This window comes from Marmota monax, unplaced genomic scaffold (genome assembly GCF_021218885.2).
Source record: "Marmota monax isolate L192 unplaced genomic scaffold, Marmota_monax_Labrador192_F-V1.1 WCK01_AAM20220418_F8-fsc00012, whole genome shotgun sequence".
NCBI lineage: Eukaryota > Metazoa > Chordata > Mammalia > Rodentia > Sciuridae > Marmota > Marmota monax.
The window spans coordinates 3,002,585-3,256,198 of NW_026695227.1; the positions used below are offsets into that span (position 1 = coordinate 3,002,585).

General features: G+C 35.1%; 2 protein-coding genes across 7 annotated transcripts; one reads left to right on the top strand and one right to left on the bottom strand.

Moving 5' to 3' along the window:
- Window positions 1-37,022: 37,022 nt before the first annotated feature.
- On the top strand, window positions 37,023-138,901 carry Atf7ip (activating transcription factor 7 interacting protein). 6 transcript variants are annotated; one of them, XM_058576341.1, is made up of 16 exons: window positions 37,043-37,175; window positions 38,977-39,036; window positions 85,924-87,452; window positions 91,780-91,866; window positions 93,212-93,357; window positions 95,340-95,477; window positions 102,541-102,606; window positions 105,710-105,783; window positions 106,474-106,562; window positions 110,712-111,350; window positions 116,020-116,084; window positions 122,009-122,087; window positions 124,243-124,398; window positions 126,599-126,781; window positions 132,421-132,533; window positions 137,828-138,901. In XM_058576341.1, the coding sequence occupies exons 3-16, from the start codon at window positions 85,931-85,933 to the stop codon at window positions 138,245-138,247; spliced, it is 3,777 nt and encodes a 1,258-aa protein (XP_058432324.1). In that variant the 5' UTR covers window positions 37,043-37,175; window positions 38,977-39,036; window positions 85,924-85,930; the 3' UTR covers window positions 138,248-138,901. The 6 variants fall into 6 exon arrangements, with proteins under 6 accessions (XP_046291413.1, XP_046291414.1, XP_058432324.1 ...); XM_046435457.2 differs by lacking the exon at window positions 38,977-39,036 and having other exon boundaries at window positions 37,023-37,175; XM_046435458.2 differs by lacking the exon at window positions 38,977-39,036 and having other exon boundaries at window positions 37,023-37,175; window positions 91,783-91,866.
- A 4,252-nt stretch (window positions 138,902-143,153) lies between these two features.
- On the bottom strand, window positions 143,154-211,488 carry Plbd1 (phospholipase B domain containing 1). The gene is made up of 11 exons (XM_046435460.2): window positions 211,132-211,488; window positions 197,711-197,930; window positions 181,358-181,441; window positions 179,506-179,644; window positions 174,430-174,570; window positions 173,883-174,027; window positions 150,257-150,457; window positions 150,007-150,147; window positions 146,338-146,523; window positions 145,567-145,673; window positions 143,154-143,439 (listed from the first exon to the last, which is right to left on the bottom strand). Exons 1-11 carry the CDS (start codon window positions 211,244-211,246, stop codon window positions 143,257-143,259), a joined length of 1,662 nt encoding a protein of 553 aa, XP_046291416.1. The 5' UTR covers window positions 211,247-211,488; the 3' UTR covers window positions 143,154-143,256.
- Window positions 211,489-253,614: the final 42,126 nt, after the last annotated feature.

The window sequence follows — 253,614 nt, forward strand, 5'->3', positions numbered from 1 at the left end:
AGTGTGATAATTGTGTCAAATGGGGGTTCCATTCCAAGTTTTCTGAAGAATCTCCATACTGATTTCCAGAGTGGTTGCACCAATTTTCAGTCCCACCATTCAGTATGATTTCACTATGTTTTAATTTGATTTAATTAACCACATAAACTAGGAATTCCCCCTGCCCCCAAACCCCTGTTAGTACTGCAATTAGACCCAGGGATGGCTTGCTCCTGAGCTATATCCCAGCCCTTTTTATTTTATTTTTTAAAAATTTGAGACAGTTACTGAGGCTGGCCTCAAGCTTGTGATCCTCCTGGTTCAACTTCCTGAGTCACTGAGATCACAGGTATGTGTCACCACACCACACTTATATGGGAGTGTACTTAGAGGCTATTATAGCATGAAGATAATTTCCCACATGACAAATGTTAATGTAGTGACTGTCATTCAAACACCCATCTGGGACCAATGAGGTTCATCCTCACTGCAGACGAAGGAGCAGTAAGACAGATAAAGAAACAATTTAGAGGGAATCCAAGTTCCTTACATAAGGAAGGGCTGTGACAGTTCTGAATTGCCTAGCTTTGGCTATCTCTTATAATGAGAAATATATTGATTTTGAGAGAAATTAACATCTATCTTTTAAAAGCCAATATTATTGTTAATTTTCTGAACTTAACTCTACTTGATGAATTAAAATTTCATGTTATCTTCACTATTTTAAATAACTGATCTACTTGTCAAAAACATAATTTCTTAGATGCTACTCTGAAGTCTGTAATGCAGTCAAGGGATTTTTACTGGTGATAAGCCTTCTTGGGTATTCTTATGCCACCAATATTTTAAACCACTGGTCAATAAAGAATATTCATGCTGTTTACATTAAGTATTTTAATTCCCAGATTAAAGAAGGCCCAGCACGTGACACAGCCCTGTAATCCCAGCTACTTGGGATTTGATGCAGGATTATCCTAATGATTGGGATGTACCTCAATAGTAAAGAGCACTTGGTTTCAATCCCCAGTATCCACACCTCCCTCCCCCCCAAAAATGACAATGAGTAAAACAGAGATACAGGTCTAGGTCCTCAAAGAAACTGGAGGGCTAATATAAAATACTATAATAACTAATATTTTTGTTCATGAACCTCCATATCTCTGGATATAAATTTGCATTTCTGACCATCAGTAGATTACAGGCCCAATGTTCTGGTCCAACTGGGATATTTCTTAATTATATATAATAACAATATTATAGGTCCATCTAATTGACTTTAAAAAGAACAAGACCATTTTCATGTAATGGGAAAGGGTATTTGTCTGAATCCATCATCAAAAGTCACTTCAGAGGTAGCCAGAGTACAGGAGAAAGCTCTAGATTTGTCCTTATTGCCTCACTAACACGATACTTGGGTTACTGATGTAACTGGATATGTGTATTGTTGAAAATCAATAATTTTGTGAACTAAAAATACTCAAAGGTTAGACAACATTTTAACAAGAGCAATAGAATAAAATGTTAATAATAATACACAGCTAAAATGATAGTTTAAATTCCTAATAAACACTATGGAAGATAGAGTTAAATCAAACAAACCTGAGAAGGCAACATGACAATAGCAACTAAAAGGGAAGATCTTAAAAATTTACATTGTCGGAGATAGGGTGGAACTATTAGATTTCCAAGTGGAGAAATTTTTGTAGACTTTTTACAAAATGTTGTGATGCCAAATATTGGCTCATTTTATTGTGTTTGTTTGTGTATTTCCACAAAACCTATCAGGGACTTCACATTAAGCACTTTTAAGACCGAGTCTGTGACCAAACACAGTTCAACAAAAGAATTTGTGATATGTGGCCATCTTGCACTCATCATTTCCCTTGCAGTGGGCTGTAATCCACCAAGTTAGGATACTGTATTACCTGATGGCCCAAACAAAGATGGAGCTGGATCAATTTCTACTCATGAAATTTGAGGGCCTATCCAGAACAAATGCCTCCTTCAACTCCATATATAAGTGCTTGATTAAAATGAAATATAAATAGAAAATAATTTAAATAAAAATTATACTAACATTTACTAGGAAATCACTTTTAAAATTGTCCCTCACATTAGGCCCAAAGAACTTCATTTCATTCCCTTAAAAACTAAAATTTTAAGCATAGTCCCTCTTTTATGAAACTGTTTATAGATATCTCCATTTTTCTTCTTAAAGCCTTTTTCATTAAGCAATCTAGCATCTCACTTCTAAATATATCTAATAGACATATTTATTTTTTATATATACAGTGATATACATTTAATACAAATATATTTTAAGAAATTAAATGAATACCAAATATATAAAACTTTCTTTATATTAGCTGAACTGTGGTAAAATATCAAACATAATCTCTTTATTTCAACCCTACAGGCTAGTGGTGGTCCTAGCTTTAATTGTTCATTCCAGCTAACAATTTTCTTTATCTCCTTTTACTTTCCCCTTTTCTCTAGATAAATTATTTAGGAAATAATGATAAAACATTGTTTTGCTAACTCTTTAACTATAGTTGTCTCCTAGTATCCTGGAGAATTAGTTTTAGGACCCATTGTGGATACCAAAACCCCTGGATACTCAAATCACTCAAATTCTTCATGTGAAATGATAAAGTATTTGCATATAATCTTGCATACATCTTATATATCAAGTCATCTCTGGATTACTGATAATTCATAACATAAAGTAAACACTATGCAAATAATTGTCATACTGCATTGTTAAGGAAGTAATTACAGGGTTGAAAAGCCTGTATGTGTTCAGATTTATTTCCCCTAAATATTTTCTATCTGCATTTGGTTGAATCTGCTGATGTGAAAACTGCAGATATGGAAGAATGACTGCATTTGGTTAGGTACCTGAAAAATAAAACATAATTAAGTCTTCTCGAAAAACTACATTTTCTTACAAGAAAACAAAATATCTGTTAAGTTTTTCCTTTTTTATATGAAGACACTTAAAGAAGATTTATAAAAATAAAGAAATAAGTAAAAAATTTCATTTACCAGGGCTGGGATTGTGGCTCAGCGGTAGAGCACTCGCCTAGCATGGGTGGGACCCAGGTTCGATTCTCAGCACCACATAAAAATAAAGGCATTGTGTTGTGTCCATCTACACCTAAAAAATAAATATTAAAAAAAAGAGTTTAAAAAATTTCTTTTAAAATTAACATCACTACTTTAAAAAATAGGTAGTCATGTTAGTTGAACCTCCAAAAAATTAGGTTACAATCACTGCCCATATTATTTTTCCATTTACTCTATTACTAGAATATTTGAAAAAAAGAGTTTCACCAGATTTCCAATGTGGCTTGCCTCAAAGACTTCTAAACTCTTTTTTTTTTTTAATTCTGTTTTAATTTCAATTGACATAGCAGTTTGCTTTGAGTCCCTCTTTGACATTAATTGAATCTTCCCAGTTTTTATTTTATGTAACACATCTACACATGTGCACATGCATGCATGCACATACACAACTATAGAAACTTACAAGTTCTGGAAAGTAAAATTAGAATAAACTGCAACAAGAAAAATAAATATTTGCATCAAGTTTCTTTTAGAATAAAACAATTCAGTTAGAAATTTAAAACTTTTTAAAAAGCAACAACACCATCTTTGTATTTCTAAATATTATTTTACTCATCACTTTATTTATGTATTTGTTAATGTGTGGTAAAATAAAGCATAAAATTTACCATTTAAAGTATATAGTTCAATAGTGTTAAGTATATTTACATAATTAGGCAATAGATCTCTAGATTTTTTTCATTCTGTAAAACAAATCGTACACACATTGAACAACATCTCTTATTTCTTCCTCCCCAGTCTCTGGCAACTATTATCTACTTTCTTTTTTCATGACTTTGATTAATTTAAATCATGTAAGTAAAATCACATAGTATTTGTCTTTTTGTGAGTAGTTTATTTCCCTTAGCACTCTGTATTGTGGCATGTGGCAGGATTTTCTCTTTTTTTCAAGGCGGAATTATATTGCATTGTATGTATAAAGCACATTTTCTTTAACCATCCATCATTCAATGGACATTTGGGTTGCTTCACCTTTGGGTACTGTGAATAATACTGCAATGAACATAAAGGTGTGGATCTCTTCAAAGTCCTGCTTTCAAGTTTTTTGGATATTGTGTTAGTCAATTTTCCATTATAGTGACCAAAATATCTGAAAAGAACAACTTAGAGGAGGAAATGTTTATTTTGGCTAATGGTTTCAGAGGTTTAGTACATGATAAACCAGATCTACTGCTCTAATCCTAAAGTGAGACAGAATATTGTGGCAGAGGAAAACTATTCAGCTCATGGTGGCCAGGAAGCAGAGAGAGAGATTAATCAAAGCAACACGGACAAAATATAAACCCCAAAGACACACCCCCTTGACCAACGTCTTCTGGCTGCCCCCACTTGCTTATAGTTACCACCCTCTTCTTTCAAATTATTAATCCATCAAATGGATTAATCCACTGATTAAGTTACATCCAGTAATCTGATCTCTTAATCTCTGAGCAATATTGTATTGACCAACATGAGCTTTTCAGAGACATCCCATAATACCCAAACCAAGAGAGATATATACAGAGAAAAGGATTACTAAATCATATACTAGTCCTATTTTAAATTTTTAAAAGAAATTTTCATTTCTTTTAAAAGTGTCTGTACCATTTTACATTTCTACCAACAGTTCCTAAAGGTTCAAATTTCTGCAAATCTTGGCCAACACTTATTATTTTGGGATAGTGGCCATTCTAAATAGTATGAAGTGATATTTCATTATGGTTTTGATATGTATTCCCCAATGATTGGTGATGTTGAATATTTTTTCATATGCTTTTTTGGCTATTTGTCATTTTATTTTAAAAATCAGTGAAATGTATGTAAGTCATGGATGTACCCTGACTTCTTTGTCCTCTATGTTATTGTTAATTCAAAAAAACTTACAAGAATTCCCTATTTCATTCTCTGTGTTTGCACTTGGGCTGCTGTTTGCTATAGAAAAATCATTTATTCAAGCAGATTGTACTGCTTCCAATGAGTGGATTCCTGCCTTAACTGTGCCTTTAATATAGTTCAACAGCCCTACCATGTTTTTCTAATTAGTTTCTGTGATAGACAGCTTTCTATTGCTATGACAAAACCCAGAAAAAAAATCAATTTAAAAGGAGGAAGGATTTATTTTGGCCCGTGGTTTCAGGTTTCAGTCCATGGTTGCTTGGCACTATTGCTTTGGGCCTGTGTTGAAGCAAAACTTCATTGCAGGAAGCATGTGATGGAGCAAAACTTCTCACTTCATGCCAGCCGAGAAGCAAAGAGAGAGAGAAGAGGGTCTAGACTCCCAATATTCCCTTCAAGGGCAGATTGCCAGTGACTACCATCCTTCTACCAGGCCCCATGTCTTAAAGGTTCCACCAGTTCCTAATAGTGTTAGCAGGTGGGTGCCAAGTTTTCAACACATGAGCCCTTGGGAGACACTTAAAATCCAAACCATACAGCTTCCTTACCCTTGTTACCATACTTCCAATACATCATCTTTAATGCTTTTTCAATAATAGAATATTTGGAGGAAAGTTGGCATAACCATACTAAACATATACAGTTATAAGAAACATCCTGATTTTAGTAATGTTAACTTTTTTTAAAAGTACCTCTGTAGTGGTGAATGAAAGCCTGTAATCCCAGCTACTTGAGAGGCTGAGGCAGGAGGATGATTTCAGCCTAGGAGTTCGAGGCCAGCCTGGGCAACATAGCAATAACCTATCTCAAAAAATAAAAATTATCTTAGAGTTAAATAAATACATTCTAAATCTTGCCTCATCTCTTCAAACTTCATACTCCCATACTCCTTCTCCTCCTATGCCAAATTAGCATCTGCTTAATATGTAAAATAGAAAATAAGCAATAGGAGCACTGAATATTTCCTATCACCTATCCACAAACCTAATAAAATGTCGTCCTTTTTTTCCTATGTAACTAATGAAGAGGCAGGGCCAGGACTAGGGCACAAATTTATGAAGGCATTCATTTACTTTGCTGGTCCTGAACACTTGCATGACCCTGAGAGTGAATTCATTCCTAAATTTTGGACCTTGGGGATCTTGCTTGCCTCACCCTAGTTCTGGCCCTGGGAGGTGTCCCTTCTCTTAACCAAAACTGCTTCTTACTCTTGTTTCCAATTTTTCCCACCATCTATTTTCTTCAAAACTGTGATCCCATTATTTTCTCTCTCCTGAATTTTCAATATCTTGCTATAAACTGGATCCTTCTCTTCAGTATCCTCCCACCTTTAAAAAGACAAAAGAAGCTTCCCTTTGGCTACACTTACCTTCAGCTATCATTCTTTAACATTCCCCTCCCTCTTTTAAACAGAAGCATTGATACAAAAAAACCTAAAGTTATGATATACTTGCTGTCTATTTCTTAACTAACTCTATCATACCCCATTCCCTACCTTTCACTAAAATTGGTATTTCTTACATGAGTGTTTCCCAAAGTCTGTGATTAGGGATCAGGTGGACTTCTCCTGAGGTCCAACTATTTCTTAACAAAACTAAAATTTTATTTTCCTCTCTTATTCTCATTTTCTCACAAATAGAAAAATTCTCCAGGGGCTACATGATATGTTATATCACAAGACTGAATGTGGAAGCAGATGTGAGAGCCCAGCTATTATTTGTTAAATAAAGAGATTTGCCAAAATGTAAAACAATGGCATTCTTTCATTAATTTTTTGTTTTGGAAAAATACGGTTATTTGTCCTACTTTATCATATCCACTTTATACAATGTTACATTTGATTTGGTAATTCTTGTTAAAGAATTTTTGCATCTATATTTTGCAATTTGTAAACTTTTTTCAATGTATTTAGCAGGTTTTGGTATTAAAGTTATTCTGGTCTGTTGAATTGGAAAGTACACTTCTGTTTTCTCAACATATTTGCATAATATTAGTGTTATTTCCTCTTTAACTGTGTAATGGAATTAATCAATGATACTATCTTGGTTTGGAGTTCTCTTAAGGACTTACCTATACAGACTTTCCATTTCTAAAATTTATTTTCTCTATTAATGCTGCTGAGCATTTCTCCTCTGTGAATTACCTGTATATGGTCTTTTATCAATTTTTCTATTGGAGTTTCTGTCATTTTCTTATTGATTGCTAACAGTTTCTTGTGTATTATACCTACTAATCCCTTATTAGTTTTAATCATTGGTAAATTTTTTATTCATAAGTCCTGCCTCTGTAAACTTTTTGTGTAGTACTTTTGTTGATTAAGTTTTGATAAAAAAGTTCAACATTTCTCCTAAATAATCAATATTTTGATTTTAAGAATTCCCCTCATCTTCACTGTCATAAATTATTCAACATTTTCTTTAAGTATCCTAACAGTTTTTTTTATACATTTAAGTATTGAACTCTTGTGATTTTATTTTTTATGGTACAAGGTATTAATTCAAATATTCTTGTCTTTATAATGAATAATTTTCATCAAAGTATTTTCTTTTAAATGACTTCCCCCTATCAACTGAATCCTGATGCAATACCTACTCTTTATCAAATTCTCTTTTATGAGCACATTTTCTAGTTTTGGAACCTTTATTTTGAGGTATAGCTATATTAGTCTATTCCTGTGTCAGTATAATACAGCTTTTATTACTGCAACTGCATATATTATACTAAGAAGGCAGTCTATTTCCTTTACTATTTTTAAAATTAACTAAGCTATTCCTAAATATTATTTTCTTACATTTGTTTTATAACTATAATTAACTTTCTTAAACTATTTTGATGATTTTAAAAAATATATTTCATCATGGAAATTGCAAACAATTACCAAAGTAGGAAAAATTGCTAAGTATTATATAATGAAATCCCATGGATTGTATTACCAAACTTCAAAAATTAACATGTGGGCATACTGTTCCATATATTTATATTACCCCCTCCTTTTCTTTACTAGATTTTTTTTGTTGGGGGGTACTAATTGAAACCAGGGTACTTTATCACTGAGTTACATACCCAGCACATTTTTTAATTTTTTAGATTTTGAGGCAGGATCTTGCTAAGTTACTTAGGGTCTTACTAAATTGTTGAGACGGGCTTTGAACTTGTGATACTCCTGCTTAGTCTCCCAAGTCCCTAGGATTACAGGAATGTGCCATAGCGCCCAGTTCTACTACATTGTTTTAATTGAAAGAAGCAGGCATGATATAATTTCTTTATATAAACAAGTATTGTCACTATTTATTATTTATTTATTTATTTTTGGTACCAGGAATTGAACTCAGAGGTGCTTAACCAACTGAGTCACATCCCCAGTTCTTTTTTTTATTTTTTATTTTGAGACAGTGTCTCCCTGAGTTGCTTAGGACCTTGCTAAATTATTGAGTCTGGCCTTAAACTTGCAATTCTTCTACTTCAGCTTCCTGAGCCACTGAGATTATAGGTGTGCGCCACTGAACCCATCTGTTAAATTTTCTTATGCCACTTAAAAAATGTATTGAAGAGTTGGTCTGTTTAAAATAGGATCCAAATAGGGACCACACTCCTTTGATTTGTCATGTCCATAATTTTAAAAATTTATAATCCTGCCTTCCTTTTATCTGCTTTGTCATTTGTTTGAAAAAGTGGATTTGCCATGCAGAATTTTCCATATTATAGATTTTGTTATGTATAAACATGTTCTTTTATCTTTTTTATTTCCTTTGAATTTGTTTAATCTAGAGATTTTATTAGATTGAGTTTCATTTTTTTTTTTTGGCAAGAATGTTTCAGAGATGATGTAATATACTTCATATATTATCACAGTGAGTCAAAAAATGTCTTTCTTACTGTATTGATTAATATTACTCACCTAATTCATTAAGTTTTCCAACAATCTTTTAGATTATGGCAGTTTTTCACATGAAGTCCATGACCTCTGGAGATCTCTGAAATTCTTCCAGAGAATTCTCATGGTCCAAATTATTTCAAAATAATTTAATACACATCATTTGTCTTATCTCTTTATTCTCTCAGAAATGTTCAGCAGAGTTTTCAATAGGTTACATAAAATTCTCATGTTTTAAATTTTTCTCGCTTTAATTTCTAGTATGGTTAACATTAAAAAATATAACCTAAATCACAATAAAAAAAATAAACAAACAAAAACCTCTTTGTGGTTCTCAACAATTTTTAAAAGTATAAAAAGTAGGAGAACTGCTAAGCTAATGAATTTAGTAGTCATCAATGACTAGTCTTTGAAGTGGTCATTCCATTAGGGGTTATAAAATATTAAAATATGAATCTTATGTTACTCCTCTGCTTTAAATAAAAATTTTGTATATTGTATAAGTTATTTATAAAATAACTTTGTATTATTCTTAGGTTAGAGTACACAGTATCTTACTATAGATCAGTGATTCTGGCTGCTTTTACTCTGGAGGGATTTTCCTTTTCTGGACATAGTGCAAGAAGCTGGTATTCCACAACTTACCCAAAGATTTACTGCAGGAGAACAGTGAAACAGTTTTATAGCTGCTTTTTGCTAGAGTAACAAAAATGGGGGCTTGATGAGCTAAGATATGAGTGAGAAGATAGGAATAAAAAATGGAGGTTGTCATGCAAAAAGTTTTTGCTTAAAGACATTCTAAAGACATGCTAAATTCTTAAACTGTGCGATTCTTAAGCTGTGCAGGACAAGAAGCAAACAAAGTAGAATGCTTCTGAAAACAAGTATGAGATGTTTTTCAGTCTATGATACCAAAGAGATAAGGATTAGAATTTAGATCTTTACAGAAAAGAGCCAAGTTAACATAGGAGGCATTTAATTGAAAGCCCTTGAGAAATACATACTAGGTTCAGGGGGGGAAAACTAAGTTACACAGAGAACCTTACCAAACTGACATCTGTCTTCTTTATCATTCTGTGATAGACTTTTATGCTCATTTAATTTTGATGATACAGTACTCTGGAGCAGACTTACTTTCTTACTTTAACTCTACCTTGGGCAAGAGAGAAAATAAGGAGAGTAGTAGTTTCTCCTTTGTAGAAGTTATTATGAAGATTAAATGAAACAATTCTCTTAAAGTGTTTAGCAAAAGGTAAAAATTAAATAAAGTCAAATAAAATTCAATTAACTATTCTTTTTCTTCTTCCTACTATTTCATAAATATTGGTATTCCCCAAGGGGTACCCTGACTTCTGTTTTTATTATGCTCAATACCCCTCAGAGGATAAACTTGGTTTCAAAGACCAACTATGCCCAAAACTACAAAGTTTGTATCTCCAATTGAAATCTTTTTTTATTTACTGTATCTATCATGAAGGAAAGAAATTTAAACTAGAGGGGAATTGAGTTCAACAGGATATCATTATTGTAGTTAATATTCTATCTTAGACATTTATTTCTTTACTTTTGTGGTGCTGAGATTGAAGCCAAGGCCTTGTGCATGCTAGGGAAAGCACTCTGCAATGAGCCATACACCCAGCCTCAACATGTTAGGTTAAAAAAAAAAAAACACTGCAATTAGATGGCATGTTAGTTAGGTTTTCATTATTATAATGAAATACCTGAGGCAGACTAATCTTTATTTTAAAAAGACTTTATTTCAGATCACAGTTTGGGGTTCAAGGGCATGGCACTGATATCAGCTCAGTTCTGGTGATGGTCATCTTACTGGCAGAGTTCCAAAGTGGCACATGGCAAGAAACAAGAACATAAATATCTGTCTGTATATATGCTCTGTCCCTCTTCACATGAAGTCATCAGAATTCAACCATGGGTACTCTACCTAATGACTTTAAACCTAATTACTTTTCAAAAATCCTACCTCTAAATACAATTCTCAGATTAAGTTTTTACCCTCTTACTACCATTAACATATGACTGGGGATTAAACTCTTGAATGATTTTGGGGTAGAAGGATGACAAATAGCATTCAAACCATAGCAGGTAGGGAGTGACAATGAAAATCTTCTGTAATATCCAGAGGATTCCTTGTTATTCATAGCAAATACTAATAGCAACAATTTACTTTAAGATGAATCATACACTTTTATTTTACAAAAAGTCAAGAATTTTAGATTTGCTGAACTTTCCATAATAAATGGCCATTAGAAGGTTGCTTCTTGGTTATATTTTTAAAAAGAAACATATTAATCTGTCCTTAGAGTAAGATGCGACTTTTAAAATAATGAAGAATATAACAGTATTTTGAAAGAAATGTGCTATGGAAAGAGCATGTTAAAAATGAATGTATGTAATTCATTTCTCTCTTTTTTCCCCCCATTCCCCTCACAAGGTCTTATATGTAATTTTGTATAACAATGAGGGTCTCCTTCCATTTCCATGCAATTCCCCTTCTCTCTCCCATTCCCTCCCACCTCTTGTCCCTGCTTAATGGTAATCTTCTTCTCATGCTCTTCCTCCCTACTCTGTTTTGAGTTGCCCTCCTTATATCAAAGAAGACATTCGGCATTTGTTTTTTAGGGATTGGCTAACTTCACTTAGCATAATCTGCTCTAATGCCATCCATTTCCCTGCAAATGCCATGATTTTGTTATGTTTTAGTGCTGAGTAATATTCCATTGAGTACAAATGCCACAAAATTTTTTTTATCCACTCATCTATTGATGGGCATAAAAAAAAAAGAGAGAGAGAGAAATGAAAATTACAGTAGATGGGGTAGAGAGAAGATGGGAGGGGAGGGGAGGGGAGGAGGGATAGGAAGGCGATAGGAAAGGCAGCAGAATACAACAGACACTAGTATGGAAGTATGTATAAACGTGGATGTATAACCAATATGATCCTGCAATCTGTACACGTGGTAAAAATAAGAATTCATAACCCACTTGAATCAAATGTATGAAATATGACATGTCAAGATCATTGTAATGTTTTGAGCAACCAATAAAAAAATTAAAAAATAAATTAAAAAAAAATGAATGTATGACCATTATTGTTTTGTGTGATTTTATTGCTAAAAACAATGGCTGTAATCTTTAAAAATGTTCATTTTTATAAATAAAAAACATGCAAATAAAATTATTTAGCCTATTTAAAAATCTTCTAAATAAGGGAATTTAATGTGCCTAATATAGCAGTTAAAAGTTATTTCAGGAAATAGAAAAAGAGAGAGCTCTGCCAAATTCATTCTATGAGGCCAACATCACCCTGATTCCGAAATCAGACAAAGACACCTCAAAGAAAGAAAACTACAGACCAATATCTCTGATGAACCTAGATGCAAAAATCCTCAATAAAATTCTGGCGAATCGGATACAAAGGCACATCAAAAAAATTGTGCACTATGATCAAGTAGGATTCATACCTGGGATGCAAGGATGGTTCAATATACGGAAATCAATAAATGTTATTCACCACATCAATAGACTTAAAGATAAGAACCATATGATCATCTCGATAGACGCAGAAAAAGCATTCGACAAAGTATACCATCCCTTTATGTTCAAACATTAGAAAAACTAGGGATAACAGGAACTTACCTCAACATCGTAAAAGCTATCTATGCTAAGCCTCAGGATAGCATCATTCTGAATGGAGAAAAACTGAAGGCATTCCCTCTAAAATCTGGAACAAGACAGGGATGCCCTCTATCACCACTTCTATTCAATATAGTTCTCGAAACACTGGCCAGAGCAATTAGACAGACGAAAGAAATTAAAGGCATAAAAATAGGAAAAGAAGAACTTAAATTATCACTATTTGCAGTGACATGATTCTATACCTAGAAGACCCAAAAGGGTCTACAAAAAAACTACTAGAACTAATACATGAATTCAGCAAAGTGGCAGGATATAAAATCAACACTCATAAATCAAAGGCATTTCTGTATATCAGCGACAAAACTTCTGAAACGGAAATGAGGACAACCACCCCATTCACAATATCCTCAAAAAAAATAAAATACTTGGGAATCAACCTAACAAAAGAGGTGAAAGATTTATACAATGAAAACTACAGAACCCTAAAGAGAGAGATAGAAGAAGATCTTAGAAGATGGAAAAATATACCCTGTTCATGGATAGGCAGAACTAACATCATCAAAATGGTGATATTACCAAAAGTTCTTTATAGGTTTAATGCAATGCCAATCAAAATCCCAACAGCATTTCTTGTAGAAATAGAGAAAGCAATCATGAAATTCATATGGAAAAATAAAAGACCCAGAATAGCAAAAGCAATTCTAAGCAGGAAGTGTGAATCAGGCGGTATAGCGATACCAGATTTCAAACTATATTACAGAGCAATAGTAACAAAAACAGCATGGTACTGGTACCAAAACAGGTGGGTGGACCAATGGTACAGAATAGAGGACACAGAGACTAATCCACAAAGCTACAACTACCTTATATTTGATAAAGGAGCTAAAAGCATGCAATGGAGGAAGGATAGCATCTTCAACAAATGGTGTTGGGAAAACTGGAAATTCATATGTAACAAAATGAAACTGAATCCCTTCCTCTCGCCATGCACAAAAGTTAACTCAAAGTGGATCAAGGAGCTAGATATCAAATCAGAGACTCTGCGTCTGATAGAAGAAAAAGTTGGCTCCGATCTACATATTGTGGGGTTGGGCTCCAAATTCCTTAACAGGACACCCATAGCACAAGAGTTAGTAACAAGAATCAACAAATGGGACTTACTTAAACTGAAAAGTTTTTTCTCAGCAAGAGAAACAATAAGAGAGGTAAATAGGGAGCCTACATCCTGGGAACAAATCTTTACTCCTCACACTTCAGATAGAGCCCTAATATCCAGAGTATACAAAGAACTCAAAAAATTAGACAATAAGATAACAAACAACCCAATCAACAAATGGGCCAAGGACCTGAACAGACACTTCTCAGAGGAGGACATACAATCAATCAACAAGTACATGAAAAAATGCTCACCATCTCTAGCAGTCAGAGAAATGCAAATCAAAACCACCCTAAGATATCATCTCACTCCAGTAAGATTGGCAGCCATTATGAAATCAAACAACAACAAGTGCTGGCGAGGATGTGGGGATAGGGGTACTCTTGTACATTGCTGGTGGGACTGCAAACTGGTGCGGCCAATTTGGAAAGCAGTACGGAGATTCCTGGGAAAGCTGGGAATGGAACCACCATTTGACCCAGCTATTGCCCTTCTCGGACTATTCCCTGAAGACCTTAAAAGAGTGTACTACAGGGATACTGCCACATCGATGTTCATAGCAGCACAATTCACAATTGCTAGACTGTGGAACCAACCCAGATGCCCTTCAATAGATGAATGCATAAAAAAAATGTGGCATTTGTACACCATGGAGTATTATGCAGCACTAAAAAATGACAAAATCATGGAATTTGCAGGGAAATGGATGGCACTAGAGCAGATTATGCTTAGTGAAGCTAGCCAATCCCTAAAAAACAAATACCAAATGTCTTCGTTGATATAATGATAGCAACTAAGAACAGAGCAGGGAGGAAGAGCAGGAAGAAAAGATTAACATTAAACAGAGTCATGAGGTGGGAGGGAAAGGGAGAGAAAAGGGAAATTGTATGGTAATGGAGGGAGACCCTCATTGTTATACAAAATTACATATAAGAGGTTGTGAGGGGAATGGGAAAATAAACAAGGAGAGAAATGAATTACAGTGGATGGGGTAGAGAGAGAAGATGGTAGGGGAGGGGAGGGGGGATAGTAGAGGATAGGAAAGGTAGCAGAATACAACAGTTACTAATAGGGCATTATGTAAAAATGTGGATTATAACCGATGTGATTCTGCAATCTGTATTTGGGGTAAAATTGGGAGTTCATAACCAACTTGAATCTAATGTATGAAATATAATATGTCAAGAGCTTTGTAATGTTTTGAACAACCAATAAAAAAATAAATTAATTAATTAATTAATTAAAAAAATATATATATATAAAAATGCAAAGATTTCTAATTAATTTGCATTAACATCTTATTGATACTTATCAATACATATTATTCATAATATGTATTCCAAATTTGGTAGATGATATTGAAAATAAATATTATAAGTTATTAAATATAGCCAATAATGTGCAGCTTATTTGGATCTGCATATCTTAGTAAAGCCTGCTCTGCAGTTACAACCACAAACCAAATTACTCTAAACTTCAAACTGTAATATCACAATGTGTTAAAATCAAATATATATACATGTATGCATTCTAAATGCTTTTGAACTAATAAATACCATTTTAGAAACTATATGAAAATATTATGTTGTGTTTATCTAGGCCTTTAAGAATATACGTTCTCCAGAGTGCTTGCCCTGAACCACAAAAACAAAAACAAAGAAAGAACATACTTTTTCCTGAATCTTAATAAATTGTTAATAAACTGCCTAAGGTCAACCCCTGTAACTTCTTTATAGCTTTGTTTTGCCAAAAAAGATTTAGGTCATTTGGTCCCTTATATCTTTTTCAATAGCTTTTTTCTTTATAGCTATATGCTTAATTGAGAAAGTTGCCTGGAAAGTAGCTCATGCCTATAATCCCAATGATTTGGGAGGGTGAGGCAGGAGGATTGTAAATTCAAGGCTAGCCTCAGCAATTTAGACTCTCTCAAAATAAAAAGGACTGGAGATGTAGTTCAGTGGTAAAACACCCCTGGGTTCAATTCTCAGTACCAAAAAAAAAAAAAAGAAAGAAAGAAAGAAAAATGGAAAAAAAAAGTCATGGCCTTTAAAACGATATTTTTTTATTGCAAAGAACAGAGAGATATTCTATTTTCTTCAAGAAAAACGATTTCTTTTTAGGATATGCATGGCTGAAACAACTGGAAATCCTACTGATTTTGCTCTAAGTTATTTCTACTGCTTGCTCCTGGGCCATATGCTCTCCTTTCATTGTCTCTCTGTTTACCCACTATATCTACTTTATTCTAGTCCCAACTTTTTTTTTTTTGGAGGGGGGGAGGATATGGAGGATTGAATTTAGGAGTGTTTAACCACTGAGCCACATCCCCAGCTCTTTTTATTTTTTATTCATAGACAGGGTCTCATTAAGTTGCATAGGACCTCATTAATTTGCTGAGGCTGGCTTTGACTCATAATCCTCCTGCCTCAGCTTCCCAAACTGCTGGGATTACAGGCATGGGTCACTGAGCCCCGCTTGGCTTTGAACTTTCAATCCTCCTGCGTTAGCCTCCCAAGTTGGGGTCATAGGCATGCACTACTGTGCCAGCTAGTCCCAACTTTCAATTGGTGTATTCTTTCATTTTATTTTCTATGCATTTTATCTATCTCATACTGCTCTTTCATAATTTACATACAGACCCTACTAACTCTATGGCATTCTTCCAACTTTACCACTATGGATAACTTTGCCATTTAGGGCTTTTTTATTGTTGTTTATATATATATATATATATATATATATATATATATATATATATATATATATATTAAATTTTAAAACAGATATGCTTGGCTTGGCTTAGCTCATCTATTTATTTCAGTTGTTATCTAGCAATGAATCACTGGTCATCCAAATGGATTAAGTTCCCAATTCTGGTGTCAGTCGTATGTTTGAGTGGAGGGCTGGAATGTGGACATGGTCCCTACAGAACTGTCTTTTCAAAAAGAGTTTCAATCAAATAGTATATTAATCTTTTGTGTGTAAGAAGTAGGTATTTCATTCAAACTTGCTTAACCATAAAAAACAATTATTGACTACTTACTCAAGCATTCATCAAATACTTATTGTCTGTCTACTATATTTTAGGCACTCTTCTCATATATTGAAAAATCCAGGGATAGAAAAGATTTCATTTCAATCCAGTTGTTTAGAGAATAACATTAGGTGTTTATCACTATCTATTTTTTAGCTTTTTCTGCTGTTTTAATTTCCAGGCAAGTAAAGATTGTCATGGGCAACACTGATCATACATTTTTTATTAATGCCTGTGGAGAGAAAATTATTTCTCTTGTAGATTCAAGAAGTTTCAGGACCAAGATGTATTATATGTCCATTGAAGAATAAGACATATGACTAGAGCTAGATAGGTATGCTTCACATGTTAAGGCCTAAAGTTGGGTGGTGAGATCAGGTCAATATGAACCACTAAGGCTAAGAATGGGGACTTGTAGTACCCTCAAAGGAAATGAAAGTTCTTGTTGTGGGGTTATATATAATTGTAGTTGGACACAATACCTTTATTTTATTTAATTCATTTTTATGAGGTACTGACGATTGAACCTAGCATCTCATACATGCTAGGTGAGCACTCTACCTCTGAGCCACAGCCCCAGCCCCTACTTGTTGTGTTTGAACCATGTTCAATTTGTTTAATCTGTATTTAATATTTTTTTATAATTTCTTCTTCTATATCGTTTTGTGCTAGTATTGGCCAAATGTGGAGATCTCATGTAACATGAAAGGCAGAAATGAAACACTGGCCATTACCCTCCGAAGGTCATCCTAGTTAGATGTGGTAACAAAGAGACTGGCAAATTCCAGATTTCCTTCACTCTCTTTCATTCACCTCTATCTCATCTTGCTGTTTACGAAATCTGTTGATCAACAATGAACCAAGGCCCACCAATAGATGTTTGAGGCAATAATATTTTCTTTGCATCCCCACTTAGTGTGTGTACCAGATGTTTCAGATTAATTAGTTGATGACTCCTCTGTTCCTCCAACTAACCCTCTTGGATTATCATTTCATCAGCTCTAACTGCAAGTGTAGAAGGTTTAAATTCTATAAGTCTCTTATCTGATAGGACTTATTAGGGTTTCCACTTCTGTTACCAAACCCTAGCTAACCATTATTAGTATAGTAAGTGGGTACAGGGAAACAGAAACATGATGGTGGTTCTCTGATCTGCCTAAATTTAAAAGATTAGTGATACTTTGCTAATAGTAATATGGCAATAATCCATTGCATGAAGTGGCAAAATAGGTACATAAATTATAAGTGGAAAACTGGATATATACATGAAAAAAAAGTGAAATCAGACCCTTATCTGACATCATATTAAAAAATCAACTAAAAATGGATTAAAGACTTAAATGTAAGATCTGAAGCTATAAAACAACTAAAAGGAAATATAGGGAAACCTTTACAACTTTGGCCTTGGCAATGAATTCATAGATAAAAATGACACAAACAATGAAAACAAAGCAAGTTGAACTACATCAAATTGAATAGCTTCTACATAGCACAGTTTAAATAAGAAATACAGTGAAGAGACAACCTACAGAGTGGAGAAAATATTTGCAAACCATGAATATGACAAAGGGAATATCCAAAATATATAAAGAAATATATACATGCTGAACAATTCAGTGGCAAGAAAACAAGTAACCTGATTTAAAAGTGAGCAATGGACCTGAATAGATACTTTTTAATACAGACAAATGACCAACGTATGAAAAAATAATTAACAGAGCAACAATAAAGAAATGAAAATTAAAACTAAAATGAACCATCACCTCACAACTATTAGAATGGCTTTATCAAAAAGATGAAAGATAGCCTAGGGCAGTAGCACATGCCTATAATTCCAGTGAATCGGCTGAGGCACAAAGATAACAATTTCAAGGCCAGCCTCAGCAACTCAGTGAGACCCTCAACAATTTATCAAGATCCTAGCTCAAAATTAAATAAATAAATAAAGTGGGGGATTGAATCCCCAATACTGAAAACAACAACAAAAACAACAACAAAAAGATGAATGATAATATGTGGAAAAAAGGAACCCTTGCTTATTGTTAGTTGGAATTTAAATTACCTACAGCATTATGGGAAACATTATGTGGTTTCTACAAAATTAAGAGTAGAAATAACGGGGCTGAGGAGGAAGGTCAGAGGCAGAGTGCTTGCCTACCATGCAGAGAGCCCTGGGTTTGATCCCCATAACACACACACACACACACACACCCTTACTAGTGAGCTATTATATGTAGTAGAGATCTTCAGTGGAATATCCACGGTCTGCAACTTACAATGGTTTGACAAATTTTTCAAGTACCTGTACTGTTCAGCCTTTTTAAAGAAGAACTCTCATTTTTCATGATATAGATGAACCTAAGAGGACACTAGGTTAAGTGAAATAAACCAGATGCAAAAAGACATCATCTCACTTACATGCAGAATCTAAAAAATGAACTTATAAAAGCAGAGTAAAATGTTGATTAATGAGAGAAGGAATAGGGAAATTTGGGAGATGTTGGTCAAAAATCCAAAACTTCAATCATATGGGAGGAGTTAGTTTAAGAACTTTATTATACATCTTGATGACTAGAGTTAAAATAATACATTGTATTCTTGAAAATTGTTGAGAGTAGATTTTAAGCATTCCCCTCTACCAAAATCTAAGTATGTGAGGTAATGCATATGTTAATTAGCTCAATTTAGTCATTCCACATGTATATATATTTTAAAACATCATGTCATATATGAGAAATACAATTCTTGTCAATTAAAATATTAGAACCATAGAATCAGCAATGAAGTAACCATAAAAATAGTTGTTACCATAGATTATTTTCGAGAAAATATTAAAAAATAGGGTCACTTGCTTGTTTCCTGGTTTATTGGTGAATTTGGAGAAAGAAATTCATGAGTTCAGAATTTCAATTTTCTAGCTCTAGATCCAGGTAAGAAACCAGGTGTCTTCTTTACTCTAAAATAAACTATTTGTTTTAACTGCAGGGTAGCAATATTTCTGAAAAAATGCAGAGTCTGGTTATGTGGATGGGTAAGGTACAACGCAAATTAAATTAATAACATTACAGTCTCACTGATTAGGAAGAAGTAAAAGAATTGGGGTGGGAACATAGGCAAGATTCCACTAAAGCTAAGGACAATGAATTCCCAAATTTTACCCAGCATCTTTTGTAGTAGAAATAGTCTCTTGTGTTCTGTTTGTGTCTATGAAACAGATTTTCTTGTCTGAAGGAACCAGTAACGATCTTTCCAAGGCTAGTTGCTTTGTAGGGTCCAGTGATACAGGGTATTGACTTCTTCCAAGTTGTTCCATCCAATCCCTCTTCTCAGAGAAAGATACAATGACTATGGATGGGGCTTCTTTGGATTTTAGCAGCAATGTATTACACATACCACTATGATACATGGACTGAATAACCTTAAAGATTAAATAACCTAAATGGTTTGGTATGGAGGATTCCAGAAGAAGAGGACTCTCAGCAATAGATAAGGCTGCTGCACAGTCTGCTCTGCCACTTGGGCCATATAATCTAGCAGATATGATTATGTTTGTATTATATTTGGTATGGTTACTGTAGAGAGACTTTGGCAGTCTCCTATAGAATTTTTTTTTTCTAGTACTGGAGATTGAACTCAGGTGTGGGAGACCAACCTTACACGTGACTGAGTCACACTCCCCAGATGGTTGTTGAGGCGCTCAGTCACAGAAATGTGGCAGAGCTTTCCCTATCCTTATTGGGTTCGAGGGTCGGTGTCTTGTGTATGGGTATGTCTTGTTACAACCCCATGGGTGAAGCTATGCTCACCTGTTCCTTTGTAATCTAACCCCTTGCCCTGTTTAGGATAGAATCTTCCATGGAAGTGCCTTGTGTGTGTCCCCTTCTCTTACTGTGCCCTTGGGTGTGGCCTACCCAGGTGTCAGTCAACCTGCTGACAGTGGACATCATGAAGATAGACTCAGCCCCCTGAAACCTGACCCCTTGCCTCATTTGAGTAGCTTCTCCTCAATAAAAGGGGTCAGTGTGCTCTTGCTCTCTCTCTTTCTGCGGATCCTTCAGGAGCTGTCACAGCGACCCCAAAGAAAAAGGTATTTGTGTCTCTTGTGTGGTTATTTTGTGCAGCCCAGTTAGCCCAGTTCAACTGGAGTGAACTGAGCCTTTTAGTCGTGAGAACAGAAACCCGGCACTCAGGAGCACTCAATCACTGAGCCACATCCCCAACCCTATTTTGCATTTTATTTAGAGATAATGTCTCACTGAGTTGCTCAGTGCCTCGCTGTTGGTGAGGCTTGGCTTTGACTAGTGATCCTCCTGCCTCAGCCTCCTGAGCTGCTGGGATTATAGGTGTGCACCACCATGCCTGGCTCCTGTAGAATTTTGAAGCAAAGCTATGTCATCCTTTGCAGATTTCTGTTGTTCTTTTAAATCATGGTTTGTCTTTTGCTATTTGCCTTAATACAAACTTGTCTATGGGTTACCAAGTTGCCCTGTGACATAAGCTGCCCAATATGAACTGAGTGTTTTCGGACTTATCAAGCCATAAAACCAAGTGTGTACAGTAGCACTCTAATTTAATTAGCCTTGAGACATTCCTATAGGAAAAAGTCAGTTGTATGAGAGTGGCTTCAACTCTTGCTACACTGCCTCCTTTCTCAACTTATACCACAGAATTCCTGTGGCTAAGGAAAAAAATAATTGGGCATGGTTTTGCAATCTATTTTAGTGTTACCTGAAGTTGGTGGCTGTGGTACCACAGTCTCCCCACTCTGGGATGGTAATGATGAATACTGTGAAGGAAAATCCTCTCAAGCAAGCAGAATTCAAATGACACATTTAATTGTCCACTGTATCTGGAACAAAGAGTCATAAACATGGATCTATATTGATTCATGGGCATTTGCTGATATTTTGCTGGATGGTCAGGGACATGGAAAGAAGAAAATTGGTGGTCGGGGATGGAGGTATGTGGTTAGAGCTCTCCAAAAAGGCAGAAGATGTGGAGATAAATATTTGTGTCCCAGGTGAAAGTCACCAAAGAGCAGCCTCAAGTCAAGAAGGATCTTTAAAAGAATCTAGAAAAGATAAGATTAAAAAGTGCTGTGGATATCAGGTATCATCTTTCCGGGGCATTCCTGTCCTTGTGCAATAGGTTTTTCTGCAAAGTAGTTATGTGGTAAGTACTGGGAATAATATTGGGCAAATTATATTGTTATGTTGTGTGAATGAATAGAAATGTAACAACAAATCCCATAATTATGTATAATTATAATGCATGAATAAAAAATATGAAAAAAACACCAAAGTAGTCATGTGGGAAGGAATAGAAGTTATGCATGGATTTAGCAACATAGATGTTCACTGATCAAAACCAATGCAACAGCAGTGTTCAACAACAAATCTGATTTAGCATTATTCTGGAGAGAGTAAGCCAATGAGCAGATTGATTCCATTACATCAATATCACTTCATCATTCAAAGGATAAACTTTGTTCCCATGGGAACAGATTATTAATTTGGAAGTCTATTTGCTTATTTGCCTTCTCTATCTGCAATGCTTCTGCCAAAACCATCACAACGTATGGAACTCATTTTATAGCAAATGAATTGTGTTAATATAATTGTGTTAATACAATATGTGCATGGAGTTCACTAGGCTTACTGTGTTCCCCGTTACGTGAAATAACTGTATTAATGGAATGACAGAATGACATCTTGCTTTATACACTATGTTATCTTTTAAAGCAATTAAAATATTTTTTGGATACTCTTCATATCTTTGCAAAGGTCCACATTTCTAACCTACATAATAGTCTTTCTCTCTGGAGAATTACCCCCACCCCCAGTACTGAGGATTGAATCCAGGGATGAGCTACCATGAGCAGTTCTTTTTGTTTTTTATTTTGAAGTAGGGTTGTGCTAAATTGCCCAGGCTATCCTCCAACTTGCAATCCTTCAGCTTCAGCCTCCAGAATCACTGGTACAGTGGGCCTGGAGGCTCTGAGGAACTTTCTGTTTAAAAAATATTTTTCCTGTAGAATAGTTCCACTGGCAATAAACTACTCTACAAAAGTTTTGATTTGAGAAAATTTTTATTGACTTTTTAAACCTTTCCCCTTTCCACTTTCCTTCAGAATGGAAAGTAAAATTCCATATTAACTATGGTGACAGAGTAAACTTTACTAAGTCTATTCCAGGTCAACTTGGCATTTATACATATCATTTTAAAACTATATTTAACTTCTTAATACATAACAACATAGTGCTTCTGCTAGCATGATACAATAATCCTTTCTATAACCAAAAACATGAAAGCCCTTCCCCCAAACAGAATATGAAGTCACTATATTCATTTTTTAAGATGTTCATTTGTCTTCCAGCTGAATCACACTCCACTTTTATTAGCATATTCTATGTTAGATATTAGGTAAATGGGAATAAGAAAAAAAGACAATAATTCATATTCAAGTAAGGAAGAAATACTCCTTGTTTCTATAATTCTATAATGGTTCTTGTTTCTATAACTGGTCATATGGTTGCAAATGGTGTTTAAAACTTCCTCTTTTACTTCACTTTACTTAGTATCATTATCTTTAGCTGGGTTTATTTCTTTACTTGATGCAATGATCCAAAAATATTTCTGGAGTTTGCCATTAACAGTCTTAACTAAAACTATTAGTTTCTTGTATTGTTCTTTCTTTCCTTCTTTCTTTCCTTCCTTTCTTCTTTCTTTTTGGTGTTGGGAATTGAACTCAGGGGCACTTTATCACTGAGATGCATCCTCAGCCCTTTTTAATTTTGATTTTGAGATAGGGTCTCGTTAAGTTGCTTAGGGCATCACTAAATTGCTGAGGCTGTCCTAGAATTTGCAATCCTCCTGCCTCAACTTTCTAAGTCTCTGGGGCATGCACCACTATGCCTGGTTGTTCTTTTACTTTTTTAGTGATAGGATTTCGTGTTTCAGATGTACTTCTCCTTCAATGCATTATGTAGGAACAACCTCATTTCCTCTTAAGAATATAAATTACTTCATCAGTCCAGTAATTTCCTTTTGTCTGTTGGTTTACTAGCATATAGCACCCACAAATTCAGGTGATTTCCGTTTAACAGAATTAGTATGCATCCCGGTTGGAGTATTCTTCCCTTGGGAACGAATTCCTCCAGACCAACAGAGCCCAAAGTTGTAGGATAGGAAGAAAAAAATTCACCTGTGGAACATTAAGTTTTGTAATTGCAATAAGGGGCACTTCAGTCTTTGATTGTGTGGCTCATGAATCAAAAATCTGTCACCGAATCAGAATAAAAACTGCAGGCCAGGTATGGTGGTGTATGCCTATAATCCCTGCTATTTGGGAGGCTAAGGCAAGAAGATTGCAAGTTTGAGACCAGCTTGGGAAAGAAATATTCTGTCTCAAAATAGAATTAAAAAGGGTCGGGAGTATTGTTCAGTTGTAGAGCTTTGTGTAGTATGTGTTAAGGCCCTGGGTTCAATATCCAGTATTGCACAAAAGGAAACAGAGGAATATATACTGCAGGTTGGAGGCTATTATCTCAATTCTACAAAGCATTGAAACCCATATGGTTCCATAACTAAGTCTCCAAAAGGCCATTCTTGGCTTCAAGTTTTACAACAAGAAAAATAAACTGGAAAAGTAAATTACTTTTCCTGAATTCAGCAGATAACTATGACTACAGGATAAATAGGTAACCTGAAATTTGAAGAAAGGGAGAAAAGAACAAGATCTAAGCATGTATTTACCTTGGATAGATACCAAAGTGATTTTATCAAAATACATGGATAAGAGCTGCCATATGCAAATCACACAAAGTGTTTTGATGCCATTTTGTTACAGTTCTTTTATTGAGACCATTTGATGCTGTGGCTATTTAGACTCTGCAATTTGATTCCAGATATTTTACACCTTATCCAATTATCCTATATTCATCAACTCAGAACACAACAATTAGGCAGGTACCTTACTCAATGCATGTAAAAGAAATGAACTATAAAGTTTCCATAGTAAGAAATTCCTCCAAACAAGGGAGTATGCTACATATATAATTTTAGTTCAATGCTACCTACCAGTGATAACAGAAACTCCATAATTCTTCATAGCAATTTAAACATTTAATAATTAATTATTTGTATCATATTTATCCTTTTATTTGATGAAATTATTTATTAAAAGTATTCTTTTTTATTAAACTAATACGTGTATGTAGTTAAAATATAGTAGGGCTAAAAAGTCTTTTATTTATTTATTTATTTATTTTATTTCTTACCTACATGACGATAGTGGAATGCATTACAATCATAATTATACATTCACAGCACAATTTTTCACAACTCTGTATATAAAGTATGTTCAAGCCAAATTATGCCATTATACATGAACTCTCTTATTAAAAATCTTATAATAAAAATTGTGCTCTATTGTCCCTCCTCTCCCTACCCCACCTCTTCCAAGAGCAACCATTTTAAATTATTAAGCTCTAATTTTTTGATTACCTATTTCTATGTGACATGTATATATCACTATCTTTATTTTCACCTATTTACTTATTAACTTACTTTTTGTCTCTGTGAATTTGACTAGTCTTGGTTCTTATATAAGTGTAGTCATAAGATATTTGTCCTTTTGAGTCTGGTTAAGTTCACTTAGTACATTGTTTTCAAAGTTCACCAACATGTATCAGAATTTCATTCCTTTTTTATGAGTTAATAATATTTCATTGTATGGATATACAATATTCTCTTTATTTATTAATCTTTTTATAGACACTTGGGTTGTACTGTGGTTTGAATGAGTTGCCTCAAAAGCTTCTGTTGGAAATGATCCCTAATGCAACACTGCCAGGAGTTGGGGCTGATGGGAAGTGTTTAGGTTATGAGGGCCTCACTCTCATGAATGGATTAATGACAATTAGGAAAGGGTTTGAAACTGTGAATTTGATTTCTTGCTATCCCTCTTTCACTTTTTTCCTTCCTCCATGCCATAATAATGCAACAAGAAGGTCTTTGTCAGATGCTGGCACTTTGATATTGCACTTCCCAGTCTCTAGAACTTTAAGAAATAAATTTATTGTCTTTATAAATTACCCAGATTGTGGTGTTCTGTTATAACAACACAAATAGACTAAAACAGTTTGTTTCTACCTTTGGCCATTGTGAATAATGTTGATCTGAACATTGGTGTATAAGTGACCATTTGAGCCCCAGTTTTCAATTCTTTTGGGTATATACCTAGGAGTAGAATTACTAGATCATCCTTATCCTTACCAACAGTTATTATTTTTCTTTTTTTCTGATACCTCTGCAAAAGGTATGGATATGCACTTTCCTATAACATTGATCATCGTTTCAGGTGCTTATTGACCATTTATATAACTTCTTTGGAGATGTATCTATATAAGTCATTTTTCCATGTTTTAATTGGTATTTTTATTTAAGTGGCAGGATTTTTTGTTTTGTTGTGGCACCTGCTATACCTTCATTGAGAGAATATGTGAGTGATGGAATGAACTGGTTCTAGTCCAAACAAGGAGCCATAGTTGTCTCTTACATTGCTTTCAAGGAATTTAGGGATGGAAAAGCAACTGGTCACCCTCTGCCCACTCTCTGCAGTTCAAATGCTAGCTCCATTATTTCCTATCAGCATACCCATGGGCAATTTACTTCATCTCTCTGTGGCTTTGTGTCTTCATCTCCTATGCGGTTTAGTCTTCATAATAAGAATCCTGGGGCAGTATTTTAATCTCCATCACTTCGGAGGCTGGATGGCCTATATTAAGGTTCAACATGGTCCAGTTCTGATGATGGCTCTATTCCTAGCTTGCAGATAGCCACCTTTTTGCCTACATCCTCAACTGGTAGAGAGTAGGAGGAATCACAGAGATCATTGGCAAGTTGTAGAAATTCTTTATGATTCTGGATATTATTTCAGATGTATAACTATTTTATTATATTTTGTGGGCTGTCTTTACTCCTTTGATAATGCCCTCGATGCACAAGTTTTTGATGTTGATGTTCAGCTTATTTCTCTTGTTGCTTGTGCTATTGAAATAATATCTAAGAAATCATTGCCAAATCCAGTAGTCTGAAGATTCCCCCTATGTTTTCTTCTAAGAATTTTAAAGTTTAAGCTCATAAGTTTAGGTCTTGATTCATTTTGAGATAATTTTTGTATATAGTATTGGCATCAGCTCAATATTGGCATCAGATTTGCCATTTTAGGTCAGGAGCCATTTTATCTAGAGCCTCCAAAGTTTCAATTCTGAGGGATGCTGCTTAACTTCCCGTAAGAACGTGTGCCTGCTAAATGATCAACCCCACCCAAGCTTATGATATAACTCCTATGAAGCTTATAAAATTCAACTTGTGGACTATAAAGCTGCTCTGTGGGTGCCGACATGCTGCTGCTCTCCTTGGAGGGACAACCTTGTCAGTTTGCCTTGTGGTACTGAGTATAAATCTCTTGCATGAGATTCTGGTGTGTGGCATGGTCTTTGGACTTTGCATGGACTCTGCAAGTGTCCTTTCACATAGTACAAGGTAGGGGTCCTTCTTTGGCATGTGAATATTGTTTTCTTAATACCATTTGTTGAAAAGACTGTCCTTTCCCGATTAAATTGTCTTTAGATCCTTGTAGAAAAATCAACTGGCTGTAAATATAAAGATTTGTTTGTGGGTGCTCTATTCTATTCAATTGATCCATGTGTCTATTCTTATGCCAGTACTTATGCTGTGTGCTATGTAGCTTTTTAAGTTTTGAAATCAGGAGGAATAAATCTTCCAACTTTGTTCTTTTACAAGATTTGTTTTGGCTTTTTATATTACATATTGAGATTGCATATGAATTTTAAGGTGAGTTTTAAAAATTTATTCAGATAACTTCATTGGGATTTTGGCAGGGATTGTTGTGAATTTATAGATTTGGGGTAGTATTGCCATCTTTACAATATGAAGTTTTCCAGTCTATAAACAGGAGTGCCTTTTCATTCATTTATGCCTAATTTAAATCTTTCAGCACTTTTTAAATTTTCAGTGTATAAGTCTTTTGCCTTTTCAGTTAAACTTATTCCTAAGTATTATATTCACTTTGATGCCATTGTAAACCTCTCTTCCTTTTAAAATAGCATTTTGTTATTTTTTTCCATGGGTTCAATATCTAAGGAATATACTTTCTTCAAATTTATCCCTTTATTTCCTCCTGCCCATTTATTTTTTCCCAGCACATAATATATGATTACATTTGTATCACTACTAAAAATAGTATAGCAAAATCCAGGTGCTGTGGAACATGCCTGTAGTTCTAGCTACTTGGGAGCTGAGGTGACAAGATCATATGAACCCAGGAGTTCAGATTAGCCTGGAGACCATATCAAAACCCCATCCCCCCCACCCAAAAAAAAAAAGAAGAAAAAAATATATAGTCTAATTAGGCAACTTCATTCTGCTTAATTACTAAGGATTATCAATAAAATTCTTTTTTTTTTTTTTTTTTTTTTTTTGGTATTTGAGACAGGGTTTTGGTAGGTTGCAGAGGCTGGCCTCTCCTACCTCAGCTTTCTGAATTACTGGAATTATGAATGTGTGCCATTGCACTCAACTGAATTATCAATAAATTCTTAAGAGAGATTTAGATCTTAAAAAAAAAAAAAACTTAACAAGATCTTAACATATCATGTTCATACTATTATGTTATTCTCTCTGAAATGTCATAAAATAATTTCACCAATAACCATCACAGTAAGATTTTCATAATCTCTTAAAACAAAATTTAGATCCGTATAGAATTTCTTAGATTCTTTCAAGTTTTCCATTTTATTTTGTTATTTAAAAAAAGTAATGTGTTGCACTGTCCTATTAATTGCCTGTATGCTTTATCGTGTGCAAATTATGTTTGTCAATCAATAATCAACTATATTTAATAAATAATATGAGGTTGTAAGAATTTAAACTGTTGAAGATTGGATGGGATTATCTTTTCTCATTTCTCTGTTTTAATCAGTAATTTTTCATTAAATAATACTTCTATAAAGATTCCTTCTCCCTCCATTCCCTGCTTCACATATGCTAGGCAAGACCTGCCATTTAACTACATCCCCAGACCTCTTTTTCTTTTCAGAGGTCCACTCAACCTGTAGTTATTATTAAAAGATTAACAGGGAAAAAACTCCAACAAAATGAAATTATTTTCAAAGAATATAAAATTCAAATATATTTTTATAAAAGTCTCCAAAAATATCAAGATTGAAATTGCTTATGTATTTCTTAAAACTTGTTTTTCTTTTAAATTATTCAAAAATCTAACTAAGTGGCTTGTTGGGGTTGTGGCTCAGTGGTAGAGTGCTTGTCTAGCAAGTGTGAGGCACTGGGTTCAATCCTTAGCACCACATAAAAAATAAATAAATAAGTGAAATAAAGGTATTATGTCCATCTACAACTAAAAATATATATTTTAAAAAATGTAACAAGTGGGAGAGAAAAACTGTGATATTAAATTTTTAAATCAAAATTATTTAAATACATCTGATAGTATTCTTAAATTTAGTAGTCATGAAATATTTTCACTTAAATAAAATTACTAGAACTCAATGTCATTAGCTATCAATTTAAAAATTAAATATCATGTTTCATATATGTTACATCAACACTTACATGTATGGTCAGATACAAAATGAATTACTTAATATTTCAAATTTTTTCCCAGTAGCCATATTCCAATACAAATATTGTGAATACTGCAATAACTCAAGAGTACCTACAGAACCATAAACTGGAATATGCATACAGCAAGAAATGTATTCTTGATATTACTAGAAAATGACTTTGGTGTGTAAAAATCCTTTGAATCTTTGCTAACAGAAAGAATATGAGAAATTCATTTGCCTTTTTTCTTATCTAAGTCACTCTGCTGCTCAAATCTTTACATACTTTAAAGCTGTGTGTATCTCAACTCATTGATCTTCACAACATTCTGATAGCTGTCTGTTTGTTTCGAGGACACAGAAGTACAAAGCATTCCCCTAGGGAAGGTATGTAGAGAATGATATTAGAAGAGCAGATGTTTAAGGTCCCAGTTCCCATTATGGTAAGGTTGAGTGTCTGAGCAAACAAAGGAATCCATTTCTTCTTTTAAATGTATGTTTACATAGGGGTCCTTTAAAATACTGCCCAGGTATAATTGCAATACTGGATCTTTCCTTTTCAGTGAACCCTAGTTAAACATTATTTAATATGAACCATTTCAGCCATGTATGTGGCCTATCAATTTGGAAGATTGTTATGATGGATTTTTGTTGGGGATGCAAATCAAGTCAAGATAGAGCCTGGCAGTTTGCCAGGAGGAGTGGTTTGTGAAGCAATGCTAGAGAGCCATTAAGATGATGAGGATTCCTTAATGACTGACTGCTGTATCTAAATGATGTTAATTGAGTTAAGCTGTGTGTAATTAGTTGGGTATATGTACCTCTGCTGTCTGGCCGAGAAGCGGCTTCTGCTACCTCGGGTGCCCGCTACTTTGAGTTCTCGCTCAGTTCCTGCTGAGTTCACTCACAATAAAGTAGTTCCCGCTTCAACCTTCAAGTTGCTTGTCACCTCTAGGTTATTTAACCCAGCCGGACTACGGCAGATTTTCCCCTTTTCTGGTGACTTCTTATATTAGTTTTCTATTGCTGATTAACAAATTACTACAAATTTAGTAACAAGACAACACACATTTATTATTTTATAGTTTTTGTGGGTTTGGAGTTTGGGCCTGTCTTATATGGGCTTCTGGGTCAAGGATTTTCAGCTCAAGGTCTCACAAGGCTATAATCAAGGTGTAGTGGATGTCTTAATCTGTTTTATGCTGCTGTAACAGCATGCCCAACACAAGGTAATTAATATAGAGCAGAGATTTATTTCTTGTAGTTCTGGAGGTTGCCAAGTCCAAGAGTGAGGGGCTAGCATCTTTTTTTGGTTCTGGGGATAGAATCCGGGGGTGTTTAACCATTGAGTCACATACCAAATCCTTTTTTCTTATTTTGAGGAACGGTCTTGCTAAGTTGCTTAGGGCCTCACTAAATTACTGAGGCTGGCTTTGAACTTGCAGTCCTCCTGCCTCAGCCTGCTGAGTTGCTGGGATTACAAGCGTGTGCCACCATGCCTGGGGAGGGGCTAGCATCTTGTGAAGGACTTCCTGCTGTGTCAAACATAGCAGAAGGTATCATATAGCAAAAGCATGCCAAACAGCAAGAGGAAACTAAATTCAATTTTATAACAGAACCAGTCTTGCTATAATGACCCCAATCCTGAGATAATGACGTTAATCCATTTATGAAGCTTGAGTCACATGACTTAATTACCTCTTAAAGATACTTTTTATTTTGAGACAGAGTCTCCCTAAATTGCTGAGACAGGCCTAGAACTTGTGATCTTCCTGTCTCAGCTTCCCAAATTGCTGGGATTACAGGCATGCACCACTATGCTTGGCTAAGATCCCACCTCTTAATGCTGTTGCACTGAAGGTTAACTTTCCAACACACATTTAAATGACAGCATCTGAGCTGCATTTTCATCTGAAGGCTGATAGGTGATGAATCTGATTCTAAGTCTTTCAATTTATTGGCAGAACTTATTTCCTCATGGCTACATATGTGATTGAGAGCCCTGGTATTTTTTCCTGGCTGTTGGCTGCAGTCTGCTCTCAGGTCTTAGAGGTCACCTGAAGAACTGATAGGCCACCTGTAGTAACTTTCTGCGTGGTCTTATTCAACATGGTTGCTTTCTTTAAGCCAGCAAGTAAAATCTTCCTCCTTGGGAAGAGTCCAGTTCCTTTTTAAAGTATTTTTTAATCAGATCAAGTCAGGTGTGCCCAAGATAATCACTTTTTTTGGTTTGCTCAAAATCAATGTATTTAGGATTTTAATTGCATTTGCAAAATTCATTCATTTTTGTCATGTTCTCTTGGCTAAAAGCAAGTCCACATTTAAGGGGATAGAATTATGTAGGGTGTGAATACCTAAGGGTAAGAGTCATATGTGTCATCTCAGAATTCCAACAACCCTATTCTCAAGAGTTGTTTCTTGAGTAGTCCCAAGTTTGCCTGCTTAATACCTCAGTGAACTTCTCTGTAAATTAGAGTACAATAATAGAAATTATTAGGTTGTGGTTGATTCATCTTCTTTATTTTGCTTTTTCTTTGGTGGTAGTGGGGATTGAACCCAGGGCCTCATACATGCTAGGTGAACACATTGACTGACCTACATCCTGAATTTTTTTTTTTTTTTTAGTTTAAGTTGCTCAGGCTGGTCATGACCAACCTTAGCCTCCAGAATACCTGTGATTACAGGTGTGTGCTACCAGGCCCAGCAAAGGAATTCTCCTTTTTGATTTCTATGTATATATGGTACTGGGGATGTAATTCAGGGAGTTATGTATGCTGGGTAAACACTCTACTACTAGGCTATATCCCCTCATCAGAGTAAGGAAAATGCAGATACAAATTGTGCAAGCTTAGTTATTACTACTCCTGTAAGTAATACAACTACTGTTATAATCACTCTTAGCTAATATTTGTTGAGCTATTACTCTATATCCAGTATAATTCCAAACATTTTTTGGAATTTAATCTTTGTTGAGAGCCATAGCCAAAGGGGCCCCAGCCCCTTTGTTTTCTTTTAGTGCCTTCTGTAATGTTACATAATTTTTTCTTTAGCCATTATTGCCAGAATTCCTATCTTCATCCCAGTGCCGGTGAAGACAATGTAAATTGTTAAGAAAATTGTTTTCTTTTAGTGCCTTCTGTAATGTTACATAATTTTTTCTTTAGCCATTATTGCCAGAATTCCTATCTTCATCCCAGTGCTGGTGAAGTCAAAGATAAAACCAATCTACAGCTTCTACAATAGCCATCACTGAACTGCTTGCAGAACTTGCCTGGACACATTGTGAGCTCACCTGTATGCATTGTGAACTATCTGTTGGTACAGCGAATTGTGGTAGTGCTGGAGTATTTTTGCTGATGGTGTCACCGGTGGTACAATTTTCCAAAGGAGCCCTCAATTGGCTTAATGTCATGGCATTTTGCATCCTCCTCTACTAGTGATGGTCTAAAATTTGGGGGCCAACAGAGGTGAGGCAAAGAACCTCACCCCCCCACAGGTGCAAAGGCCTATCCACAAGTATGGCTGTATGCTGGACCGGTAGTCAGTGACGGGTATGATCCAATTGCAGTGGTACCAACCTAAGACAGGAGGCTGACGCCTAGAGGTCAGTTCATCCGATGACGGGTAAGGACCATATGTTGAATTGGACTGCCTAACAGGCACGGTCCCTAAGCCACATGCTTGTTGTTTAAACAGAGAGGGGGAGATGTTGAGAGCCACAGCCAAAGGGGCCCCAGCAAACTTCCAGCTGCCAGCAAACTTCCAGCTGCTGGCTGATGATTGACTCACAGCGGCCCCAGCAACATCTAGCTGATTGGCTCCTCGGCCCCAGCAACATCTAGCTGATTGGCTCCTCTGCGGTGATGCTCATTGGGCTGTTTCCCTGCCCTTTCAGACCATGGAGCTGCTCATTGGGGGACTTTTTTGGCTCCGCCCACGTGACCCAGCCAATCGGCCTCAAGAGCAGGAGGATTGTGGGAGGTGGAGAGAAGCTTGTGTGGGAGAGAGAGGCTTGGGGAAAGCCGGTGGTGGCAGTTGAGGCTCTGAGGGTTTTTCCTGAGAGACTATTTTGTTTGTCGTGTGTGGTTCTAAAAATAAAGTTAGTTTCTTTTGACAAGTGGCTCCTGATTGTGCCCAGCCAGACTGCGGCAAATCTTCATCATAACTTTACCAGATCAGGGCTATTTTTATCATCCCCATTTATATATAAGGAAATATTATTTGTATAAAGAATTTCAGAAAGCAAACCAAGTAAGAAGCAGAGAAAGAATTCCAGTTTAGGTAGTAAGACTTCAGAGACCCGAAAGCATTAGTTTAGGCCTTATTTTATAGCAGTCTTGAATTACTTCATGATGATATAAATACTGAGAAACATGTTATCATAAAATTACCACTTTGTGAACATCACAATATATTTACACTAATCTAAATGGTAGAGGTCACTTATTGTGACCTCTTGATGCAATCAAGATAAATACAAGATAGAAATGGATGAGGCTGCTGCTGGTATTAAAGGGCAGACTTTTATAGTAAATCCTTTTTTGAACACCAGTACTGTAAAATAATGATAACAAGTAGAGTATAATAAATGCATAAACCATTAAGTAATTTCTTTTTCATTATCAAGTATTATTACATATAATTATATGAGCTATACTTTTATATGACTGGCAGCACAGATTTGTTTACACCTACATCACCACAAACACGAGTAATGCATTGTGTTATGATGTTCAGATATCTATGTCATAGGTGACAATCTTCGGTTCCATTATAATCGCATATGTGAACCACTATAAATTTGGTCTGTTGACAGAAATGTTATGTGATTCAAGACTTTGTTTAGAAACTTCAGTTTTTCTCTTCATCTGTTTCATTTTTGAAGATTATACTTTTTTATTTTTTTGAAAGTTCTCTCTTTTGGGCTGGGGATGTGGCTCAAGCGGTAGTGTGCTCGCCTGGCATGCGTGCGGCTCGGGTTCGATCCTCAGGACCACATACAAACAAAGATGTTGTGTCCGCCAAATACCAAAAAATAAATATTAAAATTCTCTCTCTCTCTCCCTCTCTCTCTAAAAAAAAAAAAAGTTCTCTCTTTTAAAAAAATTTCTACAACTGAAAAGTTTGGTTTTACATTTATTATTTTCACCTTTCTTTCTTTCTGTGAGGTTCTATGGTCTCAATTTATTCTAGCATCTTTTTTCAAGAAGAATGATATTTGGCCTGATGTAATAAGAACGTAATTGTAGATAAAATATTGAAATCCTTCTGTACTGATTGGTAAGTAGCTGCCCCATTCCTGAATATGTCTTCTTCCCCTTATCTGCCTTAATCTACAACTGAAGAACTTTGGACACCCTCACAATCCTACAACTAAAAGATTAACATCTGACAAAATAAGGTATCTTCGACTTCTTTCATTTTTATTGGGAAGTGCCTAGTAAGGATTGATAAACATTTTGAATATCCTACCTACAACTCAAAGTCAAGCATTTTTTCATTCTTTATTACTTTGTACCTTTTGTTTTACCTAACTTGAATTATCTTTCTTTTTTATGTAGTCTGGCAGCTTTTAAAAATTTTGCAGCATAAAGACAGTTCAACTATCATCTCTGTGAAATCTGGTATGTATGTGTATGGGGGCAGTTCCTGAGGACAGAACCCAGGGCCTTGTGAATAGTAGACAAGCCTTTCTGCCACTGAGCTACACTCTCTGTCCCTCTGTGAAGTTTCCAACATACTATGAGAAAGATTTAAGTCCTCTTGTTTTATATATTCTTATATTTAATACATACTTCCATGATATTAATGATCTCAAAATGTTTGTGTGTGTGTGTGTGTGTGTATGTGTATATATATAACTCCTTCCCCTATTAGAGGCACCATGATTTACTCTGGGTATCTCCAGCACCTAGAATGTGTGACTGCATTATTAATAGTATTATTGTCAGTGAAAAAATGGTTAGATCCATCAGCAGGTAGTATATCTGAAGAGAATGGAAATGTGTGGTTAAGGACATCTGGGAAAACTCAAAGCCAGTAAAATTGTTTATTTGGAATCTTTGAGAGATAAGTCTCTAATATAGGCATATCTAACAAAACTGATAGTTATTTTTCCCTTTGCTATTAGCACAGGCAATTGAGAACAGACTATTATAAAAATGATTTTTTAAATTTGCTTACAGAAGACATACCAAGGGAAACCAATCCCATTTTTCTTTTTATTGTAGAGTGATTCTTTTACTATTGAGTACCCATGTACTAAACAAATGATAATAAATGATAATTTAGTATAACTGAGCATCTATTATTTCTTGAGCACCTATATACTATGTTCTATACTAAGTACTTTACAAAGTTCAGCAATTAAGCAATGCAAATCTATTTGTGTTATTTCTGGACTTAAATGAGTCATCATTGCTCTCAAGATAAAGTTCAGATTTTAGGCAACAAATTTATGTAAGGTAACTTCTTCTAGAAAGGCTTTTCTGATTTTTCAAGTCCAGATTAGGTGATACTCTTGAAAGCCACCCTATATTTCAAGCAATTGAAAGGCCTAAATTATGAAAAAAAAAAAGTATTAACTACTTGGTGCTAATTTTTTCTTAGGTACAAAAATTTCCTGTTTGCTCTTCTGTCTCCTTCACCAAAGTATAGAATTTTTTCTTCTTCTTCTTTTTTTTTTTTTTTTGAGATAGGTCTCACCACGTTGCCCAGGCTGGCCTTTAATTCCCTATTCTTCTGCTTAAGCTTCCAGAGTAATTGGGATAACTGGTATGAGCTACCATGTCAGTTCAGAGTACAGATTTCTTGAGGACAGGCACCTGTCATAGTTTTGGAACACAGTGATTGCTAAATAATGAACAAATGCATTAATTTAATAAAGAATTACATTGAAATTGATTACGATCTAATATTTTTCAGTCCCCTTTTGGCTTGAAACACATTTATGTTTATTAGCCCATTGAATCGAGTTGAATTATAATTTTTATCACCATTTTAGAGATGAGAAAACTGAGTAACTCACTATTCTGAAGAAGAGGCAAGAAGCGCAGTACTTGGAAATAAATCCAGATCTCTCGACCATTAGGGTAGCCACTGCTCTTGGTTAAGGTTTGGTCCCCAGCCTCCCATATAATTGAAAGGGATGGATACAACTTCCAGTGTGGCAAGGTATGAATTGAAGTACTCACTCCCTCATAGAATATCTGAAAATAAGGGTGCCTCCTCCATTCCCTGGTTATTAACACAGTTCAAGTATATTTTGTGAATTAAAAAAACAAAACAAAACATGAATAAATCAATGTACCCCAGCCTCTTTTGAAATTCTTTCCACTTTTCAACTCTCACCTACTTCATTCCTTCCCTTCGGAAGCCTCATAGAGGGCGCTCATCAAGTGCTACTCACTGATGGAGGAAGCTCCACTCAAAAACACTCCTCACAGTGCAACTAAAGGCACAGCGCCACCATCTCAGACTTAATTCTCTTTTCCACGACAGGAGGCGGGGCTAAAGTCCCTCATTCAAATAAAAAACTAGGAGATTTGCATGGGGTATGACCAGTCCTTGCGCTTATTGGCTAATAACACAGTGGGCGGGGTACATATTACGATCCCGGAGCTCCGCCTACATTAATTTGCATAACGGCCCCGGCGCGTGCAAGGGAGAAGCGGGTTTGTTTTTGAATCTGCGGAGGCGGCGGCAGTGGCAGCGGCGGCGCGGCGACTGAAGCGCGCGAGATTGAGGCGGCAGCGCTGGGGACGGCTGCTCGGGACGGCTCTGTAGGAAGGAACGTGGTTGCCCCCTCCCTCAACTCCCGCCCCCCAAGGTATATGTGAATCCCAAGGGCTGTTCTAAGAACATTTTCTTAAATTACTATTGTATTTCTGAAGACTCAAGACCGCATTATGGCGGCTGCGGGAGTTGTGTTTGCGCCTGCGCGGTTGCGGAGCTGCGGGCGGGCGCTGCATGGGAGCACGTGATCTTGCGGGGTCGGGCTCTAGCTGCAGTTGTGCAGCTGGCGGGGCGGTGGCTGCGCAAGCGCAATATTCATTTTCAAGATCTAATGTTCTTGTTGGACGCCATTTGGGTTCTAGGTTTAATTTTCTTCATTCTTGAGGGGTTTCGTTTTGTTACTCTGCAATTCCTACAGTTTCAAGGAAAACGTTCTGTTATGTTGTACCCTTATACCGGCCTTCAACCCCTCTCTTTTTACTTGATTCTGAGACGCTGTGGATTAAATTTTATGTGAAAATTGTCACTTGTGGTTCTCGGTTGAATTTCACGATTAGGGTATTGTGGGACTAAAGTTTACGTTTAGGGAGATAAAGATCGGCACCTAGTGGTGTTCGCACGGGAAGTGCATTTATTTGAACTGCATTTTTGCAAATACATTTTTAACCCTGTTTTTACCAGTTTGGTTATCAAGGATTGTGCACTATTTACGAAATAGAATTTTAATTTTGGAAATATTGGGACAGTGAAGGAATATAGAAAGTAATTTAAAGTGAAATCTCAATTACTCAATTTTTTATTTTTTAAAAAATTTGATCCCAAGTCAGTGAAGTTTTAATTTGAATATTTGTATGCTGAACATCTAAATTTTACATGTTTTCAGTACCTTTGATCAGTTGTCCATTACTGTTTCAGTTAATTATTGTTAACTCTTGAAATTAGTTCATATTCTTTACATTTTGTTTGTGATGATATGTAAGCCATAATACTTGGTAAATTTTGGTGATGAAGAATTTTACAAAGAATATCGAGTTATTGTGGCCTTAATGAAGAAATTGAGTGGACCATCAAAAAAAAAATGTCGATTTTAAACATATCAACAGTACTGTATATATGCTTATGAGATATAGTCGTGTTTGATTTTTTAAATTGTAGATGTGCTTCTGTCTTTTTTTGTTTGTTTCTTAAGATAATTTTTAAGTGCCACTGGTTCTAGTTTAAAATGGTAGTGTCACTATATTTAGATCTTATATAACACACCTGGGGGAAGTTATATAAGCTTTGATATGTTTCCCCCTTAGTGTAAATTGCTGCTTATTAGGCTAAAAACTTACAGTTTCATAAATTTCATTTGTGGTTCATATGTACAGCATTTGGTTTCTTGGTTCGTTACATGAGCTAAGTTTGAATCATTCTACTGGCAAAAGAAGTGGTTATGGCTTTATACTCTTGGTTTGTTAAATGCATCTTTATTACCCAGAACAAATATCTGAAGTATTAACTAGATGTAATTGAAAGGAGTACTTTTGGTTGGTAGATTTTTTTAATGATGTCACATGAGATGGAATGGAGTAATAAAAAAGATTTTTCTTTTTTCTCAACAGAATCTTAATTTGTTCTAATGTAATTCGTGGACCTCTGTTGTTTTCTACACAAAATGAAGGCAGTCTTCACTCTTTTATGCTTCTGAGGTGGTTAACTTCCACTCCCTACATGCATGTTATTTCAAGTGTTTTAGAGTTGAAAGTATGTGTGTTTTCTGTGTCTGTGTATGTATACATAATAGGTTAAGAAAATAACTTTGATCTTAGGGCAAAGGTATAGTTTTTCACTTCCACAAAAATGAAATTCTTTGGTTTATATATTTAAGCTTATGTTTTCTTTTGAATATACAGATGATTGCATCTTGAGTTTATATCGAAGGTCATAAGGGGTACTTGAAGAACTTATACAAGGTAAATATTGATAGGACAGTTTTGCTCATGTTTCTTAGAAGGCATATATAACTATTAATGTAGTAAGATTAATGAATTGTCTGAGGATCAACTATTTGTTCTTTAATACTGTCAGAAACCAAGCATATTTTGAAATCAGTTTTGTGGTTATGATGCCACAAGATTTTGACATATAAAGAATATATAAATGTTTAGATTAGCTTCCTTGAGGAATGAACACTTAGCTAGGGAAGTTACTTAAAAATCTCATGCAGTTTTATAAATTTTATTCATAAAATAGTTTAGAAAAAACAGATTTGAATGATTCAGCCGTAAACCATTAAAATTGTATTTTTCTTTATGATTTGAATGTGATGTGTATAAATATTTTTAATGTAGTTATTATGGAACATTTGGGAAATGTTAAAAATAGTAACATTTGGAAATAAGCACTCTAAATAGTCTGGTGATTTTGAGGACTGCTTTTTGCATGGTTGATCAACCTATGAATGTCACTTAGCTTTTCATTGGGACCATAATTTAATTCCTACCCTTTTTTTGTGTGTGTGTGTGCAGTGTTGGGCCATGCATGTGCTAAGCACACACTTTACCACTGAGTTCTACCACAGCCCCCCAATTCCTGTTGTTTTAATTTAGTTCTATGAGTATTTCCCCATTTTACTGTTTTCTAAAATGTTCTCATGATAATACCATATTGTGAAAATCCCCCAAATTACCAAATATTCTTTCAGACATGTTTACAAATGGCCACATGTTATTATCAATTTAATAAGAATGTACTGTGATTTATTAAGCTTTTATCTTTTTTGACCATTTTGTTGCTCATTTTTCTATTATAAATAATGCTATAGTGAACATCCTTCTACATGAGTCATATTCTGTAACTTAGAATATTTCTTTGACATTACAAATTGATAAAACCCTTTGCACAAGTGTTTCCCATATCTCTCTCAGTTAGGCAGGTGAAAAATATAGTAGTAGCTTACTAACTTTTTTTTTTTTTTTTTTTAGTACAAGTAATAAGGTTGACCTTTTAAATATTTTATATTTGTATTTTTTGTCAATTAGCCACTTGCGATCCCCCCCCACCATGGTGGTTGTTAATGCTTTTTTATTTTTGTTATTGTTGGTAACAGCTGTTTATGAATGTTAGTCCTCAACTTTTTGTATTTGTTGCAGTAATTTTTAAAATTTCTTTAGTGTTTCACCTTTTAAGTTATTTTTGATTTTATGTGTTTTACATTTTTATTTTATTTTATTTATTTTTTTTAAAGAGAGAGGGGGTGGGGAGAGGGAGAGAGAATTTTTTAGTATTTATTTTTTATTTTTTGGTGGACACAACATCTTTGTTTGTATGTGGTGTTGAAGACCTGGGCCGCACTCATGCCAGGCGAGCATGCTACCGCTTGAGCCACATCCCCAGCCCCAACATTTTAATTTTACTAATAAAGTTTTACACATAAAGTTTTACATTTCTATTTAGTAAAATTCACTGCCTTTTTCATTTATGACTTCTTTTAGAACTGCTGTGTAGATAAAATGTTACTTATTGTGAGATGAAGTAAATATTCCTTTATTTTGTTAATTACTTCTGGAACTTAAATTTTTTGGAAGTTTTAATGAACTTTTAAAAATACTTTTAAATTTACATGGACATATATATACATATATATGTATTTTCACGTATTGTGTATAAAGGTGGGTTGCTAGGAACTATTTTTTAAAAATGTCCAGTTTTCTCCAAATTTTATGTTGTTGATTCATCACTTGCTTTGGTTGCTTCTCTGATCATAACTTATGTATTATGTTTGAGTGAACAAGTATGTTCATTTTTACTTGAGGTCCATTGGCCCTTGGGGGTTCTGTAGAAACTAGAGAGTTTCCCAGATTCCTTGCTGTATGCCATTTTATGTGAGTGTGATATGTGCATTTTTCTGGGTAAAAAGTTAGCTTTTCAAAGGAATATGTAATATAAAATCTAAAAACAGATTAACAACCAATGCTTCAAGAACTTATTCTTAAAGCAGGATTGCATTTTTTAAAAATTTGCAATGGACTATGCATTATATAACTATGTGTTTGTGATGCTATATGCAATACAAATTTACTCACAATTCCTCTTCACAATTTTCTTACCTAATCTTATGTGTTTGGCTTTACAGATGAGTTTTAGATTCATTTGGTTAAAATTTTTAAAATGCCAGTTAATGATTTTGTCCAGAATTACATTACATCTATAGGCTGGGATGAGGCTCAGTAGTAGAATGCTTGCCTAGCACGTATGAGACCTTGGGTTTAATCGTCAGCACCACCAAAAAACCAAAACCAAAACAATAACAACAAAATTTATTAATTCTAAATTGGGGTGAATCTTTGTATTTATTTTATATTATATTATTTTCTTTATTCAGGAATATGGTATACTTCCTATAACCCCTTCCCCCCAAACGTACTGTTTATAGGAGTGTTGGAAAAATTTGTGATACCTATGACTTTTTTTTTTTTTTTAAACCCAGGGGCACTTAACCACTGGGCCATATCCCCAGCCCTTTTTATCTTTTAAAATTTTGAGACAGGGTCTCACTAAGTTGCTTTGGGCCTCGATGAGTTGCTGAGCCTGTCCTCGAACTGTGATCCTCCTGCCTCAGCCAGTTGCTGGGATTACAGGTGTGTGCCACCACCATCCTGGGCTACTATCTATGACTTTTTAATGTTATTTTACTGTTTTCCTGGTGCTGATATGTTAATAGGGATGAATTATGTGGGGCCATTAGGTCTATATTTGTTTGAAATCTGCATTTAAGATGATGTGACATGAAAGTAATACCAGTATGAAGTTAGAATTTAGAAAAATAGTTTTTAAAATGAAGTATAATAGAATATTTGAACCATAATCTTTGTTTAACAGATTTTTTTTTTTTTAATAGTGGAGGAATTTTGATGTTATCTGATTCCTTTCTGGCCAAGATGGGGTCTAATCTCACAATAAAGATAAAAATTATTTTACTTTCTTTGACAGCATTTAATTGTTACATTTTTCTCATAAGGATCATTCCCTAATTAGCATGAATTCATTCTCCATTAAATCTCTATGCTGATTGCAGGGACTATTATTATTTTGGCAGTATGGGGGATTGAACCCAGGGCTTTACACATGCTAGGCAAGTGCTCTACCATTGAGTTATATCCTTGGCCCTTTCAAATTTATTTTGTGATAGTATGTCACTAAGTTGCCTAGGCTAGTCTTGAATTTTCGATCTCCCTGCCTCAGCCTTTGGAGCATCTGGGATTACACATGTGCCACGTGACCAGCTACAAATATTATTCTTGATTAGTAATGATGTATTTTATTTGTAATTCTACTTTTTTTATCAGAATGGAAAGAGTCAGGTTATTGGGTTGAGGATGTCACTTAGTAGTAGAGTGCTTGCCTAATTTAGGAATTAGTATTTTCAGAGCTGAATCAGTATTTATAGCATGTTCATTATGGCAATTGATGATCTTATTAATGATTATGTATCTTAGTGAGGCCCTATATCCAATCACTGGTAACAAGGGAGAAAAAGAAAAAAGTCAGATTATTGCCAAAATACCAGTTTTATTTTATTGTTAACTTGAAAATTAATGAAATCTTGAAAAGAAGAAATCAAGGAAATAAAGATAGAACTCAAATGTAAAATATTATTGGCTTCAAGAAAATGAATCCTGTGGATATATACCAAATGTCAAGATATTGGTTTTTCTTAAGCATTTAATTCTTTTTAATGAAAAATTGCTGTCTTTGGGTCTTTTCATGCAAATTTAATTATAAAGATTTGGATGTTTTACTTTTTTGTGTGACCTTTGGCCTTAGTTGAAAACTTTTCCAAGTTCTGGGAAATTATAATTCTTTATTTTTCAGACATAGAAGAGAAGTAGCAAATTAGAGACAGTACTACTAGATAAATACTTATGGGTATAGGGGCAAGATGATGGCTAGTATCATGCCAGTAAAAGAGGATCATGTTTCAAATGGTATAAATTTAGCAAGAATGTTATAAATTTAGTTGTGAGGCAATTTGGGAATTAGTATTTCCAGAGCTGGATTAGTATTCATAACATGTTCAATGTGGCAGTTGATTATCTTATTAATAATGATTGTGAATCACAGAGAATATTTAGTTAAGTTCAACCTATTTAGAAGCAAAGTAGTGTGTAATTTTGTTGAGGTGTTTTTGTTCTTGCTGTTTTAAGTGTTGTGAGGCCTATGGAAAATTCATATATTGGCAAACCTAGTTTTTCAAATGTAGGAAGAAGTTTAAGGCCTTTGAGTTCCTAACAGTTGTGGGCATATCATAAATAAAAATTAGGTGATGTTTTAACACTATTTGAACAGATTTCTAAAATATCATTAATTAGCTCTGGGAAGCTATAGTTCTTTTCTCTTTCCTAGAAAACTCAAGAGGTTACCCAACCATTAGTGGAGCTTCTGTTTCATAATCCTTAACCCATTTGACCCTCTGATGTTTTCTTAGAGAGCCCAAGACCTTAAAAATTATTTTGTAGTATTGTTTCTTTCTTCTCTTTTTTATCTTTAAAACCTTTTATTTATAAACTTTAATTCAGCAAAGGTGTGTATGTGAAGATTGGGGAGAGGACATCCCCCTGGAATGGATGAGGGCCACCAGAGTCAGGAGAGAAGCTGGTGGCCCAACCAGTCAGGGCCAGTGCACAGGGTTACCATGTAGTATTTCTCAGATTGTGCTGCAGTACACAGAGTAAATAAGGCATTTTAGTTTATTTCTGGCATTTTAGTTTGTTCAAAACAGAAGTGAATTACACAAAATTAAACTTGTTTCTTAGTGGAGACAGAGTGAATGCTAGGAAACATTTTCTGTTTAAGAATGAGTGGACCAGGACTACTAGTGCTTATGAGTGTTTCTAGTTTTGAATTTTTGACATTTGGATTTTTGTGTCTTCAAGAGAATGATTGAAGCATCTTGTTGGCCACATTTCAAAAACATATGAAAGTTCTTTTTCTTTCTTTCTTTTTATTTATATATGACATTGGAATACATTACAATTCTTATTACACATATAGAGCACAATTTTTCATATCTCTGGTTGAATACATAGTATATTCACACCAATTTGTGTCTTTATACCTGTACTTTGGATAATAATGATCATCACATTCCACCATCATTAATAACCCCATGCCCCCTCCCTTCCTCTCCAACCCCTCTGCTCTATCTATAGAGTTCATCTGTTCCTCTCATGCTTCCACTCCCTATCCCACTATGAATCAGACTCCTTATATAAAATCTTTACCCCTCACACATCAGATAGAACACCAATCTTTAGGGTATGTAAAGAACCCAAAAAATTAAACACCAAAAATAACGAATAACCCAATCAATAAATGGGTCAAGGACCTGAACAGACACTTCTCAGGTGATGATGTACAATAAATCAACAAATACATGAAAAAATGTTCATTATCACTAGCAATTAGAGAAATGCAAATTAAAACCACTCTGAGATTTTATCTCATTCCAGTCAGAATGGCAGCTATTATGCATACAAATGACAATAAGTGTTGGAGAGGATGTGGGGAAAAACATGTGGAAGTTCTAAGGGTACACGCAGATAGTGCTTTTCTGAGAATCTTTTTAATTATATCTATATAAATATGAAACTGTGGGAAATGAGGATAATATATTAACTTTGCATTCTGAAATATTCACTTATTCATGCCTTTAGTTTCATTGTTCAGAATATTATAATAATTGTTCTATTTTGTGTCTAATACCTGAGAATAACCAGCTGTAGACACTTTAGTTAGGAAGAGAAGCCATTTGTGTGATGGTGATATGTGATAGTAGTATTTATGTTTATGTGATCTTTCCCCCCTTTATTTGTGTAGCCCTGTGCTACTTTCAGGAACTACTGTCTTAGTTGATACTTAGGAATTATATGTCCATCATTCCATGGTACTTTTATATTCTAATAAGAAATTTGAATTGTCTGTTAGAATAGTGATTCCCAGAACTATCAAAACTATAAAAGGATCTGTCCTTAGGTGAGTAATTCTGAAAGATAATGCCCTCCATTTTGAGGAAATGTAAACCCAGAAAATGAGAAGGGAGTCTAATTTTGAGGACCAGGAGAAAAAGAATTTGATGGAATAATGAATAATTTGAATGCTTCAATTCATTGCAACTGAGGTTTGGAATTTAAGAGTTTTTTTCTGTCTTTTTACCCTAATTAGATAGAATGCCTTAAGAAAGAAATGTAGAAAAGCATAGAAAGGATAAGACCACTTTTGAACTTTGATCTTTAATGGTGGTAAATGTTGTCAGAATCAATTGGATTGAAGGCCAAATTACTATAAGGGACTATGTTACTATTGGTTATTTTTCACTTGTAACAATACAGAATAAGTCTATGGTATATAGATATCTTTTGTCTTAGCATATGGCTTTCATCATTTAACATGGCTTTTGCACATTTACTAGTAGTAAGGGAGAAAGGGCAGTAGGAGTGCATATCATTCATTTGAGAACATGATATAGAAGTGGCACATTTCACTTTGACTCAGGTTTTATGTCTGATAATTTACTCATTGAAACATACTTAGCTAGGAAAGAGAGGCTTGAAACTCTCTAGCTGGATGATCATGTGCTCAGCTAAATTAGATAAAAAGGAAAACCCCATATTAGCGAACAACTAGCATTTAGTGCTACCTATGGAAGCTGGGAAAGTGGTCTCTCAAAGTAATTCATAATTTGATACAAAAAACTAGTTCTCTGTTTTGAGTTAGGTCCAGTTACAATGTAACATTGTATAACTTCCTTTGTAATGGTATTTTTTTGAACTTTGTTTTTTTAATTTGTGGCTCAAATCCCAGCTATTATAAATATTTATGTTATTTGATAGAACTCTTAACCCTCTCTGTCAGCCTTTAGAAACATTAAATAATGATCAGTTAGTTTTCCAAGAACTGGGATTTATTTATTTGGAGCTAAGAATTGAACCTAGGGCCTGTGTGTATACTAAGCACATATCACTGAGTTGCACCTCCAGTCTGAGAATTGAAATGTTTAATTTTAAAAATTCAGTTTAGTATTTATGAACCTTGTACTTGCTTAATTTAAAAGGAAGGATTGACCAGGTGCCTGTAATCCCAGCTCCTCCAGAAGTGGAGGCAGGACTGGAGGATCACAAGTTCAGGGATGGTCTGGGCAATTTAGCAAGACCTTGTCTTAAAATAAAAAATAAAAAGGGGTCAGTGGTAGCACGTCTGTGGGCTCTCAATCCCCAGGTCTGGGGGCGAGGAAAAAATCAACCAACCAACCAAGAAACAAACAAAAACACGGAAGCTTTCTGTGGAATGTAAGTGAACGATAGTAATTTGTATAGGGCAGAGAAAGTGGAATTCTGTAGGAGGGAATCAAGGAAATCTTAGAGGAATTTTATTTTAAGGAGTGAATTAGAATAATATTACTAGTAAAGGATGGAAATTGCACATGATTTTCAGAGGTGAGAAAGGGTAGGAGAAGTCTACATAGTTTGAATCTCGAGGGAGAATAGAACTGTACAAATTTAAAACCCAAAATAACACTAAACAGCTCTCTCTAATATAAATCCTTGATTTTTTAATAAGAATCATTGTACCTTTATAATATGCCTAACAAAGGATGTTGTTTTTCTCAGTTCAGTTTTATAACTTTCTTTGCTTTACTTTATATCTCTTTTAAAGACATTTTTTAATTTCCACTTTTATGTCTGTTTGTGTACTTTGTCAGTTTTTTGAGATTAGGAATAATATTTTATTGATTTACCTGACAATTGCCATATTTCAAAGGCAGATTCTAATTCATTATAATAAGATCTCTATTAAAAGTTAAAATTGCTTTTTACTGTGCCTACCTTAATAGTCAATAAATGTTGCTCATTGAAATAGAATTTCTTAGTTTTAGGTGGAGGTGCAAAAACAGGAAGTAGGATGTTCTGATTCTTTTTTTTACATTTAACTCATTATCCACAGAAGTCAGAACTTTTAAAAAGTAGTCAAACAAGTAATTTACTTGAGTGCTATTGTTCAAATGATGAATTACCAAAAGATTTGACAGGCAGTTTATATGTAAAAATTATAAATAATAAGTTTATAAATTTAAATGTAAATCCACTTTTGGGGGAAAAACCTTCAGTAACTTCAGAAATAGAAGAAAACAAGAATAAAGAAAAACCCTTTTTCTTTATTAGGTTCCTAAAATATGACTCTGAAAATCATTGATTCAAATTAATCTGAATTTGCAGAAAAGATGGAAAAATATATTTTATTTTAAATTTCTATGATTCTTTCCTTCCCCTACCAGATTTAAGTGATTTAAAATTGGAAAATAAATGAACAAAGAAAGGAAGAAAAAAAAAAAAAAGAAAAGGCGAAGAGTTTTCTTAAAGCAAGTTAGTAATATAGTGAAGTAGAAAGAATAAATATCTCCCCGTAGTAATCTTTATCAAAATGGGTTTAACTCTACTTTGTAATGTTGTGAGGATTAAATGAGCTTTCATGTATAGAATGCTTAGCGTTTGTACTTGACACATTCCTTTTTTCTTGCTTTGTTTCTTTTTGGATCAATTAGTCATTCATGAGTATTTCTTAAGAGGCAGCTGTGTTCAGGGAGACCTGCTGTACAGGCTGATTTACAGAAAATTTTTAGAGCTAAGCTTTAAATATTTTTTACAATTAGTTTAGAAAAACAGATTTGATAATACCATCCTCTAGTAAGGAGTTTAAGTATTTAGGCAGTTTTGTGAAGGAGTCCTGTTTTAGGACTGACTTATTAAATAAAAAAAGAAACAAGAATTTAAAGAAAAAAACCCCAAAGATTACTAAGGTCACTAAATTTATAGCAAATCTCTTCATGGTGAAAAAACATCCTTTTTTTTTTTCTCACATTAATTAGATCTGCAAGATTAGTCACATTTCTTCAGATGGTTGTCATTGCTAAAATTAGGGATGAAGTCATTAATTTTGAGGACTAGATCCACACAACTATATGCCCCTGTCCCAAAATCTCAGCGTGCAGAATACTTCCCTTTCTTCAACTTCAGTTATAGAACTTGCTGGACATGTTCAATCAAAATTGAGGCAAATTGAGCCCGGTGCTGTGGCGTAAGCCTGTAATCCCGGTGACTCTGGAGGCTGAGGCAGGAGAATCATAGTTCAAAGCCAGCCTCAGCAATTTAGTGAGGCTCTAAGCAGCTCAATGAGACCCTGTCTCTAAGAAAACATAAAAAAGGACTGGGAATGTGGCTAAGTACCTCTGGGTTCAGTCCCTGGTACCAAAAGGAGAAAAAAAAAAAAAAACTGAGGCAAATTGGAGGAGAGAGCTCAAGCACCCATAGTCCCAACTACTTAGGCGTCTGAGGCAGGAGGATTGCTTGAGCCAGGAATTGGGGACCAAGCTGTGCAACATAGTAAGACCTTATCTCTCTTTCTCACTTATTTTAATTAAAAGCTTTTTCAGTGTAGGGGCTTGAGCTTGGGGCCTCAAACATGTTAGGCAAGTATACCACTGAGCTACATCTCTAGCCTCCATCTCTTAAAAATGAGCCGGGTGCAGTGGTGCACACTTGTGATCTCAGTGGCTTAGGATGCTGAGGCAGGGGGATCATAAGTTCAAAGCCAGCCTCAGCAACTCAGTAAGTCCCTAAGCAATGTAGTGAGACCCTGACTTAAAATAAAAAATAAAAAGGGTTGGAGATAGATAAAATTGAAGTCAAACAAAATTATTATTTTTCCCATAGCCACCCTTGGGATCAGGCTTCTGCCCTTAATGCACAGATTTGGCCATATAAATTTCTTAGTTGGTTTCTAATTTTATTTTGGTATTTTATTGATCATTTAATTATATACATAGGTCTAAATGCAGTGATAACTTCAGAGTAAACTTCTGTCTGGATATTTTGTAAAGTATTATATATCAGCTTGTTTCACTTGATCAGGATCCAAGAGTTTTCTAATTTATCTCAGTTTTAATCTGCTGTAACTATGATAGTCTGGTATCATGGTTCTCCAAGATTCTTGTATTTACATATTCTTATATTAACATGTTCCTGTCTTGAAAGGAACTGATATTGTTTATTCCCTTTAAAGCTTAGATTCTAGAAGAAATACTAAATTGATTTCCTGTGAAGATTTAGTAAGCATCATTTCTACATTTGAGATGGAGTTCTTGTTTCTGTTATACCTAATTTAAGAGATTTGTTTTTAAATGTTTGTAGTGTGGCCATGTTACAGATTTAATTTATCCGAATTTTATATTGGTAGGGAGGAAAACATTAAAACTTTATAAACTGATTCATAAAAAGTAAAAAAAAAAATACTTTATCAGTATTTAATCATCGCTATAAGCAGTTGCTAGACAATGCTAATCAGTATATTCAGTATTTTTCTATAGAATCATTCTAAAATGTTTCTGGTTAACTTAATACCTATATTAGGAACTTTCACAGGATATTTTTCCCCTTGAATTCTGAGGGTGATGGATTAAGATATAACTTAAATTACTGTTTATACAATGTATATTTTAAATTGTGGGTTAGATTAAGAAGAATATATTTTTCTCTTAAGACCATTAAAATTATTAACTACAGTTAAATCAGTTCAGTTAGCACTTGATAATTCTTGTTTTGTTGATCTTGGGTTAAATAACTGCTTACACAAAGTTTTCTTCTCTGTGTAATAGAATCATGAAAATTCTGACCTATTCCCTTGATGCAATTATTACAGATATTTATTCATGAAGGTAACTCCAGCTTTATACCAAAATGCCTGCTGGCATCATGAATTAGTTATGATGGTTTGATGTAGTTCTTTTTTTCTTTTCGATGTACTTTGAGGTCAAGCCCAGGACTTAATTCATGCTAAACAAGCACTCTATCACTGAGCTACACTCCCAGACCTTTTTAGTATAGTTCTTTACTGAGAATTTTCAGTGTTTACTTAGAAGACACATTTTTTCCTTCAGGTACAGTAACATCAAGAATATTGTGTTTATTTGTTCTCATTGCTCCAGTGTAGCTTCTTTGTTCTCTGTGTCTTGTGTACAACTATTATCTTAGAATTTTATTCACCCTTAATTGGGATGTCCTTTACTGCTTTCGCAGGACAGTTGCTTTCCATACCCATGTGTCTTTATTGACTTTTTCTGCCTCTTGGGGGAAAAAGGTTCATATTCTTTAATAGCATTTGGAGAAAGGTACATGGGAAGTATGTTTTTAAGACACGTGTGTCTGAAAAATGTCATTGTATGTGTTATACTTGACTGATAGTTTGGCTGGGTATAGAACATTAGGTTGAAATAAATTTCCTTCAGAATTTTAAAGGCACTGCTACATCATTTTCTTGCGTCTGTTATCACTATCAAGAAATTGCAATCTACTACTATTTCTGATTTCTCTCCTTTAGTGGAAGCTTGAGAATTTATTAATTACCTCTTGTGTTCTGAAATTTCATTGTAGCATGCCCTAGTTTGGATTTATTGCCATTTCCTGATATTTATTGGACTTTACTGGTCTCTGCCTTCCTTGTGTCCTTCTTTCTTTTTTTGTTTGCTGGGGGCCTCACCTGCAGTAAGCAAGTGCTCTGCTGAGCTACTTCATCGGTCCTGAAATGTTTTCTTAGCTACTTCACAGGTCCTGAAATGTTTTCTTGTGATTTCATTGGTAATGTTTTTTCTTCTGCCATTCTGTCATTCCAATTTGATGATTTGGACCCTCCAACTCTATTTTTTCCTCCTATTTTTCTCTTTTTGTTCTGGCACATTTCAACTTTATGATGTAGTTGTTCTGTTGAGTTTTTCATTTCTGTTATCATGTTTCTCTATCAATTTCTATTTTTTATTTCTTGTCTATAGTACTCTGTTCTTAACTGGAGTACAACACTTTTTTTCTATCTATTAATGTTTATTGAAGTTTTTTTTTTCCTCTCGTGTATTTTATTTAAAATTTTTTTTGTCTGCCCTCCATGTTACACACTTTTCTCAGTGGCTTTCTTCCTTTGCTGATTGCATAATGTAATGTGGAAGACTAAAAAGTTGAGTGAAATATCTAAGTTCAGCAGTTTTGAAATTTTCTATGAGATGATCCATGTAGATGTCCTAACTAAACAAATGAAACTTGTATTTACCAAATGCATGTCTATCAAATGTAGTGAAATTTTCTTTAGGTTCTATGGAATTTTCAGTAATTTGCATATGTATAGTTTTCTAGTGTGGTATATAAAAAATGTAGTACTTGACTAGAATTAATTCCCTTCTTGCGGTTTTCTTTTTTCCTCATTACTACATGTGTACTCTTGGCAAATGAGTATTCTTTGGATATAGAAATTAGAGATTGTAGCACTCAATCTTTAACATGGTTTTTGGAAAAGAAATGTGAAACATGCTAGTTTTTAATTAGGAAGAGATAAAACATTGGATAATCTTGGAAATGTTTACCTAACATGAGAATTTTTTTCCAAATATGTATGTTTTTACAAATGAAATGATTGGGCTTATAACAATAGTCCTAATCTAAAATTTCTGATAAAGATTATTTGTGGTATTATATGATCAAGGTGTGTGCTGTTTATAAATAGTAAAGTTTAAAAGTAGGTAATTATATTTTTATAGTATTCCATAGACTCTTCAGAGATTAACTATTTTATGCACATAGGTGCTCCAGTGTAGTGCCTATAAAAACACTAAAAACTGAAAAGTGCTCTACAAAAGGTATTTTGGATTCTGTAGTATGGAGGCTTTTATATCATGACTAAAAACTTATTTGACTACTATATAAATATAAGAACACAGACTCTAAAAATGAAGATTCTTAAAAATGTAGGACTGGGTTTATAGCTCAGCGGTATAGTGCTTGCCTAGCACATGTGAGGCACTGAGTTCGATCCTTAGCACCACTAAAAAATAAGTAAAATAAAGGTGTTGTATCCATTTACAACAACAACAAAAATTTTTTTAAAATGTAGAAATTTCTGAGATTTTTGTGGTAGAAACAAAAGCACTGTGAATTAATTTCAATTTTCCACCTATTGAGCAAATACTCTTTCACACTGTGACCAGAGATTGGATAAAGATATGATTTCTGTTCTTAAAGAAAGATGTAAGTAATTTTAATGTGTTAAGTGTGAGAGAACCTGGTTTGTGGAGTGGGCATAGTAAGGAATAAGAAGAGGAATGTTAGTGATAATTTAGGTTGAATCATTAATAGGATTTACTAGGTGAACTAGGATAGTTTTCTTTGGAACAGAGTGTGAAAAGTGTTGGCACTGGCACCAGTCACCTGAATAGCAGCCTACCATTTTCTCTTCTTGTTACCATAAGACAGAAACAGAACCAACATATGACCAGGTAGATAACTCTGGGTTGGGTCTGAGTGTAGTCTGTATTATATTTCAGCTTTTAGTTGTTTTTTGAAGCTAGTCTCATAGCATGTTTCTGCTACCACTAATTGGTGATTAAACCTGTTAAGATTGGTATGAGAATTGACATAGTGTTTATAAAATGTGTTCATCATATATCTCTAAATATTTTGGGAGTTTATAACAGTCCTGCCCCTCAATTAAATTTATATTCCAATGCTACAGTAATATTTATCTGTTCAAATCTTTCCCCTTTTATCAACATTTACTTTTAGTGAATAGATTTTGCTTAAGCTATCCTCAGAGAATCAGTCATATTTTTGAAGAATTAATTTGGCTTATATCAAGTATAACTTTTTTCCCCGATATGGTCCTTAAAATAGTTCTTACATTTATTATCCAGTTTGCCTCATGGAAAATGAATAAAGACTTTTTAAAGCTTAGTGATTTATTTGGTTTCTTTCTTTTTCTTTTTTTTTTTTGTGGGGGGAAAGATATTGGGGATCCTTCAAACCCAAGGCCTTGTGCATGCTAGGACAGTGCTATATCCCCAGCCCTAAAACTGAGTTATTTTTAAAAACAAAATAACAACAACAAAAAACCCTTTTATTATGGAAGCTTCCAAATACAGAAATAGAGTGGAATAATGTGCCTCTCACTGAGTTTGAATGATTTATCATTTCATGGGGCCAGTCTCCTTTTTACTATATTCCTACCACTCTTACTATATTCTTAGAAAGTTTTAGTGATGTATGCATTTAATGATGTATAAAATAACACAGGATGGCTAAATTTCAGGAAGATAGACCAAGGAAGAATGAAGGAAAATGTGGATTCCATAGCTAATGGGAACCGTCAAACAAACAGGTTCTTTTCAGTGAATTTGGCCTTTTCTTGATGGCTATGTTACTGCCAAGTCACAATTTTGAGGTCGCTTTTAAATTTGCCTGTTAATGTTCTCACATTCAGACTGGCTTTTACCCTTTTGTGCCCCCTGTTTTTTCTTCTTAGTGTCTATGTTCTGTTTGTTTTTCCCTAGCATTAAAATGTTGGGAGGTCTGTGGCAGGGCATGAAATATAATTTGCCTTGGGACCAAACACTTAACCTGGGGATGTATTTATGATCATCTAGACTACCAAAGAGAAGACATTTTTATTCTTATGGTACATTATTCAAAGTAAACTTTTGTTTCCATCTTAGTTCTAAAGACTCTATTGACAAGATTTCAAAAATTTGATCGTAAGATCTAGCCATTCTGCTGGATTTGAGCACTTGAGGCTTTAGATTCTGGGGAGAAATCTTTTTAATTTGCTTTCTATAAATTGAAATTAACTTGATCAAATGATTATTAGGGTTTAAAGAACTTGATTTTTCAGAAATTATAAAATTGAAACTCTTTATGATTAAAGAACATAAAAGATTTTTTTTTTTTTAAAGGTGGGGGGCCTTGAGCAGGGTTTGACTTTTTTTTTTCTTTCTGGACTGAAATGGAGGCTTTCTTTCAGGCGAATTCCCTGATGTTTGCTCTGTGTGATTTGGCTCTATCTCTGTAACTGCTAATATGTGGCATGGACTTCAGGTTGTTTGGGATCTGGATGTGCACAAAGTCTGTGTTGCAAGCCCGGATTCACAGACAGTATGTTACAAACCTGGCTTGCTGCCTCTGTTTTCTTTTTCTGTGTCCTGAGTAGCTGCATTGTTTGTTGCAGTATATGCATTGCCTGTTGTGTGTGTTCAGTTTCCTTCAGACTGACAAAGTGGGAGGGGCTTTGATACATAGCTGGGTTTTCACTGTGAGTTCTTGAGTGCACATTGCAGCCATCTTAATTACACTTTTGTGCAACTGAGACTGTGCAGCTGTCTCAAAATGGCTGCTAACCTAGTCTTTGTAGCTGCTTAGGCAGCAAGTATGTTAGTGAGGAGACTTGTCACATACATCAGGACCAGAGGTAAGAACCAATTACTCTTTTCTTTAAACAATCTAATTAAAAATCATTTGAATTTAAATGAATTTATATAGGAAGGCAAACTTATAGCTTGCTTGCTAAAAAGTTGAAATGTTTACTAGAACTATAAGCCTATATTATGGAAACATTACATAGGATGGTGAGGTCAAAGGTTAAATTCCTGTAATTTCCTACAATTTTTATATTCTGTCATTGTCAGAACATTTAATTACCATAGTAGTGCTTTTTTGGCCTGATTAACTTAATTCTCCTATATTGGATATTTTGGTTAGTTTGATATTTATTTGTAGAAATTGAAACAATATATTATCTGAACAGGTTTTTAAAAAACAGAAGTCTAAATAAACCATGCAAAGGGTGTAACTTTTCTGCTCTTTTTTTTTTTTCCCCTGTGTATGTGGGGGTTATTGCTTGGAAGCTTTCAGGAAGAATGGTTATTCTCTATATAAATCTTAGAAAAATATTTTAATACTCTTAAATCTTTTTGAAAAAACTTCATTATGGGTCCCAAATCTTTCTTATCATACTGTCTCCTCTGAGATCCAACTCTCTTCACATTCTTAATAGTGCTTCACTTTTTTCTTCATAGTACTTTTTAATTTAATTGACATTTAGATTCAGATTTAGAATTTAGGAATAAGGTTACATCTAAGCCTGGATACCTTTTTACTTTATGTGTAGTGTATTTTAATGCCATTATAGCTGGAGTAAATAATTGTTTTAATTAACTGATGATATTATGCCTATTTAAAAGTACTCTAATTCAGTAATTTTGTAAATGTGGTTTCAGAAGTTTCAGAAAGCATTCTCAGTATTGTTCTGAAGTAGAACCGTTTATTGAGATACTTACTCCAAGGCTCTGTGGTTACCCAAAAAGGTGGGAGAACGAAATTCTTATTCATGTAATATTTCATATAGCAGAACATTTATACTTTAAGCAGTGCTTAAATCACAGTATTTACTAGATTTTTTCTGTTAATTCAAATAGTATAGTATTCTCCTGTGACATTGTCAGTGGATTATTATGAATATATCCCTGACTAATATGACATAGAACAGTAAGTCTGAACTTTCAAGATAGAGCAACTTTCTAAAAACAACATTTTGCAAATTAAGTTCTTACAGAGGACCCCAATAAATAAAAAAGGGTTAATGTGATATTTTCTTGTTGTACTTTTCTTTTATTGAATAAATTTATAACATCATACGTATATTTAATAAAATGAAGATAGTTACACAGTTTATGAAAATGCTTCAAATTAGATCATATATGATAATTATAACATTGATAGTTCCATTTAACTCATTTATTAGTAATTCACTGTGGAAATTCAGTTTGAAATCAGACTGTATCTATGTTCTGTTTTGATTTTCATGAAGGTAGACTATAAGACTATATTTATAATACTTAATAGGTTAAGGTTGCTGCCTTATCACAAACTTGTTTTTTTTTTTTATTGTTACTTGTTAGTTTTTTTAATTGTTAGTTAGAGAAAACTAAGAATAAAAAATTCAATATATGTAAGGTAGCCTGTTCATTCTTTCAGTAAAGTCATGCCCTGTAGTGTGTTTGAAACATAAATACTCTGTGACCTTAATCACTTTCATTTTCATGCTTATAGTATGAATAGCTTACTGTCTTAGTTGCAGAGGTGGAGGGAAGGAAATATACATTTTAGTATTTAAAATATGTATATTTTAAAAATTACATAATGCAAGTGACCTTCTTGGTTTGGTATTCTCTAATGCTGGAGAAACCCTGACTAGGCTAAAATTACGGAGCAATTTATGTTGGTTTTCAGAATGGGACATAGGGAAATTTTAGTGATCCACTTCTTTTGCCTTCTATTGCTGACTATAAAATTTGCTCCCACCTTTCATAAGATTATTACTTGTACTTGGGGAAACACTAGCACTCTGTGGTTACATAGGGTATTATTGCTAATGCTTTCACTGCTGTGTTGTATTTTTGCAACTATAAATATAAACTATATTTCACTGTGATTACTTTGGGGTGGGGGCAGTTTTCAAATTTTCTATGCTTAATTACAGGTTAGTTATTATGTTGGACAATTGAGGGCATAACATATCTGAGAGCTGGATAATTGGGATTGTTTATTGTCACCTTTTTTTTTGTCCCGTTTGTTTATCTTCTTTTTATAAGCCATTTCATTAACATAATTTTTTAAGGGAAATGTGGGAGTGTTGGAAAGCACATTAACCAAGAGTTCAAATCTGAATTTGAATCACGTTTTGACTACTGGTTTCTGATATTGACCAGCTCATTCCATTTTCTGATTCTTGTTTCCTCATCTACAAAATGGGTAAAAATTCCTGTTTGGCAACCATATGCTGAGAATCAGTTTGCATATTTCTAAATAGTACCATGAAATAATCTATGTATATCAGACATTCTCATTTTGCCAGTAAGTTTTGCATGCTTTCAGTTTGTTGCTCAGATGTCCTTTACTTTATCAAGCGTCACTAGATCGAAGTATTTTGAAAAAGTGTGGAAAATTTTCATATAACTCATGCTCAGAAGTGAGAAGTTGCTAGCTAACATTCAGTATGTCCACTTTGTAGTGTTATATATTTATGTTTGTACTACTCTGTTAAATAAATTAGCCAGCCATCTTTTGCTGTGCGTGGGTAATGACATATATTTATTAAGTAAAACCAATATAAAAAGTTGGCATTATAGAATTAAGAGTAGTAGGAGCAATGTTTCAGTTCTGGTCTGGGTGAATCCTCCAAACATAGTGTAAGAAAATGAATTCTCTGAAAAGATGACTTGAACTCAGGGCCTAGTTTTTCCTGTTTCAGTATAAATAAGAGTCCTTTTAAGAACAATAACATTCTCTTTCAGTGAACACAAACTGGCAGCCACCAGACTTATTTATTTATTTTTTGTCTTTTAGCCATTCCTGTGTTTTTCCAGTTGTTGACATTTAAAGTTAGATTTCAGAAGAAAATCAAGATGTCTCACTTTTTGAAAAGATAGGTCAATGTTAGGCATGCATTTCTGTTTAAGAACAGTAATCTAACTTGAGTAGATACTGTCTCCTTCATATTCTTGCTCACATATAGTCCTTTTTAGCTGATTCACATTACTTACCAGGTCTCTGTAGGTTGGTTATCTTAAATCCCCATACTGTTTATTTAATGAAGTAAGTATTGGCAGCCTTAACTTTCTAAAATATATCTAATGTGGAACAAAGTAAACTTGTAGGAGAGTTCTAGCACAAGTAAAAATTAGTTCATTCTCTAGAAGATAGGGCACATTTGTTAACTTTTCACTTTGTTATAATTTTTATATTGAGTACAATGGGACCAGATGAAGAATATCCACAAAAAGTGACAATCAGTTGAAAATGAAGGGATTAAAGAATGCTCATTAGAAACAGATTGTCTGAGGTCTTAATGTGTGTGGATTATCACTGTATTAGAGACATCACTGTCTATCAGCTTGGTGTTCTTAATAATGATACCAAATAAGAAAAAGTTAAACTGTCTTTTAGATATGCAGTTTTTTGAATTAGGTCAATAAAATAACATTTTATAAAAGGTGTTTTTTTGTGCCTCCTCCCCAACTGATTGAGCTAAGAAATTTAGACAAAATAATGAGTAAGGGTTAAGAAAATTTTCTTAATTGCAAATGTTTCCTAGTAGGATGTTTCTTAACTAGATAAACCACGTGATAAACCACGTCAACACTGTGAAGATTATCTTTGTTGCACAAAAGATGATAGTTTATAATCTTGGTCTTAAATTTGAATTCTGTCTTTTCCAGAGTGAAAGCCAACTTTTTAACATTCGTAAAATACCAGGATGTTGGTAATGCTAAGCAAGTGCTAAAAACAAAACAAAACAAAACATTATTCCTTTTTGAAAAATAGCTTTGCATTTAAAGGTAAAACTTTCATAAAAATTGAAAATATGGTTAACTGCATAGGAAATGTGGAATCCCTGCTTTGCTACTACTCACACTCCCAAAATAGAGTGATTTGGGAAGAAAGACACTAACATATATTCAAATAAGAGTTTTTTTTTTTTAAACGTTCATTTTAGAACTTTCACCAAGTATCCTCTGATGGTGATTTGTGGCAGTCTGTTATTAGTCATGAACATATGCATATGGAAATGGTGCAAACAGTATTGCCTGGTGAATCTAGGCAATGAAAGAGGGAGTTTAACACCACCAAGATGTCTGAGGAGTTACTTCTGCATTTGTCTGAGGGTGTCTGTTTTTCCTTTCTGAAATAAGCTGGATTCAGCTGCCAGTAGAAATCTTATATCTGACTGGTGCTTTCCTTTGCTGGATATAGAAGGAACTGAGGCATGTGTGGTGGATAGCATTAATATAGAAGTCTAGAAAGATTATTCCTGGTCTGGTGCTGCTATTAATTGTATAGTTTGGGATAGATTACTTAACCTCTTTCTACACCAACTCAACAGTTAGATTCAGAGTGAATCCATGTGCTTCCATTGGATAGTTAAAGATTAAATGAAAAATGTGTACATACTGCTTAGATTCCATACCTATTTGTAGTATGTGTTCCATATGTCTGGTATTTTTATGGGATGAGGCAAGTTTCTTATTTTCAGAATCTCGGTTTTTCTTATTTTTAAAATGGGAATAATTTTATCATACAGAGTTTATATTGGGATTTAAATGAGGATAACAAATGTAAAGCACCTGGTGCAGAGTCTGACACAAAATAAGCGTGAGTTAAATATTGGTTGTTTTTGTTTCACAGGGTTACCTTTAGCACAGAATTTTATTTTCCCAATCATTATTTTAGGAAGAATGGATTTAGGGTGAAGTCTGAGTTACTAGGTACTTTAGAAAAAGATCTTTAGAGGTGAGGACTTTGTTAAGAGTGTGGCTGATTTATAGTAAAAATGCTAGAGATCAAGGTGTTTAAAATCTCACAGTGTAGACTTTTAAAGAGCCTAAATGGGACAAAACAAGAATTCTTATTTGGGATAAGGCATCATGGTAGAGTTTTGTAAAAACAAAGTGAATTGTGATCAAGTGACTCAACAAATTGTCTTGATGCTTGGTATACAAGATTCCTGCCGTTATATCCAAAACATTTTGGGGGAGGAGTGGGGAAGACACAGAAAATACTGGACAAGGTGAGAAATACTGAGGGATTGTGAATGTGGTCTGTACTTAGTTCAAGAATTGTTTGTTTCTGGGCTTCCTTGACATATGAGTGGAAATTGAATTTTAATATCAAATATGATAACTAATTTTATGTCAGTTGGGTCAAACAATAATAAAATATAGGCTCATATTTTTGCCTTTTTAATTTTATTTTTCAAATAACTCATTTTGATTTTATTTTATAAAACATTGGTCTGTTATGAATTGGAAGATACCAGTCCTTTGCAGTTATTAATTTGAGAAGCTGTGAGCTAGATCAACAACTTCTATTTTTGATGCTTTTATAAGCAGTTTGCAGAGATTTTGCTTCTTTTGATTAATTAATTCACGTCAGGTAATTAGTGTATTTGACTTTAAAAATAATGTTTAAATGCTTGTTATTTATTGTATTTTATTCTGAAAAAATGATTTCAGGACTTTTGAATTTTAAGTACTTCTGCTCAAAAGTTGGATGCATATACAAGTAGAAAAAAAGAGGAAGCATCTAAAAAATTAAAACTAGGAAGCAATACTACAATACTTCAAAAACTAGGAAGGAATATAGTACCTAGATAATTTCTAAGATCTTTTCCAACTCTGAGGTTTTATGATCAATATATGGTACTTAGCTCTTGTTATATTACCTTACTGCCCACCAAGTATTAATTGTATGATTTATACCATATGAAATTATATCATCGTATGTTTACATCACTAAATCTGCTGCTGGTGGGGTACAGATTCTGAGAAGAGAATATAGTTGTTTTAGGAAATCATTTCTTATTTGTAGATTACCTAGGTCATATGATTATTATAGGAAATTTACCTCATTATGTTTATTATGCAGTATGGGTAACTTAAGTGTGTTTTAAGACAGCTAAAAATAAGATTAAAATAATAAAATATTTTGGATAACCCCTAAGTAGCATTTTAAGTAATTTTTCATTTTATTATCCTTTCAGATGTGCCACTAAACTAGTTTCTGGATTGTTATTTGAAAGTAAACTTTAAGGTATCTATACTCTTAACAAAATAAGTTGAAAAATAGAAGTGGAGATATAAAATTACATAATAGTAAATCATAAAGTAACTATACATTTTTTTTTTTTTCAACAAAGGATCTCCATAGGTAATAACTCAACTCTTGTCCGGTTAAATCTGGGCAGTAAAAATGGTACATCAGTGATAACAGTTTTTTAAAAAAATGTGGCCCTGCAAAATATGTTCTTATGAGGATATTTGTATTTGACATGCCTGGGTTTTTATACTGAGCACATGCTTTAATAATATTAATTAGTGGCAAATGTGTTGGATTATTTAACATCATAACAGTGGTACCTGAAGATGTGTTTGGGCACCATTATACAATATGGTTCTTATAGCAAATTATTAAATGATATTTACTATTTAATTGATAAATTAATGAGATTTGAAAAGTGGTTGTGGAGTGTGGAACAAGGATACATTTTTGGTAATGTAAATTGTAACTTATACTTTCAATGATTGTTAAAAATAGCAACCATTGAATTTTAAGTAATTAGTAGTCTGGTTACTTAGCTTTGGTAAGCTAAGGCTTTTTAGTATCTGGGGGGGTTAAAATATTTTTCATGTGATGGGGATGTAATTTCAGTTATATAAAAAATGTAAGTTGGTGTTCTTTTATTACCTGGATTTGAATTATATTAGTAAATAGATGCCAGATATATTCTAGAACCAGTTAGGGCCTGTTGGGGAACAAATGGGGAGGGTTTACACAGCAGTACTCTCCTTTAGTTTGGGCTTAAAATGAGGACTGCTTTATGTAAATTGTTCTTACTGGCGCCAGCTAGCTGTAACTGCAGTCTGGCTGTGCTAGGGCAGCAAATAATATGTGTCATGGATTTTCTGTTTGGAATGTATAAGAATTTAGCCTTTTGCACTGGAAGAACAGAGTTGATGCATTAGAATAACAGAGTGAGACCTTCACAATTGACAGTAAATATGTGAAGTAGTGAGAAGGTATAAGCCTTTTAAGCTTTTAGTTCTGCTTTTATAGGTTTATGCCTATTGATACTATTGGGTAATATGTGGGAGGTACTTAACTGCACACAGTTGCTGCAGACCCAATAGTTGACAGCATAGAAAGCAGTACAAAGAATTCTGATTCTGGGCATTTTCACTTGAAATAGTCATTTTGAAGATATACTTTGTTTGTTCTGTGAGCTTCATTGACATGTTGAATGACGTTTTTGGCTTTTGTGGTTAATGGGATGTTTGCTGCACAAACTACATAACAGATGTGAACCACTATTTGAAAGGAATTTTAATATGTAGCCAACCTACTGTATTCCTGTTTTTTCATGAATATGAATCAAACAAGAAAATTTAGACTCAACAAGACTGACCTAGAAGTCTGCATTAGATTTTAATATTAATACAAATGAACTAAGTAGCAGTGATTTACAGAAGAGGAAGTTCTTTTCCCAGTATCAAGCTGCCCACAGGTAAGAGATTCAGGTCCTTTTTCTGTGACATTCCCCTAATCTTCCTCCCCCAAGCTTGCATCTTTCTCTCACCATTGGGAAGGATTTTGTTTGTTTTTAGTTTTAGTAGTAACAGGGTTGGTAGATTGTTTAATGTTAATATTTCAGGAAATTTTGAGTGTCAAATTTGGATTTGGTCTTTAAAAAATGTTATTTTCCTCTTCAAAATTTTCTCATTTCAATTTGAATTGAAATGAACTAACAGTGGGTTTCACATATGAACATTACTCTTATATACAGTATGTTCATATTACATATAAATCAGTTTTAGATCTCTTTTTATTATAGTCTGTTACTATGTTCTCAGTTGCACTGACACCAACTGGCACATGCAGAGAGATGACATTTTGTAACATTACTTAGAGTTTTAGTGTAAATTTACCACTTGGAATTTACCCTTACAAATAAGGCTGCTTATGCTTTCACATTTGGCTCATTGACATGCATTAGATAATATGTATTTATAAAAATATAACAAGTTCTTCAGTTTGACCTTTATTCCACTTCCATATATTTAAATTTATCACAGTTTTAACAAAGTGAATGTAAGAATCTAAAACTAAAATAATAGTATTAATTAGAAATTCCATCGAATCAAATATTTTATTCTTAAGCTGGGTAAAGAGTACACAGGTGTTTGTTTTTGTTTTTGGTTTGCCTTAAGTATTGTATACAGAAAAACGAAATCCTATTTTAAATTAACTATATAAAACAAAGACTATGTTGCCATTACTATAAAGATATGAAGGTATATTTTTATCAAGAAATGTAAATATGTATGTCTGTTAACATTAGTATGGCTACAGATAAAATATTACTGATATAATTATTTGGGGGGAATGGGCGTAAGGATAAAGTGGAAAGCGGAAATGAGGTTAGTTTAGAGAAGTGGAAGAAAGGAATTATATTAAGCAGTTCTGTCTACTCTTTGCCTCCTCTCTAGAAGTTAAACAACAGGCTCTTTCTAAAATCTTAAATTAATGTTAGTTTTAGGTGGGACTTTATTTCTCTAGCTTCTGAAAGGTAACTGGTCATTTACTACTGTGTGGTAGTGCACTTAAATCTAGAGGTCTGCTATGATAGGAAGTCACATGTTCCAGGGGCATGAACCTGTTGCCTTTTGACAATTTTGCCTAGACTTAAAAAAAAAAAAATATGTAGTCTATTAAAGGTTTTAAAAAAACATAGAAATTTATGGGTTTTTTTTGGTGTGTGTGTTTCATCTTAATAAACAATTTCATTATGATTGACAAAATGATAACAGAAAGATACCCATTTTGATTACTGTGTTTAGATTGGATGGGAAGGTCATTCTCTTGGTGTGGAGGACATCGCACATCTGAAACAGTTGGGAAATGTTTTCAAACTTCTCTAGAACCATAATTTGGAAGAATGTTGGTCTGGGAAGGTGTTTGAGATGGACTGCCTTTTTTTGTTTTTAGAGAGAAATAGAAAAGGGGAATTGTTAGATGAAAATAGAGGCATTTATTGAATGCTGTTATAGTAGGGGCTCATAAGCAAAGAAAAATAAGGGGAATAGGCTCTAGGAGTATTCTGAATAGACAAACCTAAAAGGAAGCATGGAAGAAAAGATAAAAGTCATGAGAATAAGAGTGCTATAATTTTTGGTAGTATTCAAATTGAGTGTAAGCAATCCAAAATCTGGGGGATAAAAGTATGAGTTTTTACTTCTTGTGTTCCTCTTAGGCAATTAAATTCATGTAGCAAGCAATGTAGAATCACAAAATCTTTGAAGTAAAATGAACCAGAATTACATTTTGCACAGAAATCTACTGTTTAATATTTCTGACAGGTAAGTTATCTAGTTATTGGCTTTAGCATTTTTAATGACATGAAGGAAGCATCTTTGATTCAAAAGGCAATTCCTTCTTTTTCTTGGACATCTGACAAATTAACATTTTTGAGACAAAGTTGCTTTTTGCCTTCACTCCCAATGCCCATCTGCTTTCTGTCTCTGTCTACCTCTGAAATCATGAAAATTTCCTTGTGTTTTCTATGCTAAATATCCTTCTCTTATTCCAACTGTTCTTCAAACATGTTGTTCAGGATCATTCTTGATGAATGATCATCCTCTTGTTTACTTTCAATTATTAAAAGTCTCTCTGATCCAAACAATACTCGAAAAATGTCCCCCTCCCCCTTCTCCTTGACTGTATACTTCTATTCTGCAATTTTAACTTTGTAGTAGTATTTTTGGCAGCCACTTGTGCTGTTGAATTTTTTTGTACAGTAAGTTAAAAACTCCTTAGTCTTTTATATTTGAATATTTAAGCCAAGTAGTTGTCTTTATGTCTCTTTTAAAAAATTCTCTTTGAGACAGTGTCTCTTAAGTTGCTGAGCCTGGCCTCAAACTTGCAGTCCTCCTGCTTCAGCTTCCACAACACTGGGATTATGGGTTTGCAACACCACTCCTGGTTTCTTTCATGATTTCTAGTATTGTTTATTATGTTCATTATGCTTTCTCTGGATCTTCTTTGCTATATTTACCCCTTTAAAGTAGTCTTTTCAAAGAACTGGCATTGGTTTCATTGGCTACTGACTAGTTTTTTGAGTTTTTCTATCATAATTTTGCTTTTATTTTAAATCCTTGCTTTGGTATTATATCTTTCTGCCTTGACTAGTGGTTTTGAGTTGGCGGGTTTTTAATTAGCATATGAAAATATGACTGTCAGTCTTCATATGAATATCATTTTAGTTGAGTTTCTTAGGTTATATTGCTAGTGATTTATTTTTCCACTGATTTCCTCTATTTTTTTTTTTAATTTATAAGGAGAAAATTTCCCTCTCATCTTGTTAGTATATCTAACTTTATTATATTTTAGCCAAAGAATATGGCCTTGTGTGATTTGTTTCATTTGCCTTTGAATTTATTAAGATTTCCTTGTTACTACATGCAGGATCAATATTGATATTTATTGGATGTATTTGTGAGAAGTTTATATTTGGGTTTATTGGGTATTCTAACATGTTAATTAGGAAATGCATTCTTATTGCTTTTATTTTGTTCATTTGTAGATTTTAGAAAGAGGTATGTATAACTCTGCTTGTGGATTTATTAGTTTCTTTCTGAACTTTTAGAACTGTTTCTGCTTTACATGATTTGAAATGATGTTATTTAGGTACATCAAAAATACACATTTCTAGTGACATGTCTTTTATCATGTCACTAGAAATGTGTGATTTTTTTATTTCTGCCATATTCTGCAACCCCTAAATCTGCTAGCTCCCATGTTGTAATTATCTATGATTTTAGTTCAGAATATTTATTTTTAAGGTGATGAATCCTCAGTTATTTCAAGTTGCCCATTTTTTGAGCACTGCTGATTTTCTCATCTGAGTTTTTTCTTTTTTTAAGGATCTGTTGCTGTCTTGTACCTGTAATGAACCAGAGACAATTAACTACTGAACCACATCTCTAGTCCTTTTTATATTTTATTTTGAGACAGGGTCTCTGTGAGTTGCTTAGGGCCTTGCTAAGTAACAGAGTCTGGCTTTTGAACTTGTGATCCTCCTGCCTCAGCATCCAGAGCTGCTGGGATTATAGGTGTGTGCTACCAGGCCCAGCTGTTTTCTCATTTCCTTGCTTAGAAGTAATATCTTTATTTCTGTCTCTACTGATTGATACTTTGCCTGGCGGTAAAGAATTCCAGGATGAAAATAACTTTTACCCTGAACTTTGAGGGTATTGTTTCTTTCAATATTAGTATTGATGATGACAAGTCTGATGTCAGTTTAATTTTTATTTCTTTGTTCAGTGATTTTTTTTTTATTACTCTAAATTTTTAATATTTCTCACTTGGTTTTCTGAAATCTTATCACAAATGTGTAGATATTAAAAATTTTATCTTGTTTTAATTTAGTCTTTTGGTATTTAGTAGGCCTTAGTTATTGAAAAATGTGTACATTCAGCTCTATGAATTTTTTCTTATTTTCTTTCTTTCCACCTTTTTGTTTTTTAAAAATCTTCATTGAAAATTGTTGCTTCTGAATGCACTTCCCCCAGTATATCTTAGCTTTATTGTTTTTCTTTACTTTTTCTTTTCCTAGTTGATCATCTTGTATTAATCAACAAGGTCACTTCAGCTATGTTCATGCAGCTTGTATTTTGAATTTCTGAGGTTTCAGATTGATTTCCTATTGCTTGTTCTTATGAATTAAGTAACATCTTATATACCCTGAGGATGTTTTGATATACTATTTTAAAGTTTATTGTGTTGATTCTGTTATTGATTAGCTAGATTTTTGTTAGTTTGTTGGTTTTGTAAGGTTTGGCTCCTGGTCTTTACATTTTTTATTCTCTCTCTGTATTTCCTGTTTACTTTGGGTAGATGCTTGATTACTCAGGTGACTGTAAAGGTTGGGGAAGTGTTACTTGCTCCACATGGGATAGTTTGTCTTTTTGTTTATTTAAAAAAAAAAATTACAGGTGCTAGGGATTGAATCTTGGGCCCTATGCATGCTAGGCAAACATTCTATCATTGAGTTATACCCCCAGCTCTGTAATTTCTTTTGAAAGATGACTTCCTTATCTCCTCTGGGGTTTAGTGTCTCTGTCACTTTCTAACCACAGTCATAAATGTCACTGCTGCCCTTTCTTAGTACTAACATGGAAGAGAAAAAATAGGAGGAGCTTAATCATTCAAATACAAATTATACAAATATATTTTCATATGAAGATTCAGTAGTGGGCTGGGGATGTTGCTCAAGCGGTAATGTGCTCGCCTGGCATGCGTGGGTCGCTGGGTTCGATCCTCCGCATCACATAAAAATAAAATAAAGATGTTGTGTCCACCGAAAACTAAAAAATAAATATTAAAAAATTCTCTCTCTCTCTCTCTCTCTTCTCTCTTCTCTCTTCTCTCTTAAAAAAAAAAATTCAGTAGTGTATCAGATCCAAGTTAAATCCAAGTTAATATTTTCTTGTTTCTCCCCAAGTAAGCTGATTTAATTAATTTGGCATTTCTTCCAGACTTTTAAAATACCACCTACATGCTTTTATACAAGTTTAGGGGTGTGTGTGTGTGTGTGTGTGTGTGTGCGTGCGTGTGTGTGTTTTCAAATGTAATGGCATAAAAACAGGAAAACAGTTAAATGACTGCTTTTGATGTCAAAGAACTTTTTATTGTTTCATTTAATTCACCTAAAATTTCTGTAAGGTTAGACATTATTATATTCTCAGTTTCATGGATGAGGATACGGGGGCAAGGAAAGGAAATATTTCTTGGATAGGTAACCTAACCGGGAAAGAATGGGTGCCAGTATTACATAGGTATGTCTGGCCCAAGGGTTTGCATATTTATTACGAAAGAATTCTGCAGTGCTTTTTTAGTTCACTTAATATTTCACAAAGATCTTTTCACACCTGTGAAGGATCTACCATATTCTTTTAAACTCCTTAGTGTATACTAGTATTTTTTAAAACTATTTTCTTAGCGAACTATTTTTTGTTATTAAGTGCATTTTGTTATTATTAGGCATTCCCTTTTTAAATGTTTTTTTTTGGGGGGAGTGGGTATTGGGAATTGAACTCAGGGGCACTCCACCACTGAGCCACATCCCCAGCCCTATTTTGTATTTTTATTTAGAGACAGGGTCTTACTGAGTTACTTAATGCCTTGCTTTTGCTGGGGCTGGCTTTGAACTTGCAATCCTTCTGCCTCAGCCTCCCAAGCCCCTATGATTACATGCATGTACCACCTTTTTAAAACTTTTAATATATCTTAAGATACATATCTCTAAGTACCTTTGCTTTGTCAGAGTTGATGCACAGTTTGTGTTTATTTATATATTTAAGAATCGTTGTGATGGTTAACTCTTCTGCTAACAGTATTAGACCACTCGTGTACATTAATGCTAAACAATATAGTTGTCAAACTGAACTATAAAAACCTATTTTTCTTTTCTCACTGATTATTAGTGAAATTGAATATATTTGTTTAAAAGTTGCCTATTTTATGTTAACTTTTTCTGAATCATTTGCCCTTTTTATTTACTCTTTTTTATTATGGAATGCTAATCCTACACCACTGTGCTGCTTTTTCTTATGTATTTCTCAGAATTTATGGTTACTTATAATACCTTCTGAGTCCTTAAAGTTTTCCATTTTTTAAACCCCTAGAGTATTTTGCTATTACATTTCATATATCAACTGTTTGAATCCATTCTCAACCATTCATTTTACTTTTTTTTTGCATTTTTTTTTTATTATTGGTTCTTCAAAATCAACCATTCATTTTAAAACCTACCTTTTCTCTGTTAATTTGTGATGCTTTCTGTGTCATGTTACATTTATTATTGCTTGTTTTTATCTTTTGGATAATTATTCTGTTGTACTCTTTTAGAATTGTGATAGTAATTATTGCTTTGTCATATGCTGTCAAATCTAAGAGGACAAATCATTTTTTATTTTGATTTTCAAAATAAATTTTGAAAATATTTATTTTTCAAAAGATTTTCCTCTATTTTGGACATTTTTTCCCGTTATATATATTACTTTTTAAAAATGTTATCAGTGTTTAATTTTTTTTAAATTAACGAATGTTGAAACATACTGGGTGCTTTTCAGTTTTTGTTGAGAAATAACATTTTTTGTAACCATTTTAGGTTGTTAATAAATTTCCTAATATGCTTATATTTTAAATTATTAAAAGTATTTAAATTGAAAAAATAGTGCAGTCTAGGATATAAAAGTTATTTTATCTTAACCAGGCCTGGAGGGATAAAGGAATTTTAGGAAAAAGTAATTTCTTGTCTCTTAGCCTTAAAGACCTTAAGGTTAACCTTAAAGGCCTTAAAGTTGCAGTCAGTTCCTTCAGAGTGCCATCCTACTGTTTCCAAGGACTGTTTTTGTACAGCATATATTTATTGAATTTGACTGCATGCTGTTAACAGTGATGTGGTGTATCAAAAAATATTTTTTGTTTGTTTACAGAAGAATAGCTTGAGAATCCTTATCTTAACATAGAAAAGATGATAAAAATTTTGAAGAAAAATAGAATAAGTATTTGGAAATACCAAAATAAGGTCCTTGGTCAGAATTTGTGAACCCTTGAGAAGAGCTTAATTTAAGTACTTGGTTTATTACATTTATCATCACATGTCCTTGATTGTTGTTTTGCTTTCTCTCCTTTACCCCTTTCCTTTCCTTTTCCTCTGTTCTTTCCTCTCTGTCCTCCTCTTCCTCTCCTTTTTTAAATTCTGGAGGCTCTAGACTCAGTTTAAATATTTTCATCTGGCAGAGAGCCAGGTTTCCAATAGCCCTGAACTGAGCATGCTGCTGTTGCTTAGCAACTGCTTCTGAAGTCTTGTGGCTATAACTGAATTATAAATAGGGTTATAAGCAGAAGTGCAATTGAAATTGAGATTGAAAAGAAAGGCATACTCCTTTTTCTATCTTTCCATTTGAATTTGAGTGATTTTTAATACAGAGTCAGTTTTCAGAAATCTTAGACCCTGTCAGAAAGTCAGGGTTCTGTAGAGGTCTATAATTTCACATTTGAAAGGCTGTTTTTGATTATTAGAATTAAAAGTCTATAATGGAGACATGGCAGTTCATGGAAACTAGAGCACTTCTAATTTTGAGGGTTGTACACCTAGAAAAATACCTAATGTGCTGTAATTACTGCCTGATTCTGTTCCAGATATAAACTTAAATCTATATGTAGTAACATTTTATATTGAGCTGTACTTTTGTACTTTTAATGGTCATTTATTTACAGAGTCCTAAAATCATCCTTAAAATAATGACCCTGATGAATGTTCATGTACATGAATGAACAAAGCCAACCTATTTTTTATCATTGCTTAAAGAGCAATATATTCTAGAGTATAATTTATTAAAATGTTAATAAGAATCAAAGCTTGAAGGATCTTTTAAGGTCTCTAGTTTAATTTCCACATGTTTTGGGTGGGAAACTTTAGAGGTGTTAAATGATTTGCCTAATATCTCCCATACTTGGGGATGTGTTTTTTCTGTATTGCATTGATCTCTCTTACTGATGCATATATAGAAGGTTTTTTTTTTTTTTTTTTGCTTTTGCACTCATATTTCATCAGTTTACTCAAAATTTAACTGAATTCTATAATTTATAATAAAAATTTATAACTGAATTCAGTAAGACAAACAGCTCATGTATAGATTTAAGTGTGAATAGCACAAGTCTCAGTGTATTTCTGAATACCAGTTAATACATTTAATGGGCAAGCTTAACTTTTTTTGTCCGATCACTACAGTTTTTTTTTAGGTTTCAAATTGGGTAGAGAAATTCTGTATTTAAAAAAATATAAACTTTTTTTTTTTTTGGTTGGTGGGGCTGAAGATATCAGGGATTGAACTCAGGGACACTTGACCACTGAGCCACATTGCAGCCCTGTTTTGTATTTTATTAGAGACTTGTTTAGTGCCTTGCCTTTGCTGATGCTGGCATCAGCATCATCAGTTCAAAAACTCTCAATCCTCCTGCCTGTGCCTCCCAAGCCTCTGGGATTACAGGCATGCGCCAGCCCACCCAGTGCCTAGAATATCAACTTTAGATAATAGCTTCTAACAGCCCAACCTATGAAACTAAGGTTCTAAGGAACATAATCAGCATGCAATAGATTTTATCCTTATACATTGTTAATAGAAAATTTCAGAATGGGAATTAAAATTTTTTTTTTTGTTTGTTTACAGGGAAGTTGTTGGTTCATTCTTTGTTATATGCCTGGTATAAATATTGCTATCAAAATTTTTTTTTAAACAATCTGCATCTTTTGAACAAAGATATAGATTTATAAGTAGAATTGGTAGAAAATTATGGTAAAAATAATTTTAATTACATCTACAAGTAAGGAAAACGGACAATATTGCTTTTCTATGGAAGAGAAAAATAATTGGTACAAAGAGGAATTTTTAAGGTTTGTTATTTAGTTATAGCTGTTACTAAAGTTAGACTTCTGTACATAGAAACTGGGATTAGAGAACAATGTGATTTTTTCAGCAGCTATTTAAGTTTCTATGAGTTTTTAGCAGGATTAGGAATAGGAGTGACTAGATTAATGACTTGATCCAGGATGAAGTTTCTGGAACTGTCTAAAACTTCTTGGGCATTATAGTTATTATGCTAATTGTTCTAAATTTGCTTGAATCTTCAGTTACCCCCAGATTGTGACTGTTTTGAATAATGTTCTACAAACTTTATGCTGTTTTGGTTTTCTTGAAATAAACTGGCCAATATAAGTAAAAAATTTGAAAAATGTATTATAACTGCTTTCAATACTACTTAGAAAAATATGAAATATTGATAATCTGGGATTATCAAAGAATTTCTTAAATAAAATACTCTTCCACTAATTGTAACTCATAGGTTAATTAATAACTGATTTCCTTTGGGATGAGGATAATAGTTTATGTCAGATAAGTAAACAAAATCTATGTACATACTACATTTGGAATATTTATTTTTTATCTGTTGGGGTGCTAGTTATTTAACAAGGATTTTGGGCATGCTCTACCACTGAGTTATGCCCCCAGCCCTAAGATTTTTATTTATTTTTGCACTGGGGATTCGAACCCAGCCCTTTTTATTTTTATTTTTTTGAGACAGGGTCTTACTAAGTTGCTTAGGGACTCCCTAAATTGCTGAAGCAGGCTTTGAATTTGTGATCCTCAGTTTCCCAAATCACTGGGATTACAGGTCTTTGCCACCATACCGTTCCCCTAAGATGTTATAAGATACAATTATATCTAGATTTTGGATATCTTTTGTACTTGAACATAATGTTAATAATAATGAAATGCCAAGCTACTCTTCATGTGCACTATTGTTTAAAATAAGATTTTTAAAAAAAAAAATTTTTTTTTTTAGTTGTAAAAGAACACACAGTATCTTTATTTATTTTTTATGTGGTGCTGAGGATCGAACCCAGTGCCTCACACATGTGAGGCAAGCACTTTACCACTGAACTACAGCCCCAGCCCCAACAATATTTATTTTTAAAAGCTTGGAGAAACTTCATTTTAAAATCTAGGCACTGTTGAATATGTAGATTAAAAAGTGTTAGTTAGGGGGCTGAGGCTGTGACTAAGAGATAGAGTGCTTGCCTAGTATGCATGAGGCACTGGGTTCGATCCTCAGCACCACATAAAAATAAAATAAAGATATTGTCTACCTATAACTAAAAAATAAATAGTAAAAAAAAAGTATTAGTATATAGTACTCATTGAATTTTTACTTTAAGTGGAACTTTGGATACTTAGAACTGTCCTGTGTTCCTTTGTGCTTTAAAAGTATTCTTTCCAAGCTTTATACATGATTAAAATAAGTCCTTTATGTAATAAGTTTCACATTAAATGTTTAAACTTTCATAGTGTCAAATATACAAATTCATTTCACATTTAGCAGTGAACTAGACATTTTAAAATTTTGCCACCACATAAAAACTCATTGATGGAAGATTTGAGATAATAAATATAACTTAGAACATGGTACTTTAGCCTTTTGTTTCATCAGCATTCAAATTTAATCTAAAGTCTTGATTTTTTTTTTAATGTCCTTTTCTTGTTTCCTCTTTTTATTTCTTCCCTTCCTTTTTTTTTGGCGGGGGGGGGGGGGGTTGGTCATCTTTTACTAGCTCATAATTTTCATAATTGTTATTCTAGACTGAAATTTGTTTAGTATCTTTAGGGATTAAAATCTACTCTAGAATAAATTTGTAATACACACAGAAACATGCATGTTAAGCATTATTAGGTTGAAAAGTTAGAATGATGACATACATTCTGTTTTCTGGATAACATAAGAATTTTAAGCATATCAACTTTAAAATTAATCTAAGCATAATTGAAAAGTCCGAAACAGTATTGTACAGGTTATAGGTTCACATATTAAATTTAACTTTTACTTCACATGAGCAGTTAGATAATTTACTTCCCTTACTGATAGTAATCTATTTACTGTGTGTATGACACCCTGTTTACCGTGTGCTAGGAGAAGTTTGTTTTGAAGGCACATATCTATTGTATTGATGAGTTATTTGAACTTTGTACTTTTAATGAATGCTAATTTTTTTTTTACAAATAAGATTTCAAAATAATTGGAGTAAAAAAGTACTAGAGAAATATATAGTACCTATTCAAATTTTGAGATTTTTAGAGAGCCTTGAATTAATTTTAGCTGTGATCAAGTGCTGCATTATTTGGGGGAGGGGGAAGCACTTCAGTATGATGTATGAATGTATATGTGTGCACACGGACATATACACACATAGTACACAAGTAATACAAGCAATACCATGTTATTTGGAAGTGGCTCTTTATTTACCTTAACATTCATTTTTCTTTTAATTGGCACCTAATGTGAAAAGGTGTCAGATGATATGTTGAATGATAAAATCAAGGCCCATATTTTTCCCCAAGAAAATAAAGAATTTTAGCTAGTAGTTTTGCTATTATACTCAAATTTATGCTAGGATTCATACTAGCATATTGTTTCTATTTTTAGGCTGTTGCCAGGCAGATTTAAAATTTCTCCTGTTATGGTAGCACAGTTTCTGGCTTCCTGATTGGTTACATGACTCTGCTTTCATTAGCCAACCACAGTGACTATGCAAATTGTATTTCAGTTTCTGTGTTTGTGAGAGAAATGATAAGATGGCTGCAAGGGGCTCCTTTTGGGGTATGTTTATTTTAAAGAGGGTTTTCATCATTATGTAGCAATAAACAAACGTAGATTTATTTTAAAGAAGTATTTTATTTTTTAAACTAAGCAGGCTTTGTAAGGCTGAAAAATGGCTTGAGTGTCAAATTTTATTAATTTCATGGTGCTATGTTTTGCCTCTCTTAGTGTGTAAGTGGGCATATTTTACTACTTTTTATAGGTGAATATGCCAGCCTGTTCATTTACAAGTCTGTTAAAATGTTCTAGATTACTACCTGTACTTTCTCAAAGAATAGGTTTTTTTCCTTTAAGAATTATTTTAGGTGTCAGTTATATGTATACAGCGCATCATTCTTTCAGTCATTATTTAATAAGTGTATCCCGTGTGTCCCCTTCATTATTGTAATATCAGAATAATTATTTCATTTTTTTTCACACTTTTATGGAATGAATTCAGAAGCATATCACAATGATATCAGCTAGTTTAGAATGTTTTCTGACATCAAAGCTTTGGATAGAAACAATATGCTAGTATGAATCCTAGCATAGATTTGGATGCATAAAATGCATTAATCTTTTATTAGATATCTGATGGAAAGTGCCAAAGTGTTTCATTTAATAGTACATTAAGTTCCTTTTTAGTGATTAGTTGTAAAGAATCCTTTAATTTATTGGCAAATACAGTAAGTAGTGGCATCATATATTATATGAATAAAGAAAATATTGATAAAATGTAACAAAGCTATATGTAACTCCAGAAAGTTCAAGAAATATACCTCATTTTAAAATTTATCAGCATTGATTACATGTAAAGTGTACAGTTTTTTGTCTCAACCAGTTTGTAATGGAAGACAATGTTTCTCCTTCACTGAAGACTTTCTGGTCCTTCTGGTAAAAGATAGTTAATTGTATTTTCCTTGTGTAAAAGATGATTAATAATTGTTCTTAAAGTGTTCACCTGTGTCATGCTCAGTACTTCTTTTTGAAACTTGTTTTATTCTGTTGTGTGGTGTCTCATGCATCATACTACCATCCTGCAAAACAAGTATGTTTATGTCACATTTAAGACAAAATGAATAACTAGATTATCTAAGATGAACACCTAAGAAAATGATGCTGGTGCAATTTTACATATACTGCATTTTGTCGTAAGTAAAATTACACATACTCTTATTATAAGTCTAGAAGTGTATACTCCCTGAAAAGTATGGATCAACATGTAGTTTTCTTGTTAGGTTTTTTTTTTTTTCTCTTTTTTTTTCCTCTGTTGGAAGTATGCCCCAGCAAAGAGAGTTAGGTTAAAAATAAACTAACAACAACAACTGAAGTTCTGCTATTCTTTTAAAAAAAATTTCAGATTTATTGAGATGTAGTTCATGTTATACAGTTTATCTGTTTACATTGTTCAGTTTAGTGGCTTTTAGCATACTCAGAAAGTTATGTCATGCTCAGCACCTTCACCATAATCAATCTCAGAATATTTCCATTACTCCATAAAGAAATCTTATCTTTTAGTAGCCAACCCTCATTAAATCCTCCAACCTTTGGCAATCACTATTCTACTTATATCTTATAGATTTGACTATTCTGAACATATGCAAACGGAGTCGTTCAGTATATAGCCTTGTGTGCCTGGTTTCATTTCTCTCAGGATATTTTCAAGGTTCATCCTTGTCATAGCATATATCAGTACTTTTTTCCTTTTTATGGCTGAATAATATTTCATTGTATGGACATACCACATTTTTATTTGTCCATTCATTGGTTGCAGGACATTTAGATTTCTCAATTTTGGGCTGTTAAGAGTAATGCTGCTATGAGCATTTGTGGACAAGGTTGTATGGACATATCTTTTTGTTTCTTTTGGATATATGATATGTTCCTAAGAGTAGAATTGTGGAGTCATATGACAACTCTTGTGTTTAATATGTTGAGGAACTGCATGTTTTCTAGAGCAGCTGCACCAATTTATAATCCCACCAGAATCATGTGAGGGTTCAGATTTCCTCATATGCTTGGCCAGCACTTATTCTTTTTGATTACAGCTGTCATGGTGTGTGTGTAGTGTTGTCTCATTGTAATTTGAATTTAAAATTTCCTGATGAATATCTTTTCATGTTTATTGCTTATAGGCTGTTGGCCTTTTGGTCTGTTTGCAGGCATGTCTATTCAAGATCTTTGTCCATTTGAAAGTTGGGCTGTTAAAGTTTTCATTATTGTAACAGTTCTTATATAACAGAAATATCTTAACAGATATATGATTTACAATTTTTTTCCATTGTGTGAATTGTTTTTTTTTTTTTTTTTCCTAATGGTCTCCTTTGTAGCACAGAAATAATTTTGATGAAGTCTGGTTAAAGCTTGTTTTTTTTTTCCCCCCCTTCTGTTGCTTGTTCTTTTGGGGTCATGTCTAAGAAAACATTACCTATTCCAGGACCATAACATTTTATGTTTGTGTTTCCTTCTAAGATTTTTAAGTTTTAGTGTTTAATTTAGATCTTTGATCCATTAGGAGTTAATTTTTGTGTATGGCCAGAGACTAAGATCCAAGCATCATTCTTTTGCTTGTACCTATACAGTTGTCTCAGCACTTTTTGTTAAAAAATACTGTTCTTTCCCCATTGAATGGTCTGGCAGCTCTTATCTAAAATCAATTAAGTATAAATGTGAAGGTTTACTTCTATTCCATTAATGTAAATATCTGTCCTTTTGCTGCTGTTTGGATTACTATAACTTTGTAATAAAGTTTTGGAAATGGGAAGTGTGAGTCCTCCAGATTTGTTTGTTTTTCTAAGATTGTTTTGGTAATTCTGGGTCACTTGCATTTTCATGAGATTTTTTAGGATCAGTTTGTCAGTTTCTTCCAAGAAGATAGCTGGGATTTTGATAAGGGATTGCCTTGATCTTTAGCTCAATTTGAAGAGCATGGTATCTTAATAATACTGACCTTCTAATTCATGGACATGAGATGTCTCTCCACTTATTTAGCTCTTTAATTTCTTCAGTGATGTTTTATAGTTTTTAGAGCTAAGTTTTGTATTTCTTTTGCTAAATGTATTATTCTTAATGCTCTTATAAGTGGAATCCTTCCCTTCATTTGAAATGAGGTCTCAACTAAGTTGATTGGCCTGGAATTAGTGAGCTCAAGCCATTTTCCCCCTACAGGGTATGGGGCACCCAGCCGAATTGTTTTCTAAGATGACATTTTTTTTTTTTCCTCCAGTGCTGGGGATTGAACCCAGGGCCTTGTGCATGCTAGGCAAGCCCTCTACAGTGCAACCCTGCAATTGCTTTCTCAATTTTATTTTTGCATTGTTTGTTGCAAGGATATTGAAATACAACAGATTTTTATGTTGATCTTATATCCTGCAACCTGTTGAACTCTTACTGACTCTAATAATTTTTAAATTTCCTAACTATTTTTTATGTGCAAGATTTTGTCATCTGCAAATGGAGATCGTTTTACCCCCTGCCCACATTGTATGATTTTATTTCATTTTCTAGCTTAATTGTTCTCATAGGAACCTTCAGTTTGAGAATAGAAGAATTGATAGCAGACATTTTCTGCTCAGGATAGCCAGACATTTAATTTTAAAAATGTAAAATGTAAGATAGAATGGACCTTTCCAAGTATCTGGTCTAACCTCTTCAGTTTTATGTTTGAGGAAGCTTTTCTTGTTCCTGATCCTAGAGTAAAAGTTTTCAGTCTTTTATTATTATGTATGATGGCTGTGAGTTTTTTTTCTTCGGGTGCCTTTTATCAGGTTGAGTACTTTTCCTTTTATTACTAGTTTGTTGAGTGAATTCTGCTATTAATTGCCATATTGAATTTAGCATAAGGTAGTTTTAAAAATGACATGTTTTGGAAGGCTGTTGGTAATACTGATGATGATCTACTTTATAGATAGGCCTAACCAAGCAGTATGGTTATTGATAATTTGTGAAATTCAGCTTTTAGAAATTGTCGCTTTAATAACTGAGAAAAAGCCTTAGTATAGTGTGTGACATATAATTGTCCTTTGATAAGCATCAGTTTCTTTTTTCTCCTTTCAAGATATGTAGTTTAATTAAAGGGGGAATTTATTAGATAGAAAAAGTATAAGGCAGGCTTAGGAATAATAAACACCAAATTTAAGAGTCTCCTTTGTGTTTGGGAGAAAAGGATGAGGAAGGAGGAGCATGCTACCTGGTAGTGTTAAAAAGGGTACATGATGAAAAAATTTTGTGGGATTTTTAACAGAATTACTTTAGAAAAATAATTAATTTTAAACAAAAATGACAAGATACCTAGTGTTTAAAATAAAATTTAAAAGTGTATATATACTAAATTGGAGTGGGTAAGGTCGTAGTGGGTGAACCATTGCATTGTTAGGTTGACCATTCTAATTAATGGGCAATAAACAGTAAAGCAGATTATTATTTATTATACAACACACTGATTATTCTTTATGATTCTTTTTCAGTAGTATTGCTAATTCTCAAGCAAAATTTAGCAGTGCAAAATAAAATCAGAAGAGTTCTCAACTAAGAATTGGGATTTTTAAAGAGTCCAGGAATACTTGGCATTTATTAAGAGATTAGGAATCATGGATGAAGGCTTTTTCTCAGTTATTTTAAGAGGAAGTGATCATGAGGCTTGTTGAATCATGTTTAGTTAAGCCATTTAACAAAACCAAATTTGAATAATAATTATTTTTCAGCATCCCATTCAGAAAAAAAGTTATACTAATGTCATTTAACAGCTTGAATATAACTGAAGTGCTTTTGAAGATAAAAGTGATATATTGACTTAAATTGTTTTATTCATATTTTCTAAGTTTTTCCTTAAGTTTTATTTTTAAGTATATTGCATCAGGTATGCATTACTTTGAATTAATGTCATGCTTGTGTGTATATGAGATTTGACCCAGTAATGTTGGTACTTTCTGAAGGCCTTTTTTGTGGGGAGAGAGGGGACCAGTACAAACTCTATTTAATTAAAAAGAAAATACCAAAGACTTCTTAATCAAAGCGTCTGGGTTTACAGTACTAATACGTTTCAATTTCATTATTCATCTATATTTTCACACCCATTGGATTTTTGATAGGTCATTTGCCCTCATCTGTTTCCCTTGTTTCTGGGCAAGGTTTGTGATATTGCTGTCTGATTGGTATTAGACATCTGTGGCTTTGAGCCAATCAGACAGTGAATTTCAGTTCTCTCACAGGAATGGAGCATTGAAGCAGCTGTTGATTTACTTTCCTATGGGGAGATTATATAAACTAAGAGTATGGCTGCAGCAAGCTCCCTTTTGAGTATGTTTGAAAAATTACAAGATTTATCTGCAAGGAAAGGGAAATTTTAAAAAGTTGTTTATTTTAAAAAGTTGTTTATTCAGAAAAATCTAATGCGTAGTGAATTTGAGAAAAAATTTATTCTGACCACAGATTTTCTATTTTATATTTCATAATGTTATATTTAAAAGCTGTAAATTGATGTAATATAAGAAAAATTTCCTTTCAGTTTCTGTGAATATTTACTTTGTAATCTACACATCTTATTGCTTCAAAAGGAAAGCTCATATTGTACCTAGCTGTGAAAAGCAGTTAAGGAGAAAAGGATATAGTAATTATATTATCACTTAAAACCTATCAGCAAGAACCAGATGTTTTAATCTCAAGAATTAAACTGAATCAGTTTAGTGCAGTAGACATCAGAACATTTTACCGTGCTCTCCACAGTAATCCTTTTGATGCAGAGTACTATTTATTTTTGGAATCAGAAATATATGATAATAATGGCAGGTGGGTATGAAAATAATCTTGTTATTTGCATTTAAAATTTGTCAGTTTTAGTTATGTTTATCCATATAAGATCTACGAATTCTTGGAAATCTACTTTTGATTTTTGCAGATTCTGACTCATTGTGTAGAAAGTATACTCTTTTCTATTATCCATATTAAACTCATTCCTCAGAAAAATTTCTAGAATCATTCATGGACATTTATTAAAGCAAGATAAAGTATCATAAAAGAAATAAATCTTATTTACTTATTTATATGCTTAGTGCATATAATATGGATTTAGGATATTATGCAAGCTATGTTCTAGATTACTTATTTCAGACAAAGAAGATCCAGATCTTTTTAAACTATGTTTCCCTGATTTTATTGTCAGTCTCCTGTTGCTGGGCAGGAATCAGAATGCTGGATGCTGATTGGCTGAATCCATCAGCTGCTCTTGAACAGCCACTTAAATTCTTGAGCTTTTTCAGCAGGCAGATTGTAGGCTAAGACAAAACAGCTTCCCTTTGTTATTTCATAGCTATGATCTATTTGCTAGAAAGAATGAAAGAAGTGGGTGAAAGGGTTTGATGAAGCAGAGAAGCAAATAATGTTTTCACTTACAGAAGAGGCTCATTGGATTTCTTTAAAAATAGTTTACCAAAAATTGAAGAAAAATATGTAAGCCATAAAGACATGTTTGTAGGTAACACATCCTTCTCTGGTTATATTTATATATTATTTTTATTTTTTTGTAGAAAGGGATTTATTACTGTTAGTATTTCCCCAAAGTTCTTGAATCCAAATATACAGAATAGGGAATTAAAAACATTTGTTTGGACTTCTTTCATGAAAAAAGTACTTCTAGGAGAAACTAGTTCATTTTGTCTTGCAGTTATTTCTAGATATGGCAGGTATTTTCTGCTTTTACATCTGTTTTTCCTGTGGAAACAAGCTACATCCATATGAAAGCTTCATGAGTTAGTGTTGCCACCTTAAATGTAGCATTTATTCTGCAAAATAATTTTATGAATGACATCTTAGATCCAGATGACAGTATTTAAAATGATCTTCAGAAATGTTCTGGTAATAAACTATGGAGACTTGTTTGCTAGTAACACATCTTTCTTTAATGTGTGTCTTTCTTAAATGTGCGGTGCTTATGTAAAATAGATTTCTAAAAGCAGACTACTGATTGGTTTGTGCAGATATGATTGAACTGGTTGCTTATGTTACTTATTGCTTTGTCTATTTTTAAATTATATTTAGAATTCATAAAAGACGTGGTAAATAGCTATAGTGTGCTCTCTTGTGGGTATGGATGGTAGTTATTCTATTACATTTTATTATTGATGAGTTTAATGGCAGTTTTTTGATACAATCAACTTGCCTTAGATTAGAACTATTTTTATTAGATGTTATTTGGTCAAGGCAATTTAATATTAAATACTAGGCTTATATGATGGATTTTTCTAATAAATAAAAATGCCAGAAGTACTTAGGAAAAATTTGCCTCAGACTCTAAAAGTGTATGCCTTAAAACATTATCCTGAATATTCATAGACAATGATGATAATAATTATTGAGTGCTTACTACTCTAAGTGCCAGTGTTTATTATTAATTAGTGCTAGTTAATTAATTTTAGTGATAACTAGTTTAATCTCAGCCCTCACTGAAGCCTCTTTGGCAGGTATTGATATTATTTCCTTTTTAATATAACTAAAACTAAGAAATTGAAATTATAGATAACTTGCTCAGTGTCACATCATAAATACTGAACTGAGATTTAAATCCATGAATCCATGTAGATTTCATTTTCTTAATTGGGTTACTAAAAGTTACAAAGAACATTTTTTAAAAGGATTGTTTACTTTTAGTGAAACTCAGGATAATTGTAGCTAGCCATATAACATTTGAAGAATGTGGACATTATGAGGTTCTCAGTATTTGAAAATATTTAAAGGGTAACCATGCAACTTACGTTATATATTTAATTATTTTATATCTTTGGAGTTAGCAAGGAAAGTTGATTACAAAAGTCATATTGTAACTTCTTTCCAGGAAATTTTGTGATTTACATGACTTTGGGATGGATGGGGAAGGAAAAACCTTGAAGTTTAAATTCTAAGACCTAAAATAGTGCCTGTGATAATTTCGCATTAAGGTGTCTGTTTAATTGAACAATTTTTCCAAATAACTTAAATCTGTTCTATAATTTAAATTAACAGGCTAGGAAGACTAAAAATTATGTTTTGCGTTATTGACTTAAACTGAGAGAATAAATGCAGAATATATACCACAACCTAGAAAGTGTTATGTTAAAGTGTCAGATTCCTCCAGAAAATAGGCCGGCTTCTTGTTTTATACTTTTACCAAAGACCACAAGGAATACACTTGTTATTGTAGGGAGGGAAGAGTGCTTACATAGGGAATCTGTAAGGTACATCAGGATGGTAGGGGGGAAAGAAATTATTACAGGATTTGGTTATAGTATATGTTAGGCTATTTGGGGGAGAATTTAAGGAAAAGAAATTTATAGAGCCTCACTTTGGATTGGGTAATGTTGGGAAGTAAATCTCAATAAATCTTAGCTGTGAAGGAGTATACTGTTTATACTGAGTCTGAAGCTATAATTGATAAAGAAATAGCCGTCACTCATATAGTGAGAGAAGGGGTTATTTGGTATTCTGTGGGATACATAGTGGTCTTGTCTGTCTTGCAGGTTTTTTAAGGTGTTTTTATTGTTCAGTAATAAACCAGAATGGCTTAGCTAAAAGCATCAGATTGGTATTTAATGACATTGAGGCCTAACTGTGAGTAGCATCAGTTAGGTTTCTAGATTTCAGAGACTGCTTTTTCTTTTTTCTTTCCTTTTTCTCAGGCCAAGGCCAAGTACAATGAGGCAGGCCTGTTAATCCCAGTGGCTTGGGCATCTAAGACAGGAGGATTGTGAGTTCAAAGCCAGGCTAAACAAGTCAGTGAGACCTTGTTTCTAAATAAAATACAAAAAAGGGCTGAGGATGTAACTCAGTGGTAAAAGCCCCTCTCTGTAATCCCCAGTACAAATAAATAAATACATAATGAATGAAATATATATATCCCCTCTCAGACCAAAGCAAGTCGTTCCTGCAGATAAAGGTGAAAGATAACCAATGTGAAAGCATTTTGTACATTTCATTCTTGAAAAAATGTGTGTGTGTGTGTGTGTTATTGTGAATTAAGTCAAGGCCTCATGCATGGTAGACAAGTGCTTTAGCATTGTGCTTCATCCCCAGCCCTTCTTTAAAGTTTTATTTTGAGGGCTGGAGATGTGGCTCAAGCGGTAGCGCGCTCGCCTGGCATGCGTGCGGCCCGGGTTCGATCGTCAGCACCACATACAAACAAAGATGTTGTGTCCGCCGAAAACTAAAAAATAAATAAAAATTCTCTCTCTCTCTGTCTCTCTGTCTCTCTCTCTCTTAAAAAAAATAAAGTTTTATTTTGAGACAGGATTTTGATAAGTTGTCTAAGATAGCCTTAAACTTAAGAACCTCTGGCTTCAGCCACACATCCCCTATTGATTGATAACTTTTTTCCCTTCCAGGATCATATCTCTACCCTCTTTTATTTGTATTGGCATGTGTTAACATAAAAATGGTGATAACAGAACATCTTTGTCTTAATTCTTATTTCACCATTAATATAATATCTATAATGTTTGTATAGACAACCTTTATCAAATTTGAGTGTTTTCTTAATTTCTTGAAAATTTTGAGTCAGTTTTTGAGTTTTTGTCAAATGAATATTTTGAAATGATTTTTTTGTTTATTTTCTTCGACTATTCTGTTTATGTGGTGAAGTGCTCTGCAAACACACAAACTCATGTTTTTCTCCTTAAACAGCAAATTTGTTGTCCCACAATTCTCTAAGTTAGAAGTTTAAAATTAAGGTGTTGTCAGGGCCATGCTCCCTCTGAAGATACTAAGCAAGGATTTGTTCTGCCTTCTGTACATTTCATTCTTGAAAAAATGTGTGTGTTTGTGTGTTATTGTGAATTAAGTCAAGGCAGTCTCTGAAGTTTATTAGATAGGCTCATGCTATAACCTTATTTTAACTTAATTACTTCGGTTAAAAACATTATCCAGATTAAATCACATTCTCGGGTATCGGGGTTTAGGACTCTGGGTGTGTGTATGTGTTTGCACAATTCAAGCAATAAGAATCTGGTACCAGACGTTCATCTGTTGCGCACCTTGGTGGGTGTGAACTGAAGCCAAATGCTTATGACTTGCTCTTGATCAGTATTACTTGATATTTGGGTGTGAAATCAATCTAGAATTTTTTTTTAAATGAGCTTCCCTTGGTAGTAAGGTATTATCGTTTTAAGAAATGCATTTTTAAGAAACCCTGCTGAGTAACTCCTAGATTTAAAAAGATACCATAGTGGTATTTTTTTTAATAGAGTAATAATGGAAGTATGACATCAAAATGTGAGCTGCAACTAAATCAGCTCTTAGAAATTTATAGTATCTGCATATACATTATAAATGAGAAAAGATTAAAAACTGATTAAACTTGAACCTCAAGTAAAAAGGTAGTAAATTAAACCTGCTCAAAAAAGTAAAAGAGGAATAACAAATGAAACTAGAAAGCGGATGTAAAACAGAAATATTAGCCAAGATAAAATACAACACACACACACAAATACACACAAACCCAACCATTTTTGCTAACAACTTTTCTGTTATAATCACATACATACAGTTCACCCATAAAAATATACAGTTTACTGTTTTTATAGCATGTTCACAGAGTTATATAGCATGACCTCAGTCAGTGTTTAGAACATCTTCATTACTCCATAAGGAAATCCTATACCTTTTAGCAGCTACCATTTCTTCCCAAACCCTCTGCCCTAGGCAATCACTGATTTACTTCCCATCTCTATAGATTTGCCTATTCTGAACAAATCATATAACTGAAGTCATTTAGTATGTAGTCTTTTGTGACTGATTTCTTTCTCTCAGTGTATCTTCAAGATTAATCTGTGTTGTAGCATATGTCATTATTTTTTTTTTCCTTGTAAGACTGCATAATTTTCCATTGTGTGGACATACTACATTTTTATTTATCTATTCATTGTTTTCTGGATATTTAGGTTTCTCAATTTTGGGTTATTATGGGTAATGCTGCTTGCTATAAGCATTTGTGGGTAAGTTTTTGTATGGACTTAATCTTTTTGTTTCTTTTGGGTGATTCCTAGGAGTAAGAACTGCAGAGTCATATGGCAACTCTGTGTTTATCATGGTGAGGAACTGCCTGTTTTTCAAAGCAGCTGCACCATTTTACAGTCCCACCAGTATTGTTTAAAGGTTCAAATTTTTCTACATCCTTTCCAGAATTCAGAATTCTCTTTTGTTACAGCTATCCTGGTATGTGTTATCTCATTGTGGTTTTGATTTGCATTTTCCTGATGACATATGGTGTTCAGCATCTTTTTCATGTTTATTCCTTATAGAGTATTCACTTACTGAGTTATTTTGTAGACAAGTCTATTCAAGACCTTTGTTTGTTTTTAAATTGGTCTATTTAGTTTGTGGATATGGGTGTGTGGATACATACATACATACACACATATATACATTTTATATATGTCTCTTACCAATATAGAATTTGCAAATGTTTTCTCCCATTGTGTGAATTGTCTTCACTTTCTTCACTTTCTTTTTAAAAAATATTTAAAATTTTTAATTGACAATGTCTTTTTTGATGGTAAATGCCTTGTTAACATTAAAAACTTCTGTTAATTTATAATTAGGCTTGATTCACATATAATCTTTATATGTTCTTTAATTCTTCCTTTATGTCTTTTCCATCCCCTTCTGTTTTCATTTTTACACTTTTTTTTCCTAATTTTCTTCATCTGCTTTTGTATTCTCCTGTATCTCCTTTAGGTTCTATATATCTCACGTGGAGAATGAAAACTAGTCTTTTTATTTCTGTTTTTTTTTTTTTTTTCCTAGTAAATTAATGTTCTAGTATGAACTGTTCACATTGTCACCTTTTTTTGGGGGGTACCAGGGATTGAACCCCCCCAGGGTGGCTTAACCACTGATCCATACCCCCAGCCCTTTTATATTTTGTTTTGATCCAGGGACTCCTTAAGTTGCTTAGGGCCTCACCCCCCCAAGTCCCTGGTATTGGTATTACAGGGGTGCGCCACTGCACCCAGTACTACGTTGTCACTTTTGTATTATGTAAATCTATTAAATATGAAAATCAGTACACAGCAAGGATTAATTTTTTGGTTTGTTATTTCAAAATCATATGATGTAAGCTTTTATTCATTTATCAATTTGTTCTATCAGTTTGTAGTAAGTCAATAATTAGGTGACTTCTGTTTAAATTATTAAACTCGTTTCTTTTTCTTTTTTTTAAAGATTCAAAATGGATAGTATAGAAGAACCTCAGAAAAAAGTCTTCAAAGCTCGGAAAACAATGAGAGTGAGTGATCGTCAACAACTTGAAGCTGTGTACAAAGTCAAAGAAGAACTGTTAAAAACTGATGTCAAGCTATTAAATGGCAACCATGAAAATGGAGATTTGGACCCAACCTCACCTTTGGAAAATATAGATTATATTAAAGATAAGGAGGAAGTGAATGGTATTGAAGAGATTTGTTTTGATCCTGAAGAAAATAAAACAGAATGGAAAGAAATGTCCTGTATCCTAAATGTTAATGTAAAAAACAAGCAGGATGATAATTTAAGTTGTGAACCTTTGTCTCCTAAGAATATAACTCCTGAATCAGCCTCTAAACTGACCACTGAACCAGCTTCTGGTGATCCAGCCACTGTAGATCCAGACTCTGAAGAATTAGCCTCTATAGATCCTGCCTCTGGTGATCCATCTGCTGATCCCTCCTCTGCTGATCCCTCCTCTGCTGATCCTTCCTCTAGGGAGCCTGTCTCTGGTGATCTTAGCTCTGGTGATTCCACTTCTGGTGAACCGGTTTCTACTCAAGTGATTTCTGGTGAGCCAGTTTCTGGTGAACCAGTTTCTGGCGAAACTGCCTCTGGTGAAATAGGTTCTGGTGATCCTGCTTCTGATAATTCAGCCTCTGGTGATCTAGCTCCTGGTGAACTATCTTCTGGTGATCCTGCTTGTAGCGAATTGGCCTATGATGATCTGGTTTCTGGTGATCTGGCCTCTGGTAAACTGGCCTCTGGTGAATTGGCCTCTGAACTGACTTCTGAATCAACCTTTGAAGCCACCTTTGAACCAAGTTCTGTACCAGTTTGTGAACCAATTACTGAAGCTGACAATACAGGGCAGAGTAGCAAAAAAGATGATGATTTTCTTGAAAAAAAAGATGATGATGAAAAGTTAGATCAAATTCAGTGTAAAGATTCATTTGATCAGGAAAAAAAAGGTGATAGTAATATTGGTGGCAGTGAAGAAGCTGCAGAAACAGATAATACAATTATTTGTTCAGATCTACTTCATGAAAACGAAAAGAAGGTAGAGGAAGATCCTATTACAGAGCTTGCTTTAGGAGAAGAGGCTATATCCAGCAGTATGGAAATTGACCATGGTGAAAAGAATGAAGATGAAAATTCTACAGACCTTGTAGAAAGCATTCATGAAAATGTTAAAAAAGACGACAAAAATGAGAATATCTTAGAAAGTGCAGATTCTATGGAGACAGATGAAATCATCCCTATTTTGGAAAAACTTGCTCCTGCTGAAGATGAACTTACTTGCTTTTCTAAAACTTCTCTCCTTTCAAATGATGAGACAAATCCAGATTTGGAGGAGAAAATGGAAGGTTCTTTTGGATCTCCATCTAAACAAGAAAGTAGTGAGAGTTTACCAAAAGAAGCCTTTTTGGTCCTCTCTGATGAAGAGGATATTCCATGTGAAAAAGAGGAGTCTGAAGTTATATCGCAAAATGAGACACGCTCGCCAGGTTAGCAGATTATATAAGTTTTAAAGATTTTTATTAGCTTTTGCAACTGTTTGATAAAACATTCTGGTAAAATTTTAAGTTTATATTAGTTTCAGAGGACGTTGAGAATGGTGGTGACTCTATAGAAGGATCTCTTAATGTATTCTTCACAGAATTCATAATTATGAAATGCTCTCTCTGTGAGCAACATCATGGTAAATTCTGGAAAAGGGTATAGATAGGTAGAAAATATAGCCTGTTCACAAGTGACTTCTAGTCTAGGAACAGAGATAAGATGGACCAATATACCACTTTGAAAATCTAAATCAGTACATAATTGATCAAAGTCCTAGCAATTGTTTCTGGGTATCACTTAATGAACAAATTACAATCTAACAGCCTACTAGTTTATTTCCTTCAATTGTAACATCATGTTTTCAATTATTCTTCCCAATAAAATCTTATTTTTAAATATATATATTTTTTTGACCAGGCAACAATACTACCATTGTTCGAAGCCAAAACCCTTGAAACTCGATTATCTATTCAATAAAGACTTTTTACTCATTTGTTTCCTCAGCCCTCTTGATTCTACCCAAGCTACTCCCTTCCTTTTATCTTCTGAATGATCTCCTTCCCTTTCATGAGGTTCCTGTTACTTTTAGCTTAATTCCAAATTACTTATCAAAAGTGATAGAAACTTCATGATTTGATTAACACCTACATTTTCCATCTGGTAAAACATTCTTCTTTTTTTTTTTTTAAGGCTAATTGCTTTTGTGATCAAACTCTTGGAAGCATTATTCCTATATAAAACATTAATCTCCCTCAGACTACCATGAATAGCTTTCTTTTCCTATAGTATGACATTCTCTTAGAGATCTCAGGAGGAATCTTGTTCAATAAAACAGAATGTCAGCTAGAAAACCTTTGTTTAAAGTGAAAACAGGGAGGTAAGACTAGTAGACAAAGAGGAAAACTTTAATATTATATCATTTTAGGTTTTGGAGGTAGAGATTTTTTTTTTTTTTTTTTTTTGGTCATTATAAGATGACTTCATTTCCAAAGAACTTACGTAGAGAGGTTAGGTAGGCTCTTCTTGGTTCTAAGGATTTAAAGATACCCCCAAGATGCAGATAAGAATTAAATCACAGACCAAGGCTGTAAATACAGTGATAATGTTAAATTGGTTTTCTGGGAGGGTAGAGGAGGGTAACTTTATGAGTGCACAGATGAGTTCAAGGAAGCCTTGCCTTTTGTTGTATGCATACCATAGGTTTTACTCCTTGTAATAGCAGTATCATCTTCTTACTCAGGTGAGAAAATTTGGAACCATTTTTTTTCCTCTCCCATATCTCAGATACAATCCATTAGGAAATGCTGTTGGTACTGTCTTTGGAATGGGTCTGAAGTCCAGCCCATAACTGTTATCACCCCTGCTCTGAGCCACCAACATCAGGCTATAATGTTGCCTGGTACACCGTAAGTGCTCAGTAAATATTTGTAAAGTAAATGAATAATTGATAATGTCAGAGAAGCTTATCATGGGGGACCTTGGTTACAATGCTAAAAGCATTATGATGGCAATAGAGGGGCTCTTGAAGAGTTTCAAGCATAATTTATATTTTGGAAAGATAATAGGCAATAGTGTGGTGAAATTTATTAATCCATTCAGTAGGTATTTATACAAAATACAGCACTGGGACAACTCTTTCAGAAAGCATTATGGTAGTCTTTGTAAAGAAAAAAAAATCAGCAATTATAGCTTGTAATTTAATGAATCTGTACATTTTATCTATGTCAAAATCTTGATGTTGGAGACCATCCATATAGTGCTGTTAAATTCAAAGAATGAAAAATAAGCCATCACGTTGCATACTTTAAAATTTCAGTGTTGGGTTTATTTTTTTGTTATTTGCCTTTAGAGTGTAATCTGATTCTATGCTTTTAGTTGGGTATGTTTTAATGGCAGATTTCATTTCTTACCTAGTAACTGAACTTTAATTTTGTGTCTTCCCCTACCCTCTCTGATTTTGTTTATTGTGAGTTTAAGTAGTTTTTTCATTGGTTCTTAAACTACACTCTTTGTATGGCAGCAGACTCTCCTACATGTCATGTTGGTGTGTACCCGCTGAGGCGTTACTTGCATCAATTTCTTTGTTTTTGACTAATTTTTAATGTCATCAAAACACAAAATGATAAACTGAGGTACCAAAGTCTGACTTCAGTTCCCTTTCCAGCTACTGACGTTTATGTGGTATACTAATAGGAAAACAATACAAACCTGTCATTTTTAGGCACTTGTTTAGCACGTTTGTTGTAAATGCAGCAGTTATAATGTGTGTGACCAGCATCGAAAAATAGTGAAAGATGTTAGAAAGCAAATAGAAGAGCTATTTTGATTTTACAAAAATAAGAGAAAACTAACAATATATTGCAGGTGTACCTTAATAGGTCTGGAGATACTGTTGAATTGTTGCATAGTACTATTCAATAGCTGTTATTAAATCATTAAAATCATAGTCTGTTTAAGACCACTAGCAAAATAAAGATTTCTCTCTCTGGAAAAGTTTTTGATTTCTGTCTTGCTGGGCCTCTTCCTAGTTCCCAGGAAGTGACGTTGATACTTATATTGTTAACTCCAAGGATATTTTTCTTTGTCTTTCCTTTTTATTCTTGGATGGCCTCTTAATGATGGCCCTTCAAACTTCAGACTCTCCTAAGCTTTTGGGCTACTGTGTTCATCCCACCCACCTCTTTTTGATCCTTTTATTTCTTGTGGAGAAATAGGAAGATAGCACTTCTCCACTCCCTTTCTTTTCCCCCCCTCCCTTTTCATTTGATCTTTAAGATAAACTAAATAAACTATGAATGCCAAAGAATTAAAAAAAAAAAAAAGGTAGATGAACACAAAATGAATAGAATTTGGAGTTTCCTTCTCTTTTTGCTTTAGGTTAGTAATGATAGAATTGGCATGATTTAGCCAGTTAAAATTTACTAATAATTTGTTGTCACTGTTGTATTAAGCTTAAATTCTTTTTGTCTCAACTCCATTTATATTTAGCTATTTATTATGTAATTAGCATTTCTTTGTGAAGCCTTGTAGTCATATACAGTGGTGCATAAATTACAACTGGAAGTTTTCTGTATTAAGGGAAATGATGAAAGGGGATTTGGGAAGAAAATTTAGAAAAATTTAGGAGTAGAATAGCTTCTGGACATTAGTTGGAGTTGAGTGATAAGATTATATAATCTCAGAGTGATTATAAATGGAGAAGAGAGCAGATGTAAGAACTGAGCTTTTGACATTTCAGTGTCTAGAGATTAGGGAGAACCAGCAAAAGAGACCAAGAAAGAATAGCTGTTATAGGAAGAAAATTTAAAAGAGATTTTAGTATTCTAGAAGTGTGGCCTATGGGTCCCATGTGTTTTTTAAGTTAAGTTTTACTGGAACATGGCCAGGGCTGTTTATATATTGTGTATTTTTTTATTGCTGATTCCTGAAAAGTAAGTAGTTGTATCAGAAGTCCAAAATAGTGATTTATTTTTCTCCTTTATTTCCCACTTAAGTTAGTTGAGTATATATAGATTGACCAAAGGTGGTTTCTGGTACCTCTTGGATTTTATTTGTTGTTAACACAATATAATTGTATAAACATTGTTAGCAATATTTTTTGATAGCACTATTTGTTACATTTTATATGCCTCTTTTGAAAATTACTTAACCTTCCTAAACATTACTTTCCTCACCTGTATGATGGCAAAAATACTGCTTATAGTATAGGATTATATTGAAGCTATGACTAATACATGTCAAGCACCAAGCTTGGTTGCTGACATTGCTATCAAATATAATAGTACCATTTCTCAGTAAAGTTTTTTAAAAAATTATAATAAGGATAGCCTTTCCATTTCATTGTTTATGAACTATCCTGTAACCATTAAAATAACTTAATGATTCTACCTTTCTTGTAAAAATATTAGTTGTTTTGACTTTACCTATCAGTAGTTTCTAATATTTTTTGTGATTTTTAGGGAAATCGCAAATTATTTAGTTTTAATAGTAGCAAAGGAATCTAAATGTTTTACAGTAGTTTTCAGATTTTATTAATGTTATTGGTGATGGGAAATACTGAGTAAGTTTACTTGTTTTAAAATCTGTACTTTTTTTTTCAGGTAGAGTTTATTTTGTATTGTAGAACAATTGAATGTGGACTTGGTCATTTATTTCTATCAGTATGTGTTATAATTTTATTCCCAAAATTTTACTGAATACTTAATAAAAAATATAAATGGGCTGTTATGAATTCCAATAGAAACAAAATTTTCTTTTCTACTTTTGTTCCAGCAGAAATAGAAAGTAATGAAAAGGACAGCAAACCTGAGGAAGAAGAGCAAGTGATAGATGAAGAAGATGAAAGACCTTCTGAGAAAAGTATGAATGTACAAATAAACTTGAACTACTTTGAAAAATAATAATTCATTGTTTCTGATTTTAAGAAACGTGTAATATTATTTTTTTGCCCATGACATGATTGTAAATTTTTGTAATTTAAGTAAGACATAGTGAATCTATTTTGGTGATGACTAACTCAAGAATCTTTGAATGTATTATTTCATACTTGAATGTAGTATTTACATTTTTAATAGTTCCACAAAAAAGATTTAAGCGTACAACTTGAGTTAGTATCATTCATTGTTTCAAAAGAAAAGATATAGGCTTACAACTTAAGGTAGTATCTGTGTGTCTTGAGGGAAATTGTTTTAGATTAAGTTGAGACAATCTAAATAATTAAATAATTCGATGATATTAGTATACTTTTAAGTCTTCATTTTCTTAAGCTTCATGGGAAGGGAAGTGATGGGATGAGGTTTCTAGAAAGATTACTGAACTAGATACCAGGAAACCTGGGTTCTATAATTCTTCCTGCCATGTTGCTCTCCATGTATGACTCTGGGCAAGTTATTTCTATATAATATATAAAGTCATAGAACAGAAATGTATTTTAAAAATAGACACACTCATTATGGGTATAGAGTAAGGAGGAGAGGCTTTGGATAATCATATAAGAGTATTTGCCTTAAAGGGTGGAATTTTAGTGTTTTCATTTTTTTAGATATTGAAAAATAAACTCAACAAAATTTGCTTATGAAATCATGAATGTTAACAGTATTTGAAGTAGGAATTTTCTATGTGAAGATCTTTAATATCTGTTCTTTACAAATGTACCTTTATAATGACATTAATTTTTATATATTTGAAATTCATTAGGATATATTAAAAATAACTATTACAATATTATTTTCCTAAGGCCAATGATTAAGAATTTTTCTTATGTTTACTGAAGAGGATGAATTACATAATTCGAGCTGTGTGAAGTTGATAGAATTTGGCATGAGAATGAATACTGTATTTTTCCAGAGAATTCATTTCACTATGAAATATAGCAAAGGGAATAAATGTAAAATGACTTCTACCTTCTTCATGACACAGTTGTTAGGTAGTTTTCCATATTAATATGAAAATTTCAAGGAAAGAGTGTTTTGTGTTTACAGTATCCATGTTTAGTTTATCCATTAGAAAGTTCTTATTTAGCATAGTGAAACTTATTTCAAGTTTAAAGCTAGAAGCTACATACCTGCTTTTCTGATCTCAAAACAATTCATAAAATAATTGGTTGAGAATGCTATTGTGATAAAAACAGTATTTTGCTGCAAATGGAAAAGGCTTTAGTTCTGTAATAAAAACAGTTGACTCATCATTGTGTTTTTGTTCTCAGATGAATGTTCTAGAAGAAAACGTTCTAAATCAGAGGACATGGACAATGTACAGTCCAAACGTCGTCGATATATTGAAGAAGAATATGAAGCAGAATTTCAAGTAAAGATTACAGCCAAAGGAGACATTAACCAGAAGCTTCAAAAGGTATTGTAAATAATAAACCATATTGAATAAAAAGTACCACTGTCTTTATTCTAGATTTTTTACATTATAGCATTGTGTGTTTTAGTTATACATCCAGTTTATCATAGAAACAGAGAACTTGAAGAAAGTGGTTATGGAGTTTATGATTTTGCTTGATAATTTTAAAATTCCTTCTGACTGACCACATGATTTTTTTAAGAGATGGTAGTGATTATCAAAATGAAAGGTAGATATGATGAATTTCTTTATTTGTTTTGTAACAAAACTGAATAATGTTCGAGATTTTCTTTTTTTCCATATTGAAATTAATTTTGTACTGAAAAGGAAACAAGAGTTTTTTGTATTAATATTTTAATCTTTATAATATGCTTGTTTGGTGGTTATAGGTCTATACTTACTAAAATCTTTGTCATGTATGTTAAGATTAATATTAAGAATGATTGGGAGAGACCTATAGAAGGACTGTGGAAAGGGAATATATAAAGATTTTGGAAACCTCCCCCTAGATCTGTTATGACAGAGATAGAAATAATGAAAATATTGAGTACTTTCTGTATTTTTCAAAATATGTTCATAAACCTTTATAACAAGTGCATTTTGTAGAGAGGTGTATGAAATTCAGATGATACTATTTTTTCCAGATCTCTCTCTCTCATATTCATTCATATCTATCTATCTATCTAGATAGTGAAATTATAAATCACAGTTATTCCTCTAAGATACAGTACAAATAACTATACTTTCCAGAAAGAGGCAATGAAAGAAAGTGATAGTGGTATCTTTGTCTCCAGTTTCTTTTTCTTTGGCCTATATAATAATAATAATACTAAAGGTAAATGCATGATACATTGTGGAACCAACCCAGATGCCCTTCAGTAGATGAATGGATAGGGAAATTTTGGTATATATACACAATAGAACATTACTCAACATTAAAAGAATAAAATCATAGCATTTATAGGTAAATGGATGGAGTCAGAGAATATAATGCTAAGTGAAATGCTGACTCATAATGGTGATGGGAGGGGTAGCATGGGAGGGGTAGCATGGGAGGAATGGAGGAATTTTAAATAGGGCAAAGGGAAGGGAGGGGAAGGACCAGGGCAACAGAATAGGAATGATGGTGGAATAAGTTAGACATCATTACCCTGTGTACATGTACGAACACACTAATGGTATGAAAATACTTATTGTACAATCCGTGAGTTGAAAAATTGTGCTGCATATGTGTAATATAAAATGAATTACATTGTGCCATTGTGTATAACAAATTAGAATAAATAATAATAATAATAAAAGGAACAAATAAAATATTAAAAAAAAGATAGATGCATGAAGGAAGTTTAAAAACTTACATGTTCACTGGGAGTTTACTCCTTTAGAATAGTGCCAACTCAGGTATCGCAGTGTCCTTTTGGTTGTGGGTCCATAATGATTTAATGTGGGAATTTTGAACACATTTAGCAGAGTTTTATAGAATATGATGTTGAATTATTATTCCTAGTATATATCACAGAAATATCAATCTGTAACAACTAGGATTTTTTTCTTTTCTTTTTTTTTTTTTTTTCCAAAGAGATAATAAGAATTGAACTCAGGCTTTGTGCATGCCTGTTAAGTGCTTTACCACTGAGCTACATCCCCAGCCCTAGACTATACAGTTTTTAAACTGATCTTTAACTAGTTTTCAGTAAGTGGTTTGAGCATGATAATGGGATATGAGAAGAAAATGCTCAACTTTCATTTTCAAGATTTCACCCTCTAGAAATTTTCTATTTTTAGTATATGCCCCCCCATTAGGTAGATACTTTATATATATGGAAGTAGAGAATTTCATTAGATAGCATTGATTTACGGATTTTATTCATTAAATTAGTTAAGCATGTTTTATTCTAATTAGCTAATACATTATTATTAGTACTTTCATTGTTCTGGGCTTGTTGAATTGCCTTTGTGTAACAAAGGAATATGTATTTCTTTAGGTGATACAATGGTTGCTGGAAGAAAAATTGTGTGCATTACAGTGTGCTGTATTTGATAAGACTTTGGCAGAACTCAAGACACGAGTAGAAAAGATTGAATGTAACAAAAGGCATAAAACAGTTCTTACTGAACTCCAGGTTTGTATGCTGACTTTAATTATATCATCATTTTTATAATTTGTCTTCTGAAATATATATTTGAAGTTGACTATTTTATTCAACTTACATTTGTTCTTTTAAATTCTAAATATAAGAAATAAAAGTCTGTATTACTTTGCTAGGGCTTCTGTGAAAACAGTACCATAAATTGGGTGACTTTATCAACGGTAATGTATAACCTCACATGTAATGTGTAACATTCTATTCTGGAGGATAGAAGTCCTTTCCTCTGGTTTTTGTTGGCTTGCTAACAGTCTTTAATGTTGCTTGTCTTGTAGTGGCATTACCTCAGTCTCTGGCTTTATCTTTTCATGGTAAACATACATCTCTGTATGTTTGTCCAAATTTCCCTCTTTTTAAAGACACCAGTTGTATTAAATAGGGGTCCTCCCCACTTCAGTTAGACTTTATCTTAACTAATTTTCTCTGCAGTGACCCTGAGTTTCTAGAGGTTCAGACTTTAATGTAGGGGGAGTTCCTTTAGTTAAACCATAGTTTAACTCAGAGACTCAAAAATTATCTAACTTGTTTTTTTTAACTTTTAATTTTTTTGTCATTGAGGAAAGGCTAGCATCTAGCATGCCATAATATACACTAATTATTTGTAGAGTATTCTTTCTATGTTCTGTGTGGATCTTATGTTTTAATGTATTAGTTTACTAATCTATATCCATTAATAATTAATAATTACTACTTTTGGCTTCTGGTAAGTGAAATGAATACATGAAATGCTATAGTAGTTTGTATCATTCCAAAGCTAAGAAATTAGAAATTTTAATCAGTATATTCATTCTGTCATAAGTAAAAATATGGTTTCTATTATCCTATTGTAAGTGTGAGCATAGTCTAAAGAATTTTGATTTGTAAACCACAGGGCCTTATCTTACAAATGAGGGAGAAGTGATCCCTGAAAGTTAAATCTCTTTTTCAGTTAAAAATCAATCAGAAGTCTCATGGTTGCAGCTAAATATGAGTAAAATTTAGATGTGTTATAGCTTCTAGGCTAAAAGTTATTTCCTTGGTTTCATACTGGATTTTTTGTTTGTTTTGTGTAAGACTTTAGTAGTAATAATCTTTATTATTAACTGGTAATGAAGTCTTTGTGATAATTTTTTAATGGATCATTTAGAGCAATAGTCCCGGTTTTTTACCTTTATCAGTTTTTTCTATAGAAATAGTATGGTCTAACTATTAAACTCCATTTTGCTTGTTGAGAATTTTGAATTAAAACTGAAAATATGTGAAGATTTAAAATAATTCTTTGTTTCTCAGAAGTCCCCTGGTTGCAGTTATTTTGTGTTTTTAAAACCTTAGTTTTTAATTTCTTTCTTGTTCATTTAAGGTGCAAGTCCAAATCTCTTAATGTTTTTTTGCAGTTCAGTGTTTCTTTGTAGCCTCAGACTCATTGAATATTTCCAACACCAAACCATTTTCTCCACAAATGCATTCCCTTTCTCATTGTTCTTCTTGGTGACAGATTTTTAATTCTTAGGAAAAGTTTGAAGGAACATCTTCCCATTATGGTTCTTATTGGCAGTCCTTCAGTTCTTGGAAGCCAACTCCTCTTTGTCATTTTACGTATACATTGAATTGCCAAATTTCCAGTTTTTATTTCCTAAAAGATCTGTGTCTCTGTTACTATATTTAGGTGTGGCTACTCAACATTCAAAAACCAACACTCGGGGAGATGAGAGTTAGTAGGAAAGAAATCAGTTTTATTCAAGGGAATAAGGGAATAATACAAGGGAATAAGGTAGAAGGGCTATTGTTATCATAGTCTATCAAGAACTTAGGGACACAAAGCACTTTCATAGGAAGGGAAAGAAGGAGCAAAGGATAATGGACAGAAGACTTATATGCACTGAGTCCTACATCCAGGCTCAATCAATATCTCTGTCATTCAGCGTGTTTTTTTCATTGTTTTTCTGCCAGAACATCCTTGGGATAGTAATCCACCTTTATCTCCTAGGCTAGTCACTATAATTTGGGACAGGGGAACAAATATTATTTTTCCTCCAAGCTAAACATTATTCTACTTAAACAAAAAATTGTTTTATAGTTGTAGGTGGACAGCATGTCTTTATTTTGTTTATTTTTATGTGGTGCTGAGGATCGATCCCAGTGCCTCACAAGTGCTCTGCCGCTGAGTTACATACAGCCCCAGCCCATATTATTCCACTTTTAATTAAACAAGATTAACAGTTCATTGGCCCATATTTTGATGTTATCTGAAGACCATTAGATGTTCTTGGTTCTGTAAATCTAGAGTAAATTTACTGATTAGTTAAGTTTTAGGATTCATGTCTTTTTAGTACCTTTCCCAGGAATGGCTAACCTTGTAGTTGATCATTAAGATACAAAAAGCATCTTTTGCTGGAGAATAGGGGAGATAGCAAAAAGCAATATTTTGAACTTACTGGATAACTTCAGAGGTGTCACCTACACCCAAGCCAGCAGGAGACAAATAATGTATTGCTGTGTGACCACCAAAATTCACAATTTTTAAAGTTAACTAAAAGCAAGTGAAAATAGAGGTTTTATTTGGTTTTTCCTTTAGTAAACTGTCATTTTCTATTAGGCCATAAGTAGTAAATTCCTTGATAGATTACTAGTTTTTGAGTTTTGGCTGGTACTTCCAAAACATTATGCTAGTCTTTCTAAAATACTGCTTTCTTCACTTTTTGGTGTCATCATTTTCCTCAATTGTGTACCACTCAATGTAGTATTCATTTGATTTTTAATCTCAATCTCATAGTTTTTGATCCAATTTTCTTAATACTCACCCATTGCTTTACTGTCCTGAGAATGTTAATGTCCATAGAATTTTTATTTCAAGTTTTCAACTTCATAGTTTTTGCTGGGTATGATGGCAAACTGCTGAATCCCAGCAACTCTGGAGGCTGAGGTAGGAGGATCGCAAGTTCCAGACTAGCTTCAGCAACTTAGTGAGGCCCTGTGCAACTTAGTGAGACCCTGTCTTAAAATTTAAAATAAAATAAAATAAAATGGGCTGGGATATAGCTCAGTGGTAAAGCACCCATGGGTTCAATCCCCAGTACCAAAAAGCAAACTCCACTTCATGATTTCCCTTATTCAATCACCCTTAATGATCTGCCCTCACCATGCTATTTTATTAAATGTTAACTTTAGTTGTCATCTCTTTCTGTGTTTTCATAATATTAAGCTTTTTTATAGAATTAAAGTTCATATGATAAAACCCCTATTTCAAAGTGTACAATCATTGGGATATAGTATATTCACATCATCGTATCCATCTCTAGGTCCAAATCATTTTGTCAGCTTACAACAAAACTTTGTGCTCATTAAATAGGTACTTCTCATTTCCCCTGCCCCTAATTTGCTTTCTGCCCCTAAGCACTAATCTGTTTTCTATCTCTATTGATATATCTATTTTGTATATTTTATATGAGAGAATCATATAGTATGTGACCTTTCTATCTGTCTTCTTTCACTTAGGATAATATTTTCCTAATATAATGTTGCAGTATACATCAGTGTTTTATCCCTTTTTATGACTAAATGATTTCCCATTATATGGAGATATATATGTACACACACACACACACACACACACACACACAATATTAGCAACTCTGGAAATCAAATTTTTTTCCTCCTTCCTAGGTTTTGTTTTATTTATTATTGTGGGTTACTGTTTGTTTATTAACTTGTTGAAACTAACTTTCCAACTGCTTAGAAAATATGTATTAGTTGTATATGGCCACTGAAGTCTGTATTTCATTATCTTAGGGGTCAGGTGGTATTTTGACAGTTACCCTTCAGTGCTTAGTGGAACCATTAATAACTTGCTTTTTTGAACATGCCTGAAATTTTACTATCAATTTATTTTCAATCTAAAGGCCAGACAAAGGTGAAAGCTTAGAATCCTTTCAGACCTCCTCTGAACTCTGCATCCTACTTTGGGCATATGTATGGTTTTTTATATTTCCTCTTATATCCAAGAGCTCTTAACCTTTTCCCCCACCCTCTTTCAAAAAGTTATTATCACATATTAATAGTGGATCATTGGAAACATTTTCACTTACATTGAGAATGAGAAAAGGATTGGTAACATATGTTACTGTTTAGAGCTTTATTGGAAGTCTTTGGGCAATGCAATGAGACAGGAAAAAGAAATAAGTAACTTGGTTAAAATAGGAACCTGGTGGAATTAACTTGGTAAACTACTGGATGAAGAAGGAAATTTAGAAACTACTTGATATAAGGACAACATAGTTTTCCTATACATTAGTAATAACTGATTAAAAAATATGAAGAAAAGGTTTCACATATAGTAGTTATTTCATGAAAGTACTTAAAAATAAACCTAAAAAAATATTCAAGATTCTGTTGAAGAAAACAGTAAAAGAAAACATGAGTGAGTTGTGATACACCAAGTTCATAGATAGCTAGCAGTGCTTGGTTCTTCGCAAATCAGCATACAAATTCAAAATTTCAACCTGATTTCTTAGGGAAATGGAAAAGCTGTTAATATTTCATTGGTTATGGCTTAGAAAAATATCATTCTAAGTAGTTTTAACTGAAAATAGCTACTTTACTATTCCTTTTGATCCCTTCTCTGATCAACGAAGTGAACCTAGGTGGCCTAATTAATGCAGGGGACAATTTTGAATAATAGATAACACGTCTGTTTGTTCACTAGCTTTTTAAAAAGTACTGTGTTTTATTATTAGGCCAAACTAAATGCACAATTAACTCTTTTTAGACAGTTGTTTTCTAAAAGGTTGCTTGGTAAAATATGCAAGGAAATTACCATTTATGTGACTCCCAGCAGTTGGTGTGCCCTATATTTAAACAACTACCATTGTTTCATTACACAAAAAAAGTATATGTATACCTAAGAAAGAATTCAAGAAAAAATGAAATAAAATTAATAACCAAAGACTATAATATGCTGGGTGCAGTGGTACATACTTATAGTCCCAGCTACTTAGGAGCTTAAGCAGGAGGATCACTAGAGCCCACCCAGGAGATTGATAACAGCCTGGGCTACATATTGAGTATCCCCCCCAAAAACCATAAAGTACATAATGATAGAATATTACTTTGCTAAATTTACAAATATGAATTTTTATACATTTTGAAAGTTTCACAGAGTACTTGCCAAAATAGATACCCTAGTCTTAGACACATTGTCAGATATTTAGAATTGTAATAATAATAAAAAGGAATTGTTCAGTTTTCTATATAATAACAAACGTCTGCTCTTTAATTTCCTTTTTATATTGTCAGAAGACAGTAAATCAGTGTCTATATTTTTATTTTTTTCACTCTGCTACCAATATAATTTTCTAATAATTTTTTAAATAATTTGAATACTACAGATACAGATACATTTAAGAATTTGAGTACATATTACATATATGAAAGCAAAGTCTTTCTCTTTACTTTCTCTTTACCTTCTCCCCCACTTTCTTCCATTTGTGGCTTATAGAGGTAACCACTTTTAACTTTGGCATGTGTTTCTATACTTTTTCCATCTATATGACATATATAAATGATTTGCTTTCATGTTTTAGTAAAAATAGAATAATAGTTTACATACTATAGTTTATGGAATGTCCACTCAGATAACCTGACTAAAGAAAAAAAAAATGAAAGCTATTTTGCATAATTTGGGGTAAATACTTTCCAACATATATGCTTAGAAAAAAATTACTTGAAATATTTTAAGAAATATTTAGAAAGGCAAATCCACATTAAGGATATGAAATCAGACAGCGTGTTCCTAGCTTTAATAATATTCATAAATAAGTCCTGAAGAGAGGCACCTTTGAGAGTCAGGGATAATTAATTGTCTAGACCTTATTTGTAGACCATAAGATTTGAGATTTCCTTTATAAGTGACCACTTTTTGAAAGAAACCTTCAAAGTAAATAGCACTGTTTAATGATATGAATGCCTTTATATTGGATAAAAAAATTCTTATACAGCCCTCATGATCCTAGAAGTTAATTTTAATATTCTTAAAAGTGTCTTGAGTATAAAATGCCAGCATTAGCAGCAACAGCAAAAACAGATACAAATGAATACCACATCTATGTCTTAGTGAAAGGCTGAAAGGAATTACTCCCAAATATTCATGTGGTGATATAACTGATCAACCAACCTACCCACCCATCTTCCTTCCTTCCTCTCATATTCTCTTCCTTCCTCCCTTTCTTTCTTTTTTTCTTTCATGCCCTGCCCCCCCCCCCCCCATATTTCTTTTGGATATATATTTGGGAAAAATATGTAATAAGGCAATTTTATAAGCAGAACAAACAATAATTAATGTTAATACTAACAAGGTAACATCATCAGATTTTTAAACATTAATAGAATGTAAATTGTTTCCAAGAGCAAATATGAGCCCTCATCTAAACTGCTATTGAAAGTATCAATTAATAAAGCCTTTCTAAAAAACATTTAGACAAAATTCTTAAGAATACATTCTAGCCCCCCCAATTCCACTTTTGTATGTTCTAAAGAAATAGTCTGAAGTGAGAATGAAATTATTAGTGTATTTGATAATGACAGAACATTGAGAAACCTTCAACCTACCCAGTGGAAAAGAGCATGTGGTTCAGTACACTGTACATATATCCAAGTAGTTTTGGCAAGGGATCTTTTATGACTCACATATATGCCCAGAATGTCATTCTCAGTAAGTAAATTGCATATGGTTGCAACTGTGTTGAAAAATAACACAAAGCGCAACGTTTTCTGTTTGGAAACATACTGGTGTGTGAGCAAACACCCCTAGTTCTGAGTGTAAACCAATTAATCTTCTAATGAAGAGTATTTGCATCTGGTTCAGGGTTCACTAGTTTTCATATAATTATCTGAATTTTTCAAGTATGTATTTTACAATCAGCTTGCTTTACTTTGCTCTTAACTGTCTTACTGAGGTTCCTGTTATCTGTGGGTTTTGTTTTTTTGTTGTTATTGTTGTATATGCATGGGTTCTTTTTTATGGCATATTGCCACTTGATTTCTTTTTATTTTTGTTTTCTTTCAGGCCAAGATAGCCAGGTTAACCAAACGCTTTGGAGCAGCCAAAGAAGATCTTAAGAAAAGACAAGAAGTAAGGGTTTCATTCTTGCGTAAATACTGCTTAGCTCCAAGTGGTAATCTCAGGAAATGCTGAGTTGGGATGAAACTTTTTCTTTTCTACCAGTATTAAATTTGTTTTTAAGCTATACATTATGTTATTTCTGAAGCTGAAGCTCTAATACTAATAAACTCTTTCAATATTGTGATATGTCAAATTTTATGTTAATTTGTCCGATGATATAGCATTCCTAAAGCTGTATTTTCTATTGTTAAAATTACTTTGCCTTTTTTAAACATTCTTGTTTTAGTTTTTTATCATTTTCCCTGAAGTATTTTAGTATTCCACTTCCTCTAGTAACTCTTCTTATCTTCCCCTTGTAGTCATCTGTCACCTGACCACTGAGCCACATCCCCAGTCCTATTTTTTATATTTTTATTTAGAGACAGGGTCTCATTGAGTTGCTTCATGCCTCATTTTTTGCTGAGGCTGGCTTTGAACTCTCTGTCCTCCTGCCTCAGCCTCCCAAGCCACTGGAATTACAGGTGAATGCCACCGTGCCTGGCTAGTTCTTTTGATCTTTATTTTAAAAAAACCAACTCTTATTTTGATTGACTTTTTCTATTCTCTATTTCATATACTTCCGCACATTTCATTTAATTCTACTTAATCTTCATTCTTTATTTCCTGCTTCTAATTATTGTTCTTCCAATTCTTTGAAGTGTTAGGTTGGTTTTTTTTCTTTTTTTTTTTAATCTGAGATACTTCTTGTATTTACTGCTGTTCCCTTCCCTGCTTTCACTTCATAAACTTTGTTCTGTTATGTTTTCACTTGTCTCGATATTTTTACTTTATCATGATTTCTTCTTTTACCTATTGGGTTTTCAAAGAATGTGTTTAATTTCCATGTATTTGTGACTTTCCTATTGGCCTTCTGCTGTTGATGACAGGTTTTATTCCATTGTGACCAGAATAGATTTTTAGCATGATTTCATTCTTCTTAAGTTTGTTTAGACTTGTTTTGTGACTTTTAACATGTTCTTAAGAATGTTCCGTGTGCATTTAAGAAGAATGTGTTTTCTGTTGTTGTAAGATATAGTGTTCTGTATGTGTTCATTAGGTCCAGTTGTTTACTAGTATATTAAGTCCTATTACCTTATTAGTTTTTTGTTTAGATGTTATATACATTATTAAAATTTCCACTATTACTGTGTGGCCATCTACTTTCAGTTCTTTCAGTGTTTGATGTTATTTGAGGGCTCTGATGTTAGGAGCATATATACTTAAATGATTGTTTTACCTGATGAATTGACCCTTTTATCATTATATAATGACTTTCGTTACCTGTTTTGACAGTGCTGACTTAAAGTGTTAAGTTCAGCCACCCTATTTTCATTACCAGTTGCACAAAATAATTGTTTCCTCTGTTTTCACTTTCATCCTTGTATATGTCTTTAGGTTTAAAGTGAGTCTTCTGTAGACAGCATATGGTTGGATTAAATCTGTATTTTATACTTTAAGCCATCCTGATGTCTTTTGATTTAAGGTGTTTTATCCATTTGCATTTAAAGCATTTACTGTCTGTCGGCATTAATGTAACCTCTTTCAGGCCATAGGCAAGCTGAGGTTCTTGCCAATAGTCTTTGAGGTACCAGGGCAGCAATTGTACCACAGCCACACTCTGCATTCCAAGTCAGGTCTCTGCATGGGCTAAATAAAACATGTGCCTTAAGCATCCTGTCAATTAGTTGGATGTAAGTTCCACCCTTCTCCTTCCTTGTTGATGGAGAAGCCTTGATTGTGCTGTGCTGTGCTGTGCTGTGCTGTGTGGGAGGTTGATGGGATATAGTAGGTAAGTGCAGTATGCTTTGTTACTCTTTTCAGTTTACCTCCTTTTGGCCTTGTATTTGCCTAGGGTGCTTTAATGTGTCTACTCATTTCTAGAATGCTCACAAAGGCATTCTGATCTTCACATTGTTAAGTCATTGTCTCCATTAAGGAAGGAGGGCCTGGGGATTTTTATTCTATCATCTTGCTAATCCCACAACTCCACAATATGACCCCTTTCCATATTCTAAACCAATTGTTTATTCTCTGCTTTTGCTCTTCTTTTTCCTGTTTTTCTCTTAACATTTTTTTCTTTTATCTTAACCTTTTGGGAATATAGTAATTATTCAAAGACCTGTTTGAAGATGCATTCTTTTCTCCCAGACCTTTAATAAAAAAAAAAAAAATTCCTTTGGTATTAATCTTTTTTTTTAATTTGCTTTTCTATTTGTTTCATGTGTATTTATCTTAACAGCCAAATTTAAGTACCTTTATAGAAGATTGCATTAATTCTTTTGCCTTCTACACAAACCTAATGCAATACTATATTTGTAGGTTAAAATTACTCTTTAACATACACAAAATAGTAAAATGTATTTGTTGTTGTGAAGAGTGCTTAATGGCATAGTCTCTATGTATTCTCAGAACTTAGTTACCTTTAGTTTAATATGTTATTTTTATACTCCATTTAGTTTGAGAGAAGTTATTTATTATTCTCATTTTAAGAAGTAAATGATGATATAGTATCATTAATGATGGAGGCCTAAATAATTGTAATCAATATGTAAGTATTCAAATTCCATTTGTATATTCCTTGGTTTGCGGAGGAAGAGTCTAAAATAAGTTTTTGCTGCAGTTTAGGATTGTCAACTTTTTATGAAATTATTGAAATTTTTTTCTGGCAATAGTACTTAAAATGAAATTTTAAAAATAAATTTGATTTGGAAATTTTTGATTTTTGAGAACTTGGACACCATTTTATTGAATTTCTGGTTCTGATGTGTGATGCCTGTATGGACCATTTTCACATTTTTATGTTTTATATAATTGTCACAAGAACACCAAGGTATAGGAATTATTATATTAGTCTTTCAAATGATAAGCAGTTGTCTTTAATGAAGAAAAAGATTTGATTAAGAAATAGGAAACCAGTGGCAACACCAAAATCCAAATTCTTGTCTCAACTAGTAATGTTTCCCACATTATACAGGAAACAGGTCATATGTTGAGAAAGCATTTAAAAAATCTTATTTTTAAAGACATTTTCTTTATATCTAGTCTTATTTTTGCTTTGGTATTTTCCTCTCAGAATCCACCAAACCCACCTGTATCACCAGGAAAGTCTGCAAGTGATGTCAATAGCAATAATAACATACCCTACAGGTGAGAACTATAGTCTATTTATCTAGTTTTTAAATAACAGAACAAGGTTCTGATTTTCTTTATTTGGTAGAAAAATATTTGAATGTAAGCATATGTATTTATGTAGAGATAAATGTTGAATAATAATATTTTCTTTTTCCTGCTTTGTTACATTGTTCATCTGGAGATATAACTTTTGCTAGAAGACTTTCTTTTATCACTGCACACTTTTTTTCCTTGCACATTTTTATTGGTTTATTATAGTTGTACATTTGTACATGTACACATGTCACTATATATTTCTTTAACCACATGCCATTAGTAGTATTCTTAAGTAATTGAGAAAAGCTTTGATCAGGGGTGAGATAGAGTAATGTGTCTGTCTCTCTGTCTCTCTACATATATATATATGTGTGTGTGTGTGTGTGTGTGTGTGTGTGTGTTTATTAGAACTTACATTTAGTCTTCAGGTTAAGTATTGATGATATTAGAATATAAGAGAAAGATTCTTCTCTAATACACAGACCCCAGTATTTAGAAGTACACATGCCAACTGTACCTGGTTGCGTTTGCTTGTGGTTTAGGTTGCCAAACCCAAATCTAGGCATACGTTTTTCCCTAACTGGCCAATGCTTTTTTTCTATGCATCAAATGGTTTCCCCTAGATTGGTATATCCATTGACTATTTGTATGTTTTTATAAATTTCATAGAAATGCAGGCACGGTGAGACAGATGCTGGAGTCCAAAAGAAATGTAAGCGAGAGTACACCATCAACCTTTCAAACTCCTGTAAATACAGGTAACATTTTAACACCAAAAACATTTTCTTACAAATTAAAGTCTTTGGTTCTCTTTTCTTAGATTTTTTTTTCTCATTTATAAACTTTGTTTTTCTCTTTCCACATTTTTTATTTGTGTATTATAGTTGTGCCTACTGATGAGATTTATTGTTACATTTTCATACACTCACACAATATAACAATATAATTTGGCCATTATCACTCCTAGCGCTTCCTCCTCCCTTCCTACCCCCTACACTCTGATCCCTTTCTTCTGCTGATCTCCTTTTGATTTTCATGAAATTATCTTGCCTCCCACCTCTCTTTTCCTTTTTCCTCTCTAGCTTTCACACATGAGAGAGAACATTTTGCTTAACATAATGGCCTCTAGTTCCATCCATTTTCTTGCAAATAACATAATTTCATTTTTCTTTATGGCTGTATTCAACTTCATTGTGTATATATATACATATATATTTTTTCTTACCCATTCATCCATTGTTGGGTACCTAGGCTGGTTCCATATTTTGGATCCTGGTCCCTTTCTTCTGTTCATCTCATCTTGATTTTCAAGAGATCCCCATCCCCTACCTTTATTTCCCTTTTTCCTATTTAGCTTCCATATTTGAGAAAAAACATATGACCCTTGACATTCTGAGTTTGGCTTATTCTTACATTCTTTTGAGGTTGAAATGAACTAGAAAACTGGTGACATTGGTCTAAAGTACAAAATATTACTGAAAATTAAAGATAATAAATAAATATACATAAAAATATAGATATATATATTTCTAACGAAGTACATTCCAAACTTTCTGGTCTTTACATCCCTTTGTAAGCTTAAGAAATTACTAAGAACTCCAAAGAACTTTTGTTCACTTGATAATCTCAATTGAAATTAAAACCTTCTTAAAACTATTTATTCATTGAGGATTTTTTTTAGTGAAAATAAATTTTAACAGTCAAAAGAGTATTATTGCCTTTCATTTTAATGTTTTACTTAACATATTAAGCCAGCTGAAGATATTTGGATTCTTATGTCTACATCTGCTTATAATCTGTTTCAGTATGTTGATTTGGCTGATGTATATGGAGGATATTCAGCTCATACAAATATGAAGATGGAAAAGGCTGGCCCTTTAAAAAAATTATTTTTTGGTGCAGAATAATTATGCATAATTATGGTATACTTTGTTATATATTCATGCATGCAGATAGGTTGGCTCTTTTAGATAACTTCTTTTTTTGACACTGTCAAGTAGTAGTTTCTTTAAGGTTGGTGCATACTGGAATCAGAAACATGTTAATGAACTCTTCTAACTTACTATTTTCTGAGTTATTCTTTCAAGTAAAAATGGTTTTCCATGAAAAGGACTGCTAATTTAGCCTACTTCTCAATTACCCAAGTATTTTATCTTGAGTCATGCATTCCATTTTGGCCTGCAGCAGTATTATTTTATGTGTACTATTTTTTTTTCACACAAAATATTAAGAACTCTAGTTCAAGGATTGAATATAATAAAATAATTTTCACTATTATGGATATACCTAAGTAAAACTGACTTTTTTTCCTCTTCTTTTTTTACTGTAAACATTTAATAATGAAAAATATAGTGGCATTTTGGTAACACTGTATTACTTTGATTTTTATGTAGTGGTTTTCCTGATCCGTGGTTTTATTTACCACGGTTTTCTGGTATCTATGATCTATAAATATTGAATTCCAAGAATAATTTCTAATTTTTACTGTAGTGTCTGTTTTTTTATTTGACTGTTGTGAATCTCTTACTATACCTAATTTATAAATGAAACTGCATCATAGGAATACTTATTTAGTTATGAATGATATAAAAACATTTTATCAATGCTGGACTGCATAAGATAGTTGTTCCATAAGATTATAATGGAGTTCAATAATTTTTATTACCATTTCAACATTACTTATTATTCCTGAGTTTATGGTGATGCTAGTGTAAACAAATCAATAATACTATAAGTTGTATAAAAGTATATAGCACATAGAATTGCATATAATATATAATACTTGGTAATGATAATAAATAACTGTTATTGGTTTTTGTATTTTTTTGTGCTATACCTTTTGTTGTTATTTTAGAGTACATTTCTTCTTTTAAGTAGTTTACTATAAAACAATATTCTGTGTTATGCTAGTAGTAGACTCATATAATTCATGTTTGCTATGTCTCATGATTTGCATCTAAGAACCATGTTGAATAATTGAACTAACATCTAGGTTTCTGTAAGTACACTTACACAGCAGTGAAATCACCTAAGGATATGTTTCTCAGAATATATCCCTGTTGTTATGTAACACATGATTGTATGCGAGAAGACATGGTATATATAGGGTTTGTTACTGGGAATCTTGGAACATTTCTCTAACAGATAAGGGAAAACTAGAAATGCAACAGCATTTCTATTCAATATTTTATTTTATCAGTATAAATGTCCATAAAGTGAAAATTTGTATTGTTGATAAGTACAACAATCTTTGTTTTATCAGTACAAATGTCCATAAAGTGAAAAACTCAATGTTTCATTTTTATTATGACAAGAGTTTTGACATTGCAAAATTCCTTAAACAATCTCAGAAACCTCATGTCCCCCTGGACCATACTCTTGAGAATTATTGCTTTAGTGTACCTGTGATTTTGGAAAACTAGAAACTGCTGAGAAATACATTTAGTTGTGTACTTCAAACCTGTTCCAATTAGATTGAAAACAAGTACCAAAATTACTATAATCTCTAATGACCAGATTTTCTCTACTGTTTCTTAATTCACTACATTCTCCACTCAGTGCTATTTTCTGTATCAGTTAATCTCAGTAGAGTGCCAGTAGAGGGATTCTCCTCTCATGTGTTTCTTTCCTAGGGAATTTAAAATATATATACAGGTTTTACATGATTCAAATTATAAAATATGGACAATATGGTTCTTTCTAGATTTCCTATTTATTTTTTTATATTGCTTCTGTTATAAGGCATTTTTAATATTTTTAGTGTAGTTTCAAAAATATCTGTATATTTTTACTTCGTTTTCAGTGTTCTTTAGTTGTTTTTCTAGTTAGGTACCCTGAAGTGAACCTTGACCTTCTGAGTTTGGCTCATTTTGCTTAACATAATGCTCTCAAGTTCCATCCATTTTTCTGCAAGTGACATAATTTGGTTTTTCTTTATGGCTGAGTAAATTCCATCGTCTATACTTAACAATATTTTCTTTATTGATTCTTCTATTGATGAACACCTAAGTTGGTTCCATACTGTGGCTATTATGAATTTTGCTGCTATAAAAATGTATCACTGTAGTTTGATGACTTCAGTTCTTCAGGATAAAATACTAAGGAGTGGTATAGCTCGGTCATATGGTAATTGCATTCCTAGTCTTTTGAGGAGCCTCCATACTGATTTCCATAGGTTGTACTAATTTACAGTCTTATCAACACTATAAAAATGTTTTTTTTTTTCTCTACATCCTCTCTAGCATTCATTATTGTTTATATTCTTGATGGCTGACATTTTGACTGGAGTGAGATAAAATCTCCGTGTAGTTTTAATTCACACTTCCCTAGTTTCTAATGATGTCGAAATTTTTTAATATATTTGTTGGCTATTTGTATTTTTTCTTTTGAGAGATGTCTTTTTAGTTCATTTTTCCATTTATTAATTGGGTTATTTGGGATTTTTTGGTGTGTTAAGTTTTTTGAGTTCTTAATATATTTTGGATATTAATCCTCTGTCAGATGAATAGCTAGCAGATTTTCTCCCATTTTGTAGGTTCTCTCTTCACATTTTTTTTTCCTTTTTTTCCAAAACTTTTAAATTCAATGCCATCCCACTTGGCATTATTTACTGAGCTTTAGGAGGCTTAATGAGAAAGCTGTTGCCTATGTCTATGTTGGAGTATTGACACTACATTTAAATAATGTTTTGATACTGAGTCCTCTATGAATATTACATGTTGTTTTTTATAATGTACTAATTATATATATAAAATATTTCAAAAAGTTAATTTTAAGAATTTCCAGAATTGAAATCTAGATAATTTTTTACTATGAAAGACTTTACTCCATGCCATACAATGTATTGAATTTGTAGCTGATAAATTAAGATGGCTATTTAAACTAATACTTCTGTTTTCTTTCTGTAGTGTCTTCAACCAATCTTGTCACTCCTCCAGCAGTTGTCAGTAGTCAACCTAAGCTGCAGACTCCAGTGACCTCAGGTTCTCTGACAGCAGCATCAGTTCTTCCTGCACCCAATACAGCTACAGTAGTTGCTACTACTCAGGTGCCTAATGGAAATCCTCAACCTACAATCTCTATACAACCTTTGCCAGTGATTTTGCATGTACCTGTTGCAGTATCCTCACAGCCTCAGCTTCTACAGAGCCATCCAGGGACTTTAGTGACCAACCAACCATCCGGCAACGTTGAATTCATTTCTGTGCAAAGCCCACCTACAGTGAGTGGTCTTACCAAAAATCCAGTATCCTTGCCATCCTTGCCAAATCCTACTAAACCAAACAATGGTCCTTCTGTGCCCAGTCCTAGTATTCAAAGGAACTCTCCTGCCAGTGCTGCACCATTAGGAACAACACTTGCTGTACAGGCTGTTCCCACAGCACACTCTATCGTACAAGCCACAAGGACTTCTTTACCTACAGTAGGCCCATCAGGACTCTATAGTCCATCAAATAATCGTGGTCCTATACAGATGAAAATTCCAATTTCTGCTTTTAGTACGTCATCTTCTGCAGAACAGAACAGCACTACCACCCCAAGGATTGGTAAGTCACTCTGTTGTTTAGTAAAAGAAATGTAAGAATGTTAATGGCCTTTAGATGACTAAACTTTTTTTTTTTGTTGTTGTTAATTGGTAACATTTTTACCAAAACTTAAACACCCAAAAAAAAAAAAAAAACCAGATAAAATTGTTAGAAGAGCAGATTAAATAGAATTTCGCTGAGATTGTTTTTAGTAATTTTCTAGATACCTCCAAGAGAAATGATGTTATAAAAGTAGGTGTTGGGAGGGGGTTATTTTTATTGAGGTACAATATTTGTTCATTTTTATGAAATACAGTGTGATAGTTTGATACATGTACACAGTGTATGATGAATTAGGGTAGTATGCATTCTATCTCTTTAAACGTTAGTTGTTTTTATATGTTGGGAATGTTGTACTCTTCTAGTCATTTTGAGATACATCATAGATAGTCTATAGTATCTCAAAATGACTAGAAGAGTACAACATTCCCAACACGTAAAAACAACTAACGTTTAAAGAGATAGAATGCATACTACCCTAATTTATTGGTTAAAACTATCAGAAATAATATCTCCTATCTGTGTTTTGGTGCCCTTTATTGAACTTCTTTCCTTACTTCCTTTCCTTTTTCTCCCCAGTCTGAGAATGGGGTTATTTTGAATAAGAAGTTAGAATTTGTATTTTAGTAATTTTTTAATTTAGGCTTTGTAACAAGCACTGTGAAGTGCTTTTATAATACTTTTGTTAGTAAGTATCTTATTGATATCTGCTTGGGATAGAACAATAAAAGATGTATCCCTGCCCATTTGGGAAAATTCTTTGTGCATTTTATCACTCACAGTATCCAAATTCGAACAATTTAAAAATAGGTTCTTCCTTCTCCATATACCACATAATGTTCGATTCCTTTTTGTTTTTCTTTTTCCATAAGACACATAATTACGTTTGTATTTTACTTAGAAATATTGCAAAAAAGGAGAACTTGATGGTACCTGTATTTTTTTTCTTTTTGCAAAACTCTGTATCTTTGTTTCTAGAAAGCATACGTTTTGTATGCATTCTCAGACTTGCTTTTCATTTCTGACTTTACATTTATCCCCACTACTTTTGGAAAGATAAGCAAGAATGAGTAGACATCAACAAGTAGACACCTATGTTTGTGAGATGAAAAAAGATGCTTACTTTCAGTTGAGGTCAGGAGACCTCAAAAAAATACTAAAAATTTTTAGTATTTTTAGTATTTTTAATGTAATGTATAATTTATGATGAACATTATTTATATAATTTTAGAATTTATCTTCTTTATGAAATTTTGAGGCAAAGTTGATGTTATTGATTCGTGGTCACTAGATGAGATATTTTTGTTAATATAGAACTTTTCCTGGAAGATCATGGCGAGTAAGAAAAAAAAATTAGAAAAATACTTTGCTAAAGCTATGTTTGGAACCTAAACACTTCTATAGTATCAGAATTATATTTATTATTCTGTTCTCAAAATTTTATGAACATTTGGTAGACAAAAAGGGTATATGCCAAAATTATGTAGCTGATATACTCTATTAGGAGTAATGTGTCTGTTTTTGATTTATTTTACTTGTGTTAATTTTTTGCATATGAAATTTATAGTTTTTATGTCATTAATCAGTCCATCATACTTTTGAGATTAATGTACATTTATACTTAAACATAAATTTTTATATTTTAGCACATGTATTTACTTATATACACTTTATGTGTAAACTCTATTAAGGAGATTTTTATTTCAAGTTCTGTTTAACTAGAAATAAAATGAATTGCTAGATATTAACAATAAATAAACGTGAATGCCAACTTTATGTTATTTTTATAATGTTAATTAGAAAATGATCCTGTAAGATGACTGGGGGTGTATCTCAGTAGTAAAGTGTTCACATAGCATTCACAAGTGTTTGGTTTGGTCCCCAGCAACAACAACAACAACAACAAAAAAAAAACCTGTAATACGATGTTTTTTTTGATCATGCCTCCCTAATTTCAGAGGTGCCAGAAATCACATTAAAGTAATCATTTGGGCTTCCTGAAACTGACACTGAAGCCTAATAGCAATTTTTTGCTAAATATAAAAATCAAGTCCAAGCTTTATATCCCTATTGTGATAAATCAGTTAAGTTTTATAATTGAAACTTTGTAAGTCCCTTACTTATGTAGAAATTATTTACTTGCCTGATAAAAACATATGCTATATTATTATGTATACATTTGTATATATCTCATTATACTTTATTATATCCTTATGGATTTAAAGTCAGTATTTTCTGTTTATAGTAAAGTCCATTAGGAGCTATCTGGAAACTTAGGGCTCAAATTAAAGTTAATTTTCATTCATCCATGAAATGCTAGATGTCTGTATTGTTCCAAGGCCCTGCAGATACACAGAAATGTACAAAATAATCCCTCTTCTCACCAAACTTACAGTCTAGAGGGAACCTGGCCATTAAATAAGTATTTAATTATAAACGTAATGAGTGTATTTTAACTCCATTTTCTTTGAGAAGACATGAGAGAACATGGGAGATCTGGAAAGCTATGAGATAATGAACAGACTAATGGGGAAAATGAAGTTCAAGGGTTTTTATAGCATGGTATGACATGTGGAGAATGGTTTAGAGAGGGGATAATAATAGAATTAGTAGGAAAATCAATTTGGAGGCTCTTGCAGTGAACTAGATGTGAAAGGTGTGTTATTAAAAAACAAAAAGATTTAAAAGCTATTCAAGTTAGAATTGTCAGGCATAACTTATAAATTATTGATAGAAGATTCTATGGTAAGAAATGTTACACTCAGAGATGACTTTGGTTTCTAAGACTGTTACATATTAGTGCCATTTAATAAGCTATAGACATTAAAGAAAGTTGATTTGGAGAATTATCTAGTAATATAGAATTCATTTATAATTTTCAGATTTTACTAAACATTTCTTATTCTACGAGTATAAGAAAACTAGAGTTTAAATAAAATAAAAGACAATCACTTTTTCAACTCTAATTTTTTTAGTTTCTTCCAGGACCAAGTTAAATGTTTGAAGATTTTGCCTTCTATTTGTGTTCATACAACAATTATATAGACTTACTCAGGGAATACTGCCAGTATACACCTTTGTAAAGTACTTTTATGACTGTGGTAAAAATGCAATGTTGGTTAAAAGTGACCGATGGTTACATGAAATATTTTATAAGATAAATATTGAAAGGGTTTTATTTATTTTTTAAATGTGGTGCTGAGGATCAAACTCAGTGCCTCACACATGCTAGGCAAATGCTCTGCCACTGAACCACAACCCCAGCTCTAAAAATATGAAAGGATTTTAAGCTACAATTTTATTTCAAACCCTGACCAGTTTTGTTGATTGATAAATTGATTTATAACTTTTTACTTTCAGAGGTCATCTAAGAAAGATATTGTAGTGGGAAAAAAGTAAAAAAGATACAGTGAAACTGTAAAGTGATACATTAAAGGTCAAGGGGGAAAGTCAGTAATAAAGGGATGGGGAATATTAATTGAAAATGTAGAATAAGGAATATTATTGTAATTCTGTGAATAATTAACTTATTGCCCTAAAACAGTTGAAGTCCAAGAGAGAATCAGTCTGGGTAATGAATCATAGTTATTGTTTTAAAAAAGTGTTTGTATATAACATTTTTTAAAGCAATCTGAACCTTGAGGAATTTTTATATGAATTATAACAGAAAATGAAATTCACTCATTTAAAATTTTTATAAAGTTACCTTTTATTTTGTTTTGAAAATGGAAGTGCATTTCAATTCCAACTGAACATATTTTAACATAGTATATTAACAAATTAATGTTTTGATAATGTTACCAGCATATCTTAATATTCAGGCATGTAGGTTGAGTAACCTAAAATTAGTTTTATGTTAAATAGTCTTTCAGAAACTTCACAGTCTAAAACAGATACTCATTCATATTAAATTGTTTTTAACAATAAGTACCTATTAATATATTCTTTCTATAAAAATAAGTTAAATAATTTAGATAGGGTAGGAAAAATTGTAAGGGCTTTGTTTTTACTTCTTACCCTCTTTTTATGAGCAAATATGATAAAATTTAATATCTTCTTCTACCCCCTTCAGAAATTAAGGCAAAAACTTACTTGGTTTATTTTTTATTGTTGTTCTGTAAGTAGTTTTCATACACAACATTTTTTTCCACCAAAACTCCATATAAAGTTGAAAAACAAATAACTGAAAAGTAATCTGTTATAGAACTGAGAAATATGTAGGTATAATCACTTAAACTTACTCTATTGAATTTATTTTTAGTATTTTTGACATGTCATAAAAGTTTTTCCTCCATAAGACAATAGTATGAACTATATTTTAATATATTCCTCATTTTAGAACATTTAAGTCATGTATATCTTTTTCCAAGGTATTCCTTAGGATAAAGTTTAAATTGATGGGTCAGTGGTCAATGAGTAGATGTCTTTTTTAAAAATCTGTATTATGAATTTTTCCCTTTCTGAAAAAATACTGTATCACTGATCTCTCAAATAATCTATTAATCTATGTGGCATGTTTACAAAAAATAGTTGGAGAAAATTTCATGAATTATTGTATTTAAAGCAATGTAAACTTTTGCATATCATAGATATTTTTAAAAATTGTCCTTTTTCTTTTTTCACTTCTCAGAAAACCAAACCAACAAAACAGTAGATGCTTCTGTTAATAAAAAAGCTGCCGATAGCACATCACAGGTAAGATTTTTTCCTTCTACTTCAAAGTAAAATTCTAATTTCACAGGAGAGTGGAATTTCCATCAGTATTCTCTGATATAAAGAAAACTAATCCTAAGTGTGGTTTTTACAACTGTCCAGATATTTTTTTCACAGTTTTTCTGTAACGTTTAATAAAGAGTTGAGTTTCTTTGCTTAGCAATTCTCTAAGAAATAATATTAATCTATTAATCTATAATATTAATCTATAACTGGTTGAATTTACATTTGAAAGTCAAGTTTATTTGCCTTTATATGCTGTAAAGATTCAATCTGCACCACATGTATTATTCTAGGCTCTTCTTTTTGAGAGGATCTTAGCTGACTTACCCTCAACCTGTACTACTCTTCCTCACTCACTCCCTTTTCACCACCATTGTGATTTCCTTAAAGTAATCTTTTGGGGGAAGAAAGTCTCTTGTCTTTCAGATAGCTCTTTTCCATGTTAAATTTTAATTTCTCAGCAGTGGAGTAACTACTTCTTTCTTGTATTAATAGTGTTCTTCCCAATTCTTCTATATTACTTTAGGTGTAATGAATTTATAGTGGAGTTATTAGGTTGTTGATAGATTGTCTATACTCGTTGTTGATAGTCATGAAGTTGTTTATTTTCTTCTTTTTAATCATTTCAAGAAAGTCATATTATTCCTAGTCTTGAGTATCAGGCACAAGTATATTATAAGAATTTTAAAACAAGGTTATAGTGATCTTTAATTATGAGTATCCTCCTTTAAAATGATGAATTTTTGACTCAAGTTAAATATGCACAAGTGTTCACAGATCAAATAAAAACTTTAAAGAGATTTTATTTCTTATGAACTTTAGCAATCTTTGATTTTGAAGATCAAAGTGTTGTCAAATTGCATGAGGTGTTAATAAATTCATAATGGTTAATAAATACTTTCTAGAAGACATGTAGTATAGAAAATGAGAGAGTATTATTAGAAAATTATTAGTCATTAACATGACTTTCCAAGGGCCACATTCCTGGTAGCTGACCAAGCTTCAGTTATGGTTGTAGGTTCCTTTAGAGAGATGTACAGGTGGTAAGCAACTAGATCTTTTGTGTTAGTTCTTTCTTCGTAATTGCTAAAGTGCCTTGCTCTCTCTAGTCTTTCAGATATGTTCTTTATTTTATATTTATTACCACAATTTTTTAAAAAAAGCCGATATTTGTGCTCTCAATTTTATTTAAGTGTTGACCTTATAAGACTGATACATTATTAGCTAACTTTTTAGTTCTGAGTGCTAAAAATAATTGATAAAATCAATATTTGATGGCTTCAAACTAGAAGGTTCAGTAATGTAAGGATAGATATAAACATGGTGTCTTTTTTAGATATTTCACCTATAAAATGGAACTAATGTTACTGCGTCATAGGTTTAAATATGCTAATAAATGTAAGTAGAGACTATAAATATTAGAAATAAATGTTTAATAACTATAGAAAGAATTACCAATTATGTTTCTCAGAAAGAGAGTCTAGCCAGCAAACTCTCTGTAGTGCATATTTATCAGTCATATTGTGAGCAGTAAAAAATATAGTTTGATAACTTAGAACATTGATTATAGACCTTTTTTTCTTATCCTACAGAAGATTTTAATGATGTAAGATTTTCTCTGAGCACTTCTTTAGCTGCATTCCATAAATTTTTATAATGTCCCAATTTCATATCATTTATTTTCTTGTTATTTCTTTTTGGATCCTAGGTTGCTTAGCCTGTTTTTTAATTCCATGGTATTTGGAGATTTTGAAAGTATCTTTTGGCTGATTTCTCATTCAGTGTTGTTGTATTTAGAAAATATCCTCTGTATGATTTCAGTACCTGAGTATATTAGACTGTGTTATAAAGCCCAGTGCATGGTATATATTGGTGAATGTATCATTACACTTCAAAAGAGTATGTATTTTGCTGTTGGGTATAGTGGTATAGTTCTATAAATATCAATTAAAATAGTGTGGTTGATAATGTACTTTGGATTTTCTATGTGTTTACTGGATTGTTTTGTTTTGGTGTAATGTTTTTTTCTCCCTTCTTTTACCAAGAGTGGTATATTAGTCTCCAACATGACTATGAGTGTTTCTGTTTTTCCTTGTAATTTTGTCAGTTTTGCTTCATACATTTTGATGCTCTATTAAAACTATATGGTTTTCTATAATGTATAATATATAATCATGTTATACCTTCCTGAAACATTGTCCCTTTTATCATTATAAAGTTTTCTACTTTATATTAATAGGCACAGCAGTATTTTTGTGCTTACTATATGTTATTTTTTTTATCAGCCTTTTACTATTGACTCATTTGTATCTTTATATTTTAAAGTGAATTCCTACAAGACAAAAAATTAGTTATTTTCTGGTTCCTTGCTGTGTTAACCCTTCTGACAGTGTCTGCATTTTGATAGGATTATTTAGTCCGTTTATACTTAATGTAAATATGGATATATTTATGCTTAAGTTTCCTATTTTGCTGTTCTTTATCTTCATTCCCCTATTGGCTTTGTACTATATGTTTTGGTTTTTTTAAAGAGGGGTACTCTAGGGTTTACAGTATGTATCTGAGTTATACTACTGGTTAACTTATACCACTATACTTAGAGTTGATTGAATTATTTAGATAAATTATAGGAACCTTACAGCTATTCTTTTAGTGTTCTTGCTTTCTGTATGTTACATTTCTATTTTCATATAGTGGGTTTATCTTTACATATACTACATTCTTTTGCATATCTTCACACATTCCACATTTATAACATCTATGTGTTATAAATTTACAAATATATTATTTTTAAATTGCCCTGTAAATTTTAAAGAAATTAAGAATGGAAAAGATATTTAGACTTTAAAACTTATCCTTGTGTTTATATTTTCTGGTCTTCTTTTTCTTTCTATAAATTCAAATTGATATTTCCTTTCAAACTGAAGAATTTTCTTGTGTTTTTCTATATATAGATTTGCTCAGGATGAGTTTTCTTTTCTTTTTTAATATCCCGAACATGTGCTTTTGTGTGTTGTCTTTTTTCCTCGGGGAGAACTTCATTGGATTTAGAATTCTTCTTTTAAAAAGATATCAGGACTTTGGATATGTTCTTCAGTCTTCTTGCTTTCTTAGTTTGAACAAAAGCATTAGTTTTTGCTCCTTTGTAAAATATAATTTTCTCTGGTTGTTTTAACAGGTTTTTTTCATTATTGGTATTCAGTAGTTTGATTGTGAAATATATATAGTAGTATATTTTTTTAGGTTTGTCCCAATTGAGGTTCATTGAACCTCTTAGATTTGTAAACTAATGTTTTTCCACCAAATTTGGGGAGTTGTTAGTTATTATTTCTTCAGATAATTTTTAACTCCTTCATTTCCTCTGGTTTTTACTGAAATATTTCTCATTATTGCATAGGTCTCAGGTTCTTCTCTTATTTCCTTCTGCTTTTTCTCTTTATTTTTTTTGGATTGGAAAACTTCTGGTGATCTGTTACCAATTTCACAGAGGGTTTTTTTTTTTTCCCCCTTTGTCCTATAATCTGCTTTTGAGCCTGCCTAGATAATTTTTATTTTAATAATCGTTCTTTTCACCTTTACTATTTTTCCTTTTTGTCTTTCAAATTTGACTTTTTTGATATGATCTATTTGTGCCTTCATATTTTCCTTCAATTCTTCGAACACATTTTTAATAGCTATTTTGTAGTCTTTATCTGCTTAATGTAACATCTGGCTCCACTTAGAGTCAGTGTCTGACTGATTTTTTGTTCTAAATTGGATTCCACTCAATGGTCTTTCATGTTTGATAATTTTGGTTAAATTTCAAAACTAAGTCAGTTTTTAAAACTAGACCTTCTAGATAATGTTGTAGTGTATGACTTCTTTGACATTCTTTGAGAATTGTTAGGAGATTTTAATTTTTCATTTAACTGATTTATGGTTATATAAAATATATCATTTTTAATGAGATCATTTTCATAGATTTCCAGTTATAAGATTTTAGAATAATGTTACTGTGTTGGGATCAGGCCTGAATTTTGTAGTCAAGAAATCATTTTCTTTAATTTTATGAAGTTTTGAGTTTTGTAGACAAAGACCCTATTATTTGGAGTTGCTCTCAGTTTGATGTGTCAAAGTAAATTATGATTACCATTTATTAAGCTGTTAGCCATGCAACATGTGCAGTGTTAAGCATTTTGGGTACATACTTGACATATTTATATGACATATTTATAAATATGACATATTTTTAAAATGTCATATGTACAAATATAAACATAGATCAGCTAAATCCAAAATCAAAAGTTCCTAACAATTCTCAAAGAATATAAAAGAAGTCATGCACTACAATATTATCTAGAAGGTCTAGTTTTCAAGTTTTACTTAGTTTTGAAATTTAACCCAAAATTACCAAGTATGCACATTTTAGAACTTAAGGAAATTACCTTTTTCACATAGCTGAGTTGAGCTGTAAGATGTAATCAGTCCTTCTGACTTAAGAATCCTGACTCAGTAACTATCTATGTTGTCCTACCCTCCATTTTCTTTCTTTTTTTTTTTTTTTTGGTCACTGTCATATGATTTTTAAAGGTGGATTTTTTTGTTTGTTTGTTTTGGTCTTAATTATAATTTCTAATGATTTTGGACAATAGGTCGACCTTTGTCAAATTGGTCAACATGGCATAACATACCATATCATACCTCTTTTTTTTTTTTTTCCAGTTTAAAAGGTCTTTCTGATAATGAAAGAATTAGAAGAGAGTCTTTGATCCTGCCTTAGTCCAAAGTCTTTAGTTTCTCTTTTAATCCACTAGATAATATAATCTTGTATTCAAATAGTCTTCACCTCTAGAATACAATAAGCTTGAATTGCAAGTGTTTTATAATTTGCTCCTTAAGGAACATGTGTGGATATGTGTGTCCATGTGTGGGGAGTGTGTGTATATATATCAATAGATTCATTCATGCATATATGATACTTGTGTAAAGTATGTATATTGTATATGTACATGTATGTGTGTATATATATATATATATCACAACATACATATATATACATACATATCTCATCAACATGGATACAACTTAGAAAGTCTTCCACTATTGAAAAGGGGAAAGAAAATTTTTAAATTATTTCTAGTCTGGTTCTTTGAATTTTTTTCTTTTGAAAATGAAAATAGAATCATTGGCTTTGAAATCCCTGACAAGATCAAAAACTATAATGCACGTAGATTTTTCAAGGTATCCATTTTTTGAACCCTTATTTAATATAAACCTTACATTGTAGGTTTATATTAAGCATTAAGTGATTGATTTATTTAAAAAAAAATTGAGTTTCTTCTCCAAAAGCATAGTACGAAAAAGGGCATACAGCTGTGCACAATACTATGCAATCATGTTCTCAGGTAGTTTATAGACAGACTGTTATGGCATGGATAGATATTACATGATTAGAGTTACAATTTCTTTTTTTTTAGAGGGGAAAACAGATTTCAATTAGATTCTTTCTGTAACTTAATTCTGACTTTTAATGATTGGCTTTGGTATTTTGTTAAATTAATAATTGGTGATTTGCAGTGGAATTGATCATTTTGGATGTCAGAAAATGGATGGTTTATATTTAATACTTATTTTAATACTTAGTACTTAAAGCATTTAATCACTTTAAAGGTCTCTGCAGTGGACAGCTTCATTTTTAAAAAAAACTTCTGGAATTTTTTTTTGTAAATTGTATTTTCCATGGTAAGAGTTTAACTCATGACTACACTGGGGCATATCTATGACAAACTGTTTTTCTTGAGGTAAAGCCATTTAAGGACCCATATTGAACCAGACAACTCCTTATCACTCTTTCTCTTCATTATTACTACATTTTTCCTATATACCTGCCAGTTTCCTTTGAGAAATGCAGTTTTATTTTTCAGAGTGGAAAAGCCACTGGCAATGATTCAAGTGGTGTCATTGATCTCACAATGGATGATGAAGAGACTGGAGCTTTACAAGGTACTTCAATAGTAATAATAGTGAAGAATGCCTTTTTCCTCCTGTTATATATTTTTTCCTCCTGTTATACTAATATTCTATGAAGACATATCTCTATTTTTTCCTCCTGTTACACTAATATTCTGTGAAGACATATCTCTCCAACATTATGTTTGGTGTATTTGTATCCCTTTGAGAATGAGAGTTTTAAAAATTGAGTTAAAAATTAGAAATCAAATTTTGAATGAATATGAACAAGGCCTAGAGGAAAATAGCATCTAGCAGTGTATTTAATTTATTAGTGCCTCTGTATTTGTGTCTGTTATTTCACTTGATCCTTGCAAAACCTAGTCATACTCATTTTAGAGTTGAAAGAATTCATTGGACTTAGGACAAGTCACATTCACATCCAAAATCCTTAATAATTATAATATTATAATGATTTATGATATTTAGGAACTAAATTGGATATATATTAAAGCCTATTTCCTGTTTTTTTTTTTTTTTGAAGTGTTAATAGATGTTCTATAAATAAAATGATTCATGGTTAAAAAAGCTTGGGAAATGCTGAATTACAGTTCAGTGGGTCTTTTCCTTAATGTAAACTTCTTTAAGTCTTAGCTAACTTAGAATATAAATCTTAATTCATGATATAAAAGTATTTCTCAAACTTGTAGAAAATAATTTGGTTCACAGATATTTCTGTAAAACTCTGGTGATATTGAATGCATGTGGAAAATCTAGTAAGATCAGATGCTAAGTTAATTATTACTACCTTAAAGAAGTGAAACTTTTAAAAAAAAACCTGAGTCATATTTTAGGGAATAAGATACTTTATTTGGTTTTAGAGAAGTAAAATTAAATAGCTATACAGTTGAGTATATGACAACAAAGTTATTTTTTTCTTATAAAACTAAAGAACAGTTGAAATAAAACCATTCTTTCATCATGGTTGACTGCATACCAGTACAATCTTTTTGTTAGAGTTTCAAATTATCTGTATTGCTTTCACTTTTTTTTTTAATGGACAGATTTGACTATAATGGATCTGTAGAGGACAAAAATAAATGTAGGCTATTTTGAGATGATACAGGTAGGGCTGATTATACATTAAAATATAAAATAAGCAAAGTTTGTTTTAGTGCTCTTGCCATTTCACTTTCTAACATCCATTGCTTCCTGGGGTCCCTTTGCATTGTTCTACCTTTAGGTATGTCTTGAATTCCCCCATTCTAAAATACATTATTCTCCTGTAACATTAAAGTATCAATTGCTAAAGCCTTAAATTTTATTTAGAGTCAAGATAGATAAGGATCATTTTATATAGAGAGGCTTTTAGCTTGTACTCCTCATATTACATTATATAGTGGATTCCTATTCTTAAGAGACTTGTCTGAGGTGCAGACATTTATTTTCTAGGATATTGAGACCTTTTTTGGAAACTAGATATTGTGTACGTATTTTATTTTAAAGACCGGATAGTGATGATAAGCCTCCATTTGTATTGACAAACAGAAGAACCTAAACAACCTTGAGCAATTGGAATTCAAAGTCATACTGACAAACCCATCACTTTATAGTGTTTGTCTAGGAAAATTTCCTTGATACAGGTATGTATGTATATAGATAAGTATTCTTGCAATGAAATTATTCTGGTTGACATGATAACTATTGAATCCAGAAGATACTTCCACTAAAATAATAAAACAAACCAACTTCTTAAAAATATGAGGTAGAATTGCTTTCAGAAGCAATAGTGAATTATTTAAATAGCTCTTGACTTGGCTTTCAAATCCTCAAAAATACACATAATTAAAAAATAAAGAAGTCGCCTGGTGCAGTGGAGCATCCTTATAATCCCAGCAGCTCAGGAGGCTAAGACAGGAGGATCACAAGTTCAAAGCTTCAGCAAAAGTGAGTCACTAAGGAACTCAGTGAGACCCTGTTTCTAATTTAAAAAAAAAAAATAGGGCTGGGAATGTAGCTCAGTGGTTGAGTACCCCTGAGTTCAATCCTTGGTACCAAAAAAAAAAAGGGGGAAAGAAGTCGTTCTTGGAGAAGTGGGTAAACGTGACATTCCAATGGAAAATGAAAATTAAAACTCATCAATAAAGGAAAGTTATGTATTTTCTAATTTTTCTATCATTATTCCTAACGTGTCACTTTTAATTAACAGACCCAAAAAAGCTAAATCACACTCCTGTGTCAGCCATGGGTTCTTCTCAGCCTATGTCTCGACCATTGCAACCCATACAACCAGCACCACCTCTTCAGGCATCAGGGGTGCCAACAAGTGGACCATCTCAAACAACAATACACTTACTACCTGCAGGTAAATTTGCTGAATCACTGAGCAGAACCTGTAGTTTTGCCTGTAGAGAAGTATGACCATGGAATTGAGATGAAAGATTACATAGAAAATTAAGAATAATTTTCACTGTTATTTTGAAGGTGATATATGTCTTTTTAAATACAGTGTAATTTAGTGTTGCTGACTGTGTCAAGTAACAGTACTGGCAGAGAGTGATTATAAAGAGGACTTAATCTATATATCTTTGTCATTTGCCACTTTAAAGAACATGGATGACATAGTTTCTCTGGAAGGCCCAGTTATAATAATTATGTTCTGAGTAAATCCAAGATATAATCATTGACTTCTCAAGCAAGATTTTTTTTTGAGTGGTTCTTAATTTAAACTCTTCTCACACACCATCAGGACTTATATGCTAATATTCTACTTTCTGCAGTTCAAGAAACTATAAATCAGACATTTTCAAGATACAATCTGTATCACCTTACACTGTTCAGAAGCCAGTCAAGACAATTTATCTCCTTTTAATAAGTCTATTGCTTGGAAATTTATCTACAAAGTACTTATAACAATTGCTTACTAAGGAAAACATCGAGTTAATATGGGATTTTATCCAATGAAATTTATACTTAGAATACCTGAATAATTTGTAGGAAAAGGGATATTTTCTAGAGATTTAGCAAACCCATTCATTAACTAATCTTTGAATTATGAAATTATTTTTGATATAGTAAGTGCAGTGTGGTTTGGTGTAGTTATTACTGTGTAGATTTGTTGGATTTCAGAATTCTAGATGCTTAACGAGAATTTCCCATCAGTTAAACTACATTTTACCTTTTTGGCCTTGCTTATTGACTTACAGAAAACAGTAAGTGCTTATGTAAGACTTTATTTCTGGTGAAGTTTTATATTGGTTCTCATATTTAAATACCACTGTTTCATCTAAAGAGGCAGTTATTATTAATTCAACCTTAAAAGCTGGTAAGTTACCTGTGCTTCTGTGTTTATACAAAATTTTAACTATTACCCAATTTAGATATTTTAGAAGGAAATGTCATTATACAAATACATAGACAGCATAGATAATGAAAAGAGAAGTCTTCCTTGTATTAGTTTCTTTTTATGAAAGTTCACATTGAAAGTTGAAGATATGTAAAGACCAAGGGGTCTTCACCTGTTTTTTGTTTGTTTGCGTGCACACACGTGTGTGTGTGTGTGTATTTGTGTTTTATTTTTGGCTGCCTGGAAATCCAACCCAGCACTTTATGTATGCTATGCAATACTCTACCATGAGCTGCATGTTAGCCCGAGTTGTCTTATTAAGAAAACCTTTCTTTTTTTATGGGTAATTCTTCTTCAAACTTATTGAATTATGAAACCCATTTTTTGATGTGAAAGTAGATTTTGTGATGTTTTGTTACTACATGATCATTTCTAAAATGTGATTCTAATTCACAGAGTTATTAACAAGAAAATGTTAACTTCAGAATCACCATTTTGTTCAGGCTAGTGACAGGTATCTGTAGTCCCAGCTCTCAGTGAGACTGAGGCAAGAGAATCACTTCAGTCCAGGTGTTTGAGGTCATCCTAGACAAAATAGTGAAACCCTGAGACACCCTATCTTTTAAATAGAACACATTATTGTATTTCCGTTGTGTGAATTGAGACTCATTTTTTGATAACTGTCTGTTAACATTACTCAAGGTGTGTTAACGTTCTTTTGAGGTGGGGTTACCGGAGTAAAGGAAGAAGAAAATGTGAATGTAATAACTGGCCAAAAACATAGGTTGGTTCACTTGATAAAAATAAAAATATGAATTACAATAGCAAGCACTTTGATGAACTGAAATATAAAGATATTCTTTTAGATCTATACCTCCTTGTTAGAAGACACTATAGGGCCTATAATTTTAGGGAAAACTTTAGTATTGAGGAGGGACAAATTATTCTTTAAAGACATTCCCATAGCAAAGCATATTCTTAATCTAGTTCTATTATGTAGTCAAACCAAAGAGTGAAATTGAGTTGTTCTCTAAAGCTTGGATTTTAATATTACACTTAATTTTGGTTGGCCTTATCACTTTTACCTTGCAAGTTCATAAAGGACACTTTTATCTCTATCTTATAGTTTTTTACATTTTATATGGAGATAATTATCATGTAATATGGTTTGCTTAATAGAATATGCTGCATTCTTAATATCTTTTTATCCTTCCGTTAGCTCCAACCACCGTGAATGTAACACATCGTCCAATAACTCAGGTGACTACAAGACTCCCTGTACCAAGAGCTCCTGGAAACCATCAGGTGGTTTATACAACTCTCCCAGCACCACCACCTCAGGCTCCCCTCCGAGGAACTGTTATGCAGGCTCCTGCTGTTCGTCAGGTCAACCCTCAAAACAGTAAGTCTCTTTTCTTGTATATGGCTCTGAAGTTTATGTAGTTCCCTTTTCCGCATTTAGTTGGAGTGGCTTATATTGATTGACATTAGATTTTGCAAAAAGTGTGTATAATACCATATTAAAATAATTATTATAAGTTCAAAGCATCTGTTGTACAACATAGTTCTATAGTATAATTGATAACTATGTATTTATTGTATACTTGAAAATTGGTAATAGAAATTAAGTATTTGAGGGTAATGCATATTAATTAGCTTTGATTTAACTATTCCACAGTATATACATATTTCAAAACATACCATGCACCACAAGTATATAGTTTTTCAATTAAAAATTTTTTTAAGTGGCCAAAAAAAAATTATTACTAATTTACTTTTTTATCCTTAGGAAAATTCACCAGAGAAGGTTGGATATGTACACTATATGATTTGTGCTATGTGTGTTGTTTTCAATTTGACGTCACTTATTTATTAACTATATCTTTAATATAGTGCCTTATTTGATGTATAGCTATACTCCATTCTGTTAAAGAAACATCAGTGCCTAATTAAAGTGGATATGTTCAATTTTGGTTTAGTCCAGGTGATTGAAATCATTTTAAAAGATAGATTCCATTGAGAAACTCTTTTAAGTACGAAGGTGCTTGAGAAATAAAAGAAGGGAAACTAAGGAAACTTTTACTTTCCTATACATATGTTATATATTACTGATATATATAACTATGTATATAATTTGTAAATTATAGTAACTATATTTATTATATTAAAAATACTTTATATGTTTTAGTAGTAGAATATAGCATATGAATTCAAGTTGTGTAAGAGGTATATTTAAAGTTTAAAGAAAAATAATAAAGTAGATTACCTATGAACTTACTAGATTATGAAGTAAGATTAACCAGTAACCTATAGGCCCTATTGTATCCCAATCCCTTTTCTTTTACTATCCTTGCTTTTCTCTTGGTCATTCTGCTTTAAAAGTTTTGTCACCAATATAGTTATATGTATAATAAATACACACGTGTATACATACATAAATACATACATATATGTGTGTGCGTGCGTGTGTATGAAACTTTTGAAAAATTTAATAGCAAAGATAAATATAGGTGTTTAAAGAAACTATAATAATGTCATTATTATATATGGTAGCTATGAGAGTCATTTTTTCATTGTCTGGCTTTAACATTCTCAAGTTGTTAAGAGCCTTCTCTGGGAAAATCAGTTGCATAAAAATGAGGTTTGGGAAACTAGATTCACCAGGGCACCTTCTGGCAGAACTATGATATAAGCCAGCTACTGAATATATGACTGAAATATGATTGAGACAGTATATGTCTCTGTTCTCTACTTCTGTTGCCCTGGGGTATGTCTTAGAAATGTCATTTGTGGATAAAATAAGTAGTTTCCTCCATTGATCCGTGGGACATGAAGAAAAAGAGAAAAACCTAATTAGCACAAGGCAAGGATGACCTTTCTTGTGGGATACTGCTACATCGATGTTCATAGCAGCACAATTCACAATTGCTAGACTGTGGAACCAACCCAGATGCCCTTCAATAGATGAATGGATAAAAAAAATGTGGCATTTATACACCATGGAGTATTACGCAGCACTAAAAAATGACAAAATCATAGAATTTGCAGGGAAATGGATGGCACTAGAGCAGATTATGCTTAGTGAAGCTAGCCAATCCCTAAAAAACAAATACCAAATGTCTTCTTTGATATAATGATAGCAACTAAGAACAGAGCAGGGAGGAAGAGCAGGAAGAAAAGATTAACATTAAACAGATACATGAGGTGGGATGGAAAGGGAGAGAAAAGGGAAATTGCATGGTAATGGAGGGAGACCCTCATTGTTATACAAAATTACATATAAGAGGTTGTGAGGGGAATGGGAAAATAAACAAGGAGAGATATGAATTACAGTGGATGGGGTAGAGAGAGAAGATGGGAGGGGAGGGAGGGGGGATGGTAGAGGATAGGAAAGGTAGCAGAATACAACAGTTACTAATAGGGCATTATGTAAAAATGTGGATTATAACCGATGTGATTCTGCAATCTGTATTTGGGGTAAAATTGGGAGTTCATAACCAACTTGAATCTAATATATGAAATATGATATGTCAAGAGCTTTATAATGTTTTGAACAACCAATAAAAAAAAATTAAAAAAAAAAAATAGAAATGTGAAAGAAGACAGGAATCTTTATAAAGACAACTTCAGTTTGTCTTTTGAGTCACTATTTCATTGAAGTTTGTCTGCCTCCTTCTTGTGTGGCACAGAACCAGTGTTCTGGGATTTTTGTTTGTAGTCCTCCTAGTGAGAATACATGTATTTCTTTCTGTGCTGGATATCCTTTTCTTATGTCTTCCTTTCTTCTTCTTCTTCTTTTTTTTTTTTTTTTCTCATATCAGTGACATATAATTCAGTGGGTACTTGAGAAGGGGTTCCCAGAAGTTTGTATTTTTTTTTTTAATTTAAATTTTAATTTTTTTTTAGTCATACATGACAGCAGAATGTATTTTGACACATAATACATACATGGAATGTACTACATCAATCATATTGTCTATTCTGCTGCCCTTCCTATCACCCCTATCCCCCCCTTCTCTCCCATCCTTTCTCTCTGTCCAATCTAATGTGACACACTTTTTTTTTCTTTTTCTCATTACAACATCATAAATGTATTCTGTATAACAATGAAGTTCTCCTTCCAACTTTCATGCAACTCCCCTTCTCCCTATTTTTCCCTCTCACCTCTCTTCCCTATTTAGTGGTAGTCTTCTTCTCATGCTCTTCCTCCCTATCCCATTTTGAATCACCCCCCTTATATCAGAGAAGACATTCAGCATTTGTTTTTTAGGGATTGGCTAACTTCACTTAGCATAATCTGCTCTAGTGCCATCCATTTCCCTGCAAATGCCATGATTTTGTTATTTTTTAGTGCTGAGTAATATTCCATTGTGTATAAATGCAACCTTTTTTTTTTAATCCATTCGTCTATTGAAGGGCATCTAGGTTGGTTCCACAGTCTTGCTATTGTGAATTGTGCTGCTATGAACATTGATGTAGCTGTGTCCCTTTAGCATGGTCTTTTTAAGACTTTTGGGTATAGTCCGAGAAGGGGAATAGCTGGGTCAAATGGTGGTTCTATTCCCAGCTTTCCAAGGAATCTCCATACTGCCCTCCATGCTGCACCAATTTGCAGTCCCACCAGCAATGTACAAGTGTACCTTTTCCCCCACATCCTCGCCAGCACTTTTTATTGTTTGACTTCATAATATTCTTACTGGAGTGAGATGGTATCTTAGAGTGGTTTTAATTTGCATTTCTCTGATTGCTAGAGATGGTGAGCATTTTTTCATATATTTGTTGATTGATTGTATATCCTCTTCTGAGAAGTTTCTGTTCAAGTCCTTGGCCCATTTGTTGATTGGGTTATTTGCTTTTTTGTTGTTTAACTTTTTGAGTTCTTTGTATACTCTAGAGATTAGAGCTCTTTCTGATGTTTGAGGGGTAAAAATTTGTTCCCAGGATGTCTGCTCCCTATTCACCTTGCCTATTATTTCTCTTGCTGAGAAAAAACTTTTTAGTTTGAATATGTCCCATTTGTTGATTCTTGGTTTTAGCTCTTGTGCTATAGGTGTCTTATTAAGAAATTTGGGGCCTGCCCCCACGTGATGAAGATTAGGACCAACTTTATCTTCTATTAGACGCAAAGTCTCTGGTCTGATTCCTAGCTCCTTGATCCATTTTGAGTTGACTTTTGTGCATGGTGAGAGAAAGGGATTCAATTTCATTTTGTTGCATATGGATTTCCAGTTCTCCCAGCACCATTTGTTGAAGATGCTATCCTTTCTCCATTGCATGGTTTTAGCACCTTTGTCTAATATAAGGTAGTTGTAATTTTGTGGATTTGTCTCTGTGTCTTCTATTTTGTACCATTGGTCTACCAGCCTATTTTGGTGCCAGTACCATGCTGTTTTTGTTACTATTGCTCTATAGTATAGTTTAAAATCTGATATCGCGATACCACCAATTTCATTCTTCCTGCTTAGAATTACTTTAGCTATTCTGGGTCTCTTGTTTTTCCAGATGAATTTCATGATTGCTTTTTCTATTTCTGCAAGGAATGTCATTGGGATTTTGATGGGAATTGCATTGGATCTGTAAAGTGCTTTTGGTAGTATGGCCATCTTAATAATATTAATTCTACTAATCCATGAGCAAGGTAAATCCTTCCATCTTCTAAGGTCTTCTTCTATTTCTTTCTTCAGGGTTCTGTAGTTTTCATTGTATAGCTCTTTTACCTCTTTTGTTAAGTTGATTCCCAGGTATTTTATTTTATATTTTTTTTTTGAGGATATTGTGAATGGAGTAGTTGTCCTCATTTCCATTTCAGAGAATTTATTACTGATATACAGGAATGCCTTTGATTTATTGGTATTGATTTTATATCCTGTCACTTTGCTGAATTCATTTACTAGTTCTAGAAGTTTCTTGGTTGAATTTTTTGGGTCTGCTAGGTATAGGATCATGTCATCGGCAAATAGTGCTAACTTAAGTTCTTCTTTTCCTATATTTATGCCTTTAATTTCTTTCGTCTGTCTAATTGCTCTGGCTAGTGTTTCAAGAACTATGTTGAATAGAAGTGGTGAGAGAGGAGGGCATCCCTGTCTTGTTCCAGATTTTAAAGGGAATGCCTTCAATTTTTCTCCATTTAGAATGATGCTGGCCTGAGGCTTAGCGAATATAGCTTTTACCATTTTGAGGTGATTTCCTGTTATCCTTAATTTTTCTAGAGTTTTGAACATAAAGGGATGCTGTATTTTGTCGAATGCTTTTTCAGCATCTATCGAGATGATCATATAGTTCTTATCTTTAAGTCTATTGATGTAGTGAATTACATTTATTGATTTCCGTATATTGAACCAGCCTTGCATCCCAGGGATGAATCCCACTTGATCATGGTGCACGATTTTTTTGATATATTTTTGTATCCGATTTGCCAGAATTTTATTGAGGATTTTTGCATCTAAATTCATTAGGGATATTGGTCTGAAGTTTTCTTTCTTTGAAGTGTCTTTATCTGGTTTTGGAATCGGGGTGATATTGGCCTCATAGAATGAATTTGGAAGTACTCCCTCTTTTTCTATATCCTGAAATAGATTGTAGAGAATTGGTATTAGTTCTTCTTTAAAGCTCTTTTAAAACTCTGCTGTATATCCGTCCGGTCCTGGGCTTTTCTTGGTTGGTAGTCTTTTGATGGCTTCTTCTATTTCCTCACTTGATATTGGTCTATTTAGGTTGTTTATATCATCCTGACTCAATCCGGGTAGCTCATATGCCTTAAGGAATTTATCGATGCTTTCACTATCCTCTATTTTATTAGAGTATAGGGTTTCAAAATAATTTCTGATTATCTTCTGTATTTTTTGTATTTTTTGAGTGCTTGCATATTACGAAGATTTCTTCATGCTTAACTGATAGTTTGGCCAAGTATAAACTTCTAGTTTGGATTTTTTTTTTCCTGCATTCTAAAAATATTGCTTCACCAACATCAAGTGTTAAATCAGTGTTCTACTAAATTTACAGAATTCTGATGTTATTCCTTAATTTTTTTTTTTTTTATAGGTGTTACAGTTCGAGTGCCTCAAACAACCACATATGTTGTTAACAATGGATTAACTCTGGGATCAGCAGGTCCTCAGCTCACAGTGCATCACCGACCACCACAAGTGCATACTGTAAATGTCGATGCTTGGCTTTATAAAATTCTCAACTATACAGCTGTTAAATATTATTGTAGCTAGAATTTTTTCTTTCAAGTAGTAATACTAAAGGGAAATGACAGGTCTTTCTGCTCTTCCAGTAGGAGTTTATTTAAGAAAGTTGGTCATACCATTATGAATAAATGTTCTAAGGGTAATGATCATTGAGTTTGCTTATGGCATACAAATGGTATTTTTAATTTTTTTATGTTCTAACTTTATTCTTTCCCTCAAAATCTTATATCAGTCCTAACTACTATATTATTATTAATTTATTGTTTTAAATAATCCACTGGTTTAGGAAATTCATTTGTTAAGGTGGAAAAATCCAAAGCTTTATCATTAGATTTAACCTCTAAAACAGTGTCACATCATTCTGTGACATGAATATGATAGCATTGATTGGAATGGAATATCATGAAAATTGGTATGCTTGCTTTATGAGAGGAAGACAAGAGATTGGGTTTGATATTACTTATTTCCTAGGAGAACATCTCTTTTTAAATACTAATAATAATGCCTAGCATTTGTGAGTGTTTAACGTATTCCCTGCATTGTTAGTATACTTAGTCCTAATCCAGGAGTTTTTTGGGACTGCTACCTAAAGGACTTTTAAAATTTTTTTGTTACAGTCAGGTGTGGTAGTGCACACCATAATTCCAGTGGCTCCAGGGGCTGAGGCAGGAGTATTGCAAGTTCAAAGCCAGCCTTAGCAAAAGCAAGGTGCTAAGCAACTCAGTGAGACCCTGTCTCTAAAATATGGCTGAGGATGTGGGTCAGTGGTTGAATGCCCCTGAGTTTAATCCCCAGTATTCCCCTCTTCCTCCCCTTTTTTGTTATAGATGTGGCCCATGTTCACCAAGTTTGTTAACCAACTTAAGGTCATACCTCCTAGACATCCGTGAATCTAGCTCTATAGTCTTTGTTCTGTAGTCTTTTAGTAACAATTTTTATTATTTCACTGTAGTAGAAAAAGTAATATCAGTGGAGCATTCAATATATGTTAGGTACTTTATGAAATACTTCACATGTATTATTTAATCTTCACAATCCTATGAGGAATAAAATTATTATTCTCCTTTTGGGAAGAAAATGGTGTGCTGTGTCACAAGTTGTTAAAGGATTGCTCAGTATCATTAAGCTAGTCAGAGCCAGAACCAGAAATGGCCTAATCTTAGCACCTCTAGAGTATATTCACAATACTTCAACTCTGGCTGTATTTGGGTATGTAACAAATAGGTTATTTCTATTGTTTGCAGTTACAAATAAGTTTTCATCAAATATTCCTTTAAAAATAAACAGCAAAAATGTCATTTATAGTATTCTTTGCAAATTTTATAACCCATCAGAGCTTTTTACAATTAAAAAAAATTTTTAAGTGAATAATTTCTTATGTATTATCTTAAAATGAACTTTATCTCACCAGAGAAATAGACATTTCTTTTAATTTTAATGCAATTTTTAAAATACTTTTGAGATAGCTGTTTTCAAACATATATGAAAGAAAAAACAGTATAACCATTTCTTCAGTACTGATAACCCTATTTTGACAGTTATCAGCACATGATCATCTTTATTTCATCCATATTGCCACCCATCTGTTTATACTCAGGCATATGCTCAATTATTTTTGAGCAACGACGCACTGATGTTATATGTTTCTGTAAAACTTCAGTTAAAACCTCCACTGCAGGAGCTGGGGTTGTAGTTCACTGGTAGAGCACTTGCCTAGCATGTGAGGCACTGGTTTGATCCTCAGCACCACATAAAAATAAATAAAATTAAGATATTGTGTCCTTCTGTGACTAAAACAAAAAAAATTCAAAACAAAACAAAACTCCACTGCAGTTGCAAAAACAAATACTCATTTGTGAGATCTGAGCAGATTCAGAATCATAAAAGTTGATTTTATAGGCCATTTCAGCTATTATCAAACACGTAAAACTCTGTGATCCCTCTAGTCAAAGGCTAGCTATATGTTTATTTAATGGTTTTTACTGAAGTGATTAAGTCGCTTTAGGAAAAGAGAGAACTTTAGAGGAAATATAGCAACTTGACCAATACTCATATCAATTCTACTTCAGTTTTTCGTGTATTAGTTAGCATATTTTTTTATGCATTCTTACTGTATGCACATCACAGTACTAAGCTTTGCATGGAGTTATATTTTTTCATATACATTAGTAATGACTATACATATTAATAGAATTTAGTATGATATTTCCATACATGGATATCACGTGTACGGATCAAATTCACCTTCCCTTTTAAGTCTAGGTTTATTTCTATTACAATCTTTGTTATTCTTTTCTTTAAATTTGGGTTTTGGTTTGTTCTTGCTTTCTGAGCCCTTGATATATATCATTAGGTTGTTTTAAAGAAATCTTTCTATTTTTTTGATGTAGGCATTCATTGTTATAAACTTACCTCAGTACTACTATTGCTGCATTCCATAGTTTTGATGTATTTCCATGTTCATTTGCAGTGAGAAATCCTGACTCAGTGGCTCATTGTTGGTTCAAAAGTGTGTTATTCAGTTGTTAATTGATTGGTATACTTTCTGAAATGTCCTTTGTTATTGACTTCTGGTTTTATTCCATTGTTATCAGAAAAGATAAAAGTCTATGGTTTCAGTTTTTTACATTTGTTAAGATTCTTTTTTTTTCTTTTTGGTGGCCTGATGGATATGTTGTCTAGTCTAGAGAAAGTTTTATAGGCTGATGAAAATGATTGTATTCCATAGGTATTGTATGAAATAGTTTCTAGGCATATGTTAAGTCTCTTTGATCTATAGTAGAGTTTTAACTTTGTTTTGTTGACTTTTCTGTCTGGATGACCTCTCCATTGATGAAAGTACAATGTGAGCATTCCTATTATTGAATTGGAATCTATCTATTCTTGTAGGTCAAAAAGGCTTTTTTTATTTATAAAAGTGAATGCTCTGACATTAGGTACATATAGATCTATAATTTTTATGCTATCTCTTACCGAATTGATCCCTTGAACATTATATAGTGACCTTCTTCATCTCTTTAGTTTTTATCTTTTTAAAGTCTTATTTTGTCAGATAGAAGTATAGCTGTTCCTGCTAGCTTGGGTTTCCATTACTATCTTTTATTTCAGTTTGTATGTGTCTTTACTGGTAAAGCAACTTTCTTGTAGACAGCATATTGTGGGTTTTGGCATTTTATCCATTTAAGCAGTATAAATCTTTTATTTGGAGATTTCAGTTTACATTCAATAATTATTATTGGTAATAATAATATTACTATTATTGATTATATTCTAATTATTTTTCTTCCTTATTCATCTTTGTGGTTTGATAGTGTACTGTATTGAAAACATTTTATTCTTTAATGTTTCTCCTTTGTGTTTCTCCTCCTCTAGTGGGATTTATATTTTCATATGCTTTTATGATGGTAATAATCTTTCACTTTTGGATATAAGACTCCCTTAAAATATGTTTTTGTCAGGCTGTTGTGAATTCCTTCCAATTTTTGCTTGTTTCAAGGCCTTTATTCTTCATTCTGAAGGATAGGTTTGCTAGGTCTAGTAATCTTGCTTAGAAGTAATTTTCTTTCAGGGCTTGGATTGCATTATTCCATTCCTTCCTAGACATCCTGGTTTCTGTTAACAAATCTGCTATTAGTTCAGTGGGGATACCCTTAAATATGACTTGGAGTTTCTCTTGAGAATTTTAGAATACTTTGTCTTATACTTTAGACAGCTTGACTCTATAAGGCATATATTTGTTTGTTTTGTGGTACTGGCGATTGACCCCCTGGGCCTCATGCATGCTAGCAGGCACTCTACCACTTAGCCACATCACTAGCCTGCCATGGAAATATAAAAAGATCTTATTAGATCTTTAGTATTTAATATTTAGTTTATACAAATTATTCACATACCAAAATGGTGCTGGGAATTTAACTTGCAGCCCCCTTCTTGTTAAGTATGCTCCGAGCTACACCCCAGCCTTAACTATATATAACATTTGTTAAGTGAATTTCAATTAAGGAAATTAATTGTTTGTTATGTGACTTCCAGTATAAAGTCAGTGAACCAATGATATGTTCCACTTCGGAGAAAAAAAAAAATCACTCATACACCTTTTTTTCTGGTTCTCAAATCCTTTTTGAAGAAATTATTCTCATTGTTACCTAACACCCAGATATAACAGTAATATTTACAATAATGACATTGTTCCAGTGTTGGATATTATCTGTCAAGAGGGTTTTTTAAAGTTAATACCCTGCTTTTTCATTATGTGGCCTTAACCTACCTTCCCAAATTTTTTATTTATTTATTTATTTATTTATTTATTTATCTATCTATCTATTTATTTATTTCCATTCACATAACCTATGGCTAAGAAAAAGGTTTTCTGGCCTGTAAATCCTCTCACTTTAGTATCCCCATGCTTTTGCTTATGCTTTACCTATTGACTGAAAGGTACATAACTATTTCTGCATCTCTTTAAGTCCTATTTTTCATGGTTCAATTTAAATATCACCAATCACCAATTGCAAGCTGACCAAGGACATAATATGCATTCAACGTTAAATATGCTTATTTATAAGAATACAATACTGTCTTTATTGGCAAAACAGCTTCAAAATGAAAATATAATAATGTATACTTCAATTTCATATGATAAACTTTCAAACATGATTTTAAAGAATGTTGTGTTCAAGTGAGAATCTATAGAATAGTTACTTAAATCAGATATTAATTTTTTAGAAGTATATGATTTCTACTTTTACAGTGTCCCTTTTGTTACTGGAGATTGAAACCCAGGGGCACTTAACCACTGAGCCACATCCCCAGCTCCCCTTTTTTTTGTATTTTATTTAGAGACAAGTTCTCAGCGAGTTGCTTAGGACCTCACTAAGTTGCTGAGGCTGGCTTTGAACTTGCAATCCTCCTGCCTCAGGCTCTCGAGCTACTGAGATTACAGGCATGTGGCACTGCGTCTGGCTTACTGTCTCTTAAAAAATGATATTCTTTCAGCAAGAGCATTTTATTTATCAAGAAAAACCTCAATATTTTAGGTCTCAGGAGTATTAGTAGAAGTACCCTTAACACCATTGTTTTGGGCACGATTGGTTACAAAATACCAAATAGAACTTTTGAAACTTAGTGTGGTATCCCACACCAATTTATGTAAAATGATCGCTCTATATGTAATCTTTAGGATGTCTTAATTCTAGCATTCTATAATAATTCTTTCTGTAATCACTTGTAAAGCAATGTGATTCTTCTTTTGTTAGGAGCCCCCACGCCCCGTGCACCCTGCACCCTTACCAGAAGCCCCACAACCACAGCGTCTGCCTCCAGAAGCTGCCAGCACCTCTCTGCCTCAGAAGCCACACTTGAAGTTAGCACGAGTTCAGAGTCAAAATGGCATTGTACTGTCATGGAGTGTCTTGGAGGTGGATCGAAGCTGTGCTACTGTGGAAAGTTACCATCTCTATGCTTACCATGAGGAACCCAGTGCCACTGTGCCCTCACAATGGAAAAAGATTGGGGAAGTAAAGGCACTTCCCTTGCCCATGGCTTGTACTCTCACCCAGTTTGTTTCTGGCAGCAAATACTATTTTGCAGTACGAGCCAAGGATATTTATGGACGTTTTGGACCTTTTTGTGATCCTCAGTCAACGGATGTGATCTCTTCTTCCCAGAGCAATTAAACCTTGGAGCCTTTATCTTTTCCTCTTTTAAAAGTTTCACCTTTTGGTCTTGTTTTTAATCTTGTGCATGATACCTAATGTAAAATCCACATTGTGCAAGATTTCTTGGACAGATGTGTGTATGCACTACATTTGTTTATAACCAGAAGCAAAATAAACTCAGCCCATAAAGCAAGAATCTTCTCCCAGACAATTCAGCTTCAGGGTTTTGAAATGTATATGTGTGTACCTTGCTTTAGTTTTGAGGCTAGGAACGTGTGTATGTGACTTTTTTTTTTTTTTTTTTTTTTTTTTTTTTGCAGGGTGGGGGGCTTCATTTTGTTTCTATGTTTATTGCAGTGGAAACTCCCATTTTTGTTCTCACATTTACCTCTGTTTCGTATGAAGTAGGTTAAATATCTGCAAGGAATCTATAGTATCAGAGTTAAGTGATTTAAACTAAATCTAAACAAAACCCAAAGAAATAAAAAGCAAAATGACTAGTTTAAAATAGGTTAATTTGAACACAGGAAAGAATTTGTACATTTTTTTGTTTCTTAAGTTGTTAATTAAATGAAAAACATCTGCAGTGACACCCTCCCCTTTCTTAACCAGGCTTTTATGTTTATTTTGTGCCTTACAGATTTACTATAGAAATAAACATGGCCATATGTCCACTGTTGTTACTCTTTGCTCTTAGCTTTTCAACCTTTATTTCTCCATCATCTCCACAAAATATAGCACACACCCCCCTCAAGTAAGTTCAAACCAAGGCCTTTATATGTACATATATATGTGTGTACACACACACACACGTATAACTTTTTTTTTTCTCATCTGTGGCATCATCATTTAACTTTAAAAACTTGACTTGCTGGTTTCTTCTAAGGGTATAGATGCTTTTGAGTCATTATTTAACTTCAAAAAATGGACCAAGAGAAAAACATTGTTTAAGAAAGTTTGCCATCAGACCTGTTTTATGTTGCACACTGTGTTAGACACTATGAAAGCAGTTCTAGTATACTTAACCACCCATGGTACAGTTGCCTTTCAAAGGAAATGAACAGTAAGATTCACCAAATACAATGAGCTAATATATCAAGAGGAAAGTTCCATTTCCTCTTTATTTTCATGTCATCCTTCCTGTTTTAACCTTTTGTTTTGATGGTGCCAAGTTTAATCTGATTAGCGTTCATCAGCTTTGGATAAAATTGAAAGTATTATTTTGGGTCATTCTCTATAATAATGAAATATAACATCTTGTTATCTCCATTCTCAATTAGTGAAATTCAACTTAGGTCATGGATTGTCAGTATGAGTGTCAGCTATACTGGTGTCAGGTTAGTGTTTTTTGAGTAGATAGTTTTTAGGACAAGAGGTCTGGGTTGATGAGAGTGCAACTGGAAATATTTTGAAAAGTATTTATGGAGTTTGTGAAATCACTTTTCAAGTCGTCTTGTGAAATTTGAATTCACATTTTTACCTTCTCAAAATAAATTGGTCATTTATTTTTCCTGGAATTAATAGGAGGGAGCTATCATTTTTATTAATATTGTTTTGTTTACAACTTTGATGGCTTAAAATAGAAAGTATTATAGTTGTAAAGAAATTTTTTTAGAGACTGCACTGGTCATTGTACTGTCATCTTAAATATGAAGTTTGATGATGAAGAAAGCCTATAGGTTACCAAAATGTCAATGCTCCTAACCTTCCTTTCACTCTCAGAAAATGAGATCACAGTGAGAATTAGAATTTTCCACAAGTCAAATTTGCCAACCAACTATGTAGATATTACTCATTCTAGGGCAAATGATGATGTTAATGAAGTTGCCAATGTTATGGCAATAAAGATTTCAACAGGAGGAAACTTAATTGTCTTCTAGATGTATATGAGCAACTATCTATATCTGCATGTTTATATGTTTTTACCTAAAGTGGTTGCAATGTTGATGATGTGTTCAAGATCATTCCTGTCTGCAGAACAGAAAAGCCCATGCTCAAAATTGTTCTTTATTGACTGGTTTTATGGTCATGAGTTTTATGGTCAACAATTTGCTTATCCTGCCTACAAAAGGTTCCCTTGATGAATATTTGTATTTATATTTACTAATCTTATTTTAAGTTTTCATAGTATTATTAAGCAGGTGAAGAAAGCCCAGTAGAATGAAAATGTTTAATTATTTTAGCCTATATTTGGTGTTTTCTGTCAAAGAAAAGCTAAGTTCTCAAATAGTAATTCTAAAAATAGATTTACTACAGAAAATAATTTCCTAAAACTTATTTTATTCCAGATGGTGGAAGGAAGGTATAAAGAGAGATTGTAATTATTTACAGAAAAAAAAAGTATATTTATTATAAGATGGTCTCCTCAAATTAACCTGCCATGGGATTAATGTACAATAGCCACACTGGATTTACTGAAAGGGACTAAGTTAGAATGCTAGGATTTTATTTGGGGCAAGTTTAAATGTTGATGAGTGTTTTTTGTTTGAGTACTTTGGAAGAGAGAATGGAGGACTCAACTAGAAATAGCTAATGATAATGAACTCTTTAGTATCAGTTCATACTCCATGGTTATCTTTTTTATTTCATGGTATCTTTTCACAAAGTATTATAAATAAGCTCAATTATCCCATTTTGGGAATGCAAGTTTGCTACATTTTTAGCCTGACAATACTTGTATAGGTATTGCCTTATTGGAAATCCTGGAAACTTCTGATATTTCAACCTGAAATGTAGGAATGATTATATGGCAACAGTAATGTTTATTACTCTCTACTTTGAACCTTGTCAGAGTAATCTTCACCTGTTTTAGGTGTGAGCAAACCTCTTTTTAAAATTATGTTCTTGCTAGTAAATGTATAAATGGCATACAAAGACGACATGTGTTAATTAACTTTATAAGGTATCTATATCCCTCCATTTGTCTGGACTCACTTTTTAAAATATGCAGAATACATTGTACTGTTTCACACAGTATTTAATTTTATAAGAGAAGTGGAAAGCTTTCTTCCATGAACAGTGAATATTTGTCTGGATACCATTTGCCTCACAGAGAGGTGTTCCCCATTCCCACACCCATTCCCATTGCCCTAAAATAAATACCTTGGAAAAAAGCAACCTTCAAGGAGCCTAAAATCTTACTTAGGTGCATCTCTCTGCAGAAGTCTCACAGCATTGTCTAAGTGTTAACTTAGTTTTTGTAACTTGGTTTTTTTGCTCTAAGTATTCTCCAAATTAGCATTTTTGCAGCAAGGTTAGTGTCAGTATTCCATGATAGGCATTTATCTTGTTCCATGAGTTCTCCAGTACTGTAAAAAGTTAACAAAATAATATCTATGGTATCTCTCATTTATATATACTGTGATCTCAGCACAGTAGGGTACTTTAGATACCTTCCAAGTATTCTCCCTAACTTTCCTTCTTGGGCCATGTCAATATCCTCAGTATCTTATGATTTTTGTTGTTATTACTGAACTGTTGTTGGCCTACTTTATTCTGATTTCCAGAAAAACCATGTCCCAGTATTAGATTATTGCAAATAATTATCTAAAACCAATATATGATTCTGCTTTTTGTAACTATTTACTGGGCAAATGCTGTTTCTTGTTCATTGGTTTGGTTTGGTTTTTCTGAGATACACACAAAACAACAACAACCACCAGTAATCATCCTGAGGCATTTGTTAGTATGGCAAACTTACCTAATTCCTGAAACTCATTATCCCCTCAGCCAGTGAAAAAGGGGGGGGGGGGGTATAGGATAATATAATACATGTTTTTATATTCTCACCCTCACATGATCTTATCATGTCAAAATAAACTTTCTTAGTTTTTTATTTGTAGAGTCAACTAAATACCTGTCATTTACATTTAAATGCTGTTGTCTCTCTCTTTTTTTTTTTTTTTTTTTTTGTAAATAAGGTAACTGGGCAATCAAACACCTTTGGGGATCCTGGCTTTAGTATTTTAACAACCATTTCAAAACTATATATAAGTATAAATCCTTTTGTAGGAAGCTTGCATCCTGATTTTTGTTTATTGCAGTTGAAAGTGTAAATAATAAGACCATGTAAGACCTTCCTAATGTCTAATATTAACTGGGCTGTAGAAAGTTGCCCTGTTTTTATTAGGTTTTGAAGGTTTCTGTGTCTTTTTTTTTTTTTTTTTCCTTTTTTTCTTAAATGTACAATAGAGTGGCGTCTGTTTTAAGTGTTAACTGTAGTGGGGTTTTGTCCAACAAGCCTGAAATTTATACTTTGAAATAAATGACTGGGTTTTTAACATTCTGAGTACTGATTCATTCTGATTATTATCAGCCCTTATAGTTTTTTTTTTCTTTTGAAAATCTCCCATCTTATTTTTTAATCACCCTGTTATACACTGCACTGTATGAATTATTCACTCAAAAGAAAATTTGCTATGCAGAATTGCTGTCAAATGGGATACAATGCTTTTAATTCGAGACAACAGTGAGGTTTGCTGTATTGTATTCCTAGCCTGTACCACAAAGACTCAACTAATGCCTATTGATGAACAGAGAAATCACCAACAGCTTCACCATCCTCTAAGGCTTTGTCATTAAGCATATTCAGCCAGGAGAAAGAGAATATGGGAGGAGTACAAGTTCTTAGTAGCCTGGAAGTGGTACTCATCTCAGGTTTGATTGACTAGAATTTAATCATGTGGCACAACTGCCCAAGGACTCTGGGAGATGTAGTCTGGTCTCTGCAGGCATAAAAGAAGAATAATGGATTTTGGTAAACGAATAGTGGTTTTTACTATACTATTTTGTGTTAGCTTGTACACTGAAGCCTAGTATTATGTCATATATAATGTTTCTTCTAAAGCGTTCCAAACAAGTGAATGCTTGCTAAAAAAAAAAAAAAAAAAAAAAAAAAAATCATTGTACAATTAAAATGACAAACTGAATTTAATATATTTTATTAAGAATAGTTCTGATGGGAAAAACAGCTAAAATAGAACCTTTGGTATCTTGTTTGCAGTGTTCTATTCCCTCATGTACCACCTTCATTTTATGTCAATTTTCAAAACTGGTTTCATGGTAATAAAATCAAAGTTATAGGCTTCTGGCATGCCCTGATGCAGAGTTGTGTTGAAACGGTTCCAACGAAAGACAGGGAGGCCACCTTGTACTGTGGGACCACTAATGGCATAGGCTGTGTACTGAGATGCTAGGTATATATCTGACACCTGCAAAGAGAGGGGAAGAGAGCATTTTAGAAAACCATTTGGGGAAAAACCTTGACTAAATGCATGGCCTTTATTTTCACTTTTCTCTTTCCAAAGTCACAATATTGGACTCCTTTAAGATTAAAATTTCCTGTAATATATTCTTCTATATCCATTTCACTTTCAAGTATGTATTGACTGATAGAAGAAATGAGGTCTACATTCTTACTCATATTCAGAATTCTACCTTCAAAACTTATTTAGAAAGCACTTAACCCCTCGATGACTCAGTTTTTTTCATTTGCAAAATGAGCTAATAACCCTGTTTCATGAGATTTAATGAAAGCAATGCTTAGAGCAAACCATAGACAATAAAGTCCTCAAAGTTATTATCAGGTTAGTAATTAGTTTTTAAGTAGAAGGAACTGATTATCAAAAAATGAGGTCCATGGTTCTTGCAAACACGTAACCACCAGATAATACAGGAAAAAAAATCCTGTGCTCAAAATGGCTATAAAAAGAATTAGGGGCTGAGATTGTAGCTCAGTGGTGTAGTGGGTTCAAGCCTCAGCACCACATTAAAATAAATAAAGGTATTGTATCCCATCTACAACTAAGTTTTTTTTTTTTTTTTAAGTGAATTGGCTTGTTTATTTTTTAGGTTTTTTTTTTTTTTCCTTTCTTTTTTTGGTGCCAAGGTTTGAACCCAGGGGCGCGTAGCCCCTGAGCCACGTCCCTAGTCCTTTTTATATTTTATTTAGAGACAGGGCCTTACTGAGTTGTTTAGGGCCTCACTACATTGCTGAGGCTGGCTTTGAACTTGTGATCCTCCTTCTGAGCTGCTGGGATTACAGGCATGTGCCACCACACCCGGCAAAAAGAGAATTATATTTTTAACATATCCTTTGACAGAATTTGAAGATGGAAGCTAGGCTGGATTCTTGCAGGCAAGACAGCAGAGGTGATTTTTTTTTTTTGGTGGGGGGGTCTATTCTGGGACAAATATAACACTTCATTGCTCAATGTTTGCAAATACTATGAAATACAAACATTTGTTGGGGCTTCATGGGTGCCTGGCTCTCTACATACCTCCCCCACTACCACCACTACCTTTTTTTTTTTTTTTACATTACACAAAAATTGAGCATCAAGACCTAACCTTTCAATCCTCACATAGTGTAAAAGAAGGTTGAGCTGGAACTCAACTACTAAATGCATTTCCTGTTTAAGAATTAGGCAGATAGAAAAATGTGTAAACAATGCCAGCAGTCCAATGATTTTCTAAGCCAATGAAGAATAGTTCACTCTTTAAAAAAAGTAAAAGTTTTCTTCCACAATTTAGGACAGGTGATGCAAGTGGAAAGACAACATATAGAGGCCAAAAGTATAAAAAGATGTAGTAGAATGATTATGTCCATCAACCAGTTAACTTGTCCTCTAAGACATCCATAAACCATAGGTCAAGTAGCAAACAGCTCTGATGGAAAAGACCCTGGATTTTAATGTTTGCTGATTTCCATGGTGTAAATCTGCCATCAGATTTTAAGCCATCAGTATATCAACTAACAATTAGTTCTGGCATACCATATGAGTGGGCTTCAGCACACTACTGCAAACCTATTTATTACCTATAATTTGAGGCCTATTACAATACTTATCAATTCTAACATGGTGGAAACCCTTTAGTGCTTTGGGCACCTGGTCCAGTATTCTTGTTCCTTCAACTAAATTCAGTTATGTTTAATGTAAAATAACACTGCTCTCAATAATATGTTCTTTGGATTTGGGAGTAGGTCTGGTAAAACTTATCACCATCATGATTATGTACATTTGTAAGTAACTACTTCCTGTACAAAACATTTTATGGATATTAAAAGTTTGTTCACAAGACACTAAGAGGTAAGTACTGTTGTTTTCACTTTACAAGTTAGGCAATGAAAACATTACAAAATTGTGAGATTTACTATTAAGTGGCAGAGGAGACTTGTAGTTAGGCAATGGGATCCACTGCCAGAATCTCTGAAAAAGCTGATTCCTGAATTTGTTTATGTTTAGGGACATTATTCTTTATGCTAAGACAACCTCTTCAGCTTTGCCTTTGGCCTACTTGTTGATTGACATTAAATTCAAAAGCCAACTGTATGTTACCTTTGTGTCATAGCAACCTCCTGGACTTGGGTTAACTGAGTTCAGGTCCTCACGGCAGCAAATGGTATTACAGGGATCACCCTTACTATAAGGGTCCTTCTTATAATCTAGAAAACAAAATATTGGGGAAAAGAGTGAGTATTGGCTATTCTGAGATACACTTGTCCATTGTAAGATTTTTGGACTTGTTAATACTAGATGTAGGGACATATTAAAGCCTGAAAGCTTAGCTTGCTCCCAGATACAGACATCTCTTGGCTTATGTTAGGAGCAATTAACTGCAAATCTTCTGCACAAGGCCTATCCTGCCTCAAGAACCTTGCACAGTGAAGAGTGGATGGAAGAGAAATAATAGAAGATAAATGTGCATTATTTTTTTCTAATAAAAGAAATACAGATTTGATTTTGATACTATTTTCCAAAAGTCAGTAATGATTATTTTGTTTTTATTAGTTGTTTTTGCCCTTGGAAGGAAACCTATGTTTGGGGGATGGAGGGATATCCTGTATAAAAAATAAGCCTGTATAGCTTATTTTTTCTGTGTGTTTAACATATGTTTTTTTCAAGTAGAATCTTCCCTATTATTTTATAAAGGAGACCAAAATTCTGTTTGCTGAGTATAAAAAATGTAAAGTTTTAATTGAATACTAAATACTTAAATAACTTCTTAAAATTCCTTCTAGTACACAGATGTTAAACTTACATGGATTCTTTATCCATGGGGAAGAAAAGGAGTTTTGAAGAATGATTCTTGAGAAATGTGCTACGTACTGTTGTATCGCAGAATATATTTCATGGATGCCATATCAGTCACTTTGCCTTGGTCACGCCGGAAGATTTTGGCTCGTGGAGCTAAATCATAAGAATAGTCCAAACCTAGCTTCTGAACTAGCAGTTGGTAGCCACTCCAGTTGTAGATTTTCTCATGGAAAGGAATGTTGTAGGAAGGCCAATATCCTAATTTAGAATGGAAGAGAATTGGTATACCTCTATATTATTTTGTTAGGGGAAGAACATTAGAATTCTTTGTCTTTACCCCCAAATTCTTGAATATATAAACCAGAAAATGACCTATTATCTGTAAACCAAAACAACATATAATGCAAAGTGTATGGGAGCTCACTTAAGTGATACAGCTACAGAAATGCCAAAAGATGGTTCACAATGTGGCCCCAAAAGGGAGACTTCAATTGTTAATCATGGATAGTGATTGGGGATAAGAAAACTAAACACCTAAAACACAGTGTTGGGGATAGGAAAACTAAACACCTAAATTCTAGGCTCAGGGATGGATGAATAGAACGTAGGCAATTAGCCTCAATTTTTTTTTTCTTCTGTGAAAGAGTGGGAGGGAAAGAGGAAGCCTACAATGTGAGGGAGCTGGGGATGGCTTTTAATATTCCAGTAGACTTTTTAACTCCTTCGACTACAAACATCTATAAAACCTCAGTTTCATTCAAATATTCATAGTATGCCACAGCCACACAGTTCATTAGTCATTTAGCACCAAACATATGACACAACTAGTAGAAGCATTTTAGGAACATCCTAAATAACACTGGCCTGGGTTATTGCAAAGAGGGCAGTCATTCAAAATAGGAATGTGTCTACCATTCAAGGAATAATGTATCACCTCTATATTCTTGGCCCTTGTTTGCCTGTCTCCATTTTATTATTGTATGGGATCTCCTAGACAAGAAGGAGTTATTTTAACCTTGCTAATTCTGGGACAGAGCATCAGGAAGAAAGAGATAAGAATGACACTGACATTATAGGATTAAAAAAAAACACATTTGTTGCTAGAACGTATCTAGGATATATAGATTCAAGAGTTAATATGCCTGAATTTGAAGTCTGGTTCAGCCATTATTAGCTATGTGACCTTGGACAAATTACCTACTCTACCTGTGCCTCAGTTTCTTCATTTTTATAATGTAAACAGTGACATTATTTGCCTTACAAGGGTTATTGTGAGCATTAGCCCATTAAGTTCCAAGTTTCAATCCTGCAAGAATTCTAAAAAATTTGACACAGATACATTAAAATAGATAAGAAATCATAATCTAAAGCTTATATATTGTATTAACTATACAACATCATTTATTTGAGTACATCATGTTTCTGAGCTTTACAGTAAAATGTTAACTATTAATATTAATGTATTACAATTATATATTATATACTATATTTTAGCTTTTATAGGTGTTCCATATCTAGAACATAGGGACAAAATGGGTGAGATGCATTCAAATGTGTTTACGGTATTGTCTAATACTTGGTAAACATTAGATGAATAATAACTATTATATTTCTTTTTATGAGACCAGCTCAAATGAGTAATAGAAAATGACTGCTACTTTACATTTTCATAAAGCTTCATGATTTACAAAAGCATTCAAAATAAAGCAACTTTAGTCTCACAACAAGCTGGTGATACACAATTATTATTTTATTGGCTAACAGAGCAAATCAAAACCAAGAACCTAGCTGTTCAAACTTCAAGCTGGTGCAGTCAGCTCCTAAGAGTATGCCTCAAGAGAGAGATGCTTGATCAAAGTAGCATTTTTTTTCTTTGCATCATTGCTGATAGAATGGTGCATTTAGATTCTTTCCAATCCCCTTCTTAAACCCCATGAAAATTCCCTAAGACTAAAAAGAGTTGATGCTGATATATATATTATATGGAAAAATTGTAAGAAGCCAAATAATTATGTATCCAAAAATATATCCCTCCCATATGTGTGTACATTATACAAATATAATGTATATGTATATAGTGCAAAGATGAAATGCTACTTTGAGCAAGCATCTCTCTCTTGAGGGACACTTTTAGGAGCTGTGGTTGGACAGCTAGATTCTCAGTTTTGAATTGCTGTGTTAGCCAAGTAACTATTTAATTATTTGGCTTCTTACTATTTTTCCCTATAATGAAGGAGGAAGGTCTCCTGCTTTGTAGGATATGAACTGCATGCAGTTGAAAACCCCACCTTAAAAAATTGCTTTATGCATAAGTCTTATGAGCATTTAGTTGGTGTGAATCACTCTATGCTGAGATGCCTCACTCCAGAAATCATTACAAAATGTGACCTGGGAAACCGAGGACCAGGTCCTGATCCCCAGGGACCACACTTTGTCTTGGTTTTGTTCCTAGTCATCTATCAGCTGATAATCTGTTATAGTCATCTCTTAAGTAGTCTCATAGTCTCATAACTAGTCTCCTTTCTCCTCTGCAATGTTTAGTCTGTTTTCCCATGCCAAAAACTCTCATTTCCTACACAACAAAGGTTATACTGCTTTATAGATTTATGAGGCTAACATTTTCTCCCACTACTACCTCTCTCAATTTTCATGACCACCCTGTGAAATTGTAAAGATCTATATTCTTACATCCAAAAATTATCGGGAGCCAAATAAGTTTCAGAATTGAGGGGTTTTTTTGTTGTTGTTGTTGTTTTCCAGATTCTAGTATAGCATGGAGTACATATGTATGACATTTTCTTTGGGGAACATCTCATAATGAAAAATGTTCATATTTTTATAACCTAATTATAAGATAAATCTTTAAGAGAAAATAATTGTTGGGTGTGTGGGAGACTCCCCACTGAAGTTGTTTCCATCTCGTGAGAACATCACGTAATCCCTTACCTCTCCCCCTCCTCTCCGAAGGGCGCCAAATTGAAAAGTTTCCTCGACCAATCCCCGCGGGACACAGTGTCTGCTCACCATTCCTTACTCACCCCGCCAATCAGCACCCACCACGTGGCCTATGCAACCCTTCTTAACTCTTAAATGAGTTCAGATCATGTAATAGTTTGCTACCAAGTGAGCCAAGACCAAAAGCAACAAAGAGTTTTTGGTTCTACAATTTTGGGATTTCAAAAATCACAAATAAATGATTGTGGATCTACCCCAAGACTGTCCTGTTTTACAGATGAAGAAATTGAGGCTTGGAGAGGTAGGATAATTTGCCCATGGTTTTGAGGAGTTCAAGATTCAAATCAAGCAATGCAAATAGTTTATCCTAGATTCTTCAGTCTAGCATAGAAGTAAAGTGTATGGAGACAAACCTTCTATACTAAACGACTGAGCTCTTTATGGGCAGGCTTTTTCAGCCTGAGCCAAAGTAGTACTCCATCAATACTTGCTGAATTGAATGTAAAACTTTAACCAGAAATCCAGGAGAGAAGGCAATATTAGCACCACGAAAAGTCAGGTTTATGAATGCCTGACCTGTATCCCAGTCTGCCCATGGTCCTTTATGAACTGAGGTATAGGTTTACCAGTTGCGTTGAACTTGTTAATTTCTTCCCAGTGTAACTAGCAATGGCATCCCCATCTTTTCTTGCCCATCATCTGTTCACACACCATAAACATGCCAAGCATATAGATATTCACATGCACATACTCATCAAACTTTCAGACACAGCACGAAGAAGGTACCTTTCCGTAGAACGTTAGTTTGTTCAGAATATTCTACATATGTAGGAATTTGCTCCACAACATACAGAGTGCCTTTGCCAAGGCTGTTATTCAGCTTTACCTTCTTCAGGTCCAGGACCATGTACTGATTATTATAGGTGCCTAAAATATTGGGAGATACAAAGACATAGTGTGGATGTGGCTTACTGGTTAACAACTCTAAAGTTAAACATATATATGTGCCTAAAAGCTATTCTGCAAGGCCACTTACCAGAGTTGTATTTTGAAAAGATATCTGCCCACATCTTGCCATCATATGCCATCATATTTGCCACACGGACCCGTTGCCAGGCCAGGAGAGACTCAGGAATCACCTCTTTCAGTAGAGTTTTATTATATACACTATTTGTGGTCTGCAGCAATACCAAACCACTGCTAAGAATGTAAAAGTCATCCAGTGACTCCAAAAACCCTACAGGAAAGACAAATATACAAATCAGCATATGTATACATGGGATATTTTACTATCATTTTTAGTACATAATTTTACATAGCCAATGCACTTTACAGACTATCAGCTATTATTTTCCTTGATCTACAGGAGACTCTCCCAGCTTTGACTTACCTCTGGGGCAGCTACCCAACTGCTGCTTAAGGACGTGGCCATAGACCTCTATCCCTAGATTCTCCATTGTTTGATTTTATGATTTGGGATGATAAAAATATTTTAAATCAGGAGAAATCCAAATTTCCAAAATGATACACAGAAATAGAGCCCAACTCGCTAGGATTTTTCAAGCTAACTTTTAACTAGGGAGGATATTATCAGGGCTCATTTTTGCATAATTAAGAATTAAGAATATGAATGTCTTTTTTCTTCTCTCTCTACTTTTCTGTATTTTACAATTTTATGAGTCAACATGATTTTTATAAGTGGAAAATGTCTACATGAATAAATGTGAACATGGTTTTGAAATTAGGATACTTAATACTCTGGGTCAATGTTGGGACAACACTGGAAAATTGGTGAAGCCACAAGTCTTTACCTTTGTGTGTGTGTGTGTGTGTGTGTGTGTAGGTAGTGCTGAGGATTGAACCCAGGGCCTTGTGCATGCAAGGCAAGCACTCTGACAACTGAGCTATATCCCCAGCCCTCAACAAGTCTTTTCTGAATACCTATTTTGTGGTTTATATTGGGCTGAGTGTGGAAGACATAGAATCAAGTGCAGCTGTAACAGTGAAAGGATATATTGTCATCAGTAACTGACATCAAGTGGACAAGCTAACGATGTTAAAGAAATGTCAGGAAAGGCCCCAATGAGGGGCTTTTTGTAATACAGTCTTCTGGTGCATCTTTTATGAATGGGATTAATGCTACTATAAGAGAGGCTCCAGGAGCTTGCTAACTCCTTTAGCCTTAGGAGGACACAGAAATAGGCACCATCTATGGGAAAGGGCACTCGCTGACATGGAATCTGCTGGTATCTTATTTTGGATATCCCAGTCTTGAGAACTGTGAGCAATTTTTTTTTCCCCAGTGCTGGAGCTAGAACCTAGGTCTTCACACAATAAACTTCAATAGTTTACAAATTACCCAACCTAAGGTATTTTGTTACAGCAGTCAGAATAGACGGAGTAGTCCAAAAACTTCCACCAAACTTCTCAATAGTAGTCCCAAACTTCCACCATTTTTACACCACTTTGGTCATTTTTGTCATATCTGAGTACTATCTAAATTGTTGTTGATATTTTCTTTTTTTTTTAATTAAGAAAGTAAAAATTTCACAGTTTTATGACCTATAGCATGACATTTAACAAATGTGTACCTTGTAAAAAGCTAATTTGAGTTCTTTAACATATACATTACTTAATATTTTTCTTTATATTAACTCCATTTTAAAACTTAAAATACTTAGCCTTGTCATATACAATAATGTCTAAGGAACTACAGGTTTAATGTTTGGGGTTTTTTCCCATAAAAAACATTAAAACAAATACATATCTACTAATGTGCAAAAAATATTTGTCCCTGTGTCACCTAAAATCATTTCAATAGCACTATACGCAATAGTTCTGGAATAAAATAGGTAGGTGAGTTCAAGTAATAGATCACTTGGTTAAAGATTTGAAAGCTTGGACTGAGAGTCAGAAGCTTGCATTTTAATTACCTGCACTGCCCCTAATGAGTGGGACAAGTCTCATTCTGCCTCTGTTCTTATTCCCTTCCTCTGATAGCCTGGGACTAAGTGATGCCACTCAGCTCTAACAATGTATAACTTCCGGAAATTTCTGAAAATTTCCATGAAATTCACATGATGGCAGGAGTGTCCAACTAACTTAAAGAGCTTCTTCACAAGGCAGCCGATAGGCTATTTAGAGGTTTGTGTAAACTAGAGACAGTTGCACAATCCAGGTGATACAAGGTGGTACAATGACACCCTTGAATGAAATTTTAGTGAGTATCCTCTCTGGGAAGACACAGTCTGGACTTGGAGAGTATATCTAGCTTGGCAGAGTGTAGGAGTATTCAATAACTATTCATTTCTTGGTCTGTTTTTCTTTTACAGTGCTCATACTATACAACCATGCTTGGCAACTTTGAGCAAGCTCTTTAGTAGAAAAATCCCCTTAGTTTAGAATATCCTTTTTCTGGCACGGTTAAGTTTGCTAATTCACTCCTTACTGTAGCAGCCTCTCTGGACACAAGAGGGCAGGCATTCTTTAAAACGTGTAAGTGAATGACTAACACTAATGTTTAAGAAATGACTGGAAGATAGAAAAAATATAAGTCGCCCAGAGTTCTAGAACACAAAACATGAATCGATTGGCAAAAACTATCATTGAGGAAACTAAGTCTATATTTTAAAGTTCAAAATAAAAGGCCCAAAGAGGAGACAAAGTCTTTTAACAGATTGGCCTATAAGAGAAAAAAATGTTCTTTAACTATATAAAAGTATAATCTTGCACTCATGTGTCATTAGCAACTTTAGAAAGCTACAGAGGTCAGGCCAAGTGAGACACACAGTGTTTCTGAACGCCAGCCTGCGAACAATGTCTGGTAAGCTACTGGCTGAAACTTTAAAAGGAGGGGAGGGGTCTTTTGGTTAATAAAGCATATTTTAAGACTCATAAAAACACTTGAATCACAAAGATAAACAGGAACCACTACCAGATGCCATTTAGACTTATTGCTTACTTCACACCAGAAAAATGTACTCTGATTATCCAATTAAGTATGTTTACAATGTGCCCACTTGCACATTGAACACATCAGCTGCTCCAAAAGCTCAAATGGTGCAGACCAAACACACTGCTTCCTTCTAGAATAGTCCGCAAGTGTCAAACAAGGACAGAAATAACATACAACAGTGATCCCAGCCTTGGTTTCACTTTCCAGGGTTTCCGTTACCTGAGGCCAACAGTGGTCTGAAGATATTAAATGGAAATTTTCAGGAATACACAATTCATAACTTTATTACAGTACACTGTTATAACTATTCTTATCATTGTTAATCTCACACTGTGCCCTAAATTTATAAGTTAAATTCTGTTGAAGTTGTATTTGATAGGAAAAACAGAGAAAGTACAGATTTCAGTACTACCTTCAGTTTCAGACACCCATGGGGGATTTTGGAAAACATAAGGGATGACTAGTGCATAATTCAGGGCCCGTCATATGAGTCATGGCTGCAAAAACTGTGCTGCCTTTTGTTCACCCCTCACTCTGTCCACGTTCTGGGAAATGTGACTTTGCAGTGTCTCCCATCAAGCAGTGTTGTTGGTTTCCCCACCTCTGAAATCTGGGCTGGGTTTGGCACTTGCTGCAGCTCACAAGCATCTGCAGGTGCTGAGTTGAGGCCTCAAGAGACTAAGCATATTTCTGCTCACTCTTGGACCTTGTTGCTGCTTTGTAGACAAACCTAGTCTATCCTGGTCTCTAAGATGAAAGACCACACGAAAGGAGACCCAGTTACCTCAGCCAACCCCTAACATGCAAGAGAGTGCATCCAGGGCCCCAGGCCCACAGAGCTGCCTACCCATCCCACAGCTCATTCCATATACATGAATGTGCCCCACTGAGACATCGAGAAGGCACCACTCAGCAGATCTGTGCACTCATAAGTAATACATATTGCTTTTAGCCATGAAATTCGGAGCATTATTCTTTTTATGCAGCCATAACTAACTGACACAGTAATATTAATTCTGTTAGTACATTTTGCTTTTTATTGTCTGTCTGCCATTTGATTTTAACGTGGCTGAAACACATTAGAAATCTCTTTTCTTTTTTTAAGCCATTTTGAGCCATATCCAGCCTTTCTGTTCCTCCTTCCCTCAGCTGTGGAGAGACAATATTATTTCTAACTGAGGAAAGTACCACCTAGCCTCAGCTATCCTATGTCTTTGAGCCAGTGCAATAGTCAGTCAACAAATGTTTATTAAACACCTCTCATATGACAAACACTGCAGTGATCCCAATCCACAGACTGTGTCAGAATTCCCTCATAGCTTCCTCAAAAGGCTTATGCCCAAGCACCCACCCTTACCTCCCTTTGCTCTCCTCTGAGTCTCCAGCAGACCCTCTGATCATAGGTTGCTGTTTGTAACTGGAAAATACTCTGCTCACTCATTCCAAAGAAAGAAGTCCATGACTGACTCCCTGCCATTCCAAGACACAAAATTCCTGCATCTCTTTATTTTGCTGCTCCACAATGGACTTAACCTTCTCACCAAAATTGTATTTACCTGCTTCCCTGCCTGCTAAAATCCTGATAACAATCAACTTCTACTTCTCCCCAGTATTAATCATGTAAGTAGTTACTGAGCACATTTCTGCCTAATCCTGCAGTAGGAATGTGGCCAATGGAGGATTCAGGCTTTTGCAGGTTTACTGTGAAGACTACATATCTTGCAGTACCCACATAAAAGAATTAGAAAGTTTCTTAAAGTTTTTATAGAGTAGATATTTTAAAAGGTGCATTTGCATTCGATCTGCATTCTGTTATCCTGATCCATATCAAAATGAAATTTGCTTTTCTTCAAAAATAAATTATCCTAATTTCAATTGTATGATTTATTTCCTTTTTTCTTTTCTATCCACTCCATAGAATGTACACTCCATTAGAGAGGGAAGGGACCTCTTTTGCCTTGTTAACTGGTGCTTATTCATTTCAGAGCCAGGAAAAGGGTTTAACATGTGATAGGTGCTCAACAAATAATTATGCAATCTAAGGAAGAAAAAGAAGACAGTGTTAACCAACATTTACTAGACGTCTACTACATACTGGATCCCTTGCTTTAGGAGGATGGATACTATCATCTGACCTTTAAGAAAAGAGCTTAGATAAACTGTTCGAACTATTTGAAACTAATAGACCTCAAGAAGAATAAACCTAAGTCTAACATTAAACACATCTTTTCCGGGCTGGGGTTGTAGCTCAGTGGTAGAGCGCTTGCCTTGTATGCGTGAGGCCCTGGGTTTGATCCTTAGCACCACATAAAAATAAATAAAAATAAAGATATCAAAAAAAACACACCCATCTTTTCCTCTTTACACACACCTGATGGATGTGATGGGGACAGATACTTCATCATCAAAAGTGTGACAACATTAATTCAACACACATAATGAAACAATAATGGAACAAGTACATTAGAAACAATGAAGAAGAATGAGTCATGAGGAGTTTCATGTTCAGACAGGGTGGAGTTGGGGGAATCACCTAATGACCAGTTTATCAAGAAAAGTATGGAAAATTAGGTAGGATCTGGAAGGACAGCAGGGAGGAAGTGTCTTGAGCGAGGTGGTGAAAGATGATTGAGACAGGTGTGAGCTGGCAGAAGACATCCATGTCTGGGTGGTGCCCAAGGGGAGGTAACCAACAAAAGAAAGCTACTTTAAGAAAACAGATTACTGAATTTATCCATAATCCTTTGGACTATGTGCCCTGGTTCTGCTTTTATTTTTTTTCTTTTCCTTGGTTTTTGTTTTTCAAAGCAGTGAACACCAATTTTGATCCATGTTCACTTGTATGTATTTCATTTTTATGACCAAAGTCTCAAAGATCAAAGAGATAACATGAAATTAATAAAAGTAATTATAGCATATTAAAGATGTTTATAATCCATACATTTATTAAATAGGTCATTCAACAATCTATGGGAGTAATCACACTCAGGACTATGAGCTGACAATGAATTTTCCTGGAACCTTGAGCCTATTTTATCTTCATGTGCACCTACTTTCAAAGTACATAAACTTGAAATTAAAAAAAAGTCTCAGCAAAGTTTTTGCTACATCAACCACAAAGGCTGCCACAGTCTCAAAGACTGGGTTCTGGACCCAGTATGCTAGAATCAGCCTGGGTACTTGTTACAAACACCCCAGTTTGGAAATAAGAAATAAAGAATTTTATGAATGGTACTGTGGAATCTGCATTTTTTTTGCAAGATCCAAGGAAAATATGAAGAACATTTAAGTTTAAAGATCTGTATACACGCATGTGGGAGGTAACAGGTTATCTGGACACAATGCCAAATAGAAACAACGCATGCTTCATGAAACACACTAAGTGCATTCCAGGGAGCCTTACTTATAGATAATTAAATTTGAAGCTTGAGCCTCATAGGGATCATCATTACTGGAATCCTCAATTAAAAGTACTTTGAATAGATTCCAGTTTTTGTTCCCACACAAAAGCTCCACCCACCTGGCGTGCCAGGAGGCCCTTGGAGTCCATGACTCTTTCAGTTTTAACTTAAATGCAAACTGAACCACTCCTGAAAGAATAGTGGGTATTTATAGTCAGGTGTATTGCATTCAAACCCAGTCCTCAACGCTGAGTTGTGTGACATGACCATTGCACCCAGTCTCCTGTTAGTTTTTACAAAAATTGAATGACATAATAAAATCAATGTTTAGCATAGTGTCAGTCACAGAGCCGGGCACATTGTAGGGAATAAACCAATTTAGAGATTTTTGTTTTCCTTTTTTGTCTGATAACAAGCTGAGTGCAAACAAATTTGTAGTAATTTATTTAAAAACTTGAGTGCTGCCTCATTCCTGTAAAAACAGACAGGTCCCCTCCATGCACTTATCATTAAAGTAGCTACAAAAGATTAGTTTCAAGATATTACTCTGTGCTGAATACAAAGATTTACACCTGAAAGGCCAATACCTGGACCTCTTGAACTCCTGTTTTCAAATCAAGCATATAAAAGAAAGGGCCGTGTGAACAGAAAGCCATGAGGCTACAGTAGAAGTTATGATCTCTTAGGCAACCCTCATCCATGCCTCTCACTTTATTTACCTCTCTTTTTTCCTTGCAATTTCTGTCATGTCCACCTCAGAGTGGGTCACCCACAATGTGTACCTCTTTCCTGTCCATTTTCCTGCACTGCTAGTGTTTGGATATGGTTTGTTCCTCAAAAGTCCACAGTTGGAAGCTTTATCCCTAGTGCAATGGTAGAGAAAGGAAGTGGGACTCTAAAGAGGTGGAATCCAGAAGAGGTGATTAGGTCACGACTGCTCTTGTGAGGGATTAATGCTGGCCATGTGGAGGGGGTTAGGACTCAGGAGTGGATTAGTTCCTACAAGAGCAGGTTGTTATATGGGAATGAGTCTGGCCCTTCATTGGTCTCTTATTTCCTCTTTTTCACCATGTGGTTTCTGTAGATGCTTCTACCTTGTGACACCACCTGCCATGAAGCCCTCATTAGAAGCCACTGCTGGTACCATGCTCGCTCCTGGACCTCTAGAACTGTGAGCCAAATAAATCTCTTTTCCTTGTAAATCATCCAATTTCTGGCATTTTGTTATAGTAATACAAAAAGGAATACGGCATTCCTTTCTTCCCATTGGTTCAATGATTTTAATGTGCAAGATTCTGGGCTGGCCCTGTCTCTGTGGGACTCAGACATGAATATGGAACACGAAAAAATTATCTACTTTTGACAGATAAGTAATTGGAGTTGCAGAGGGACAGAAAAGACAAAAAAGGATAAAAAAATGTAAAGTTTTAACTGGTGAAAAGTTCTTAAATTTGATGAAAAACATCAAATTTAATAAATAATAAATAGGATTTATAAATAATATTATTGTATTTATTCTACTTGGGGTTTGTTGAGCTAATAGGATTTATAAATCCTATTTATTATTCTTAAAGCCAACTATAATACAGTTTACTTCTATATATGTATGTATAAGTGTGTGTGTATAGATGTATTTGCAATATATAATCTTAATTTCTTTAGAATATAAAAATGCTTAAAATTATAACATCCTGTTGATGAATTTATAACATTCAGATATAACATAGATCTGACAACATTAGCACAAAGAATAGAGGGCACTACTAGGATTGTTACCATCCTAAGATTCCTGTATTTATAAATAGACATAATTAAATAATTAGCTTTATGTAAATTATGATGAATTAAAGATGCATATTATAATCCTTAGAGTGAGCGATAACAATAACAAAAACAAAAACAATAACAAATGGAAAGAAAAATATAGAAAGTTAACTGAGGCATTAAGATACATAATTCGTTTTTAGAAGACTGTGTTAAAATGTGTAACACAGAAGAAGACAGGAAAAGAGGAACAGAGAAAACAGATGAAATAATGAAACCAAATAACAAAATGGCAGACTTAAATCCAAATATTTACACAAAATGCAAGTGAACTAAGCACTTCCATCAGAAGTCAGAATTAGTCAAGCATGAAAAAAGAAGAACCCAAACCCATCTACTTAGTGTCTGCAGGAGACCTACATTAAGCACAAAGTTACAGACAGGTTGAATGCAAATGGATAAAGTACAAGATGCAAACAATAAGCACACAAGATGGCTGGAGTGGCTATATTAATATCAAACAGTATAGATTTTTAAGACAAGGAGTTATACCAGAAACAAAAGAAGGACATTTCATAATGATAAAATGTTCAGTGTAATAGGAATATGTGATATTTATAAATATCTAAGTGCTGAATGACAGACAGATCATCAAAAGGCATGAAGCAAAAGTTTCAGAAAGAAAATAAGAAGACAAATTAATAATTCTGGTGGGAGACAAATATTTCTCTCTTAGTAAATGACAGAAAAAGTTGACAGGAAATAATTTAGGACACAGAGGACTTGAACCACATTCTCAGTGAATTTGACCTGATCGATACTTATTCTACTGCACACTGAACATTCACTAAGAGAGACCCAAGCTGGGCCATAAAGCAGATCTCAATAAAGGTAAAAATTTGATATCAGGCAGTGTTGCATGCCTCTAATCCCAGAGGCTTAGGAGGATTCCAACTTCAAAGATAACCAAAGCAATTTAGAGAGGCCCTAAGCAACTTAGTGAGACTTTGTCTCAGGCTAAAAAATAAAAAGGGTTGGGGATGCAGCTCAGTGGTTAAGTGTCCCTAGGTTTAATCCTCAGTAACAAAAGAAAAACAATAAAAATTATACAAAGTATGCTGTCTGGTCACAATAAAATTAATTAGAAAATTAAATTAGAAGACAATGAGAAAAAGATATATAAAAAACTCCAATTTTTTAGAAATTAAACAATACACGTCCAAATTTCTGTATATTGAAGGAATCATATAAAAAAATTAGACAATATTCTAAACTGAATGAAAATGAAAAAAAATCAAAATTTGGCAGATGAGATTTAGAGTTTTCTTTGCTTTTAATAGAAATATAAAAATCAATTATCTAAGTTTCTATTTTAAGAAGCTAGAAAAAAGGTGCAAATTAAATGCAAAGAAAATAGAAGAAAGAAAATTATAATGATAAAAATTGAAATCAATGAAGAAGAAAAATGGATAACAATAGGAAACCAATCAATGGAACCAAAATGTGGCTTTTAGAAAATACCAATAAAATTAATGTAATCTTAGCTAGGCTGAAACCAGCAAGAAAAACCTATTGTGAAGCAAGGATGGAGATATAATATCATGAATGGTAAAGGGGACTTAACTGTATATACTACAAACATTAAGAAGTTAAGAAAAATACTGTAACTCATGTCAAAAATATGTAAAACACTACTTGAATGAAATGGTCAAATTCCTTGAAAGACAATTTTTTTTTTTTTGGTACCGAGGATTGAATCCAGGGGTGTTTAATCACTCAGCCACTCAGCCACATCCCCAGCTCCTTTTTTGTATCTTATTTACAGACCAGGTCTCCCTGAATTGTTTAGGGCCTTGCAAAGTTGCTGAGGCTGATCTTGAACTCACAGATCCTCCTGCCTCAGCCTCCCAAGCCTCCAGGATTACAGCTGTGTGCCACTGCACCCATTGAACACATATTTTCAAAACCAAAAATTCAAGGATTAGTAAACTGGATCCTATGTCAATGAAGGAAATTAAATTTTTAATCAAGAACTTTTCAATAAATAAAACTCCATAACCAGAAGCCTTCACTGGTTAATTCTATAAAACACTTGAGGGAGAAAATAATACCTGTTTTATACAAACTCTTTCATAAAACTTAGGAAAAAGAAATAATTCCATATTCAAGATGTAAGGATAAGCTTATGCAGATACCCAAACCACCAGAATAAAAGGAAATTACAGACCAATGTCTTTCATGAATGTAGGTGAAAAAAATCCTTAACAAAATATTAGTAAATTGAACAAATAAATAAAAAGAATAATATATCATAACTAAGTGGGATTAACCTAGGAATTCCCCAACTGGTTTAACATGAAAATCAATCAATGTAACTCACCTTATCATTTTATGTATATATCAATAGATGCTGAGAAAGAACTTGGCAAAATACAAAAATCACTTAGTGATTAAAAAACAAAACAAAACAAAACATTAAGCAGCAGGGCATGGTGGCTTGTGGCTGTCAACCCAGCTACTCAGGAGACTGAGGCAGGAAGGTTTGAGACCAGCCTAGGCAATTTATCATGTCCTTGCCTCAAAAGAAAATAAAAGAGACTGGGAATGTAGCTTAATGGCAGAGTATTTGCCTAGCATGCACAAGGCCCTGGATTCAATCCCTAGTATTGAGGGCGGGGGCGGGGAGTCACAGTAGGAAGAAAAACAGACCTTTCTAAACATTATAAAGGGCAGCTACAAAAAGCCTACAGCTAATATCATTCTTAAGGCTGAAAATACTGAATACTTCCCTCCTAAGATCAGGAATGAGGCAAGATTTCCATGCCCACCACTTGACATCTATACCATCGTGAAGATGTTATCCAGTGCAATCATGCAAGAGAATAACCAAAGCTTCTACAAGGGAAGGAAGAAATAAAACTTGCTTTATTCAGAGATGTCATTATTGGAGGAAAAATCCAAGGAATCTACACAAAAGTAATGAGAATTAATAAATTAATTTAGAGAGCTCTCAGGATAAATAACTAAACAAAAAAAAAACCATCTCTCTAAATTGTGGTGATTTAAAAAAACATATTTTTTAGATGTTGATGGACCTTTATTTTCTTCGTTTGTTTATATGTGGTGCTGAGAATTGAACCCAGTGCCTCACACATGCTAGGCAAGAGCTTTACCACTGAGCCACAACCCTGGCCTGTACTGTGGTGATTTTTAAATTTTCACAAATACTTTGGCACATTTTTTTCTTGAAAAGGTGGGTCCATATTTTTTTCCCTTGAATGTGGGCTAGTCAGAAGACCTTACTTCTCATGAATAGACTGTAGTGCAAGTGACAGCCTGTGACTTCTGAGACTAGGTCATAATAGGCATTACTGTTCCTGGCTTGTTCTTTTGGACCACTTGATCTGTTGGAAGCCAGGTCCTTTGTCACAAGCATACTTAAACAATTTGAAGGAGAGGCTCCAGCGAAGAGGAACCGGTTTACAGAACCATCCTCTCAAACATGTGAGTGTCTTTGGAATTTCCTCCAGCTTCAGTCAAGCTGTCAGAGATCTCAGCCCTTTTGCCCCTCAGTCCTTAATCCCCAAGTCTTCTATCTAAGGCCGCAAACATCATGGAGTAGAAACAAACCATCCATACTCCCTCTGCCCTATCTAAATTTCTGACCCACACAAATCACAGGATGCTGATATTCAATGATTATTATTGTTTCAAGTCATTAACTTTTAGGGTAATTTTTACATAGCAGTGGGTTAACTAATACATTTATAAAGCAATGAACAATTAGAAATAGGAATAAAAACCAATTCAGATTACACAAGCATCAAACATTATTTAGGAAATTATTTAATTAAAGGTATGATTCAAATATGGTTTGATGTCCCGAAAGGGTCTATTGGGATTGAAAGCTTGTTCTGCAAGGTGCTCTTATTGGGAAGAAGTGGGACCCTTGGGAGAAGGAGCCTAGCGAGAGATCCTTAGTCACCGGAGAGCAAGCCCTCTGAAAGCAGGTCTCACAGAACCCATCCCCTGTTCCTCTCTGTTCCTGGTTTGGGCTGAGATTGCTCACTGACAGTACTCTTGTCATAGTTATACACCCTGATATGACAGAGCTACAAACTGAACTGATGCCAACACCATGTCCTTGAACCTCCAAAACTATGAATTGAAAAACCTCTTCTTCATAAGTAGACCATCAGGTACTTTGTTATAGTGATGAAAAGCTGACTAATATGTAAATCCTGTATACTAAAAACTATAAAATATTGCTCAATGTTAAGACCTAAATAGAGAAATATACACATGCCAAAGAAACAGAAGGATTCAAGGTAAATTGGGTGCTTAACAGATTTGATTTTTTTAAGTCTGTTCTAAAAAAGCGGTAGAATTTTTCCTTAACTCCTTCGAAAATTATTTCATTAAAACAGGTGAACATACAATGCCCTGAGACAATCAAAAGTGTAGCAAAGTGTACTGGGTGCTGATGACTTCAATACCAACCTCAGCTCTGGGCTAGGGACTTTCTCTATTCAGCTTTTAAATGTCTTCCTCAAAATTGTCTAAGTCCCCCACCAACAATTTATATATATTCATGGATATATATGTATATATATTCATATATATATTTCATATATATGAAAAAGTAAAATAAATAAAATAAACTAACCAAAAAATGTCTAAGTCCCCCTCTAGCACTCTGAAACTAGTCAGGCTGACAATATCAGACATCTAGGCGCTGACCTGTGTTCCTTTTAAGTCCATCTTATAAACCTCCTCTTCAAAAATTTATAAATCCCCTTCTCCTGACCAAGACTGACCAGGATAGCAGAGCCATCTGGGTCAGGCTCTCTGAGCTCAGAAAGGGACCCATGTGGGCCCCTGGCTCATGGCTGTTTCTGGGAGCTCCTTCCCTCAGCCCCCACCCACACATGGGTTCAACAAGATGCCAGGAGCAGCTCTGGACTCAAGCCTATGGCTTGGTCCTGAGAGCAGATCTCAGCAGGCTCTCAGTAAAGTTTTTGCAGGATGATGCACGGTTGAGTTGTCAAAATGGTGGCAACAAGATGATTTGAAGTAACTCTTATGTTCAGGGCTCTAGGTTACCAAAAATCACCTCCTGCCCTTGGGCTCCAGAATGTACTGGGCTCTGTGTGGGCTTTCACCTGTCTGTTTTCAGTGCAGAGCCACATCCCTTCTACTGTATCTGAGTGTAATCCGGAGGAGACAAGAGAACTCCACTTTGAGAGCTCCACCTCTCACCCCTGTAGGCTCTGGGCCATGTGGTGTCCCTCTGTGGAGGGCTGGCCTGCCCCTCTGGGGCTTTTGGAGAACCTTGCTCTGTAACAGGAACAGCCCTTTGCTATAGTTCCCTTGCCTCCAGTTGATGAGGTGACTTCCTACTCTCATGGGCCAACGTAAACTGGTGGATTTTCCTTCTGAGTTTGAGACAACTCTTCCAGCTCTGTCCACAGGCTTCTCGCCTATCTGTTCCACTGGTGGTGGCATGGAAGGCTGGGGGAATGATCAGCATGCAAAGTGATCTCTTTCAAAGAAGGCAATAATTACAGGCTCTAGAGAAGACTGGGCTGATCTACATTTTCACTATAAAATTCCAAATATAACTTTAGTAGCTGGAAAACAAATTATCATTCACATTATTCATAACACTGTGGGAATATTTGCATTTGTGGTCAATGTTAATGAAGCATCATAAGGATCTGTGAGTCATTAGAAGTCAGTACTCACAGGTGGCAAGATGGACATTGAGGAGTCAGTACGTAAATGGTGTTAGAGAACTACAGAGGCAAGAAGATGGACGTTGTTTCAGGACAAACAGGTTCCAGACAGCCAGGGCTTTACGAGTAATAACAGTGTTGCTACATTTTTCTCATGGGGGTAGGGTGGAGGGGATAGCAAATTAGCCAGGGATAAGAAATTACCAGAAATGGTACATAGATGCTATAAAAAAAATCTTCACATGTGCTGATTTGATTAAAGACATATCAGTTCCTTCTCTGCCTCTTATTCTAACCTCCATTGGTAAATTACTATATCTTATAAGGGACCATGAATTTTGTAATAATTATTGAAACCAAGTTGTTTACATAGACAATGACCCTACAAGAAAATACTTGCCCAAGGTTTCAGATACTCCAGAGAAGATGGCTTTTGAACAACTTTGTTCTAGAAGTTTTTCATTCCTCACAAGAAGAGCCCTGGTCTGTTTTGCCCAACAAACTGATAAGACTTTGGAATTTAAAAATCAACCCTTCCCAGCCAAATACATATAACCTTGTCTGTTTTTATGAAGTTAACTGAGGTTCTGGTGAACACAGAAAACGAGATTGGCTTCAACAAGTTCACTTGCAGTAGAGGCAGCGGGTCCTTTTGTAGTAATGATGATTGATTGTAACAGTGGTCAATTTTGAATATATCCCTGGCTGCTCTGAGGCCTATTTTAAAAGGAATTTTTTCTTTTGGCAGTGCTGGGGATTGAATCCAGAGCCTTATGCATGCAAGGCAAGCACTCTACCAACTGAGCTATGTCCCCAACCCAGAGGGATATATTTTTCTTTTCTCCCTCTCCCCGCTCCCTAGCCTGGGATTGGGGAACAAGATTACCTTTTCCCATCCTAGACCAAGTTATCTGTCCTTGAGCACCAACCCACCACAGGAAGGAGATGTCACTGGAAGATCTAGGAAGAGACTATCTCTCAAATTAGCAAGTGAATTTCACACACCATCAGGGTGCACCTGGGACCCCTGTCAGGGCACTCCTGGAATGCAGCCTCTGAAGAACTTCCTTTAAAGCCCTGTCTTCCCTGATGGGCGAAAACACAGCCTCTAGAAGTGGAGTCCCCTGTGCTTCTCCTTTGCTAGCAAAGGAATAAACCTTCTTTCTTCTTTTTCTCAAAACCGTGTCCTCGTTACTGGATTGGTATTGGGGACAAGGACCAAGCTTTCCGTAACATGATTACTACAGCTCCTTCTACTCTCCTGTGCTGGAATACAATTTGGAGAGTGCACTTCTGACAGTTCTTGTTAGGCAATTATCCCTTAAGGATTCTGGCTAGGACAAGGAGCACACAGAAAGTTGTGGTGTGCTACAGTAATTTATCAGTAATTTTTGACATTTTGTTTTCTTCTTGAAAGTGGATATCTATCTTTTCTCCACACACTGATTAACCATGTATAAAACATTATAGTGGTCTGAATCACCTGAATTATTTTGCACCAACCTTCAAAAGGTTCTGTGGCAGCCTCTCTTGCCCTCCATGTTTCATGGGCCAGATCATTACAAAATGAGAAACTATACACTGTCTCTTCCACTTGTCATTTTAATCATCTTTTTTTTTTAATTTTTATTGTTGGTTGTTCAAAACATTACATGGTTCTTGATATATCATATTTCACACTTTGATTCAAGTGGGTTATGAACTCCCATTTTTACCCTGAATACAGATTGCAGAATCACATCAGTTACACATCCATTGATTTACATATTGCCATACTAGTGTCTGTTGTATTCTGCTGCCTTTCCTATCCTCTACTATCCCCCCTCCCCTCCACTCCCCTCCCCTCTTCTCTCTCTACCCCCTCTACTGTCATTCATTTGTCCCCCTTGTATTATTTTTCCCTTTCCCCTCACTTCCTCTTGTATGTAATTTTGTATAACCCTGAGGGTCTCCTTCCATTTCCATGCAATTTCCCTTCTCTCTCCCTTTCCCTTCCACCTCTCATCCCTGTTTAATGTTAATCTTCTCATGCTCTTCGTCCCTACTCTGTTCTTAGTTACTCTCCTTATATCAAAGAAGACATTTGGCATTTGTTTTTTAGGGATTGGCTAGCTTCACTTAGCATAATCTGCTCTAATGCCATCCATTTCCCTGCAAATTCTATGATTTTGTCATTTTTAATGCAGAGTAATACTCCATTGTGTATAAATGCCACATTTTTTTTTATCCATTCGTCTATTGAAGGGCATCTAGGTTGGTTCTACAGTCTTGCTATTGTGAATTGTGCTGCTATGAACATCGATGTAGCAGTGTCCCTGTAGCATGCTCTTTTTAGGTCTTTAGGGAATAGACCGAGAAGGGGAATAGCTGGGTCGAATGGTGGTTCCATTCCCAGCTTTCCAAGGAATCTCCATACTGCTTTCCAAATTGGCTGCATCAATTTGCAGTCCCACCAGCAATGTACAAGTGTACCCTTTTCCCCACATCCTCGCCAGCACTTGTTGTTTGACTTCATAATGGCTGCCAATATTACTGGAGTGAGATGGTATCTTAGGGTGGTTTTGATTTGCATTTCTCTGACTGCTAGAGATGGTGAGCATTTTTTCATGTACTTGCTGATTGACTGTATGTCCTCCTCTGAGAAGTGTCTGTTTAGGTCCTTGGCCCATTTGTTGATTGGGTTATTTGTTTTCTTATTGTTTAATTTTTTGAGTTCTTTGTATACTCTGGATATTAGGGCTCTATCTGAAGTGTGAGGAGTAAAGATTTGTTCCCAGGATGTAGGCTCCCTATTTACCTCTCTTATTGTTTCTTTTGCTGAGAAAAACTTTTTAGTTTGAGTAAGTCCCATTTGTTGATTCTAGTTATTAACTCTTGTGCTATGGGTGTCCTATTGAGGAATTTGGAGCCCGACGCCACCGTATGTAGATCGTAGCCAACTTTTTCTTCTATCGGACGGCGTGTCTCTTATTTGATATCAAGCTCCTTGATCCATTTTGAGTTAACTTTTGTGCATGGCGAGAGAAAGGGATTCAGTTTCATTTTGTTGCATATGGATTTCCAGTTTTCCCAGCACCATTTGTTGAAGATGCTATCCTTCCTCCATTGCATGCTTTTAGCCCCTTTATCAAATATAAGACAGTTGTAGTTTTGTGGATTGGTTTCTGTGTCCTCTATTCTGTTCCATTGGTCCACCCGCCTGTTTTGGTACCAGTACCATGCTGTTTTTGTTACTATTGCTCTGTAGTATAGTTCGAAGTCTGGTATCGCTATACCGCCTGATTTACACTTCCTGCTTAGCATTGTTTTTGCTATTCTGGGTCTTTTATTTTTCCATATGAATTTCATGATTGCTTTCTCTATTTCTACAAGAAATGCCAATGGGATTTTGATTGGCATTGCATTAAACCTATAGAGAACTTTTGGTAATATCGCCATTTTGATGATGTTAGTTCTGCCTATCCATGAACAGGGTACATTTTTCCATCTTCTAAGATCTTCTTCTATTTCTCTCTTTAGGGTTCTGTAGTTTTCATTGTATAAGTCTTTCACCTCTTTTGTTAGGTTGATTCCCAAGTATTTTATTTTTTTTGAAGATATTGTGAATGGAGTGGTTGTCCTCATTTCCATTTCAGAGGATTTGTCGCTGATATACAGGAATGCCTTTGATTTATGCGTGTTGATTTTATATCCTGCCATTTTGCTGAATTCATGTATTAGTTCTCGTAGTTTTTTTGTAGACCCTTTTGCGCCTTCTAGGTATAGAATCATGTCACGCAAATAGTGATAATTTAAGTTCTTCTTTTTCTATTTTTATGCCTTTAATTTCTTTCGTCTGTCTAATTGCTCTGGCTAGTGTTTCGAGAACTATGTTGAACAGAAGTGGTGAGAGAGGGCATCCCTGTCTTGTTCCAGATTTTAGAGGGAATGCCTTCAATTTTTCTCCATTCAGAATGATGCTAGCCTGAGGCTTAGCATAGATTGCTTTTACAATATTGAAGTATGTTCCTGTTATCCCTAGTTTTTCTAGAGTTTTGAACATAAAGGGATGCTGTACTTTGTCGAATGCTTTTTCCGCATCTATCGAGATGATCATATGGTTCTTATTTTTAAGTCTATTGATGTGGTGAATAACATTTATTGATTTCCGTATATTGAACCAGCCTTGCATCCCAGGGATGAATCCTACTTGACCATGGTGCACAATTTTTTTGATATGTTTTTGTATCTGATTCGCCAGAATTTTATTGAGGATTTTTGCATCTAGGTTCATTAGAGATATTGGTCTGTAGTTTTCTTTCTTTGAAGTGTCTTTGTCTGGTTTAGGAATCAGGGTGATATTGGCCTCGTAGAATGAATTTGGAAGTTCTCCCTCTTTTTCTGTTTCCTGAAATAGCTTGAAAAGTATTGGTATTAGTTCCTCTTTAAAGGTTTTGTAAAACTCTGCTGTATATCCATCCGGTCCTGGGCTTTTCTTAGTTGGTAGTCTTTTGATGGTTTCTTCTATTTCCTCAATTGATATTGGTCTGTTTAGGTTGTCTATATCCTCCTGACTCAATCTGGGCAGATGATATGACTTATGAAATTTATTGATGCCTTCACTAACTTCTATTTTATTGGAGTATAAGGATTCAAAATAATTTCTGATTATCTTCTGTATTTCTGAAGTGTCTGTTGTGATATTGCCTTTTTCATCCCGTATGCTAGTAATTTGAGTTCTCTCTCTTCTTCTCTTCATTAGCATGGCTAAGGGTCAGTCGATTTTATTTATTTTTTCAAAGAACCAACTTTTAGTTTTGTCAATTTTTTCAATTGTTTCTTTTGTTTCGATTTCATTAATTTCAGCTCTGATTTTAATTATTTCTTGCCTTCTACTTCTTTTGCTGTTGTTTTGTTCTTCTTTTTCTAGGATTTTGAGATGAAGTATGAGATCATTTATTTGTTGGTTTTTTCTTTTTTTAAGGAATGAACTCCAAGCAATGAATTTCTCTCTTAGAACTGCTTTCAATGTGTCCCATAGATTCCGATATGTTGTGTCTGTGTTTTCATTTATCTCTAAGAATTTTTTAATTTCCTCCTTGATGTCTTCTATAACCCATTGATCATTCAGTAACCTATTGTTCATTCTCCAAGTGATGCATGATTTTTCCTTCCTTCTTTTATCGTTGATTTTCAGTTTCATTCCATTATGATCAGATAAGATGCATGGTGTTATCTCTATTCCTTTATATTGTCTAAGAGTTGCCCTGTGTCATAATATATGATCTATTTTTGAGAAGGATCCATGTGCTGCTGAGAAAAAAGTGTAACTGCTTGATGTTGGGTGGTATATTCTATATATGTCAATTAAGTCTAGGTTATTAATTGTGTTATTGAGTTCTATAGTTTCCTTATTCAACTTTTGTTTGGAAGATCTGTCCAGTGGCGAGAGAGGTGTGTTGAAGTCTCCCATGATTATTGTATGGTGGTCTATTAGAGTCTTGAACTTGAGAAGAGTTTGTTTGATGAACATAGCTGCACCATTGTTTGGGGCATATATATTTATGATTGTTATGTCTTGTTGGTGTATGGTTCCCTTGAGCAGTATGTAGTGTCCCTCTTTATCCCTTTTGATTAACTTTGGCTTGAAATCTATTTTATTTGATATGAGTATGGACACTCCTGCTTGTTTCCGAAGCCCATATGAGTGATATGATTTTTCCCAACCTTTCACCTTCAGCCTATGTATGTCTTTTCCTATCAAATGCGTCTCCTGTAGGCAGCATATTGTTGGGTCTTGTTTTGTGATCCATTCTACTAGCCTGTGTCTCTTAATTGGTGAGTTTAAGCCATTAACATTTAGGGTTATTATTGAGATATGGGTTGTTCTTCCAGCCATATTTGTTTATTTATGTTACTAAACATGGTTTGTTTTCCTCTTTTATTATTTTTCCCCCCTTTACTATCCTACCTCCCACTCTTGGTTTTCATTGTTATTTTCCATTTCCTCTTCCTGTAATGTTTTGCCGAGGATGTTTTGAAGAGATGGTTTTCTAGCTGCAAATTCTTTTAACTTTTGTTTATCATGGAAGGTTTTAATTTCGTCTTCCATCCTGAAGCTTAATTTCGCTGGATACACAATTCTTGGTTGGAACCCATTTTCTTTCAGTGTTTGAAATATGTTATTCCAGGATCTTCTAGCTTTCAGAGTCTGTGTTGAAAGATCAGCTGTTATCCTGATTGGTTTACCCCTAAATGTAATCTGCTTCTTTTCTCTTGTAGGTTTTAAAATTCTCTCCTTATTCTGTATGTTGGGCATCTTCATTATAATGTGTCTAGGTGTGGATCTCTTATGATTTTGCACATTTGGCATCCTGTAGGCTTCTAGGATTTGGGATTCTATCCCATTCTTCAAGTCTGGGAAGTTTTCTCGTATTATTTCATTGAATAGATTACTCATTCCTTTGGTGTGGACCTCTATACCTTCCTGTATCCCAATGACTCTTAAGTTTGGTCTCTTTATGTTATCCCATATTTCTTGGATGTTCTGCTCATGGTTTCTTAACAGTCTTGCTGAGCTGTCTATGTTCTTTTCAAGTTGAAATACTTTGTCTTCATTGTCTGATGTTCTATCTTCTAAGTGTTCTACTCTGCTGGTAGTATTCTCAATTGAGTTTTTAAGTTGGTTTATTGCTTCCTGCATTTCTAGGATTTCTGTTTGTTTGTTTTTTATAACCTCTATCTCCCTGTATAGTTGATCTTTTGCTTCCTGGATTTGTTTATGTAATTCATTGTCGAAGTGATCTTTCATTGTCTGATTTTGCTGTCTAATGTCTTCCTTGAGACTCCAGATCATCTGAAGCATGTATATCCTGAATTCTTTATCTGACATTCCATCTGCTGCAGCTATTACCCCTTCTGAAGTTGAGTTGACCTGCATTGCTTGTGGTCCTTTCTTTCCTTGTCTTTTCATACTGCTTGCGTTTCTTTCTGCTTGGTGAAACTGTTGTGTTTTTGAAATTTTCCCCCTATATATTTATATTGCTCTTGTATAGTTGAAAAGTCTCCCTTGCAGGGTCGGGCGGCGGCTGTGCTCCTCCTCCAATTGGGGTGATCTGTCTACCACGCATGCTCAGCTTTTTCTGGCATGAGTGCGGCCGGGTTCGATCCTCAGCACCACATACAAACAAACATATTGTGTCTGCCGAAAACTTGGATGAGCCTCCACATGGGGTGCAGTACAACTACCATCTCCAAAGTGTAGCCTCGCTCCCTCGAGGAATAGGATCAGATCACTCTGCCCTTCTCCTCCAGCTCCGGCCCACCCATTTTAATCATCTTGTATTGATCTTTATTCTCTCTTAATGGCCTCTCTACACTTTCTCTTGACTTACCTAGTGTCTGTTCCACATGGAACATTCTGCCACCACCTTATCCTCATTGGCCTGATTGAAATTGTCTTTATGTCTCAATTTAAATTTGACTCTCTTTTAGAAGTTACTTAGAAGTTTTGGGTTTTTTTTTTTTAATTTTCATATTGCCTGTGTTTAACTTTAACATAAACATACAAACCAATCTTAACACAGAGCATTTTCTCATTTCTCAATTAACTTCACTTTCATCCCTTTTCCCAGCTGCATTGAAACAGAATCAGCAACTAAAATTGTGTATCATAAAAAGTTTACAACATGATGTTTTGATATACAAATACATTGTGAAATTTTAACTACAATCAAGCCAATTAACATATCTAACACTGTATTTTGTTACTATTTTATGGTGAGGAAAATTAAGATCTATTCTTAACCACTATCAAAAACACAAAACATTATTATCATTGACTCAGAAATTCTTAACATCCTAGATAATGAAGAAGCCTTCAAAACAAAACAAAACAAAAAACCCACCTCTCCTTACTCCTCTCCCACTTAATCTACCATAACATTTCTTCACCAAAGAAAAGCCAACAAAACTCTGAGCTTTGTTCTCGTTTCAACAATGCATGTGACATGAACGTCACAACAAAGCTTAGAGCCATGTTTATTAGATTAATCCAGTTGGCTGATCTCTTTCAATATCTGTAATATAAATAAGACTCTGTATGTTTTTCATGTTTTCTCTTGAGAGCAAAACTATCTAGAGAAAATATTAATCACCTTGTTCTACAAAAATCCTATAAAAAAAATCTGGGATATAAACATGTCTTTTGTTCTCTTGCAGATTGGATTGTTCCAAAAAGTCTTTATATTATCTATATTATTGACCTATGTTTCTAATCTTGAAAGATTAATATGCAAATGTCATGAGTTTCATAGAAAATCCTCCGTGTCCTCCTCCGTTGCGACCTTTGTAATCTAGGATTGAAAGTCTACTGGAGAACACCAGACTCCACAGAGATTCCAAGCAGTGCAGGTAACCTCTGAGAAATGCACTGAATCACAAATAAGAGGAAGAGTAAGTCTATCAGACTGTCTCAGTCTCTTGCAGTCCTTACATGTCAGTCTATAGAACATTAAAAAAAAAAAAGCAAAACACAGTCTAACTTGGAGAGAGTCCTCAGTCTCCCTCTGCACTAAGAAAATTATGCAAACTAAAATAAACATGAAATCAAACCAAGGATCGAGAGAGAAGGACAGAAACCTACTGGGTAGAATTCCTGCTGAGTTAGTGTTAGTACTGTCAAGGAAATACCAGGAAGGGCAATCGTACGCTGACAAAGGTAAACAGATACAACAGGTAGCTGGCATGACCACCCTACAAGTTACAGATGTGTCATTACAAGTTAAACTGTCCAAGCTCCTCCCACGTTGGACCCTCAGACGTTTGGTAACGTGTCCCCCTTGTCTTTGCTCATGACATTTCCTGAAGAGGTTGCAAACCTGCAACTGAGGGGCCAACTTCAGGTAGCAGACATGCTTCATTGGGTTCTCACGGTGAGTTATGTTTTTTAAATCTATATTCCCATGTCAAGAAGCTGTAGGATCTGGAAACACTGGTTTCCACATTCCTGATGACAAACATTGGTGGGAGCTCAGCGGTTGTCCCTTTCAAGGGGTCATGTGTTTGTGCCAATTGTTTCCACTTTTCTAAGGTCTGCTTCTTTTCAAACTCCTTTCCTTTAGGTATAGGATCTTGCAGGCCCTTCTCTACAGAGACTATCCTCCTATCCATCTCTACTTGTTCAAATTCAGCCATCAGTCATGGTCTATCTGAAATGTCAACCTCTTTCCTTTCCCCAACAGTCAGAAGTGAGTCCTCCCTCTTTGCAATACTCATGACTTCTGTTACACTTCTGTAGCGTATTCAGTATCCAGTATCATCATCATCATCATTATCATCATCATCATCTGTATTGTACTTATCTTGGCCTCCTGACTATAATGGAAGCCTACATATTCATTTATCCACTCATTAAGCAAAAAAATGTAGAAAGTACTAGGTACTACACACTAGATTAAGTGCTGCAGATATAGTAATGAATAAGAGAAACAAGCACAGGCTCTGAATGAAGGACCTGTCGTGCTTCTTTTCACTTCCTCTGCAGGGCCTGGGGAAAATGTCATGTACTAAATAAGTGCTCAGCTGGAATTTGTTGAAATGAATTGAGATGCATTCGTTTACATTTACAAAGCGTCTTCTTCCTGGCAACTCCATTATCCTATTTATGTCATTCTATTAAATAAGTATTAGAGATATATTCATTCAAAAGGCACACTAAAATCAGAATGTATACTGAGCACTAAACATGTCTTCTCCCTTTCAGTTAACTCTAAATCACCAAGTTTTTATTTTGAAAAAGTACTCAGATATACCTCTAAATTTATTTACCTGGGTAACTGCTGAAAGAGAGGCGACTACTGCTGGTGTCGTTATCTTTGATGTTGAAGTCCCAGTGTTTATATATCCTGAGCATGGCTGCGTAAGTGTACCAGCTTGAGTGAGCAAAAAAGATGTTCTCAAATCCAGGAAGAACCTGTAGCCAGAATCATAGTGACACAAAGACAGATGGATAACTGACTTCAATAGTAAGTGTAGGAAGCATGGAGAAGATGTGTCAATTTAGGTGTTTACTGTTATCTTTATCATCAAAAAATATGGCCAAGGAGTTGAACATTAACTTTACTGTGCACAAAACAGATGTCTTAACATCCCAAATGAAAGGGAAGCAGAGGTAATAGCTTCAACTTCCAATTCCCTCCATCAAAGTTCCTTCCAGTTCTCAACTTTTGCCATATCAGGAAGAATACCAGGAACTCATGAACTGATACATCATCAACTGATATTCAGCCAGGGGTGATGAGATGTTGCCATTCTTGGGTGCCATACAGAAAACTCTGTGTGAACCAGGGAAAAGATAGGAGCTTCTATGTCTTACCTTGATAAGAGCAGAACAATGTCCCATGTCCCATCTCTTGAAAACCTTCATGTTGTTGCTTTTTGTGGGAGAAAAAGAGGGAATCAGATCCAGTAGATCTCCAACAGCATTTAGGAACTGAATCTGGAACATGGTCATGGGCTGGGAGAGAACACAGACTTAGCATCACTTTGTGACACATGTCATTTTCTAGTTTTCCTTTTGTTAAGGTGCCATTAAATTATTCTATTGTGAAGGGTCTCTTAAGTAACAAATGTCCTGGCTTTTTTAACTTAACAAAATAATTCTTATGGCTTTATAAATTAGAAGAGATGTGTTAGCATGTCTGATATCCACAGATATTTGGAATGTCTTCTTAGAAAATAAAACAGAGCTTTCTGTTTGCTTTTCTCTATAACAGGTTTTCTCAACCTTGGCATTAGTTATATTGTAAGGCAGGTAATTCTTTATTTTGGGGGGCTGTGCCCTGTAAGATGTTTAGTAGTACCCCTGACCTCTACCCTCTGGTTATTCGTAGCAGCCTTCTAGGTTTTTTATTTTTGGTTTTGGTTTTGGGGTAGCAGGGATTAAACTCAGGGGCATTCAACCACTGAGCCACTCCCTAGCCTTATTTTGTATTTTATTTAGAGACAGGGTTTCACTGAGTTGTTTAGCACCTTGCTTTGTTGAAGCTGGCTTTGAACCTCCAATTCTCCTGCCTCAGCTTCCTGAGCTGCTGCACCCAGCCAACCTTCAAGTTTCAACAACCAAAAATATCTCCTCCAGACATTGCCAAGGCAGAAATCACCCCAGCAAAAAAAAACTTTTACAGCAAAAATTTCAGTATAATGGTTCTGATTTTGATTGTGTGCTTAACATAGAATGAACTGATCAGAAGGCGCTAACCCTGAAGTAGCTGTCAGATTGCACTTGAGTGTGAACGTTTTAGAGTTCACAGCTCCAGCAAGGTGCAATCTACCAGCATATCTCTAGGCTGGGCATCTATAAACAAACTGGCTTAATAGAGGTGGGGAGACGAATGAATACAAATGACATTTTAACAAAAAAGTAAAACAAAAGCAAAACCCCCCAACCTGATAACTTATTTACATAAATATTCTCTTCGTTTTGCTTTTTTGAATAAGTAATACATTCATCATTCAAGAATTAAACAATCATAAGAAGGTCTTTATTGGATAGTCTCTTATTCTCCATTTGCTTTAATTTCATTCTATCTCATTTATCATTTCTACTAATTTCTTTTGTGTATCTGCGAAGTTTTTAAAATGTCATATAAATACATTTTTTAACACGAATGGTGTTCTATATGAATTACCCTTCACTTTTTTTTTTCTGTTCATATCTGGGGTCTTTTCATATTGGGTATAAAAATCCCACCCATTCTTTTAAGTAGCATTTCAATGTATGGGAGTATTATAATACTTTTAGCTACTGTTTTGTTGATGGACTTTCAGGTTTGTTCTAGCCTTTTACTATTATAAACAATACTATTATAATACTTGTGCTATTATAAACAATAATTAATTATGGATGAATTTGAGTCTATGAGTAGAAGAAATTCCTGGAAATGATTTTGATTTTAATTGATATTGCCAGATTGTTCTAGAGGAGTTGTTTCAATTTATACCCTTCCAGCTTCAATAACATTTTAAATATTTAGTTTGTTTCCAATCCAATAAGTGAAAACTCTATCCCATAGTAATTTGAATTTGTATTTTTTGTTTTTTTATTTTAAGTAAGGTTGAGCATATCTCTAAAAACCTTTGAGTTTGTTTTCTGTAAACTCTTCATATATTTCATTTTTTTCTACTGGGTTGTTCTTTGTTTTTTCCCCCACTTGATTTTTAGGAGCTCTTTAAATAATTAGCAATATTATCTTTCTGGTTTGTAATTTGCCACACACAATTTTAGTGTGTGGTAGGATCTCAGAGAGGTTTTAATATGCATTTCCCTGAAACTGAACATTTCTTAATATTTATGAGTCATTGCATTTCCTCTTCTATAAAATTCTGGGTTTTTTTTAACCAATTTTTCCATTGAGTATTTTCTATTTTTGTTCCATATGTATTTTGGATAAAAAATCTTGTTAGTTAAATGTATTGCAAATATCTTCTTTAGTTTATAGCTTATCTTTCACTTTCGATATAATGACTATTTAAAAAATTATTTTTACATGTATTTTTAGTTGTTGATGGACCTTTATTTTATTCATTTTTTTATATATGTTGCTGAGAATTGCTCAATTCTCACATGTGCTAATCATTCTCATGAGTGCTAGGCAAGTGCTCTACTACTGAGCCACAACCCAAGCCCCATATGATATCTTTTGATAAAAAGAATAATCTTTATTGATAAATTCAGCTGAGCTTATCAATCTTTTTCTTCATGGTAGTGCTCCTGTGTATTAAGACACCATTGTCTACCCTAAGTCATATTCTGAAGAATGATCAAAGGTTACTTTGAGGGAATAAGTTTTGTTTTTTTTTTTTTTTTTGAGGCAGTTATCTATATTTCAAGTTTAAAAGACTGCAAAGTCTTTACTTCATCAATTTTTTCAATGCTGAAAATTCTGGTGTCTGACATAATTACTTATTTTTTTTTTACTTTATCTATCCATTCATCCAAATCTATCAAATTTCCAAATACCAAGACTAATACTATTATTAAGGTGAGATTATCACATACAGTTTAAAAAGGTTTTTGTTCTTTTTTTTTTTTTTTTTTTTTGGTGGGCTTCTTTTTAGAACTGGGGGTTGAACCAGGGCTTTGCGAATGAGGCAGATGCTTTGCCACTGTGCTACATTCCAGCCCTTTATTGTTGTTATTGTTGGTGGTCTTTCTTGTCCCTAGGGTCTATCCCACTAAAGATGTACAGCGGCAACAATTTCAATGTCACTTGAAATAATAGTTCTCTATGTAGTTATGCCATCACTTGTTACATAGTTAGATACATTTGTTTCAATTTTTTAGGGACTGCTTTACCTCTCTGTGATTAAATGTGTTTTACAATTCAAGAACAACATTTATATGGCTCCTGAGTCAAAACTATAAAAAAGGTACATTCAGAGAAATGTTGCTTTCATTCCTCTTCCCTCCATTCTCTTTTATTCCCTCTTCAAAAGGTAATTAGTTATCGATGGGTATAGTAGCCCATACCTGTAATCCCAGCGGCTGGCAAGGCTAAGGCAGGAGGATCATGAGTTTAAAGCCAGTCTCAGCAACTTAATGAGATCCTGAGCAATTAGGGAGACCCTGTCTCAACTGTTTTCAAGCCATTCCTCATTATTTTGTGCATGTCTTCCTTGTTCACTTTTTAAATTGGTGCATTATAATTATACATAATAATAGAACTTTTTACATATTTGTACATGCATGCTATAAAATTATAACTTGATTAATATTGTTCCCCAGTACCTCCCATTTTCCTCCCTTCTACTTTCCCCCTTGACACCTTCCTCTATTCTTTTGGTCTCCCTTCTATTTTCATAAGATAAACACACCCCAACTCCTCTGCCCTCCCTTTTCCTCTCTAGCTTCCATATATGACAGAAAACATATGGCCCTTGATTTTCTGAGTATGGCTTATTTTGCTTAACATAATGCTCTCAAGTTACATCTGTTTTCCTGCAAATAACATGATTTCATAATTTCATTTTTCTTTATGGCTGAATAAAACTCCTAGTTCCGTAATTTGGCTATTATGAATTGTGCTGCTATAAACATTGGTGTAAATGTATTTCTCCAGTCAGAATGGCAGCCATCAAGCATACAAATAATATAATAATAATGTAGGGGGCAAAAAACATTTTTTACACTGTTGTTGGGATCATAAATTAGTACAACCACTGTGGAAATCAGTAAGGATGTTCCTGAAAAGACTAGAGATGGAATCACCATGTGACCCAGCTTACGCCATCACTCCTTGGTATTTATTCTAAAGAATTAAACTCATTTTCCTTTTTTATATGAAAGACAGCACACAATACACCCTGTTCTTCATCTTATATTTTTACACTTAATAACAAATCCAAAAGGTCATTCCCTAACAGCATTTGGAGGTCTACCTGATCTTTGTTTACAGCTACATTATTGACACAGCCAGCCTCTATGTATCTGACTGCTTTCAGTCTTTTGATATAATAAATTATCTGCCATGAATACACTTATATATTTGTCATATCGTATATTGCAGTGCAAAAGTGTATATCTCTGTGATAATACTGGAAGTGGGATTGCTGGGTAAAATCAAATGTAAGTATATGATTTGGATACAAAGTGACAAAAGTTCCCATTCACAGTGAACACACCAGTTTGCATTCCCACCAGTATTTTAGAAGAATGCTTTCTTTTCCCATAGCCTTGCCAACAGGGTGCACTTTCACACTTTGGAATTTTTGCCAAACTGATGAGAAAATATTTACCAGTATGGACTTAATTTACATTTCTCATGTTATGAGCAGGGCTGAGCTCATATGATTAACAATCATGTGCATCATTTTTCTGTGAACAGTCTTTTTGTATGTTTTGCCTAGGGTGTATATATATATATGTGCGTACACACACACACACACACACACCTACATATATATTACCTCCAGGAAACAAAATGCCCACAATAATTTTTGGAAGATATCCAATGGTACCTTGGAAGCCTCAATGATTCAGTAGTTTCCCCCAGAATTACTATGTGTATGTGTTTATATGTTTATATGGATGCCGTGGAGTGTGGAAAACAGAAATTTATCCCTAGATATTTGTCTTAATTAACCTATAGTTTAAAACACTAAACTCTTTATCAGGTTAGTTAAAAACCACTATGTTCACATCATGTTTTAAAATTTCTTCCTAACACAGTTGTATGAAAGAGTGGAAAACACAGAAACAAGTTGTTTATTTGTGTTTTGAACTTAAATTTTGTGTCAGACAGTGAGTTAGGTACTAGAATATGACAGATAAAATAATAGTGCTTATCCACAAGGAATTTATACTTGTGTCCTAATTTGATCTGCTTCTAAACTGTAATGTTATTTCACAATATTTTGACATATAAATTGAGCAGCTTCTTAAAAATAATACCTTTGTTCCTTCGGCCATAGCCCTCTTCATTGCTCCTACATATAGCCCATCCATTTGTGCCACGATATAGCCTGTATGTCTCCAAAATGAATCATTCTTGAATTCTTTGATGTTTTTCCGAGTCCAATGATTTTGCCTTCTGGAAGAGAAATCATATTTGTACTAGAAGTCTCAGTGGTTGCTCATCCAAAACTAAATCAAACCAGGCATTTAGAGATGACAGATGCTAATGCTAAAATAATTTAAGTTCTGGATCTTATAATATTCCAGTTACTCAAAAGATTTCAGAGCAAACCTTAAATGAATGTTAATTTCTCCCTCCTCTTTAATGGATTTTTCTGGCTCATCTAGAACCAAAACACATGTGCAATATTAATCTACCTGTGATACCAAGAAATGATACCAAACACAAATGCATTTCATATAAACCATAATATGTAAATAAGTCAATAAGAACAAGTTGATTACATCTGTGTGTAGAAATGGTACTTAGACCACAGGAAATAAAACTCATAAAGACAAGGTGATTTCTAGATTTTATGCTTCTCTCTCAGATCATTTTCACAGCTTATGATTCATCTCATTTCTTTTTTCCATATTTTAATTGGTGCATTATAGTTGTACATAATGGTGAGATTCACTATTACATATTTGTACATGCACACAATTGGCCAATATCATTTTCTAGCACTTTCCCTTTCCCTTCCTTCCCTCCCCCGGTGGTTCATCCCATTTCAGTTGTTATTAATGTGTGTCTCAATATCCCCTGCTGAACAGGATTAGCAAAAACCTCTTTTTTTTTACTTAGGTTATTAATTTCTCCTTTATTAAGGTAACTAACAAGTGTTAGGTCTTTATGTGTGATCGAAATAAAATACAGTGTTCAGCTCAACTCAGATTGACATATATGCATTTGGCTTTAGATACCCATGAAGCCCTCTTGGCAATACAGAGCCCACAAGATATGAAACATGGGTTAACACCCCCAAACGTCATCCAGAAAGCAAGGCACAGGGCTTAGGTCCACTCTTAGATTCTTCCCAAACAATTGAGAATCTGCAAAAAAAAAAAACCCTTACTTTTAAAATAATCCTTTTATTCTTTTTTCTTTCAGTTCTATCTGGGATGATCTGATATGACTTTGTATACAGAGAGCATTTTCTTTTCTTTTTTTTTTTTTTTTGTTCAGGCTATTGCTAGATAACTCTTAAAATAATACAATGTCATTGCCTAACAGGATCTAGCCTCATAGTTTTTAACTGATGCCCTGCAGGACTTGTAGCATTTCAAGAAGAGGTTGCTTAGTGTGTGATTTGGAAGGCTAAACCAAGACCCTTTCCATCCCCAAATGAATCTCTTGTCATTCCACAAATTTAATCTTATTTAAAATTTTAGTCTTCAGAAACTTTATTAAAATGAAAATATTCTTATAGGATGTTGAGAATGATGACTTTAGATATTAGCTGATACCCAGCCTGGGTTAGCCACCAGACCCAAGAAAAAGAAACAAGGAGGCAGCAGAAAGGCTCCCTGCAGGAAGCAGCAAGGCACCCATGCAGAAGGGATTCAGGGATTTAACTTTGCCTGCTGCACACTGATGGTGTCCTCTAGCAATGTTAGCAACTGACACTGTGACATTTAAGTTGACCTTTGAAACAGCAGAAATTGGAGGATATGTTTTCTGAAACCAGTTTTCATGCCATCATCAAAAAAATGCTATGCCCTAGAGTTGTTCTAGAACAATTCCAGAATCCTGCTACAGAGATGGAAAAGGAATAATCGCTCTTTGAAATGACAGTTTCAGGCCCTTTAGTCTTAACAACAATGAAAAGAGGAAAGCTTTTATACATACTCCATAAAATCCTTCACTTTATCCACGAGGGAAGGTTTCTTGATCAGCTGTGGGTAGAGATTTATGAAGTGGTCATTCATGTGTCTGAAACGACAGATGAGAACTGTTAGATTCCTAGATTTCTTCTTGAATTTCTTCATCATGGCAATTTACCCAATCTTTTGGTTAAATAGTGTGCCTCCAATTACAAATCTTCTCTACTATGTTTTTTAAAATAAACTAAACACACAATTTAAATTAAAAAATATTTCTAACACATGGAAGGCATAGAATATAGCAAACAACCAAGTATTCACCACTTAAATTTATTAGATCATTATATTTTGTCATATTTTCCATCTATATTTTAAGACATAAAACAAAATATTAGAAAGACTGAAGTCCCCGTATACACCTTCCTGACGTTAATTCTCTCCTTTCTCCCCAGTGGTAACTGCAACCTTAAATCTGATATTTTTCCCATGTATATTTTTATATAATCACTATACATATTTTAACCCTAAACAATGTTTAGGGTTAAATGAATGTTATCATGCTGAAGAACAAAATATGAACAAAAATTGATCTTGATTTGTTTCTCTTAACATAAATTTTAGAGAAATACCTAAGTTACCATCTGCCCATTAAATTCATTCTTTTCCACTGCTGATGATATTGCATAGTATGACTATGCACCAATTCATGTATGCATTCCTCTGACGGATATTTAACTAGTAACTAATTTTTCAATATTGTAATGCAATTTTAAGAATTGTTGTGTCCTTTTTTTTTTTACACATTTGCCTGTTCTTTTAGAATGTATGTGTGTATGTGTGTGTATAAAATTGGGAAATATTTCCAGGATATAGAAAAGCATAGACTTTATTGGTAAATTTATAAATACTCAAGGATCCACCACCTACATATATTAAATTGATACACACATGTACACACACACACACACAAAATCACTGCTGGGATGAATATCATATATATGACACATCATATAAACATTTGTCAATATCTATTAATTTTATATATGTATATTTTATGGTATGCATATATTATATGGACTTTTATACATAAAATTACTAGTTATTGCTAATTGTTCACCACACAGATTTACCAATTTATATTCTCAGACCTCTTCCTCTACCACCTCACCATCACTTTGTATTGTCAGACTTTGATTTTCAACAATTTGTTAGGTTTAAATAATTTCTCCATTTAATTTCCATTCCTCACAGAATTATTGGGTATTTGAGATTCTTTATGTTAAAACTTAAAAATTAGAAATGACATCAATGCTTATAGCAGCGTAATTCACAATAGCTAAACTGTGGAACCAACCTAGATGCTCTTCAATAGTTGAATGCATAAAGAAACTGTGGTATATATACACAATGGAATATTATTCAGCAATAAAAGAGAATAAAAGTATGGCATTTCTTGGTAAATGGATGGTACTGGAGAATATCATGCTAAGTGAAGTAAGCCAATCCCCCAAAAGGAAAGGCTGAATGTTTTCTCTGATAAGTGGATGCTGATCCATAATGGGGGTGGGACATGGGAGGAATGAAGGAACTTTGGATAGGGCAAAGGGGAGGGAGGAAAAGGGAGAGGGGGCATGAGGGTAGGAAAGATGATGGAATGAGATGTACATGATTACCCTAGGTACATGTATGAGGACATGAATGGTGTGACTCTACTTCGTGTACAACCAGAGACATGAAAAATTGTGCTCCATTTGTGTGCTATGAATCTAAATGCATTCTGCTGTCATGTGTTGACAGCCACAGCCAAAGGGACCCCAGCAAACTTCCAGCTGATTGGCTCACCATGGCCCCAGCAAACTTCCAGCTGCCAGCTGATTGGCTCCTCTGCAGTGATGCTCATTGGGCTGTTTCCCCACCCTTTGAGACCACGTAGCTGCTCACTGGGGGACTCTTTTGGCTTTGCCCACTTGACCCAGCCTCAAGAGCAGGAGGAGTGTGGGGGGGGGCGTGTTGAGAGGCTTGTGGGAAGATGGTGGTGGCAGTTGGGCTCTGAGGGAATTCCTGAAGAGCTGGTGTGGTGCAGTGTGTGTGTGTTCTAAAAATAAAGTTAGTTTCTGCTTGATAAGTGGCTCCTGAATTGTGCCCAGCCAGACTGCGGCAGTCATGTATAACTAATTAGAACAAATAAATAAATTAATTAAAAATTAAAAATAAAAATGTCTCAAATGCTTAGAGTAAATATTTTTAGTCAATGAAAATAATCTATTTATACGTACTATGATTTTAATATTATTGGATTTGGCTTTATAAGCTTTTGCTTTCTATTTCTTATCCCTTTCTTCATTTGCTCTTTTAGGCTTTCTTTATTTAGATAACACTGTCATCCATCTTCTATTCATATAATCATTTTAGAAGCCACTCATAACTACATATTTTCTTATAAAAATCTAAATGAATTTTATAATTCTCTTTTCATCCAAATGTGAAGTATATTTTAGTAAGTCTTAGCTGTGGACACTTTCCATCATATTTTTGTTCAGAGATTTAGTTTTACCTTTTGAATGTAAAACTATTTATATGTTTAAAATTATTTTTATTTTTTAATTTTCAAAATCAAGATTTTTGTTAATTTTTGTTTCTTATATTATAACTATTGTTTCTTACATTTCAAAATTTCCCTCCTATTATTCTAACTAAAGTATATCCTTTAATAATTTAATAGAAGAATGGGTGGTAATTTGTTTCAATTTATATGTATGAACATATCCTTATTTTGATCTTACCTGGATAGTTTAAATAGTTATAAAATGCTAGTTAGATATTTTTTTCTCAGTAAATATTTTATGACTCTATTATTTGTGATGAGAAGTATGCTATGTAGTTGAGATTCCTTTGTAGTTAATGTCTTTATGATAGCTTTTAAGATTATTCTCTTTACCCTCAATTTTATGTAGTTTCATTCATGGTGTTGTAGCAATTTAATAGATTGTGTCTTCCAACTAAGGAAGTGGCATTTGTTTTTTCTCAAATTTGATAAATTCTTAGCTATTACCCTATCAGTTACTTCTTATCTGAAATTCCCTTCAGTCAACTTTTTGGTACTCCTAAAAGTCCTATGTTGGAATTTCTTAATCCAATTGCTATGTCTAGTAACAGGCTTTTAGTATTTTACCCTTTTTATATCTCTGGGCTGTATATTATGTAAATTTCTCAATCTTTTTCTGTGTCTAGTCCACAGTTTGCCTATTAGTGAGATTTTAGAAAATGACTTTCTATAAGTTTTTATAATATTTTTTAAAGGAGCTTTCTTTCTTTAAGAGAGAGAGAGAGAGAGAGAGAGAGAGAGAGAGAGAGAGAGAATTTTAATATTTATTTTTCAGTTTTCAGTGGACACAACATCTTTGTTTGTATGTGGTGCTGAGGATCGAACCCAGGCCGCACGCATGCCAGGCAAGCACGCTGCTGCTTGAGCCACATCCCCAGCCCCAAGTTTTTATAATATTTATAATAAGTCATTCAAAAATATTTACCTGTATTCTTTTTCTTCCTTTTTGTACCATAAATTCTTCCTCAAGTTTTCTTTTGCTTATAACTTTAAAGCAATCTAAGCAAATATAAAGTTTTTGTTAAAGTGGTGCACACCTGTATTTCTAGCTACTTCAGAGGCTGAGGCAGGAGGATTGCAAGTTTAAGGCCAGTCTCAGCAACTTAGAGAGACCCTGTCTCAAATTTAAAAATAAGAAAAATGGGGGATGTAGTTCAGTGATAAAGCACCCCTAAGTTCAATCCCTAGCACCTCCAGATGAGATACATAACTGAAGTGTGATAACAATATAAATAGACAAGACGAGTTTGCATACACTGAGCAATGACAATACTGTCATAACTATCACCTTAAAAAGTATTCAATGTCTTGATGACAAGATTCACCCTGATTTTGTTTTGTGAAAAATGCTATCTTAAAAATCAATGACTGTCTATAAGGAAATTTAGAAGATCTGTTGAATTAATACCACATGGATAAGCAAACCCCAGACTGCAGCAAATTATAGGTTAAACAGTTTCTTCAACAAATAAATTATGAGAAAGAAGAGGGAAATAATAGATTAAAAGTGACTTAAACACAATAAAAAAGAAATATACCAATCAGACTCAACATATTGTGATATTCATGATACTACTGAAAAATCAAATACAGATTGAATATATAAATATTTGAGGATAATTACTAAATTTTAGATGTAATAATGGTACTTTTGTTCTATATTTTTAAAGAGTCTTACCCTTTAGGGATACACATTGAAATATTTACAGAAGAGATGACATGATATCTGAGAACTGCCTCAAAATAATGTAGAAGTAAAAGGGAGGTGTGGTAACCAGTCCTCTAGAAATGCCCCCAGTGACCCCTGCTTCAGGTATGCCATTCCTTCCCCTCTATGTAGACTGGACCTAGTCACTTTCCCTCTGTAATTTGCTTTTATAATTTCTTTCTAAATCTTTTTAGTTGTAGAAGGACACATTACCTTTATTTTACTTATTTATTTTTATGTTGTACTGAGGATTGAACCCAGTGTCTCACATGTGCTAGGCAAGCACTCTACCATTGAACTACAACCCCAGCCCCTTTTATCATTTTTCTAATAGGGTATTTAAAAATATTTGTCTTCTCAAAGGTGACATAAACATACATTGGAGAAAAGGTAGCCTCTTATTGGATTAGACAAAAGGGGAATAAAGGGAAGGGAGACGGGATGGGAAAAGGAAAGACAGTAGAATGAATCAGACATAGTGTACCTATCCTTACATATGAATACATGGCCAATGTAACTCCACAGCCTATATAACCACAACAATGGGATTCTTACTGGAACAAGTTCTACTTATTCTATGTATTTATAATATGTCAAAATATACTCGAGTGTCATATTTATCTAGAAAGAACAAACATACAAATAAATAAAATATCTGTCTTCTTATTTCTCCCTTTTAGTCCATAAATTCTCCCTCAAGTTTTTTTGTTTATAACTTAAAGCATCCTAAGCAAATTGAGTTTTTGTTAAAGCCAAATGTGGTGGCACACACCTATAATCCCTGTTACTCTGAAAGCCGAGGAAGGAGGATGACAAATTTGAAGTCAGCCTGAGCAATGTAACAGGATCTGTTAGAGTCTGTAAACAAGTCAAAATAACACCTGGCATTCAGCCAGGGGAATGTTAGAGTTCCTAAACAAGTCTGGATGGTGCCTGGCAAAATGCCAGAGGGAGTGGTTTGAGAAGTAACAAAAGTGAGCCATTAAGTGTGGAGATTCCTTATTGGTTGACTGATGTATCTAGTTTATGCTAATTAGATAAGCTGTGTGGAATGTATAAATACTGCTCCTGTCCTGCAATAAACGGCTCCCACTCCTGCTGTATCAATCTACACAAGTTCTTCATCACACCCCCCCCCCACCGGTTATTTTGCTGCAGCCGTACCCCGGCAAGGATCCTGTCTTAAGATAAAATAAAAAGTGCTGGGGGTATTGTAGGTCAGTGTGGGAGTGCTTGCCTAACATGTGCAAGACCCTGGGCTCAAGTAGTGAAAATTAAAAATAAATAAATAACATAAAATTTAAAACATCAAAATAACTTAAAATAAGTTAAGTCTTTGTTAAACTATTCCACAAATTAATCTGGAGTATATTCATTATATAATCATTGATTTAGCTGACTGTTTTTCTTAGCATTCAATTTGTGTGTGTGTGTTTTGGAACTCTGGTGTGCTGGTTTGTCTGTTTGTTTATATATATCTCTCTCCTCTCATTTCCCCCTGTACCTGCATCTGAGTTCTGGGAATCAGGTCTCATAAAACTTTTCTGAGGACTTTACCTATGGAATATTGCAGGTATTGTAACTGAGCCAGCATATGGATGATTCCATTTTTTTATTTTGTTTTTTGGTATTGTGGATTGAACCCAGGGGCTCTTTACCATTGAACCACATTCCCAGCCCTTTTTATCTTTTATTTTGAGACAGGGGCTTGCTAAGTTACTTAGGGTCATTCCAGTGACGGAGGCTGGCTTCAAACTTAGAATGGATTCTCCCGCCTGAACCTCCTGAGATTGCAGGCATGTGCCACCACACCAGGCTGATTTTATTTTTGGTTGCCTCCCACCCTTGTTCTCCCCACTCGCAAATGCTCATGGCTTCTTATCTATCTATAGGCTACGATGCTATGGTTTGGATAAAAAGCTCCCAAATTTTCCACATGTAAAGACTTGTTTCCAGTGTGGCAGTATTAGAAGGTACTATGGGCCCTTAAGAGGTTACACCTTATGGAAGATCCTTTGTTCATTAAGGGAGTTTCTCTCTCTCTCTCTCTCTCTCTCTCTCTCTCTCTCTCTCTCTCTCTCTCTATCTCTCTTTTTTAAAGTCACTTTTCCAAGTCCTTTATTTTATTTATTTTATATGGTGCTGAGGATCGAACCCAGTGCCTCACACATGCTAGATGAACACTCTACGGCTGAGCCACAACCCCAGCCTCTGGGGGTGTAGTATTGAAAGGGACACGGGACCCAGTTCCCACTTCTTTCTATCCCTCTCTCCCTCTCCCCTCCTCCTTCCTGGCTTAAGATGTGATGTCTCACCTTACCACATGCTACTCCATTTTTTGGTCCAAGAGATGTTTTCTTGTTTTGGAGGCCCAGTTACGTTACTAGGATGCTTTCTTTCCATATATTTTATCTATCACCTGCTACAAGTTTAGAGCAGAGTGGATGTATCAGATTATGAGCTCTCTGTACCCTATGGACTGAAAATTTCCCTAAAGTTCTAATCTGGGTTGTTGTTTTTTAATGATTTTTTTACTGATCCAGAGAGTAGAGCTGGAAGCAAGAGTTGACTCATTCCAAGAACTGGAATTTGTCCCCATATACTTTAAATATTTTTTACCTAGTAGTTTTCAGAACTGAAGCTAATAAAGCAAAAATAAAGTTTTATTGCTAGTTAGGTAAACGACATTAAAGTCCTTTGAAATATTTTATATTATGGTCTTTATATTTAGTAAACTTTATCTCATGAAGAATTTTTCCTTCAAATTATTTGTACATTTATTTTTAAATTGAACCATCACATATAACTTTTATTTGCATTTTTTATGCCATCTGACCTTTTCTATTATATGGTTGGTCACTTTTCCATTTCTACCACCTTACAAATAAGAGAAAGAAGAAGAATAGAGCTGAACAGATATGTGGTTTGACCATAAAGGGACTCTCCGTGTTGGCCTCACATTTCAGGTAAATGAACCTGCTACAGTTGGCCTCTGGAATGTCCCCAAAGGCCCATGTGTTAAAGGCTTGGTCACCAGCTTATGGTGCTATTGGGATGTGATTGAACTTTTAGGAGGTGGGGCCTTATGGAAGAATATTAGACCGTGACCTTGAAGGGGATATTGGGATCATAATGCCCGTCTGTTCCTCAGTCACCATGACGCAAACAGGGCATCTCACCAAGGTCCAAAGCAAGAGGATCAAGTAACCATGTACTGAAACCATGAGTCAAAATAAAAGATTTCTCCTTTTAAGTCGATTATCTCAGGTACTTTGTCACAGTAATGGAAAATTGACCAGCACAGAACCCTAGGTAGGTTTGATGATTTGAGTTAGTTGCTCAGAGAGGCAACAACCCTTCAGTTTCCCATTCATGGGAAAGTAGAGATGCTGCCTGAATTGCGTGGGCCTCTGAGAAAATGTGACACCCCTACACACCTCAACAAATTTCAGGAATAGCCAAATATTTCTTGTGTGCTTAGGGTGGAGTGAGTAGACATGAGAGTCCATAGGCCTATTGGAGGCAATGAATATAGCAACCTCAGTTGTCAATGATTATTTATCCAGAGACCAAGGAGACCTTGGAAGTCTCATCAGATGTCTTTGGCACCCAAACCAAAGACTAAATGAGATGGTTCTACATTAATGGATGCTGTAAGAAGACACAGGAAAACCATCAATTAAACATCTCCCCTCCCTCCAAATGCCTCTGTAACACTGACCCATCATAGGGAAATCTGGTTGGAGGAGGAGTGGAACATTGTGAATTGACTCAGTTTAAATGACATGTTATTCTGTTTTTGTGGAAATGACTATATTGTAATACCTCTGCCTCAGGAGAAATGAGCTCTTAGGATTAAAGCAAGTTATGTGAATATAAAGTTTTATTTCTCAGAAAAAAATAGATTATTGTCTATTCATGTACAATGCCCATACAGAAAAGGAAACAAAAGGTTCATACCTTTTTCCCCAAGCCTGTATCACTGAACCCTGCCTAACTCTATCCAGAGTTCCAGATCTCCCCCATTTTCAGTCCATTTAAAAATAAGATGGGTCTTTTTTTTTTTTTACTGGAGTGATTTGGCCCTCTAGGGAGTATTTCTGGAAACAGTTTTTGTTGTCACACTGAGGGAAGATGTGCAACTGGCATCTGTCAGGTAAAGGCAGAGGATGCTGCTAAATGTCCTATAATGAACAAAAAGTAATTCAACCTTTAATGTCAGCAGCACTGGGGTAGAGAAATCCTGAAGCAGAGGAACATTGATCTTGACCTAGGAGTGACTGCTGAGGATATATCTACATCACAGTGGACAAGACAGGTGGAAATATGAGAGGGAAACTGAGGTAATTATTAAAAAGATATTTTGAGACCAGATTTTTATTCTGACAATCATAGCAGGGGAGAAGACACCTCTACCTTGAGGTTAGAAGTGGTGCCATCCATCGATCCTTCCACATTCAAGGGATCTGAGGGAAACCCCCACCTGCGTGCTCCTTAGGATGAGGCTCTTCTCTGATCCCTGGTTTGAGACAACACACTTCTGTGTGGTGGAGCTACAGAGTATAACATTGAAGGACACAGAATGAATTCCGAGTTCAAGACGTGACTCCATTCCCTCTGGACTACATGACAAAGAGCAAGATTCCTAACTCCTCCTGCTTCTGGACCTCATGAACAGACACCACATCAGCATCCACTTCATGGATATATTAGGGTTAGTTGCATCTCCTGTGGAGTGCAAGGGCAGGAAGTTCCCTCCTAAAGGTGACGAGACTCATCTTTATATCTGACACATCCATGCGCGTGTTGAGAGTCATAAAGACACATGTATGCCCACCTTCTCCTGAATATTTTTTGCATTATTTTGATACAACGTCACTCAGCACTTGTCATTTATTCTCTCCTACTCTTTTCTATTTGTTTTGACACCCTGGGCAACGGATTACATTGGGCTCCTTTAGTATTTCCCATGGTGACTAACCCACTTGTGTGTTTGCATGTGTGGGCAAATGTAGCTAGACCGCCTAGTCCTGGCTCCTACTGACTAGCTATGATTTTCACCTACATAATTATTTCTCTGTGCCCAAGTCTTCACATTACTAATAGAATAACAATGCCATGTACTTTATTGTATTGTTGTGGATTAAATAATTTAACATATGTAAAATGATTTGACTAGTGTCTGGCATGTGGAAATGCCATACTAAGTACTAGCTGGAATCATCGTCATCATCATTATTATTTTGTGATCTATGTTACACTCCAAATAGTTACTAGTTGATAGATCATTTGTTATTTTTGAGTGTCTTTCCTTAGCCCACAGCCTTGACCTGGAAGCATGTTCAGTTTCTAACATCAGAAGGAGCGAGCTGGGGGTGTGGAGGGAGATTCTTGGTAGCACAAACATAAAAGAGGCATCATGTTTACTTTTTCTGTGCAGTAAACTTCTTAGAACTTCTCTTCCTCATAGTTTTAGCAACTGTTTTCTCAATGTACATACTTTTAAAAGTCTCCTTTGAAGAATGTGCTTATGAAAAACTCTCCTTGCTCCCTTTCCCCCTAGGGAAGAGATGGGCCATTTCAATATGGGCATCCCAGTTCTCCACACCCGTATCACCCTGTTTTCCAGAAAGGTTTCATGCCTCATTTTATTAAAAATCAATCCATGACTATTTATCAACATTAACATCATCAGTGAGATGTCAGAAATTGAATTTGCAACTCTAGGGAAGCCGCCCCATAGAGTTGAAAAACAAAGGAAGATGCTTAATTTGGCCAGGGCTGCTATCATGCTGTATTACATGGAAATATATACCTCATCCTTCTGATTCACCTCTAATAGAATTGCAACAACAAGATTCAATTAAACTTAATAAACACGTAATTAAGTAAATGCTGGGGGCAAAGCACCGTGCCAAGTGTTTGAGGTCTATAAACATGACTAAGATAGGGACCCTGCCCTCAAGGCACGAACAGATGGTGGAGGGGAGAGATGGAGTGGGAATAGAATCATAAAGAGCTTTATCAAGAAGACAAAATTTGAAAGGGACTTGGAGGATGAGCAGTTGTTCAATAGTGGAGTTAAGGGAGGCAGCATCTGGCTGTCAGAAATCCTGGTTCTGAGAGATGCTAGGAAGCTGGGGGTGGGGGGGATGTATGAAAGGTCTGGGGTCAGAAGCCACCACGCACTCAGTCTGTGGTCATCTGGAACAGGTGGGTATTATAGCATGGCTCATGAGCCCATGTGAGGGGGATGTTTCCATGGTAATGCCAACATCCTGCACTGAGTGATTCTGGGGGAGGGAACAGTTGAAGAATAGGGAGAAAGGAAGAGGGGAAGAGAAGAGCAAGACAGTGAGAAACAGCCCTAAAATATCTAGTCCCTACTCTAAGTTGTGGCCCTAGTTGGTTCTGGCTACTGCTGCTTCATGATGATGATTCTGCAGGGGCAGACTCAGGGAGATGGCCTTAGCATCATGATGAACCCTGGAGGGTCAGGCCAGGACCCAATTGTTATCTGGGAGTGTTGTAACAATTCAAGGAAGCAAAAAGTTATTGCATACTCCAGGGGAAATACTTAAGAAGGTGTGATGATATTTATTTGCATTTTTATAGTTGGTATCTCAACTATTTCATAAGTTGCAAGGAGCAAATGATCTCTTCCAAGGTGATCAACCAATCCTCCTCTTATCTGAGCATCTTGGTTGTCCATCCCACAATATCTATTTTCTCACACACCTCCTGCCTCCAAAGTGACAAATAGAAAGAAAGCCATTTTAGAGGTGGTAACGTGCTGCATTTAAAGCCATTTTAAAACGTGGCAGTCCTACTTTGGGTTACATCCCCCAACTTCGCCTTCTCTTAGCAGGAAGCAACGTGGAGATGTTGTTGCCCATTTTTCCATAGAAATGGAATGTAGAAATTGACAGTGGGGAAATGTAACCGTGGCCCCCTTTATGCATTGAATGTAGCCCTTGCTGCTCTACCGCTGCAACTAATTTTTAAAATAGACATGCTTCTCTTCCTCTCCTGGCTCTTCCCTAATCTCAGGAGAAACAGAATTCCCTTTCTTCCATTTTAGGCAGCTTTATCTGTCCTTGAGCATACACCCACTATAGAAAGGAAATAATCTAGACTTTGGGGATGACACCAGAAGATCTCAGAAATGACTGTCTCCAAAATTAACAAGTGAATTACAACTCCAACAGAGAACATGTGGAACGTAGCCTTTGAATTGCCTCTTTTTTTTTAAATTGGTTGTTCAAAACATTACAAAGTTCATGACATATCATCTTTCATACATTTGATTCAAGTGAGTTATGAACTCCCATTTTTACCCCAAATACAAATTGTAGAATCACATCAGTTACACATTCACATTTTTACATAATGCCATATTAGTGACTGCTGTATTCTGCTGCCTTTCCTATCCCCTACTATCCCCCTCCCCTCCCCTCCCATCTTCCCTCTCTACCTCATCTGTTGTTGTTCAGTTCTCTCCCTTGTTTCCCCCCATTTCCCCTCACAACCTCTTATATGTGATTTCATATAACACACATTGAGCATGAGGAAAAGATTAACATTAAACAGAGACCAGTGGTGGGAGGGAAAGGGAGAGAGAAGGGAAATTGCATGGAAACGGAAGGAAACCCTCAATGAATTGCTGTTCCTGCTGATGGGCAGAATCACAGCCTCTGGGACAGAAGTCTTCTGTGTTTCTTTTTTGCTAGCAAAGCAATAAACCTCCTTTTTCCTTTTTCTCAAAAATAAAAAATGAACAAATGTGCAAGTTCTAAACTGCCCTCTGCTCTTGGTGGCTGCATATACTATTGTGAAAGCCGAGGGAAAATTGAGAAGAGAAGGCTCTTAGTTTTGGTCCCCTCGTGCAAACTCACCTTCCCAGCCCAGGCTCAGAGCTAAAACCCTTGCTCTAAGGCTGTGTTTTAGCGTGTGAGATTATTCCTTGAAAAGCAGCCCCCTGCGGTATATGTTTGAAGTTGATAAACGATGTTTGTATATGAAGATGCTACTGCTTTTCATACACAACTGCCTGTGTGTAGCAGGACAAACAATGACAACACCTAGCCCGTGACCAGGATTCCTTCTTTACTACTGGTTTGTGGTGATAGCTTTTGCTTTCTTGTGGTTGGCATTTTAAGCTCCTCAGAGTGCTGGATACCTTTGCTCAGAGGGAGCCACACTGCTTCCAGCTGCTCAGTTGGGACGCATATAGTGGGCTCTGGTGTTGACCGTCACAGTGTTTGGTGATGCCTTGGGTCTGGTTGTTGCAATCCTGTGAATCGTAGCATCTCCTCTGTTGTGTCTCTGCTGGAACTATTGGCCCTGTGAGCCCTGTGTGTCTACTCCACTGGGAATATCCCTTTCTTTGAAATAAACTTGGATATCAGAATGTGAAACGAGCCTTCGTGTCTTGGAACACACTAGGAGAGGAAGAAGGAATGAATAGCCTCCTTCCCTGATCCATTGCCAGAGATCTGTTTGAAGCATGCTTGGTCATTAGTGGTCATTTCAGCGTTCCTAACTCTGAACTAAGCACAAAGCAGGGCCTTTAAGTGTAAGCTGTTTCAGAAATTCCCCTCCATATCTGCCTTTCAGACTAGAACGACAACCTTTGAATAGCATCTCATGGGACTTTTCTAAAGATGGTTTTTGACTATGGTTCTTCTTTCTCCATGACCTACTTTCCTTCCTTCCTTCCTTCCTTCCTTCCTTCCTTCCTTCCTTCCTTCCTTCCTTCCTTCCTTCCTTCCCTCCTTCCTGCCTTCTCTTATCCTCTCCTTGGCTTTCTCCTCCTCTTCCTCCTTCTTCTAATTTACATATCGACTTCTCTATTCCATCCACCCCATTCACTTCTTATCATGCTGCTGTTTACCAACATCTCCTGTCCAGTGAGCTATATCAAAGCTTCTTCAGAATGGAGGTCCTCTCCAGCTCTTGGTGCCCTGTGCACGGGAAGTCCATTCTTGAGAAAGCAGGGAGTGCTACTGTTGGCACCAAGAGGATGGGGCTGGACGCAAACTTCATGGATCTTTTCAGCCTTTTATTCAGGAACTGTACTAAATCTATGGGTATGGACCCACTTTCCTGGTAGAAAATGAGCCACTGAACAAAGGAGGGGACTGAGCTTACATAGGTAAGTAATTTAGTGAGCATCTCATTTTGGGAACTGGGGAATTTGGGTCTTTGGATTTGTGGTCCGTGTCCAGCACCTGGAGAGGAGTTATCTTGGAAGAGAGTAGTGTTTCCTAGAGACTATCATTCTAGGTTTGATGAAACACTTTCTCCCCACCTGCAGCCAGCATCTGGGAAGGATTTATCTTGGGAGAGATGAAAGCTTATCAATGTATGGCTTCCTTTCTCATTCCCTTTTCCCAGGCCACACTATCTTGGGGTTTTTCACTTTCCACATCCAATAGCTACCACAATCACAAACATCAGACAGAGGCGAACACAGAAGTCATCTTTCAAGTTCAAGAAACCTCTGCACACTCTGTGTTTGAAGCAGAGAATGGTAACTGCTAAAAAGGACTCCATTCAAACCCTTCCACAAGGCTGCCGCCATTTGTATTTTAAACCTCTTGTCCTCGGGTTGCTCATTTGGAGCCTCCACTCCTTGCTCATTGTCAATGTGACTGACTCATTGCAGACTCAGGGCCTGCTTTCAGCGCTCTATTCTGTCACCCTCCTCCCAGCCTGGCCACATGGTTCTCACCTATCAAGCACCAGACCCAGGCCTCACATCTTTCACGAAGCCTTCTATTCTGGCCTCTAGGTGCTTCCTTCTCTTCAACTCTGCAGTACTGCAGTGAAAGAATTCTCTTGCATTTATGTCTGCCGTAGCGATGTTGCCAATAGTGGATGAGTTTTCCCTTGAGGCTCCAGTATTAGACAGACCAACAAACCTGTCTCTCCCTCACTCCTGATCCTTCGTCAGCTGTTGTCACTTGTCTGAAGGGAAGGCAGGCTCAGAGTCGAAGCCTGAGCCATAATTGACAGGAAGTGTTTGGGCTTTTCATTTTTTGTTTTAACCTTCAAAAGTCGGTTAATATATAAAAGGCAAATTAAACAAGAAAATGGTCTCTGAATAGTTTTGGAATAGTAGCTGTCTTTTTTCTTTAAATAAATAAAAAGTAATTTTTATGTTAATATGAAGTATTTTTAAAACTTATTAATAATATGGCTTCTTTTTCTTGCTTTTTTTTTTTTGAGGGGAGTTATTGGAGATTGAACTCAGCAACACTTGACCACTTGACCGCTAAGCCACATCATCAGCCCTGTTTTGTATTTTATTTAGAGACAGGGTCTCATTGAGTTGCTTAGCACCTTGCTTTTGCTGAGGCTGGCTTTGAACTTGCGATCCTCCTGTCTCAACCTAGGGAGATACTGAGATTACAGACATGTGCCACCATACCCAGCTTAACATGGCTCCTTTTTCTATGGGCTTTGTTTGTTTGGCAAATAGAGTTACTCAAAGATAATGCTTTATATAAATAATGGAGGTGAAATGATAAAGCCACCCCCAAAAGCATTGGCTCTGAGACATTAAAACTTATTTTTTTCCTACAACATAAGAATATCAGAACTGCCACCTTTATTAGAAGATGTCTCAAACCCGGTGAACTCTTTCTAGCAGAAACAATAAAAGAAACGTCCAAGGAAGAAGTGCATCCTTAGAGCATTTCATAGGATAGAGCTGCTCCAAACTCAGTGTGACCCTTAATGACCCAGTGTACACGTCATTACGAGTTAATCTAATCCATTTATATCTTCACGACTTTGGTCTGCATTATTTCTTCAAACTCACAACTCAAGTTAAATAGCACAATCAGAACTTAGCATGGATACTGAAGTGGAAAAGTTCAGATTTTATATAGGTATAATGTGGTTTTAAACATGTTTTAGAATCTTATTCAGTTTGTAAAGTTTTATACCTCTTTGAGTTGTGTGCTGTTAAGAGGACTGGCATAGTAGAAGAACAAAAATTAGGTATAAAAATAAAAAAAAGAACTTTGTAGCCTAAATTTAAAAAAAGTGTAGCCAGAGCCCATTAACTAGTCACTTAACCTCTGATGTAATATTCCAAGGCAGATTAAGATCTGCACCTCGATTACTATGACTGAAGTAGCCCCAAATAAGTTTTGGAAAGTGCGCTTAATAACTAGGTCACATAAAATAAAAGAAACCAAGTCAAGCCATAAAAACACTTTATATCCAAGAAGGGTTGAGGATGGATTAAATGAGTTGCAGCTTTATTTTCCTTAAAGAGCTATTTTCTTAAAAAGCATATATCCTGATTGCATTATTAGTAACTACATCCCTGTTATTTTTATAAGACAAAGTAATGACACCAGAATCACATAACAATAGAACGAAGGAACATTCATAGTAGACTCATTAAGATTTTAATTTAAATTTAAAAATCTCTTTGCCTAAAGATGTTTCAAGATGGTTGAAAATAAATGCTCTTACATTTTATTTTTAATTAATCTTTTCCCTGCTTTATGATTCTCAAGGAGTCATTCCGCCTCTTATCTATTTTCTTCCAGACAACAAATGACAAATAGAATGGAATGACTCCCTTTCATTTAAAACCACTGCATTAAAAAGGAAGATTAAGAAGGAAGTGCCATAAGAATAGAAGAGATCCAGTGCACCTTTTAGGTAGGTGTGATTATGGACACAAGTGTAATTCTTTTTTTTTTTTGGATACTGGGGATGGAACTCAGTCACTTAACATCTGAGCCATATCCTCAGCCCTATTTTGTATTTTATTTAGAGATAGGGTCTCACTGAGTTGCTTAGCACCTTGCTTTTGCTGAGGCTGGCTTCAAACTCGCAATTCTCCTGCCTCAGCCTCCCAAGCTGCTGGGATTGCAGGTGTGCACCACCACACCCAGGCACAATTGTAATTCTGATGACTTTTTTTTTTTTTTCAATCACATGCAAAGGACCTAATGCACAATGCTAGGAAAACAAGATTCATTGCCAGACAAGGAAAAGAACAGAAGTGGCCAGGCCATTGCTCCATGAACTCGGGTACTTACGGGGCAGTGAGGTAGCCCTCCAAAAAGCCAGCCACAAACATGATGATCTCATTGCTCAGAGCTTGAGCGCCATACCCAGCTCTGATCTCCAGGATGCTCCAACCTGTGGTTTCCATGGAGTCATTGTAATAGCCATAGGCATCCCCACTCTTGTCCATTACGTGTTTGACTTTTATCGACTTTTCAGAAGGTATCCAGTATGCAGTTGCATAGTAGACTTCTGGAAGAAAAGGAAAAACTGCTAAAACGGTACTCCATAGAAACCTGGGTATATTATATCTATGTAACCAACAATTTCAACACATTTGTTTCTATTAGAATATAGTTGCCTTGCTACCAGTGGGGAAAACCAAAGCCTTAATCAACAGGGATGTGCCCAGACCACAAAGAGGCAGGTCAAACGTAGGGGTGTAGTTACAGCATCACAGAAGTGGGCTTAAGAATTTCATCCTAGGAATGAGGTTCTGGGTAGAGCTGGAGCTGGAGCTCTCTCGCTTCTTTTTTTTTTTTTTCTCTCCCTCACTTCTTAATTCAGCTAATGAAAAGTTTCTTGGCCCTACTCACCAGCTTTTCCATTTCTCTCTGCAGTTGGACCAAAGGCATTCTTAGTTTCCTTATCCTACATTCCCTGCTCAATTCTTCCTGTGTGACATCCTTATTTTGCAGAAAAACTCTAAGCTATCACCCGTGGTTCCTCAGGGTGTTGGTAGTTCTGTGAATCCATCCTCACAAACCCTGCACTCATGCCACCTCTCCCTTCTTGTTCACCCCAGTCCTACCCTAATCTGGATGCACCCCCCTTGCCTACTTCAGGAACTTTGTACCATGGCTGTATCCTAAAGCACCCTCTCCTTCTCCCTTAGCACAATGCAGATGCTCCATTATCTCACAGATAAAAAGAAACCAAATACAAAAGCCTTCTCTGCATCTTGTGAACAGATTTAGCTATTGTTGGGATCTCTCACTCCCTTCATGAAATCATCATGAATTGTATGCATCCCCGCTGAACTGGGGACTGTGCTTGGTGCTAGAACGGCCATCATGACTGGCACAGTTCCAGGCCTACCTTCTGGAAGGAATGCACTCCCACACTTCACTTCCTCATTCCCTCCCACCTGCTGCCCCCCCTGTCCATCCCCACCATGCCACCAGCACTGCTCCTGCTTGGCTCACTAATGAAATCCTGGTGTCCTATGAACTTGCAAAAGCACTTGACCTTGGTGACTCCTTACAGTTGTTGCTTAGTATCTCAGAGGATTGCTTCCAGGACCCCCGGCAGATTCCAGAATATACAGATGCTCAAGTTCCTTATATAAAATGGTATAGCATTAGCATCTAACCTACACACATTCTCCTGTGTGCTTTTAATCATCTCTAGGTTACTTTCAGTGCCAAAAACAATATAAATGCTATGTGAATAGTTGTTATACTGTATTGTTTAGGGAATAATGACAAGAAAAATGTCCGTATATATTTAGTACATACACAATTATTTATTTTAAATATTTTCAATCTGCGGTTGGTAGAATTCTTTGATGTAGAGCACATGGACCCAAAGAATTAACTGTATTTTTAAAGTTCTCTCCTCCCATGGTATCTGGGATGCTCCTCTCTCTTGAATCCCATTCTCCTTTCCCTGCCCTTTTCTTCATTCTCCCTGTGGGTTCCCTTTTCTGTTGTATATTCCATAGTACACTTGAAAAGATAATCTGGAAGATTCTATGAGCACTAGAAATTCAAAATATTTAAAATGAAAGTTGGGGCTAGGGTTGTGACTCAGTGGTAGAGCACTTGCCTAGTATGTGCAAGGCACTGGGTTTGATCCTCAGCACCACATAAAAATAAATAAATAAAACAAAGGTATTATGTCCAACTACAACTAAAAAATATTTTAAAATATTAAAATAAAATTCATAATCCCTCCTACCCCCTTCCTGCTTTTTATCTGTCATCTCTCAATCTGAAAAAAAATCCATCCTGCCTCCCCATCTTCATGAGTCATGTTCAATCAAAACTTCCTGAATTATCTCTCTTATCAGTCTCTTCCTTTTTTTCTATATTTCTATGATAGTTTAGGTATATTACAACTGGCCTTTCCTATAGAAGATCTTTAGCCCATTTTTCATTCTCTGCCAGGGTAATTTTTCTAAAATGCAAACTAGGCCAGGTGCAGTGGTGCATGCCTGTAATCCTGGCAACTTGGGAGACTGAGGCAGGAGGATTGTGAGAAAGCCAACCTCAGCAACTTAGTAAGGCCCTAAGCAACTCAGTGAGACCCTGTCTCAAAATAAAATACAAAAGCAAGGCCAGGGGAGGGTTGTGAATGTGGTTCAGTGGCTAAGTGCCCCTGGGTTCAATACTCAGTACCCAAATAAATAAATAGATAGATAGATAAATAAATAAAACACCACCACCACCATCACCACAAAAGAAATTCAAACTAATTTTGTCACCTTGCCTACTAAAATTTTTCATGGCTTCTATGTCTTATCAAAATAGCAATCCTTCACCTTACTCTCTTGGTCTTCATAACATGACTTCCATTGGCCTTACCAGCTTTGTCATCACCCCTCTGTGCACTTTGTGATGCAGAAACTATTATACATAGCTCTGCAACAGACCATGAGCTGGGTCAATGCTTCTGATTTGTATATGCTATTTGGTCTGCCTGAGATGTTTTTTTCTTATAGCAATCTTAAAATTGCTATTTAGAACTCAGGAAGCAGCGCCCCCTTTGTAGAGGCTGACTTACTCTACAAGCTCAAAGTGCCTTGTCTGTACATCTTTAGGCTTTGTCCCACTGAACTGAACTTACATGTCTGTCCCTGCTCCCATACTGAATGCCTCAAGGCCAGAGACTGTTTTCTCTGTACTTGGAAAAGAACCTGGCACGTAACAGGTACTCAATAAATAATTGTGAAAAGAAAGAAGACTTAGAAAAGAAACAAGAGGGAGGAACCAAAAAAAAAAAAAAAAATGGAGAAAGGAAACAGTATATAGTGCGTTTTTTTTTTTTTTCCCCCTCTGTGAAACCAGTTGTACATCTGTTGTGGTTATATTCAGGCCAGTCATCAAAGTAGTAGGAGGAGGCTGACTGACTCTCAGGTTCTAGGTTGAGACTCAGGAGATGGATGCTGTATCATTTACTGATAGAGGAAGCAAACTGGGAATAAGCCTGGGAGGAAATGTAAATTTAGTTTTTGGCATAGAGAGTTTTAGTGGTCAGGAGACTAGAAAGTGTCAATTTAATATTTATATAGAGTCATCTGTTGACAACATTTAAAATTAAATCAACATTTTTTTACAAAGATTGTCAATCAAATAAGCACTACAAATAAAATCTTGACACTAGATCATCATGTTAGGGGACAGACAGATGTGAATGGTGGAAACATGAGGTTAAGAGAATAATTCTGTAAAGTGGGCCCACTGTGCTGACCTCCACATGCTTTCTTTTCCAAAAAGAAATTTACCTTAGCCCTTCCTGGCCTCAGCACATTCCTCAGCAAACTACCTGTTTCCTGCAAGAGAAATACAGGCCCAAGATAATGTTGATGAGAGGAACCCAAAAGATTTTTGTGGTCAGATCCTGAAACTCTGAGAGCTAAGGATAGTTCCTCCTACCCATAAAAATCTATAAGAATGTGTGGTTAAGAATCCTATTAGAACCAGTCAGCATGGGCCAAGGTAACCTAGAGTTGCCATGACAGTGGGGACTTGAAAGTGTGATGGCACCTTGCTGTCAGTCAAAAGTCAAGAGGTGGACCTGAGAGGGACTCTCTGGAAATTTCTCTGGGATCCCTAATAAAATTGGAGTGCAGGAGAGGAAGACTCCTTCTCTCTTCTCTGAGAGGACACACTCTCTCCCTTGAGAGTGTCCCCTTTTCTTTTTCCCTAGCCTGTCAATAAACTCATGGTTGTTACTCTGAGCGACATGTCTGAAATCTACATGACTTGGTCTCAAGAATCGAGGTTTGAAGAGGTGTCTTGGGAAGGCCCCAGCTCCATAATAATCATGTATGTTAGCCCAGAGGGGCTGGGTGATGGGCTGATACTTGGTCAAGCTCAGAAAGATCCTAATTATGATTCCAAAAGAAAAATCTGAAGTAGAACTAAGCCAACTTACTTCTTAATAAAAACATGACCATAATGGAAGGCTTTCTTTAAGAAAAGTTAAGTGGAAGTGAAACTCTGTCAATAAGCTTCCTGCACAAGTAAGTGTCTAATTGTTAGACACCAACCAGTCACAATTTGAGAATTGTGGGCAGGTTCCATAGAAACTTCCCTTATGCTTTCAAAAACAATAAATATATTTCCCAAATTTATTTCTGACCCCAAATGTCATAGCAGAGTCCTCTCCCAGCTTTTCTCACACACTCTCTTCCACCCTCACAGCCAGTGAGCCTTGTATGGAATTGAGGAAGCAGGGCTTCCTAAAAAGGAGCCCTAAAGAGCTGTGCCAAGGGAGGAGTCATAAACAGGAACCATAAAAGAAAAAAAGGAAGGCACGTAATCCTACTGGTCTCTTCCCTGTCAGTGCTATCCACAAAGTGTGACTTTAGCTTTGGCTCCTTCTCTAACCCCCAACGTTTCTCATCTCAACCTCCCAGTTCTGCCTTCCCCTCTTTGCTTGCTTGGCTTGCTCAAGGTAAGCTATGTGCTTTGGCCCTGTGTTTTCACTGTTGTGGGTGCTGACAGGGGACAGATTAAGGGAATAATTCTATAAACTAGGCCCCTGTGCTTACCCCCACAAGTGTTCACTTTAAAAAAGCAATTTACCTCCAGTCCTGATTGGCTTAAGTCCACATGGTATGTTAACATTTCTCATCAAACTACTTGTTATCTGTGGAAGAAACGAAGGCCTGAAAAATGCTGGTAAGAACACCACTAGTTACCTTGAAGGAGGGAACTTTTTGTGATTCTTACACAGACCAGACTCCAGAACTCAGGGAGACAAGGAAAATTCCCCCTAACTAAAAAATCTGTAAGAACAGGTTCCAATTATAACTGTTCAGCATGGGCCAAAGGGACCTAGAGTGGTCATGGCAGTGGGGACTTCAAAGTCTGATGTCATCCTGTTGTCAGTCAAAAGTCAAGAGGTGGACCTGAGTGGGGCACTCTCTGGAAATTTCTCTGGGATCCCCAATGGAACTAATTGTAACCTAGTTATACACACTGTCCCTTTCCTCTCTGAGAAGTCCCACTATCTCCTTTAAGAGTATCCCTCTTTTCCCTTTTCTATCTCTTTTAGTAAACTCATGCCTGTTACTTTGAGGAACATATCTGAAATCTTTCTGGCCTGTTCGCAAGGCTCGAGGTTTGAAGAAGGGCCTTCGCACTGTTACAGGCCCCAACCCTGTAACAGTACTGCCTAATTTCCTGATCACAAAAAATAAACCTCTGCAATATGAATTTTTTTTGCCATCCGGTACCTCTATGCATGAAAAAACCTTGACCCAGTCCTCAGAATGCAGTAATGATAATTAAATTCTAAATTAAGTTTGGCATATGCTTTGAGAATTAAACCAAAACTGAGTTTCTCATTCCAGCCCTAAAGGATGTCCTCGGCTACTCTGAGATTTTTCTCCAAGGAGCATCTCTTTCTGGTTTTCCCAGCATCCACACCATTCTCTGATTTTCTTTAATCCTTTAATAATTTAACCCATCATAGCTTTTTATTTTAAAAAATACATAAATCTCCATGTTGGGAGGCAAATGGTAGGAAAAGTAAAATAGTGAAAATGTAGAAAAACATTATTCTAATTGTAACCTAGTTATACCTAAGCCTCTGTAAGAACAGGGTCTGTCTGCTTTCTACTTTATGTCCAAAACCGCTGTACCTAAGAAAATAATGTTACTTTGATGACTCTAGTTTAATGTGTGTTGTTCTTTCAATAAAAGACAAGTTTATCAGTACATTAATTCACAGAAGTTATTGTCAAAAATAACTCGTGTGATTAAGTCTGCAAGCTTGAGTAACAGACCTATAGGAGGGTTCCAACTCTCAGCTTAGATCCGGCCAGCCAGAGAGGCTCATGCCATCTGTCAATAGCCTCTCTGGAGTTATGAAAATGAAAAATCAGATTTAAACATCACTTAGTAGCAATGTCCTCAAAATGGACTTGCTTGACAAATATTAAGTAGATAGGAACACTATTTTTAAAAAGTATTTTTCTTCTATAAATAAAGATAAGAGTCTCTAAATTATTTTTATATTTGTCTCTATGTAAAACCCCAAACACCCAAATTAAATTTCTTATATGTACTTGCATGCTTAATATTTTCTATGAGTTCATTGTTTTAGGTTGGAAAAAAATTCCTAACATTATTTTAGTGCCTTAAATCACTCTTTCACATATTCTCATATTTGAAATATGATTTTCTTTTCTTTCTCCCCACCCCCCAACAGGGATGGAATCCAGGGGCTCTACCACTGAGATACATCCCTGGCCCTTTTCATTTTTTTATTTTGAGAGAGTCTCCCTAAGTTTCCCAGGCTGGCCTTGAACTTTTGATCCTCCTGCCTCAGCCTCCCAAGTTGATGTGGAAACTGATTTTCCTAGCATCTCATTTTATGAAAGAGTAAGTACTTGTCAACCCTAAGCAATATACTGGTGGCCTAGTATATTCAGTAAGTTAGAGGGAGACAAAAAAGAAATGAGACAGAGCAGGTAGAATATGTGAGCAAAAACAGAAAAAATATAATTGAAACCATCTATTCAGATGGGGTAGAGTTAATGATTCACTGATTCTGATCTCTGAATTGCCTTCCTATGTTCACTGAGCAAGTCTCTGGTATTTCTGTCTGTGCACCTTGGCATTGTGCTTCACTTCTTGAAAGCACTCTTGGTAAATTGCTATCTGGTTTTTAGATTTGCTTTGACTCTTCATCAGGCGCTAAGCAAATAAATGATTCATGAATTAAATAATCTTGAGGCAACAGAATTATAAGGTGATGCTTCATCTTGACTCTCTCCAAAGACTAAAGCCTAATTCTCTTGCTGAAAGGGAGATTCTTTTGACCAAGTGCTCTCAGGAAACTAGAGTGAGAAACTGGGACTGGGAGAGAAATTCAATTCAAGAATCTCCATCATGGACATTGGAGATTGTTCCCATGGGGACCTCCTAAAAAGATGTGTGGAATGAGCTTCCAAAGTCTCCACCCCTAGGATGGAAAAGGGAGCATTTATCTGCTCCTTCTGCACAGGCCCAAAGTTGCCCTGTGGAGTGTGAAATCCTCACTGCCGGGTTTACATGTGTTTCAGTGCTAAGTGATTGCAATTTCAGAGATGCTCTGAGGTAGAAAGCAAGAAACCTGCACAGTGCTGCTGAGGTGGTGCACCTCATGTTACACTTGCATGAAGCTGGAATAAAAGGCAAGTAAGGGGATGTAAGAATGTAAGGCGGGATGCACAATGTATGGCTGTACCAGGTCAGCAGAAAGAGAGAGAGAGCTCTCAAAAATAGCTTTAAAGCAACAAAACACTCATGTGGAAAAATGCTGGAGATTTGCTTGGATCTGGAGTGATCCCTTTCCTCCATTCTTTGAAATTTCCCTATTCTTCACTGCCAGCTGTTCTCCGTTCTTGCTACAGTCCTGTCAATAGAACATCAACTTCGACTCATTCTGATTTGGCACTGTTAGCTTAATCCTCATCCCTATTGCTTGCTAATTAGACATATTTATATGTGTGCACTTTGTCCAATGAACTTGACATTTTAGCTTCTTGAGGATGAGAAGTGACATCTCATATTTCCTTGGGTCCACTCCCTTGACCCAGCACAACACTTTATTGATCACATGACAACTGAAATCCCAAACCCTCACACTGGCTGGGAAGGTCACACTGCATAGCAGAAACCTATCAAGTTCATAGTGTGTTAATTCTTGATTTCTAATTTTGAATTAAAATTTTGATATCTTGGGTTTGCAAATGATCCCAAAGAAAAGAATGCAGGCTCGATTAACTCAATATTACCTTATGCTGCAATTATATGGTATTTACAAGGCTAATAGATTTCAGAGCAAGTCGGTTTCTTTCAGTGATTTGCTCATTCTGTTTTCTAATCTCTCAAGAGACTTCCACAATTTTAATTGTAACAGGACACCTGTTGTCTGTGTGGACATAGAGTTTCAATTTCTACACCAAAATTTCCTCATAATTTCACTACCTCTATTTCATTTTCACCACATTAAGTTAATTCCTTTTTTTTTTCAGTAGTATAAAGAAGCTACATAATAACATTGACAAATTTCCTAGCCACATTTTAAAGCTAAATTTTCTTTCTTTTTCTTTTTTTGGCACTAGGGATACTGACCCAGGGCAGTCTACCACTGAACTATATTATATCCCTGGCCCTTTAAAAGAATTTTTTTTTTTTTAATTTTGAGATAGGGTCTTGCAAAGTTGCCCCAGCTGGCCTTGATCTTGCAATCCTTCTGCCTCAACCTCATAAATTGCTGGAATTACAGGTGTGCACCACTGCACCTAGCTAAAACTAAATTTTCAAAAGATTGTAAAATATAAATTGTAGATGCAACTGAATTAAAAAAAAAAAAGCTTGAGTGCATGAAAAGAGCTAAAAATGTTGAAGAAAATAAATCCCTTGAGATTCATTTCATGAATGCTGCTGCTGATCTCTTTTGCTTGAGTGTTGCCTGGTGGTACTCTTACCTCCAGGGAATAGGTTAGGCTGTGCAAGCTCAGGAGTTTCACAAATGTTGAGCCAGATTGGAAGGAAAATAGGTTTTATTCAAAGCCAGCTTTCAAGAAAGATAGAAGAAACTACTTTTTTTCATATGAATTGCCATCTTCAGAAAGCTTTGGGGGCAAAGAAAGCTTTTAAAAGAGGTGGCAAAATGGAGCAAAAGGCAGGAAATATACATGTGTAACATATATAGTTTAAGTTAGCTGGGACAGACAGGCCAGGGCTGGGGCTGTCACTTACAGCTTCCTTGAAGTTCCCTAAACCAGGAGGACGGCTCTTCAGCTTTTACTCTCAGTATGAGGAAGTTGTTCTCAATTTTAGAGGGGCTCTTAATTTCAGTCTGTTTGATCAATAGTTAATGCTTTACAAAAACAAAAGATAACAAGTGATGATGTAAAATTAATTCCTAAGGAAGTCTGAAAAAAAACGTATATTCTACATGTCAGAACAAACTTTCAAAACAAGTTCAGTTTATATATTATAAAAATAAGTCACCATAAAATTTTAAAAAATATATCGTTTAGCCTCAATTTAAATGCTGAAGGATGGATCTTTATAATTTTTCTTCTAAAGAAAGATTTTGATCTTTTCTACTGGAGTCATGTTTTCCAGAAGGACCAGAAAACCAAGTTTAATAATAATGATAAATGGATACTTCTGCCAGGAATTGTTATGGAACTTATATACATTTTTTTATACTCAAAATGATCTAGGGAGAGCACAGAAATGTTCAAGAGTATAGGGAGCACTGAGTTCATCAGGTTCATTACACTATGATAATGGAGAGGAAGACTTAGGTTCTGGAAAAGAGAAAAGAGTTGGAAAATTCTAAAGCAAGCATATTTAAGAAAAGATGCATTTAGGAAAAAATAATAAAGGTTATTTCAGTCAGTCAGTTATAACCAAGGAAAGTGATCTAAGATATTGCTCACTGTTTTCTGAAATATTTGCTTAATGGGATGGTGTGTACCCCAAATCCTGAAATATTGGGCCATGATTAAGCAAACATCCTGCTTTTATAACAAGTTATTACTTGGGAGCATAGAGATTATCATCTGCAATTCTGATTGCCTCATCAAGAGACCCACCATGCCTTTCCAGAGAAAAGTGACTCTAATACTGTTACTGGGAGACACAAATAATACATGTAGAAGCAACTCTAATGCTGTTACTAGGAGATGCCTTGGGAGGAAAGGGGTTGGGCCATAACACTCAATGCTCCAGAAATTCAGGGTCAAAATGATAGGAAAAGAGGTTTTAATGAAAGCCAACTTTGAAGGAAGATGGAAGGCACTTTATTGTTTCAAAAGTTCCATCTCCAAAATCCCTGAAGGTGAGCAGAACTTTTTAAGACAGGGAAATAAAACAAAATCCAGACATATACATGTAGATTTTGGGGGGGCCAGTCTGTATCAGGCCTGAGACAAGGGGAAATCTGCTTCTCTGGTATCTGTCAGGGTTGGGCAGGGTTCACAGCCCTTCACTTCCTTAAGGTATTTAACATGTTTTGATTCCCTGAAGACTTTCTTATCACATCAAAAGGAGATAGGACTTCTTGGGGCCTAAATCCGGTTTTCCTAATTTCAGGAGAGCCCCTAAATCCAGTCTGTTTCAATACCAATAACAGTGGGCCTTCAGTTATATAATACACACTCTATGCCAGGCACTGTTCCTCACAGCACCCAGAGCCCTGTGCCATATACACTATCATAATCCCATTTTGCAGGTAAGAAACCTGAGGCACAGACAGATGACAAAACTGACCAAAGGTCACACGTAAGTATTGAAGTCAGGATTCGAACACAGGTAGTCAGTTTCCATGTTTTTATTTTTTGGAATTTATGCTACCTTTTTCTAATACTTTATGACCAAGAATAAATAACTAAAGAATGAACCCAGGGGCTGGGAGTGTGGCTCAGTGGTAGAGTGCTCGCCTGGCACATGAGAGGCACTGGATTTGATCCTTAGCACCACATAAAAATAAAATACATAGATATATAAAATGAACCCAAAGTACTGTGAGACCCTATCTCAAGTAAATTTGGAAATAAGAAAACACTCAGAGCTAAAAGAATGGCTGAGATTGGTCCAAACCACTGGTCTGCCTTGCCATATTAGTGAGATCAAATTGACTTCCCAGGACAGTGAACCCTTCAACAACTAGAGGGATAACCTATCTAGAGAGGAAATCTGTTAGTCTCAAGCCAGCACTGATGAGCTACAGAAGTGTAAAAAGACAGCCTCAGACATCAGGCCAGCTGTGACAGACTGGCACTATCCAGCAGAGGGGCAGGTACTCTATTGGCTGATTCAAGTGTCCAGGGCCTACTGGTAGACAGATGAATCAGGTCTCCAGCCTTAGAATTCTTGGTATTATCTACCATCCTGAGGTTGGATCACAGTGAGAAAGCGCCTGGAGCAGTCTACATAAATATCCAGTCTGCTTGACAGTTATATTTCTAATGAATAATTAATAATGAATGAGTCTGGTGAATAGATTTGGGTGTATATCAGGGTGAATCACCTTCCTTGGATCTGATCAGATCTGCAGCACTGGGAAGATGAATGACTGTAATCTAGCCTGGCAAGACTAACTGCCAGATTCAGAACCAGTTTTACCAAGGTATATGCTATGCATCTCAAAGTAGCCAACCTATCTTTTCCCCCAGTGACAACCTGACTTCGCTATATATACCACTTAGAAAAATACAAGGAAGTCTGGGGATATGGCTCAGTGATACAGCACGGACTTAGCATGCATGATACCCTCCCTGGGTTTGAGCCTCGGTGCCAAGCATATAATTATGCAAGAAGAGTCTAAAAAATATGTATAGGACTTTTCATTCTAGAAAGATAAGCATCACATGATTAAATGTCTAAAGTGTATAATGCTTGAAAGACACAACCAGGATAAATATATAATTATTTCCTAATTTCTGAAATTTAAGAAAAACCTACCAAGTGGGTTTTAAAAATTAAAGAAGTTGTTTTTGGGAAAATAGATGCATATTAGAGGATATGAACTTCATTCTGGAGAGATGAAGATGCAGTCCCTTTGGTGTTTATCAAGTCCCTACCAAGCTCAGAGAACTGAAGTGGATACTTCAGAGAACATGTGACAAGCAAGATATAATGAAGTGCTTTTTTTTTACTCTCAATTCTCAAGCTCTTGGCAGTGTACTAGAAGGTTAAGACAAAGATCCAGAAATCTGCAGTGGAAAACTGAGAGTGGAACAAAGAAAACAGAGATCACATCTGCTTGAAATAGCCAGTGCAGGCATCACAGGATGTCTTCCAGCCCCATTGTAAAAAGCCTCTTGGGATTGCTGGGCATGGTGTTATTGGGATCATCACTTTGCAGCAGACATGCCCTCGCTTTCTGCCTTGGTCCAGACCTCCAGGCTTGAACTCAGCCTCCTGCTTGGGCAGTTCAACTTATGGTGTAGTTTCTTGTTGAGTAAACAATGCCCCATCTTCATAAAATCTCCACCTCACTCCTTAACCTGCCCCTCTAGCTACATTTAATCTCAGCAGACCATAGGGATGGGAGGTGGGGGGGACTCAACCAGCTCTGTAGACACAAAGCCATTTCCATTTCCAGGACCTTCTCTAATGTCTTCCAGGGATGTCTGAATGAGCACTGTACTAAAGTGGGGCATAATTCAGCTGAAGTTCAAGCTACAAAGCTAAATCACGAATAAGTAGTCTTTGGATGCATCACTTCCGGGTGGACTGGAAAGATTTAATATTGAAGAGTGGTAATTGGGCAAGTTTTGGAAGCAAAGTCTTTAAAATCTGGTGATTGCAGATATTTGTTGCAGGAAAAGTGGTGTAATAAGAATCAGAACAGATATTTGGGAAGGGGACCCTCCCCAGGTCCCACCCTGTTCTTGCACAAGGTCTGCATGGAAAAGGGATTAGATAATAAAACAAAATTAACCCTTTTTTAACTTTATTTTTGAAGTCTTTCAAGTCCCTGTAGTTCACTATCTTGGTCATACTGGGAATGGAAGTAATGAATTCAAGGCTTTTCCCCCCTACCCCCAATGGATATAGATTAACATCAATACCTGTAGGAATAAAACCTGTTTTACTAAGAAAGAAATAGTTAAGGTAATACTTTCTGACATCCCAGCTGTCTTCACTAGCTGTTATTTTTATGCAAATTATTGACTTCCTCCCAGTCTCAGTTTTCTCATCTGTAGAATGGGCATTATAATTCTGCTTAAGATTATGGTGAACATTATGTGAAAAGACGGCACCCTTTAGCACGCTGTCTGGCGAAGTATTAAGCTGCCAATACCAGTCTGTAATCACTCTCTTAAGTCAAAGTCACTGTCTTTTTTTTTTTTTTTTAACAAAACAAATGGCAGCCTGGAACCATACTTCCCTATGATCTGGATAAATATATTTAGATGTCCTTTGGCTGGAGTTTTCGGGAGGAGCCAAGGCTCTGTGGGTCAAGAGTTGGCGCAGGAGCCAACGGATTGTCTGCCAAGAATTCTTGCCAAAACTTTTCAAGTTCGCAGACCACACTCCAAGTCCTGCCCTTCTCCAGTGCCGTCACTGAGCTACAGCAGAGCTGGAGCAATACTCGCCAGTCTCCCTGCAGTGTCTCCCTTGGCGTCCACCCCTACACATGACACCCTCTGGAAGCAGATTCAGGGGGAATTCGCAGCGGGGTGCGGCGACGCACGGGGGGCTCTGCTCACCTGGTTGGCGCGCGGCAGCCAAAGGCAACAATAGCAGCAACAGCGGCAGCAACTGCAGCGGCGCCGGTGGCAGTGGCAGTGGCAGCGCCCGCAGCCCGAGGCTTTGGCGGGACATCGCTTTGCGGCCGCGACCTCCTCTCGGCTGGTCTAGGCACCGCTGGGGCGCGCGGTGGCAGCTGTTGCAAGAGCAGCTCTCGGGGTGGCAGGCGGGCCCTGCGTCTTAGAAGTTCGGGAGTTCTTAACTTTCCTCTCCCATTAGCCCTGCCTATTTGGGGCTTTTTAGGGGCGAGGAAAGCTTCACGTGGCTTTGAGAACAACCTTCGCCCTACTGGGCCCCAATCTGGGGAAGGCGGATCCCTTTCGTCTGACCCTCCAGCAACCTGTGGGCAGGGCTGGGAAAGTTCCTCAGCTGCACTTCTGGGGAACGTGCAGGCTGCGCCCTGCTTTTTCAGGACTAGTCGGGCAGTTTGGCGGCCCAGGGCTTGAAGGAATCAGTTCACAGTGACACTGGTCTCTGCTTCCCAGATGGCCACGCTACTAGCAGAGGATGAGGCATCCAGAGTCATGGTAGAGCTCATACTCTGCCCACACGCGGTTCTCCTGCTTTGCGGTTCCTCAGGGATCAGAAACCCCGTGCCTCAGGCGATTTAACCTAAATCTATTTGCTGCTGCTAGAAACTTTTGATCGTTTGTTTCTCTTCTTTGGTTGGAGCCACCACTGGAGTGTGATTCACGCAGGGTTGAAACTAGATACCCCCTGATCCCCTGTGGTGTCCCCATTTCTCTGCATGGCTAGTTGAAAGTGACATTGTGAAGTAGGCAAAATTATGTCTTGGGTGACATTGGCAAAGGGTGCCCTGGGTGACATTGTGAAGTAGGCAAAAGGCATCTTATTCATTCAATAGCATTGATTGAGCCCATCTTATGCTTCTGGTACCAGTGCTACAAAGACAGTTAAGAACAACTCCTCCCACAGACCTAGAAGGGACAAAGCCCTGTGAATAAACTGGTAGGTGAAAGTTGCCACTAATTCTGTAAAAGAGCTATGATTAAAGGGAAGTGGGGACAGCCAGATGTGGTGGGCAGGGCTGTGATCCCAGAAACTCTGGAGACTGAAGCAGGAGGATTACAAGTTCAAGACAAAGCATGGGCAATTTAGTGACACTCTGTATCAACATAAAATGGGGAAAAAATGAGGAAAAAAAAAGAAAAGAAAGAAAGAAATGAGGTGTATGTCAGTCGTGAGCTCTCCTGGGTTCAATCTCCCCACAAAAGCTTAGTCCTTGTCCCCATACCAATCCAATAACAAGGACATGGTTTTGAGAAAAAGGAAAAAGAAGGTTTATTGCTTTGCCAGCAAAGGAGAAACACAGGGGACTCCTCCATCAGCAGGAACAGGGGGCTCTTAAAAAGGTAATTGAAAGGCTACATTCCAGGTGTTCTCTGTTGGAGTTGTAATTCATTTGTTAATTTGGGAGTAGTCATTTCTGACATCTTTGGAACCATCCCCAAAGTCTGAATTACTTCGTTCCTATGGCAGGTGTGTACTCAAGGACAGATAAATCTGCCTAGGATGGGGAAGAAAGGTAATCCTATTTTCCCTGAGAGATTAAGGAGAGAAGAAGAGAAAGAAACATGTCCATTTTAAAAATAAATCAAAGTGGCAGAGCAGCAAGGGCTACATTCAAAGCATAAAGCGGACCCCTCTTACATTACCACCAAAAAGAGAGAGTGAGCAGTGGGGACAGTTAGGAGGTGACAAGCCACCACTCAACCTCCACTTTTGACTTGGCCTTTCTTCTAAGCTTCAGTGAGGTTTCAAGGGATCATGGGAAGAGACAACAGACAGCACTTTTTCTAGAAAAGGAACTACATTTGTAATTGTTAGAAAAACATAGAACAACTAAAAGAACATCAAATCCCTGTACAAATTGCAAGTTACAATTTTGCTATCATGTTGACATTCATGTAATGAAGGAAGGAATTGAGGACATCGTAGCAATTGCACACTTTCCTTCAAGTTAGCAAATAAACAAGAAGGAAAATTATGAACATTTTGGTTGTGTCACGTAGGGAAGAGAACTACATTGGGACATTCAAGGAAGTTGTGCCACCCCAAATATTTCAGCCATGGTGCCATGTGTCACCCACCTTCATCCTACTAACCCTTATTATCCAAGGAACAACGTATTTTGATGAAATAATATATATAAACATGTCTGATGTCAACTATGTAGCATTCATCCATCAATTATTTAGCGATTCAGTGTTTGTTGCCTACCATGATCCAGGCACAGAGATGCCGTCACAGACCTTGCTTCCAACAGGGGGAGCAATTACTTAGATAACAAATTAACTGGATCAAGAGTCTTTCAACTTCAAAGCCATTGCAGTTTGGGATCAGACAAGTCTTTGTTGTTGGGGGATTTCCCTGTGTACCCTTCACCCACTGGATGACAGTAGCACTCCCCACCATTTGTGACCCCTGAAAATGTCTCCAGACATTGTCAAATGTTCCCTTATGGTGCAAAAATGCCCTAGCTGAGAACCACTAAATTACGTGATGACAAATATTCACTTATAAGTTGCTGGTTTTATATATCTGGGAGAGAGAATGAGCAGCAAAAGTCACTCATTTTAAATCTAAAGTGAAGGGGACCAAAGAATGTGTCAGCTATGAAACGTTCTCATACTTCTATAATGAACTTCCTGGTTTGGGGCTACTCGTCATCCATTACTTTAGTTTTGGTACCAACTTTTCATAAATCTGGACTCTACTGGTTTAGAGGTTTTAGTGAGCAAAGATGGAGGTATGGTCCCACCATGGCACACAGTACAGTGTCCTATAATTGGAATTTGAAAACACGATCCTTTTATGAGTTCCTCTGGAAAAAAAATTGGGTAAGAAAAGGATTCTAGTGTTGGTTAGAGTAATCTAGTTTGGCTATCAATAAAGAAATAGCACTGCTGCATAGCTGGAGCTGAAGCAGTAGAGGGAATTCAGGGGAGTCCCTTGTGTCATCATATACTAGGAACAGTAATGGAAGTGCTGAAACCTCACCCAGGCAGCTCTGCTGGGGAGTCCGGCTCCTTATCGCAATGAGCAAAGAACCCCAAGCAGCTGAGATGCCCGCCCAAAGCAAGGGAAGGTGGAAAGAAAGCGGAAAAGAGAAGTCGCAAGTATCATCTATAGCCAAGTGACCATGTAGAAACTGGGACAGTGGACTTCATTGGCTTCTATATTTCTTGCCTTGCTGTAACATATATATGGTGAATTGAAAATTTTATAATTCCATTATGTACTATGCCAAACGTAAACCTGTTTCTTTCCCAAAAGACTATAGTTAACTTAGATTCAAACAGTGATCCATTGGTGGTTAAAAAAAAAGTCGTGCCAAATTTAAGGGTATTCTGTCTACTTGGGAAATCCTTACTATCCTTTACCTCTTCCATATCCTCCCCTTCCTCAGGGGGTTTATGTACTAACATGGTATTAAGTAAGGGACTCAGTGAATTATTCTTTTGACCTTTTGGTCTCCACTAAGATGTGGTTTGTCTCATCCAGCTGTCAGGAATTACAATGCACAGTTGTCTGCTGTTGATGTCTGCAGCACCACCATGACCTAAGGTTAAGATTCCCACATACTCTGTGTATTAATTAGGGTAACGCCATCCACGGTGATAAGTGAACTCTGTGTGTTCAATGAATTTATGCAATGCAGTGTGGGCATTCTTCTTGGTAAGTGGCTTTCTTCCATGTGGATATCTAGGAACTCAATGTCCTTTCATCTGTGGCTTCACCATACACTAAAGCAGAAGTTCCCAAACTGAGGGCCAAAAACTTTAATAGCAGTGATTTGATCAGTTTCCAACAGACAGCTGTGTTTCCCTGAGAAAGTTAAAAGTATCCCAAGGAGCCCTTTTGTTTCATTGTAATATGTTCTGCTATTATTGTTTTCTATGAATATTTGATGGATTCTTAGATACCCTCTGTGAATTCACTGTGGTTGCCAAATTGTATGTAGGAACCATGACCATTGGCCTTGTAATCTTTTCTTTCAGCCACAGAGAAGGCAAAGAGTGTGGAAAGAGCAAACACACCTGCTTCTTAATCAGTTCCACTCACCTTCCATTGGTAAGAACTGAACATATTGTCACACCTGGGATGTTACCTCTCAGTACAGAAGAGAACAAGAAACACATCTTGGGTAAACAGCTAGCTGTTTCTGGCACATTGGGCAACCTCTCCATCCTGACTTAGATCCTACTTGGGCTTTTGGTTCATCTTTATACCCTTCTGAACCCTGGTATAGTGGCAGTTAGGGGGCTTAAAGTTATTCTGACCTAGTGATCATCAATCAGTAAGTCTGCCTTAAGTGTCATCTCCCTAAACACCTCCCCTGGCCACTCTAAACCTCTGGTGCCATGGGGGACACAGGGCTCTTTTTCAAGACTTTCAAGTTCATGAGCTACAGTGGGGGAGGTTTAACTATCATCTTCTCTGCTCCCATAATTCTAGACCTACTTGGCATTTCTATTACTAAATATTTCCACGCCCTGCCCCACCCATCAATAGGTGACTCTTCTCCTAGAGGTGCTGGGCTTTCTCACCAATCCTCTGTGCACCTCTCACCAGTTTTTTAAACTTTTTTACTTCTGTGCATAAGAACAAATTCAACATTAGCATACCTTCTTATTCCGATTTATGGTTCTTCAATGTACTGTATACCATCTTATCTCAGTCTGTCTTTCCATTTTTCAAACCAAGCTTTTGAATATTTTAAAACATTTTTTTCTCTTAGATGTATGGACCTTACATTTTAGTGCCTGTTGAAGACTAGTGTCTCTATAACACAAGACCTCAAAAAGCTACAAATCAGCCAGGCATGGTGGCACACCCTTGCTATTCCAATGACTCAGGAGACTGGGCAGGAGGTCAGCAAGTTCAAGGCCAGCCTCAGCAACTCAGCAAGACCCTAAGCAACTTAGATCTTCAAAACAAAAAATAAATACTCTGGGTTCAATCCCTAGTATCTCTGTGCCCCCATCTGCAAAAAGCCACACATCTTAATCTTTTATTTTCCAATATTTTAGTATTCTTCTTTGAGTAATACCTTAGCCTCTTGGAAGGAATCTAATAATGGAAGTTTCTAAGTTAAACAAGAAATTTTCAGAAGAAAAATGCATTAGGTAATATTTTAGACTACTATCTAAGTAGTCTTATGTATATTTACTGCTGTAATTAATTTCTCCTTTTCTGGTCTTTTTTCCCCTTATTGTGTATATAGTTGCATTGGTAATTAAATAAACCATTTGGTGTATTGCTACAGAACCAAAGAAAGGATGAACACTCCTCAGAAATCCTGGGCTTGGGCTTTTTGCCTGTCCAACATATTGCTCTATTAAATGCTCACAGCTCTTCTTCCAATTTTTGTTTGTACCAGGGATTGAACCCAGGGGTGCTTAACCACTGAGCCACATCCCCAGACCTTTTTATTTTTATTTAGAGACAGAGACTTGCTAAGGTTGCTTAGGGCCTGGCTTTGAATTTGATATTCTCCTGCTTTAGCCTCCCAAACCTCTGGTATTACAGGTGTGTGCTACTATGCCCAGGTTCTTTTAGGTTTTAAGAAAGAATTTAAGCCTTGATGATATTGGAATAACAACGAATAAATAAAAGGTGCTTGATAAATATTTGATGAATCTGGCTGGTCTTGATTTAATGAAGACAATAAGAAGAAAAATCTTGGGCACTTATTTCTTGGAAAATGGCTAAAAATGAACCTTTATAGGCAATCCAGGGCCAAAACTCCAGATTTCTTTCTTGGAAAAGTTTATGTTTCAGTCTAGTTGTGTAAACTAGATGAATATCTCCTGGGTATGAAGAATTGAGTTAGAAACTGTGCATATCAATCTTCCACACAATTGTAATCTGAGAAGGAAGTCTGGTGACGGCCAAGAGCGTTTGAACACTCCGTCTGTTGAGCAACATGCTGTCTGCTAGCTCTTTCAACTTTAAGATGAGTGATAAGAAACAAGAACCAGACGACAGGAGTCTGAAAAATACTGCAGAATGACAGAAAGGGGGCATCATACTGAAATCTCTAATTTCTAAACATTTCCAATCTTAGGGATCAAAATAGAATTTAGAAGACGTTTAGGCATCTTCCATAGCATATGAGAAAACATGGCCTCTATTTACTAAGAAAGACCATTTATAAAGAGAAACAGATGGTGTACAATTAGAAAAATGAGAAATTATACCCCAATGATACAAATGTATGAATTGCCAAGATCATTGTAATGTTATGTGTAGAAAATAATAATAAATATAATAATAAAGAGAAACAGATTGAAAAGAAAATGCATGAAATGAAAAGGGAGATGGGGATAGGACAAGAAGAAAGTTGATAGAAAACAAAGAGTTTAGCAGTAGAATTAACATCGCTAAGAAGAGAAATTGACATGTTGAAAATGAAGTAATTTGAAGAACACATTGTTGAAATCTTCCAAAAAGTAGGAGGGTAAGACTTTTTAAAAATGAAAAAAAAAAAAAAAAGAGAGATACCAAAGATTATAATTCAATGTAAGAAAAATATGTGTTCCTGGAGATGAAATGAACTGATTAGAATAGAAGCACCTCTCAAAACCCTATCAAGAAAATTTTTCCAAGCTGAAGAAACAGATCTAAGTGCTTCTTCCTGACGGTTGTGATGGGAGGTGCACACGTCACCTATGTGGTAGTCTTAGAAAAAACATTCAACTTGCATCAAGTCAGGAGGACTAAAGTGGGCTGGGTCAACTCATGGGTATATGACAAGCTTTGAAGGGATCTGTGCTCAATTTGATGTCTGCTGTGACCATCTTAAAATTCTTAAATTTTTAGCAAAGTGGCTTTTCATTTTGCAGTAGGTCTTGCGAATTATGCAGATGTTCTGGAATCTGGCAAATCCAGATCGTAGGACATTCTACAGGACAACAGGTCTATATTCTTTTAAAATATCATTATTTAATGGCTACTCCTCCCCATAAAACACACACACACACACACACACACACAGCACTCTCTAGGTTAAAGGCAACTAAAGAGAAACAATGTGATATTTAATTAAATACTGAGTAGGGTGTGTATAGAGTGTGATATGAAGGAGATTTTTTTCTGGGGAATATTTGAAGACATTATTTATTTATTTTGGTACTGGGGATTGAACTTGGGGTTGCTTTACTACTGAGCTACATCCCCACCCCTTTTCATTTTTTGAGACAGGACCTTGGTAAGTTGCTGAGGCTGGCCTTGAACTTGGCTCTTCCTGCCTTAGCCTCCCAAATCTCTGGGATTATGCAACTGCACCAGTATGCTCAGTTATTTGAATACATTTAAACAAATAAGGACATTGTACAAGATGGTATTTATTATATATTTAAAAACTTTAAATATATATATATATATATATATATATATATATATATATATATATATATATATATATAGTATTTTGGGGAGGTGCAGAAGAATGTCCTGGTCTTCATGGAATATACATGCTCTTGTGAAGTGGTAATTATTTCTGCAGTTTTAAAATGATTTGGTAAAGGTAAATGTATGCATTGCTGGACAGAAGGAAAATAAATATGGAAAAAACAAAAAACAAACTTTTTTTTTTTTTACTTTAAGGGGATAGTTTTTATTTTCCATCAAGAGATATTTTTATTGACATATAATAATTTCATTTCTTAGCTATTGTGAATACAATAACTACTACAATAAACATGGGAGTGCACATATCTCTTTAATCAACTGATTTCATTTCCTTTGGATATTTATCTAGTATTGGGATTGCTGGGTCATACGGTAATTCTATTTTAAGTTTTTTGAGAACCCTCCACACTGTTTTAGGGGGCAGCTTTTAATGGATAGTTGCTCGTTGGCTTCCCAGGTAACTTTCCTCTTGTCCAGAATCTCCCTTTCCAAGTTACCATCGCTATCTAAGCTCTCAGCGCCTCTTCCTCTGCCCCTCAGCAGCCAGCATATCCGTTCCCTTACCCCAGCTCTTCCAAGCCTATCAGTTCACCTGCTGCCTTTGAAAGTCCTCTCTCAACAAAGGTGGGCCTCTTCTTAAGGATAATAGAGTTTCTGCTATAAAGAAAATAGTAGGTTTGGAATTGGCACCTACACAAAGAAGAAGAGAAATACTGTGAACGTTCCAGAGGAGAGGGAGAGGAGGAATGTGGATTACCTGCAGAACCCTACACATCAGATTGACTTTGACTGCTCTGCACTGTGAAATGCCAGGAGATATTGGAATACCATCTGTAGACTTTCTGGGGGGAAAAGGTTGTGAATGTGAAATTTTTATATTCATTTAATTTTAGTTTCCATGTGAAGGCAAAGTTTCAAAGCCACCAAAAATACACCAAAAATTTCTAAGAATCATTTGTAAAAGAATTACTTTGATACACATCAACTGACAAGTCCAAAGTAGACCTGAGGAGCAGGGAAATCATGTAAAAATGTAAAGGGGAATCTTTCATGCAGTTTAGAAATTCTGGACCCAAAATTCAGGAATCAAGTTGGTTTCACATTGTCTTGTGGCTTCTGTAGCTAGGAAGAGCTTGCTCTCCTCTGTGCTTCTATTAGCAGGCTATATTTTTCTTCTGCTTTCATTTTGTCTGCTGATGCAAAGTGTATTTCTTAGTCTACACCCTTCACCACAGGCTCAGATTAACTCCTGGATTTGGTTGATGATCAGGTAAAACACTTAAACAGGTACTTTACTATATATCACTATCAAGTTACTGGGTTGGAACACTATGTCAAGAAGAATTACATAACAGAATCAAAATTACATAAAAACCATAAGGGCCATTTTTATTGCCAAATAAATTGAGCAATGATTTTGTACTTCCTGACAACTCCTATCGAATCATGAGTCATGTTTTTAAAAACTGGATCTAGGAAAAACAAATGACTCAGGAATGCTATACAGTTGGCCCTTCATATTTGTGGGTTGCACATCTAGGGTTTCGATCAACTTCAAATCAAAAATATGGGAAAAACAAAAATTGTATTCCTACTGAACATGTATACTTTGTCTTTATTCCCTAAACAACATAGTATAACAAGTATATACATACTATTTACATTGTATTAGGTATTATAAGTATTGGGATTGCTGGATCATACGGTAGGCTTTGAGGTGTATGCAGTCTAGAGATAAAGTGTACAGGAGAATGTGCATAGGGGATAAATAAACACCATGCCATTTTATATAAGGGACTTGAGCATTTTTGTTTTGGGGGCAGTTCAGAACTAATCCCCTGTGAGTACCAAGCAATGGCTGTTTTAATAGTCATGAAGCCCATCTCCTTAGTGCCTGCCTTCTGTGGTATTATCCTTGATACTAAGGGAGCACGGGATATTTGGCTGAACTAAAGTTTCATGTTTGGACGTGTCTGGTGAATGCATGAGTCCACATGTATTCATCCAAGTTGATTTATACTGAAGAAGGAAATGGGAAGTAGGCTCATGTGTGAGCACTGAGGAGAAAATAAAATGGGTGTGAGATGGAGGAAAGAATGGGAAGAAAAGCATGATGTCTCCCATCAGATGCCTTCCCAGTGACTTGGTTTGAGTTCTTGAAAGAAAAAAGGGGTTTTGGGCAGAGGGAGAAAGGGCAGATTTCAAGAATGAGTTTTTAGACCTGGGAACATCAGAGCATTGTTCTGACATCAGATGGCAGCAGGGCTTGTGGAGCAGGGAAGAGAGTCATCCCTTCCATGTCATCATAGCTCCCACTCAGCAACAACCTCAGGGAGGGCCACATGGCTTTGATGCTGTAAAACCCCATCATATGATATGAGTCCCAAATGTAAATAGTCTAAGAGGAAGGGCACATTTTCACAAGGTTAATGAAATGAAAATAGTGGCTGAAGCGAGGATAGGAGCCAATGATGGGTATCATTACCAATTTGTTTGACTGTGTGAAAGAAAGAATAGTGAGAGCATATTACATCAGATGTCTCTGCATTATGTCTCTGTATTAGGGGGGTTTGGGTGACTTCTTTTCCTCACATCAATATTTTTCAAAAATTTTATGATCATAATATGATAGTTTCTCATTTAAATTTTTTACCTTTAATTTTAGAATATCTGTAGGAAATTTCATTTTACATATCAAAACCAAAATATTTGAAAGTGTTCTGATTGAATAAATCCTTGTAATAGACTTAATTAGATTATAACTAGAAAAAGGGGTTTTCAATAAGCTATTGTACAGTTTGAAACAAAAAATCCATTTCAAAGCCAGCCTTTTCTCTTTGAATAAATAGTTTGGTTACAACATTTTTTTGTAGTTGTATTTTTTTTTTCCTGCAAAGCTTCTCTGTGATCAAAAACAGCAGTTGGGTATTTGGATCATTTAGGAAGCATTTTGAAAATACTCAGGGTTGCTTACTGCCCAATGATCATGCATTTTGATCTGATCACATCTGGATTGGGGTTTTTAAATCCTTCCTTAAAAAAAAAGGCGGGGTGCATTTCCTCAGTCTGTATTGTGGAGAGCATCTTTTTTTTTTTTTTTTAAATCTTATCCTGGGAAAGCTTGATATTCATCTAGTTTCATCTCTCCTGGATGAACCCTGTGCTGGTCTGTTCTTTTCTCCTTAAAATCCTTGAAAATCAGTATAGTGTTAAATGAATGTTGTCTTCCCTTTAGAGTGGTCCAGAACAGTGGAGGCTCTGAGGTGTATGCAGTTGGATTTCAGCTCAGCGGGATTATTCACCAGCCTGAGTGATGGTTCAACACTGGCTCCTCCAGGGGGGATGACTTTAAACACCCCACCCTCCAATAAAGAGGCTCACTGGGCCTTTTCACATAAACATTAAGCCAAATCAAAGCAGCAGAGTTGCCCTCTGACCTCCAGGACCCTCCCACTCCTCCTCCATCACTTGTTTTATTAGCTTCCCACATGGAAGTCCTGGTTCCCTTACGAGGATGACAGTGGAGTTTTGCCTTTGAATTCTCTATACTGTCCACACAAAGCCCTTTATTGACACTAGGATTTAATGGCCTAGGAGAGCGTTTATTTTTATTTCCCTGTTTGCCCCCCACCTCATTTTGATCAGTGAAAAATGGTGGTTAAGATTTGTGGTTTCTGGGACTGAATCATGTGGTTTCAAATCTTCAATTTGTCACTTACTGAGTAAGTAACGATGTGTCTTCCTGCCTTTGTTCCTGACCTGGATCATGGTGCCATTTCCTAGGTGTTATATAAGTGCTGTGAGTTAACAGAATTAAAGAGATGTGAACAGTGTGTGTGCACTGTTGCACAAGAGCTGACTTGACCTGGTTTTGAAGTCACAGCTAAAAACTCTCAGTTCCTTTTTGGGGGAGGTTTGCTAAGCCCTGCCCTGAAGCTACTTCCCTTGCCAGGTTCAGGTTCTGGTTATAAACTTGAGTTACCATATCCAATAGGCAACTGCCAGAGCCCTCTGGAGAGCACCACCCATGGCTGGCCTCTCTGTGGGCCTGTGGAATTATTCAAAGCATCCACCCCAGGAAACCACAAAACCAAGCTACCCACCCCGCCTCCCCACCCTATATAAACTCCCCCTACAGCTCCAGCTTACTGTTATTCTGTCCCCTGAAGCATGCCCCCATGTGGCTTTGCATAGCAGCCTCCTTTATTTTTGGAGCTGTAAGAAATAAAAAGTCTATCTTTTGTCTCTTCAGTTACCATTGTGTTGTGTCTGGACATCTGAAGAACCTATAATCATAACAAATATCATATAATTTTGAAATATATGGTATGTGCTAAATAAATGTTACCTCCCCCCTTTTTAAAGGGCTTTTTATTTCTGATTTCTACAAAATTTTTTGCACATAAAAGCTTGCAAGACTCTTTCTGAGGGTAAATCATACTTTTTGCTGAGATCATACTTTGTAGGAGTTCTTTATATTGACCATCATATTAGGAAAACATCTTTTCAGTTTTAATTTTGGTGACTTTATTGTATTTCAAATTGCAAACAAATGTAACAAAGGAAAATACAGTTTATAAATCTAAACTACAGTTAATTTTTCTAAATTTAAAATTCTTAAAGCATTTTTTTTTCCTTTTTGTGATCCTGGGGATGAAACCCAGGGGCATTCTACCTCTCAGCTACATTCCCATTCCCTTATTTTTTTATTTCAAGACAGGATCTAAGTTGCCAAAGCTGCCCTTTGAGTTTAAGACCCTCCTGCCTCAGCCTCCCAGGTAGCTGGTATTACAGGTGTACAATGCTCAGCTTTCAAGTATTTTCTTATGAAAAGTTTTAATCCTAAACTAGAGCGGAATAAAAACCACATATACCCATCACGAGTTTCAATAATATGGCCAATATTCATCTATACTTCATATCTTCTTCCTTCTAAATGATACAGATTCTTTTCTGAAATTAAAATAACAATACCATTATGATATGTAAAAAAATGATACTTAAAATCAGCAAATTACAGAGACGCAGCTACATCAATGTTTACAACAACTCAATTCACAATACCTAAACTATGGAACCAACGTAGATGCCCTTCAACAGATGAATGGATAAAAAAATGTGGTATGTGTTTGTGTGTGTATTATACACACACACACAAACACACACACACACACACACAAGGGAATATTACTCAGCCTTAAAGAAGAATGAAATTGTGGCAAATGGATGGAGCTGGAGAATACCATGCTAAGTGAAATAAGCCAATCCTCTAAAACTAAAGTCTGAATGTTTTCTCTGATATGCAAATGGTAATTCACAATAAGAGGAATGTGCATATATAACTATACCACAGGTGGGATTCTACATCATGTACAACCAGAAGAATGAGAAATTATACTTCATCTAGGTATGATGTATCAAAGTGCATTCTTCTGTCATGTATAACTAATTAGAACAAATGAAAAAAGATAATTTCTTAATATCAATTTCCAAATTTCTCCAATTATCTCATAGATTTTTTCTTTTTATGTGATCCAAATAGTCTATATGAAATATTTCATTAATGTCTTATGTAATTTTAACCTATCGATTCTTATATTCTCTTTTTCTCTCTTATTATTTGTTAGAAACACCATTTATTTATTTGTTTAAATAAAGCTAAGTAAGGTATGGGATACAAAAAACTGCATATATTTAAACCATTCCACTTGATATGCTTTGAAATACATGCATAAACATGAAACTTACCACAATCAAGATAAAAATCTATTACCTTAACTGTCCCTTAGAAATCCTTCCCTCTCACCACTTCACACCTTCCCACTCTGGATTACTAATCGGCTTTCTTTCCCTGAGATTAATTTGCACTTTCTAGAATTTTATGTAAATAGAATAATACATTATGTTTTTTGTCTTGTTTATTTGTTTTTACAGTGCTAGGGCCTTGTGCATGCTAGGTAAGCATTCTACCACTGAGCTCTACTCCCAACTCCCATTATCTATTCTTAACTAGATGTGGAGACCCATGCCTATAATCTCAGAAACTCAGGAAGCTGAGGCAGTAGGATAGCAAGTTCAAGCCCAGCCTGGGGGATATATCAAGTCCCTGTCACAAAATAAAATGAAAGAAGGACTGAAGATATAGCTCAATTATAGAATGCCCTGGTTTCAATCTTCAGTACTAGGGGAAAAATTTTCCTCTATATGTATTCTTTTCATCTGGTCACTTTCACTAAGCATAATTACTTTAAAATTCATCCATGTTGTTTTATTATTGCTGATTAATATCCCACTGGATCAATTTACCACAATTTATCTATTTATCAACAGTTGGACTGTTGCTAGTTTTTGGCTCTCACCAATAGAGTTCTTATGAGCATATAAATGTCTTTATATGGACATTTGCTCTCATTTTTCTTAGAAAAACACCTAGGAGTAAATTTTCAGAGTTATATCATAAATCTATTATTTTTTTTTATGAATCTGCCAATCTAATTTTCAAGGAGGTTGCAACTTGGTAGGGGAAAATCCCCCACAGGGTATGAGTGTTAGTTACTCCATATTCTTGTCAACACTTATTATGATCAATCTCTAATTTTAGCCATTTTAATGGGTTTATAGTGATATCATTGTTTTAATTTGTTTCCCCTTATAACATATGATACTTTTTTTTAAATTTACTTTTTTTATTTACTTAATTGCCATCTGTGTATTTTCTTCATTGAGTGTCTATTAAAGTCTTTGGCCCAATTTTTAATTGGGTTGTTTCCTTATATTGAGTTTTAAGAGTTCTTTATTAATATTTTTGATAATTTATTAGTATTGTTTTTTGCCAATGTTTTCTCCTAACTGTGGCTAATTTTTTTTTACTCACAGATGTTTTTGATTTCAATGGAGTCCACTTCACCAATTATTATTATTATTTTTTTATGGCCTGATGTGTCCAAAAGTCATTGGACACATTTGGTGATGTGTCTCAAAAGTCATTGTCATGTCCAAAGTTTCTTTGTTTCTCCTTATTCTTTTCTAGAAATTTTATATTTTTGCATTTTATATTTAGATCCTAATCAATTTTGAGTTAATTTTCATAGAAGGTGTAAGGTCTATGTCTTAACTTACTATTTTGTTTATGTGTCAGTTTTCCATCACTGTGACAAAATACATGATAAAAACAATTCAATGAAGAAAAAAATTATTTTGGCTTATGATTTGAGATGTTTCAGTCCATAGTTGTCTGGATTTGTTCCTTTGAGGTTGAAGCAAGACAGAATATCATGACATAAAGGCTAGGCAGAGGAAAGATGCTCACCTCATGGCAAGCAGAAAGCAGAGGGAGAAAAAGACTGAGCAAGGGGCCCAGGATATACCCTTCCAGAGCATGTCCTCAGACTCCCAGCTCCTACAGTTTCAGCGACCTCCCAATAATGCCATAAAATTTTTAATCCATCAGTGGATTCATCTGTTAATGAAATCAGAGCCCTTATGATTCAATCATTTCCCAAAGTCCCACCTCTGAGCACTGCTGCACTGGAGACCAAGTGTCTAACACATGAGCCTTTGGGAGACAGTCCAGATCCAAACCATAGAATGTGTGAATGTTCAGTTGTTCCCGCACCATTTTTTAAAAATGCTTTGTGCCATTGTATTGCTTTTGCTCCTCGTCAGTTGACTATATTTATGTTGGCCTATTACTAGACTTTCTATTCTGTTCCATTGATACATTTCTGTATTTTTCCACCACTATTGTGCTTTCTTGATTATTGTAGTCTTATAGTAAGTTTTGAAATTGTATAGTGCAAGTGTCCCAACTTTATTTATTTTGAGGGGGTACTGGGGATTGAACTCAGGGATACTTGACCACTGAGCCACATCCCCAGGTTTATTCTGTATTTTACTTAGAGACAAGGTCTCTCTGAGTTGCTTAGCACCTTGCTTTTGTTGAGGCTGGCTTTGAACACCTGATCCTCCTGCCTGAGCCTCCCAAGGTGATGGGATTACAGGCATGCACCACCATGCCTGGCCCAAATTTATTCTTGTTCAGTATCACAACACTTGTTATTTTTTGTGTGGTGAGAGTGTAATTTTTTAAAAAAATAAAAGTACCCTTAAGGAAGTAAAGTACTATCTTATGTTTTTGACTTAACCGTACTCTACTATTGATGTTGAGTGTATTTTCATATGCTTGTTGGCCATGTGTAGGTCTTATTTGGAGAAATATATATTCATGTTTTTTTTGCCCATTTTCAAATTTGTGTCTTAATTTGTTTGGGATACTATAACAAAATACCACAAGTAGAATGGCTTATAAACAACAGATGTTCATGTTTCACAGTTCTGGAGGCAGGGAGGTCCAAAATCAAGTGTCAGAAAATTCAGTGCTTGGTGGTGGCCTGCTTACTGGTTTGTGCACAGTTGTCTTTTCACTGTATCCTCTCATGGCAGATGGGAGAAAGTCTCTCAGGCTTCTTTTATAAGGGCACTCATCTCATTCATGAGGCCTCTCAGGACTTGATCAGCTCCTAATACCATCACTTTGTGGGTAGGATTTCAACATATAAATGTTGGGGAGACACAAATATTCACACATAATATTACTGAGCTGAGGGCCTACCCAGTTGAGCTGGGGCAGCCACCACAGTCCTCCGGTGCCGGTCTTGTGACTTCGCCAGAAAGAACTCAAACACAGAGTAGCAAGTGAAAGTTTAAACAGTGGAAGGAGAGGGTTATGCACAACATGGGGACTACACAGACCGCCCAGAAGAGAGGACTGTGGGGTGCTCACAGGGCCGGAGTTTTTAAGGAAACGGAGTCCTTTGTTCTTGCTTTGAATTTGGCTGTATTTTGTCCATGCCCTGTCTCCCCTAAATTGGTCTATTATCCTTTGCATAGCCCCCAGCAACTTCCTCTGTGAGTACCTGAATATTCTGGTTGACAGGGTGGTTGTGACATTGTTGGTTGCAAGAGATAATGATGATACTTACCTGAAGGCTGTAGTGTCCCTTGAGCTATAGCTGGGGGGTCTTGATGTACCAGACTCCACTTTTCTGATACTTATCTATCTTAGTGAGGGTCTCAGGATGTTAAGTAATAATTTCCTCAAGGGATTATGGTCCTCCACAGCCTGGGGAAGGTTAGGAATTCCAGATCTCATTTCCTAATGTTTGCCTGTTGAGACAAGTTTCCCTCTAGCTTCAGTTTTATGGCTCCTGGATTCTTCTTGGTACATGGGTCTAATGTCTGTCCTTCATTGTCCTTTCCTTCCACCCGCCTGTTCATAGCTAACTAACCTAACAATATCAATTGGGTTTGCTTGTTTTGTTGTTGTTGTTAAGTTACAGAAGTTCTTTTTATATTTTAGATACTAATCCCTTATCAGATAAACAATTTGTAATGATTTTCTCACATTTTGTAAGTTATCTTTTTCACTCTGTTGGTTATTTTGATGTGCAGAAGTTTTAAAGTTTGATGTAGTTCCAGTTGTTTATTTTTTGCTTTTGTTACTCGTGCTCTTAATGTTATATACAGAAACTAATTGCCAAATCCAATTTTATGACATTTTTCCCCAATGGTTTCTTTTAGGAATTTTATAGTTTTAGATATTTCATCTAGCTATTTAATCAATTTTATTATTTTTGCATATGGTGTAAGGGTTCAACTTCATTCTTTTGCGTATTCCCAACAGCATTTGTTGAATGCATTGTTTCAAGGGTCTTGGAACCCTTGTAATCATTTGACCATGTACTTAAGAGCTTATTTCTGAGCTCTCTAATCTGTTCCATTGGCATGCTTCTGTCTTCATGCCAGTACCATGCTATTTTGATTACTGTAGATGTGTAACATGGTTTGAAATCAGGAAAAGACCTTTGTGATGGTTAATTGTGGGTGTCAACGTGACTGGATTAAGGGATACTTAGAGAATTGGTAATGCACAATTGGGGTGTGTCTGTGAGGGTGTTTCCAGAGAAGATTGGTGTATGGGTCACTAAATGAAGTGGGGATGACCTGCCCTGAATGTATGCAGCCTCATCCAATAGGCTGGAGGCCCAGATGGAATAAAAAAAAAAAAAGAAGTGGAGGAAGGGGGAACTAGTTCTCTTGCACTTGCTCTCCCATCATAGGTAGTGTGTTATTCTGTGGCTTTCCTTACCCTTGAATATTATCAGACTTCAGGTTCTCCAGTCTTTGTGATATATATATATATATATATATTTTTTTTTTAGATTGGGTGGGGCTTCTTGCTAGGTTGCCATGGCTGGCCTCAAACTTGTGATCATCCAGCCTCAGTCTCCTGAATAGCTGAGGTTATAGGTGTGCAGCATAGAGACTGCTATGGTTCTTCAGCCTTTGAATGCAACAGTGGTTCACAAGAGGAGTGTGGAAGGGTATAGAGAGGCTAGATAAAGCCAAACTGTTGTAAATGTAGCTTAATAGATGATTCTGGTAGTGGCTTAGAACACCTTATGCTGACAGAAATGTAGAAAGAAATGTAGGCCATACTGATGAGGTTTCTTTTTTTTTTTTTTAGATGTTGATGGACCTTTATTTTATTCATTTATTTATATGTGGTGCTGAGAATTGAACCCAGTGCCTCACACATGCTAGGCAAGTGCTCTACCACTGAGCCACAACCCCAGCCCCCTGATGAGATTTCTGATGGAAATGAGGGCTCTCCTGGGAATTAGACTAGAGATCACTTCTGTCACACTGTGGTAAAGAATTTGGCTGTATTTTGTCCATGCCCTGATACTTGGTGAGAGGCTGAACTTAAAAGTGATGGACTGGTTTACTTAGTGGAGAGGATTTCAAGGAGCAAAGCCTTCAGGCTGTGGCATGAGTATTATTGGCTGCTTTTAACCTAATTTACAGTGAGAATAAGTAGCAAAAAGGAGCAGAGTGGAAAAATTTAAAAAAAAATTACAGAATGCTTTGAGTAATAGGAACATTTGTTTTTGTTGGCTTTCTGACACTTTAACAAATAGAGTTAATCGATTTGTAAAGAGAAAAGGTTTCTTTTGGATCATAGTTTTAGAGGTTTTAGCCCATGATTAATTGGCCCTCTTGTTTTGTGTCTGTGGCAAGAGAAGCACATCATAGGGAAGCATTTGGTGAGCAAAACTGCTTACCTCATGACCAGGGAGCAAAAGAGAGGCAGAGAGGGGACAGGGAGAGGCTTAAAGACGAGCCACTAGGCCCCACACCTTAGGGTTGTCACCAAACTGGAGACCAAGCCTTTAAAGTATGTGCCTTTGGGGAGCATTCCAGATTCAAACTATAGAACATTTTAACAATGTTAAGTCTTCTAATCTACAGTCGTGGGCCATCTCTACATTTATTTGTGTCTTTTTTAATTTGTTTCATCGATGTTTTGCATTTTCAATGTACAAGTCCTTTTCTTCCTTAGTTAGGTTTATTTCTAAAAAATTTATTCATCTGATGATACTATATATAGGATTGTCCTCTTAATCTTTTTTTCAGGTGGCTTGTTGCTAATGTATAGAAATGCATCTGATTTTGGTGTAATGATTCTGTATTTTGCAGTTTCACTGAATTTATTAGTACTAACAAGCTTTTGATGGAATCATTGGGGTGTTCTACATATACGATCATATCACCTATGAACTGAGATCATTATAATTCTCCTTTTCTGATTCAAATGTAATTTATTTATTTATTTGTCTAATTGCTCGTGCTAGGATTTCCAATATTATGTTGAAGAGAGGTGGCAAAAGTGTATACCCTGGCTTTGTTCTTGCTCTTAGAGGCAATACTTTCACTTTTTCTCTATTTAATATAGTATTATCTATGGGTTTTTATATAGTATCTTCATTATGTTGAAATACTTTCTTTTTATTGTTTGTTTGATAAGTATTTCTATCATGAAGAGTGTCATATTTTTTAAACACTTTTTCAGCATCTATTAAAATAATCATGTGATTTCAGTCCTTTATATGATGTACAATGGCATATTGCATGAACTGATTTTAACAAACTGAACCATCCTCACATCCTAGGGGTAAACCCACTTGGTCACAGCACATAATTCTTTTAATATATTGTTGAATTTGACTTTTTATTTATTTATTTTTTTAAGTGTTGGAAATCAAACCTAGGGCCTTGTCCATGCTAGGCAAGTGCTCTACAATTGACTATATCTCCATCCCAATTTGCTAACATTCAGTTCAGATTGTTTGCATTTATGTTTATCAGGTATATTGGCCTTCAGTTTTCTTTTTGTCTTGTATAGTGTCTTTTTTATTGTTTTAATATCAGAATAATTCTGGTTTTACTAAAATGTTTAACAGTGTTTTCTTTGATATTTTCTTCGATAAGTGTTTGAGAAGGCTTAGTGTTAATCATTTAAATGTTCAATAGAATTCAACAGTGAAGCCATCTGATCTGGGCTTTTGATTGTTGGGAGAGTTTTATGATCGACTCAGTCTCACTAGTTATAGATGGGTCTGTTCATGCTTTCTGTTTCTTTATGATTCAGTCTGGGTGGATTGTATATTTCTAAGAATTTATCTTTTTCCTCTATGGTTTTCAGTTTTTTGATATATAAATGTTCATAGTAGTTCTTTTTATTTCTGTGGCATAAGTTGTAATGTCTCTTCATTTATAATTTTATTTGCATTTTCTCTTTTTCTTAGTCTAGAAGATGTTTATCAATTTGGCTGCTCTTTAAGAAAAACTAACTCTCAGTTTCATTTATTTTTAAAATTGTTTAAAATTACTTCATTTATTCCTGCTCTAATCTTTATTATTTCCTCATGTCTGCTAATCTTGTATGGTTTGATCTTATTGTTCTAGTCTACAGTGAAAAATGAGAAGGTTTGAGATCTTTATTTTCTAATTTATCTATAAACTTCTTTCTCACTGCTTTTGCAACATCCTATAAATTTTGTAGGTTGTCTTTTGTCTCAAAAATTATCTAATTTCCTTATTTTTTATTCAACTCATTGGTGTTCAACAGTGTGTTGTTTAATTTCAACATATTTGTACAATATTTAGTTTTTTTGTGCTATTGTTTCTAATTAAATTTCATTGTGGTTGGAAAAAAATAGTCGGTGCAATTTCAAATTTCTAAAATTTGTTTAGACTTGTTTTGTGACCTAACAAATTAAATATTCAGGAGAATGTGTATTCTGCTACTATTGAGTGAATGTTCTATATTTGTCTGTTAGATTTATTTGTTTTACAGTGTTGTTCAAATCTGATGTTTTTTTTTTTTTCGTTGTTGATTTTCTGTCTGGTTGGTTCCTTTTTTTGGAAAGCGGGGTATTAAAGCTTTCTTTTTACTATCACTATCTATGTCTACCTTTAGTTCTGTCAATGTTTGCTTTATATATTTAGGTGCTCTGATGTTGGATGCATAAATAATTTATGAGTGCAATTTCTTCCTGTTTAATTTACTCTTGTATTATTATATAATGTCCTCCTTTGTCTCTTTTGACACTTTTATCTGAAAGGATAACTACCCCTGCTTTCTTTTGTTTACTGTTTCTCCAACATATATTTTTCTATCCCTTCACTTTTACCTCCTTGTGTCCTTAAATGTAAAAAGAGTCTTGCAGATAACATAAAGTTGTATTTTGTTTTTATTTCATCCAGCTACTCTATGCCTTTTCACAGGTGAGTTAAAACATATTTAAAGTGTTATTAATAGGGCAGGGTTGACTATTGACATTAATTATTTTCTGTCTGGGTTATAGCCTATTCATCTCTCTTTTATCTGTTGCTGTCTTCCTTCTTGTTTCACTGATAACATCTTAATTCAGTACCTTACAAAAATTCTATGCTTTTATTCTTCTACCCCCCACTGTACATTATTGATGTCACAATTTATGTCTATTTGTATGGTGTACCCATCAACATTTTCTTATGTTATTTTTAATACCTTTGTCATTTAACTTTAGGATAAGAATTAAAAGTAGTTTAACTAACATTGTTATAGAAATGTGATAAATATGAGGACTGACCTCATATTTATCTTTATTGAGTTTTGTACTCTCTTACATACTCAAGCAGCTATTTAGTGTCTTCATTTCAAGTTGAAGAACTCCTTTAAGCATTTCTTCTAAGGCAAGTCTACTGATGATGAATTTCCTCAGCCTTTGTTTGTTTTATATCTCCTTCATTTTGATGAATAGTTTTATCATATAGAGTATTTGGGGTTATCTTTTAGCACATTGGTATATATCATTTACTCTCTTTTGGCCTGCGAGGTTTCTGCTAATAAATACACTTAAAGTCTGATGGAGATTTTCTCTGCCACTGTATGTGACAAATTGCTCTTCTCTTGCTGTTTTTGAAACCCTTTGTCATTAACTGTTGATAATTTTATTATAAAGTATTTTCCTGTGCATTTCTTTTGATTCATCCTAATGAATGCCCTTTGGATTTCCTGGATCTGGGTTCCAATTTCCTTCCCAGATTTTGGAAGTTTTTATCTATTATATCTTTGAATAAGTTTTGTGATCTGATTTTCCTCTTTTCTTTCTATGACTCTATAATGGATGTTTTTTCACTTGATGGTGTCCATTAGAATCCCTTAAGCTTTATTTCATTTTAATTTTTTTTTTCCTTTTTCTCCCCTACTAAATAATTTCAAATAACCTACCTTTGTATTTATTGGTATTTTTTCTGCTCACTCTAGTTGGTTATTTGACCCTTCTATTGAATTTTTCAATTCAGTTATTATATTCTTCAGCTCCAAGATTTTTGTTTCATTCTTTTAAAAAATTTCAATCTTTGTTGAAATTCTAACTTCACTCATTCTGGACCTTTGAGCATTTTTATAATGGTTATTTAAAATTCTATATCATGTTATTCATAGAGATCTTTTTTATTGAGTTTTGTTCTGGTAATTTATCTTGTTTCCTTGTTTGAGCTGTGCTTTCCCCATTTCTTCACTTTCCTTGACTCTTTGTGTTGCAATATGTGCATTAGGAAAAATTGCCACATCTCTATTCTTCAAAGACTGGCCTCATGCAGGAGAAGACCCTGACCATAAGCCAAGCCAGAGATTCTAGGAAATTCTCAAACCTTTTCAAAAAAACAAAACCTGTGTTTTCTCTGGGCTTGTGCATACAAATTCCTGATCAGAGGGATAAGTGGTTTCTCTGTTTCAGGAATTCATATCTTTCTCTCTGGTATTCTGTTTGCTGACTGCATTTTCTGGAGCAGTAGGCCCTAATTCTTTCCTTTTTGTCTGCAAGAGCCCCTAGGCATCTAGAGAATGCTGGTCCCATCAATACTCTGGGCCAAAAGTCAGTTCTGCCAGCAGTCCCTTGAAAATTAGCAAGAATGACTACATAGTTCAACTGTTTCCCTCTCCAGGCAGAAGCTGGAATATGAGGTTTCTGCCTATTCACTTGGCAATTAATTAGGGAGAGGGCTTTATAGTGAATGTCTGTGCTTGTTCTAAGTTGCCTTTGTTCTCTCTCAGGGCTCTTTGATGTCAGTGTTCATCTTCAAACAAGACAGAAACCAGACTCTCAAGTCGCCTACAGAAAAGTCAGAATATTGGATTAAAAAATTTTTTTTAGTTGTACATGGACACAATACCTCTCTCTCTTTCTTTCCTTCCTTCCTTCTTTCTTTCTTTCTTTCTTTCTTTCTTTCTTTCTTTCTTTCTTTCTTGTGTTGAGAATTGAACCCAGTGCCTCACATGTGCAGGATAAGTGCTCTCCCACTGAGCCACAACCCCAGCCCTGAATATTGGATATATTGTCCAGTCCTTTCCTCCCTAGAAAGGGAACTGAAGTTTTCTCCTGATTGTGTGGTGCTGTGCACAGGGAGAGATTATGTCAAGTGGGTGTCTCAAATATTTCATCTATCTACTCTGTTGTAACAGGTTTTACATTCACATGTGGTGGTTTCTGAATTTCTCATGAAGGGAAATGGTTCTGTGTATTGTTGCTGAATTTGTGTATTCCTAGGTGGAAATAGGATCAGATATTTTTATTTTGTCTTCACACTGAAATCCTTAAGTGTTGATACTTACTGACTTTTGAGAGTTCCTTATATAACCTAGGTGTTACTAGATATTGAGTCTGCAGTATTGTCTTAAATTAACAGTGTCTTTCAAGGATCAGAGAGGAAGGTCTTAATTTTGATGAGGTTCAAAGTTTTCATCTAGAAGTTTTAAACGTTTAGATCTGTGAACCATTTTGAATTTTTGTATGTGATACAAGACATTGGTGGATGTTTTTTCTTTCTCTCTTCCTTCCTCCCTCATTTGTGTGTTAATTTTTTCTTCTTTTCTAATGACTTCAGTCTGGTTATGCCATTTTTAAAAAATGTATTTCTTTATTCTAATTTGTTATATAGGACAGCAGAATGCATTTCAATTCATAGTACACATATAGAGCACAATTTTTCATGTCTGGTTGTACACAAAGTAGAGTCATACCATTCGTGTCTTCATACATGTACTTATAATAATGATGTCCACCTCATTCCACAGTCTGTTCTACTCCTCTGTCCCCTCCCTTGCCCTCCCTCTCCTTTGCCCTATCTAAAGTTTCCTCCCACGCTCCCCCCACCTAGTCCCCATTATGGATCAGCAACCTCATATCAGAGAAAACATTCGGCGTTTGGTTTTTTGGGATTGGCTTACTTCACTTAGCATAGTATTCTTTAATTCCATCCATTTTCCTGCAAATGCCATGATTTTATTCTCTGTTAATGCTGAGTAATATTCAATTGTGTATATATACCACAGTTTCTTTATCCATTCATCTACTGAAGAGTATATGACAAAAAATCTCTGAAAGAGAAACTAGGAAAACTACCCCATTTATAATAGCCTAAAAAAAAAAAAAAAAAAAAAAACAACACCTGGGAATCAACTTAATAAAAGACGTGAAAGACCCCCCTACAATGAAAAATTACAGAACACTAGAGAAAGAAATTAAAGAGGACCTTAGAAGATGGAAAGATCTCCCTTGTTCTTGGATAGGCAGAATAATATATGTCAAAATGACATACTACCAAAAGCACTATACAGATTTAATGCAGTTCCAATCAAAATCCCAATGATATTCCTTATAGAAATAGAAAAAGCAGTCATGAAATTCACCTGGAAAAAACAAGATGCCCAGAATAGCCAAAGCAACCCTTAGCAGGAAGAGTGAAGCAGGTGGCATCACTATACCAGACCTTAAACTATACTACATAGCAATAGTAACAAAAATGGCATGGTATTGGCACCAAAATAGACTTGTAGACCAATGGTACAGAATAGAGGACACAAATAAAATGCCATTTATTTGTAACTCATTTATTTCTATCATGATTTTGTTTTGAGTCTCCACTTGAATTCTGGTTGCTTTCAATTACATAGGTAGGTAAGTAGATAAAAAGATAAACAGATAAATAATGAGTAGGTGAAACACTAACATGGTTCTAAAAGCTGGAATTTCACAAAAAGTTCTACTCAGAGAAGCATTCCCACCTCTTTTATCCTATCTCAATTCCCACATTCTGTTCATATCAGTTCCCACCTCACATAGGTAACCAATCTTATTATGTTTGAATTTATCTTCCCTATTTCTTTTTTCAAGACTACATCATCATTAATTATAGTTACCATGCTGCCTAATAGGTCTCTTTATTTCCTTATTTTCCTTAATGTAATTATCTACCCTTTCACCAATATTTCCCCCATGCCCTCTTTCCCTTCCTATTTCTTTTTTCAGTTTGTCATTCTTTCTTACTAAATAAAAGGCATCATACTACTTTTTTTCTCTTAAAATATATCCACAGAAATTCATAGAGAACATTATTTCTTATAGCATTTTGTGGATTTTTATAATTTTTTAAAACATTCTTCAAGGTATGAGCATTGTTTCCAGTGTTTTACAATTACAAACAAAACTGCAACATGTGTGTGTGTAGTTTTATATGTTGTTAAAAGTATATCTTCAGGTAAATTCCTAGAAGTAGGATTTCTGGGTAAAAAGGTGTTGTGGGTTGGATTTGAGGTATCTTCCAAAAAGCGCATATATTTGGCAATGCTGGAATATTGATAGGTGAAGTGATTATGTTATGAGTTTAAACTCATCAGTGGATCAATCCATTTGATGGATTAATAATTTGCATTTATTACTGGGTGTTAAGATTAGACAGGAGGCCATGGCTGCAGGAAGTAAGTCACTAGAGTCATGATCTTAAATTATATCTCCTGGCCTCTTCCTCCCTCCTTTCCTCTCTTCTTCTCTTCTTTCCCAGCTTCCATGAGCCGAGAACAGCTTTCCTTCACTATGCTCTTCCATCATGATGTTTCTGCCTTGGAGCCAGTTGATTGTAGGCTGAACCTCTGAAACTGTGAACCTTCCAAATAAACTTTTCATCCTCTAAGTTGTTCTTGTGAGGTATTTTGGTTACAGTGAAGAAAAATCAACTAACACAAAAGGCAAGTACATATACAGTTGGTTGTACTAACTTGTTTGCAAAATTTCTTTCCAAAAGCATTGCACCAGCTTGTATGTGTACTGTCATGTGTGAAATAACTTGCTTCCTCAATGTCTTACCAATAGAATGCATGCCAATCTAATTGGTGAAAACTGGTATCTCAGTATTGCTTGAATTTATATTTCCCTGAGTGAGTCTGAATTATTATCCATTCATATCTTCCCCCCATTTTCTATTACATTTTTAGTCATTTTGTTATACATTAGGAGTATTTTATCTTTATCTGTGTTGCAAATCTTTTTTTTTTTTTAAACAAGTTTATAGTTGTCTTTGGCTTTTTGGGAAGCTTTACAAATACTTGCATAGCTCCCTTTTTTATATTTAGATTCCAAATACATTTGAATTTACTCTTATGTATAGTATGAGTCTGATATATAATTTTTTTCCAAGTTGCTAACTAGTTGTCCTGGCATATTTATTATAAAAGTTTATCTTTTCGCCAAATGACTTGAAATGCCATCTTTATCATACCCAAATTTGTATAGGTACTTGGATCTATTTCTTATCTGTTTTATTCCACTATCCTATCATGGTGTTTTAATTATTGCAGCTTTATAATGTATTTTAATATTTGGCAAGTCTATTTCTCTTTGTTTTTATTTGTTTTAGGATTTTCCTACATATTCTTGCATATTTATTTTTCTCTGTAAATTTTAATAAAATCTGGTTTAATTCCATAAAACTTTGGTTGATCTTTTATTGAGATTATGCTACGTTAATTTAAGGAAGTTAATATTTTTATCATGCTGAGTCATTTTATACAAGAACACAGTTCCCAAGAACACTTTCATTATTGCAAAAGCATGGATTATTATAACATCCATTTATAAAATACTAAAACACTTAACATGTCAGTTACTATGCTGATAACTATAGAGATATATTGGTGAGCATGACAGTTTAAGATTTTTATATAAATTACAGATAAATAAAAGCACATATGTGTCTCAATTAAAGTTAAAATACACATGTCAAAGTGAACTAGGTCTTTTTGTCTGTGATGTTTAATCTGGTGAAGGCTCACTATGGTTCCATTTTTATGTTCACACTTTCCTAAATAAACATCTTTGCATTGAAAAGGCTTGTTTTGAAATATGACAGAACCAATATCTTTAAGTTTCTGGAGCTTCAACAATATTGGAATTACTGTGGACCTACCTAGGCCATTCATAATGGCATCGTAATGATCAGTTTAACCCAGCCAACAAAATGCTTAGATGAATTTAGGTTAGTGCTTTGTCTGTGCCTCACTCATTACCCGAGCTCTGATGGAGGAAACTAATAAGCAGAAAAGTCTGGTGCCATTAAATATTCTCAAGACTCAATCTCAAACAGACCCTCAACTTCCCCTTGGCCTGCTTTTATATTTCTTTGGTCAGCCACATTTTCACTTCCATAAAGACTTCTTCAAATTCTTTTCACTGTCTTCAAACTTCCCTTATCATTGCTTTTGTTCTGAGCAGATGTCCCACCTCCACTACAGAAAGAAAGCAGAAGTCGTAGTGTGGGGACTCCCTCAACTTCCCCCTATCGACTCTGTGCAAGGACTTCAAGAACTTGAACTTATGATCTCTTCATTCCAGTCTGTTATGGTGAAGGAGATATTATTATTATTGTCATGGTCTAGATTCATCCCTTAGCTTACTTCTGGTCCTCAACTCTTTTTTAGCTTTTTTACTCTTAATTCAGCTTTATGCCTTCAAGTGTCTATTTTTTTTGTTTTCTATCGTTGGCCTTTCTTTTTACTCTTCTCCTTTTCAAAACATATATACCTATTGAGTTCTAACATTAAAAGCAAAATTCTTTTTACTTTCTGGCAATGGCTACATTTCTTTCCTCTCCTTCAATCTAATTTCTCAAGTCATAAGTCTGGGATTTTGTGAGGAAAAATAGAGATAATTAATATGGATGCATAAGTGCACACAGAGAAATAAACAAGCTTGAAGAAAACATGGGATAGCTGCAGACCACCACAGTGTACCTGGGCTTTGGGGCCAGGTTTAACCCAAGGGGTTGGGTGCCACAGCTGATGCATAAGATATGCTTGCCTAGTCTTGGTGAACTATGTAATATAAACAACGTGGTCTTAGCAAGGATCTTCCTTTATTTGGAAATATGAAATAACTAAAGTTATCTTACAATGTTGTTTTGAGGATAAAAAGTTGATAGATATAAAATCATATATTATGATATATGTCTAATATTATGTTTTATATTTCTAATCACAATTATTTTGTCATATGGGCAGGCTTGCTCCACCAACTATGGAAACATGCGTATTCAAAATTTTCTTTGATCTATAACTGTGACTAGTGCTTTAGACAGAGCATTCACTCATTCACTTTTTCACTCAGAAAAAGTGTATCAGAAACTTTGGTGTAGGCATTAGGGATACAAAGAAGAAAATGAAATTCTGTGCTCAGTGATCTCACAGTCTTAAGACTGTCAAGGCTTAAGCATGCAATTATAGTGCTGTGTGGTAGGGGCACTGATTGACAAGCGTAGAGTATTTAGGGAGTTTGAAGAAGGAAGCATGTGGTTTGGTGTGAAGTATATTGAAGATGTCTTCCTGGTTCACGTGAAGCTGGAGCTGATTATTAAGGAGGGTAGGTATTAACAGAGAGAGGAGGCCCACAGTGAAAACTACAGTTTATCTCTCCACATAGTTTAACTTAAAGGCACTGAAAGTACCTGCTTTATTTAGCTAAAAAAAAAAAATATTATCCTAAAAAGATACTTGAAGCCCACTGGCCTATTCGAATATGTAAAGAACAAGATACTACATGATGATACAAGAATAAAGCAAATCTTTCTTCACTGGGAGTGGAACCTAGCAGGAATTGCTGTAGGCAGAGTGACATAATATATTTTAAGGAACCTGGTGGCTGGGAGCCCAGGTAGGACTAGTACCAATGATGAAATGCCCTATAATGTCACCATGATCCAGGATTTTGCTCCTTGGCTTTGAATGGTACAGGAAGTTGATAGGTAGTAAGAAATGGCTAATCTGTCTCTCTCTCTCTCTCTCTTCCTCCCAGCCCCACTTCTGTGATGGCTAATATTTTGAGGACTGATCAGTTTAAAAACAGGAGATGAGCATTAGGGATGTAGCACGCTGGCAGAGTGCTTGTCTGGCATGTGTGAGGCTCAGGTGTGAGTTCAATTCCCAGCACCACAAAACCAACCAACCAACCAACCAATCAAAAGCAAGAAATGAGTTTATATAAGTTTCAGTGCATTCACTTGTAATAACTATAAAATTTATGCAAGGTCCTTGTCCCCGATGCCAATCCAATAACCAGGGCACAGTTTTGAGAAAAAGGAAAAAGCCTTATTGCTTTGCTAGCAAAGGAAAAACACAGGGAACTCCTGTCCCAGAGGCCGTGACTCTGTCCATCGGCAGGCTTTTAAAGAGGTGATTCAAAGGCTACATTCCACATGTTCTCTGTTGAAATTGTAATTCGCTTGTTAATATGGGAGATAATCATTTCTGAGATCTTCTGGTGCCATCCCCAAGTCTGAATTACTTTGATCCTGTGGTGGTATGCTCAAAGACAGATAATTCTGCCTAGGATGGGGAAGAAAGGTAGTCCTGTTTCCCCCCCCCGTGATTAGGCAGGGGAAGAGATATGGGAGGAAGAGAGAGAGAGAGAGAGAGAGAGAGAGAGAGAGAGAGAGAGAGAGAGAGAGAGAGAGAGAAACATTTTCATTTTGAAAATAAGTTGCAGTGGCATAGCATCGAGGGCTATACCCAAAGCATAAAGTAGACCACTGTTACATCATAATTGGTATATTAGCTATACATAGGTGTGTTTAATAGAGCCCTGGGATCTTGAAACCAGAACAAAAGGAGTTAGCAGCTTTCTGGTTCAGACAAGGATCTGAGCAACAGAGGCTCAATTTCCTGCTGTGATTCTTCAAAAATCTCAATCTATATGATTTTAGAAGCTTCAGAATTCTCATTATTGTGGTTAACTGAAAGATGAGATCTGAAATCAAGGGTAGGTCTTAGGCTAATAAGCATCTAATGAGAATACGTTCTGGAATAGATACAAGTAATACTTGCTGAGGCAGCTAAGACCTTGTTAAGTCATCTGGGGAAAGAAATCAGCGTGAGAATATGCAACTGCCAAAATGCTAACGCAGCACATGCTGTGGAGGCGGGATAACTCTGGAGGTTTGAGAGCTAGTTTCATTAAGATAAATTAAGAGTATTATGTATGTTATTCATTTGTGTAAAATAGTCCCATGTATATACATAGGAAAAGCTATGAAATTCTATACAAAATATCCAGTGGTTTTTCCTCTTAAGGAGAGCACAGGTGTTTCTGATTTTTTTCTTTTCTCTCTCTCTCTCTCTCTCTCTCTCTCTCTTTAACTGGGGATTGAACCCCAGCAGTGCTTAACCACTGAGCTACATCCCCACCACTGAGCTACATCCCCAGCCCTTTTTATATTTTACTTAGAGACAGGGTCTTGCTAAATTGCTTAGGGCCTTACTAAATTGCTGAGGCTGGCTTTGAACTCTCAATTCTCCTGCCTCAGCCTGCCGAGCTGCTGGGATTACAGTAGTGAGCCACTGCACCTGGCCTGATTTTCTTTTTGCTCCATCTGTGACTTCAAATTTTAATGTAATTAAGATGTGCCAGTTATATAATTAAGATAAAGTTAGGGAAAATTAACATCAGAGGAAAAAAGTCTAAATGCTACCCACATTCACTAGAATAACTATTATCAATTTAGTCTGAATGATTGTTGGACATGAAAAGTTAAGATTGGTAGGAAATACTCTGGGGCAGAGCAGACGAAGGGACAGTTTAGGGGAGTATAGGAAGAGCAAAAATGCTTTACAAAAAAATTTATTTTCAGTTTGTACTTAAAATAGGAATAAGCTATTTTTAATAGTTTAAATGCCCCTCCCGTTGCTATTGCCAGCCTTGGAAATATTTATACTAGAAAAATCTTTATGAAAATTGAGCATGTTCTAGGTTATAAATGATATCTACTACTCCAGAGATCGACTACGTGTAGATCATAATGCGATTAAATCAGAATAAATAGCAAAAATGTAACTAATTCCTCCCCCAAACATTTTAAAATAAAAAGTCTGCACATCTAAATAATTCATAGATGATAGAAGAAATCAAAAGCAAACTTAACATACTTAGAACTCAGTGATACTGAAAATACTGCTTCTCAAATACTTACAGAATTTGGCCATTGTCTATCCATAAGAATTTGGCCATTGTCTATCCATAAGTTTCCCTCAGGGAAGTTGTAGAGAGGATCTGCCAAGGTGTGCCACGTATTTTATTTAGACCTTATCATTTGTATTTTCTACATTATTTATAGAAATATATAATAGTATGCACTATTATAATTTTGTTAAATGAAAAATGAAGTTGCATTGGCTAATTAAAGAAAGATAGTTTTGAATTTCTGTAGAAGTTCTATAACAATTGTGTGACTAATAGGTTTTCTTTGGATCTCAGAATGAGATAAATGAATCCTGTCTTAGGACTCACTTTTTTTTTGGTGGGTGTGGGGGGTAACTGGAGGTTAAACTCGACCAGTGAACCACATTCTTCCCAGCCCTATTTTGTATTTTATTTAGAGACAGGGTCTCCTTGAATTGCTTAGCATCTCGCTTTTGCTGAGGCTGGCTTTGAACTCCTGATCCTCCTTCCTCAGCCTCTGGGATTATAGGCATGCACCACCACGCCAGGCCAGGACTCACTTTTAATGAGTTTAAAAGTTGCTATGGTTGAAATATTTTTGTCTCTTCCAATACTTGTGAACTTAATCCCTAAAGCAACAGTGTTGGGAGATGGGGTTTTTTAAGTCTTCAACTCCTTAAATGAATTAATGCCACTATAAAAGGGGCTTGTAGGATTTATTCCACTGTCAGGGAGTGAATTCTCTTTCTTCCATTTTTCTGCCATGTAAGGAGAAAGAATAGTATTTCTCCACTCTGGAAAATGCAGCATTTAGGCCATATTGGAAGCAGAGATCTGTCCATTATCAAACACCAAAACCTGCCAATACCTTGATCTTGTTTTTTTTTTTTCAGCCTCCAGGACTATGAGAAATAAATTTCTGTTCTTTATAATTATTACTCAGTTTCAGCCAGGCACGGTGATCCCAGTGCCTAGGGAGGCTGAGGCAGGAGGATCATGAGTTCAAAGCAAGCCTCAGCTTCAGTAACTTAGCAGGATCATAAGCAACTCAGTGAGACCCTGTCTCTAAATAAAATGCAAAAAGGGCTGGGGATGTGGCTCGATGGTTAAGTGCCCCTAGGTTCAACCCCCAGTACAAAAATAAATAAATAAATAAACAAATAAATAAATAAATAACTCAGTTTCTGGTATTCTGTTATAGCAGCATAAGATGGACTAAGACAGAAATCTATCTAGTAGGAGTAAGGCTTGTGTCCTGGATATATTCCAGTCTTTCTTAACTAGGTTTCTTGCTGGGTTTCTGTTTGCGACTAAAAGGCTCAGGGGTTACTCCAGTTGAACTGGGCTGACTGGGCTGCGAAAAATAACCACACAAAAGAGACACAAATACCTTTTTCTTTGGGGTCGCTGTGATGGCTCCTATGACCTTAAGGGTCCGCAGAAAGAGAGCAAGAGCACACTGACCCCTTTTATTGAGGAGAAGCTATTCAAATGAGGCAAGGGGTCAGGTTTCAGGGGGCTGAGTCTATCTTCATGATGTCCACTGTCAGCAGGTTGACCGACACCTGGATAGGCCACACCCAAGGGCACAGTAAGAGAAGGGGACACACACAAGGCACTTCCATGGAAGATTCTATCCTAACAGGGCAAGGGGTTATATTACAAAGGAACAGGTGAGTATAGCTTCACCCATGGGGCTGTAGGAAGACACAGCCATGCACAAGACACCGACCCTCGAACCCAATAAGGATGGGGAAAGCTCTGCCATATTTCTGTGCCTGAGCGCCTCAGCACCCAGCCAGGGAGTGTGACTCAGTCACGTGTAAGGTTGGTCTCCCACAGTTTCTTATGAAGATTACACTCCAATGCCTCAAAGCATCCTTTCTATGTAATGAGTTCTCTTTCATTCATCAAAAACGGGTTAGATGGGGAGTTTGAGAAAATAGTCACTCAAATAATTTGCTGCATTCTGTGGTTTAGATGAGGCACCCAAGTTTTAAAAAGTTGTGAGACACTCCCTGACAGTGGAATAGATCCTGTGCAGACCCTTCTGGGTCCCATATCTGAGCTCAGCCCAAAGGGATCCTTATCTCTGTAAAGTAGGTGACCATGTGATCAGGAACAGAGCTATGTGAGAAGCCCAGCTTCTGGGCTGATGGGGCATGTGCTTGAGAGACACAGCCTTACGTGCATGTATTAGTTCTAAATCTACATTAAGAGTCTTGATATCATTTCTATCTGTCAAACACTTTCGTGTGTGTATTCAACCATTGCTAATTCATTTATTCATCCTTCAAAAAATATTTAACAAAACTTTGGTTTCCTACCATGTGATCAGGGTACCACATGATACCAAAAAGCTTCTTCCAAAAGCTCATAGTCATGTTCAATGTCATCTCTGCAGAGGTAGTTCCACTCGTGACTTCTCTGTTCCACTAGGTGTATCACATTCTTTCACTTATGTAAATGCAAAACCTTTGAGTTTTATTTGACTTTACCCATTTCCTTATACCCTAGTTATAGTCAGTCACTAAATTCTATTTCCTATTTGGATTTTCAAATATACATTGCTGCCATAATACGTTTGAAGCTTCTCATACCTGGCTTCCTTCTAATTGGTGTTAAAATGAGAAGAAACTTTTATTCTCTAACCATTTTATTTGAATGCTGTTTTCAGATTATCTTCCTAAATGACAGACTTCAGTGTGTGACTTGGATTAAGACCTATCATGACTTCATAATAAACAGACCAAATCCATGAATCTGGAATTGAAGACCTCCCCAAATTTGACCTCAGCTTTCCCTTTCATTATCAAGCGCCACTATGCACCTCTATTCATTCCGTCCCAGTTTCCAACCTGCTCCTTCTTCAGTCTTCCTCATAGTAAATGGTAGCTCCTTTGGTCCAGCTGTCTGAGCCAAATACCTGAGGGTAGTCTTGGCATCTTTCATGTCCACATCTTAACTGTCAGGTCTAATCAATCTGCCTTCAAAACACCCAGAATCTGACCACTGTTATCACAATAATGGGCTGACACTGGGCTAAATCAATGGCTCTCGCTTGAATCACTGTTAAGAGTGTCCTAAGTGATGTCACACTCTCTGCTCTCGTCTGCCACACAATCTGTATTTAAGTATCCTTAAATAAGAAAACAAATTAGATAATATCAGTTTTATATTCTTTATTTTTCTACTATAGTCATAAAGGTCTTCACTCCTCTACTTTTGGCTTATTGCTTTAATTACAAATTCAATCATAACTGGCAGCTCAGCTCTTTCCCAGCTCAGCTGAGCTTCTAACGAATCTCAGTTCACACTAACTGAGAGGATAGTTAAAAAAAATCAATTAAACCATAGTCTCATTTAAATAAACATATGTGAAGTGTCTACTATACTTTACTCACCTTTCTAGCTCAGTTTGATATAGAGATGAGTGAATTATAGTTCCTGTCTTTGAGAAGTTCAGGGTCTGGAGGTGCCTAAAGGTAAATAGCTCATTTCAACATGCATGGCCCTGCTAATAGAGATAAGTGAGCTTGCTTTAGGGATTGGGGGTCACAGGGGATGGACCCTAAGCATAGATGGGAAATGAGAGGTCATAGAAGTCCTGCAAGAAGAGATGATGAGTGAGCTGAATCTCAAAATGTAAGAAGGAACACGGGAGCAAGTCTGTAGCATAAGAAGAGCCACCGTCAGTATCAGAATCAGAATTATCAACCTATATTATGACATAAGATGCAGGGTTATTATTATTATTGGTTTGGGTTTGGTTTTTCCTTTCTTTTAGAACTATATGGCTTCTTTCTTCCCTGGGAACTCAGACTACTTGGTGGCATATGGCATGAACACACAAAAACATGCTTCAACGGATGGTTGGCAAGATAAGTGCCCAATGAGTGGTTCACAACAATAAGAAAGGTGCCCCAGGAGTCAGGGGAGGAAGACATCAGTTTCAGTCTAGAGAGGCTCTTAGAGGAAGTGGAATCTACACTGAACCCCAAACAGGGACCATCCATATAGTTGGGAGGAAGGGAGGGAGGCATAGGAGTATGCACAAAATAGTTCAAACCAAAAGAGGAATGTGCTGGAGATGCAAGAGGGGCATCACCCTGCTCAACCCCCACCTTGGCCTAGGACTCTAGCATGTCCCAGTCCATCCCAGGTATGCAGTCTCTAGCTTCTCACCAATGCTGTATGATAGCAGTAGGTTCCAAACAGTGGCCTCCACAATCTTTAGGCATGGGACCAGGCAAGAACCCAACAGCAGAGCAGAGCCTCCAGGTTCAATAGTCCAGGCACCGTGCTGGCACTGGTGTTAAGCCATCTCAAAGAAATCTTCCCCTCTCCCCACCTGCCCTGGCAACAACCTGCAGACAGCATCTTACTAGTTTCAAGGTATTAGGATAGGTGTTTTAGTCAGCTTTTTCACCACTGTGATGAAAGAATAGGGAGGAAAAGTTTAGGCACTCATGGTTTCAAAGGTCTCAGTCCCTAGATGGCCAACTCCATTGCTCTGGGCCTTAGGTGAGGCAGAACATCAAGGTAGAAAGGTGGCAGAGGAAAACAGCTCAGGGCATAGCAAGGAGGAAGAAGGAGACATAGGGGGAGGGAGAGAAGGAGGAAGCAGGAAGAGGGAGGGAGGGAGAAAGGAAAAAAGAGAATGTGTGTGCATTCTATTCAGCAGGGACAAAATATAAGCCCCTAGTGACCTGCCTCCTCCAGCCACACCCTACCTACCTACAGCTACCACCCAGTTAATCCATTCAAGTGGATTAATGCAATGATTGGATTAAGAATCCGATAACCCGATTGTTTCTCCTCTGAACTCTCTCGAATATATAAGCCATAACAATAGGGTTCTGAGTTCCATGTTTATCAACCTAGAGATGACGTTGTTTTTCTTCCTTGGTTTCCTGCCATCCTTCTCAACCTGTCCCTTCTTATATTCAAGCCCCTTGAGAGAAAATACTTTCATATCTCATTGATGCTTTCCTCCCAAGAGGATTTTAAAATAGAATTTCTTTGCAGGGTGGGGGTAGGGGCAGGTAAGATAACATATCGTGAAGAGGCAGTCATGTTTGGGCACGGGGCTGAAACATTTGGTTCTTCCAGGACAAATTTCTGGCATACAGACCCTAATGACATAGATGTCAAGCAGTGGCCACTGTGGTGTTTGCTGAAAAGTTTACTGTTATGAATACATACTGTTTGTGGATTGGGCTGCCTTTGTGAGAATAAGCATTTGGAAACTTTTATGGAAGTCGGGAATTGCTACAATATCCAAGCATATGATTTTCTGGTTTATAAAAATATCATTCTCGATTTGAAATGGGTAGGGGTGGGGCAAGGAGAAGAAAGGTCCCTTCCTCAGAGTTTGAGAACCACTGCTCCACACTGTTCTTGTTCCTGAGCTGTGTAAGTGATGGGGTCGTCTGGGTTCTCTGGAGAAGCTGCAGGAGGCTCTAGTGCAATTCCCACTTTTATGTCTGTACTTCTATAAGCCACAAGATATTATTAATAGAGAAATGAAGAACTGAAAGGGATAGCTTATGGTTTTTTGTAGCAAAAGGAAACAGCAAGTCACAAGTGTGTCTAAACATTAAACACATCTGAGTCAGGACACTGATTTCTTCATCATGAACTCCATCTACCCTAGAGTTGGGTTAATATGTTACATGACCCGACATTGGCATAATCTACACAGTGGCCAACTGCTATTGTTTAAAGGTGAAAGATAAAATGTTTTTAAAACTGGAGTTAGATTGTGTGGTATCTGCGTATATGTAAGAACCTGCATATTTTATAAAAGAACAGAAAAAAGATAACAGCATTTTTAGCAAACACGAAAACATTAATGCTATTGCTACAAACAAATACAAAACCATTCTCAAGGAGAATTCTCTACTGGAAAATATTCATCACCACTTAATTCATCACCACTATGAGAACAAGGACGTTTTCAGAACACATCACTCAAAAGTAGGCCTGCCATGTGCTGGTCGAATAAAAATGCATGGGACTGAGGCACAAAAAGAACAACTCCCTCGTCACTTTTGTCATTGTTGTTCTTTTTTTTAGTCACAAAAATAAAACCTGTATGATCATTGAAAAGATGCTGCCAGGAAGACAGGAATACTTCACTTGTGCAATAGGTAGAGTTCTGAAAAAAAAATTATATGATTTAGTTTTTATTTCTATAATTATTTTGTACAACACATAGGAAATATTTAATATTTAAAGAATTTTTTTTTACTTGGACATTTTACAAAATACAGTCATCACTAACTATGGAAAATCTATTTTATTTTTTCTGTAATAATAAGCTGCGTAATAAATGCATCTGGTAAAAAAATATACAATTAGCATTTATAATGAGAAGCAAGTCACCTGACCTAATCACTTCTCTTTCCCATTCCTCTGGGGTGGTCCCTTTCTTTTATTCATGCTTTGAGTGCTTTGCCATGAATTGAAACAATATGCTTCTATTATTTTTTCTTGTTGTATCGCATAGAAATTATCTGACCTATTTCCTGCTATTAGATGAAGAGTAAGCTCACTTGCAATACATTCCATCTCATTCTCTCTCCTCTTCCATTATGCATGGTATCCCTGCTATTTAATGAAGAATGAGTGTACTCGTAAATAAAAAGTGGTTCTCTCTTTTCTTTCTTTCTTTTTTTTTTTTTTTTGGTATTGGGGATTGAACCCAATAGTGCTCTACGACCAGCCTTTTTAGTTTTTGAAACAGAGTCTCACTAAGTTGCTAAGGCTGGTATCAACACATCCCATTTTATTCTCTTTCCTCTTCCATTATCAATGGTATCAGTCCTTCCTTTTGTCATTTCCATAACTTCAAACACATTTCATTTCTTACTCCTATCTTCTCAGCAAGTGGTGTGTGCACACAAAAAGGTTTTTCTCTCTTTCTCAAAAATCAACATGATTCATAGTGATATTTCTGATCTCATCCAGTTTTATAGTTAATTCCAGCATTCCCTCTTTGCTTATTTATAACTTTTTCTCTTTAATAATAAATCTGTTACTTATATCTAAAATATATTTACTTTATCAACCTGTAATTTCAGAATTTTAAACTCATGCTTTTCTGTGGAACATTAGATTAGAGCTTGTACTATGCTTTTTTCTTTTTCTTTTTTGGTACTGGGGATTGAATCCAATGGTGTTCTACCACCAGCCTTTTTAGTTTTGGAGACAGAGTCTCACTAAATTGCTAAGGCTGGTATCAAGCTTGTGATTCTCCTGTCTCGGCCTCCTGAGTTGCTGGGATTACAGGTGTATACCACCATACCCCGCTTGTACATGTGTTTTTTTTAAATAAACAAATAAACAAAACCTTATAATATCCAAATATTATTTTGGAATAATATTATTTTGGAAAATATTATTTTCCAAAGTTAGTCAGCTTCTTTTTCCATCACTTTCTTCATATAATAAAGCTACATTCATTCACCACAGTCTGCATTCCATCTTATGTTCCATCCACATTTGGTTGTTTTTCGCTTACGGTAAAAGTCTTCCTTTGTGGTATATACTTTGAAGGGAGAGACTTTTGTAACCCTTTACACAGATCAGATTCTAGAAGATAAGGATAATTTCTCCTAGCCACAAAACCTGAAAAATGATTAAGAATCCAGTTAGAACTGGCCACCCTGGGCCAACGTTATATAGAGTTGTCATGTCAGTGAGGACTTGAAAATATGATGTCACCTTTCTGTCAGTCAAAAGTCAAGAGGTGGACCTGGGAGGGACTCTCCGGAAACTTCTCTGGGGTCCCCAGTAAAATTGAAGGTGGGGCTGGAGATGTAGCTCAGTTGGTAGGGTGCTTGCCTCACATGCAAAAGGCCTGGGGTTCAATCTCCAGCACTGGGCACTCGCACACGTGCGCACACACACACACACACACACCAAAAAAAAAAAAAGATTGGCGTTCAGGAGAGGCACATTGTTCCTCTCTCCTCTGAGGGGACTCACTCTCTCCCTTGATATATTGTCCCCTTTCCCTTTTCCTATCCCTTCAATAAACTCATTCCTGACATGTCTCTAAAATCTTTCAGACTTGATTGCAAGAATTGGGGTTTGAAGGGGCAAGGGCTTTGCAGAAGGCCCCAGCTTTGAAACACATTCACCCGTTAAAAAAAATCTCAGTTGTTTACAGTTTTGGTTCTTATGAATGAAGATGATATAAACATTCAAGAACATGAATTATATTTGTATAACCATAGTTTCCAACTTACTTGATAATTAGATAGGAGTGATCTTATTGGGTCCTGTGGCAACCGTATGTTTAACTTACTATTTTTAATCCTGCCAAACTAGTTTCCAAAGTTTTTGTAGCATTTTAAATGCCTGTCAACAATCTATGCTCTCTATCCTTATCAGCACTTGATACTGTTAATTTTGTATTGTAGCTCTTTTAAGAAATGTGCATTGTTATCTCATTGTGACTTTCTTTAACAATATCTTACTACTGACTGATGGTATTGAATGTTTTTACCTAAGCCGGTTTGCACTTATGTATCTCCTTTGGTGAAGCATCAAAAAACAAAAATAAAAATTTATGGTTTCTAAGTCTGTACTATTCAATAGATAATCCAAATCAAGGAGGTAAACCCAGAAGTAATTTTAGAATAGATGTTTGTTTTACCTTTACACATTCTCATTTCTTTGTATAGATCCAGGTTTCTATATAGTATTAAATTCCTTCTGCCTAAAGATCATCATTTAACATTTATTGTACAGTAGATCCACTAGCAATAAATTCTCACTTCTTTTATTTTTTCTTCATTTTGAAAAATATGTTTTGCTGGGCATAGAATTCCAAGTCCTCCTGCCTCAGCTCCAGAGTAGCTGGGATCACAGGTATGCACCGCCATACCCAGGGATTCTCAATATTTGTTCTTCATATACAATGTGTCTTTTCATCAACCTCTGACTGCTTTCATAACTTTTTCTTTGTTTTATTCCCCCAGCACTTTGAATATAATGTGCTTGACAGTGGTTTTGTGTACTTATCCAGCCTGGAGTTCTCTGAGGTTCTTGGGTCTGTGGTTTGGCATCATTACATTAAGCAAATTATCAGCCATTATTTCTTCAAATATTTTTTTCTGCATTGTTCTGTCTTCTGGGATTCTGACTACATACATGTGACACCTTTTGATATTGTCCCACAGCCCTCAGCAGCCTTGCTTGGCTTTATTCACTTTTTTATCTCTTGTTAGCTTGCATAATTTCTTTAGTCTTATCTTCATGTGCATTGATCCTTTCATTAACTGTGTGAAGTCTGCTGATAAGCCTATTAAAATTATCCTTCATCTCTGGTTAGTATGTTTTTATTTGTAGGAATTTCATTTGTTTTTTTTTCCTATTGTTTTCAATTCTATGCTAAAATTGCCCATTTTAACTTGTACAATGTTTACTTTTTTCTTTACAGCTTTTGACAATAGTTATCTAAAATTTGCTATCAGATAATTCCGATATTCATGTTTTATCTGTGTCTGGTTTGAGAGTGTAAATAGGGGGCTGGAGTTGTAGCTCAATGGTAGAGGGTTTGCCTAGCCTGTGTGAGACACTGGGTTTGATCCTTAGCACCACATAAAAATAAATAAATAAAATAAAGGCATTGTGTCCATCTACTATATATATATATATATATATATATATATATATGAAAAATTTTTAAATAGATCCTCTTACTTTCTCACTCAATCCATAGTTTTCTTTTCCTTCCCTGAAAAAGGAGTGTTTCCCAATTTGGGGGCAGAGCTCTGGAGCAGAGCTGTCCAATAATTAGTCATGACTAGTGATAAGTGACCTCAAGCACTTTTAATGTGGCTAGTTTGAATTAAGTGTAAAATATACACTGCTTTTAAAGACACCATAAAAAGAATAATGGTATCTAATTAATAATTCTATACCTAGATGACAATATTTTAAACACACTGGTTTAATGAGATACATTATTAGAATAATTTACCTATTTATTTTGACTTTTTAAAAGTATGAGAGTTAACATTTGAATCACACATGTGTAAGAAAACCTGAACAAATGGTGAGACATACCATGCTCATGGACTCGATGACTCAGCATAGAGATGCCAGTTCTCTCCACACTGATACATTGGTTTGATACAAATGATATCAATCTCCTAGCAATTTATTATAGCCATAGACAAGCTTATTCTAAAAATTTATATAGAAAGAAAACGAAACTCTACTAGCTAAAAATTTTGGGAAAAGAAACAATAATATGGGGAAAAGCACTCCACCTAATTTTAAGATTTATTATAGAGCAACAAGTAATTAAAATTATGTGGCATTAGAGAAGACATAGACATGTAAGTCAATGGCATAAAAAGTATCATCACTGTTGTAGGGCCAACTGATTTTGATAAAGTTCCAAAAATGATTCATTCTGTGGATTTGTTGGACATCACGCAGGTTTCCCTTCTTTTGCTGGGTGGAACAAAGTGAAACCCTCTGTTGTAATGTTGTGCCAGTCTGGAGTCCCTAACCAGTTTGCCTTCCTCTTTCCACCTTTTTGAATTCTACCTTGATTGTTTCTACATTTCATCACGGGTCTCTAGTTGTAGTTAGAGGGGAAGAGAAGGGAGAAATTAATGTACATCATCTCATCTGGACCAGAAACTTTTCATCTTTCTATAAATGTATTAGCCTTCCAGAATTAAAAGATAAATGGTTCACATTATTTTTCCAGTAGACTACACTGAATGGCTCCACTGAATGGTTAATGTAACTCATAGCTGAGCCCTTTAAAATGCAGTATCTCTGTTGCTATGGTGACCACAGCCTTCTCACCCTTCCTTTCTTTGCTTTATGCTGGCATCTCCTTCCAGTAGAATGTTATGTTGTAGACCTAAAAATGATATGTCATCATAGTTTTTCTTCTGCATGGCCTAGATCTGGTCACCTCAATTCAGAGATTAACAGACAAACCTTTCAGAATAATTAACTTTTGAAGGATTTTTTTTTTTTTTTGCTCTGAGGTCTGGGGAGGTAATAGCAGATCTGAGGTTCCTCTCTTGTTTTATTCCAAAGGTCAGTTTTTGAACAGGTATGCATTAGATTTTATAGTTGAAATTCCTGAGTATTTTTTGGTGGTTATTTCTTTGGAGTTTTCCCTTTTATAGTTTGTTATTTCCAATGATTTTCAAAGTATTACAAGGAAGGAAAATAGGACAAAACTTATTTTTCTCATTTTGTTTCCAGGTTAGTGGTTCTTTTAGCTCCTGCAGGACAGAAATCAAACATGGTTAACAAAGAGAGGGTTGATGAGAATTATTTACTGCACTGATTAATATAGCATGATGGCGATCC

What these genes read in the sequence shown, in the direction of transcription:
- Atf7ip (XM_046435457.2), top strand. Translation starts at nt 85,931, where the DNA reads ATGGATAGTATAGAAGAACCTCAGAAAAAAGTCTTCAAAGCTCGGAAA. An exon ending in AAATGAGACACGCTCGCCAG is followed by an intron (nt 87,453 to 91,779) that starts GTTAGCAGATTA and finishes CTTTTGTTCCAG; the next exon opens with CAGAAATAGAAAGTAATGAA. An exon ending in AATAATAACATACCCTACAG is followed by an intron (nt 105,784 to 106,473) that starts GTGAGAACTATA and finishes TAAATTTCATAG; the next exon opens with AAATGCAGGCACGGTGAGAC.
- Plbd1 (XM_046435460.2), bottom strand. Translation starts at nt 211,246, where the DNA reads ATGTCCCGCCAAAGCCTCGGGCTGCGGGCGCTGCCACTGCCACTGCCA. An exon ending in AACTAACGTTCTACGGAAAG is followed by an intron (nt 146,524 to 150,006) that starts GTACCTTCTTCG and finishes ATTCTAAATTAG; the next exon opens with GATATTGGCCTTCCTACAAC. An exon ending in GAGGTTGCTATGACACAAAG is followed by an intron (nt 143,440 to 145,566) that starts GTAACATACAGT and finishes CTCTCTTTGCAG; the next exon opens with GTGTCAGATATATACCTAGC.